Raw genomic sequence first — 263,772 nt, 5'->3', positions numbered from 1 at the left:
TCCCTTGAGCTTTGAAAAAAAATCCAGGAATTTTCAACACAACTTTGAGCACAATTAGCTTGCTAGGTTGTCAATCCTTTCAAGGTAAAGAAAATTTATTAACTTTGAAAACTAACTTTCAAAAACATTTTTTTTAAATCACCATGGGTAACAAATTAAGAGACGCAAGTTAGTTACTAATATTCCCAGACACACACAAAAAACCTCATACATCACTGTTTAAAATCCAAACTCAAAAGTCTAGGCTAGTATGCAATGTAGTATTAAGGGGCTTCTGCACTGTTGAAGGTGCTGTCTTTTAGGTGAGATGATAAAAACCGATGTTTCATTTGTTTGCGAAAGATCTGGTTGCACAGATTCCATGGCAGCATTTTGAAGAAGTCTCCTGATCAATATTTATCCCTCAAACTACTTCACAAAAAACAGTTTTGGTCATCATCACATTGCTGATTGCAGGGGTTTGCTGAGCACAATTTGGCTGTCATCTTTCCAATATTAAACAAATAATTACACATCAAAAGTACTTAATTGACTGAAAAGTACTTTGTTACAACTGATGGTTGTGAAAAGTGCAATTTTATTTGCGATCTCTGATTTCTTTTTCCACTTAAGATAAAACTCTTATATTATGGACTTGTCTTCACAGCAGAGGTCTGTGATACAGAAGGTATTTTAATTTCTCTTTACAATCCTTAATACATTTTGTCAGCTTTATGAATAATTTTGAAACAACACTACATATTAAAGTTTGGCAGACTTTCAACTTTTTACAGAATTACCATGTTATGCCAGCCATAATATTGTCTACTAATGAACTTCCATGTGATAAACTTACCAATGCTGTTTGTAACAGTCATAAATCATTCAGTGTGAACACTGGCAGGCAACTGCAACATAGGCACCACTGCGTTTCATAAGAAAAATCATTGTTAGTAGTTCCCTCAATTATCCTAACGATACTAAATCTATCCCAGAAACTTAAATTTTAGATAGATGCAAAAGCTGTTATGTGGTGGTTAGTTAAGCGCATGCAGTTACTTGCATTTCCTTTGTAACACATTTCTCAATACAAGTTTAGACACACCTTCGACTAAATGGTTACAATTTCATGTTTATATGCAGCAACACTGCACATTAACCATGAAGGTAGTATGAGAACAAGAAGTAAAGAAATGATAATCTTGAGCTTCATAATCTCTGAACTGAAAAAAGGTGCAATTGAAGCTGAACGAAACATACTGTTACAACTTGTTTGGGTATGTGTGTGTGCAACATGCATGCTTACTATATTTCATAAGCCAGAGGGTAAACAGTAAAGAAGCCTTTAGGTACAGTGTGTAGTATTGCTGGATGTGAGCTAGAAGTGAAAGATTCAAGAACTACTCAAGGATTTCCTGACCTCGGAAGGCACAGTCATAACGTGGCCGAATACTTTGAGTCTCAAGTTTTAATTCTTTCCAGCAATGCCAAGTAGTAAAAGTAAGAGATCCCTGGTCAACCATGTGATGGAAAGAAATCTACCATCATGACTCATATCTTCAAGCAACAACACAGAAACCATAAGCCCATAGGATTGAGTAGCATAAGTAGCCCATTCAGCTGATCAAGTCTGCTCCACCATTCATTGATGTCATGGCTGATCTAATAATCATCACTCTACGTTTCTACATATCTCCATAAACGTTTGTGATTTCTTAAAAGATTTAAAGGTTGTCGATCTCAGCTTTGAATATACTTAACAACAAACCTCGATAACCATCTGTGGCAAAGAATGCCAATATTTGCTATTTTGGAGAAAAAAAAATTCTTCCTAATTTCTCCTTTAAATGGGTGACCTCTTATTCTAAGATTATGCCCTCTGGTTCTAGACTCTCCCACAAGAGGAAAAAAAACTCTTTGCGTTTACCCTGTCAAGCCCTATCGTAATCTTAAATGTTTCAATGAGATCTCCTCTCATTCTTCTATATTCCAATGAGTACAAACTTCCTACCTGGTATCAGGTTTTTTTCCTTAGATCAGGAGATCAAAACTGTTAGCTGCATTACCGTATAGTCTGACAACTTCCAATTATTACCCTATTCTCACCTCACCCGGCCCATTCCCTTCTTTGACATGTCTTTTTTTTATTTCTGGGCATATACTGGCCACTGATATTCATTACAAACCCATCAACTCCCACTCAACATTGGGGAGACAATGCCAGCTCGTGGAGTGGTTCATGGAGCATGTCTGGTCCGCACACACCAAACAACCTACCACCTTGTGGCCAACCAATCAAATCCCCCTCACATTCCCCAAAGGATATGCAAATCCTGGACCTCCTCCACTATCAAATCAAAGCCACCTACCAACTGGAGGAAGAATGCTTCATCTTCCACCTCAGGACCCTACAATCACACAGCATCAACATTGACTCCACCAGTTTCCAATCTCCCCTCCCCCACCTCATCCCAGAACCAACCCTCCAACTTGACACCAGCCTCTTGACCTGTCCTATCTGTTCATCTTCCTTCCCACCTAACTAATCCACCCTCCCCACTGACCTATCACAATCACCCCCAACCTGCATCCACCTATAGCCTTCCCAGCTATCATCCCTCCAGCCCCACCCTCATCCCCCATTTATCTCTCAGACGCTTTCCCCCATCACATTCCTCATGAAGGGCTTATGCCCAAAACATTGACTCTCCTGATGCTGCCTGACCAGCTGTGCTTTTCCAGCACCATACTTTTTGTCCACATTTTTCCTTAAATGAAGATTCGCTGCCATTCTGATTGACAGGGCCCTCAGTTGTGTCTGACATATTTCCTGTAGTTCTGCCCTCACCCTTTCTCTCCTCTCCCACAACTAGGATAGGTTCTCCATGGCCCTCACTTTCCACTCCACTAGCCTCCATATTCATAGAGTCATAACCCTTTCAGTCCAACTCATCCACACTGATCAGATGTCTTAAATTAATCAAGTTTCATTTTCCAGCATTTGGCCAATATCCAACTAAACCCTTCCCATTCATATACCCATCCAGATGTCTTTTCAATGTTGTAATTGTACCAGCCTCCACCACTTCCTCTGGCAGCTAATTCCGTGCATGCACCTCTCTCTGTATGGAAAAGCTGCACCTTAAGTCCCTTTTAAATATTTCTCCTCTCACCTTGAACTTATGCTGTCTAGTTTTAGACTCCCCTCCCTCAAACCCTCCAACCCTGGCAACATCCTTGTAAATATTTTCTGAACTCTGTCAAGTTTCACAACATCCTATAGCCCAAAGGGCCATAAGTGGCATTTCCAACCCCTCCAGTGGGATGCCACTACCAGATGTACTTCCCCCCCCCCCCAAACTCCCTTGTAAGGATTCGGCAGAGACTGCTCCACGCCTCCTCCACTCCCAACACCAACCCACACCATCAGAATACCTTCCCATGTAATTGCAGAATATGCAACACTTACCGGTTTATCTTCTCATTTCTCACTATCCAAAGCCTCAGACATATTTTCAAGGTGAGCAACAACTTAGTTGCACTTTATGCAATCTAGTCTATTGTATTCAGCGCAGACTGAGTGACCACATTGCCAACACCTATGCTCAGTCCATAAAAATAGCTGTAAGTTCCCTGTTACCTGCCACTGCAACACATCACCATGTTCCCATCCCAACTTTCCTGACTCAGACGAGGCTCAACATCACATTTTACACTGAGGTACCTTACAACCTTCAGGATTCAACACTGAGTTTAACAATGACAGTGGTAGAGCACAAACCTAGGTGGGAATTGGAAAGAATAGCAAAGAAAGAGTAAGTGTGAAGTACAGGTTGTTGTTCTGCTATAACACGTGTTCTGTTAACACAAATTTGCTATCACATGATTTATAAATTAGGGACACTGTTTCTAAAACACAAAGTTAAAAATGTCTGTTGGATATAACATGATTCCAGCCCAATTTGTTTAAATGATGCTGCTATTAGACAATTTTTTTCTAACATGGGATTGCATGAGAACTGAACTACTGCACTGTAGCAGAACCTACTGTATTGGAAAGACGATGGTGGCACGTACACTATCTTCTTCCTATATTGCTGTGCATACATTCAGATGTGTGATGCTGCACAGAACCTAGTAGCAAACTCAGCCCAGGCTGGCATGAGCTGTTGTTGTGGCCACACCTGTTGTCCCTGGAGGAAGATGTCCCACCTATGTCAAGTTTACTGCCTTAAAATTGAACTTAATAAATGCCTGGAAAAACAGCTTATGTGCTTGAAATCCATGCACGTAGCTACAGATTAACAACTGAGGCAGGTAAATTGGGCCAAGCACTAAATTATGGATAATAAAAGAGTTAGTTTACACATTTAATTGCTGGCATCCTGGTTCAGTTGTAATTCACAAGCTTTAGATTCTTCACTGAGATGAAGCTTCAAAATGTACATGAAATATCCCTTTGAATTCTGGAGAAATTCAGAAGCTTTTCCTCCAAATTTTCTGCCAGTTGCAAGAGTTTAAATGTGAATTAAGACTCAGCATACTGAAGATAAAGGAGCGAGAAAAGAAAGAAAGAGAGAATGAGTGTTTTTTCTCTCTCCTGCCAAGACTTTCTGTTGAGAGCTTGCCCTGCCTTTTCTATATTTGACAGGAGTAATGGCTACTTTCAGACGGCTTGCTTTCAAATTGCAAAACCATAGCTTCAAGTAGGATATCACAATAACTGGGTTCTCTGCCCACCTGTGGTTGCCCAGAATGCTGGTAGTTAAAACCCCCCCCCCCCCCCCCCACCCCCATCAACATTCAGGAGCTTACCATTGATCAGAAACTAAACTGGAACAGCCATATAAATATTGAGATCAAAAGAAGGTGAGAGGCAAGGAAATTCCCTTCCTATCAAAACTGTGAACTGTAGCAGTTGAAGGCAGCTTATCACCACGTTCTTCACGTCAATTAGGGTATTAAATCCCGGCCTAGCTAGCAACACCTATATCCCATGAACAAATAAATAAAATGCTGACATTAAAACAGAAAATGCTGGAAACTCTTGGCAGACCTAGCAGCCTGGAGGGAGAAACAGAGTCAGTTTCAGATCTGTGACCTAATCACTGATGCCCTCACTTATTTTTATAGCCAAAATTAATCCACCTCGACAACAGTTTCCATTTGTTCTCCATACAATTAACTAGAAGAAAGCATGTTTTAGGGAAGAATTGAAAATTTTACATCACATTTACTATAATGGCATTAAGCTTGCTGATGCAAATAGTTCAATTGTACACTCAGCATAAACAACCCACCATGAGAATAGAATTTATGCATCCTTTGGAAGTCTAACCACTGCTATAAGATAAATTGCCTACTCTCTGGGCTACCAGCATACTGCACCAGTCCATGGTACTATCATTCCTGTATTGTGACCCAAAGTATCTAATTTACTTATTTATTCCCATGCACTGAACCTACTCCAATTTCCAGCCTGCTTGCTTCTATTTTCCGACATTTTTAACATAGTTCATGTTAAGTGTTCTCTGATGCAAGCTGACATTCACGTAGAGCTGATAATTTTAATTATTTTAAAAGACAATTTGGTTATTCTTTGAATAAAAATGCGATAAGAGAATACGGGAAGGAAGAGTAGAATTAGAAAAAAATAAGGACCAACGACTGCTGGAAATTGTCAGCAGCTAAATCAGGCGGCACCTGTGAAGAGAAAGAGTTAATGTTTCAGGTCAAGATGACCTTTCATCGGAACAGCGATTTTATCTCAGCATGAAACATTAACTGCTTCTCTGTATAGATGCCACCTGACCCACTAAGTATTTACAGCTTTGTCTTTCCATTTATTTCAGATTTCCAGCATCTACCATATTTTGGTTTTGTATTAGGTTTAGATTCACAGGTTAGAAGGTTGGGGGAAGTGTAATACATTGTTATTTTGACTTTTCAATTGTACCACGATCAGGATTCACTTCTGAGGTTATATGTCAATAGGAAACCTTCTTGCAAATGTCAAAAGTTTCCTGATTGTATGGTGACTGATACTTTTAGCACAATGAATGTCCTTAAACAACATTAATTAGATACTTTAATCACTTGGCTCCAAGGTTTACTTGAATAGCATAGTTTCCAGGCTCTCAAGAAACCAAACAAGGAAACTGAAGTGAATTTGAGCAGCAGTTCAGGTTTTATATTTGTCATTGTCTCATTAGAATTAACCTTACATTGCAGTAGTTGACTCTGATTCCTCTGCCAGAGAGTATTTGGGTGGACACAGTTATTTTCAACCTTTTAGGATTAAGGGAGGTGCTGTGAATGGATTTGACAGCGCATCAGAGGAGGAAGACCGTTAACATTCACGAGTGAGCCATGCTGCAGTGGCATCACTTTGTGTACAGGAGAGAAGTTTGCAGTGGGAGGTGAATGAAGGGGCTTATCACTCATCTTTGGATGAGGAAAACATAAAGGATGAAGAGACCAGACTCCCAAACCAATTACTATGTTGCTGCCCGAAAAGGCCTAATATCAACATTTGGAGTGAAACAGAACAAATGAAATCCCAAGGTAGAATTCTATCACCAACAATGAATCTATCCATTGCCATTTGCCCCATACATCCCCCAAAACCATAGAAATGATACAGCACAGGGGGGGACCAATTGTCCCATCTTGTCCATGTTGTTTCTGCACATGGCTCATAGCACTGTAGCTTAGAGCTTCTCGGATGCTGCCTAACCAGCTATTGTTTTCCAGCTCTACACTTTTTGACTTTGATTTTGAACTCCCTGCCAAGAGAAACAGTTTCCACTTGCCTAATCTATCTCAATCCCTTGCAATGTTGTATATCTCAATTATGTCACCCCTCAGCCTTCTTTATTCCAAGGAAAACTACCCCACCTTTCATCGTAGCTACAATTTTCTAGCCCTGCCAACATTCTAGTAAATCTTCTCAGCACTCTCTCTAGAGCAATTACATCTTTCCTGTGTCGTGGTGACCAGAACTGCAGGCAATATTCCAATTGTGGCCTCACAAGTATCTTATATAATTTGATCATTATATCCCTACTTTTGTATTCTATACCCCTGCTAATGAAGGAGAGCATTCCATATGCCTTCTTTACAACCTTATCTACCTGTACTGCTACTTTAGGAACATGTGGACTTGGATGCTCAGATCTCTCACTTCATCTATCCCTCTCAGTATATTCCATTTATTGTGTATTCCTTTTTACTGTTTGACCTACCCAAATGCAATATTTCACAGTTATAAGAGTTGAACCAAATCTGCCACTTTCCTGTCCACTTCACCAACCCATTTATCATAATTTTGGTGCTGTCAGCTATCCCCTACACTCTCCACTAGTGGCCAATTTTGCGAAGTTCCGTATTGAGCCCCCATGTCCAAATCATTAACATAAAAAACATAACAGCACACAAACCAACTGCCACTCTCAGACAACAACACACCAGAACAAAGGACCCGATATCCAGCCTGAGCAAAACCAATGTAGTGTACAAAATCCCATGCAAGGACTGCACAAAACACTACATCGGACAAACAGGAAGACAGCTAACAATCCACATCCATGAACACCAACTAGCCACGAAATGACACGACCAGCTATCCTTAGTAGCCACACACGCAGATGACAAGCAACATGAATTCGACTGGGACAACACTACTATTATAGGCCAAGCCAAACAGAGAACAGCCAGGGAATTCCTAGAGGCATGGAACTCATCCACAGATTCAATCAATAAGCACATCGACCTCTGCAAGGGACAGCTGGAACTGACAACCGGAAGTGGCAGAGACAAACCACTATAAATGCCGGAGGAAACATCACAGAAGCGCTTCACAGGAGGCTCCCAAATACTGAGGATGTCACCTAGACAGGGGACAAAACATCTGCAACACAAATTCCCAACTCAGCGAACAGAACCACAACAATGAGCACCCGAGTTATAAATCTTCTCACAAACTTTGATTAACGTATAAAACAAGCAGATGGCGTCCCAACACTGAGCCCTGCAGAACACCACTTGAAACAGTTTTCCATTTGCAAGGGCAGCCATTGACTATTACCCTTTGTTTCCTGTTACTGACCCAACTTTGGATACAAATCCTGTGCAGTAAATAAACATTCATCCACTCATTATCCAAACACACCATAAGTCCCATCATATATTGACATTCATCAGGAACCAAGTACATATTTTCCCTTGGGTTACAATAAGTGTGAAGATATGCAATTAATGCTTAATAATTATGCTCAATGATTTATAAATTTCATGTGGCATTATAAAACAAAATAAGTTACCATATCATTTTGTCAAACACATATATAGACATTTAATTAATTAGTTTCTTCAATTTACCATTCTAAGACTAAATCATGGATAGTAGAAATCTCGTCATGGAATGGACATTGTGTGACACTTTTGCTGAATTAAAACTGTTCAAAGAACATATTCAGTTCTATTTAAAAAATCAATGAACAAATGAGCCCTAGAAAAGATCTCTTTAAACTTCACTTGTGATTTGTGAAGAGGTGCTTTGTATGATTGATAGATTAGTTTTTACAGAGACATTCAGAAAAAAAAAATTCCAGTTAACCATTTTTTGAGAAAATTCAGCCCCTGTTTATATGAAAGGCTTTATGTAAATACAATTTCTTTCTTTCTACGTATTTCATCTGAAAATGTGATTTATTATGACTGAGCAGAACAAAGATCAGGAAAAGACTATCTCAACAGAGTTTTTTTTGTATCATTAACATGCTCTGAAGTTACTCATGTACCTGCAAGAATCAAAATATATAGAATTGCTGAGGCAAATTTTGAAAACAAATCTGTTTGTCTCCTATTCTCTTTCAATCTCCTTTGACATTTTGTATCCTGCTTTTTATATCTCTCCTCTTTTTTGTGTAGTTAACAGATATTTTCCCTCTTCTTCTCTCCCCCTTTTTTCTATAACTTCTCCATTTTCATATATAGTCTTCCTGCAGATGCTATTCCCACAGTTTCTCCATTTGTATGTCACCTATACAGTTTCTCTCCCTCTATTTCTCCGCACTCTTTTGTGCTGGTCTCATTTAGTTTGTGCAATAAGACTCTACAAAAACCTAACAAATAATGTTTTTCCATATTTTCAATTCATAATTTACTTCCTTTGTTTTGAAATATCCTCTCTTCTCAGAATTACATTGAACTGTCTTCTCGAAATGCTAAAGAATTAATTTACCCCTTCACATTGCACAGCAGCTTATTAGGAGCTATTTTGTTACTATGTTTTGAGCTCCCAGCCAAATTTGCCTATTGACCAAACACTTCAATCAACCTTTCACTCATCTGCTGTCTGTTCAAAATGTGGAATTCAATTTGCAAAATCTGGTGTGCTTTATTATTGTATGACAGATACACATGTGTCTGCAAAACTGGTATGCAGAGATTCAAAACTGTCAATATCAGAAAACTGGACTTAGTCATGTAGCTGCAACATGAATTTTTCTGCAAAGTAATGCCAAGTGTTTGCAGAAATTCCACTAGCAATGCAGAAATAAGAAGGCAATATCTGTTTGTCTCCTATTCTCTTTCAATCTCCTTTGACATTTTGTTTCCTGCTTTCTATATCTCTCCTCTTTTTTGTGTAGTTAGCAGATATTTTCCCTCTTCTTCTCTTCCCTTTTTTCTATAACTTCTCCATTTTTATATATGGTCTCTTCCTGCAGATGCTATTCCCACTGGTTCTCTATTTGTATGTCACCTATACAGTTACTCTCCCTCTATTTCTCCGCACTGTTTTGTGCTGGTCTCATTTACTTTGTGCCTTTTAAAACCACTGAGGTTATCCTAAAATCTTATTTTCAAAAATAACTACATACATTCATTTCCAAATTGAGGATCTAGATGCAGCTCTGGTCATTTGAAGTCAAACAATTTCACCATTGATTAAATAAAATTAGGAGAGGCTAAGACTAAATCAAAGCCTTTTTAAAAATGTATTCGTTTAACGAACATTACTTTTGTCATTTCTATTTCAGTTTCTCTTTCTGGTTGGCTTTAAACATCGAATTTTCTCTGTTTGTCTCTTTCAGTGTGCAAAATGCTCAAGAGACATTTGTTTCAGTAGCAGTAAGGGAATTCTTTGTCTCTTCCTTAGTCGGTACCAATGTAAAGCTGAGATCCTTCTTGTTTTCAGCCGTATGGGCCACAAAATAACAACCTTTTTCTCTCTCTTTGTCTGAGTCACAGAGAGGAGTCATCTTTGTCTTGACATGTTAACTCTGTTTCCCTTTCCACAATTGCCGTCAGACTTGCTGAGTTTCTTTAACATTCTCTGTGTTGGTTTCAGATTTCCAGCACCAGCTCTATTTTACTTTTACTAAAGTATGTTAGAAGTACAGTCTTTGTTGTGATAACTATAGCAGTCATTGGGAAACTCCCATGAGCAACGTTGTCATTAGAAGTAGGTATAATCAGACTTTTGTGATTTTGAGCAAGATATCATTACTGGCCAGCATATAGGAGACATTTCCACTGATTTTCTACAAAATAGTGTTTTGAACCTTTAACATCCAACTGAGAGAGCAGAAGGGGCACCAGTTTAATGTCTCATTGGAAACACTCCCTCACTTCTGAACTAGACTGCTAGCTTCCTATTGATTGTAAAGTTCAATATTTAAGAGGGGAATCTGAACCCAAAACTGATGCAAAAACCAGATGCCCAGTTGAAGTCATAGACCAACAAGCATTCTGATTTTAAGACCTAATTTAAGGAAAACAAAATGGAAAATAGGTAACAGTAGAAGTGGGGAAATGGAGTGGAGGTCTGATTGGTGGCGTGGAATTTCCCACAAGCTGCTATACTTATCACAACAAAGACTGAACTTCTAAAATACTTAAATGTAAGTAAAATACAGCTGATGCTGGACATCTGAAACAAACACAAAGAACATTAAAGAAACGGAATGGAGGTCAAGGACAGAACACCCCTGGTCTTCACCTTCCATTCCACCAACCTCCACATACATCACATCATCCTCCGCCACTTCTGCCACCTACAAATGGACCCCACTACCAGAGATATATTTCCCTCCTGACCCCTATCAGTGTTCTGGAGAGACCATTCCCTCCGCAACTCACTCATCAGGTCCACGTCCCCACCAGCCCACACCCCACTCCTGGCACCTTCCCCTGCCACTGCAAGAAGTGCAAAAACTGCACCCACACCACTCCCCTCCGTCCAAGGCCCTAAGGATCCTTCTACATCTGACAGAAATTTACCTGTACCTCCATTAATGTCATCTACAGTATCTGTTGCACCTGATGTGGTCTCCTCTACTTCAGGGAGACAGAACGCCCTCCTTGCGGATCGTTTCAGAGAACATCTCTGGGAAAGCCGTCCTGTGGCTGAACACTTCAACTCCATCTTCCACTCCATTAAGGACATGCAGGTCCTGGGCCTCTTCCATCATCAAACCCTCATATTCCGCCTTGAGATCCTGGAACCATACGGGAGCAATATGAATTTCAATAGTTTCCCTATTTCCCCTCCCCCCACATTATCCCAGTCCCCAGCCTCCAACTCGGCACCGCCCTGTTGACCTGTCCATCACCTTTCACATCTATCTGCTCCATCCTCCTCTGCAACCCATCACCTTCTCCCTCACCCTCATCAACTTATTGCATTCTCAGACCCACCTCCCTCTAGCCCCACCCCCCTTCCATTTATCCCTCAGCCTCTCCCCCCCCCCCCCCCCCCCACAGCCTACAAGCCTCATTCGTGATGATGGGCTTATGTCCGAAACATTGATTCTCCTGCTCCTCCAATGCTGCCTGACCTGCTGTGCTTTCCCAGCACCACACTCTCGAGTCTGATTGGTGTGTGCCCATTTTGGATGAGCAAGCAGCATCATATATTTTCAGGAATATTAATGGAATTTTGAGAAATAATGTTACAGAAGAGAGATAACTAATTTGATATAAATTAGTTTTAAATCTATTGATTTGGTATGAAAGAAAAGGTGCTCAAAAATATTGAGAAAATAATCAAGGACCTTGGACTGGATTTTGTGATTTAGTGGATGGAAAATGATGAGCAAATATCTGTGGTTTCTAAAAGTTAAGGCAGTAGGTGAATTTTTCTGGTGCTAGCATGCATTAGTGAGAAACCTTTTATAAAATGGTAGTGTTCAATAATAAGCCAGCAATTGCTGGAAAGCTAATGGCTAATTCACAGTGGAAAATAAATCTTGCAGCTTGTGGCAAAGAGGAAATGTGTCATGAGTACTGATTTTTCACAAAATTACTTGACAATTTGTGCAGTTCCATGGTTAGTCTTGTAAAATCTATAATAATTGCTGGATTTACTCAGTTAATATGAATTAATCTTGCTGTAGTAATTTACATCTGCTACTTCATACTGTAAGGACCCTGTTAATGGTATTATTAAAAGTTTGACGTGACATTTTAGAGACCCAAAAAGAAACCAGAATGCTGTGTGAACAACGGAGAGCTCAGCGTTATTTTTCTTTATGTGAAAATCAGGATTGTAATTACTGAATAATTGCAAACATTAGGAGAAAATACAACCCCTGACTGGAATTTTTACTTTGCAGGACAGATGACAATGGAGAGCAGAAGGGTCATTAAAATGAAGGTGATGATGTCTGTCAGACCCTTTATGTCATGAGTTTGGAAAATGATTTCACTAGGGACAGACAGAGGATTTAGTGAGGATCTAACTTGTAATCTTTAAAAGAGTAATCTGAATCCAATTGAAGAGGTATTCAATGGTAATTTTATGAGCCCTTCAGACTTTTGCCAGTAGTTCACAGGCATCTTGGCAGCTTTTAAAATGTGACAGCTATTGTTGTTTCTGAACTAAAGTGGCATTCAATGAGGACCTTCTCATTTTACTGAGAAGAGTAAGAGAGGAAACTTGAATACCCCTTGGCAGTTTGTCCTCTCAGCAGGAGACTCAATGAAGAGAGGCCCAAGAGAAATGTTGAATTGAGTAGCATTTCAGTAACTACAGGAACGGTGACCCCATTAAAGCAATATTTCACCAGGTTGGAGAGTGAGCGACCTGCAGGAAATTCTTCCAGCAAGGAGGTTAACCTGAGAGAATGGGAGAAACAAGCAAAAGGAAATAGATATGAGCTACCTTCTGGCCAGCTGCAGAGCAGCTTCATAATGGGGAAGTGGCAAAGGTCCACAGAAGGGTCTAGACACAGAGACTGTGCAGAAATGAGGGTTGCAGTGGGCAGGTTTTACAGACGACACATGAGCTACCTTCTCATCAGAATAGCATTGGGTTAAAACCTGACCTGAGAGGTCACGGCCAATCCATGCCCCACAGTCACAGAGAATATGAAATCTAATCACATCATTGGGTATTCAAAGCTGGTGACTCTTCAAGTCACTATGACACAGAAATTCTTCACGCTCATTCCAAACCACCCTGAGACAACAGGAAGGGATTTTGTTATTGAATGAGTACTTGTCTGTGACCATTGCTGATGAATCCTCCAGTAACTATCAAGGGAGAACCATGTTGCTTAAATTCTCTGGCAAGCCTAGGAGCCACAGTCTCTAACCTTTTCAATCTGCATTTGTAAGGATGGATGCTGGTGTGCAAGGATTACCCAGTGAAATTATGACTGTGAACACTGGTAAGGAACACCAGGAATGAAGCAGAGGAATGCTATAGACCTAGCCCCACTGCCCCATAGAAAATATTGGAATGTAATGTGGGAGACATTTAAGGCAGAAGTGAGGAGATTGTTTTCCCCCATGGAACCATGTGTCTCTGAACCTCTTGCCCAAGAAATTGGTGGAAGTAGAATCGTTGAATCTTTTTAAGGTCGCAGTAGGGAGAAGCAAAAAGGTGAAAGGTTATCAGGGGCTTGCATGAATGTGAAGCAATCAGATCAGTCATCATCTTATTGAATAGTGTAGTAAGCTTGAGGGGTCAAATGGCATAATCCTGTTCTGAATTTGTGTTAGAGACAAAAAAACTGCAGATGCTGGAATCCAAATTCGTCAAGCAGACTGCTGGAAGAACACAGCAAACCAGGCTGCATCAGGAGGTGGAGAAGTCAATGTTTTGGTGTAATCCTTCATCAGGACTAGGGGTGGATGTAAGGGGAGCTGTAGATAAAATGGGTGGGGAGGGCAGCATGGTGAGGTTGGGAGAAGAGAACACAGGTAGAGGGTGCAACCTGCTTGGTCGTTGGGAGGAATGAATCTGGTTGGTGGCTGGGAGGAAAGGTCAAAGAGAGGAATGGAAGTGGGGGAGGGGCTCAGAAGGGAGTGAGGTGATGCGAAAGGTTATTTGAAATTGGAAAACTCAATGTTGAGTCCTCCTGGCTGTAGGCTGTCCAGGTGGAAGATGAGATGTTGTTTTTCTTTTAACTCCTCCCATTTCCTCCATATCCAATGGGTGGCCATGGGCACTTCGATGGCCCTCAGCTATGCCTGCCTCTTTGCCGGCTACATCAAACAGTCCCTTTTCAGTACCTGCACAGGCACTGTGCCCCAACTCTTCCGCTGTTACATCAATGACTGCATTGGTGCAGCATCCTGCACCTAGGCTAAACTGGAGCAGTTCATCGACTTCACCAACAACATCCACCCTGCCCTCAAATTCACTTGGTCATTTCGGACTCATCCCTTCCCTTCCTTAACCTCTCCATTTCTATCTCCGGCAACAGTCTCCAGATGGACATTTACTATAAACCCACAGACTCTTACAACTAACTGGACAACACCTCCCCCCACCCAGTATCCCATTCTCCCAATTCCTCCGTCTCCGTCGCATCTGCTCAGACGATGACATATTCATTCCCAAGCATCCCAGAACTCCACTTATTTTGAACAGCATGCTTTTCCTCCCTCTTTCATCCTGACAGACCTCCACCACACTGCCTCCCTTTCCCTTTCCCACTCCACTGCTCTAAACTGCCTCTCCCCTCCCCTTCCCCACCAAACGTAATAAAGGCAGGGTTCCCCTTGTCCTCACCTACCAGATCACCAGTTTCAGCATCCAACTTATCATCCTCAACCATTTCTGCCAACTCCAATTAGACCCCACCACCAAGAACATCTTCCCCTCCCACCCCTCTATGCTTTCCGCAAGGACCATTCCCTTTGCCAATCATAGAATCATGGAATCAAAGAATCCCTACAGTGTGGAAGCAGGCCATTTAGCCCAACAAGTTCACATCAATCCTCCAAATAGTAACCTACACAGACCCATTCCCCTACATTTACTCCTGTCTAATGCACCTAATCTACACATCCCTGAATACTACAGGCAATTTAGCACGGCCAATTCACCTAACCTGCACATCTTTGAACTGTGAGATGAAACTGGAGCACCATAGAAAACTCACACAGGCATGGGGAGAATGTGCAAACACCACACAATCAGTTGCCCAAGGCTGGAATCGAATCCAGGTTCCTGGTGCTATGAGGCATCAGTGCTAACCACTAATTCATGCCACTCTCCCTATCAACCCCTCTGAACCCCCAGGTATTTTCACCTGCAACCATAAAAGACCTCTCTCACCTCCATCCAGGCCCCCAAACAGTCCTTCCAGGTGAGACAGAGGTTCACTTGCCTCTCCTCCTTCCTGATGAAGGGCTCTGGCCCGAAACGTCGAATTTTCTGTTCCTTGGATGCTGCCTGACCTGTTGTGCTTTAACCAGCAACACATTTTCAGCTCTCCTCCAACCTAGTTTACTGTACCTGGTGTTCCCGATGTGGTCTTCTCTACAATGGGGAGACCAAACGTAAACTAAGGGAACATTTTGCTGAGCAACTCATTCAGTCCCACAGGGGCCGACCTGACTTTCCAGTCATCACCCATGTTAATTGCCTATCCCAATCCCTTTCCGACATGGCCATCCTTGGCCTCCTTCATTGCCACAAGTAATCAGACCGCAAATTGGAAGAAAAACACCTTATCTTCCGGCTGGAGATCCTGGACGACTCAGCATTGAGTTGTCTAATTTCAAACAACCTCCCTTCCCATTATCTGACTCCCTTCCCAGCCCCTCCCCCTCCCTTCCATTCCTCTCATTGACCCTTCCTTCTAGCCACCAACCAGATTCATTTCTCCTATCGACCATTCAGGTCACACTGTCTACCTGTGTTCACCTCTCCACACCTCACCATCCTGCTTCCCTATTCCCTTTATCTCCAGCTCCCCTTACACCTACCCCCAGTCCTAAAGAATGGTTACATCTGAAACGTTGAATTCTCCACCTCCTGATGCTGCCTGCCTTGCTGTTTTCTTCCAGCCTCCTGCTTGTCCACCTAATTTGTGTTTTGGCAGCTAATGAACATCTTCAAAATGAGATTCAGATGTTTGGTTTGATCAAAGGTTTCCTAGTTTGCTGTGCTTGACATAGCTTGGAATTATAGAGGTGCTGAAGAAATATATATAAATATATATATAGTTTTTTTTTCATAATTCTGTCATTGGCTACAAGTTTCATTGGTTGGGCTAGCATTTATTGCCCATCCCTAGTTCCTCTTGAGAAAGTGGTGGTGGTCTGCCTTCTTGAACCACTGCAATCCCTTTGGTGTAGGTACATGCACAATGCTATTAGAGACGGAGTTCCAGGATCTTGACCCAGCATCAGTGAAGGAACAGTGATATATTTCCAAATCAGGATGATGAGTAGTTTGGAGGGGAACTTGCAGGTGATGGAGTTCCCATGCAATTGCTGCCTTTGTATTTGTAGATGGTAGTGGTCACAACTTGGATTGTGCTGGTAAAGATCCTTGGTGAATTTGTACAGTGCATTTGGTACAAGGTACATACTGCTGCTTCTGTGCATTGATGGTGGAGGGAATAATTATCCGTGAGTGTTGTGCCAATCAAAGGGATTGTTTTGTCCTGAATGGTGTCAAGCTTCCTTAGTGTTGATATATGGTTGGAGTGTGATGAATCCTTAGCCATGGAGAAGGATGAGAAAGCTAAAGCGTATTCATAGTATCCTGACAACTCCAAAGGAACTGTTTAAGTGGAGCCAGGACTTGGCACAAGGAAAACCCTAGAGGCATTTAAACCTATACAAGCCCATTATAACTTCAGTCACTCAGACAAACAATGTTCCACTCACATCTATTTAAACCTAGATCCCTTTGTATGTTAGTAATTGGTGCTTCTATAATGGAGTAAGGTTAGAAGAGATGCCATGGTCAACCCAAACCTGACATTAGGTCAACATATTTCATTAATAAGGATGGCCATCAACACTACACTGAGATGTTAATGATCCATTACAATAATAGCCAAACATTGATTTAGATTCATCACTGATGAAGCCCATGTGCATCTAGGCAACTCTGAAAATTTATCCGAGTGCCTTCACTGCCAGCTGCAATGTAGGCAGGTTGCTGACCTTTGTACAGTTTTGAGATTACAATTTGTATGTATTATTTTTTGTCGCTACCTTCCAGAACAACATCCTGTATATAGAGGTGTAAGTAGAAGCTGTAGATAAGGTGGAACAACCCTACATTCATTAATTCAGCCATTGTTATATACTGGCTTGTTTTTAGTTAATTCTAAGTCTGAAGAACCTCACCCACAGCCAAGAAACTCACATTGATGATTACAGAATAAGAAGGTGTGAATCTTTGTGAAGGGCTTTTGCTTGCATTTTTCAACAAAACAAATGTTGCCAATAGTACTTTAACTTTCTAGCTGCAGATAGGAACAGCCTGGCAATGTTCAAAGGCATACAATCTGCTCAGACTTACCAAGTGGGTCAACTTTTCAAAGAGGTTATATCACTGTTGCCAATGACAATGTCACCATGTGTACCCAACGACAACCTTTCGAGGTACATCTAGTGCCATCCTTTGGATTCCCAACCTGAAAAAAAATGGTTGTAATGGAAGGAGTTATGGAAGGTTTTGCCATCACACAGGAGAAACATAATAAGATATAACTTGACCACAACACTGGAAAAGGATTAGAAAACAGTTTCAACATTTATATATCCAAATAGATGGTTATGAGCTGAATCTCCCTGTTTTTTTCGCCACGTATGACGTTTTCTTTGGATAGTTTTTTGACACAGGTCCTGGCTAATTTTCTCACTGTGTCATACCATTTTCATCTCATTAATTATCCACCTCATCCCTTTCCATCCAATTCTAGCCCCATCTTACTACAGATTGCCCCAGGAATAATTTGCTACTGTACGAATATTGTGAAATCGAAAGGCATCCCTGATAGATTCCATCTTTAAAAGGTCATTGTGTACTGCCTTTCCAAAGTGGCCCTGTATGATTTGGGGTGTCTTGATAACAGTTATCCTTTCTTTTAGTCAATATTGTCACCAGGATTTTATTTCCTTTGTGGGAAACTAAGTGTTTTCCTTAATTTCATCTCTTCTTGTGAAGAAGCTCCTTAAAATGCCAACTTGTTAGTGTATTCTTTGTCTGCAGTTGATGAGGTTCCATTTCCAACATGTGGCCATTCTCATCAAGGTTTTACTCAAAACATAGAAGTATAGAAATATAGAAAAATAGGGGATGACAGTCTTTTCTGGTCTCACCAAGGGGGAATTTGCTGGCTGGTTTCATTGTCTTTGTAGAATTTCAGTTTTTCTGTCTCATCCATGCTGCTTTCCTGAAACTATGAGGTCAAGCTTTGTCTGTGGTCATTCTAAATCAATATTTTTGGTTCTATTTAAAATTATTTTAAATTGGATGCTGGAAGTAAAAATAAATCCATACTTCGAACTATCGTGACATAAACATTGAATTCAACTCTGACATTAACTTTCCACATGTAGAACTTGGGTCAAATGAGATCATGCCTGATGCAAAATGATGTCCTAATCATGAGAGAAGATTTACTTCAGTGAATAATCACTTGATCATTGCCCTCTGCCTGTTTTTATTCACTATGCTGATTGAACTTAGGCTGCACCATCTATAATGGAACAGTTGCCTTGGATTACTGCTAACTCCAACATGTCCAACTCCAGGACTGTGATGAGTGAAACAGAATTACCCAATTGGTCAGCTGCCTTGAGATTGCTTCATGGAAAGAAATCAAAGCAGGAGTGTTATCACCATTCACTTCTAAGTTCATTTCCACATTATTCGAAGATAATTGAACAGAAGATTGTGTCACATATTACATCACTTGTAGCTCATGAAGAAAAGCTGTCTTTCCAATCAAGATCTCTGCAACATTGATAGGCTCTACAGTAATCCCTTAATCTTAGACCCGGTGTTTTAAGTGCCTCTTTAAAAATCATTACTTAATTATAATTTGCTGTGATTTTGGTATTGAATATGAGTGTTGCATGGCAACTATGTATCAAGAGCAGATGCTGATAGGATGGCATAACACCAGGATTAAAGAAATTAAAATCCATCTATTGTCAGTATAGTTTATATCCTACAAGTACAAAATCAAAAGACTGTGGCTTTTAAAACACTGAAATTAAAACAGAAGATGGTGGAAATACTCAGCAGGTCAGGCAGCTTCTGTGAAGAGAGGAACAGAGTTTCAATTTGCAGTCTGTGATCTGGGTTCTGCTGATAGGAGACGGACATAACATGGTTCTCTCTTTGCAGATGCTGATGGACCTACGAAATATTGACAACATTTTTTTGCTTCCGTATTGTGGTCTTATATGTGCAGCTCACTCAAATCTATCCAGCTTCATTCAATATCATTTATGAATTTATTAAAATCAACTGATTTTTCTGCCAATTCCCCTTCAAGTTGTGCAGATTTATCTTTTTAATCCACACTCAAATTTGCATCATTAGATCATATGCATACCCATGCTGCTTCTCACATGTTTGCATTCAGCGTTTCTCAATATTTTTCTTTACTAGAGAGCTGCCTCCATTTTCATATTACTATTAATATTTTAAAGCTGATTTCAGTGTATTTATAGTGTTCACTTTATTCCTGTGTCTATTTGTACTTGACACTTTGCTCCGCTGGATATGCCCTTTTCCTTCCTTGAAAAAATGTAAGCATTTGTAATGAGGCAAATCAGTTTTCTAAATGTAACATTTCTTTGTTCCTTACTTGAAAGAGCATCAATCAGAATTTATAAACATTGTATCATTAACATTCTATTTTGTTGTGTACATTATGATTTATTATTGCAATAATGCATTGAAAGATGTACAATAAATTTGTTATTGGAATTCCCTCCCTCGCAGCATTGTAGGTCTACCTACAGCACATGGACCGCAGTGCTTCAAGCAGGCAGCTCCTCACTGGCATGACAGGTAAACAGGGACAAGAAATAAATGCTGTAGTGTTAACAGATGGAATCTTTTTACTGCACAGTTACAGCAAACTGGAAGCCATAGGTTTTTGCGTCTGAGTTCAGTTCAGAGAATCAGGACTTCAGTTCAGATGGCGAACAGATTGAGTAGAAGAATCCAACTTCTAGTCCAGAGGAACCAGTCACTCCAGCTGAATTGTTTTAGTTTGTGGAGCTTTGAAATCAGGAGAGTCTGGACAGAAATATTCAAGTTGTTAGAACTGGAAAAGTTTTGGCCATCAGAATTGACAAAGGTTCATCCAAATAATTTGGAAAGGAATCATAAAACTGTACCTTCAGTCAAGGAATACAAGCTGTGAGAAGCTGATAACTTAAAAACTTTGAGTTGAGATTGGAATTAATTATTTTCTGGAATCGTTTATCTGTAAAAGAATGGTGTTGAGAAACAAAATAAAGTTATGTTTGACTGTTTATGATGCAGTATTTCTGTCTAATCTAGTTTGACATTTTTTTCTTTTGTTAAACAAATGTAATTTCTGTTATTAAAGAACATATACATCCTGGATGGTGTCCAATGGATAGTTCACATTGCACTCTCCCTTAATAATTCCTGATGAAGGGCTCCAGCTCGAAACGTCAATTTTCCTGCTCCTCGGATGCTGCCTGACCTGCTGTGCTTTTCCAGTAACACACTCCCAACTCATAATGCCATGATCTGCTGAATAGCTACACAAGGAGTAACCTTTCACAGGTTCTTTGCTGACTTAGAGGATGCTGAAACATTTCAAGACAACTTAACAGTCTAAGTGCACTTTGAAAACTGAAGGACTACTTACAATCGGAAGGTCCAATGAAGATTGCTCTAGATCCATGTTATCCTGGTGGCTATCATGAGGAGCTTCACTACACAACACTTGGATTTTGTATTCTAATGGATGACATAAAAGCTATCTAACTTTAATGTCATGGGATATTATTATATTGTCTTACTGAGTGCTTCTATTGTGCACCCCATGAAGAAATGTTCTGGTTTGATTTTCACTCATTGCCATTTGCTTGAAACCGATGCAGCAATTTTGCTATATAAACTGTTGGCACTTCTAACAGGTCTGACATTGAGATAACATGATGTCATGCAATGTCATGTGCACCCCGTCTGACTGGTACATTGACTGTTCAGTGAGACCCTCACCATCACAAGCTGCTTGCCTCTCCTACTGTGCTAAAAAGGCAATACAAGGCACAAAGACTGACGGCCTCTAACCGGGTATGAAAGACCTTGTGTGCTCAGAAAGCAATGCAAGACACAGAGTCTGGCAGCCTGTCAGTCAGTACTACAGTCAGTGAGTATGCACAAAGAAAGCAATGTGAATAAACAAGCTGGTAAGGTGGGTGGTAAAGTGGAGGATTGTTAAAAAAATCAAGCTCATAGCCAAGAATTGCATGCATTTGCTCAAAAGCATTCTGTGCAGATGCATGTTTGACCTGACAGAAATATACACCTGAGCACCAAATTAGAAGACCTGAAGTGGTGTCTCAGTTGGTCCAAAAGCAAACAAGCTGATGTGGTGAGGCTAGCGTCGCTGATTTGTGAGAGTGAAAGATTGAGAAGAATAGTGGCAATGGAGCAAGCAGAGATGTCTAAAAAAGCAGTTTCACAGTGGCTTGGACAAGAAGTTGTGAGCTGGAGCTGACAGGTACCTCCTCTGTTTTAGGTGGGTGAGTTGGGGTTTTAGTGAAATGCAAATAAATGAAATAAGATATTCACTGCTCAAGGTTAAAGTTTTATTCACACCTTAAAGAGAATAGCATGAAATTTATTCACAATGGTGAGAACATGTTTTTCACATTGTCACCATATTCTGTACCTTTCTCGTCATTACTATCACCACACCATGATGGGGTCAACTCCACCCATTGTATCTCACCTAAGGAGCAAGATGGATTCCAACTGAATAGATAAAACATAGCGAATACACATTTACATTTTTAATAAATTTTCATCTATTCACAGTGAAGTCATTACTATTAATGACACAGACCAAGAAATCATTTCAAGGAATGATTGCATATGAATACTTAATGCATTAACTAAAATTATTCTGTCTGCTATTATCATGGAAATGTTAACCTATGCAGTGTCTCCACAAAAATAGTACAAATTGGAATTATAGACTTTAATATCAGAACTGATAACATAGGAACAGAAGCAAGTTTTCAAGTCTCTCGAGCCTGGTTCACTTTCTTGAGATCATGGTTGCTTTGCATCCTAGAACTTCATATAGTTGACTTTACTCCATAACCTTTAATATTTTGACTAATTGGTTCCTAACATCACTTCAAATGCATAAAGGTTTGAAATGTAAGTCATCAGTGATGTAATTTCAAGGCCATGGTTGATTAACAATCAGTAAGTTGCAATCAAGAAATAATGATAATTGTAATAACAATACCAATTGATGTGTCAACCAGTTGAGAGGATAGCACAGTAGTGAGATTGAGAAAGTTGATCTAAGTTGGAACAGGAAGATCTTCAACACAAAAAGAGTACTTGTTGAATAGAAGTCCAGCCTATTGTAAAAGCTGTATGAAGGTAACAAATATTCAAAAAAGGAAAGATAATTCTCTGAAACATTTGCTTATAATAACAAGAATTAGAGCCAATTAACATTTGTAATAAAGAGCATAGAGGAAGGATATTATTTTGATAAATCTAGTAAAGAGGACTGATTTTCCTTTACATAAGGCTGAATTTTATGAGATGCTGTGTTCTTCATATTTTTCTGCTCCCCCACCCCCGTGAAAACCTCAGGGGAATGCTTGCCAGAGTCTCAACAGCTGCCCTACATCAATTTAGCATTAGTTAAATGTTAAAGTGAAATTTCTGCTCCTATCTTGGAAAGAAGTTCTGCCTTAGGCAGCTGCCAACGGATGAGATAGCCAGCAACACTGTAGAGCTGGCAATGCCATCTGGGATGGTAGCCACTATTGATACTGCAAGCAGTCTTCCCACGTTTAAGAGCCCAATCAGGGATCTAAGTCAAACAAAGCATAAACCTGGCACAACTAAGTTTTATCTGAAATTCCAGATGTTGGGAACAATCATTGGGCTTTTGTATTTGTTATTAAGATGTGGGGATCACTGTCTAGGCCAGCATTTATTGTCCATCCTTAATTACCCTTGAGAAAATGTTGCAATGCTGTATACCTGAAACAATACGGTCCTTGCAGTGTAGGCACATTACAATCCTGTTAAGAAGCAAATCTAAGAATTTAACCCAACAACACTGAAGGGCAGCAATATTCAGTGGTTCCAAATGGGATGTCTGATTGGTGCAGAAGAGTTGGACCAAAAGGTCTGTATGACTCAATGTCTCTATAAGGATAAGGTTTAACTTAGCGGAGAATTTGCAAATCATCATCCATCTGCTACTTTTGTCATACTAATAGTAAAGATTGTGGGTTTGGAAGTCATTTGGAACCATCTCTGATTTTTAATTAATTTTATTGCATTTTTGTATCATTTTTGATTTGGAGCTGTGAACTGTGAACTTTGAACTGAACTGAGGATGACTTTTGACTGTGTGTAACAGCTTGTGTTAAAAGGAAAACAGACCAAACAAGCTTTTATTCATGAGGAGGAGGTGCTGGTGATAGACTGCGGTGGACAAAGCTAAAAATCACACAACACCAGATTATAGTCCAACAGGTTTATTTGAAGGTTCCAGCTTTCAGAGAGCTGCTCTTTCAGTATGTAATTGATGATGGATCAGCTCTCTGAAAGCTAGTACTTCCAAATAACCTGTTGGATTATAACCTGGTGTTGTGCGACTTTTAACTTTATTCATGAGGCAAACCCTGGAAGTTAATTTCAGGTTGGTTCCTGGTCAAAAGGTTCTGCAAATGCTTTGCTACCAGGGAAGAGCATTTAAGCAGAGAGCAGCCATTGGCCATTAATGAGGTCAGTACTTGGGAATTGGTGATATCATGTCTGGAAACAACTGTATCCTCAAGCACAAACAAGGAAGAGTCACCAGACCTGAGGCCTTGACTTTGGTTTTTCTTCACGGATTCTGTCAAACCTGCTGAACTTTTCCAGCAACCTCTGCTTTCTGCTTGCGTTTCTGATTTACAGCATCTGCAGTTTTTTCGGTTTTTATTTTGCTCAAGCAGTTGGCTGATGTTGAATGGTAACTTTGACATCATGAAGGAGACAGTCTGTCAGGGAGGCGCTAAAGTTGAACTGGGATTTGGACTGTGTTTTCTGAAAAAGGAATCTGGCTATTGATGCTACAGCATGAAGGTTTGTAAGCTCCCTCCCTAACGTCCCATGAACAGTTCTTGGAAACTCAGAGAATGGAAAGCTAAGTTACAAGGATTATGACAGAGTGAATAGTAAAGGTGATTAATATCCTCAGTGAATCAACCATGAAACCATCAGCTATGCCTGTGGAACAATACATCATGAAAATTACTTAAGTAAATCTGGCCAGTTATGTCTTTTTCATTTATTTATATCCTAACTTTGTTTGTTTTTCTATCTATCTTTTACTTGAATGGGGCTGAAAGCAAAGATTTTTGGGTTAAAGCATGGATTAATTCAATTACTCTGTTGTTTAACTTTGTTCCATTAAAGTTACTAAACTGCTAAGTCTTTTGTTTATGATATCAACCAATTTCTAGAATTGATTATTCCAGAGTCTCAGATTGTTATTCAAAAAGTCTGGTTCAGAGTTTATGAAGTCAATTTTGAGGGTCATTGAAGATTTTGATTTTACTCTGGTGTAAATAATGAGGTAGAGATTTGCTTTGGCTATCTATCTCTGTGCTGTAACAAATGTACTGTCTAAAGAGCATGTGTTAATTACTGTCGGTCATCTTATAGTTGGTAAACACTGCTGCTGGACTGCATCGGTGATGAGGCGGAGGCGGAGCTGCAGATTAGAGTCAAGATTAGAGTGGTGCTGGAAAAGCATAACAGGTCAGGCAGCATCCGAGGAGCAGGAAAATTGATGTTTAGGGCAAAAGCCCTTCATCAGGAATGAATCAACTTCATCAGTGATGAATAAAGTGAATGTTGAAAGTTGTAAAATGGTCATCAATCAAGTGGATTGCTTTACTCTGGATGATGTCAAGTTTTTTTGAGTGTTGTTGAAGTTGCACCCATCCAGCCAATTGGATAGTATTCCATTAGACTCTTGACAGTTTCAGTTCAGTTTCAGGTCAACGGCAAACCCAATGATTTGGGTAGTGGGGATTTCAGAGATGGTAATACTATTGAACATCAGGAGGATGTAGACATATTCTACTTTGTTGGACATGGTCATTGCCTGGCACTTACATGGCACAATTATTAGGAATTTGAATCATTGGATTATATTCACACATACAACCTGAGCAACATTGCATCTTACAATCTTTATCAGTTTCTCATTTAATACATGGCTCTTTAGTATCCTCTGTTATCTGAACTTCATCTTACTGTACATCTCATTCCATTTTCACTATTATAATTGTTAGTTTGTTTATATAATGCTCTCTTCACTCTATTTGTACATGATTCATTGTTCTACGTGATATGACCTCATACATCCCAAAACCCTTTTTCAACCAAGGCAAGCAGTCTTCTAACTTTACTTGCCCTTTATTCCTTATATGAAAGAACATCAATCACATATAACAAACTTTAATTTGTTAACAACACAATTTTTGCACATGTTTAGATTGATTATTATAATATTTACAAAGTCTATTCATATATATAGGCATCAAAAAGAGTCATAGACAAGATACTTGTTTCAGAGGCCAGTAGCCGATGATTTAAAGTCTCATGCTACTGGACAATGAAATGCACCAGTTATACTAATAATTGGTTTTGTCAATTTGCCAGAACATGGAAACCGAACATCTTGTAGTAACAATGTGTCTTACCTCAGGGCATTCTTTGATTCCAGTGGAAGGATGGAAAAAGATTGGTACCACAGACTATCTTTACATAGTGGAAGCACATTTATACTTTTTATGAATTTGCAGCTATTCTGGTGAAGTCATTATTATTATGACATAGGCCAGAAATCTTGCCAAGAAATAATCACATATGAATATTTAACACATTCATCCAAAATTATTCTGCCTGCTATTTTTGTGGAGATTTTAACCTATTTATTTTAAATTGATTAATGCTTCCATGGAAATAGCGCAAAGCGGGATTTTGCTATCAAAATTGCTAAGAACAAAAAAACAGGAGTGAGTCATTTAGCCCAGCAAGTCTTTTTCAATATTCAATGAGATTATGGCTGACCAGAGAGATAGCTCCATATACCTGACTTTTCCCATATTCCTCTTGACTTACAATATTTATCAATTTCTAATTTATTCATTGGAGTTTAGAAAATTATACCATATTTTGTAGCACACTTAAGATCTTGAGGGGGAGTCTTAAAATGTAATGAAATGATATTTACCTTTGTAAATGAATGTAGGACCAGGATTCTAGTTCTAGAAAATTTTGGCAATCTTTAATCCCAATAATTTTCCCTGTTCTTTTCCTCTAGTAATATTGTTTGTTTAAGTTCCACCATCCCTTTTGCCAGTTGATTGTGCACTGCTCTTTAAGATTGCTTTAGTGATGTCTGTAATAAAGACAAATACAAATACTTGTTGACAGTACTTACTAGTTTCTTGTTCCACATTAATTCCCTTTTCTCATCTTCTAAGGTGTTGCTGCTTGCTTCTTTTTTTACATACATTTCCAACTCTAACTGTCTGCGTTTATATTACATACTAGTTTATTCTCATATTGTAATTTCTCCTTTATCATCATTTGTCACTTTCCAAAATTTTCATAACCTTCAGGACTATCACAAATGTTCACAGTATTGTCTAATTTTTTTCAAACTCAATACAATGCTTTACATTCTTAGTTGTACATTGATGTTTCACCGTCCTCACAGAGTCTTTTTTTCAGAAATATCATTGTTGAGTGTTATGAAATAAATCATTAAATGTCTGTGCTGATACTGTTGACCCTTTGAATGTAATTTCCCATCTACTTTAATTAACTCTGTCTTCTTACGTTTGTAATTACCTTTACTTAAATTTAAGTAATTCACTTCAAACTCAGAAGTTTAGGGGTGAACAATCTATCATGTTATGATCACTCCTTCCACATTTCTTAGGTTAGCTCAGTTGGCTGGGTGAATGGTTTGTGATGCTAACAGCATGGTGTCAATTCCTACATGAGCTGAGATTATCATGAGTGACTCTTCTCCACAATCTTTCCCCTTATGTGAGGTATAGTGACCCTCAGGTTAAACTGCTATCTGTCATATCTCGCTAATGAGAGACCAGCAATGGTCTGGCCATTAGGCAAATTTATCTTTACCTATTAACTGCCTCAGTATGCTGCAATATTGCTTTGCTTTTTTTCTCTATAAATTTCTACATTTTCCCTCAACTGCACCCTTCACTCCACCACTATTTTTTGTTTAAAGCCCTGTCCATATTCCTAGTCTTTTGACTCTCCAAGGAACAGTTCCTGGCATTGTTCAAGTGAGGCCTGCCCCTCTGGAACATAAAACATAGAACAATACAGCACAGAACAGATCCTTCAGCCTTCAATGTTGCGCCGACCTGTGAACTATTCTCAGCTCATTTCCCTACGCTATCCCAAAATGACCCATGTGCTTATCTAAGGATTGTTTAAATCTCCCTAATGTGACTCAGTTGACTACACTAGCAGGTAGGGCATTCCACGCCCTTACCACTCTCTGCGTAAAGAACCTGCCTCTGACATCTGTCTTAAATCTATCACCCCTCAATTTGTTGTTATGCCCCTTCGTACACGCTGACATCATCATCCTAGGAAAAAGACTTTCACTGTCTACCCTATCTAATCCTCTGATCATGCTGTATGTCTCTGTTAAATCCCCTCTTAGTCTTCTTCTTGCCAATGAGAATAGGTTCACGTCTCTCAGCCTTTCCTCATAAGACCTTCCCTCCAGACCAGGCAACATCTTGGTAAATCTCCTCTGCACCTTTTCCAATGCTTCCACATCCTTCCCAAAATATGGGGACCAGAACTGTACACAATATTCCAAGTGTGGCCACACCAGCATTTTGTATAGTTGCAGCATGATATTGCGGCTCTGGAACTCAATCCCTTTATGAATGAAACCTAACACACTATATGCCTTCTTAACAGCACTATCCACCTGGGTGGCAACTTTCAGGGATCTATGTACATGGACTCCAATATCCCTCTGCACATCCACACTACTAAGAATCTTTCCATTGACCCAGTACTCTGCCTTCCTGTTATTCTTCCCAAAGTGAATCACCTCACATTTAGTTGCATTGAACTCCATTTGCTACCTCTCAGGCCAATTCTGTAGTTTATCCAAGTCCCCCTGTAACCTGTAACATTCTTCCACATTGTCCACTATTCCAACCACTTTAGTGTCATCTGCAAACTTACTAATCCATCCACCTATGTCTGCTTCTAAGTCATTTATAAAAATGACAAACAGCAGTGGTCACAAAACAGATCCTTGTGGCACACCACTAGTAACCGGATTCCAGGCTGAATATTTTCCATTAACCACCACTCACTGCCTTCTTTCAGAAAGCCAGTTTCTAGTCCAAACTGCTAAATCACCCTCAATTTCATGCCTCTGCATTTTCTCCAACAGCCTACCATGTGGAATCTTATCAAAGGCTTTACTGAAGTCCATGTATACCATGTCAACTGCCCTACCCTCATATACATGCTTGGTCACCTTCTCAAAAAACTCAATGAAGTTTGTGAGACACGACCTGCCCTTGACGAAACCATGTTGACTATCAGAAATCAAATTGTTGCTTGCTAGATGATTATGAATCTTATCTCTTATAATCCTTTCCAAAACCTTTCCTACAACAGAAGTAAAGCTCACTAATCTATAAATAGTTGGAACATCTCTACTGCCCTTCTTGAACAAGGGCACAACATTTGCAATCCTCCAGTCTGGTACCAAACCTGTAAACAGTGATGACTCAAATATCAAAGCTAAAGGCTCTGCTATCTCCTCCCTAGCTTCCCAGAGAATCCTTGGATAAATCCCATCTGGCTGGGGGGACTTGTCTACTTTCAGTCCTTCTAGAATTGATAACACCTGTGCGTAACTAATCTTGATCCTTTATAGTCTAATATCTCATACCTCATTCTTCTCCTCTACAATACTCTCCTTTTCCTGAGTAAAAACCAATGAGAAATGTTTATTTAGCACCTCTCCGATCTCCACAGGGTCCACACTCAACTTGCCACTTCTGTCTTTGATTGGCCCTATTCCCACCTAATCATCCTTTTATTTCTCACCTCCCTATAGAAAGCTTTAGGGTTTTCCTTTATTCTATTTGCTAAAGACTGCTCGTGTCCTCTCTTTGCTCTTCTTAACTCTCTCTTTAAATCCTTCCTAGCTGATCTGTAACTCTCCATCGCCTCATCTGAACCATCTTGCTTCATCAACGCATAAGCCTCCTTCTTCTTCGTAACAAGAGATGTAGTTTCTGTAGTAAACCACGGTTCCCCTACCTTATCACTTCCTCCCTGCCTGACAGGGACATAACCATCAAGGACACGCAATATCTGTTCCTTCAACCAGCTCCACATTTCCATTGTCTGCATCCCCTGCATTTTGCTACCCCATTCTATGCATCCTAATTCTTGCCTAATTGCATTATAGTTGCCCTTGCCCCATCGATAACTCTTGACCTGTGGCATGTATCTATCCCTTTCCATCGCTAAACTAAACCTAACTTAATTATGGTCACTCTCTCCAAAGTGCTCACCTATAACTATATCAAACACCTGGCCTGATTCATTACCAAGCACCATATCCAGTGTGGCCTCCCCCCTTGGCAGCCCTTCGAGATATTGTGTCAGGAAACCCTCCTGTGCACATTGGACAAAAACTGATCCATCTGATGTACTAGAGTTATAGCATTTCCAGTCAATGTTGGGGAAGTTAAAGTCCCCCCTAATGACCACCCTGTTCCTTTCACTCCTACCCAGAACAATTTTGCTAATCCTCTCTTCCACCTCCCTGGAACTCTGTGGAAGCCAATAAAAAAACTCCTAGCAGTGTGACCTTTTCTCTCCTGTTTCTAACCTCAGCCCACACTACCTCAGTAGACGAGTCCTCATTAAAAGTTCTCTCAGCCAGCGTTATACAATCCTTGACTAACAAGGCCACGCCTCCCCCTCTTTTACTGCCTTGCCTGTTCTTAATGAAAGATCTAAACCCTGGAACCATTCCTCACCCTGCTCTATCCATGTCTCCGAAGTGGTCACAACATCGAAGTCCCAGATTCTGGATTAGTGGTGCTGGAAGAGCACAGCAGTTCAGGCAGCATCTGAGGAGCAGTAAAATCGACGTTTCGGGCAAAAGCCCCATTGAAGTCCCAGATACCTATCCATGCTGCAAGCTCACCTACCTTATTTCAGATACTTCTGGCGTTGAAGTAGACACACTTCAAACCACTTCGCTGTCTGGCAGCACATTCCTGTGACCCTGAAATCCTGTCCCTGTCCTCCCTACTTTTATCCTCCCGTGCACTGCAATTACACCTCCAGTTCCCATCCCCCTGCTGAGCTAGTTAAAACCTACCCGATTAGCACCAGCAAATTTTCCACCCAGGATATTAGTACCCCTCTGGTTCAAATGAAGCCCGTCCTGTTTGTACAAGTCCCACCTTCCCCAGAATGAGCTCCAATTATCCAAGAACCTGAAACCCTCCCTCCTGCACCATCCTTGCAGCCACGTGTTCAGCTGATATCTCTCCCTATTCCTTACCTCACTATTACGTGGCACGGGTAACAAACCAGAGATAATAACTCTGTTTGCTCTAGCTCTCAGCTTCCACCCGAGCTCCCTGAAATCCTGCCTTACATCCCTATCCCTCTTTCTACCTATGTCATTGGTACCTACATGGACAACGACTTGAGGCTGGTCACCCTCTCCCTTCAGGACCCCAACGATACAACCCGAGATATCACGGACCCTGGCACCTGGAAGGCAACACACCAATTGCGACTCTCATTCATTCCCAACAAACCTTCTATCTGAGCCTCTAACTATCGAGTCCCCAATGACTAACACTCTCCACCTTTCCCTCTTTCCCTTCAGTTCAACAGGGACAGGCTCTGAGCCAGAGATCTGTGCCCCACTGCATCCCCTGGTAAGTCGTCCCCCTCAACAGTTTCCAAAATGGTATGCATGTTTTTCAGGGGAATGGCCACAGGGGACCCCTCCACTGATTGTTTTTTTCCCCCTTCGAACAGTCATCCAGCTTTCTTCGTGCCTAGGAGTGACTACTATCCTATAACTCTTATCTATCTCAGCCTCTGCCTCCCGAATGATCCAAAGTTCATCCATCTCCCGCTCCAGTTCCCTAACACGGTCTTGGTGGAGCGAGAGTTGGGTGCACTTCCTGCAGATGTACTTGGATGGGACACTAATGGCATCTCTCACCTCAATCGCCATGCAGGAAGAACATTGCTCTCCCTGCACTGCCATCCCTGCTAGTCCCCTTACCACAAAGTAAAAAAGAAGAAACGCTGACTTATATAGCTGGACAGAAATAAAAATAAGAAGTCCCTCCTTTCCCAGAAACCTTTGATCTCTGAGTTCAATGTTAAAATCTCAAATCAGTGACTCACCGCTCCCAGTGGGCCCCTGCTGCAAGCTCCTGCCCTTTGAGTTGCTGCTGCCACTGAAAAACAGCTCCCTCTTTCCCTAGTACTCATGCCAGTGACCCATGACCTATTTTTCCTATACTTTGATCCTAATTACTTTATTCCATTTGGCTCCTGGTCCAGGTAGTCATCCAAAGATTAAAATCCATTTTCTTTATTTTTAAAATAAATGCAAGGTTTTGCATTTTGGTAAGGCAAATCAGGGCAAGGCTTATACATATAATGGTAGGATCCAGGGGAGTGTTGCTGAATAAAGATAACTTAGGATGCAGGTTCATAGTTCCTTGAAGGTGAGTTGCAGGTAGAAAGGTAGTGAAGAAGTCATTTAGTATGCTTGCCTTTATTGGTCAGTGCATTGAGTATAGGAATCGGGATGTCATGATGTGGCTGCACAGGACATTTGTGAGGTCACTTTTGGAATATTACATTCAGTTCTGGTCTCTCTGCTGTAGGAAAGACGTTGTTAAACTTAAAAAGTATTCAGAAAAGATTTACAAGAACGTTGCCAGGGTTGGAGGGTTTGAGCTATAGGGAGCGATTGAATAGGCTGGAGCTATTTACCCTGGAGCGTCAGAGGTTGAGGACATATATAAAATTATGAAGGGCATAGATAACGTGAATAGTCAAGGACTGTCTTTTTCCTAGGATAGGGGAGTCCCTAACTAGAGGACATAGGCTTAAAGTGAATGGGGAAAGATTTAAAACGGACCTAACCAGCAACGTTTTCATGCATAAGGTGGTGCGTGTATGGAATGAGCTGCCAGAGGAAGTGGTGGAAGCTGGTACAAATTTGACATTTAAAAGCCATCTGGATGGGTATTTAAATAGGAAGGGTTCAGAGGGAAATGGGCTAATTGCTGGCAAATGGGACAAGATTAATTTCGGATGTCTGGTTGGTGTGGATGAGCTGGACCAAAAGGTCTCTTTCCATTCTATACATCTTCATGACTTTATGACTTGAAATTTAACCTCCCGCTGCTCATACTCCTTAAACTTTCTTAGTCATACCAATGTTGTTGATTCTCTGTTAGGCCACAACAACTGGGTTCTTTCCCCAGCCATTCAAATTCCTCTTCAACCCTGAGATATCCTTACACCTGCCAGTGGCAGACAACACAACCTTAGTATTCATGCTCTTGGCTTCAGAGAAGAATATTTATCCCCCTAACTTTCTGTACCCGATAGGGTACAAGGCATTTATTCACCCACTCTACATCTACCATTGTTGTCCACATAAGCTGCAAGAGAATAAAATATTTTGGACAAGCACATGACCTGAAGCTCCTCCAATGCTACCATCTTGATTGATATGTCTGTCTTAGTCGTGGTCACCCTTCTGCCATTGATCCTGAGCCAAATCTGAAGTATTTAACCTATGGGCTGTGACAGACTGGTGGAACAAAACATCCGCGTAATTTTCTTCCTCCCTGATGTATTGCAGTGCTAACTCTCAGAGTTCAGCTGAACAACTCTCAGAAAGGATTCCACAAGCTGCAGGCACTCACTGCAGACATGACAACTGCAAAACATCACCTGCTGTACCATTTCTTTGGCACTTTACTCAGAAAATTAGAATGTCACATTTTGAAAAATTGTTCAAAGATCATTATGTTAAGTAGTTTAGCTAGTTAATCTGCAAATTGAACACAGTACTTATATCACCCCAGTTCTAGTTTAAATTCCTGCCAATGTTTAAAGAAAAAAAACACATAAAACTCACCAATGAATGATTTCTCTTCTCACCTAACTAATGCCTCTAGATTTTAGCTGTCAGATCCTGCTGTGCGCTGCTCATTTCCTCAGATTGCTCCTTGTCTTTTTACAATTTCATCAATCACTAATCTGTCACATTAAGTACTCTGTCGATACTGCACTCCTTCAAGCTGCCCTCTGTCCTATTCACTTCATGCATTAGCAAGACATCCTGTTCTTATACGAGCAGGTCAGCCACTGTTGACTGAGTAACCAGCAATAACTAGTCACTGTGCAGCTGTCACTAACAGGCAGTTTATTTACCATTAACTGTATGACAGAAATTTGGGGCAGAGGCTGTTAAGACATGAAAGGTCTTGATGGCTAGTGAACCTGTGAAACACCATGTGTTGCCTCATTTTAAACCATAATTCAATCAGGCAGTGATGAGGCCAGTGATGAGCTATTCACCAGATTCAGGATCCTAAGGGCAAAGGTCTATCTTTCAAGAGTTGTCAGCCAAACCTCTTTTGCTCAGTCGTGCCATCAGGGATCTCATGATCGCTGATGGACTGGCACACAAGAGCATGGACATAGCTTTTACAGGGTGGGGATTGCTAAGTGAGGGGTGTAGGCAGGTGGCAAATGTAGGGAAGTGCTTCTTAGTGGATACCCACATCTGATGTTGGATGACAAGCTGACCACAAAGTTTTGTGAGGACTGAGTCGCCGCTTGATGCACCATAACAATGCTTTGATTCTATGATTTATCTGTTGCACACACTGCATGCCAATGTGCCACTTGTCATTGGATTAATAACAGTTACAGCAGGATGAGGCCCTTCTGTGTTCATTAATTGGACATTTAATGCCCTCAAGTAGCATAGGTGGGGGGAGCGCAGGAAGTCCAACCATCGGCTTTACTGCTCTTACCTTATTCTTGTGGAAACAAGATGGTGGTGGGCTTCAGGTACACCATCTTCCCACTTAATTAAACACCCTTCATACTACCAAGAATGCCATGAGAGGGGACAATATTCCATCCACAAATTTATGGTTGAAATTACCATTAAATGTGGAACCTAATTAATATTAGAAAGGGATCAAACCCTAAAATACTTAAGTTCTTTCACTCACCAAATTCCACAGTTAAGTACTCTGCCAAAGCTGTACATCTTCTACTGGTCTTCTTACAGACTCAGAAAGTCAGAGATGTACAGCACAGAAACAAACCCTTCTATCTAACTTGTCCATGCTGACTAGATATCCTAATCTCATCTAGTCCCATTTGCCAGCAATTGGCCCATATCTCTCCGTGCGGGCGGCACGGTGGCACGGTGGTTAGCACTGCTGCCTCACAGCGCCAGGGACCTGGGTTCGATTCCCGCCTCAGGCGACTGACTGTGTGGAGTTTGCACGTTCTCCCCGTGTCTGCGTGGGTTTCCTCCGGGTGCCCCGGTTTCCTCCCACAGTCCAAAGATGTGCGAGTCAGGTGAATTGGCCATGCTAAATTGCCCGTAGTGTTAGGTAAGGGGTATATGTAGGGGTATGGGTGGGTTGCGCTTCGGCGGGTCGGTGTGGGCTTGTTGGGCCGAAGGGCCTGTTTCCACACTGTAAGTAATCTAATCTAATCTCCAAGCTCTTCCTATTTATGTATCATCCAGATGCCTTTTTAAATGTTGTAATTGTACCAGCCTCCACTACTTCCTCTAGCAGCTCATTCCATACATGCACAACCCTATGCATGAATAAGTTCCCCTTAGGTCTTTCCCCCCTCTCCTTAACCCTATGCCCTCTAGTCCTTTACTTCCACACGCCAGGAAAAAGACCTTTTTACTTACCCTATCCATGCTCCTCATGATTTCATAACTCTCTATAAGGTCACCCCTCAGCCTCCAGTGCCCCAGGGAAAACAGCCCCAACCTATTCAGCCTCTCCCCATAGCTCAAACCTTCTACCTTGGCAACATCCTTGTAAATCTTTTTTGAACCCTTACAAATTTCACAACATCCTTCCTATAGGTTTACTACTCTCAATAGTTTAGTAGTGCTTTGTGAAATACTGGCATGCTTTTTCCATGTTCATGGTATTATACATGTTTATCATTGTTGGTGTTTTGTTCTTGACTTTGGAAGCACTCACTGATCTGTAGCTTCACCTTCAGCTTTGAGACTGTTCCCATTTAACAGGTTACAGACAACTAACATTTTTTCTTAACTCATGGATCATCTGAACAATGCACCACAGAGTTGATTTAACTGCGAAGTAAAAAGCGAATGAATGATAAATTAAGTTACAAAAGTAGTGCATGTATAACAATAAAATTAGAAGCTCTATTTGCTGTTGTATCATGGCATAGATTCCAGACTCAGGCGACTGACTGTGTGGAGTTTGCACATTCTCCCCGTGTCTGCGTGGGTTTCCTCCGGGTGCTCCGGTTTCCTCCCACAGTCCAAAGATGTGCAGGTCAGGTGAATTGACCATGCTAAATTGCCCGTAGTGTTAGGTAAAGGGGTAAATGTAGGGGTATGGGTGGGTTGCGCTTCGGCAGGTCGGTGTGGACTTGTTGGGCCGAAGGGCCTGTTTCCACACTGTAAGGAATCTAATCTAAATTTAACTATCAGATAGTTACATGACATTGTGACATGTAATTCCCAATATAAAAGTGACCATCTCAGCTTTTGTCACTCTCTCTAGTAATGGAGTTAATATAGTGTGTTCATTCACACAAAGCTACACATAATGTTGCTGTGTGTGGAATGTATAGTAATATCGGTAACCACAGAACACAGACTATGTAAATGTGATATTATAGCTGTGTAAGAAGTGTTGTTAATAAACTTTAAGATATCTGTCCTGTCAAGAATCTAGCTTTAATACTGTTACATGTCCTAGCATTTAAAAACCACAAAGTATATAATTTAAATCAACCAGCTTTAATAAATTATTATAGATATCTACAGCAGACAAAATTATTTAAATGTGATGCATCTCTTTAATTTGAATTTATTCAGTTACAGCTTTCAAAGCAATGTGAACTTTGCAGAAGAACTATATGGTAAAATGTTGTTACTGTAAACATTAGAACAAAATCTGATGAAATAAAAAACAACTGTGTAAATGATGCATTTGTATCATGATACAAGGCAAATATGTGACATCATGAATATCAACATATACTTTTTCATGACCATCGTAATCTGCAGAATTCTAGAGAGCAATTATGAAAAAAAAGTACACGGTATAAACCCCATTCAACACACACAGCTTTTTAGAACTGTCATATTTTCCTTATATACGCCTAAAAATGATAGTTTGACATCAACCTATGTCTCATCAAAGATGGTAGTACCAAAAGAAAAAGTTGTTACTGTTGACAGCACTTTTGGCATTACTTTAAATAAACTTTCCTTACATCCCCAATTAATGATAAAATATAGCACTGTTATTAAGCAGCAGTCTCAAAAGGAGTAAAATTTGCCTTGTACCTCATGAATAAAAAACAAAAGAGAGTTGGTATCAATGTTTTAAAGTAAGTCTGGGAGATTTAATGCATCTATAAATGGTATAATAAAACACAATATATTTTCCAAATGTTACATTGATATTAAAGCGTAAATTTTACAAATCAAAAGTCTTGACACAAAGCATTCCAGAATAAGACTGTATATCTGCAAACTACAAAACCCTGCTGACTTCCCCTTCATTAACTTTACACCCACTATTCAAATTCTTGATACATGCTTCCATTGCACAAAGCACTAACTCACAATCACCACCTTGATATTGGTACAATATTTCTCTAATGGTACCATATATACAAGACAGTTTAGTTTAAAAGTAAAACAGAAAAAAAAATCATTTAAAAAGCATTTTACAATCCTACATTTTTACAAGAATGATTTTGTAATTAAATTGCCATGGGCTCCAGTTAGCCAAGAGGCAGGTCATCATCACTTCCTCAAAAGCAATTAATGATGGACAATAAATACTGGCTCAGCCAGCAAATGGTAATACCCCATAAACAACTGCATTAATGAACTCTCTGCTGTAGTTTGCTTTGGTAAATGTAAGAGAAAACAGCTTCGTGTTTTCTTCCTCTCCTGAAATCATCCCTATGGTTTTGAAATGTGCACTTTCATTGGATATTGGAGGACAGAAAAACCAATTTAAATGCAGCCATATTAGTGAACATTCAACTATGTCTCAGTTAATTTAACTAGTACAAGGTGGCACGGTGGCTTAGTGGTTAGCACTGCTGCCTCACAGCACCAGGGTCCCAAGTTCAATTCCAGCCTTGGGTGACTGTGTAGAGTTTGCACATTCTCCCTGCATCTGCCTGGATTTCCTCTGGGTGCTCTGGTTTCCTCCCACAGTCCAAAGATGCACAGATTAGGTGAACTGGGCATGTTAAATTGCCCATAGTGTTAGGTGTATTACTCAGAGGTAAATGGGTCTAGGTGGGTTACTCTTCAGAAGGTCGGTGTGGACTTGTTGGGCAGAAAGACCTGTTTCCACACTGTAGGGAATATAATCTAAATATCAGTGAAATAGCTCCACAGCGGCTAGGATCCCATCACCAAGTCACCCGTTATTTAAACGTGGAGAGCCCTTGACACTGACAAGCTCCCTCAGCGCAGCTCTCAAAGTGAACATGCCTGACACTCTTGTTTTTTTTATCTTACTCACCCATTTTTCTAATCAACCTATGTATTGAAGTTATTACACACATCTGGAGTAGGTAGGACTTGAATACAGGCTTTTTAGATTAGATTAGATTAGACTTACAGTGTGGAAACAGGCCCTTCGGCCCAACAAGTCCACACCGACCCGCCGAAGCGCAACCCACCCATACCCCTACATTTACCCCTTACCTAACACTACGGGCAATTTTAGCTTGGCCAATTCACCTGACCCGCACATCTTTGGACTGTGGGAGGAAACCGGAGCACCCGGAGGAAACCCACGCAGACACGGGGAGAACGTGCAAACTCCACACAGTCAGTCTCCTGAGTCGGGAATTGAACCCGGGTCTACAGGCGCTGTGAGGCAGCAGTGCTAACCACTGTGCCACCGTGCCGCAGTGGCAGGGACACCATCATTGCACTGCAGCGAGGGCTCTCAGATTGGACCAGGTTAACAGCCCCACTCTGGGAACTCATATTCTATGAGTTCCACCTGGCTGACCTTGTTACAATCACTACAGTTAGCACGTTCTTTAATTAAATTGTAAAGTGTACCCTGCTGAGATAAATGACTCAAAATGTTACAGCAATTTGCATTTAGCTGTGAAATGTTGCATTTCCAGATACACATTTATTGTTTTGTAAAAAGTCAAATTCAACCAAATTTGATCACTCGCCAAATATGATAAAGTATTCCTTTGTCTGACAGTGATTTTGACAAAGGAAAAAGGCTCATCTTTAAATGACAGTGTGGATTTCCAAATCCCAGGAGAAATTTTTTGATTCTGTGCTTTTAAAAGGTATTCTGACTCTAGTTGTTTCATTATCTCCTAATAAATGTATGTTTTGTGCACATAATTTCATAATGATGTTCCGTTGTTTGTATATGTTAATAAGCCTTTATGAAATTGTAAACTAATTTCTGATTTTTCTACAAATAATGCATCAAAGATATTTTCCCCACATCTTTTCCTAAAGTAATAAGATTTATTTCTTCCATTAACTACCAATATGTAATTTAATAGCCAATATTACCTACTGTGAATACATTCTGTAATGTGATTTTGAATAGTGCCAATGAGCTATATTGATTGCCCTGAGAATTCTAAGGAAATATAATATTCATCACAAAGTCCAACTTCATATCAAATCAATGCTAATTCCATTTTGTCGATAATATGAGAATCCTTACAAGTCACAGGAAGACTACAGAAATAATTATCAGAACTTTCTGGCTGTACTGGAGGGATGAGAAGTGGCAAGCGGGCTGCATTTTGAAAATGATCCTTTGGGTTAGCCAACCAGTGCATTACCATCTCCTAAGAATGTAGCTACAGGCAGGTGAGGAATAGAAGCCTGCAACAATGGTAGTTAATTTGTGCCTATTACTGGCAAGGTTAGGGTCATTACTGGCATTTTGCTGGTGGCACGTGGGCTCCAAATTGTGGGTGAAAACAGGCAGCGCCTTGAATATGGCTTCCAAGTTGCAGGCTGGGAATGGCCTGCATAGTCTACTTATGTCCTAATTTTTTCCACATCACTTTGAACCATGTCTGCCACAGGTCCACAACTGCCGAGAACAGGAAATTCGACGTTTCGGGCCAGAGCCCTTCATCCTGATGAAGGGCTCTGGCCCGAAGCGTCGAATTTCCTGTTCCTTGGATGCTGCCTGACCTGCTGTACTTTAACCAGCAACACATTTTCAGCTCTGATCTCCAGCATCTGCAGACCTCACTTTTTACACAACTGCAGAGAATCCTGTATATAGGTAGAAACATCTGCATGAAGCGTTGGTGTCACAGTGGTGAACTGATTCCTGATTTACACTCTCCGTTCAATTTTTGGGCATGTCATGTTAGTTCTGTGGCTAGGCAGTCGGTTTGCAATGCAGAATAACACCAATAGTATGGATTCAGATCCTGCAGCAGTGAAGTTTATTATTACCATAAAGTTCCTGCCTTCACAACATTGCATGAGGTATAATGACCCTCAGGATAAACCATCAGCACTCGTCTCTCTGTAAAGAGATAATAGGACTATGGTTACCCCTCTGCAGTGTTAGCCAGGGAGCTGTGGCCACAAATAATGTATCTGCCTCTTCAGAGGGCACCTTCACCTTGAGCTATTTTCACATTCTCCTACTTGCTGTAGCGACACCCAGCTCTCCAGATGGGTCTGCTAACAGGGTAAAACAACAAATTCTCCCATTGATCTGGCAGGGTGTGTCTCTCATCCACTGTATTTAATTGGCAGTATTCCCAGAATTAGATGATTAATTGACCATCTCCAGTGAAGTGGTACACGTGGTGGTTGGGCATCTCCAGCAGTGTCAATCATGCTTTTTCTCCCAACCTTTGAAAGTCTACAAATATGGTAAAACTCTCAAACTCTTTAATAATGCATCAGCTACTGGTTCAAGCTGAAAGAGATTGTGTCCTTAGACCATTTTTTCCTCCTTTATTTAAAAATGTTTTCATCCAGTGTCACTTCTATTTCTTATGTCTATCTTAAATTCTCTATGATATTTGCTTTCTGCCTTGTTGTATTTTCTTTCTTTATTGGGAAAGTTTAACTCTGAGTTTATTTCCTTACTTTATCTTTGCTTCATTTTTGTTGATTCTGCATAAGAATGAATAATTTCAACAATTTGAAAGGTTTCCTGCATTCAGTGCTCCCACAAGGAGAAGATGCCATGCTACACTGGGTGTTGGGAAATGCGTAGTACTCATTTAGACAGGGTATTAGGAGGGGATTATGACAAGACCATGTAGCCTGTGTAGCTAGGTTCTTGTAGCTGCAGTTACAGTGACTGTTGATGACACATGATGATGTAAAGTAGCAATACATTTATGAATGTGAACTTGTACTTGCAATGAAGTATTACCGGAACCTGCTGTATGCCGTCAGAAGTGTTTCAAAGGGGAGCTCCTGGCTGGCAGTATTTGACCTGGTGCAGGATTGTGTTATAAAATTGGTACCAGTGCCAGGGATCCTTGGAGATCACAGCAGTGTTGAGCAAACAACAGTGAAGGCAGGGCACCACAAAGACATGGTTGACAGGTAATGAGGTGAGCTGCTAAGACTAGCATGAGAAAACATGCTAGGGCTCACAGAGAGAAACTTTCCATGAAATTGACACTGAGCTGATTTCTGGTCAATTTCAGCCCACAGCATCAGTTAATGAAGCACTTCTCACTGATCTTTTTGTCATCCACTTGCTGTTCAAAAACTATAAACCATACAATATCTGTGAAATAAAGACTAGATTTACAGTGTTTAGCCTAAATTTGGGGTTGTAGTCAACCAGATGGAAGCGGAATAAGGGCAGAGGATGGTGCCAACTTCTGCATCTGCCAAACTTCCATTTACAGTTGAAGCATTAGGTTCAGCCATGGAAATGTAAAGAAGGTTATAATGACATGGTTTCATTAAACAGATAATTTTCTGCAATGGCAGCCTCATTTACGTGTGTTTTGATCATGGCAAGCGTTGCTGTGCACCTATGGTCAAGTATAAAACTGATGTTCAGAATTCTTTGGCAACATCTCACGGTATGCTCAAAGAAATAATTCTTTTTAATCACTGCTATTCAAATCTTTTCTTTTTTTCTGTTTCTATCTATTCTATTAACTGCCTTTGTGGCAGTTAATATCAAGCAAGATTTTCTACAGTTCAAAGTAACTAGAATGGGTCGAATGTTATAGTGGAGAGTGTGTTGCTGGAAAAGCACAGCAGGTCAGGCAGCATCTGAGGAGCAGGAGAATCGACATTTGGGTGCCAGAGCCCTTTATCAGGAATAAGGCTGGGAGCTTTGGGATGGAGAGATAAATATTCCTTCCATCAATAGCTACATTTAAATGAGAAAAGGAAATACGATTTTGCTATTTTGCAAGCAGCAGCTTATCAGAAATTAAACTCATGCTGGTTTCCCTGGTAGTTGTCTTTATTTTAAGAAATTCATTTGGGGAAGGCTTTGATGATATCTTGATGATCACAGTTATCCCTTACAGTCTTAACTGATGGCATATATGTACTTTCCTTAGTTCTTAAGTGAGCAGCATTATTATGGGATCCTTTTATCCACCAGTCAACTTCATTACAGAAATAATATATTGTAGAATGTACACAGATCTCTCTCGGATATTCTTACGGTATACTCTTCTGAGGATCCCAGGATTTGGTGTGCAAAATGCTTTGCCTCAGAGGGTGAAGATCCTTTCAGGAACAATTTAATTATTCCAAGAGGAGTAGCAGTTTGAAGCGCATAAGGACAACATATTCCTTGCTGCAAGAGGGATTGTACAATCTGATATCGGAGACCAATTCTCTGCCAGATTTGGCCACTACGGGAAGACTTCAATTATATTTTTATCTTTCCCATCACAATTATGCCATGATATAAAGACATTTGTCCTTGCCCGTAATTAACATGGCCTCCATCATGTTAGCTCACCAGATTTCAAATTTAGCCAAGAAAGTAACTTCTACTTGTAAATTTGGATTGCTGCTTTAATTTTACCCATTTTTAAAATTTTGGAATGATGACAGTGCCTGTCTAATTAATTTTAGAATTTATTTTCCACTGATGTAATTGTATACTGTTTAAGATTATACACAATCTATTGTTACTCCTAAGGGTTATGTGACTTGCAGTGGAAGCATTTTGTTTTTTGATTGATCAAAAATATCTGAATACCTTAATAGGTAGAGCAAAGTAACCCTTTAATCAGGGTATCCAAATGAAGCTCATTATGTTTAGCCCTTGAAATTCAGATTTACAAATATTTATTTATTCACTAGTTTATCCTGTTTAAATTTTCCAGAACTGGGACAAAAAAAAATTTTAATTTTTGCAGTGAATCCTCTATTGGATTTGTTTTTTGTGGATACAGTTGACGCAAGGGTAATACTTTCTATGCCAAGTTGTAGAAATATATCCAAAAAGGCTGATATGCACAGCTCAGAGTAAGGCAAAGTTATGATAGGAAGGCATTGATATATATGGATTGATTGCTGCCATCATGTTTGAACAGTGACCAAGCCTTTGTTTTAGTTTGTTTTAATTAAATAAATGGCTTCAAATTCAAACACGATCATTTTGTGGGAATACTGAAAACAATTTTTGGTAACTCCATTTGTGTAAGTAAAGATTTCTAAATTCTGTAACTACCAACTCCAGTTATAAGTGGTATATTTTTAATGACATCTCTTCTATATTTTGGAATTTTGATGATAAATTATAAAGGCAGTAGTCGGTTGGGAGCTATCAAGATTATGAGTGTAGATTCAGGAACTCATTGAGAAAGGAGCTGCACATGAAATAAGCAATTGCATTTCAAGGTCATTTTCAAGTTGATCCTTATCTCAGGAAGGGCATTTTTTGGTTAAGACGGTTCAAAATGCCTAGAAAACCTTGTAATTACTATATTTACATTGTTTTCTCTGTGTACTGTTCAAGTTAAGTGCATTTATCATGTGCTTTACAGTCTGAGCTATAGTCTCATATCATTTTTTTATTGCACGTGTGATACAAAATGGACAATATCAGATTGGCTGCTTCTGTAAGGAGTACCTGATGCTTAATTCCATTGTAGTCAATGGAAAACGTGTTATCACAGAATCACAGAAGTTGGATGATGCAGAAGGAAGCCACTCAGTCCATCATCCCTATAATGGCTTTTCAAATGAACATCATTACCTCGTGAAATCTCCTCCAATTTCCCAAAATCCTTGCACATTGCTTTAATGCAGATAATCATCCAATATTCTCTTGAATGCCTCAATTGAACCTGCTTCAACAACACTTCCAAGCAGCACAGTTCATAGCCTAGCTACTCACTGAATGGATTTTTTCTCGATCTCATATCACCCTTGCTTCTTTTGCAAATGATTTTAAATATATGATATCTCATTCTTCCTCTTTACAAGCATGAACAGTATTCTCTCTGTGTACTCTATACAGCCACTTTGAAAACCTCAACATATCTCCTCCTAGCCTTCATCTTTCCAAGAAGCACAGTCACAACTTCTTCATTCTGTACTCATTAATGAAGATTTTCATCCCTGTAACCATTGTGTAAAAGCTTCTGCATTCTCTCTGACATCTTTCCTATAAGTAGCACCCAGAACTTTACAGTACTCTAAATGAGGTCTAACAAGTATCATTTATAAGTTCAAAATCACTCCCTTGTTCTTGTAATCCATGCCCCTATTAATACAGCCAAGGTTACTGCATAGTTTGCTTTGTGCTCTTTCTAACCACTCTGCCATCTTCAATGATCTGAATACATAATTATCCAGGTCCCTCTGCTTCAGCATCCCCTTGAGAATTGTATCTTCTATTTATGTTAATTTTCAATGTTCCTCTTACCAAAATTCATCACCTCATGCTTCTATGTCGGCAACTAATCCAATACCACCCATTGTAAGTCACTGGCTGAGATACATTTTGACAGCAGATTCTTTTGCCTACTGATGATATGGAGATGATTTGTATTGCATATCTACACTTAATAAAATGCAAATTCAGTAAGGCTGTCATCAGAAAAGGCAGGAGCATGTTTCATAGCTCCAACTTGCATTCTACTCTAGCAAAGCTGTGTTTTGACAGCTCAGCCTCTCATCCTGAAGAACTAAACCATGAGCAATTTTGTGCTGTGTACTCAGAGGCATGGTGAAATTGGGTTAGATTCCCAAATTAATTTGAAAAATAGTTCTTAACAGAGAGAGAAGGTTTTTGTCTTGTCACAAAAGGTGGGACTTGAAGCTGCTCCGACGAGTATAAGCAAGTACACTGAATTGGCTACCATTCATGTTAATTATAAGATAAGGACGCTGTCCTCAAGGGTTTCTTCTTTATTAATCTTAAACTGTTATAATTATTATCTTTAATGCTTTTAAAATTTGAAGCTGGGCAAAAGGCAACAGCTAACCCTTATGATGTTACTCAATCTCTTGAAAATGTTAGTTTTCTGAGTTTTAAAAATTTATTCCACTTCAATTTGTATGAATTCCAGTGCAGGATACCGCAGCAGGGTTAGCAGGAAGAGAATGATGTATAGTGAGCTATACTTATAGAAAATAGTATGTAAAGTTTAACACAAAAAATGCATATTAACCAACACTTAAACAAGTTAGATGGGATGCTGTTGCCGACGGGAGCATACTACTTGAACTCTGTTTAAAGAACAGCAGAAAATCACGAGAATTCTATGAAAGTCCTAAAAGGTTATATAGCGTGATCAGATAAAGGTTGGTTCTTTGATCTCAACAAGGAGTCATGTTTGCAGGGCGTGATGTGGGAGTCCCAACTCCAACCAGCACTCTCTTTAAATGTGACTGTGCTTCTGAGTGTGTTCATGGATTTACCACTAAATACATTTAAAATCAATTGTTTCGATGGACCTTGTCCATTTCAAGCAATGCTATTGTCTATAGTACACAGTGAATGGTATTTGTTTTAATAGCGTTCATTGATTATTATGGTGCATAATAATTTTCAAGAGTTACCCTTCTAAGCAGCACAAGGTATACTACAGGTTTAGCTACTATTTAAGTCTTTTTTTACAAATAACTTGCAGTAATGAGTAAAATATAAGAGTTACAAATCTATACCGGCAGCATCTCAGTCACAAGTGCATGCCTACAGTACAACTTTCCAAAGCTACTTTTGGATTTTTTTTCTTTTGTATAATGAATAGCAAGCATAATATACAGCCAGAGACAACTGTAAAAAATATCAGACATTTCACAAAATGAGTCTCTATTGAATTGATTTCTTAAAAGTGCTCAAATTGGGCTGGAAACTGAAACAGGGAATTCCTTTTATTTTGCTAAAGTTTCTCAATGCACAACCTGTTCTGAAAATATTTGCATTGCCACACCAGTGACTTGAATAAAAATGTTCACACATAAAGATCGCTCTTCATCTGTATTCACATACTATGCTAATGTGTCAATAGAACATCTATTTCAAATAAATTACTATTTGTTTGTGAAGAAAGTCTTACCCAATCAATGAAAACAGTTTATTCAGTTATAAAATTCTTACTTTTCTTTAAATATTTTAATCTTTGATTTCTATTAAGACATATAATCATGTTGCCGCTGGATTGATACTTCATTTCATACATCCACATGGGCTAAATAGCCTATTCCTGTTCCATTAGAGGAATAATTGTACTTCAGTTAACCATAATATTATAGTTCAACCTAAACTACTGTAATTTTATTTGGATTCAAATGAAAGAGCCAATTAGGTAAATGCTGCTGCAAATAAATTCTTATTTTAATTTAGTATTAAGTGTGAGATTTTTCATTTCAGAAATTCATTTCACTAGTCAGTGTTTTATATTTATCAACAGATAAAGATGCAGGGGTAACATTGAAATCACTTGCTTAACATTGTTAATTAAGGTAAGCTTGGAGCAGCCCGAAAGGGTCTAACCCAATAATATGTATGAAATTAATGACAAGTTCCCTGCTATTTTCTAGTGTTACAACAAATTAATAAAATCAATAGATGTAGAATGAAGTAGCAATATAGTAAATTGTAGCACCATTCAATCACTGTTGTCACTTGACTTAATTTTTTACTTGATTTACAAAATTATAAAAGAAAGATTTTAGTGTTTTTTTTAGCCTGAAAGCTGATTAAGTAGATTACCACGAAGCTTAGAATTTCAGCTTAGACTGAGTTCCTCTGCTGCAGAATGACTACATTAATTCACTGCAGGATTCGTGTCATATCTACATTCCATGGATTCATCCCAGTGGTATAGGAGGTCCACTCTGTCACAGCAAACTGCCAAAGGAGATGTCAGCTAGGAGCCATTATCAAATGAAGCTGAAAAGAAAGAAACAGAGAATGAATGAATCTGACAGCAATAAAGTGTATATTTCTACTTACTCCTTGTATTTGTTCAGTAAGTGTGTAATTTGCTGAACAGAAAATCACTTGCATGTTGTGATATGTCTACTGAGGCACATAATTGGCCACGTTTCAACACCTATCTCACTTTCCTTCCATTCATCTCCTGTTTCTTTCTCAAAGATTTCTGTTGAAGTATGGTTTTAAAAATATTTGGAGCTCTCCCAATGACTTTCGCTCAAGGTGCAAACCTGGATCAATTATTTGCAGGCCATCTGATCTTGGGAGTGCACCATGACAAGACTAATCCTTTTCTCACTGATAGCAATCAAAGGTGGAAATCTTAGTGGGCCCTGATGTAGCATTATTTTACCAGCTCTGGTGCGATCACTTTAATTCTGCAGATTGGGAATCAAACCACATCTGGCAAAGCAATTATTTACTTGGTTATCAAACAAGGAGTTTATGGATCCCAACGTCTTTGAGATTACTTGGCCTCAGATCTGGTTATGGAATTAGCAAGATTATGTGGTCATATAGGAAAGGAAATTTTGCTTTTCATTCATTAAAACTTGCAGAAGACAGGAAATAAATAACATGAACTGAACTTTTAAAAATATTAATATTCAATATCACAATTTCTCTCTGGTCAGCTGCACAGAGTTTACTGACAGCTTCAGTGCTTTCATTTGTATTCAGCTTATTCTGAAATGACTAATCTCAGACTAACACAGTCACACATCCACTTTCACAACTCACAATAGCAAGTCATCATTAGCATTCTTAATATACAGTCACTAACTTGCCACAAAGCACTTCCTTCCCCTTCCATTTTAATACTTAACTTTAAAATCTGTGAAAGAATCAAGAAGAAGTAACCATTAATAAAAGGCGAATGTGGGGAAATTGAATTACAGCTGTACATTTTACAACTATCGACTGAATCTTCTGTTCATTTGGCTAGGTCTAAGTTGCACCAAGTGCTTTGGATGGCTTCTTGCCTCAATAATTTGGATACAGAACTGGCTTGAAAGTAGAAGACAGTGGGTGGTGGTGGATCGTTGCTTTTCAGATTGGAGGCCTGTGACCATTGGTGTGCCACAAGGATCATTGCTGGATCCACTGCTTTTTGTCATTTATATAAATAACTTGGATGTGAATATAGGAGGTATAGTTAGTAAGTTTGCAGATGACACCAAAATTGAAGGTATATTGGACAGCAAAGAAGGATATCTCAGAGTACAATGGGATCTTGACCAGATGGGCCAATGGGCTGAGGGGTGGCGGATGGAGTTTAATTTAGATAAATGCAAGATGCTGCATTTTGGAAAGGGAAATCAGAGCAGGACTTATACACTTAAGGGTAAGGTCCTGGGGAGTGTTGCTGGACAATGATTTTGGAGTGCAGGTTCATAGTTCCTTGAAAGTGGAGTGGCAGGTAGATAGGATAGTGAAGGAGGCGTTTAGTATGCTTTCCTTTTTTGGACAGAGCATTGAGTATATGAGTTAGGAAACCATGTTGTGGTTATACAGGACATCGGTTAGGCTACTGTTGGAATATTACTTGCAATTTTGGTCTCCTTCCTATCAGAAAGATGTTGTGAAACTTGAAAGTGTTCAGAAAAGACTTACAAGGATGTTGCCAGAGTTGGAGGATTTGAGCTATAGGGAGAGGCTGAATAGGCTTGGGCTGTTTTCCCGGGAGCATTGGAGGCTGATGCGAGACCATACAGAGGTTTATAAAATCATGAGGGGCATGGATAGGGCAAATAGACAAGGTTTTTTTTCCCTGGGATGGGTGAGTGCAGAGCTAGAAGTCATAGGTTTAGGGTGGGAGCGGAGAAATTTAAAAGGAACCCAAGGGGCAACTTTTTCATGCAGAGGTTGGTGCATGTATGGAATGAGCTGGCAGAGGAAGTGGTGGAGGCTGATAAAATTACAATATTTGAAAAGCACATGGATGGGTATATAAATAGGAAGGGTTTAGAGGGATATGAGCCAAGTGCTGGCAAATGGGACTAAATTATTTCAGGATATCTGGTCAGCATGTTTGAGTTGGACCAAAAAGGACCAGGACTTGAGAGGTTAACTCAGATTTCTCTTCACAGATGCTGCCAGACCTGCTGAGCTTTTCCAGCAATTTCTGTTTTTGTTTCTGATTTACAGCATCCACAGTTCTTTCGGTTTCTCTGTTATCTCTGGCCGAGGAGAAAAACCCAAAAAGAGAAAGCATAGCAATGCAAACCAAGGATGCTATAAGAATCCAGGTAGGTTCAGAGTGAGAAAATGCCGTGAGAGCAAGCATAGAGTTCAGAGAAGCAGCCTGGTCCAGTCCATGAGCTGGTTGCATGTCACGAGCATACAATGTCCTTGTTGCTTCATTACAATGATAGTTGCTGGGCAGCTCAAGGTATCGCATTAAAGTGCTGAAGCATCCTGTAAGTAGATCAGAGATGTGCCATAAGGTGTCCTCGAGCCTGGCACATGGTAGATGAAATGTCCACAGATTGGGGTGTGTGAGGCCCATTTGATGAGATGATAAGATGGGGGGCTGAATATTAATGAGGTGAGTGGTGCTTTTAACAAGACATTGAGCAAGCATTAATCCAAATAAATTGGCATCTTACTGCTGCCTAGAGAGAATCTTAACATACTGCTTGTGAAAAGCATAAAAAAGAGGAATGAGATAATCTGGATGTCAAGATGGGCCTTGCCAGATGTGTCATTGGGTTCTGCCTCACATCTTGCCATATCCCACATTGCTCAAACCCCTATCAGATTCTACATTTTGTGTGACAGGTCCTCTGAAAGCAGTGAATATCTGGGATATCATTATCAGGATTACACAAGAGTTTGAAAGAACTATTCCAGTTCTAAAATGCACATGCAACCTCCAAAGAAGCCAGAAAATAATTACATTGAACTCTTGGCACACAACAGGACTAGGTCAGTTGGTAGGATACTTTGCAAAGAATAGTTGAAAGGATATCAGACCTGCCATGCAACCCAACTGTCCACCGACCTTTTAACATGCACACCTTCTAATGTGCTACTTTGCAATAACAGTGTTAATGTGAAAAATTGCCCTCTAGTCTATCATGTATCTAACCACTGCCTCAGGACCGTTGGTAGGAAATATTGTGAATCAGATGTCAAATTTCTCTGTGCTTTCTGCTACTTCACTGCCCCATTATTCAGCATTGGTAGTGCCATAGTTGCAATAGCAGCAAGTGTTTTTGATGTTGTTCTAGATTCAGGCACGCAGACAGTTTTTTCATCTATCATTCCAACAATGAAATAAACAAGTTTTCTATGACTGCAGCGTAATGATTAAGGGGGAAAAAAAATCTAGGTTCTGCAGCAGTCACTTAAATTCTTCCATTCCTGTTCGTGACCTCGCATAAATGTTGCCAGTAAACATTTTCAGATTATTCACTGGTTCACCATAAACCAAGCTGCAGCATCACTGACAAGAAAATTAGCATCTCCATGGAATAAAGACTATGGTTAACTTAATTATTAAAATCACAACTATTTCTGCTGTCCAATTAAACTCTCCAGAATTAAAGAACATAAAAGACTTAGTCCATTGCTATCTATTATATTCATACATCTGACTGATTTATGCAAGCTACATAATTCTAATGAATTTCACTTGTCTGATATACCAGCAGCCAATCATTATGTCTTTAGCCTTCTGCAATAAGATTGCTTTTGCACTTAGACAGAGAGGGAGTCATATAGAGTGTGTGAATGAACAAGGGACAGAGACAAACAAGTGGGAGTGACGAAGTGAAAGAAAGTGACAAGACAGAAGAAGATAAACACAAGCATGAGAGAGAGAGAGACCCGCAGTACAAGAACAAGAGACAGAGTGGTACAGAAAGAGGGAGAAAAACAGAGAGATAAGATTTAGACACAGTATGGTAGAAGACAAGTGAGTGTGATGAATAATTAGGTTTGCGTTAATTTTACAAGAGTTCAGTCGAAGGCAGTCTCGATCAGGGAATCATGTGTTGAGGCCAGAATTCGCTATTTATGCTTTTTTTTTCATTTATTGATTTTTATATTGTCTCACGATATCTTGTTTTCTTATGCTCAAATTGTTTGAAAGACTGGTTTTAAAAGTTCACACTATCATGCATATTGGCAACACAGGCATGAAAACCCAAAAGCAGAATAATGGAAGTAATATTATCAGCTGTGAAGCCACCAGATTGACACAAAGTCCAATATAATTTGTGCTACAGTCCAAAATACCCTGCAGAAATCCCCAGCCTGAATCTTGCAATAAGTGACAAAGCAATAACACTCACCACTAACCCTGAAGGAAAAGCATACAAAGATCAAACAATCTTTACGGTATGGATTTCTTTTTTCCCAAAATCAATTTGAATTTGCTGCCATATTTATGATTTGGAGATGCTCGTGTTGGACTGAGGTGTACAAAGTTAAAACTCATACAATACCAGGTTATAGTCCAACAGGTTTATTTGGAAGCACTAGCTTGGCGTTGTGTGATTTTGAACTCTGCCATGTTTTGGAATCTTCAGACACCCAGCAACAGTAGTGTCATCAAGTATTATTAGCAACCAATCAAATTGAAGTATTCTGATTGACAGCAAAGCAGGAGCATATTAAGAGTGGTAAATCTGGCCAGATTCTTGGCCACTTGCTTCAGATATAAAATATTTTGAAAAAGAAATACAGATTCTGGAAATCAGAAACAGAAACAGAAATTATTGGAAAAACTTAGAAGGTATGGCAGCATCTGCAGAAAAGAAAGTAGAGGTGTCACTGGACCTGAAATGTTAACTCTGCTTTCTCTTCTTAGAGGCTGCCAGGCCTGCTGAGTTTCTCCAGCAATTGCCATCATTGTTTATAAAATATTTTGTGTCATATTTAAATAAACAACTCATTTGCATTAAAAGTTTCAAACAAATGGAAAAATAGTTTTATACATAATGACAGCATTGCAAATAATCTTAATATTAAATTTGAGCTTAAAATGAAGTTAAAGCACAAAATGGGCACAGACACTCTTGAACCTAATATGTCATGTGATGTTATTCTTCCAAAGTATCAGAATTGTCGCTAGTAGGCAACAGACACAATGCCTACTCTACCACCTGGAGCATTCACATGTTGGAGATACTGCTCAGTGAAAGTACATTCAGATCCTGGAAAATGTAAACTTATAGCGTCTTACTGTCTTGCTATTGTTACAACACAGTTCCGGTTGGAATGCCATGCCTCTAGGAATTCTCATGCATGTCTCTGTTTGGCTTGTCCTAGGATGGATGTATTGTCCCAGTTGAAGTTGTCCTTCCTTATATGTATGTAAGAATACTAGTGAGAGAGTATCTATCAACAAACACATTGACTTGGACCCAATTTACCACTCTCTGAGAAAAAGGAACAGTAAATTACATCACTATAGAAAATGACATCACCATAGGACATAACATCACCAACCCAAGGAAACTCAAACATAAATACAAAGCAGGAAACAACAGTAGTGCTTTTACAGAGGCTCACTGAAGATGTTACCTAGCATGGTGACGAAACATCTGAAAATGGACCTTGCAGTTCAGCGAGCAAACCTACATCCAGTTCTTTGCCTCTCACCTTTTAACAGATTACAGTGTGGGGGGAATCTTTTCTGTGTTGCTGATTTAAATTAGCAGAGGGGTTTATCCAGTGTTGTAACAATAGCAATACAGTAAGATGCTATAAGTTTACATTTTTCCAGTATCTGAATGTATTTTCACTGAGTAGTATCTCCAATATGTGGATACTCCAGGTGTCATGAAAGGAAATCTGCCATGGACAGAATAACATCACATGACATATTAGGTTCCAGAGTGTCTGTGCCCATTTTGGGCTTTAATTTCATTTTAAGCTCAAATTTAATGTTAAGATTATTTGCAATACTATCATTATTTATAAAACTATTTTTCCATTTGTTTGAAACTTTTAATGCAAACGAGTTGTTTGTTTTAGATACGGCGCAAAATATTTTATAAACAATTATGGTAATTGCTGCAGACACTCAGCAGGTCTGGCAGCCTCTATAAAGAGAAAGCATAGGAAACCCAAACATATAAATAGATAGAAGGAAACACCAGCAGTGCTTTGTCCAGAGGCTCACCGAAAATGTTACCTAGCATGGTGACGAAATATCTGAAAATGAACCTTGCAGCTCAGCGAGCAAACATACATCCAGAACCTCAACCTGAGCTACAAATATTCTCAAAACTTGATGGGAAAAGAACTATCCCAGAGGTCACTATTTAAAGTAAAAATTAACAACTTTATTCTTTAAGTCCAACAGAGAATATTGAAACCAACAACTATTTACAGCTCCTTTCTCTTAAACCTATATTTAACCTCCTACTCTACAACACTGGTCTGATAAAAAGTTCCAATTAAAATTTATAAAAAAGCATCACGTTTCAAAACCAGCTTTGCCGATTGTTCTTTATAGATTCTCTCCAGGTCAGCCTTGATGTTCTGATGTGCACTCCCCACAAGCAGGTACCTTTCAGAGAGCTCTTCAGCTAGCAATCTACATTTGCTGGTCCATGGCAGTTCTCTCCCTAAGTGTTCAAAATGTCTGGTTTTATACCCCAAAACATCGGGTCATTTCATTGGTTATATTATTATCACAATACTAAATTCAAATTTGATTGGATTTTGGTATCTAGGGGCATAATCTATACTGATTGGCTGAATTTGAATTTGTTTTTGTTTCATTGCAACCCAGCTGCTGCTATTTGTTTCAACCACATGTTACATTGTTACCTTGTTCGGGACCTTGTTTGTGCTTTGTTAGTCCTTGCTAGCTTTCCAACTCTCTTAAAGTTACAATACACCTAAACACCTTCATAACACCTCCCCCCTTAAGAAAGAAATGAGCCATCATAATGAAAAGATGGCTTCTTTTAATCTAATTCATATTAACTTGTTCCCACATACATATAACATTGAACAGATACCAATCTTATCTATACTTTATCAGTTAAATCCTAGATAACACATCTGTTATTACATTCTTATGACCAACAACATGTACGATACGTAAATTAAAAGTCTAATGTAAGACTGCAATGAAATAGTCTCATATTCTTGTCTTTAAAGCATTCCAAGAATGTTAAGAAGATCGTGATCCGTGTACACAACCATCTCCAACACATTGTTCGTGACATACACATTAAATAGTTGTCAGGCCAGTACCAAACTCACAATGTCACTAACATTGATGGCAATTTAAAAAGGTTTTGCAACGTTTGGTGTACTTAAAACTGGTGCTGTGTTTAGTATTGCTTTCAAATGGTTGAATGCGTCCAGGCATCGTTCTGTCCACTGTAACTTTGTGTTCTTCTTCAGCAAATCAATTAACGGTGCTACTACACTGCCATAGTTTGGAACAAACTTTTGATACAATCCGCTTAGTCCCAGGAATTGAAGCATCTCTTTCTTTGAGGTTGGCTGTGGAAATTCCTCGATGGCCTTCATCTTTGGGTTCTAAGGGAGTCAACCTTCCATGACCGATTTTATGTCCAAAGAACATTACGTCTGCTTTCGCAAATATAGTTTTGTTAATTACCGGTTTTGTTTCTCGAATCATTCAAAGAGCTCTGCCAAGTGTACCATGTTATCTTTCCAGGACTTACTAAAGATCACTACATCATTCAAATAGACTGCACAGTTTGTTAATCCAGCTACAACTCTGTTTATCCGTCTTTGGAACATTTTGGTTGCATTCTTCATTCCAAAGGGCATCACTTTAAATTGATATAGCCCATTTGGGGTTACAAATGCAGAATTTCTGTGATAAAGGTACCTGGCAGTAAACACGCAGTAAGTCCAACTTGGTGATGTAATTGGCTTGTCCAACTTTCTTAATACAGTTTTCCAGTCGCAGAATTGGATGCGTTGAATTTTGTAACGGTGTTGACCTTCCAATAATGCATGCAAAATCATTGAGTCCATCCGATTTGGGAACTAAGATAATAGGCAAACTCCACTTGCTCTGGCTCGGTTCGATGATGCCCTCATTGAGTATGGCCTCCACCTCCTTCTGGACCTTTCTGGTTTTGAAAGGATTAAGCCAATAGGTGAAAATGTGTTGTTGGAAAAGCGCAGCAGGTCAGGCAGCATCCAAGGAGCAGGAGAATCGACGTTTCGGGCATGAGCCCTTCATGCCTAAAATGTCAATTCTCCTGCTCCTTGGATGCTGCCTGACCTGCTGCACTTTTCCAGCAACACATTTTCAGCTCTGATCTACAGCACCTGCAGTCCTCACTTTCTCCTCGAAGATTTAAGCTAATAGATGCATTGTTTAATCAGAGCAGTATCCCCTACATTTACTTCATGTACAATAGCATAAGTCCTCCCCATCTCATTCTTACATATGTCCTTATCCTGCAGTAACAAACTTTTCAACCACGTTCTATGCTCCTGACACAGATAGCTTACTAACCTATCCCACTCTGCAAGGACTTCTTCATTTTTTAACATATTTTGAGGCATCTCAAAGTCCACATCATCTGGATTTGATTACTCACTCTGTGGGGCAGTAACTAACACCTGCTTCTCCAGTTCTTTCTCTCTAGTATAATACAGTTTCAACATGTTCACATGACATACCCGAGACTGTTTTTTCCTATCTGGCATTTTTACTGAATAATACACCTGACTCAGCTTTTTCTTAATTTTTTTAGAGAGCAATAAACCTGGCTTTGAAGGGATCTCCTATCACTGATAACAGTACTAACACATCATCCCCTTGGGAAAACATCTGAGTCTCAGAACTTTTATCCACCACCTGTTTCATTCTACACTGTGCCCTCTTTACGTGCTATTTAGCTAACTCGCCTACTCGATTTAGTGTCTTCCTCACCTATGATACAAAATCTAAGTGTGAGATCTCTGACTTTGGTCCTGTCAATCTTTCTTTAATCAATTTCAAAGGGCCTCTCACTTCATGCCTGAATATTAACTTGAAGGTAGTGAACGGAGTAGGTTCATTTGGGGTATCTCTAATGGCAAACAATACGAATGGTATACCTTTATTCCAATCATTCGGGTAAACCTAACAGTATGCTCTCAACATGGTTTTCAAGCTCTGATGCTACATTTCTAAAGTTCCCTGGGATTCAGGATGATACACATTGGATTTAAAGTGCTATATACCTAAGCTATCCATAACCTCCTTCAACAGCTGAGCAGTAAAATTTGACCCTTAGCCCGACTGATTCTCTATAGGTAGCCCATATGTGTGAAGAAAGCTACTAACTCCTCTACTATCCTTTTTGCCTTGATACTCTGTAATGGAATTTCCTCCAGAACTCTGGTAGACACATCAATTATCGTTAACAAGTACTGGTTCCCACTTTTAGTTCTTGGGAGGGGACCTAGACAATCAATTATAATCCGCATGAAAGGTTCTTCAAATGTGTGAATTGGCAACAAAGGTGTTGGTTTTATTACCGCCTGTGGCTTACCAACCATCTGGCATGTATGACACTTATGGCCAAAGTTAACCACATCCTTGTGCATTCCAGGCAAATAAAAATGTTTTTGTTCCTTAGCCTGAGTCTTTTGTACCCCTATGTGACCTCCTACAGGTAGTTCATGTGCTACCCATAACACTTCCTGTCTGTATGCTGCCAGCAACACAATCTGGTGCACTTCGGCCCATTTCTCCTCTACACTAACCTGCTGTGGTCTCCATTTCTGTCTTAGGATTCTATCTTTCAGATAATAACCATCCGGAATATTCTCTGCCTCCTTTTTTGGAGTACACATCCACATATATATCTTTTATCATCTTGCCTTGCTGTTGCAAGTCCCTTAGCCTTTCAGGGCTAAACACTTCTGTCTGATCCTCTGCCTGTTCAGGTTTTTCCTGCACCATTAGTCAAACAGGGTGTCCGCTAAGTGAACCTCAACTCCTTCATCTTTGTCGTTAGTTTGTGCTTCATGCTGTGACTTATGATAGTGGGATCTGGTTACCACACAGTCTAGGTAAATATCAGCATATTTCTGTCAGTCTCTTCAGTTTCTTGGTTTTCCTTAGGCTTCTCCACAACAAGGAGTGTCACTCCCACATTGGACCCTGCCAAACCATTCCCAAGAACAAACTGGATTCCTGGAACTGACACTCCAACTGTTACTTCCCCAGTCTTGAGTTAGCACTCCAACCTGATCTTACATAGCAGAATGCCAAATTTCTGTTCATCTATCCCACAAATTACCACACTCTCTGGTAACAGACCAGAAACAGTGCATATTCGCTCATCCCTAACTATCAGCGACTGGTTAGATCCTGTATCTCTCAAAATGCTAACTTCTTGTCCTTCTCCCCCTTTTCTTTCTGAATAAACTTTACGCACAGACGCAAATTCTTTATAGAGATCAGGTACTAACTCCATATCTAGCCCCTGCCTAGGCTGTACACTCTCCTGCAGCTCCTTTACTCTTCTTGGGGTTTCCTCTACAACCTTCAGTAACGCCACTGGCTTAACTTCTTTTCCCACACCTTTTCCCACAGCACCTTTCTTTAATGACCAGCACTATGACTTACGTGTCCCACTTTACCACAGTGGAAACACCTGAGGCCTTTCACCTCCTTTCCATCCACTTGGGCTTCTTTTTTAACCTGTGGTAAACTCTTATCGGTGTTCTCTACTCTTTCTTTCATTGTGTAGGATCTCCCCTTCTCCCAATTTCTATCCCTCACAGGATGAAATTTTGGACAGAAGCTTGTTTTATGCACCAGCATGTATTCATCTGCTAATTCTGCAGCCCTTCTCACTTCCTGAACTTTCTCTTCCTCCATGTGAATTTTTATCATCTCCTCCAGCAGAATAATCTCGCTTAGAGCCTCGTGGGTCCTATCTATCTTTAAAGCACGCACCCATCTATCAAAATGACTATGGTTTAATTCTTTTGAACTCAACAAAAGTCTGACCTGGTTCCTTCTTTATGTTTCTGATACCAATTCATAAGCAGTTAAAATAGCCTGTTTAATGTCTTCATAATCTCTTGATCCCTCATCTGACAGCACGGCAATTGCCTCACTAGCTCTGCCTAATAGTTTAGTCTAAACTAGCATTACCCATAAATCCTCGGACTATTCCATCTGCCTAGTCATTTTTTCTAATGAAATAAAGAAGGCTTCAACATCTTTCTCATCAAAATCTGGCAGAGTTTTGACATATTTGTATACATACCTTATGTTTTAATCTCTTTCCTGTAGACTTGATTTTGCTGACAAATTTGCAACTTCTCAAGTTCAAATTCTCTCTCTTTTTATCTCTCCCTTTCTTCTCTCTCTTTCTCTCTCCCTTTCTTCTCTCTCTCTTTGCTCAGCTAAAAACATTCTCTCTCACACACACACACAACCTTTCTCTTTCCACTCTCTCTTTGTTTATCATCTAACTCCATTCTCCTCAATTGTATTTAAGTTTTCCTAGCTCTACTACACTTGTCTATTTCTCTGACATACCGAAGTGTTCGAGTAACTCCCTTATAATTTCAGCTTTACTATTGTCTTTGGTTAAACCCAATCTAGCTTGTTTGCTAATTCTAAAAGTATGGCCTTTTTATTTCTTCTCAACTTCCTGAGCAGATTTGGGAATTATCTTCAAATCCCAGAACCTCTTCAGCAATTTTAAGAGCTATTTCTCTCACTTCTAATGTAATCAATCGCAAGTCACTGAAATTAAACAAATTGTTTCACAAACATTTTATTTAAAGATGTAGGACACTAACCTGCAAGCTTTTAAATCTACTGGACTTTTTCATACTCCAAATCTATTCAAGTCTGTCCAAATCTCAGAATGGATCTCTAAACCTGTTCAAATCATGGACAAAAGCCCCCAAACTATTACGACACAGAGTAAACCCCTCTGCTAAACCACTCAGGCGGCATGCTGGCTTAGTGGTTAGCACTGCTGCCTCACAGCGTCAGAGACCCGGGGTTGATTTCAGCCTTGGGTGACTGACTGTGGAGTTTCCACATTCCCTCTGTGTCTGTATGGGTTTCCTCTGGGTGCTCTGGTTTCCTCCCACAATCCAAAGATCTGCAGGTTAGGTGAGTTGGCCATGCTAAATTGCCCATAGTGTTCAGAATTGTGTAGCTTAAGAACATTAGTCATGGGGAAATGTAGAGTACTGGTGTAGCAGAATGGGTCTGGATGGGCTACTCTTCTGAGGTTCGGTGTGGACTTGATGGGTTGAAGGGCCTGTTTCCACACTGTCGGGATTCTAATTCTAATTTAAACCAGCCATACAAAAAAGAGTCATGCCGTGCTATAATCTGTTAAAATTCGAGAGGCAAAGAACTACTCTAATGGTCACTATTTAAAGTAAACTAAGGTTAACAACTTTATTCTTTAAGTCCAACAGAGAATATTAAAACCAACAACTATTTACAACTCCTTTCCCTGAAACTTATTTTTTTACCTCTCACTCCACAATATAGGTCCAAAAGAAAATCCCAATTAAGATTTACAAACAAAAGAATCACATTTGAAAACCAGCTTTACCAATTCTTCTTTGTAAATTCTCTCCAGGTTGGCCTCGATATTCTGATGTGCACTCCCCACAGATAGGTACCTTTCAGAGAGCTCTTCAGCTAGCAGTCCACATTTGCTAGTCCCTGGCAATTCTCTCCAATTGTTCAAAATGTCTGGTTTTATAACCCAAAACATTGGATCATTTCTTTGGTTTAACATTATTAATTGGATTTTGGTATTTTGGGGCATAATTTAAACTGATTTGCTGAATGTGAATTTGGGGCAACCCAGCTGCTGGTATTTGTTACGACCAAGTGTTACATTGTTATCTTGTTCAGAACTCTCTGTGCTTTGTCAGTCCTTGCAAGCTTTTTAAATCTCTTAAAGGTATAGTACACCTCCACACATTCATAACACTGTAACTAATGTGAACTGTGAGGACCACAGCCATATAATTAGGACATTTTCATGTTCAGCCCCTCATATAATGAGTTAATTGAACTCAGTGTAGTGCTTGGGTATGACAAGGAGTTTTAATACCTCAAGCTAAATTGTGTCCTGATCACCACTTATTGATTTCCATTTCTGTCGATATTACATAAGGGAGGGATAATGCTCAAATGTAGATTTTGATGTATCCTTTATACTTTTAACATAGAAAAGCCTTCATCTGTTGGCAGTGAAATCATGAAGAACTTTATTCATATTAGTAATGGACGAAAACTCTTTCCCAAAAGGACATGAGTCAATTTAAATTTTCAAGACTCACCTTAGTAGTGCTTGTTTTACTCAAGAGTGTCAAGAGATATTGTGCAAATGTTCACAAATAGAATTGAGTTACAAATCAGCCATGAATGGCTGTGCAAAAGGAACAGAATAACTTATTCCTCCTTCAACATGTTGATACAATAATGATGCAGAGGTGCTGGTGTTGGACCAGGGTAGACCAAGTTAAAAATCAGACAACACCAGATTATAGTCCAACAAGTTTATTTGGAAGTACTAACTTTTGGAGCACTGCTCCCTGGTCAGGTAGCTAGAGGGGCAGGATCATAAGACAGAATAGATAGCACAAGATCGTTGTGTCATGCAACTGATACAATATATTGAACAAAACTAGATTGCTGTTAAGTTTAGAATGGGTTACAGGTTTTGATTCATTAATATGTAAATCCCAGAACTTCTTTCAAGTTACATTCTTGAGATATGGTTTTATGAAAAAAGGTGACATTTGATGAGTTTTTTCAAGAAGAAACAAACAGGATTGATGAGGGCAGAGCGGCAGACGTGATCGATATGGACTTCAGTAGGATGTTTGACGAGGTTCCTCATGGGAGACTTCTTGGCAAGGTTAGATCTCATGGAGTACAGGGGGAACTAGCCATTTGGATACAGAACTGGCTTGAAGACAGAAGACAGAGGGTGGTGGTAGAGGGTTGCTTTTCAGACCGGAGGCCTGTGACCAGTGGAGTGCCAAAAAGATTGGTGCTGGGTTCACTGCTTTTCATTATTTATATTAATGATTTGGATGTGAACATAGGAGGTATAGTTAGTAAGTTTGGTATGCTTTCCTTTATTGGTCAGAGCATTGAGTATAAAAGTTGTGAGATCATGTTTCGTCTGTACAGGACATTGGTTAGGACACTTTTGGAATATTGTGTGCAATTCTGGTCTCCTTCCTATCAGAAGGATGTTGTGAAACATGAAAGGGTTCAGAAAAAATTTACAAGGATGTTGCCAGGATTGGAGGATGTGAGCTGTACGGAGAGGCTGAATAGACTGGGGCTGTTTTCCTGGATCATCGGAGGCTGAGGATGATCTTATAGAAGTTTATAAAATCATGAGGGGCATGGATAGGGTAAATAGACAAGGTCTTTTCCCTGGGATGGAGGAGTCCAGAACTAGAGGGCATATGTTTAGGGTGAGAGGGGAAAGATATAAAAAGGACCTAAGGGATAACTTTTTCACACAGAGGGTGGTGCGTGTGTGGAATGAGCTGCCGGAGGAAGTGGTAGTGGCTGGTATAATTACAGCATTTAAAAGGCATCTGGATGGGTATATGAATAAGAAAGCTTTAGAGGGATATGGGCGAAGATCTGGGAAATGGGACTAGATAAGGTTAGCATATCTGGTCGGGATGGACGAGTTGAACCAAAGGGTCTGTTTCCATGCTGTACGTTTCTCTGACTCTACAACTCTACCTCAGATCAGACAATGCATTAAGGGTGTGAGGTTGGAGTCTGTCTGTATTCCAATCTTGAGTCAGACCGGTTCTCTTTCCTACAAAGTAGGAATTTTTAAAATGCTTCATGGATTGACTGCCTGCAATGACTGCCTGCAGGTTGTGTGCTTTTTTTTAAGATTACTTACAGTGTGGAAACAGGCCCTTCGGCCCAACAAATCCACTCCGACCCGCCAAAGTGTAACCCACCCATACCCCTACATTTACCCCTTCACCTAACACTACGGGCAATTTAGCATGGCCAATTCAACTGACCCGCACATCTTTGTGACTGTGGGAGGAAACCGGAGCACCCGGAGGAAACCCACGCAGACACTTCTGTATCCCGAAGTCCACCTTGGAGGATGGTCACCCGAAGATCCGAAGTCAAATTTCCCTGACAGCTGAAGTGTCAGGGATACATGGCCTTGGATTTTTGGGTGACTGTCCACCAAGATAGACTTCAGGATATGCAGCAATGCAGAATGGCCGAGCTGCGGCTGATAGCCATGTACCCATGAGAATGGCCTCACCTGGGACCTGGGATTCAGGTCACACTACAGGTGACCCTACTACACTATACATTCTCACAGACACACTCACACACAAGCACACATACACACACCCTTACATACTCACACTGACCCTCTCTCCTACACATGTTCTCTCTCAGACGCACACACATACACCCCCCACACTCACACCCACATGCCAAGAACACACACACACACACTCTCTCTCTCCCCCTCCCTCCCTCACATGCATGCACACACATATTTAAATCTATGTGATGAATTTGCAATTGCAGAATTGTATTTGCAGATACATTCTATTTTGCTCAAAGAGCACAGAATCTGCAGGCAGTCATTGTCAGCAGTCAATCAGTGTAACATTTTATAAATTCCTACTTTGGAAATAGAACCAGTCTGACTCAAGATTGGAATACAAACAAACTCTAGCCTCACACTTTTAGTGCATTGTCTGAGCTGAGATATCATCTATTTAAAAAAAAAACTTAAGTTATCTCGGGAATGTGGCTTGAAAAAGGTTCTGGGATTTACATATTAATGAATCAAAACATGCAACCCATTCCAAAAATGAAAGACTTAACAGCAATCTAAGTTTGTTCAATATAGCGTATCAGTTGCATGATACTGTGACGTTGTGCTACAAATTCTGTGTCTTATGATCCTGCCCCACTAGCTATTTGATGAAGGACAACACTCTAGCTATGGTCCAACACTGTTGGACTATAACTTGGAGTTGTCTGATATTTAAGTTGATACAGTAAGTTCAGTTTTTCTGACCTGGAGATCTGCAAGCAGCTGATGGTCCACAAACCTTCTTCAGCATCAGTAGTTATTCTTCATTTCACTTCAGGGTGAGTTTAAGTTAGAACAATTAGACCTTGTGCCCTGAATGGGACATTAACTTTAAGCAGAATTTAGAGTGGAATGTGCATTATATGCTGCATAGTACTGTCATTATGAAAAAAGCAATTCTTCAAAGATTCCCTGAAGAATGCCTTAGAGGATCCTTTTCTCAGTTTAAAATTCTGCAATAATGTTATCAACAACTCCAAATAAAAAATCAGAGAGGATGGCATTTATTTCAAACTAACTTATCACATGGTGCTATTAAGTTTTAAATCTGAGGGATATTATTGTAAACTATGTTACATTAGCATCAGCGAGCTTTCAAATCAGCTTTCCACTGAAGTTTAGAAGAGGGTGGTGTTATCTCATTGAACTATCTAAGATTCTGAATGGTCTTGACAAGGTGGATGTGGGAAGAATATTTCCTCTTGGATCAGTTCAAAATTAGGAACCACTGTTTTCATTTAGGGATCACCCTTTTAGGATAGAGATGATTTTTTTCTCTCAGATGATTGTGGTGTGACTCTGGAACTCTCACTTTAGAAGGTCGGGAAAGTGGGGGCATTACATATTTTAAAGGAAGAGTTAGATAAACCTTTGTTCAGCAAAAGATTCAAAGGATGTCAAGGGCAAATGTGTATGTGGAATTTGAAAGACAAACAGATCAGCCATGACTTTATTAAATGGCTGGACAGACTCGAGGTGCTTAATGGCTTGCTTCTGCCTTTATTTCATATTGATTATATAATCCTTTTGAAGCGAGCAAAACGTCATCAAACTCGGATTTAAAGTTACTAATTGAGCGAGTATTCAATCCTTTCAATGGGACAAGTTTCCAAATGCCTACAATTATTTGCATGGAGTAGTCTTTCCTATTAGCTCTTCTGGATGGTTTGCTGCTGATTATCAGTTTATAAGACCTTGGGCAGAATCTTCCTGTCCCAAAAGGAATCAGGGAAGATGATGGGAGAAGATTACTGGGCTGGTTCACATAAGAGAGATCCCTAGACTAGCCATTATTGGATAAAGGGGTCCAAATATTTTTCCACAAATATAATTTTGTATTTAATTAGGGTCTACAGTTTAAATTGTAAAGTTTCCAGCTATAAGCAAGGTCTTAACAGGGACTATGTTAATAGAATTATAGTTGAGATGAGTTAAGTAAAAAAACAACTGAAATTGTTTTTTTCAGTAATTGGGTTAGATAGGGCTTTTGAGTTAATTACAATACATTAAGGATGACAGGATAGCTAACATGTTACAGCACATGAAAGCTCCTGGATGCAATTGTGATCCAGGGCAAATATATCCAAAGACTATGTTTGAGGCTTGAATAGCATTGATCAGAGTTTATGAACTAGCGGATGAATTACAAATACTGTAATATCACTGGGGGACAAGGTTTGCCCGATTCTTGGTTATCAGAATGCAGTTACTCCTGTTGGCTGGTGATTTCCGATTTGGTCAGTGTTCAGGGATAGGAGAGTGTCACTGAGAGTGAGGCAGATAGAGGGCTCTTATCTGAGGACAGGAGCCAGTCTTTGCAATTGTCCCACAGGTTTGAGATTGTCACAACTTGTCTGAATGTGGGTGGAGGCTGCAGTGTGGATGAACCAATTGACAATGGCTTTGTGGTACAGAATTCAAGTTGGGGAACAAAAAGGAATGCAGTGGAGTATGGTTAAAGGGATTCAATCTGTTTTATGCAGTGAAATCTTCAGTCAAGATAGCTGTGTTATTTGTTTGATGTCAGCATTAGAGATACTTGCTCAGGGTGGAAGAGGAATGCATTCTAGCCGGGGGGGGGGGGGAAGGTTCTAGTCATTATGATCCATGTAAGTTGCAGTGACATAGGCAGGACTCTAAAATGTGTGAAATTTCACATTAAAAAAAAACAAATTAGAGAGATGAAGGCATGGCTCAGAGACTAGTGTGAGAGAATTGGCTTCCAGTTCATGAGACACTGGCACCAGCTGGATAGAAAATTGGATCTGTAACCTTGGGATGCTCTTCATCTGAACCATGCTGTGGTTGGTATTCTTGCAAATTAAATAGTGAGGGCAAGGGATCAATTAAATTAAAAAATACAGGTAAGGCAAACAGGAAAGGTATTAATAATAAATGATAAATAGGCCATGACAGGAGCAAGTCAGTATCAATTAAAGAGTAAAGCACCAGAGAAGACTCTGTCTGGACTTAAGCTCTTTGCTGCATAAAATGGTGTACAAAAGGAGAAATATAACTTAGAGAAATTAGGACGGATATGCTATTGATAATGTTAAGAAGATAGAGAAGGATTTTCAACAAAAGAATAACCCTCAGAACTGCTCAGGATTTAGTCAGTTGATGTTTCATTTGAAATTCAAAATGCCATTACACCATGAACTGTCCAATGGGTATAATGGAGTATTTGAGACTAAATATGAAATGGAAAATTTGGGGGAAAATGTGGAGATATGCATCAAAGAGAGGGTGTTGCATTGGTCACAAACTTTCAGCCCAGTGATAAATGTTTTTTTCTCAATTGTACAGTATTAGGCAGTGAGTGCCTGTCCACAATGTGTGGAAAGCTTTGGTTAAAATGTTGCTTAGACCCTCCAAATAACGAAAGTCAGGACAAAATTAAGAAATTTAAGAGTCCTACCAGTGTTAGATTTGGGACTGATAACACAATAAAAAACTTTAAAAGGAATAGTTTTTGTGAAATAGCCAGAATCAATCAATTAAGTAGGACACTGATGAAGAAAGCACAAATTAAATTGGATATAAAAAACAATCAAGTTACTGTTTTTGGAAAATTTGTGAAATTGCAATTTACACAATCAGGACACTATTGCATTCTTTTAATGGAACATAATCTCTCCACTAAAGAAATTAAAACAGTGTTATTGACATCAAGGGATAGAGGTCTAGCAGATAAAAAGTCAATTGTGTAAAACTACTTAGGCAATTTGCTCATCCGTCTCGTAAAAGAATAAAACCTTTTATAAAGTATGCAGGAAAAAGGTATGGGAGTATCACAAATTCATAGAAGATATATGGTAGGTATGAAATTTGTCAGAAACACCACAGGACATCACCATTGCCTACAGAAAGTCTGCCCATAGTGAGAGATTTCAACAAGATAATGAGTTTTGTTTTTAAGGCATGAGATCAAGAAAAAAAACAAGTTTTTTAGAATCACTTTGTGAATCACCAATAATACATGATAAAGATAAGAAAACAGTTATGGATAAAGTAATAGAAAAGCAGGTAGAATCAAACTTGCATCACCAACAAAATTTCTCACTGAAAATGGCATAGATTTTACATAATGTATTTAGAGATGTTGGTATGAACAAAATAGTTATGAATATGGCAATGAAACCTTCCAATAATGTACAAAATGGTTCAGGCAATTTTGACAGATTAGCCAAAATGTAAATATTATCTGCTCTAGTATGGGCTGTACATGCTAAGAAGTCAGTGCAGATGGTTAAAAGATATAGTCAGTATCAGTTAGTTTTTGCTAAAATTTCATCAGTAATGAGTGAGTAGCCCCCACTTTGGGAAGGACCATCAAATAGATTTGCATTTTTGGAGAATTTGATTGTACTGCATGCAGGCAGAGAGGCTTTTGTTAAAGCTAACATCTTGGAAAGAATTCAGCGAGGCTAAAGTTTAATACCAGGCTCGAGAGAGAGAGAGAGAGACAGTGAAGATAATTGGTAAAGATGGAAAAATAACAATTGCACAGCATGAGAACCAAACCGTTCAGGCAAATGTTTAGATGCTAAAGACATTATGGCAAATAATGAGAAAGTGGTTAGCTTTCGTACTCAAATGTTACACAGTTAGGGCTGCATGGTGGCTCGGTGGCTCAGTGGTTAGCACTGCTGCCTCACAGCATCAGGCTCCCAGGTTCGATTCCAGCCTTGGGCAACTGTCTGTGTGGAGTTTGCACATTCTCCCTGTATGCGTGGGTTTGCTCAGGTGCTCCGGTTTCCTCCCACAGTCCAAAGATGTGCAGGTCAAGTGAATTGACCATGCTATATTGCCCACAGTGTTAGGTACATTAGTCATAGGGAAATGGCTCTGGGTGGGTTACTCTTCAGAGGGTCGGTGTGGACTAGTTGGGCTGAAGGGCTTGTTTCCACATTGTAGGGAATCTACTTTAATCTATAGCTATGAAGCTCAAACTTCCACAATTGACAACTTGTCTGATGATGGACAGATAAGTTCTGGTGACCAATGTGAGGCCATTGTTCCCAAAAGTGGAGTTTAAAATCTAATATTTATCAGATGGGGCTAGTCACTGGAGAACTGCAACTATTGTCAGTAGAGCAAAGAAAGCCACAAAATATATAAGCTGGTTGAATGCTGTATGCATCGACCCATGAATTATGAACATGAAGTACAAAGCTGGAAGGCAGGAAAGTGCAGTGTAAGCTCAAATAGTGAGTTGGGGAGTGAAAATATCTGGAGAGACATCACAAATCATTGAAAGGTCAGATGGTGGCATTGCAGAAAGAAAGAAATAGCAAGACTGAACGTGTATTTTAGTAAGGCCAAGAAATATAACACAAACCAAGAGCAGGAGCCCATGGTATTATGATCCTTAGTGAACATGAGCAAACTGGAAGACAAGCTGGAAAACATAACTATTAAACCAGTGAGAACTCAGGGTGCAGACGAAGGTGCCAGATGGAAAATAACCAGACCTATAATATGGATGGACATTACACATTATTCAATAGCTAGATACAATACAGTGCATGATGTCTTCCTGTGAGACGGTAGGTTCAACTTCAGAATAAGTATGCATTTCTGTTTTAGTTAAATATTACTAAAGCTAAAAATAATCAACGAAACATTGGTCAGCTCCTCTCAGGAATCCTGAGCTTCCCTTTTGATGTCAGTTAATCCTGTCTCCATTCAGTAAGACAATGGTTGATCTGCTTTTAAGACTAACTATCTTACATAACAGTGTGAATGCGTAACATGCAAACATATGCAAAGGGAATCCCAACACTTACCATGCGAAGTTAGACTTGGATTTCAAACCTAGAGAATTTAACTGAACATTTCTATCCAGTTATTGGGAATATGACTTTTGGCTTCATGCAGTTGTGTTCCCTTACCTGTCTTGTCTCCCTCTCTTAGGAGTGGCACAAGATTCCATCCATTGGGAGAGATTGTTGTCTCTTGTTGGCTCCATGTTATCTGAAGTCAACATTGTGTGTCTTTTAATTCACTGTAGCGTAATGTTAATGTGTGTGGAATATAGAGATTAAAGGTAGAATCGGTATTGTATCTGGCCAAACAATTGATTATGGTAAACAAACTGAAATGATGTTGATTGCCACTTGGTTATGCCTACTCTGACTGAAAATGGGAATATTGTGAACTAGAAGTAGAAGTGAAGACTCCTCAAGAAGCATGTCTTTTTAATGTGGGAGGAACAATCACTATGATTCCTTAAGTGGAGCCTCATAAGTCACATATAAACAGTTAAAATGCAAGACATCCACTTCTCTAATGCAGTGTTAACATACAATTATTAGAAGACTGATTTGAAAATCCATGGAAAAGATTTTTATATTTAATACATTTTAAGGTTGATGAATGATATCTATAAATGTCATGAATTTTCTCTATCTCATTTTAGCAAAGACAAACAGGAGGAAAATTGTGCAAATGCATTAATCACTAATGTCAGATCAAAATTCCAATTGATCTTTTCACATTATCTTATTCAATATATTTCAAAATACTTTGCAGCATTTATTTTGCATGTTGAATATATGCATCAAATGAATTGTGTCAATCCTTTCTAAATTTATTGATCCCCACATCTCATATCAATATAGATTTTTCGAACTTATTCCTGAGAATGATTTTGTCCTGCTAACAACTGCATTATTTTCAACGTAACTGGAAACACTATGTAAATCAAACCTGATCAATTACCTGACCCACTGTCAGAGTGCTCACAACAATGCTCCACAAATGAAGGTTTCAATTAATCTTATTGAAACTTCAACAAACATCATATGAACAACATACAAACAAGGAACAAGAGTAAGACACTTGGTCCTTCTAACCTGCTTCTCCATTCAGTACGATCATGGCTGATCTGATTGTAACCTCAGCTCTACAATGTTGCATATCCCCGATAATCTTTCATTCCTTCGTAATCAAGAATGCATCTAATTCTACCATTAAAAGTATTTAAATTTTGCATCCACAGCCTGTTGACAAAGAGAAATCCAAAGACTCAGAACCCTCTGAGAGAAAAAAATAGTTCCTCATCTCAGTCTCAAATAAGCACCTCCTTATTTTAAAATGATGATCCAGAGTTTAAAATGATGGTTGTTTCATTAATCATTCTTTAAAGTTTCACAATATCACCACAGATTCACCGTACGTTATAAATGAGCCTATAATAATTTTTGGTATAATCTGAATAAACCTCCACAGTCGTTATTATGCCTCTCAGTTAAAACAATTTGGGTCATAATGGTGTCAGGCTCACAACTACTTTGGCATAGATTTATATAACAGAGAAGAGGCTACTCAGTCTATTGAGTCTGCACCAACCTATCTATACGAATCCCACTTACCAGCATTTTGCTCAGAGACTTGAATATTATGACAAAATTTTAAGTGCTTATCCATGTACCTTTTAAAGGTTGTGAAACTGCCTTCCCCTCCTAAGTTCCTTGGCAGTGCATTCAAGATTCCAACATCCTCTGGGTGAAACTATTTTTCCTCAAATGCCTTCTAAACTTCCTAATTTCAAGCTTCTTGTGTCACTTATGTTGAAATTAATGTATGTTTAAAGTTCTATGCACAGGCAATCAACAATCATTTTATATAACTGAAGCATTGACTCTCAAATCTGCTAAATTCAATGCAGAAATAAATTGTAAAAATGGAGACGTGATCATCTTTGCACCACTGAACCAGCTTTACCTTGTTTAAGTAGTTGTAGGTTTCGCACTTCCTCGCGTACCTGCAGCTGAAGTACCTGCTGAAGTACCTCTTGTCTTTGCCCCTCTTGAACTATTCCCATTCGTTCCAGCTTTTCACCATTTAGCCTGAGTAATGCCCGACCTGAGAAGAGGACACATTTCTAAACATTTGGCATTTGCAGCTTGCATATAAGATTTTCTCTTTATCTTTACATCCAGAATTTATTGTCTGCAGGAAATAAAGAAAATGAAATATATAAGCTAGGAATTGTTATGACTTTTATTTGTTCAATATTGACAATCAATTAAGCACAGAAGACTCATGGGAATTCTGCAAAAAGCGATAACTGATCAGTGCAAAACTGCCCAAAAAGAAAATATTATTTTGGCAAATATATATAAAGTAATTATTCAATAAGCGGATAAAATCATCAAGATGGCATAAGTAATAGCCCTGGCATGAGCAAGTGATCTGTTGTATTCCATTAGCTACTTGTTCACTCAGACATACTGTCCTTGCCTTACAGCATTTTAATCTAGTCACGAAGACAGGAATCAATTCAATTCAATTTCCTTCAGAATGACAGAACATGTCCTTGCAGTGACTTACACCAACATTTACCCACTCCTGTCAATGCAAACCTGCCATTAATGAGCATGAACAGAAAAATGAAACCATTTCAGATTACAAAGCTGTTCACAGATTTGTTTTGTTGCTGAATGTTTCATTACTTCATGCCGCAAGAGACCTAACTCTGTTTCAACAGACATTTCAATTTCTTTTTAAATATCCTAAACTGCACATGAAATTAAATGAAATATTAGTATCTGTTAAAATGCCAGAACTACTCAGTACACATGAAACTATCTGTGAATAGAGAAACACAGTTAACCTTTCAAGTCAACACCTTTTCATCAACATATCTGTTCTTATTTCAGATTTTCTGCCTCCACAGTATTTCACATCTGGATTCTGTGAAGCTGAACTTCACCGACTTTAATTCCAACATTTTGTGAACAATTACTTAGAGTGTCACATTTTGGAAAGTAGTGAAAGCAAAGTGAAACAGTAATTCCAGGCTAGTTGTGGTTAAAAATAATCAGGGTAAAGGGGGACCAAAAATCAACTCCCTTGTCTGAGCTTGACAAGAAATTCCTATCAGTTCAGCGGTGGCCAACAAGAGGAATCATCCCTGAGTAGAGGCCGGCAGAGTGAAGCAGCCCCAGAGCGGAGGCTGGTGCAGGGAATCAAATCCCAGACCAGCGGGCAGCACAGGGAATCGAGACCTGGAGCAGAGGCTGTCACAGGGAAATGAGTCCCGGAGCAAAGGCTGGCACAGAAAAGCAAGTCCTGGAGTGTGGAATCGAGTCCAGGAGAGGATGCAGGCACAGGGAATCAAATTCTTGAGCGGAGGCCAGCACTGGGAATCGAGTTCTGGAGCAGAAGCCAGCACAGGGAATCAAATCCTGGAGTAGAGGCCAGCACAGGGTAGCAAATCCTGGAGTAGAGGAAAATCGTCTCAGAGTGGAAGCTGGCATAGAAAATCAAGTTCTGAACAGAGGCTGGCACAGGGAATCGTGTCCATGAGTAGAGGCTGGTAGAGTGAAGCAGTCCCAGAGCGGTGGTTGGTGTGGGAAATCAAATCCCAAGCAGTGGCCAGCACAGGGAATCGAGTCCTGGAGCAGAGGCCAGCACAGGGAATCGAGTTCTGGAGCAGAGGCTGGCACAGGGAATCAAGTCCTGGAGTGGAGCATGGGGAATTGAGTCCTGGAGCAGAGGCTGGCATGGGGAATTGAGAACTGGAGCAGAGGCCTGCACAGGGAATCGAGTCTAGGAGCGGAGGCCGACATAGGGAATCAAGGCTCAGAGCAAAGGCTGGCACAGAAAAGCGAGTGCCCAAATGGGGAATCAAGTCCTGGAGCGAAGGCTGGCAGAGTGAAGGAGCCCTGGAGCAGAGGCTTGTGCAGGGAATCAAATACCAGAGCGGTGGCCAGCACAGGGAATCAAGTCCTGGAGCGGAGGCATGGGGAATTGAGTCCTGGAGCAGAGGCTGGCATGGGGAATCGAGACCTGGAGTGGAGGCCGGCACAGGGAAGCGAGTCCCGGAGCAGAAGCCAGAATGGGGAATTGAGACCTGAAGCAGAGGCCAGCACAGGGCATTGAGTCCTGGAGCGGTGACTGACATGGGGAATTGAGTCCTGGAGCAGAGGCTACCACAGGGGTGCAGACGCGGAGCAGAGGTCAGCGCGGGGAAGTGAGTCCCGGAGAAAACCTACCTTGGAGCAGCTGAGATCCGGTGAGATACAGAGCAGAGTGAAGGATTGCTGCATGGGGTGTTGGAGGGGGGGGGGCAGTTGTTGGACTGGGTTCTGGCGCATGCGGTTAGACAACATGTGGAAGCCCCTGCACTGAGCTACTGCAAAGTAATGTTTATTTGTAATTTGTTTACCTGACTGTAATGTTTAGCCTTTTAACTGTGTTATATTTCCAACTTATACTATGAATCACTGTAAAGTATTGCAACTACAGAGGAACCTCAATTATCTGAAGGACGCAGATGGGCAGTATTTTGTTCAGTTAATTGCATTCCAGATAATCAAATGCAGGATAACATTGTTTAGGTGAGCATCAGGACCTTGTGATGTTGTCCAATAATCCAATATTTGGATAATCAAATGCCAGATACTCGAGGTTCTTCTGTACTTTTCTTTTTGTATCTAAGATTTGTACCTAGGTAGTTCGTCCTAAAATGGTTCCATAAGAGGCAACATTGTAAAGTTTCTCACTGTGCTCCTATACTTCTGTTCTTGAGTACATGTGACAATAAAAGTTTTTCTAACTCTAATTTTGCAAAAAGGCAACAAAAACAAATTCAATTGCATTAAACTTGTCCAATATTGGGCAAGGTATAAGAAGTTTTATGCATATTATCATGAGAAATTCTCTGTTACAATTTGAGTCTGCCAGTTTCAGTGGTATTATTTCTTCTTTAATGTATTCTGATTGTAGTATTTTTGTATTTTTGATCATATGATAATATAACTGTGCTATGCAATATAACTATGACAGTAGTACCTGCATTGTCACCTGAATGAGTTATCTGTATATCTTGTATGCATGCTTCTTCAGTTAGTCTGAAGGCCAGTGAACCATCAATTGGTGAGACCTGGGTATGACTGCAGCCTTATTTCACAGTAAAATAAGCATACAGAATAGCAATAATCATCATATTTGCTTAATCCAGTCAGTGCAATTTATCTTCAGAAAAACAAACACACAATACTTTCTCAGATCAATGGGTCTTCCTATTCGTCTTAAACAGGTAACAATGAAAAGAAAGTTCCAGAACATCCAACTGCTTATTAAATTCCTAATCCCCACCTTGTTGCTAGGGAGGAAGTGGCACTCTAAGACAGTAACAAACACAAAGAAAACAAAGATTCTCATTCATACTGGACCTTTAACAGCCTCAGGTGAACCCAAAACACTTTATTGTCGATATTGGAAACGCAGTCGCCGGTGTGGGAAATAAAAATATCCAATTTATCTGCAATTAACTCCACAAAGAGGAACGTGATAATGAAGAGATAATTTGTTTGTAGTGATGTTAATTGAGGGATAAATATTGGTCAGGGCTCCAGGAATAACTAAAGTACAGAGGAATCTTGATTATCTGAATGTCACGGGCAGGGAGTATTTTGTTCGGATAATCAAATTTTCAGGTAATCAAATGTTGGATAATCTTGTGGTATTGCGATCTTGGTCCGGATAATTCGAAATTCGGATAATCGAACACCAAATAATTGAGGTTCCTCTGTATAAGCAAGTACGGTGGATGCTGTAAATCTGGAACAAAAAGAGAAAATGCTGGAGAAACTCAACAGGTCTGGCAGCGTCAACTGAAAGAGAAATAGAGTAAATGGGTGGAATTGCCTGCTCGCTTCAGCAGTATAGGCTATGGTGACAAACTTGGGAAAAAGTGCCAATAATGTAAAAGTCAGATTCTCAACATTGAGAATTTTTCCAAATTTTTTGGTTTAAACAGGGAGTTCAAAATCTCACGAATAATCAACATCGGCCTCACTGGTATGCTTTTGCATCTCATTATTAGCTATAGCGCTCTCAATTCTCCTCTCCTTCTCCAAGAATCTAATTGGGTGCCAACTCATAACATGAAGTTCAGAGTGGTTAACTGCCAGCAACAACTTGTTGCTTGCTTCTCCAGGCCGTCAGATTGCTTGACTTTCATCACAACATGCCTACATGCAATATGAACATTGACTTCTAACCACCCTTCATCCATGCAAGAGGTCACTGCTCTTGCACAGCCTCACCACATCATCAATGCTGCTTTCGGACCAATTCACCCATCTTTACAGTCATTCTCGGCTTCACCTTGGAGCTTTGGCACACTTACAAGTGGCATATTTCTGCCAGGTTACTTTGCACACGAGACCACATATGTTTCATGCAACTACAAAGGGTGCATTTTATAGATCTTAGCTTCCTTTCTCAGTGCTCAGTCATGTTATGCTTATTTGGAAGCTGCCAGCCTCTGTGCCTTACATTGTTTTTATAGTGCAGAAGGAGAGGGAGGAGTTCTGCCATGTATCAAAGCTCTGAACAGTCAAATGGGTGGACAGGGTGCTAGATAGCATCATGTTATGTCAGTACAACATCTACAGCTTGAGTCAGCAGATTATAAAGCAAACATTTTGCATGTGGTTCAGGAAAATGACCAAATCTAAAAGCCAAAAGGGATTAATTGTTAGTGGTGTCAAGGTAGACGACAGTCAGTTAAGGGGTGCTACTACAGTCAGCTATGGGGCTGGTCTGGTTCCAGTACAGAGATTGGTCCAAAGTCAGTGCTGCAGGTAAAGTGCAACGAGTTTGAGGTAAGCAGCACACAGTCAGGAAGGAAAAATCACAGCACATGAGACATAGCCCAAGTGAAAATTTTGCTTGGGAATTTGGAGGGAGCATGGGAATTCTGTGTGGAGAGGAAGATGTGTTTTTTTTTGCTTGCTTTTTTGGTTCATAGGTTGTAAAAAAATTTTTAACAGGATAAACTGAAGACCAGAATCGGGGCCCAGCACAAAATAGTGTCATCACAAGTGAACTGTAAGTTCATTGGTTGGTAATAGCTACCAATTTGACTGTCTATTTGAGATTACTTTCAGATTTAAGGTAAATAGGGGAAATATTTACAGGTTACAAACTACAAGACCAGGAGGATTATTTTAAAAATCAAAGTAAGAACTAAATAATTAAAATAGAGATGCCTGGCCAGGTGATGTGTTGTATCTGTATGATGTGGGAGCTGGGGGATCGCACTGCTGTTCATAGTGACCACATCTGTAACAAGTGTTGGTTGCTTGAGGAACTCAGGCTTAGAGATGCTGGAGTCTGAGCTTCAAACATTGTGACACATCAGGGATGGGGAGAGATACTGGATGATGTGTTTCAGGAGGCAGTCACATCCCTTATTGACTAGCTGAAATTCGGTCAGTCGTCAGGGACAGAACAGTGTGAATTAGAGCAAGGCCAGTGGAGGGATACAGGAGGTCGTGCTAAAGGAGTCTCAGGTCTTGAGCTTGTCTAATAGGTTTGAGATTCTTTCTCCCTGTGTGGATCAGAATGGGGGCTGTAGGGAGGATACACAGCATCATGGTACAGGGAGCCATTCAAAAGGGGAAAGTAAAGAGAAACGTAGTTCTAATCAGGGATGGTATACTCAGGGAATAGACATTGTTCTCTGTGGCCAGGATCAAGAGTTCCAAAGGCTGTGTTACCCGCCTGGTGCCTGGGTTCAAGACATCTCATCTGGACTGCAGAGGAACTTGGAGTGGGAGGGTAAAGATCCAATTGTTATGGTCCACGTAAGTACCAATGATATAGGTAGAAAGACAAAAGAGGTTCTGCTGAAGGAATTTGAGCAGCGAGGTGCAAAATTAAAATGCAGAACTAAAAAAGTAATAGTCTTTGGATTACTACCTGAGTCATGAACAAGGTCAACAAGATTAAAGAGGTAAATGCATGGCTCAAAGATTGGTGTTGGAGCAATTGGCTCAAATTCATGGTCACTGGCACCAGCACTGTGGAAGGAGGGAGCTGTTCCAATGAAATGGGCTCCACCTGCATCATGCTGGGGCCAGAGTCCTGGCAAATTGGAAACTAGGGCAGTGGGTAGGGCTTTAAATGAAATAATGGTGGGTGGGTTCAGTTGCATGCAGAATTATGGAAAAAGTTAAAGTGGGGTGAGGGTTCAGCAAAAGTTACTAAAGTTTCCAAAGCAGGTAATAGGGCAGAGAGTACAGAAAGGCTCAGGAATCTAACTTCAGGCACAGTAGACAAGGGCAAACTATGAGAATGGGACAATCAATGTAGGACTGGGGATGTTGTACTTTAAGTGCATACGAAACAAGGTAAATGAGATTGAAATTAATGGATGCAACATTGATGGTAGAACAGAGATATGCCTGCAAGGGATTCAGGACTGGGAACTAAATATGGAGAAAGTGAGGACTGCAGATGCTGGAGATCAGAGTCGAGAGTGCAGTGCTGGAAAAGCACAGCAGGTCATGAAGCATCCGAGGAGCAGGGGAATTGATGTTTTGGGCATCAGCATTCCTGATGAAGGGCTGATGCCCGAAATTTCAATTCCCCTGCTCCTCAGATGCTGCCTGACCTGCTGAGCTTTTCCAGCACCACACTCTGCGAACTAAATATCCAAGGAGTTCTTTGAAGGATGTGCTGTGAATAAAGGGGAACCTGTAGGTATATAATATTTGGATTTTAGAAGGCATTTGAAATGGTGCCTTATAAAAGGTTATTGTGGAAAATAAAAGCTCATTGTATGTGAAGTAACATATTTGCATAGATAGAAGATACTCTAGCTTGCATTAAACAGGGAATACATATAAATGAGTGTCTCCCTGATTGGCAGGTGTCATGAATGGAATCTATTGTAGTTTGTGCTAGTTCCTCAGCTTTTCATAATTTGCATTAATAACTTAGATTTGGGGAATGAAGTTATGGTAGATAAATTCATAGATGCCAAGACTGGTAAGAAAATATGTTGTGAAGTTGCAGTCAGAACGGGTAATCCAAGATGGAGGACAGGAAAAAGTTGTGGCGATAAGAGCTGCTCTTTTTTGAAGTATTTTAGGTGTTGAAGGTGATTTCCTCGAATTCAAGGAGCAGCAATTACTGCTTTATAAGCTGATGTATTGTTTTGGAACGCTGGAGCAAAAAGATCAAAACAATGGCACTTTTAGAAGGAGGAAGACAGACAAAAGGTAGCAACCACATGGTCAGTGAGGAAGAGAGAGAAAGAAACCTACAGTGCTAACTGACACAGCAGTGAATCTATACAGTTACTGTCTTTACTGTTTGAGTTCATGTATCTCTGGATATTGGAGTGCGTCTAGGAAAGATTAACAAACACTAACATTCACAGCTGACCTTGGAGGAACCTGTGTAGGACAGCCCACAGCACAGGAACAGGTAAGTATATGCATTTTTTAAAAATATATTTTTATTGAAAAACAGATTTCTTTCATATTACAACAAATGCAAAACAATACAAAGAAAGAACACCAAAAAAAATGTTAAAAATCCAAATTGCCCTCATGTACAAATGTATAAGTATGTATATATATTAAAAAAAACCCAACTACTTAACTAAATAAATAATAACTAACAACAAACTAATAAATAATAATGCATCTTAGCCAAACAAATCATTAACTCTCAAATATCGAGAGCATTAACATTCACCTCTTCATACCTTCGCAGTTTCTTCTCTCTGGATATTGGACTCGTAAAGCACAATCGTTACGACTGTATAAAAACCCTTATTAGTGTGGCAGACAAATCTGTGTCCAGATATTCCAAAAAGGGCCACCATGTCTTATAGAAATTTTCAGTTTTGTGATGTACCACACTTGTAATAAAATCCAATTGGATATGCTCCATACCAATCTTCCACCAGCCTGACAGGCCCTGTGGATTTTCGGATACCTAACCTAACAAAACATTCTTTCTTGCACAGAAAGTGAGGATGCTGTAAAAGTTTTTCCCATGTGCATCTACAGGGAACACACTGGACAGGCCAAGAAGAAGAGAGATCAGGTCCTTCTCCACCTTTACACCCAAAATCCCCTCCATTGCACCTGCCACAGCGCTCCGGTATGTTTGAAGCCTACCACAGGACAAGAGACAATAGGTAAGAGTGCCAGTTCTAACTTTACACTTGGGATATGTTGAAGATACTCCTGGTTTAAATTTTGACAAATGATCCAGAGCCATGTGGACCCTGTGGAGAATCTTCAACTGTAAAGCGTGGGGCCTCTTGCAAATTGATATCTTTCTTGCATTTTCCCAAATATATTCCCATGCCTCTGAAGAGACCTCAATGCCTAGCTCTCTCTCCTACTCCCTGCAAAATCGATTGAACTCATCTGAGGGGTTGTCCCCCCAATTGATGATATAAAGTGCTGACAGAAAGTACTCTTAGCACTGAGCACCCTCCTCTCTATGTCAGATTTGCAGGGATCAGTCAAAAGTATAGACTTTTTGAATAAAATCCCTAACTTGAAAGAAACGAAAGAGGTCCCTGTTAGATAGCTTGTATTTGCATGCTAAATGATCAAAAGACACAATTGTGTCTCCCTCAAATATATCGTCCATGCAAGACACACCCCTAGCTGCCTAATGTTTGGATCCTGAATCCATCATCCCTGGTTGTAAATCCGGCATTACCACTATAGGTGTAAAACAAAATGTTTTGCCAATATTGCCTTCCCTCTGCCCAATTGCTCTCCATGCTTTAACAATATTGATAACTATTGGACTTTTGGCGATATTCCTTAACTGTCCTCATTTTGTCCAAAGAAGATAACAGCAAGCTAGTAAGGGGGCACCATGTCTGAGAGGTTTCGATATCTAACTATATTGAAAGAGGGTCCCCACAAGCCTAATCACTCATGTAAGATAAAAGTGAGCTTAGTTGATAGTTTTTAATGTCTGGGAGATCCATTCCCTCCAGCCTGTGAGGCAACTGCAGTTTAGCTAATTAAATAAGGGCCACTTGCATTGCCATATAAAAGAGATGAACCAGCTGTTCAGTCTCCTGATGGTTTGCTTATTGAAAATCAGGGGGACCATCTGTATTGGGTACGACAATCAGGGGAGAATATTCACCTTCATAAGAGCTATCTGACCAAACCATAAGACCGGAAGTGTCTCCCAACTTTGAAGGTCTTGTTTGAGTTTGTCAAATAATTGAACAAAGTTAGTTTAAACAACTGATCAAGAATCGGAGTGATGAATCTGCCCAAATACATAAAACTCTCCGTGACCACTTAAATGGGAATCAAAATTTGCCCACAAGACCTAGCACCTTTGTAAGACCACCCATAAGATAGCCTCTGATTTTGCAAAATTAATCTTGTACCCTGAAAAGTTGCCAAACAAGCTGAGGCATTTTATCAGGCAAGGCACCAAAACTACTGGATTTGACAAAAAAAATGAGAACATCATCCGTGTACAACAAAATCTTATGTAATTTTGATCCAACTTCTGCAGCCAACATGTTAGGATCCCTATGAATGGCCTCTGCCAATGGGTCAATCACCAATGTAAAAAGCAACAGTGAAAGGGGACAGCCCTGTCGGCTGCCTCTAAAAATGTTAAAATTGCTTGATTGTACTCCAATGTGAATGACTGCAGTGAGAGGGTGACCGTAGAGAACCTTTACCTATCTTATAAAGGCTTCGCCCAAGCCAAACCGTTCCAGAGTATAAATACAATATGGCCACTCAACTCGGTCAAATGCCTTCTCTGTATCCAGAGAAATCACCACTCCCTGTATTGACTGTTGTTGACACACTTGGATTATATTAAGCAGCCTCCTGACATTTTTGGAGGATCTGCAGCCCATTAAGAAGCCCGTCTGGTCCTCTTTAACAATAGAAGGTAACACAGTCTCCAGCCTTAACTCAAGAATCTTGGAGAGATTTCAAAGTCAATATTTAAGAGTGAAATGGGCCTGTAGGAAGCACAGTCCTCTGGGACCTTCCCTTTTTTAAGAATAAGCGAAATATTGGCTTCTCTTAGAGATGGTGGGAGATGATCATGACTGTACGAGTCATTGAACATGTTGAGCATCGGGCCTGACAATACATTTATAAATTCCAAATAAAATTCGCTGGGAAGTCCATCAGGACCAGGTGCCTTTCCACTCTGAAGCTGCTTCATAGCCTCCTGCACCTCTTACTCTGGTTAGGGGGCACTGAGAAAAGACTGCTGTTCGGGGGTCACACCCGGGAGCTCCAGATCCTTGGCCCACCTCAACTCACAACCCTCAAATTGGTATAATTCAGAGTACAATCTCTGGAATGCCACATTAATCTTTTTGGAATCACATATTAGGTTCCCAGATTGATGTAATGGTTTGAGGAGCATTCCTTTTCCTGGTGAGATATGCTAGATACTTGCTTGGCTTGTCACCATGCTCATATAAACTTTGTTTTGTGAAAGTGAGCTCCTTCTTTGCTGTCTGCGTGAGCACGGAATTCAATGCAGACCACAGCGCTATAATCCTCTGTAGCTTGAGCAATGAGGGCCTGTCAAAATAAGCCTTCTTGGCTACCTTCAACCGTGCTTTGAGGAGACGTTACTGCTCACCCTTCTGCTGTTTCCTACTGGCAGTGCAGGAAATAACTAACCCCCTGGCATAGGCTTTGGCAGTTTCCCAAAGGATGGATGAGCTACTAACCAAGCCTGAATTAATATCTAGGAATGCCCTAAATTCCTTAGAAAAGTACTCCACAAATTTATTATCCTTAAGGATAAAGGGATCCATTTGCCAGTGCCTCAGGCCCACTATAGCGTCCTTAATCTTAACCAACAGGCACACTGCAGAGTGACTGGTAATATAACCAATTATAAAAGATGCCACTAAGTCCAGGGTTGCCATGAGGTTCAGGAAAAAAATCAATCCTGGTGTGACATCTGTGTGGATTGATAAAAAATGTAAAATCCCTGTCTGTAGGGTGGAGATAGCCCCAGACATCCAGTAACCCTAACTCCAAACACAGACCCACTAATTATTTAGTTTGTACAGAGGGCATGGGGGGGGGTGGAATAGTTGGGGGACACCTTTGGACAACCTGTCTACAATGGAATCCATAAGACAATTAAAATCTCCCCTATAATGGTATGCCGTGACTCGACACTGATCAATTTAGAGAACGAATCTACCAGAAATTTGAGGGGATGGGCCAGAGGACAGTAAACATTTAAAACACCATATTCTTCCCCGTTTATCAGGGCTTTGAGGATTACAAATCTCCGTGTGTCTTTAACACACTCTAGTAACTAAATGTGAGATTCCTCCTTACCAATATAGCCACTCCTCTACTTCTGGTATTAAAAGATGAAAAGTAAACCTGATCAAAGCCATTCTGCTATAGGTTTAAATGCTCCCTATCATCTTGGTGTCTCTCCTGTAATAAAACAATACCCATCTTTTCTCTTGTAAGACTCAAAAGTACATTTTTCCTCTTAATTGGTGAGTGACTCCCATTAATGTTCCAGGTACACCATTTAATCAGGTCACTCGCCATAACCTTCTGCAGTAACATTTAGATTCCAGAGAGCAGAAATCGAATTACAAATCGCTGAGCCTTGGTGTCACAAGATCCTTTGAACTTAAAAGCTACATAAACTAAACCCGCTACAGTTAATAAACTTACAAAGCTATCAAAGATAATGCACAACAAAAACCAAAAAAACAAATCAACATGTAAAGTGCCAGTGGTGCTGAACAGGGGAACTCACCCCCCTCTGCCCAAAATGGGGGCATCTACACATCCCAGAACCCAACTTTCCATCCTGCTGCCAATACACTAGCCCAGGCATTTAAATACCTGAACAAGGCATAAACTGCCCATAAGTAGATATTTAGCCATCCCAACCATTTTCCCTCCTCCCAGCTAGAGCCGCACCACAAACCCAAGCAGAAAAGAAACAGAAAGTACACCATAAAGTAACAATGTGAACAAAGAAATTTTGAAATAACAAGGCTAAGTACCCCAGCCATCCTTTGGTATAATTTAACTTAGAAATTGAAAGTACACATCCCAACCAATCTCAAACATTATTTAGAACAGATTATTACCAATAAAAAAAAAGGAAAACAAAGTCCTGACCAGACTTGCTCTTCTTGTAAAAGAGAAGCTGAGACATACCCAAACAGCACTGCTATTTGGACATACTAAATTGTTCAGATTAAGTTAATTTGTCCACAAAGTCTCTTGCCTTCTCTGACGTGTCAAAGAGATGTACAGATCCATCTAAGGTGATCTGAAGCACCGCCAGATACCTCAGAGAATACTGGATCCTGAGTTGACTCACTCTCTTCTTGACAACATCAGAGGATTGTCTTTTCCAGATCACCGCCGCCGAGAACTTCAGGAAGAACATGATCTTAGAGCCCAAGTAAACTAGGGTTTTCAGATCCTACCCCTGGATTCTGGAAGCTTCCATGATTCTCTACTTATCCTTATTGTGTTAAAACCACACCAACAGAAGATGAGGACGTTGGTCCAGACCTGACCTCCGCACTGTGACCCGGTGAGGTCTCTCAACCTTCAATCCTCTCATTCCAGCCTCCAAGTTCAGGAATTTTGGCTACCAGTCCTCAATAAATTCCACCGGTCGCTCACCTCCCTTACCCTCCCGCAGAGCGATGATCCGAATACTTTTTCTCCTGCCCCTGTTCTCTAGGTCGTCAACATGGCACGCAAATTATGGACCTACATCTCCGGGACCTGGATCCTATCCTTGGAGGAACTGGTATCAGCTTCCACCACTGTGACTTTATGTTCTATCTCATCCCTCCTTTTCTCCTGGTCTCCCAGCTGCTGTTCATGCTTCTGCAGCATGATGGAGATCAGGGCCAGCTTCTCCTCTATCTGCATGCCCAACATCTTGTGAGATTCTACAAGCTCCTTCAACAAGACCTGGTAAGAAATCGAGTCCAAGTTTACTGCAGTCTGGGCCACAGGCCCAGCCTCGAACGTACCTCCTCCACTTTTCAGTGTCCCTGGATGGTGAAAACTGGAGTAAGTTGCTTTCTGACTGTTTCCTGGGATTCCACAATCTTGCCAGAGTGGCAGGATATCGCGATGGTCCAGGTAGGGTGGGCTAGGACTTTTTCCCGCTTGCGATGCGGTGTGGAGCTCTGCAATGTGATCTTCCTAGATAGCCATGATCTTGGATCCATCCTGCATACTTTTTAACTTGTAACCTTGCTGTAAGTCTACAGTAGTGAGTAGGGTGGGTTCTTTCTTGATCTACAGACATAATCATCAGTAACATTGAAGGTCTCCCTAAACTCCCACATCCAACACGAACAACATATCACTTTACTAAAGGCCATCTTGGCTACTTCACCATCTACATTCATACAAAATATCACCATCTTATTGCTCTGAAGAAACAATGCTCCAGGATAACTTAGTACTTATGATTTATATTTTTAAAAAAAAATTAATCAAGAGACAGATCTCAATAAAACATATAATCAAGAAAGAACCCACCCTACTCACTACTGTAGACTTACAGCAAGGTTACAAGTTAAAAAGTATACAGGATGGATCCAAGATCATGGCTATCTAGGAAGATCACATTGCAGAGCTCCACACTGCATCGCAAGAGGGAAAAAGTCCTAGCCCACCCTACCTGGACCATCGCGATATCCTGGCACTCTGGAAAGATTGTGGCAGTTAGAGGTAGTGAGAAACTTACAAGTTCTAACGGATGTGATGGATAACAGTTATAGGAAGGAAGAAAAGCCGCAGATACATCAAGTAGATGGGTTAACTCCAGGAAAGGTAGGAGAGGGAGGCAGGTCGTGCAGGGGTCTTCTGTGGCTATCCCCATTTTAAACAATTATGTTGTTTTGGAAAATCTAGGGGGTGATGGACTCTCAGGGGAATGTCACATGAACAGCCAAGCTTCTGATATCAAGACTGGCTCTGTAATGAGGGGTATATCAGGTTCCAAGCGATCGATTGTGATAGAGGGCTCTCTCGTCAGAGGCACAGATAAACATTTCTGTAGTCAACAGCGAAAAATCAGAATGGTGTGTTGCCTCCCTGGTGTCAGGATCAAGGATATCTCAGAGAGGGTGCAGAGTGTTCTCAAAGGGGAGAGGGACCATCAGGAGGTCATTTTACACTTTGGAACCAATGATCTGTGATGGAAAAGGATGAGACTCTGAAGAGAGAATATAGAAAGTTAGGCAGCAATTTAAAATGGAGGTTCTTGAGGGTAGTAATGTCTGGATTACTCCTGGTGATACAAGCTAGTGAGGGTAGGACGAGGAGGACAGATGAATGTTTGGTTGAGGAGCTGTTGAAGGGGAGAAGGGTTCACATTTTTGAATCTTTCTAATCTCTTTTGGGGTAAGAGTGACCTGTACAAGAAGGACCGAATGCACCTGAATTGGAAGAGGACAGAGATACTAGCAGGAAGATTTGCTAGAGCTGCTCAGGAGGATTTAAACTAGTAAGGTTGGGGGGGTTGGGATTGAAGGAAATGAGGAAAGAGGTCAATCTGTGTATACTGGGGAAAAGGAGTGGGTCAAACAATCTAGGCAGGCAGGAATGAGGCAGCAGAAAACAAGGTTGGACTGACAAATTAAACTGCCCTGACTGAGGGCGAACAGGGAAGACAGATGGACTCAGGACATGGTTAGGAACATGGAACTAGGATATCATAGCAATTACATGGCTCAGGGATGGACAGGACTAGAGCTTAATGTTCCAGGAAACAAATGCTACAGAGATGATAGAATGGGGGGGCAAGACAGGAGGGGGAGTGGTATTTTTGATTCGGTGTAGCATTACTGTTGTACTTAGGGATGCTATTCCTGAGAATATATCCAGGAAAGTTATTTGGATGGAAATGAGAAATAAGATGGGGATGGTCACCTAATTGGGATTGTAACAGTCAGCTAGAAATTGAGGAACAAATTTGTAAGGAGATTTCAGTTACCTGTAAGAATAATAAGGTAGTTATGGTAGGGGATTTTAACTTTCCAAACATAGACTGGGACTGCCATAATGTTAAGGATTTAGATGGAAAGGAGTTTGTTAAGTATGTACAAGGAAATTTTCAGATTCAATATGTGGATGTACCTAAGAGAGAAGGTGCAAAACTTGACCTACTCTTGGGAAATAAGGCAGGGCAAGTGACTGAGGTGTCAGTGGGGGAGCACTTTGAGGCCAGCGACTATAATTCTATTAGGTTTAAAATAGTGATGGAAAAGGATAGACCAGATCTAAAAGTTGAGGTTCTAAATTGGAGGAAGGCTCATTTTGACAGTATTAGGCAAGCACTTTCAAAAGCTGATTGGGGGCAGATGTTTGTAGGTAAAGGGGCGGCTGGAATATTGGAAGTCTTCAGAATTAAGATAATGAGAGTCCAGAGACAGTATATTCCTGATAGAGTGAAAGGACAGGCAGTTAGGTATAGGGAATGCTGGATGACTGGAGAAATCGAGGCTTTGGTTAAGAAAAAGAAGGAAGCATATGTCAGGTATAGACAGGAGAGATCAAGTGAATCCTTAGAAGAGTATAAAGGCAGTAGGAATATACTTGAGAAGGAAATTAGGAGGGCAAAAAGGGGACATGAGATAGCTTTGGCAAGTACAGTTAAGGAGAATCCAAAGGGATTTTACAAATACATTAAGGATTAACCACGGATAGAATAGGACCCCTCAAAGAATGGCAAAGCAGCCTATGTGTGGAGTCGCTGGAGGTGGGGAAGATACAAAACAAGTATTTTGCCTCACTGTTTACTGTGGAGGAAGACTTGGAAGATATAGAATGTGGGGAAATTCATAGTAACATCTTGACAAATGTCAATATTACAGATGAGGAAGTGCTGGATATGTTGAAATGCGTAAAAGTGGATAAATCCCCAGGACCTGATCGGGTGCACCCTAGACATTTGTGGGAGGCTAGGGAAGTGATTGCAGGGCCCCTCACAGGTGAGATGCTAGAAGGCTGGAGATTGGTGAATGTGGTGCCACTGTTTAATAACAGTGGTAAGGAAAGGCCAGGGAGCTATGGACTGGTGAACCTGGCATTGGTGATGGGCAAGATTAGATTAGATTACTTACAGTGTGGAAACAGGCCCTTCGGCCCAACAAGTCCACACTGACCCGCCGAAGCGCAACCCACCCATACCCCTACATTTACCTCTTGCCTAACACTATGGGCAATTTAGCCTGGCCAATTCACCTGACCCGCACATCTTTGGACTGTGAGAGGAAACCGGAGCACCCGGAGGAAACCCACGCAGACATGGGGAGAACGTTCAAACTCCACACAGTCAGTCGCCTGAGTCGGGAAGTTGTTGGAAGGAATCCCGAGGAACAAGATTTACATGTATTTGGAATGGCAAGGACTGATTAGGGATAGTCAGCATGGCTTTGTGCATATAAGATCATGTCTCACGAAATTGTTTGAGTTTTTGAAGAAGTAACAAAGAGGATTGATGGGGGAAGAGCAGTAGACATGATCTATATGGACTTCAGTAAGATATTCAATAAGGTTCCTCATGGAAGATTGGCTAGCAAGGTTAGATCTCATGGAATACAGGGAGAACTAGCCATTTGGATACAGAACTGGCTCAAAGGCAGAAGACAGAGAGTGGGTGGTGGAGGGTTGTTTTTCAACTGGAGGTCTTGACCAGTGGAATGCCACAAGGATCATTGCTGGGTCCACTGCTTTTTGTCATCTATATAAATGATTTGGATGTGAACATAGGAGGTATAGTTAGTAAGTTTGCAGATGACACCAAAATTGGAGATGTAATAGACAGCGAAGAAGTTTACCTCAGAGTACAACAGGATCTTGATCAGATGAGCCAATGGGCTGAGGAGTGGTGGATGGAGTTTAATTTAGATAAATGCAAAGTGCTGCATTTTGGAAAAGCAAATCACAGCAGGACTTAGATACTTAATGTGGGGTGTGTTGCTGAACAAAGAGTCCTTGGAGTGCAGGTTCATTGTTCCTTGAAAGTAGCAGGTAGATCAGCTAGTGAAGAAGGCATTTGATATGCTTTCCTTTATTGGTCAGAGCTGGTCAAAGTTGAGATGTCATGTTTCAGCTATACAGGACATTAGTTAGGCCACTTTTGGAATAATATGTGGAATTCTATTCTCCTTCCTATCGGAAGGATGTTGTGAAACTTGAAAAGGTTCAGAAAACATTACAAGGATGTTGCTAGGCTTGGAGGATTTGATCTATAGGGACAGGCTGTTTTCACTGGAACATTGGAGGCTGAGGATTGATCTTATGGAGGTTTATAAAATCATAAGGGGCATGAATAAGTTAAATAGACAAGGGCTTTTCCCTGGGGTAGGTGAGTCCAGAACTAGAGGGCTAGGTTTAGGGTGAGAAGGGAAAGATATATAAGGGATTAAGGGGCAACTTTTTCACACAGAAGGTGGTGTGTGTATGGAATGAGCTGCCAGAGGAAGTGGTGGAGGCTGGTACAATTACAACATTTAAAAGGCATTTGGATAGGTATATGAATAGGAAGGGTTTAGAGGAAAATCAACCAAGTGCTGGAAAGTGGGACTAGATTAGGTTAGGATATCTGGTTGGCATGAACAAGTTGGATCGAAGGCTCTGTTTCTGTGCAATACATCTCTAGGATTCTATGTAGATAAGTTGAGTGAGTAGGAAAATAACTTTACAGATAGAGTACAATATATAGAAAATGTGAAATTGATCATTTTGGCAGGAAAAACGGAGAAGGACGGCAGAGTAGGTGAAGATGGATTCTGGATTATGAGGCGAGTTGTGGGCCGTAGTTATCAGGAAAGGTTGAACAAGATGGGCTTCTTTCCACTGGAGTTGAGAAGAGTGAGGGGTGATTTGATATAAGTGGATAAGATCCTGAATTATTGTGATAACGTGGACACGGAATGGATACTTCCTCTTGTGGCTCGGCCAGTACAGGGCCATGGTTTAAAGTTAGGGGTCATCCTTTCAGGACAGAGGAGAGGAGAATCGTTTTCTCACCGACGGTTGTCTATTTTGGAACTCTCTGCCTCAGGTACTGGTGGAAGGGCCATTGAATATCTTTAATGCAGAGACCGATAGATGCTTGTTAGGCAAGGGGATTAAAGGTTCTCCAAATGGGAATGTGAAATTCAAAACACAAACACATCTGTCATGATCTTATTGAATGGTGCAGCAAGCTTGAGAGGCCAAAAGGCCTGTTTTTGCTCTTATTTTGTGTGTCCATATGTAAAAGAAACCTGAAATTATGATGTCACAGCTCCAATTAGATAATATACCATTAGAAATAAAAGAACTTGACTTCGGGAGAAGAATTTTTTTTATCATTCATTCACAAGATATGGGCATCACTGGCTAGGCCAACATTTATTGCCCATCCCTAATTATCCAAAAGGCAGCTCGGAGTCAACCGCATTGCTGTGGATAGAGAGTCAGTCAACCCTCAGCCTCCAATGTTCCAGCGAAAACAGCCCCAGCCTGTTCAGCCTGTCCCTATAGCTCAAATCCTCCAAGCCTAACAACATTCTTGTAAATGTTTTCTGAACCTTTTCAAGTTTCACCACATCCTTCCGATAGGAAGGAGAATAGAATTCCACATATTATTCAAAAAGTGACCTAACCAATGTCCTGTACAGCTGAAACATAACATCTATCCACACCAGCTAAGGACAACAATTTTCTTCCTTAAAGGACATTAGTTACTTAGATGGGTTTTTCTGACAATCAACAATGGTTTCACAATCATCATTAGATGAATGAAAAGACTTGACTTCGACAGTGAAAGAGAAACGAAAATACTTAAAATTGAAGAAAAAGTGAAGAGAAATGGAAAAGAATGGGAAGTGAAAAAGAAAGTGGGTGAAAAACAAAGGAAATGGGAGAATAACAGGAAAAGACATGGGAATAAGAAAGTTTGAAATGTAAAGGGAGATAGAATAATAAAAACTTGAACTCAAACGAGTTAAGGAAATTAAGGAATTGGCCAGGGAAAAGCTTAGAGTAAAGAAAGAAGATCTTGTAGTTTGCAGGATGATTCTGATTTCAATAAGGATTTAAGTTAACTAGAAATCTAAATTTGTTGAAATTGTGTAAGATATCCACCCTAATTTGAAAAGACAGCTGGACAGATGAATTAGCCAAAAGATGCTTGGATCTTGATGTTGCATAATGTTTCAACAAGTATTTAAAGAAAATAGATAAAGGTAACAGAATGATGCTGACATTTACAGTTTGTGTTTAGGGACAAGACTGAGAAGAATAGATTAAAAATGATGTGCAAAAGAGGCAAGGGCGATATGAGAAAAAACTTGTTCACGAGAAAAAACTTGTTCACATAGCAAATAGTTAGGGTATGGAATGTACTATCTGGAAACTGTGATGTTCAAGAGGGCATAGGGAGATTATTTGGATCGAATAATGTGCAAGTTTACACGGTAAAAGTTGGAGATTGGCACTTGATAATGATGTTCATTTAAGAGCCAGTGCAGATACAATGGGCCAAATGGCCTCATTCTGGGTTGTAGTGATTCCATGAAGAGCCAATTGTATTGAGCCCACCGACTAAATGCAAACTTATGTCCAAATAGTTTCACTCCTGATGTTAGCCCATAAACCATCTCAAGATAAAAGACAGAAAGAAGGCATGTTGAATACTACATTCTTGGAGTGCTTCACTGATGGAAAAATGAATGCAGAGTGTAAATATAAACTTAGCAGCAGGAGGTTTACAGTCAAATGTTCGTAATGTTGTAAGGTGTGTTTTTCTGTTTTGCAGTTCAAATATAATTATGGAATCAGGGTGTTATCTAACTGTGTGACAGAATGTAGTACACAAAACTCCAGTGTGGCTTTGTACCTGGTCTAAAAAGTGCCCAGGAAGAAAGAGGTCTATTAGCACTCCATGGAAGTATTGTATAACAACCCAGACAATATTTTAATATGGAACACTTAAAGTATTTAAACTTTATTGGAGGAGAATTCTGTTGTGCATTTCATTCACTCATGCACAAGAATTCTCCTGAGCCCCAGAACTGTAGCTGAAGCCAATCAAGAGCTGACCTGCAATATAAACGTATTCTTAGAGTTATATACTAACACTGTATTTATGTTGCTGTGCAGCTGATTTCACATGTAAAGGACCAGTTATACTCAAAAAGATAATGATCAGCTATCAGATGATGATATAATGGAATGACTGAGGATTTCCTGAGTGCAATGTCATCTCTAATGACGTATTCTGTATAATTAGAACTCAATAAACTGTAACAGGTTTCGCATAACTTTTATCAAAAAGATTCATGTAGCAACTATTTTATAATTCATGAATATCACATAAGCCATATAGCCAGCAGTATTACGAATCCCAGAACGATGTTTATTTTAACCAAAATACAAATAGAAAGTGTTTTGTTATATGTAAATAACTTTTGTTAACATCTAATACGAGGTCAGTAAGCACTGGAACTTGTGGATGTAATGAGGTGGTCAAAATACAAACAAAAATTTTATATATATATATATATATAATATATATCCATGCTATTTCAAACTAATACCGATATAAAAGATCATGTTAATTTAAATGTGAAATAGCAGGAGATTCGGGGCTATGCAAGATGAAAGAAAAACCTCTCAAACTGAAGACAGACAGTCAAGAATAATGGGCTGCTTACAAGTTGGAAAGATGTCACTCGTGGAGTGCCACAATCCTAGGCCCTCAATACTTTACTGTCTATATTAATGACTTGGAGATGAGGTAGAGTGTAATGTATCTGAGTTTGCTAATGATACAAAAATTAACAGAGGAATGTAGATATGTTGAGTGACTGAGCAAATATTTGACAGATGGAGTTTAATCTAGAAAAATGTGAGGTCATTCATTTTGATAGAAAGAATCTAAAGGTAGTTGATTAGTTAAAGGGAGACTGACTCCAAAAAAGTATAGCACATACTTTGAAATATCAGGGAGTTGGCATTGATGCTGTTCTAGCATGACAAAGGAGTTGAGACCTTAGGAAGATCAGCCATGATCTTACTGAATGCCTGGGTTGGCTTGAATGGCCAACTCCTGCTTATATTCAAACTTCCTAGGTGCTATTCAGCTAATGTGTCTTGTAAGTCTTACTGAACTTTATTTATCAGGAAAATGTTAGACTTGTCTGCAGTTCATGCTGAAAAAGCTGAACCACTGTTAAATACTATAGTTTATTTAACAGTTATAAACTAATGAGAAGAAATTCTTAATGACAGTACAGTCTCATTAATAGCATAGTGATCAAAGACTAGGGGGATAATTGAGCTGCATTCTAATTAGAGAGAGCCAACTGATGGAGAATTTAACCTGAGAGTTAACATAATTCAGGCGAGGTCAAGAACCTATGTTTTGGCAACACTTTGTATTGCAAAACAACTGTTCAGCCAAATAAGTTATCTAACTCCCTCTAACAATGATAATAGAACTGAAAAACTATGTGTCATGTAACTAATCAATATTGCTTGGACAAATCAATCCAATCCACTGTGGAACTTACTAATCAATGTTCTTGATGCATGTGCTAGGCTGCATATGGAAAACTTAAGCATCATTCAACTTAAATTCATAATATCCACTTCCGGATTTCACAACTAGTCAGTTCTGAATTAGAAGAATTAATTTGCAAACTCTATCCTGAATATCACGTTACACACAGAGTCCCTCTGAGGAGAGGTTTGGATATAGAATGATCTCTAATGCACATGTTTGTAATTCTATGTTTGAATAGATTACAGTTTTCAGATGTGTGTAATATGGTGTAGGTCAATGACAAACCAACAGGAAATTTAAACCTTCTCAGATTAAGAAAAAGCTTTATGTTTCTTACCAATGTTAGTTTCAAAATGCATTTACAACAGTGCTTTCCAACTGCTTCTGCACATGTGATCTCCTCAATATATTTGCACAGTGTCAGGGTGCTCTGAAAACATTGACATATTTCCAGCTTCTTCTCTATCAACAAAGGAATGCATCAGCTATCCAAATAAATAAAAGCACAATGATTGTGGAACTTTTATCACAAAGGTTAGCAAAGAGATTTGAAAGATCACAAACATGCATTTGATGGCGTATGACCATTCTGCCCATTCAGTTCAGTCCTCAGGAAAGTTAACAGCCCTTTAGGTAACAGCAAAACTTGCATAATACTATTGAGTTTTAGGAATTATTGACTGCATTGATCAGATTTGGAGGTGGGGTATGTTTTAAACTAAAATGGGCTCACATGGGTAGAACATTCTCTTTTGCACTCTATGCAGTAACTTCTGAGCCAAAGAAACACTTCATTCAGAAATCAGAAATTGGAGGTGTATAGTAAAATTAAGAGAAATATCTTATGGAAATGTTGATTGTTAGAATGATTCTTTTCATCTAAGGAATAATAGAAACTGATTCCTTGTCACTTCTAAGAGGAAGAGGGAAATTAAAGAAAGTCCATGTTATTGATCCATTTCTGGAAGCAAACAGGGCTGGGATCAGCTCTTACATTTCCTATGAGCATTGTGAGAAAAAGGACAAAAAAAAAACAATTAAAGGTTAATCAATCAAGTTAGGTTTGGAGATGGAGACGAGCTGCCAAGTGAAACCTCACTCATAGAATCATTGAGTCTTAGAGATGTACAGCACAGGAACAGACCCTTCGGTCCAATTCGACTGTGCCAACCAGATATCCTACTCTAATCTAGACCCATTTGCAGCACTTGGCCAATAGCTCTCTAAACCTTTTCTATTCATTTATCCATCCAGATGCCTTTTAAATGCTGGATTTGTACCAGCCTCCACCATTTCCTTTGGCAGCTTATTCCATACATGCACAACTCTCTGAGTGAAAACGTTGCCTCTTAGGTCCCTTTTAAATTTTTCCCCTCCCATCCCAATCCTACATCCTCTAGTTCTAGACTCCCCCACCCCAGGGAAAAGACCTTGTCTACTTATCCTATCCATGCCCCTCACGATTTCATAAACCTCTATAAGGTCACCCTCAGCCTCTAATGATCCTGGGAAAAAGGTCCAGTCTGTTCAGCCTCTTTCTCTAGCTCAAATCCTCCAATCCTCGCAACATCCTTGTAAATCTTTTCTGAACCCTTTCAAGTTTCACAACATCCTTCCGATTGGAAGAAGACGAAAATTGCATGCAGTATTCCAAAAGTGGCCTAACCAATGTCCTATACAGCTGAAACATGTCCTTCCAACTCCTATACTGAATGCTCTGACCAGCTCTGACCAATAAAGGAAAGCATACCAAATTCCTTCTTCACTATCCGATCTACCTGCTACTTTCAACGAGCTATGAACCTGCACTCCAAGGTCTCTTTGTTCAGCAATACTCCCCTGGAACTTACCATTAAGTGTATACGTCCTGCTGTGATTTTCTTTTCCAAAATGCAGCTAAATTAAACTCCATCTGCCACGCTTCAGCCCATTAGCCCATTTGATCAAGATCCCATTTTACTCTGAGATAACCTTCTTCTCTGTCCACTACACCTCCAATTTTGGTGTAATCTGCAAACCTACTAGCTGTGTTCACATCCAAATCATTTACATAAATTGCAAAACTGTTTTCAGTCAGAACCAAAATCTGACCAGGAAAGAATAAGTCTGGCTATTATCAGGGAGCAACGTGGTATGGTTTATTATATTTCTTTGTTATTCAGTGTAAAGGGTCTGGCAGGGATTCCTGCAGTCTAACAGAAACAGGATGGGTTAATTGGATGAAAAGAGTAAATAAACATAGGGACTACATAGAATTCCAGATATATTGGAGATTTTGCTTACTTCGATAAGCATTTAACTTCTATGGCAGAGCTTCATTTCCAATGCACTGCCCCAATGAGGCATTACAGTTTCATCAAAAAGCCTACTTGTTGACTGTTCGTGAAGCATGGTCAACTTTGATAAAATCAGAGTGAAGATAGTTTCATAAATAAATAGATTATGAAATTCAGTTGAGCTTATAGAAGATAGGAGAAATTACTGCTGGAAATTCCTCAATTTGTGTTGGAATTCAAGTTATTAGACTATGCAAAAATCTTGAGTACAGACATATTTCCAGGTTAGATAGGAGTTCATTTTGCAGAAAGCCACAAGCTGCTTGAAGAAAAGTCAAAAACAGCAAAAACAAAATCTGTGGCAAGTATTCATTTCCAACAGCAATCATGACACAAATGATAGTCAGCTTTTTTCAAAATCACTCGTGAATGTGGCCATCGCTGGCTGGACAACATTTATTGCCCATCCATATTTACTCTTGAGAGGATAGTAGTGAGCTGCCTTCTTGAACCACTGCATTCCACATGCTGTAGACATACCCCCAGTGTCCTTAGGGAGAGAATTCCAGGATTTTGACCCAGCAACTGTGAAGGAACAGCAATATATTTCCAAGTCAGGATGGTGAGGGGCTTGGAGAGGAACTTGCAGGCCAGGGTATTCCCAAATATCTGCTGCCCTTGTCCTGCTAAATGGAAGTCATTGTGGGTTTAGAAGGTGCTATCTGAGGATGTTTGGCGAATTTCTGCAGCACAGCTTATAGATAGTACACACTGCTAATGCTGAATGTCAATGGTGGAGGGAGTGAATGTTTGTGGATTTGGTGCCAATCAAGCAGGCTGTTTTCCCTGGATACTGTCAAGTTTCTTGATTGTTGTTGAAACTTCACCTCAGTGGGGACTGATCAATCACACTCCCGACTTGTGATTTGTAGATGGTGGACAGGTTTTCAGGAGTCAGGAGGTGACTTACTTGCTGCAGTATTCTGAATCTCTGACCTGCTCTTGTTGCTACTTATTGGCGAGCCCAATTGAATTTCTAATCATGATGTTGATAGTGCGGGACTCAGTGATGTAACACCATTTAATGTGAAGGGGCGATGATTATATTGTCTCTTACTGGAGATGGTCATTGTCTGGCATTTGTGTGGCGTGAATGTTACTTGCCACTTGTCAGCCCAAGCCTGGATATTGTTTAGATCTTGTTGCATTTGAACATGGACAGCTTCAGTATCTGAGGAGTTGTATATGATGCTGATCATTGTGTAATAATCAAAGAACATTCTCACTTATGATTTTATGATGGATGGAAGGTCATTGATGAAGCAGTTGAAGACGATTGGATACAGGACACTGCCCTAAGGAAATCCTGTAGGTATGTCCTGGATCTGAGATGAATGACCTTCAACTACACACAACTAACTTCCTATTTGTCAAGTACGACTCCATCTAGTGGACAGCTTTCCCCTGATTCCTATTAGGGTTAGCCAAAGCTCCTTGATGCCACACCCGGTCGAATGTGGCCTTGATGTTAAGGGCTGTGACTCTTATCTTACCTCTGGGATTAGCTCTTTTGTCCACATTTGAACCAAGGCTGTAAAGAGGTCAAGAGTTGAGTGTCCCTGGTGGAACCCAAACTGGGCATCACTGAGCAGGTTATTGCTGAGCCAGTGCTGCTTGAAAGCACTGTTGTTGACACCTTCCATCACTGTACTGATGATTGAGAGTGGGCAGTAATAGGCAGGTTGAATTTGTCCTGTTCTTTGTGTACAGGACATATCTGGGCAATTTTCCACATTGTTAGGTAGATGTCAGTGTTGTAACTGTTGTGGAGCAGCTTAGCTAGGAGAATGGCAAATTCTGCGCTATCATTCTTCAGAATTGCTGCTGGAATCTTAACAGGGCCTATAGCCTTTGCAGTATCTAGTCCCTCCAACCATTTCTTGATATCGCATGAAGTGAGTTGAATTGCCTGAAGATAGGCATCCGCGAAGTTGGGGACCACTGGAGGAGGCCAAAAATGACTATTACTGGAGAACACAGTTGAGCAAGACTATCTAGATAAGTGATCACAGTGGACAGCATGAAGAAAGAACTCCAACTAAATTAAATGAAGACATAAATGAATTTGAAACATTTGGGAAGTAAGGAAACTTTTGAGCTTACATTTAAAGCCTGGACCTCAAAAACACCCAAGGGTGGTTACTGATGTTTTAGTATGGTTCAAAATATCATTATGCTATGAACTGTTCTGAAGAGTATAATAATTTAAACTAAACATGAAATGGAAGAAGATGGAGATATGGATCAAAAAGAGGTCAATGTATTATCATAAAAACTCTAAGATCAGTGATGAATGTGGAACATCTGTGAAATTGCTATATAAACAATGGGAATACTATTCTGTTCTGTTAATAGAGCATAACCTCGCCACCACAGAAATGAAAAAAGTCTTACTGATATCAGGGGACAAAGATTTAAGTAACAATTGCATTAAAATGACTTGCCAATTGACAATTTGCCCATCCACCCTCCAAAAAGTTTAAAATTTAATGCAGGAATAAGTATGAACAATACAATAAGCATATGTAAGTGATAAGTAAGAGCAATGAGATTTACAAGAAATAGTGAAGGACACTGTTACAGCCGACTATAAGTCTGCCCTTAGCCACTACTTCAGCAAAATCCCTTGTTATGGATTTAAAGATATGGGAAAAAGAAGACCAGAACATTCTTATTTTAGGTTTGTAAATTTGGTAAACACATTTAGTCAGTCAACAATCATGCAAAGTAAAGATAAAAAATTAATTATGGATGTGATAGTAGAAAAGTGGAAAGCTGGACTTGGTCCTCTGTAAAAATTCTGCACTTATAATAGGGAGAATTTGCTAATAATTCATTTAGATATATGCGTGCAAGCATGATCATAATAGTCATCAGATTATATTAGCTTAATTACAGTGTGGAAACCGTCCTTCGGCCCAAAAAGTCCACACCGACCCTTCGAAAAGCAACCCACCCAGACCCATTCCCTTACATTTACCCCTTCATCTAACACTATGGGCAATTTAGCATGGCCAATTCACCTAACCTGCACATTTTTGGACTGCGGGAGGAAACCGGAGCACCCAGAGGAAACCCATGCAGACATGGGGAGAATGTGCAAACTCCACACGGACAGTTGTTTGAGGCGGAGAATTGAATCCGGGTCTCTGGCGCTGTGAGGCAGCAGTGCTAACCACCGTGCCACCGTGTTGCCCAAAATTAGAGCCCATTGCCATGCCATTGCTTTTCCGCAAAGCCATGACTCAGACTTAGTAAGGCAGCTGAAAGCCCTTTTAGCAACAGGGTATATGATAGGTACCACACAATAATAGAAAAGCATGCTTTAAAAACATGGCGATCAACCAAACTGTAAATGATCATCTGGACCAGCAAGAGTTGTCATACCATGAATTGACTGCACATAGTAAGAGGATATAATCCACATGAGTTTGCAATAGAAATCCTGAAGTTCCACCAGTAAAAAATGTTTGAGAAGAGACAGGCCCACAATACATTTGTATTGTTTGAAACATTTAAATGGACTGAATGCAGACAGAATGCCTTTCAGTAAAATCAAAGTCTTGAAAGAATTTGGCAAGTCTTATGGCATATTGCAAGGCTTTTGGAAGCAAGTTTCAATCAAGGAAACATTGTTTATTACAAAAGAGTAGTAAAGATGGAAAAATAATTATTGCATAGCACAGGAATCAGACGGTTCAGTAATGCCCTTCAGAATTGTTGGGTATTGCTTATAGTCCCACAACCCCGCACCGCCCGTTTCTACCTCCTGCCCAAAATCCACAAACCTGCCTGCCCCGGCCGACCCATTGTCTCAGCCTGCTCCTGCCCCACCGAACTCATCTCCCAATACCTCGACACGGTCCTGTCCCCTTTAGTCCAAGAACTCCCCACCTACGTTCGGGACACCACCCACGCCCTCCACCTCCTCCAGGATTTTCGCTTCCCCGGTCCCCAACGCCTTATTTTCACTAGGGACATCCAGTCCCTGTACACCTCCATCCTCCATCACGAAGGACTCAAAGCTTCTTCCTTTCCCGCCGCACCAACCAGTACCCTTCCACTGACACCCTCCTTCGACTGACTGAACTGGTCCTCACCCTGAATAACTTCTCTTTTCAATCCTCCCACTTCCTCCAAACTAAAGGAGTTGCCATGGGCACCCGCATGGGCCCCAGCTATGCCTGCCTCTTCGTAGGATATGTGGAACAGTCCATCTTCCGCAACTACACTGGCACCAACCCCCACCTTTTCCCCCGCTACATCGATGACTGTATCGGCGCTGCCTCGTGCTCCCACGAGGAGGTTGAACAGTTCACCAACTTTACTAACACCTTCCATCCCGACCTGAAATTCACCTGGACTGTCTCAGACTCCTCCCTCCCCTTCCTCGACCTTTCCATCTCTATCTCGGGCGACCGACTCAACACAGACATCTATTATAAACCGACTGACTCCCACAGCTACCTGGACTACACCTCCTCCCACCCTGCCCCCTGCAAAAACTCCATCCCATATTCCCAATTCCTTCGTCTCCGCCGCATCTGCTCCCAGGAGGACCAGTTCCAACACCGCACAGCCCAGATGGCCTCCTTCTTCAAGGACCGCAGATTCCCCCCTGACGTGATCGATGATGCCCTCCACCGCATCTCCTCCACTTCCCGCTCCTCCGCCCTTGAGCCCCACTCCTCCAACCGCCACCAAGACAGAACCCCACTGGTTCTCACCTACCACCCCACCAACCTCCGCATACAACGTATCATCCGCCGTCATTTCCGCCACCTCCAAACGGACCCCACCACCAGGGATATATTTCCCTCCCCTCCCCTATCAGCGTTCCGCAAGGACCACTCCCTTCGTGACTCCCTCGTCAGATCCACACCCCCCACCAACCCAACCTCCACCCCCGGCACCTTCCCCTGCAACCGCAGGAAATGTAAAACTTGCGCCCACACCTCCACACTCACTTCCCTCCAAGGCCCCAAGGGATCCTTCCATATCCGCCACAAGTTCACCTGTACCTCCACACACATCATCTATTGCATCCGCTGCACCCGATGTGGCCTCCTCTATATTGGGGAGACAGGCCGCTTACTAGCGGAACGCTTCAGAGAACACCTCTGGGCCGCCCGGACCAACCAACCCAACCACCCCGTGGCTCAACACTTTAACTCTCCCTCCCACTCCACCGAGGACAGGCAGGTCCTTGGACTCCTCCACCGGCAGAACATAACAACACGACGGCTGGAGGAGGAGCACCTCATCTTCTGCCTGGGAACCCTCCAACCACAAGGTATGAATTCAGATTTCTCCAGTTTCCTCATTTCCCCTCCCCCCCACCTTGTCTCAGTCGGTTCCCTCAACTCAGCACCGCCCTCCTAACCTGCAATCTCCTTCCTGACCTCTCCGCCCCCACCCCACTCCGGCCTATCACCCTCACCTTGACCTCCTTCCACCTATCCCACCTCCATCGCCCCTCCTCCAAGTCCCTCCTCCCTACCTTTTATCTTAGCCTGCTTGGCTACTCTCTCTCATTCCTGATGAAGGGCTTATGCTCGAAACGTCGAATTCCCTATTCCTGAGATGCTGCCTAAGCTGCTGTGCTTTAACCAGCAACACATTTTCAGGGGTATTGCTTATAATCTTGCAGATTCTAAAATTCTACAGAAAATAACAAGGAACCAGGAATCTCTCATGAGAGGAAAGCAAAATTAATGAAGAAAGTGAAATTTAATTACAAATATTAATGTGTACTTCCACATGCCTTATATAAAATTAAGCAACTTAATAATTCGCATCTGGCCTAATTTTGCTAAAGTGTTTTCAGTCTGTCTATTGAAAAATTTCAACTTCAATGAAAATCAAATTTTGGAGAAGTATTGAAAGGGTGACTGATCTAATTCTTTATACTATTGTCAAATTATCCCTCCCTCCAATGGTGGGAATATCATTAAGGGTTACTGTTTTTGTGCCACAGGTTATAACATAATATGATTAAACATTAGGTTTTGGGGCACATTCCTGGTCAGCAGATGCTTGAACCATTTACTGGTGTGACCTAAAGTAATATTTAGGGAGAGCCAAATTTGTAGCAACTACGCTTTTAGTTTTGAATCCTGACATTATATTTGCTTTTGTCATCTATTAATCACATCCCCATGTTGACACTTGATCTCATCTCATGATCAGAAACTAGTGAATCTGTCAAGTGTACAGAAAACTTCAACCTTCATTTTTCTTGCCTGGAGTTTTGGAGGCTGAGGGGTGACCTGATAGAGGTTTATCAAATTATGAGGGGCATGGATAGGGTGAATAGCCAAGGCCTTTTCCCCAGGGTAAGTGAGTCCAAAACTTGATGGCATAAGTTAAAGGTGAAAAGGGAAGAAATAAAAAGGACCTGAGGGATAACCTTTTCACGCAGAGGGTAGTGCATATATGGAACGAGTTGCCAGAAGAATATTTAAAAGGCATTTGGATGGGTATATGAATAGGAAGGGTTTAGAGGGATTTGGGCCAAACTATGGCAAATGGGCCGAGGTCAGATTGGGATGTCTGGCTAGTGCGGACGAGATGGACTGAAAGGTATGTTTCCATGCTATATAACTCTATGACTTTATATCTTTAAACATAAAGATATAACAAAAATAAAAAAAATGCTAACAATGCAATCATGCAGAGGTAAAATATTTGATTTGATGTATTACAGTTGTTTTGGAATTAATAAGCTGAATGGATAAATGAGAAACTTAGATATGGTACACTTGGATTTTCATAAGACATTTAATATGGTGTTGCACCAAAGATTACCACATAAGAGTTCTTGAGTAGGGAGTAATCCACTACCATGGCTAGAGGACTGTCGGGCAAATAGAAAGCAGTAGGGAAAAATGGGAAATTTTCTGGTTTGTAAATTGTAACTAGTGGGATCAGTGCTTGTAATTAGTAACTACAAGGATCTGTGCTGGGGTGTCAACTATTTACAACCAATATTGAAAATCTGGATGATGGGATGGAATATATATGGTTACTAATTTATGGCACAAATATAGATGGGAAAGTAAGTGTAAAGAGGACATAAGGAGTTTGCAAAGGGATATGGACAATATAATGGATGAGCAAAAAAAAAGATGCAGTATAATATGGGACAACGTAAACTTGCGTCCTTTGGCTGGAAGAATACAAAAGTGTATTATTTAAAAATGCAGGTACAGTAATTGAGTGAGAAATCAAATTAAATGTTGACATTTATTGCAAGGGAAATCGAGTTAAAAATTTAGTGAACTTTTGTTGTTATGCAAGAATGAAGAACATTTCACACCTCAACCATGTAAATGTGTGGATCCCTTAACTTTAATTAGAAAACTTGATATTTAAAACCTAATCCTCGAGCTTATTTACTGTTCTCTTGGATGATATATAAAGGTGCTTAGCCTCATGGATTGGGAAAGATGATTGGAATTTAGAAAGATCATGAATAAAAAGTGGAAAAATTAAACCTTTATGAATTTAACAGTGAATTAAAATAACTGATTTGCCAAAAACAAATACCTTTTATAGAATGGAAATTGAGAACTATTCCGTGAACATCACAGCAATGGTGATTACAGTAATAAATATTTCATGGCACTAATCAGCTTTGAAAAAAAATTGCATGGTTAGTAATATTTGCTGCTTCATTTAATTTCAGAATAGAACTTCATCAAAATTAATACAATGTAGTGTTACTTTTTAATGGAAGATATCATTTAACAATGGGGTTGGGAGCACAGAAACAGGACATTTCCAGGCTCTGCAAACCTTATCAAGAAAAAGTCATCCAGCAGGTCAGATCTTATTTCAGGGTGCTGGGGTTCCTTGGATGCTGGCTGGATACCCCAGAATGAGTGAAGGTTGCTGGCAACAGAAATGGACCTGTCTCTCTGAACCACCTCAATAAAATAATGAAAGCGAGAATTATTTTGGCCCTCATCTTTTACTCTTCTTCCAGCCACTCACGTGCTTTCATTCCCCATTCATGCTAACAGCATCCTCCTTTACTAATGTTATGGCACTTCATACTTATGACCCCCCAAACAACAAACCTTCCAAGGCCATCTATCTCTCCTATACTGCCTGTGCCTATATAGCCACCCCATGGCCTCCTACCTTCTTCACCCTCCAATGCCTGACTAGCCACCCCAGTACCCTTTGTAGTCCTTATACTAACCTACAGTCGAATACTCACCAACTTGGTTCTTTATAGCCCCTATGATAACCTCTATGACCTCTATGCAAACTTAGTGTCAACACATGTCCCCACCTATCACCCTTTGCCTTTCCACTCAAAATGCACAAACCTTAGAAGCCAAGCTGGCATAAAATAAAGTTATGTATCAATTGATGACTTTACTATGTGAAATAATTACACAGAGGCTGGTATCCCATCACCAAGTCACCCTTTATTTACGTGTGCACAGTAGATGGGCTCTGACCAGCTAGCTCTGAGACAGTCCCAAAAATAAGGAGACTCTCTGAATCTCCTATTTATATCTGTCAGCCAGGACTCCCTGATTGGCCCGGGTTGACAACTCAATCAAGGACATCATAATCAATGAGATCCATCTGGCCCTCATTCTGATTATTACACTGTGTAAATGGGAAAAAAAATTAATTGTTAAAAAAACTCTATACTTTGAAATCCCTTAAAACAAGAAGGAGGCCATCTGGTGTGTTCTGTGGTGGAACTGGTCCTCCTGGGAGTAGAGTAAAGAGTGAGGTCTGCAGATGCTGGAGATCAGAGCTGAAAATGTGTTGCTGGTTAAAGCACAACAGGTCAGGCAGCATCCAAGGAACAGGAAATTCGACGTTTCGGGCCAGAGCCCTTCATCAGGATTCCTGATGAAGGGCTCTGGCCCGAAACGTCGAATTTCCTGTTCTTTAGATGCTGCCTGACCTGCTGTGCTTTAACCAGCAACACATTTTCAGCTCCTGGGAGTAGATACAGTGAGGGCTGATAAATTGGGAATACAGGATAACATTTTTGTAGGAGATAGGGTGGGAGAAGATGTAATCCAGGTAGCTGTGGGAGTCGATGAGTTTGTAAAAAAATGTTGGTGTTGAGTCAGTCATCTTTGATGGAGATGGAGAGGTCTAGGAAGGGGAGGGAGGTGTCAGAAATGGTCCATGTGAATTTAAGGTCGGGTTGGAATGTGTTGGTGATATTGATGAACTGCTCAACCTCTTCATAGGAGCACGAGGTGGTGCCGATGCAGTCATCAATGTAGCAAAGGAAAAGGTGGAGCGTGATGCCAGTGTAACTACATAACCTCCATCCCCTTCCTAGACCTCTCCATTTCCATCAATGATGACTGACTCACACCAACATTTTTTACAAACCCACTGACTCCCACAGCTAACTGGATTACACCTCCTCCCACCTTACCTCCTGCAAAAATGCTATCCTGTATTCCTAATTCCTCCTCCTCCACTGTATCTGCTCCCAGGAGGACCAGTTCTACCACAGAACACATCAGATGGCCTCCTTCTTTAAAGACTGTAATATCCCCTCCCATGTGGTTGAAGATGCCCTCCAACGCATCTCATCCACGTCTCACAACTCTGCTCTCAAACCCCACCCCTCCAACCGCAACAAGGACAGAAACCCGCCTGTCCTCACCTTCCACCTCACCATCCTCTGCATAATCCACTTCATCCACCAACATTTCCTCCACATACAAATGGATCCCACCACCAGAGATATATTTCCCTCCCCAACCCTGTCCATTCCACTTTCCGCAAAGACCATTCCCTCCGTGACTACCTGGTCAGGTCTACATCCCCAACTACCCACCCTCCCATCCTGGCACCTTCCCCTGCCACCGCAGGAATTGCAAAACCTGCGGCCACACCACCCCTCACAGTGGCACAGTAGCTCAGTGGTTAGTATTGCTGCCTCGCAGCACCAGGGTCCCAGGTTTGATTCCAGCCTCGAGTGATTGTCTGTGTGGAGTTTGCACATTCTCCCTGTGTCTGCATGGATTTTCTCCGGGTGCTCAGGTTTCCTCCCACAGTCCAAAGATGTGCAGGTCAAGTGAATTGGCCATGCTAAATTGCCCCATAGTATTAGGTCAGTTAGTCAGAAGGAAATGGGTTTAGGTGGGTTACTCTTCAGAGGGTCAGTGTGGACTGGTTGGGCCAAAGGACCTGTTTCCACACTGTAGGGAATCCAATCTAATCTCTCAGAAGGCCCCAAAGGAGCCTTCCACATTCATCAAAGTTTACCTGCACTTACACAAATGTCATTTATTGCATCCGTTGCTCCCAATGTGGTCTCCTTTGCATTGGGGAGACTGGCACCTCCTCGCAGAGCGCTTCAGGGAATATCTCCGTGACACCGCACCAATCAACCCCATCGCACCATGGCCAAGCATTTCAACTCCCCCTCCCACTCTGCCGAGGACATGCAGGTCCTGGGCCTCCTCCACCGCCAGTCCCTCACCAACCGATGCCTGGAGGAAGAACGCCTCATCTTCTGCCTCGGAGCACTTCAACCCCAGGGCATCAATGTAGACTTCACCAGTTTCCTCGTTTCCCCTCCCCCTACCTTACTCCAGTTCCAAACTTCCAGTTCAGCACCATCCTCATGAGCTGTCCCACCTATCAATCTTCCTTCTCACCTATCCACTCTACCCTCCTCTCCGACCTATCACCTTTACCCCTTCCTCCATACACCTATTGCACTCCCAGCTACCTTCTCCCCAGCCCTACCCCCTCCCACCCATCTCTCCACCCTTGAGGCTTCCAACCTCATTCCTGATGAAGGGCTCCTGCCCGAAATGGCGATTTCCCTGCTCCTCGGGTGCTGCCTGACCTGCTGTGCATTTCCAGCACCACTCTAATCTTGACTCTAATCTCCAACATCTGTAGTCTTCACTTTTGCTTGGAAAAAAGTGTTGACTATTTCTTCAAAAAGAGACTCAGTGTGCTCCTGAAAGAACCAAGCTGAGGTAGGTGGTGATTTTGGGAAACCAACTCACTGTATAGCAAGTATAGCTGGAGATTACCACTTAATTAAAAGTAATCTTCCATATTTATAGCTCATATCAGCAAACACAAAGAAAATTATTCTCTGGAATGAGAACAGTGCAAAGGGAGATTTAGCTAAAGTGGGCCCATTAAAAAGGAATTCTTGCACTACATGTGAACCAAGGACTGAATCCTCCACATTTATGCTATATCTGCAATGTAGCCTGGCAGTAATGTGAAAGAATGTTATACTCAGTTACTCTCTTTATACAACTTCTTTTCTGAACTCTAACCTTTGTGGAAATTTTCTGAGTTTTCAATTTTGTTAGTGATTGTTCAATTAGTAAATTGCTTACCACATGACAAAAGGCAATAAAGGCAACCTTCAGGCTGTACTGTGATGCATTTCTATAGCATGTTGACCGAGCAACAAATATAATAGCATTTTATTTCGGGTTCAGTTCCTTCCAGACGTATCAAATGGTAATGAATACCTGATGTGATGTCTTTGAAAATATGGTCATCCATATAACTATTTGCATAATCTAGAAGATATAGCTTGAATTTTTACCTCACTCATCAAGAATTGGGATCTTCAGAAAAGTGTGAGTACAAAGATTTTTCCCACACGCTGTTTTACCTCACTTCATATGTTGGATATCTGATTGAAGACTTCACTGCCAGTAATGGGGGAGTTAATTGATGAAGGCTGAAGGAGAAGACAGATACACATTGGGAGATAAGGCGTGGAAATTCTAGGAGGTTTGGTGTGAGGCACTGATTTGGCATTGGGTATGGTTTGGGAAGAGGGCACAACTGTATCTACCTGAGAAAGTGGAAATAAATGGGCAAAGGGAAAATGGGGTCAATTGGAGAAACCTGAGCTTGCTTTCTGTGTAGAGAAGTGGAGTTCAATCCTGGTGAATGTACTAGATTTGGAAAGTCAATCCAAGATGGGAAAGTAGGTTCAATGGAATGATGTGCTGATTGGGAGCATCAAAAGCTTAAATGGCTGAGGATAGGAGAGAAGGATCAGAGGACTTGGGAGTGATTGAAGGTGGTGTTGGAAGTCCTGGGTTGATACAGTGTGGGAGTTCCATGGAGATGGAGGTCTTGCAGTAATAGTAGAGGCTTTGTGGGAGCAGGAAGTAGGGGTTGGATGAGAGTCCTCATTGGGAAGAGTGGGCTCCAAACCCAAAGTTGGGGTGGAGGAGAGGATGGTAGCATATCTAATCATGGAGGCACACTTGACCTAGAAGATACATAAAAATGCAATTCTCTCTTTGATCCTAAGCCATTGTCTGGATTTCAAGATCTTGATAAAATTGGAAAGTTAAAAAATAACAAGGCTCATAGCCTCATTACAGTTTTTAAAGCATCAGCATGTAGGCACAGGGAGGAACATGCAGCAGTGCAGGAAAAAGATTAATGACCTTCTACACCCCACAAGTGTAAGCGCCACCATCTTTTCTCTGCTACCTCATACGCACTCTAATTCTGCTGCTGCAATCACCTTCCATCAAGGTTAATGATCTACCACTCTGATTGTTTCAGCAACATCTTCCATGAATGATCCTCACCCATCTATTCCCACAAAGGGCCATTCTCAAGGACAGCTATGGATGGGAAATAAATGCTGGCCAGCCAGCGATGCCCCCATCCCATGAGTGAATAAACAAAACAATACCCACCTCCTTGGAACAGTCATTCACTCATCCACCTCTCCCCTCAGTTAAAATAGAAATGGATGATTTAGAGTTAGCAAGGTCAGATTTTTGTTTGATTTTTCAAGATTTTGCACGCAATGTTAACCACTGGATCCAAACCTACGGTGTATCTTCTAAAAAAAACCTTCAGTTTCAGAAAATATACTAATGATAAACCTGAATCAAAATCAGTCTCTTATTATGATCAGATCCTAGGTTGTACCTGTTATAGCATGGTGTGAGAATGCCTCCACATAGGTAAGATAATTATGCGGACAGTGTTTCTTTAACCATTTACAAACATCTTGCTGGGTCCACAGTACCACAGGTTTAGTGTGTCTTGTAAACGTAGGACTTGTGTGAAAACTACAGTATCCATCATTGGTTCCGATCTGTAAAATAAAACAAAATGCACTAAATTATTCCAGATAAATTATCCTACTGCTTAAAGTATCCTACATAAATGAAGTAAATATTCTATGATCTCACTCAAAGCAGAGCCTTGCTTGGCAGATTTATGGGGGTGTACTGAGATTAAAGGTCTGCACTTAGAGTGAATACAATCTTAGAGTGAATACAATCAGGGACATCAAAAATCATGCAGAGTTGGTTTGCTCCCTATGCCTCACGTTTCCACTCACTACCATCCTGTTGGTGATAATGCTGAGTCAATTCCTGCCCTTTTGCTATATGGCAGGGAAAATGTAAAAACATAGGAGAAAATCACATTCAATATTAAAATACTGCAGCAGACTAATGGAGTTAGATTGCATGTTGATTACACCCATCATTTATACATGAGTTTTTTGACCTTCAGAGATTAAAATAAAAGCTTTGGTTAATAATTTTTCTTTAGCAATATCCATTTTAATATACATTATCCTGTTAATGAAAATTGAAACATTAAATCAAACTTCATATTTTCAACACCCATCTTCATATTATGGTGATACAACCCTTTTGATAATTCAAACCACTTGGTGCTCCAAGCTGTTACAGAAACTCACCCAATAATCTTCCTCCACATTTTCTTAGTACAATGTAAATAAGTCCCTTGTTCTATTATATTTCCTTACTAAGTGCATTAGTTATGCTGTAAAGCAATGCTAGGGGCAACCTTTGTGACAGGTAAAACACACACATTATACATGGACTTATCAAGTAATTTGCCAAAATTGAATGGAAAAGTCTCCACTGTCACAGGTTTAGTTTGAAAGAACATAGTAATCTATTTTTATTTTAATATTTTAACAAAGTATAGTACTCACAAACGCTTGTCTGTGTAAAGACCATTGCACATTTTTTAGGCAAATTATCAGTGAAGATAGCCAAGCTATCTTGTTATAAGCCAGGAAGTGCTGGAGAAACTCGACAGGTGTGGCAGCATTGGTAGAGAGAGAGAGAGAGAGAGAAACAGAGCATTAAATTTGGTTGAGTGTCAATTTTGAGTAGTTTCATGGAAAGTTTTTCCCTGCGTGCTCTAGTGAATTTTTTTACACAATTTTACAGTGCTCAACTCATTAGTATGCACCATACCTCCACAGAGCTGCATGTGTTATCATTTAGTCACCAGCGGCAACAGTGTTCTCCTCTGCTGAGACCTTCTGTGTTTTCTGTCATTGGTAGCATATCTAATTCTCATATGTGCACCAGCTCAAATGCTACAAGACAGGAATTGGGCTTCATAGTTCCTGAGTGTGAAGACCTAGACAGGAGATGGCCAGCTGAGGAAAACTGGCACATCAGTTTACCAACAAGGATTTGGAGGTACTGGTGAACAGGGGAGCTGTCCACTTTCCTCAGCACGGTTAGAGAAGATCACAGCAACAGGTCATGTCAGCCTGGTCCTAAGTTGCCACCTGGGTCACTGTGGTATCCATGATCTGGAGGAATACAGTACGTAGCAGTGCAGGGAAAAGGTTAATGCCCTTCTGCACTCCTCAAGGGTTCATGCCACCATCTCCTCTCTGCTACCACACACTCTAATTCTGCCACTGCCACTACCTCATACCAAGGCTTATGATCTATCACTCCTAGTGTTGCGTGCAAAACATCTTTCTTTCATGGTTCTCATCTATCTATTCCCTGAAACTATTAGCCTTCCTGCCCTCTACATTTCCTAATCACTCACTCAGGCCACTACAGCAGCATTCCCTCTAATTTTCTTTCCAGCTGCAAGGGCCTCTGAGGTTTGTGCTCAGCATCAGTATCTGGAACCAGAAGTCAATGCCATGATCAGTATATCAACACCAATCTGCCCTGCATCTGCACCAATACCAACAGCAATGTCAGTCACTCGCACCTCACTTGATTCTGTCCATGTCTCATTCCAAATGAGAACAATACACAATAGGGCAGAGAGGACAAAAATGGGTTTTGTGGAGCCTGACATTCATCTGCTCACTCTCCAGAAGGGTCAGAATCCTTGCCTTATGGGGAGAAGACATTGAGCATTCATGTGGTGATGCTAAGACCACCGTATCTCAGCAAGCAAGTAAGATTCATTGCTAAGTGCTGTGATTCTCGCTCATTACCACTCCTGTGAACATGCCCAAGCTTCTACCCCTATTTTGTGATTCATTCTCTCTTTGTTTCCTACAGGCACAACTGATATCCACACAAGGCTTCTTCCTTTGTTAAAATGCACAAACTGATACGGGAACAGCAAACAGATTTGTGAGACATGCGGTAAACTGGACCAAAGATGGGAGGAATCCACCAATGCGACTTCTATATATTAGTTCCTGTGTATCTGTGTCTGGCTTTTTCCATGGACAGGCTGGAGCTACCAAGAGAGCCTGGGCCTGTAGAACACATAGCAGACAACACGTAGTCTGTCAATGATGTACGCAGACCTGCCTTCCATTACTTTAGCCAGTTAATAGAGGGGTGCAAAAGCTTGATCTCACTCTAGATGCCCCTTCCTCACAAAGAGACAGGGTAGTACCAGTAAGTGCCCCACCAAAGGAGAGACCACATACAGGCCCTCCACAAATCTCTCAGATGTTCCAGAGGTGCCCAGATCCTCAACCTTCACCTTGACTATAACCTTCAACACATTGGGAGTTTAAGCCAAAGAGGGTGAGCTGCAGTTGGGCAGGTAACACTAGGGCAAGTTGTCTCCATTTTAGCACTGGAGCTTGGGGCTACACTTAGACATAATGGAAGGAAAAAGAAAAAGAAAGCCTTATAAGGGCCCATTGGGGTGACAATTATTTTACGCTTGCCCATGACATACAACTGGGAAAGTTCTACCTAGAGATTCTGTTTCGAGTTGAGTATGAGTTATTTAGAACTCCAAGTTATCTTGTACAATGGCATATACTAATAACTTGAGATGTTTATATCAAAAAACTAATATCCCTTACACTTACAGTATAGTAGTAATAAAATAATGATAAAAAGCACTAGATTAGCTCAGGGAATCCTATGGCAATTTTGAAGAGTACTCCCTTGTTTATCTCAGCTGTTGGGTTGTCACAATTATAAAATCAGGTCTGTAATGAAATTCCCAGAGGTAGCAGCTTGTATTTTGTTAAACCATCTTTGTTCCTTAGGGTGCATGTTTTCTTCCAACATCAAACTTGCGTTAATTTTCCTGTCAATTTTACTTAATTTGTTCCTTTAATTTCTCATTTGGTTTCCCTCTGGTTTTATGGTGGCTTTGTCTTTGTCTTTATGAAAGGGATACTCTCACCATGGTGATTACAGGATGTTATTTGAAGTGTTAATGCATTTCTGAAAACTAGCTAATTCCAAAAAACCACATACTAATCCAGAATGAAAACAGAAAAGCCGCAGTAATTCATAGAAAGAACAAATTTGCATTCATATAGCACTGTGCTCCACATAAACATCTGAAAGCACTATAATGAAAAAGTAATATTTCCATATGGATAAACTCTGTAGGTATTTTGGACTCAGCAAGATTGCAAAACAACAAGATGAATGTGTAGCAACATCAGGTGACTGGAGGTTAATTGAGAATCACTGGCCAGGATTTAAAGAATTAACTTGAGGAAGTTTCAATACAGCTGAGCCATCTTTAACCACTATCTGAAGAAGCAATAGTGCTTCAATATAACCTGGTTTAAAAGATAGTATCTCCGGTCAAGCAGTTCCACCTCAACACTGCAATTGAATATCAACTTAGATTACGTTCACTTGGACTGAGAAAAGCTCAGGCAACACTTTGTGAGTAGCTACAATATATATTTGTAGGCAGATTATACTGAATTAGTTTCAAACTCAGGTGAGCAAGGTAATACAGAAATGTGAAACGTACAGGGTGCAGTGTGGCTGTCAACAGGATCTTGTGGGAACAGCAGAGGGAATATCTTGCAAGGAATAATATTTATCTGGAGACTTCTTATTTCATTCTACCACCAGCTACCAAGCTGTTGGCCCACTTGTGATCTAGTTAAAATATCTTTGACACAAACAACAAATGGAAATTCCTGGAGAAACTCAGCAAATAGGGCAGCATCTGTGTAGAGAAAACATGTGAGTTAATGTTTTGAGTTCAGTAACTCTTCTTCAGAACTGATAGTAGCTAAGAACAGGTGGTATTTATGCTGATGATGGAGGAGGGGGAGAAAGGATTGAGAGGGGACCCAGAGAGAGAAAGAAAAAGGTAACCAGACAAAAGGATTGCTGATAGTAGGCCAGGAGAGAAGAGACACTAGGTAGGTATAATGAGTGCCATTAGTAGTTGTAAATGGGTTGACTGTACTGAAAGAAATCCACTACATGATACAAAATGGAAGGAGGTGGTCATACTCTACAACTGTTATGTCCTGAAGGCTGTAAGATCTCCAAGCAGAAGACGAAGTGTTGTTTGTCCAGATTGTGTTGAGTCTCACTAGAGCACTGCAGCAGGCCTAGAATGAACATACGGGTATGGGAAGTGCAGCTGCTTCACCTGGAAGGTGTGACTGGGACTTTGGATTGTGAAGAGGAAGGAGATAAATGGGCAAGTGTTACACCTGTGATTGCATGGGCAAGTGTGGTGGGGTCTTTGAGGTCACGTTGACATCACAGAACTCACATAGCAGGAGGTGCTTGCATGGATAAATGTACACAACATCTGCCACCAAAGCCAATGAGGCCAAGTTAAAAAAAAGACAGAAGCTAAGCAGAAACAGATACATTAAATTTTAACTGTTCATTCTTTCCATTCCCACTAAAAAAACAGTTAAAGTTCCTTACGGATTCATGACCCAATATGAACAGGTCTCTGGACTTTAGTGATGATATTTATTTTACTCTAGTCGACACAGGTGATCATTGCTCTGTATTTGTCAAATTGCCTGCAGGATAAACTGGATAAATTCCTTTGATTCTGGGCTTCAATTTTCATCGGCTTTCACAGGATTAACAACCTGACAGTTTGTTTCATGTCCTGCAACTTTGAATGCATTAATCAGTTGCCAAAGGATAATATCTTCCCTGGATGGGGTTTATTAGTATGCATTTCCAACTTCAGGAGCTCAGACATTGGGGAATTCAGTTTAAAAATCCTTTTTCCTTTAAATTCTTATTGAGAAATGTTCTTTACCCTCTTAATATAATGAAACGAAGACAACTGAAATTCTGAGAATAGAAACAATCTCAGTGCTCACAAAGAAAAGATGGATGCTCTTTATACAAAACAGCTAATGCAGAAAATCACAATATAAAACATCAATGTAATGTTTTGAATCGTATAATTTCAGGGCATTTATTTTGTGATGTCAGTTGAATTATTAGAAGATACAGAACATAATGAGCTGGAGAACTTTACAACAATCAAAATAACTTCAAAATAGTTGAGCAATTCAGTGCATTTTGTAAACGGTGTAGTCATTTTTCTCACTTCTGATTGTGATTGAATCAGAAGTATAATTCAGCTGTTTTTCAATTGGATTGATTTATCTACAACATGCTGTATGTCAAGGTATCTAACAGAGCCTGCATGTATAACATTTGGCACATTGAATATGTTCTCAGTAGAGAGGGAGGCAAAGGAGAACATTTTTATTAATGCAATTCAATTCCCAGGTTTCTGATGTTTTCTCCATTACATTGTTTAATCTGTCTGTTGTCAGAAACCACATTGCACCACAATAAAATGCATTCTAAAAACACTGGGAAACTGATAAGATAAGATGAGCTTCATTCAAAATGTATTGGAATAATGCCAAATGGTCGATTCCTGCTCCAAATTCCTTTGTGTCTATTTTCCAATGCCCATGTGAAGAGGATGCAGAGTAAAGTTGAGAAAGAATTTAAAATAATAGGGAAAGTTCAAAAGTTATGTCAGCAATATAATATGGATGCATTATAAATGTCAACTGATTTAGTTACATTTTGACATTTTCCAGTAGAAACCATGGCTGAAACAGAATTCGTGATTCTTTTAAGTAGTGTTTAAACAGTTGTGTTAATAAAAGGAATAATAGAGTATGGGTAGCAATCAAGAGATTTTGTTTTTCTTCATTCATTCACGGGATGAGGGCATCACTGATTAGGCCAACATTTATTGCCCATTCCTAATTACTCGGAGGGCAGTTAAGAGTCAACCACATTGCTGCAGGTCTGAGATTGGAATAGATGGTTCCTATCTTTAAAAGACATATGGGAATGTAATTGATAGTTCAAATGTTGTATTTATGCGTAACAATGTTCCTAAGTTTGGTCTTCTTTAAATCATGCCAATTATATTGCAGATTTTTCAATAAGGATGATACTACACCTCAAATGTTACCTTCCTCGGGAAATGCCTTACATATTGATTGGCAACAGGAAGAATGGTAGATTTTATTCCTTTTAAACTGGGTCTTCCCGACTGCTACTAAGCTTTCTGGAGTCAAGGAAAATAGCAATCTCGCAATAGTAGTTTGATAGTAGTTATGATATGCTGACAAAAATGTTACAGCCATTCTGCATGTACTCAGAATAGTGAGAACCTTTGTGAACCTGATTTAGAAGAAAACTCTCCTTATCTGGAGTACAAAAACAGTTTAAAAAGTAAAGAAAGCACTTGTAAATATTGTATCTCCAACCTCAGAACATATCAAAACACATGACAGATATTTTGTTAAAAACATAGGCATTGGTATAATTCAAGAAAACACAGCAGTGAATTGCACACAGCCAGATCTAATAAATAACAATGGTAAGCTGTTTTCTTTTCAATGATGACAATTGAGAGATTGGTCAGGACATTTGTCTATTTATATATTTTCTCTTTATTTTCAGAATTGGTGGGTGGAATTTAATGCTACCAGTGTGGGGGAAAGTGAGGACCGCAGAGCACATTCCTGATGAAGGGCTTATGCCTGAAACTTCAACCCTCCTGCTTCTCAGATGCTGCCTGACCTGCTGTGCTTTTCCAGCACCACAATTTTCGCTACCAGTGTGGGTTCTGACAATGGATCCAGAAGTGGGTGGCATTGTCATTAGCAGTGAGAAAATCTGGTCAAACACAATTACACAGAGGCCAGCTCATTCATGCAGCAGAGGTGCACAAGCTAACCAATTCTGCAATGGAAAAGGGCAGGAAGATGGCAAACTCAGCATCAGTTATGGAGTCAGGGTCAGTGTGTCATAATTAACTGCCTGCAGTGTTTACATACTAATAGCATTGTTAACACAGGTGCACCTATGAATCACCACCCTGATCAGATTTCCAGCCTCATCCTTCAGATCTCTAGTCTCATCCATGTTTGTTGTTATCAAATGCATAGGGCAGAGTCTGCAAACAAGCAAATATCTCTGAGAGAATAAAGGATAACCTCATGGTCTAGTGATGCCTTCAGGCTGTCCAGGAACAGTCAGTAAAAGAAAACTATTAGGAAGAATTCCCATATCACCCATCTGACCATCAATTGTTAAGAAGTAGGAGCTGGAGTAGGCCACTCAATGCATTAAGCCTATTCAATACAATCTAATTCTGGCCTTAATTCTACTGCCTGGCTCCACCAAATAGCTGACTGTTTATTAATCGAAAATCTATTTAGCTCATATCTGAATGTACTCAACAACAAAGCTTTCACACCTCTGTGGAACAGAATTGAAAAGGCTAAATATGCTCATGAGAGAAGAGATTCTTCCGCATTGCTCTGTTGATTCGGGAGGCCCTTTATTTTTATAATGTGCCCTCAAGTTCTAGAATCCACCAAAAAGATAAAATTCTCTCTGCATCCATACTGTCAATTTCCTGAAGGAATTTAATGTTTCATTGAGAAAATCTCTCATTCTTTTGAACTCCAGTGAGTGTACATCCAACCTGGACAATCATTCCTCAAAAAAAACTTCATGCCAGGAAATAGCATAATGAACCTTCCAATGTAAATATATCCCTCCTTAAGTAAGGAAAGCATAACTGCACACACTACTCCAGGTGTGATCTCGCTAATGTACTGAACATTGTAGTAAGACTTCCCTACATTTATACACCAAATGCCTTTTCTGAATCTGTACTATTTTTTTAACTTAGCAACACACACATCTTGTATGCCCAAATTGGACTTGATGGCCAAGGATGGTCCATTTGTAACATGACTACACAGATTGATTATGAACTGTAAATCCCTCCAATATGACTATGGCAGATGATAAGAGCCGAAGAGTCTCCTAGTTAGCCAGGGGCCTGTACCCCTCAATCCATAGCTTCTGGCAAAATCTAACTATGGAAATGGGCAAAAACATATAATTTGTCTGCCTCATGTGCAACTAGATGTGAGAAGAGAAGATGCTGCCATGGGATCCTCTCTAGACCTAGCTCTTATTAATGTTTTTTATCTATTTTTAATGAAAGATAGCGCATGTCCTGCCCCTTGCATGTTACAGAGAAGAAACATTTACTATATTTGAATTTGTAGCTACAAACAGGAATTTATCTGATATACCTAAATGAGCTCCATCCCACACTCAAAATCACTTTTGAAATGGAGCAGCCTACCCACTCTCTTTCCTCAATGTTTTAGTTGAAAAATCTGCTTATGAGTTCTTACTGCAAACCAATCATCGATGCCAATATACCGGCAAGAATTCCTCCAGCTCCACACAGTAGAAGATTGACTGTATCAGCAACCTTGTAAATCATCCCAAGCTGTTTGCTCATCATGGAAGCTTTATCATTATATAAGATACATCAAAACTACATTAAGTGTCAATGGCTACCCTGATCAAATCATCAATATATTGGTATCATTGACATATCATTGGCATATTGTATAAGCTCAGGAACAGGTCTAAGACTGCCATGTTTGGTCCTGAAAAATGCCCAGTCCATGTCAAAGAACCCTGGAAAAGTGTCTCAAATACTTGAGTAAATGGATGACCCTTTTCGCACTGTGATTATGCAGCTAACTAACTGAAGTAGTTACAGGATGCTGCCATCAAGCCAAAATGACATTTTGTCGACCATACAAATGAACAATATCGGACGTGAAATACAACATCGGTGTGATGTGAGCTATATAGGTCATACATCACAATGATTGGTAGATTGTGTCAAGCAGCACATTCTCTTTCACAATCTGCAACAGACAGAGAACCAACCATATTCAACAACTCTATGCTTAAAAATGTCAGAAAACAGTGTCCTACATTTGATATGTCTACGATTGGCAGCACCTACTGAGCAATTCCAAGTGTGCCAAAAATAACACCAAGAATTAATTTAAAATTATCACTAGGGCTTGTGATAAGTTATATATATATATATATATATATATATATATACATATATATATTCATATGTAGGGCCCAGACTGTTGCAGGAAAAAGAAATTTGACCAGGAATTGTGCCTTTTCAATTAAATTAAATCCTGGTAAATACTTCATGGCAATGCCCTAACCAAACAGAGTCCAATTGCTAACCAATCAGCACTCTCTTAATTACACAGTTTCAATTGTTCTTCACTCTGAAATAGATATTCTTACATCTGCCTGCTGACTACAAGACAAAAAATTTCACAAGCATGCCTATTCTTTCAGAATGCTCAAACTTTGTAAAATTATTGTCTTTTGATTGCAAAAACCCACATTTAAATGCATGACGAAGATCTGCCAGGTAAGTTAAGTTACTTATTTTCATGCGGCATTTCAATCTTTGGTTAATTTAGGCCATTGATCTTGAAGTTGGCAATCAGAGAAGGGCAGGGTGGCTTGCTACTGGAAGTTTACTCAGTCTCTGCTGGTGGGCCCTTCAGTGGGTTCAGGAACCCAGATGACTGCCCCATGAATGAGCTACAGGCCTACCTACCTGCATCTACCTGGAGGGTTGCTCACATGGAGTGGTCCCCCTCTGCTGCTTGAAAACTACCAGAGGTAGCTGAGATCCTTTTGCAGCATTTAAGGTCTACAATTTTCCTCTGGATAGGAAAGCTATACTTGACCCAGCCAATCCCAAATTTAACTGGGGATTGTTGGGAAGGCAGCAGGATTTCCACCATACACCTTTGTGCCCAATTACACAGAAACATATGGATATATTTAAACGTATGAATACCAAAAGAAACAGTGCCCTGATCCTATCCTATCCTGCGATAAAGTGTCTACGCTACATCAATACTTGCCCCATACACCAGCCTCACAATCGCAAAACAAAGTTCTCAAAAGATTCCTGCAATGCCAAACAGATTTGCAGAACCCTCAAACTCTGCTGCTTGCTATCTGTTGGGGAATATAATGAAATTACTTGATCTGGTAAAACCTGTCTGTGAACTGCTGATTGATATTTGTGTTGTCCTCTGTGGTGATAACCAGAACATTTGTGATGTTTTCAAGTAACTTCTATTTTTTGGTTTGTTGATATCTTTGAATGTATTAGATACATACTAAAAAGATTGAAGGTCATCAAAATCAAATGTGAAAAATTAAAAATATTCATGTCAAATATTTTCAACCATCCTTTCTTTTACAGAAGGATTTACTATTCACAGAAAGCACGGAAAATATATGCTCATCACCAATTAAGAGCATATTACTGAGGCTAGGTCACACATCCATCTCAGAATATGGTAATTTTACTTCTGGGACTGAGAATAGAACTCAGATAAATTTGATAGAGAAATATCTCTGATAATTTGAGAAGATTTTAATGACATTGGTCTATGTGGGTGGAACAGTGGTCAGCATTGCAAGGGACCTGGGTTCAATTCCAGTCTTCGGGGACTGTGTGGTGTTGATTCATTCTCCCTGAGTCTACATGGCTTTTGATTGAGTGCTCCAGTTTCCTCCTACAGTCCAAAGACGTTTGGATTAGCCATGCTTTTTCTTTAAAAAATCCTGTAATGTGCAGATTAGTCTTGGTAAAAACCCCAAGAAATGTTACTTGGCTGGGGTCATCTTTGGAGGATCAGTGCAAACTCAATGGGCCAAATAGCCTCCTTCTGTATAGGGATTCTATAATTTCAATACAGGCAAGGCTTGATATAGCATTTTGTAACCTTTTGCTAAGTTTACATCAACGAAGCATTGAGTTTTTGATAGTGGTTCTCGGGTTCCTCACCAAAATAGCTGTTATTAACAGGTAAGGATATATAATACTGTATCATTCTACTGACAAATGACGCACAGCATATAAAAATACATGTGAAACTAATTGCTTAGTAGTACAGAACTTAGATATTACTAATAAGGGACACAAAATCAAAGATTTTCTCTTACACTTGTCAGGACAGATATGTAAGAAACTTGGGAAAGGCGACAACATATATTGTATGAGAAAAGGGAGCTAACTGGTTGTCACTGAGATGCAGAAGGAACTGTCAACTGTCAACTTTAGAAGATCTGGTGGTAAGGCATGTGCCTTCAGGGAAGTGAAGCTGTGGAAGATGCTGCAGACCACTACAAACTAAGAGACACCTTTCAGCTTTACAACCACAGAACACTTATCATTTCCTTCAAGATGTTACAGGAAACAACAGTGCTCTCATTGTAGACAGCTATCCACATAACAGAAGGGAGACATAGGCCTCTTCTAGATTAGGCAGCCTTGCCACCAAGTAGCTAGCCTTTGGATCAGCAGGTGACTCAAATATGGCTGACTGGTGGAGGAACAATGTATCATAGCTGCTATACCAGGATAACAAACATTCACTGACTCACTACTCTGTGTGAGATCGCATACAAAGGACATGTTAAGGAACCAGTAGCCCTTTCATTTGAGGTATATGATGCTGTTCATATCATGACCACAATTACATGTGTGCCGCCAATATTTTCTTGTACCAATAAGCATCCCTCTAGCTTGGCAAAGCCATGTACGTGCTCTTCCTACTGCTCTCTGGTTAGAAAAATGACTATGAATTCCCCTATCCTGGCATACAGGACCTTGAGTAGCTTCCTGATGCAGCAATGCACAACAAACAATGAGATGATGGCAATGTTAGCTGTTCCCAACAAGAAGGATCACAGGATTACTGAAAGCATCAATCTTAGTCTGTTCTTTAGATGCACGTTCAGTTATTGAAGTTGGCACAATTCTGTAACAATCTCTTTGATGAAACATAGCCATCACCGCCAATTCCCTGACTCAGTAAGAGAAGTGCCCTCTGACAACACTTGGTACAGCCTGTCATTTATGGTCTTTCTTATTCTCCTCCTCTATACCTCTTCAGCTGTGAATAATAAACTGATCCTTGCCACCTATGATCCATGTTCCTGTGGTGTTGCGATCCAAGGGGGATTGCAACCAAAGCCTCTATAGTGAGAGCAGGCTTTCTGCTATCAGACTTCCACAGTCCTCTGGCCTCCTTACTAAAGTTTAGCCCACTTCTTTTTTGTATCTAAAAACATTTCCCAACTCCTCCAATAACGATGTGCTTCCACGCACACTGCAGCAGCAAAAGAAAGTCAAAAGCACATCGCGAGGAAACCTCATTTCAATCATTTTAATAGGGCTGATGATGGGATGGATCCCTTGTGCTGTTGAACATGTTTAAGAGTGGAGTGTTTCAGGCAGAGTATTAAAAGGACCTGAGAAGTCCAAAATAGCAGCAAGCACATCATCTAATACCACAATCCACCTCCCCTGCACGGTTGTAACACAAATTACCCATTATAACATCCTTCCATATAGTAGTCAGATGAGGTGTGGTTTCCATTTTATGAGTCAGGTTTTGCTGCCTTGTAGTTTAAATATAATGTGAATAGTTTAATTGGACAGAAAATGTAGTGTACAAAACAATAAATAATAGAAATATGAAATTCAGATATTTACTGCAGTTGCATAATAGGCAGAGGTTAGGAATATTTAATATTATTCCATCATGATAATCTGATGAATGAGGATCAGTCATAAACAACGAAAATAATCTATTTCAGGGTACGTTAATACATGAATATGCGAAACCATTGAAAGTTTCAGAAATCAATTTCATGTCCAAAATACATCTTTGCGGTGTAAATTAATTTTATCTTCTTCTGCAGTGTGCTAGAAGATGGAATGCATCACCCCTGCCTCTAGTTTAATCTGAGTCAAGAACTAAAACGTACAGTCAATTTACATCAAATAAGACAACGAGGGGATTTGTAGAAAATAGAGTATCGAAAAATAAAATAAACTTGCAGCAATGCTTTCAACAGTCAATCATTTCCATTATACTGTCTCTGACAGCCATGTGAGAAGCAGATTAGCGTGAAGGGTATGCCAAAGTGCTGCTTTGTATAGATTTTTTGTTTGTACATTACAACAGAGTCAGTTGCAGAGACAATCTCACACTGAGCAGTTACAGCACATTTTTTCTCTGCAAGTGATAACAGAGCCTAATGTTCTACACATTCTAGATGTGAATGAGCTGAAATGAGGTATTGGATTAGTCAGAAACCATGCCGGGCTTTCTATTCATGTCCTTGCCCATGTAGTTTCAATCTTGAAGCTTGCTGCAGCTAAATTGCCAATTAGAAGTTATAGTCAAAATGATTCTGTTCAGCACCATTTAGTTGACTTGGATTAAAATTCAATCTATTGGTGACCTGTAATATTACATTAACAAAACTTGACATGCTTTTGTGTGCTGTATTCTCTGGTTATATGAGTTAGGCCATGTAGAAGAAGGACAGCAAGCAAGGATCTTTGACCAATAACCTTTACAGTATCGCAAGCATCATGTGAACATATGTATAACACCTCAAAAATTCGACATGCTTATATTTCAAAAAGCAGACCAATTGCTGGTGCCACTCTATATACATCAGTTCACAGATGAAACAGACATGACATGGGTGAGAGTGACAGATAACTGGGTAAACAATGCAGTGAGTAACATGAATCAGAGAAATAGGCCTTTTTATCCTTACTTGCTGCTTTTGATCTGTCTCCATTGCATAAATACAGCAGTGTTCATTTGCAAACTAGAAATTTATTTGGGTATTATCCATGTCCTTAAGGAAAGTTATACTGTGGAATAAATGAAAACATTTCTAACCACATAAAATATTAATGGTCATTTGGTGGAGGCCTGTATAAACAATCTACAGTGATGAATAGGCAAACTTAATGTCCCATCCATGTAGCCACACCATTGCTTTTATTAAATTACATTATGTACTTATTTGCAGCAGAATTAACTTTTTCAGAACAATTCAGTTCACAAGTAGCTAATCATTTTATCTCAGAATGATACAGGCAGAAGTTCAGGAATTCACTTTTTAAAAAAAGCCTCCATAAACACAATGGCCTAGATAGTACTGCCCCAGAAGCAGGGAACATTGAGATGTATGTCTCTAGTTAGAGCCAGAATGGCAACACAGATTCCAAGGAAACCCACAACCTGCAGTTCACCAGAATCGCTGGGTTGGGAGTCCACCCTGATCGTCCTGTTGGGACCTGCCAATACACAAATTGACCTACTTAATCAGTCATGTAAACTGATTTATTTAGGGGTGCTTGCAATAAGATTTGGATGGAAAAAGGTAAAAGATAAGAAGATTCAACAATAAATATGACTTCCCCAAATTATTTTAAGCCTTTTTAAGCTATTTCAATGTTTGATGAAATTGCCTTGACAGTATTTCATGAAATAGGATTTTACTTTGCCTTCTATAATGACCTTTACAGTTCAGACTCTTTGTAAAAATATTTGTCTTCCTACTGGGAAACCACAAAGTCATCAGAATCTGTTTTTAAAACAGATCATGCATATATTTGTATTTGATGAGACAGTTGAGGGGGGCGAGTTATTAAATGGTTACTTTCTCTTCTGGACAGCACAAATCCAAGGAATTTTCAAGTGCAGGTAAATTTGGTAACCAATCTGTACACAAAGTCTTGAAATGGGAAATGAGACAATCAGCCAGTTGGTTTGCTTCTGGTGGAAATGGATGGGGTCGGATCATTGGTCAAAATGCTGGTTGAGCTCCCGGCCCGGGAACACAGTGGTGAGTTGAAGAGGCAGGCTATTGGTAGCTCGTGGTCATTTTTACCATCAGAGCTCAAATGGTCACTGAGCCCATGTTTTGACTCCTTACCGTACAGGAGACCACATGGTAAGAATTAATTTAGATTGAATTAAGTGCAGGTAAATCGCTGTTTCACCTGGAAGGTGTGCCTGGGGCCCTGGATAGTGAGGAGTGAAGAGGTAAACATGCAAGTGTTGCACCATCTGTGATTGCATGGAAGATACAGTATGATTGTGGGGACACATTGAGAATGGAGGAGGAGAGGACAAGGGTGTCCCAGATGGAGTGGTCTCTACAGAACGCTGACAGGGGACAGGAGGAGAGGGGAAATGTGGGTCTGGGCATAGCAACTTGCAGGAAGTGGCAGAAATGGCAGCTTACTATCTTTTATGATACAGAGGCTGCTTGGGTGGAAAGTGACAGCCCTGGTCAGCCATGTGGCAGGGTGGTCAGTTGAGGAAAAGGTGGGCGATTTCTAAGGCCTTCCCCCTATGGATGGTGTCATCATCACAACAGGTGTGATGAAGTCAGAGGAACTAGGAGAATGGCAATGGAATCCAAATGGTATATCCAAGGTAACTGTGGAAATCGGTGGGTTTGTAATGGATATAATAGATAGAGGGCGGTACGGTGACTCAGTGATTAGCACTGTTGCCTCACTGCGCCAGGGACCGCCTCGGGTGACTGTCCGTGTGGCATTTGCACATTCTCCCCGTGTCTACGTGGGTTTCCTCTGGGTGCTCTGGTTTCCTCCCACAATCCAAAGATATGCAGGTTAGGTGAATTGGTCATGTTAAATTCCACATAGCATGCAGGGATGTGTAGGTGAGGTGCATTAGTCTGGGGTAAATGTAGAGTAGTAGGGTAGGGGAATGGGTCTGGGTGAGTCACTGTTTGGAACGTCAGTGTGGACTGTTAAGCTGAAGAGCCTGTTTCCACATTGTAGGAATTCTATGATCAGTGGCCAGCCTACTCCAATAAATGGAAATAGAGATGTCAAGGAAAGGAAGGGTGGAGTCAGAGATGGATAAGGTAAAGGTTTAATGATTCATTTCTGAGCTGACATGCCTGACGCTGCAACACTCCTTCAATTCTGCAGTGTTAGTTTAATTTACCCACACATTCATGACTCCAGAGGCAATTTGACTGAATTGTTGAGTATCAAGGGGATCAAGGGTTATGGGGAGAAAGCAGGAAAATGGGTTTGAGAAAATTTATCAGAAAATTTGGCGGAGCAGACTCAATGGACTGAATGGCTTAATTTCTGCTCCTATGGTCTTATGGTCTTGTGGATTTTTACACCAATTCACCAACAGGTTGCAGGAGGGTATCAAAGCCAGTGATACCCACCACAATTTTGACATTAGTGCACCCTCCCCCTCCCCCCCACTGGTAGTTTAATTGAGGCCCTTACATGGTTACATGCCTTATCCTGCCACCAACCGGAAACCATCAAATCACCAGTTCTGGATATTCAATAAAATTCCAATTGCTAAAACTCTTATCATCAACATCATGGAGTTACCATTCACCAAAAACTAAACTGGACCAGCCATACGAATACTGTAGCTACAAGAACACATCAGAGGCTAGAAATTCTGCGGCAAGAAACTCACCTCTTTGTTCCTTAAACCCATTCACCATTAGTAAAGCACAAATCAGGAGAATGGAATACTTTGCACTTGCCTGGATGAGTTCAGCTTTAGCAGCATGCAAGAATGTCAAAGCAGGAGCAAGTTACTGCAAATGCTGCAATCTGTACTGTAAACAACAAATGCTAGAGATCACAGCGGGCCAGACAGCATCCATGGAGAGACAGCAAGCTAACATTTTGAGTCTAGATGACTCTTCATCAGAGCTGCTCTTCATCAAAACGTTAGCTTGCTCTCTCTCCATGGACGCTGTCTGACGTACTACGATTTCCAGCATTTATCACTTAAGAATTTCAGCACTATCCAGGACAAAGCAGACTGACTGAACAGTATCCCATTCATCACTTTATGCATTTACTTCCTCCAACATCAATACATTGTAGCAACAGTCTGTATCATCTACAAGGTACACTTAAACATCTCACTAAGTTTCTTTTGACAATAAATTTGAAACCTATAGCCTCTACCATCTAAGACAGCAAAGGTAACAGAGACATAGTAACATCACTTCCTGCAAGATCCTCTCCAAGGAACATACCATCCTAACTTGGAATCGCATTGCCATTTCTTCAGTGTAACTGAGTCAATGTCCTAAGTAATAGCTTTGTGGGTGCACTTACATCAAAGAGATAAATATGCTTTAAGAAGTCACCTCATTACCATCTTCCCAAGGGTCATTAGGGATGGTCAATAAACACTAGACTTGCCAGTGATGCTCAAATCCCAAGAAAAATGTTCTCTCAGATATGTTATGACCCATTCACTTAGATTGATAAGTCTTTGTTAGGCTTGGGGATTAAGCGATGCATAACAAAGACAAGCAGATTACTTTAAGGTCCAGATCAGCCATGAGTTATTTCAATGTTGGAACAGACTGAAGCGACCAAATGGCCTACATCTGTAAAGAAAAATAGTACTGAAACATCAACCAGGACTCACCAAAATTAATGTAGATTAATAATGATGTAGAATATAATGGTACTAAAGGGTAATGCATCCCTTGCAAATTTTCAGTTGATCAGAAATAACCAGCAAGAATTCATGAAGTTATTTCATTCTTGACAAAGCTGATGGATTTTTTTGAAAAGTGTCTCAAGTTGTGGACTGGTCATTCACTTCATTTGAATTATTAGGTTAGTACAAGTGACGATGTGAGGATTGCTTCCTTGCTGATTGTGGGGAAAAAGGTTGGGGTGGCTAGGGTGGCTTTATGCAGTTTGCAATTCTTCAAATCTTTAACTTCCGAGAGATAGGTGTAGCTTCTACATTCTGAGAAATGCTCTAGAGCAGGCCTAGGATATACATTCAATCCCTGAACTCCAGTGGATTCTGTGGGGTATGGGTGATATGTAAGTTAGGGATTCTGCTGGTGAAGGAGCTTGAGAGGTTGGTGGAGATACTCCTGCTTCTGTTGGTTCACAATGTGTGCTAGTCTGTACTCATCTCCCTGTAGATTCTCCAGATTCTCCACCCCTCAAAAACCCAGCTAGCCAAAGTTAATCCTTCAGAGCAGTTTAAATCTGAAGCTTATAGCCTCATTAATATGTTAAATATGCTAAGACATAGTGAGAGTGTATTGACTGCTGTCCACTCCTCATCCTACCTCAGTATTTCCATATTACTGGTTTCCCAATCATTCAAACATTTTGCACATATCAACATCTCAATCACTTACAGTTCTGTAGTTAGGTTTGTTGGATCTTGAAAGTTTCTATTTGAACATCTCCTGAAACAATAAACCGAAAGGTCTTCTATTCTGAAGAAGGTTCACCGCACCTGAAATGTTAATTCGAATTTCTCTCCACGGATGTTGCTAAACTTGCTGAGTTTTTTCCCAGCAATTTTTGATTTTGCTTTTGTTCCTGAAACAGCATTGTGTTTATGAACTATGAGTGAATGTGGGAAGAACGTGAGTGTGGGAAATGAACCCCTTTTACATGTGGAAGCATGAATTGACTGAATTACAAAGAAGGTGACCAAAAAAAGCCAATCATTTGACTTATGAGTTACATAAGGAAAAAAATTGTCAAAATGGGCCACAGTATGATCATGCTGCTGTGGCAGCAACACAAGGGCATCATCACAGAATTTGGACAGACCAGGAATTGAGATAAGATGATTCAATCAGATCACAGCAGGAGTGATGATTGTGAAGCTTAGTGATGATGGAATGTTTGTGGACTTACGGAATAAAGAAGTTTGAACATTAGTTGGAGTAAGGGCTTTTACAAAAAAAGGAGCTGTAGACAGCATTGACGGAGACATGAAAATCATTGTGATAGCTGAACAAAGTATAGATGACAGAGTAAGGAGCAATGTAAATAACAAAAAAGGATACATAAAATGAATAAGAACACAAGGACAAGAAATGTCCACATAACTCATGGATGAAAGTATCAATGCCTCTCTTAAATAAAATCTTATATCAGAAAATGCAACATGCAATGACAAGAATTGATGTCTGCGTTCACAGAAAATGTTCTCAGTCTGACTCATCTGTCTGTGAAAGTGATCAGTAAGAGAAAGGAAGTAAAAAGATGCCAAGCGAATCAATAGAACATCTCCAGTGTGAAAATACATAAGACCTGTCAAAATCTAATAACAATGACCTAAACGTAACTACAGAAAATTGCAATAATTGTATCTAAGAGGCTTTCTCATAATTCATTTCCCACTGAAGATATTTTCCCAGGATAGCTCTAGGTTTGAATTTGTTATTCAAATGACAAGTAGAACAATAAAAACAACAGCAAAATATATCCTGCCCCAATACACCAATAATCTTGCATTCTTTCAACTGAGGCTGGAGTTGGAGGTTATTTTTTAGGTCTCCAATAGTGCTGAATCAGCTCCAGGTTTCACTTAATAATGGTACCATGAATCTACAACAAACATTATAAAACAAAAAACATCTGTGCTCAAAATCAATGGGCGCACAAGTAACAAGGTTATATTTCCAGAAATAACCCATCGTAAAAATCAAAATAGGAAGAAGATTGTTGATCTATTGTAAAACTGGTGGTAAATCTCAGATATTCTCTCTGGTTACTTTACTATTTTTAGCTAGTTTTGAACAATACAATCTAGCATATTCTAAGAAATATCCTTTTGAATGTGAAATTCAACTTAAAATGCTGCAGTAAAACAAATTATACAAATTCATAAACAATGGGTCTGCAGTTATATATTTATCTTATATTTTATAATGCCACTTGATTTTCTACATAACAGGATAAAGACGACAAAATCTAAAGTTGCTGTTTTTGATTGTTTTTGAAAAAGACTTTAAATGAGATATAATACTTGTGGTATCTTCATTCTTGAGCCCATTACTTGGCTCTGGGTCATAGTGACAGGAGGGACTCTGACTTTTCCTATCGACAATTGTGGAGAAATCTTTAAACTTCCATTGTTGTGCATGTGGGTTTTGTCCTTTTCAAAATGGCTCCAGTCCATTAGAGTGCAAGTGGCATATGATGAACAAAATGGCTCTTCTTAAAATTCATTCACAGGATGTGAACTTCACTTGTTTATTACCCATTTATTATCTATCTCTAATTGCTCTTGAGAGGATGATGATGGGCTGCTTTTTTGAACCATTGCAGTCCATTGGGTGTAGATGCACAACAGTGCTATTAGGGAGGTAGTTTCAGGATTTTGACAAAGAGTGTTAGTGAAGGAAAGCAAATCAAGATGGTGAGAGGCTTGGAGAGAAATTTGCAGTGGTGATGTTCCCATGTATCTACTGCCCTTGTCCTTCTAGATAGTAGTGGTTATGTGTTTGAAAGGTACTGTCTAAGAAGTCTTGGTGATTTTCTGCAGAGTGAACTTTAGGTATTACACACTGCTGCTAACTGTACATCAGAGTCAATGAAGTGAAGGTTTGTGGATAAGGTGTTAGTCAAATAGGTTGCTTTGTCCTGGATGATGTTAAATTTCTTGACTGTTAGCTAGTCAGAATCTTTTTCTCAGAGTAAAAATGTCATTTACTAGGGGCATAGGTTTAAGCTAAAAGGAGAGGAAAGTTTTTTACATGGAGTGGGTAAAGGCCTGGAATTCTCGAGCAGAGGAGCTGGTGGAGATGGATACAATAGCAACATCTAAGCGCCATCTTGCCAGAAACATGAATAGGCAGGGAATAGAGGGATGCAGACCATATTGAGGCAAATGTTTTTAGATTTGAAAGGCATCATGTGTTGGTGCAGTCCTGATGAGCTGAAGGCCCTGTTCTGTGTTGTACTATTCTTGTTCTTTGCTGTTGCAGTTGTATTTATCCAGACAAGTGGAAACTTGGCCAAACACTCCTGACCTCTGCCTTGTAGGTAGTCAACAAGCTTTAGGGAATTGCTTACTGAAAGGTTCCTAGTCTCTGATCTGCTGTTGCAGCCATTGCACTTATATGGCTAGTCCAGTTCAGCTTCTGATCAATGGTATCTCCAAGGACGTTGATAATAGCGAATTCAGCAATAATAATTACAAGGGTGGCATGGTGGCTCAGTGGTTAGCACTACAGCCTCACAGTGCCAGGGACCTGGGTTCAATTCCCACCTCAGGTGACTGTCTCTGTGGAGCTTGCACATTCCCTCTGTAACTGTGTGGGATTCCTCTGGGTGCTCTAGTTTCCTCCCACAATCCAAAAATGTGCAGGTTAGGTGAATTGGCCATGCTTAATTGCCCATGGTGTTAGGTGCATTAGTCAGGGGTAAATGTAGGGTAGGGGAATGGGTCTGGGTGGGTTAGTCTCCGGAAGGTTGGTGTGGTCTTGTTTGGCCAAAGGGCCTGTTTCCACACTGTAGGGAATCTAACCTAATGCTACAGAACGTCAAATGGTGATAATCACACTCTCTTTTGTTGGTAATCATTGCCTTACACTGGATGGTGCGAATGTTAATTGCCACTGTCAGCTCAAGCCTGAATGTTTTTCAGATATTGCTGCATTTAAAAATAGACTGCTTACTATCCGAGGAGCAATGAATGACACAGAATGTTTTTCAATCAATCATCAGTGAACAACCCCACTTCTGACCTTATGACAGAAAGAAGGTAATTGATGAAGTAGCTGAAGATAGTTGCACTGGGGAATAAACAGGTCCTTTTCAGAGTGGCAAGCAGTGACGAGTTGGGTATCAAAAGGTTCAGTGCTGGAACCCCAGCTGATCACAATATACGTTAGTGATTCGGATAAAGGAATTGAATGCAATATCTTCAAATTTGCAGGTGACACTAAGTTGGGTGGCAGTGTGTGTTGTGAGGAGGATGTTAAGAGGCTGCAGGATGACTTTGACAGACTGGCTGTGTGGGCAAATAGTTGGCCAATGCAATATAATGTGAACAAATGTGAGGTCATTCACTTTGGTTGCAAAAACAGGAAGGCAGATTATTATCTGAATGGTGGCAATTTAGGAAGAACTGAGGTGCAACAAGACCTGGGTATCATGTTGGACCAATTGATGAAGGTTGCCATGCAAGTGCAGCAGGCGATGAGGAAAGCTAATGGCATGCTGTCCTTCATAGCAAAAGAACTTGATTATTAGAGTGAGGAAGTCTTGCTACAGTAATTAAGGACCACACCTTGAGTACTGTGTACAATTTTGGTCTCCTACTTGGAGGAAAGACATTCCTGCTATTGAGGGAACCTAGCAAAGGTTCACCAGACTGATTCCCAGGGTGGCAAAACTGACTTATGAGGAAAGATTGGATAGACTAGACTTGTACTCGATGGAATTTAGAAAAATGAGGTGGATTTCATGGAAACATATAAAATCTTGATGGAGTGGAAGTCCAAAACTAGGGATCATATCCAAGAATAAGGGGTGAGCATTCAGGACTGAGATAAGGGAAACTTTCTTCACTCAAAAAGTTGTGAACCAGTGGAATTCTCTCCCACAGAACACTGTTGGACCAGTTCATTAGATATATTCAAGAAGAAGCTAGTCATGGCCCTTGTGGAGCATGGAGAGAAAGCAGAAATGGGACACTGAAATTGCACGATCGCCATGATCATACTGACTGGTGGCGGAGGCTCAAAGGGCTGAATGGCCTACTTCTGCACCTGTTTTTTATGTTTCCATGTTGCTATTACCTTGAGGAACTCCTGTGGTGATTGCTGGAGGTTAGTCATTTCAACTCCAGGAAATCACCACAGGAGTTCCTCAAGGTAATAGCAATATGGAAACATAAAAAATAGGTGCAGAAGTAGGCCGTTCAGCCCTTTATGGAGCCTCACCGTATCAGGTGAGGCTCCAACCAGGGGAGAGGTTTTCCTCAATTCCCATTGACTCCAGTTTTGTTTGTTTACCTTGATGCTACACTCAGACAAACAGTGACTTGATGTCAAAAGCAGTCATTTTCATTTCACTTCTAGAGTTCAGCTCTTTTGTCCATGGTTGGATCAAGGCAGTAATGAGATCAGGAGCTGAGTGGGTCTTACTGAACCCAAACTGCGTGTCAATGAGCAGGTTATTGCTGAGTAAATGCCATTTGTTACACACAATGTACCTTTAACAAATCTGCAATGACTTTCTCTAATGGGTCCATATTTGTCCAAGCTCTATTAATTTTGTTCTAACTTGTTGTTTCTAAAAGCTTTCCCAATGTTGAACTGACTGGTCTCTAGTAGACCTGAAGAAGGGCTCATGCCCGAAATGGCGACTCTCCTGCTCCTTGGATGCTGCCTGACCTGCTGCGCTTTTCCAGCAACACATTTTCAGCCCTGGTCTCTAGTAGACAACAATATAACATGAAAACTAAATTATTTGGTTTTATATTTAAAAACATTTGCTGGAAATAATAATTACTTTCTTAAAGATCTTAATTAGATCCATTATTGTTTTTGTCATCCATTCTATCAGCTCATTAAAGCAATGGAAAAGGTGAAGGTTTGATTCCTTATGATATTCCTAAATTAGAGTTTATGTATACAAAACGTAATTGGAAACATAAGGTTTTTTCACTATAGCTGAAATATTAGAGGAAATTTGAAAGAGATCTTCATGATTATCAAGAATTCCAATAACACATACTTTAACAAACTGTTTCCATTGATTGACCATATGGTAATGAATTGGTGAAAATTTAATATAAAAAATGCTAATGGAGACTGTAGAAAATGCATTTATGGAGAGGGAGGTTAGAGTGTAGAATTTTCTTGCAAAGAAGTATTGAAGCAGGATCCATAAATTATTTGAAAGGGAAATTTGATAGCTGATTAAAAAATAGAAATATGAAAGAGTATGCGCAGCAATCAGTAGTGTGGGATTAAACTGAATGGCTCATGTGGAGAAAAATATTGGAACAGAATTAATGGGCTAAGCTCCAGTGCTGTACATTGTATGGTTCTATGAATGTGCTCTCATTCTAACTGAAAAGAAGAAAGGATTCAATGTAGGATAGCAAAACAATTTTTGTGTAAAATATTGTATTTTATCAAGTAAGTGACAGCAGATCAACGTAACTGGATTTTAAGTTGCAATTCTGAATCAAAATCAAAAGCTTTTTAATGCAAGAGTTTTAAGTATAGATTCTGTGTATATTCCACAACATTCAAGATAAAACACATTATTCATTAGATTGGTTCCTGATGAAGCAAAACATAAATATTTTGGAAATTGAAGTTTGAGTCTAGTGGTTGGATTTTTGCCAGAAAGAAGAGAAATAGGCATCTGGTCTTCTTTTTGTCAGAAACCTACCTCTTCTGGGAGTCGAACCGTATTTTGTATTACCAGGATGCCTGGATTAAAAGTTCAGTGATGTTACTAGGCCATTGCCTCCCCATATAGTGCTCAGTGTCTTCCTGAAAGAATTTGCAATAATCATTTTTCAATCCAATGCAGGTTTTTAAAAAATAATTAGAAGAGTAGTTTTCGAGTTGACAGTGAAAGCTTAGCATAGTCTTCGCAAATGTATTACTTCTAGATCTCATATAAATGCTGAGAAATCTTACTAAGTATCAAATTAGCATGTTAAAGCTCTGTCTAAATTAGTAAATTGATCTGTTTGCCTTGGCTCTGTCTTAATACTGTTGCCTTTCAGTCAGGTGATCGTGCATTTAAGATTCCCTCTAGACATTTGAAAATATAATCTAGATTGGTCTTTGGTGCAATACATCTTTTGGATGAGACTTAATATTGAACTGCCATTTGTCTTCTCTGGTGGATGTAAAACATGCCATTGCACTACACAAAAATAAACAGGCAGATTCTCCCAGTGTGCTAGTTAATATTTAGCCCTCAATCAATATCTGGAGGAGATAAATTTGGCCATTATGTCATTGCTATTTGTTAGACCCAGGTATGAACTAATTAGCTGCAGTGCTACCCATATCAGAACAATGACAATGTTTCAAAGCATTTAGTTGGTTATAAAAAAGATAGTAAGATGGTGAAAGACTCTATACAAATGTAAATTCTTTAAAATAACCAAGTGAATTAATGGAAGCAGTATGCTTAAATTGTCAGTGATTAATCTGTAATTTGTTTTAATTGCTTTGCAACATAGCAATGAAAAACTCCATTAATCTCTACCTTATTAGTTCTCTGCTTGTCAAAATCATATTTTATAATAATCTATTTCTGGTGCACTGTAATGTAATAGTCTCCAGTGGTAATTATAATATTTTAAGATTCCATTATGTTTAAGTAATTTGGCTCAATTTAACATGCCCTACCTCAACGTTCTGCTAATCACAGTGACACTGTTCCATCACTTGTGCTGCACAGAGTAGTGGAATTCATAATGCAGTGATCAGGATTTAGCCTATCATCATTTTAGCCACATATTCTCCGTCTGGGGTTTATGTGTTGTTAGTAAGTATAAGATCAGAATGTTTATAATCAGAGACAAGTTGGTCACCGAGGAGGTTGGTGGCAAACTTCACAGCTGACCTCCTCTTATTGTCAACCTTTCAAGAAATGCTCAATCAGCAGTCAATGTTATCAGACGTGGAAGTTAGTAACCATTCTGGAGAAATAATTCATCATGAAAGACTTCAGTATTTACAAAGACTTCCTACAATACATAGGAAACATGTAACATGTTCTACTGCAGAAAGCCTCTGGCAGTTCATTTCATATATGTACCACCATTTGTCTGAAAATGTTGCCCCTCAGCTTCCTTTTAAGTCTTGCCTCCTATTCCATTCTGGCCCTTCTTTTTCTTACAAAAGAAGGGAGCTTAGTAATTTTTAGAGGGAGATTCTGCTTAGAAATGCAAGGCTATACTTCCATTCTGATTGTTTTTTTTTCATAGTACAGGTCAGTGGAAGACAACGCATACCCCCCCACTTTTGACAGCAGTCACCTGACGTACTCTGACATTTGAAAATCCTGATAGCCACACTGACAGCTGCTGTCAAATTGTAAGTACGTAAGGGAAGTGTGATGTTAGGGTACCTAGAGAATAACATGCCAGATTGGTTGGAGCATGGATGCCATGTACATAGAGAGCCAGGGAAGGAGAATGCCAGCTGGGACCAGTCCTATATGGGAAGGGCATAGGTGCCAGGTGGGATAGTAGATGGGTAGGTACAAGGGTGCCAAATCGGTAGAGTTACAAATGATACAACATGCTGGTGATTTTTTTTATTAAATATAACACCTGCATAGTAATTCATTGTCGAAGTTGCCAACAACCAACATATGAACTTCCCTCAATATTAGGGTGCCATCATTCTATTAACTGATCTCTGGGATTCCTTGAAACTGCTTCTATTCATTTGTTATTCTCAATTTAAAAATAACATTTTCAAGACAAAATTAGAATCGAGCTAGCATAAGCAACAATGTTACAGGGATATAAATCAAAATTTGTTCTTTGGATAGGGATAAACACCAACATAATAAACATTGATGTGATGCAATCTGCAATATATGAAAACAGACAAAATACTATAAATAATCAGACCTCAATGATAAGAAAATTGGTTAAGACAAAAAGACAACCTAAGTCACTTTTTTGGCAGCAGTTTATGTTGAAATTGCCATCACAGTATTGCAATAAAGTGAATTGTTTAAGAATAAATAGGAATTTAGAATTAAATTGCATATCATCAATTATATTACTCACAAGATTATTCAATCATTTTACTTACAAGATTAAGTGCATAATTACAAGTTATTGAACATATGTTCCCAATCTTTTATGCATCTCATTACATTATGTGAAAGTTTTATAAGTTTAGCAGAGAAGATAATAATTCCTTTCCCAGAACATGATAGGTTTCATTGCTTTATTACTCTCTGCATGAGACTTTTGTCTCAAAGTGAAAAAAAACTTGCCTCAATTTTGTGACATCACTAATCACTTGCCACAGTTGGTTGATGATGGAGGAAGTAAACTGGGATTAAGGAAACTACATATAAGTATATCCTTATCAAATGCTTTGCTTATCCTAGACAGTCATGTAAACTAAAAATGGCAATAGGATTAGAATGTGAAGCTTTTATGTGATCCATAAATTTATTTTGCTTTGTGTTTGCATGGTAAATCTTAACTCAAGGGCAAGTTATTGCATGAGCAAACATTTAGAGTGATATCATGTCAAATGGTAGCATCTTTACTTTTAATTGCTCCTGAATGTCAGGAGTGCTGACAAAGCTATATGTTTATTGCTGTTTCTATTTGGCCTCAAACTAATAAGGCTGTTCCTTTTACTTGAGGGGGTGCAGTCTTTGAGAGCCGGATGTTGCTGAGCAGTTTAAATCATATAGAGAAAAGGAAATCATGTCTCCATTAAACTTTAATACTATTTTATTGTGATGTTTCATCTGTCACTGTAAATAAGCACATACATTTGGCTCACTGTCGTATTGAAGGAATGCTACATTATTGGAGGCGTGGTCTGTTTCATATAATATTAAACCAAGGGCATGACTTAGTCTACCTGTTAGGTGGTGTAACAAATCTCACAACACTATTTGGACAAGTTTAGGAAATTCTCCTGGTAGAGTACACGGGCAAACTTTATGACTTTATGCAGACAATGACCGTGATTTTGCTAGTGGGATGTCAGGGATGAGGAAATTGACAAAACACTATTTAAAAGCATTTTATTACCTTTCTTTATATTAGTTTCGTCTTTAATACATATATTGGAGACTATGTTAAAAGCCAGAAAAGTTAACAGTTGTGGTTTATACTCAGATGTTTGTTGAAATCATCAGTTGGAATGAATTAATACATCATGTGCTCCCATCTAAAATTACTTCATTCAAGCTACTGTTGAGAATAAAAGATCATTGTATTTTTCACAGAGCATAAGGCATTGGCCTTTGCATCACAGTAACAACATGAATATTGTGGTTTATGATGGAAGGATGAATACAGTCTTTTCATGTAAAGTTTAAGAAGTTTAGCATTTTGAAGAAATCCTGCAATTATGCAAATTTGTTATATTCTAGCTTGACATATCTGGCATGCAGTAAAGAGCCAAAAGATATAGAGGTACAACTTAATAGATTTTATTTTGTCGGTCAAAAGCCCATGTGTTTCCTGTTGAGGAAAACAAGTCAGCTGAGAAAAACAGGTTTGACATGAGCAATCAAGAATCCAGAGAAAGTGTGTCCCTGTTAGGATGAAGGGCAAGGCTGTTAGATGTAGGCAATACTGGATGACCAAGGAAATTGAGGTGTTGGTCAAAAAAAAAGAAAGAAGCATGTGTCAGGTATGGACAGCAGAGATTGAATGAATCCCTAGAAAAGAATAAGAGCAGTAGAAGTATACTGATGATTGAAATCAGGAGGGCAAAAAGAGGACATGAGATAGCTTTGGCAAATAAGGTTAAGAAGAATCCAAAGGGATTCTACAAATACATTAAGGACAAAAGAATAATTAGGGAAAGTATAGGGCTGCTTAAAGATCAGCAAGGCCTGGCTATGAGTATTTTGCATCAATGTTTACTGTGAATATGTTTACTGCTAGAGAACATGGGGAAATAAATAGTGACATCTTGAAAAATGTCCATCGTACAGAGGAGAAGGTGCTGGACATCTTAAAATGCATAAAGGTGGATAAATCCCAGGTCTTGATCAGGTGTACCCTGGAAGTTTGGGAAAGCTTGGGAAGTGTTTGCTAGGCCCCTTGCAGAGATATTTATATCATCCAAAGCCAAAGGTGAGGTGCCAGAATGAAGGTTGGCTAACTTGGTGCCACTATCTAAAAAAGGCAGTAAGGAAAAGCCAAGGAGCAATAGACCGGTGAATCTGACATCAATGGTGGGCAAGTTGTAGGAGGGAATTCTGAGAAACAGGACTTATAAGTACTTGAAAAGGCAAGGACTGGTTGTGGATTTCAATATGGCTTTGTGCGTGGGAATTTATGTCTCACTAACTTGATTTTTTTGAAGAAGTAATGAAGAAGAGTGGTAAGGTAGAGCGGGTGGACATATCTATTGGAACTTCAGTAAGGGGTTTGACAAGGTTCCTTGTGGTAGACCACTTAGCAAGGTTAGATCACATGGAATACAAGGAGAACTGGCCATCTGCATACCGAACTAGCTCGAAGGTAGGAGACAGGGAATGGCGGTGGAGAATTGCTTTTCAGACTGTGACCACCAGTGTTCTGCTGGTCTACTGTTTTTTGGCATTTATATAAATGTTTTGGATGTGAACATAGGAGATATGGTTAGTAAGTTTGCAGATGACACCAAAATTGGTCATGTAGTGAACAGTGAAGAAGGCTACCTTACAGTGCAACGGGACCTTGATCAGATGGGCCAATGGGCTGAGGAGTGGCAGATGGAGTTTAATTTAGATAAATATGAGGTGTTGCATTTTGGAAAGGCTAATTAGGACAGGACTTATACTCTTAATGGTAAAGTCTTGCAGAATGTTGCCCAACAAAGAGACTTTGGAGTGCAGGTTCGTAGTTCCTTGGAAGTGGAGTCACAGGTTGAAGAAGGCATTTGGTCTGTTTGCATTTATTGGGCAGTGCACTGAGTATAACAGTTGGTTGTCATGTTGCAGCTGGAGAGGACATTGGTTAGGCCATTTTTGGAATACTGCATTCAATTCTCTTCTTCCTGCTATGGGAAGGATGTTGTGAAACATGAAAGGGTTCAGAAAGATTTTCAAGCATGTCATCAGGATTGGAGGTTTTGAGCAATAGAGTGAGGCTGAATAGGCTGAGGCTATTTTGCTTGGAGCATTGGAGGCTGAGTGCTAACCTTATAGAAATTTATAGAATCGTAAGGGGCATGTATAGGGTGAATAGTTAAGGTACTTTCCCCAGGGAAGGGAATTTCAAAACTAGAGGACATAGATTTAGGGTGAGAGGGGAAAGACTTAAAAGGGACCTAAGGGGCAACTTTTTTACGCAGAGGGAATGTATGGAATGAACTGCCAGAAGACATGGTAAAGACTGGAACAATTACAACATTTAAAGGCATCTGAATAGGTATATGAAATGTTTAGAGGGTTATGGGCCAAGTAGTGGCAAATGGGACTAGATTAGTTTAGGATATCTGATTGGTATGGATGACTTGGACCGAATGGTCTGTTTCCATGGTGTACATTTCTATAACGCTTTGACTCTAAGTGAGTGACTTATTGGTGACATATTTAAGAAATAAGGAGAATTAGCTTAATCAATCTTCATCTGCCTTTGGGAGATTAACTAGTGGAATGTCAGGGTCCAACAATAAGTTATACAGGTCGGAAACTCACAGTTTCAATCTAACTGTTTTAATCAACTGTTATGGACCAGGCCAGACCCCCTCAAAACATTTCAAGATTGTAGACCAGACCCTAACTTTGATAGTTGTTTTAAGCAGGTGTGAAGTGGATATTCCAGGAAAGATACAGCTGGTCAAACCACTTAGTTTTAAACAAAATAGAATTTATTTATAAGATTACTGAATGAAACACAAACAAAAGAGACCAGAATACTGAATAACGTAACCTATCCGAAAACCCAAAACATTATCCAAATTTAATGACACTGTTCCAACTTCCCACAACAATCCCCATAAACACCATTGGCAAAAAAGGAAAAATCAAACACAGTGTCCTACAGGAGACAGAGAGGTGGCAGCATGGAGCACTCTCTTCCATGTAGCTGTTTCTTGGATCAACAGCCTCAAACTGACCTGACTGCTTTCGGTGAACAGCCAGGCTGTTAATAAAAAACAAATCAAACCAAACCAAAGCAAAGCTGAGCTGGGAGAACTGGCCACTGCCCTTTCATTGTACAATTGTTTCTTTTCTAAAAACTTGAATGCATTCTCAAGTAGATCAACCCTAGCCATTTCAGAGTCTGTATCTTTACAACCTCCTGAAAAAAACAAGGACAAACTAACCTTGTTAAAGGAGCAGTATCATCACACAACCTACTCAGAAAAGTTTTTACACACTTGAACCCAGATCTACTAACTCAGAGATAGAGACACTGCCACTGCACGCAATGAATCTGCAATCTATGCTGAATTAATTAATTGTGAACATGAAACAGATCTTAGTATGTGAAGATAGGGAAGGAAAATATGGTATATTTCCCTATTTTAATTACTATGTATTAGTGCTTAAAGTACATCCCCGTGGTCTCCATTCAGTAACCCATAATGGCAACTCCTAATGTACCTTGTGGACTGGGCTATTTGCTAACTATGTTCAGCCACGAGGAATGAAAAGGTATTCCAAGATCAGGGATTTTTTTTTCTCTGTCTATAATCCGGGTAATGTTTAGCCAGGCTTAGTACAATTTAAATATTTTCACATTTCCAAATGTAAAATGCTTGAAGTACAGGTTCACAATCCTTTATCCGACATGCTCGAGACCAGCTGGTTTTCGGAATTCAGAATCGTTTGAATTTCAGAATAAGTAACAGTTTGATGGTGAACTTTTAAAAAGTCTTACCAGAGGAGCAGACTCACTGAGTAAAACACGGCTTGGGACAGAATTGAGGCCTGCCAGCGCCAAGCCACGCCCATCCACATCACATCTGAGTGACATACATCGAATGGGTGTCGACTTGGGTTAACTGCTTGCACGCCAAACAACCTTGTTAATGAAAAAACTTCACAAAAAAACCTTAGGACTTTAGAACTTTTCGGATTTCCGGATTTTGGATAAAGGGTTGTCTACCTGTATTTGCAGTTAATGTTAAATCTCAGTAACTAACTTAATAATAAAGCCAATCACTGGTCACACCTAAACATTGCTGGGCCCAAAATCAATGTAGAATTTCATCAGAAATAGGGTTAGAGGTTGAAAGAAAATGCATGATTATTGAATTGCAATATTTGGTTCAAGATTGCCATGTTTTAAAATTATTACAGCTGCAGGAATAAAAAGAGAGACAGTAAACAGAAATGTGGAGCAAAAAAGAAATGAACAAAAAGAGACAAGTAAGGAAGTAAAGACAAAGCCAATATAGATCAAGATTATGAGGAAGGATAGTGACAGAGAAAAAAAATACAGTGAAAAAGAATTGGAAGAAAAGAGGTCCAAAGGATGAAATAAATAATTAGATATAGAAATAGGGATTAATATCTGAGTAATGTGAAATATGAAATAGAAAGAAATGGGAAATAAATTGGTGTCAAAAGTGTTAATTTGTCATAGAATCATAAAATCATTGAATTCCTACAGTGCAGAAAGAGTCCATTTGGCCTATATGGTCTGCAATGATCCTTCAAAGAGTATTCCACCAGACCAGAGACCCTTCCACCCTATCCCCATTATGTCACATGTCCCATGACTAATCTATCTATCCTGCACATCCTTGGACACTATAGAGCAATTTAGCATTGTCAATCCATCAAAACTGCACATCTTTAGTCATTATAACCTTGGAATGCCCTACATGTTATTTCAGATCTACAGTGTGGTGGATGACTCTTAACTGTACCTGAAGTGCCTAGCAAGACTTACAGTTATATCATATCATTGATGCTGCCTAACCTGCTGTGCTTTGACCAGCAACACATTTGCAGCTGTGATCTCCAGCATCTGCAGACCTCATTTTTTACTCTATATCATATCATTCAAAAGGTTAGTAAGTATACAATTAGGCAGACCACCTGGCATCAACCTAGGAAATAGAAACAACAAAGGCACACACGGCCCAGGCCCATTCAACATAACAAAATCTGCCTCATGAGCATTTTCGGATTTGTGCCAAAATTGGAAAAACTGTCCTTTGAGCAAGTTAAGTAACAAATTTACAATGTCATACTCACCAAATTGTACTTTCCTGCAAATGTCCCAGGTACCTCCATAAGCAACCCTGGATACATTCTGTCCCACATTTACTATTGTACAACATCACACTCAAGAGAGAGAGAGGCCCCAAGAGTTCGCAAAGTCTCATGGCATCAGGTGGAATATGACCAAGGAAACCTCATGTAGAGCATCATTAAACACCCTCCATCAGACAATATTGAATACCACTTGAAAGGAGCAGTAGGTATCAAGTGCACAGAATTGACATGACTAAGTGTGACTTGGTCACACCAAACTGGCTGGGTCTGGAGGGACATAGCTACCAGACTGGGCATGTGTCAGGTGCTGAGAGAACCAACAATGGTAACTAAACCTCTTCATCACCCATCTAACTGTCACAGATGTATCAGTTACAAGTGACCACCACATAGATCTTGTCGCAATGGAGCCCTATCAAATTGAAAGCACAAGGCACTTTCCATTATGCGGTGTAGAAATACCATCACGCTAATTGGAATAAACTCAGAAAAGGATTCAGCTGAAAACTAGATATTTATAAGATCAATAGGCCACCAACAGGAATGGAATTATATTTAGCCACAATCAGCTATCTGTTAGACCTGCTATTCCTCATTTCTTGGCCATCAAACCAGGAGACCAACCCGGGTCAAAGAAAAGAATATGAAATGAGTTGCTGTCTCAAAATTAAAAATGAGCTGTCCATCTGGTGAAGCTGCAACACTAGACTCCACACATGCTTAACAGCAGAAGCAGCACGATAGACAAAGGTAAGCAAACCCACAAGCAATGGATTGTTACAAACCTCTGCAGTTCAGCCATAATGATTGTGAATGATGGTGGATAATTTAATAACTAACTAGAGGAGGAGGCTTCTAATGTCTTCTCATCAGCAACATGGGGAAGCTCAGAAAGTGAATGCAAAGTATAATGGTGAAGATTTTGCAACCAGCTTCAGGCAGACTTGCTGATTAGATAATCCATTTCAGCCTCCTCATAAGATCCGCAACCATAAAAAAAAGCCAGTCTTCAGAAAATTTGATGCATTTCACATGAAATCAGCAAAAGTTCAAGCCACTTGAATACAGTAAAACTTTGAATACTGCCAGCATCCCAGGACTTAACTCCAAAATTGTTCATGACTTTGTCAAGCTATTCCAGGAAAGCTACAACACTAACATCTTTCTGACAAGGTAAAAAAAATTGCTGAGGATGATATTTAGCCTTGTACTGTAAGTGACAAGTAACAGTCATGCTACATAAATGCTGATCAATGAACATCTCCAGCAACATATCAGCATTGACCAGAAACTAAATTAGATCATCTACATAAAGAATGTGACTTGAAAAATAGGCCAAAGGTTAGGAATTCATCAGCAAATAACTTTATACCTGCATGTCTAATGCCTGTCAATCATCTATAAGGTATGAGTCAACACTATAATCTGATACTCCTGAATTGCTTGGATGATTGGAGCTCCAATACATTTGAGAAGTTCAACACCACCTAAGACAAAGCAGTTGTTTAATCAACATCCCACTCACTATCTTAAGATCATTCCTTTCACTACTGATGTAAAAAGTAATATCATAATAGTCCTATTTTCTTATTAAAAGCAGGTAACTGGCACCTCAGGCAACAGGAGAGGTTGAGAAGGACAGTCCTTCACGCTAACCTCAGCTGGTACTAGAATTGAGTTCATACTGTTAGAGTTATTCTGCATCACAAACCAGCCATTCAGCTGACTGAGCTAACCAGGTAGCTTGCAGCTATTTTGTTGGAGACAATAGCAAATAAACAATAAATGCTGGCCTTTCTAATGACATTCATATCCCACAAGCTAATTTATAAAAAAGAAGGCTTAAATGACAGTAAAAAATTACAGAACTTTCTTTGAGCAACCTCAGTGATTTTCCATTTGTTAAGTCACTTACTGTCTCACATAAATGGGTAGAATAAACATGATAAACATGCCACTCATTTCTAACTTAATATTGAAATTGGAGTTCTATTTATGCAATTATATATTCATTTGCACACTGAAGATAGCCTCAAATTAACACAGGAATCATCAGCGGAACCTACCCAAAGCTATAATGCTCAGAGCACCATGGTAAATGATCTATAAATGATCTGAACACCATTTCTATGTCACTACAGCCCTGCGTATAACAGATGAAGAGAGTTAACATCTCTTCTTATATTTCCTTCAATCCTGCTTAGCAATAACATTAACAGATCAGACAAGATCTTCCAATGTTATCAAATGATAGGTCCTTCCGCTTACAAGATAAAATTATGCAGTGTTTTGCTAAACTTCTTTGTTACCTTGTATACCAAACATAAGTAAACAAATCCATGATGTATCTCTGTAGACTGCAGAGTATCAGTCTGCAAATTAAGTATAGTACTAGACAACATGGTTGACAAAAATGAAACAATAAGAACATGCAAATCCTTCCAGCTACCTGAATATTTTCTGTTCCTGGCTGCTGTAACAGTTTTATGTTCCTGCCTCCAGCTGTCCGTTGCCCTCTCCCTTCATTCCAAGGAAGATTCTCGGCATCATCTTGCAGCCTGTAGTTTAGATCATCTGTTGACTGACTTTGTTCCAGAGCATTTCGGCAAAAGCTGAAATGAGAAGCCGCTGAAAATTGGGGAAAAAGTGAAATGCATGAAATAACGAGGAGATGCTTTGTCACTTTTTTTGCATTCACTTACACAGAAAGATTAACTGTATGGCAATCATCAACTAAATAATAAAGCATTTCAAACTCAACCACTGAAATGAAACCACAACACTATCTAATATAGCTTTCAGCCATTTAACCATTCCAGTTATCCTCAGTGTTCAAGGCTAGAAAATGAGAAATCATTCCCAGGCACTCCTGCAAAGAATTTGTGTCAACATTCAGTGAAATCAAGATCAAGCACAGCTACAATATGTTGCATGGTCAAATAACTGATCAACACTCATTATTAATGAAAATGCATGAGAAGTACTGGAGGATTGACAGAATCCAAGCAACTCCTGGCCCTTCAGGAGAGAGAAGAAAATTGCAGATGAAGAAAAACATGTGTGTGCAAAATACTAAATTACTCAAAATACTAAATTACTCAATTCATTAGCACAAAATTGATGACCTCAAGGAAAACCATTCATTGTTGAAATCATAAGTGAAATTTATACATTGCTATGACTTTTTTCTAAATGTTTCCAGAAGAAACAATACTGACACTTCAGATTAGCTTGCCCACATTGCTCAATATAAGAGGAAGTTGTATTGAATATAAACAGTAAATGATGGATCAAGCTATTAGTGATCGAGGTTCGTTACACGTAAAGAAAAAATGCGTAAAATATCAATTGCAAGAATAGTTCTTACTCTACTGACTCATAAGTATAATTGATATTTGACAACATGCAACGTAGCATCAGAGTGAAGCATAAAATTCCATATGTCCTATCATCTGACATTGTTTACCATTAGTTTTATCATTAAATAGCTAAAAGGTTGTGCACCCAAAAGCACATTCAATATTAAATTAGAGAAAAGTATTAAACTTGAGAAGGCTGGGATTTCCAAATATGATTAAATGTATTTCTGAAAGTTTCATCACAGGGCTTGACTCCATTCATCTGGCCATTAGTCTATCCTTGTGACACACTACCTTCCTATGCCAATCAAAAAAAAGACTCATTCACCAATTGGATGATGTTTGCCTGCCTGCCCATTTTCAATATTGATATGTCTGGTCAAGGGAAATATTGAAGGAAATGATGAAAAAGCCATTTTTTAAAATGTCCCTGTAAGTTTTCTCCAAGGTTACATACAGTAGTGTCTTGGAGGTTGATCTTCAATTCCTAGACACACCATGAAATCATGGAGACTTGGCAACTCCAGTGGTCTGGCTAATGTTTTGGAACTGTACAATTACTAATTCATAATAATGCAAAACTACAAGTTGCAGTGCACTCATTTGCTGATGCCAAGAGAATTCTGAAGAGAATTATCAAATCAATAAATCTCTACTATAGTCTGCCAGAAGTGTAAGAGTATCAAGAAGACAAAATACCAAAGAGTCAACTGCAAGATTTTGGCATTATTTCAAAAATAACATTTTAAATCTCGAGCAGAAACTACTTTTTGGAAATGATGTAAAACACCAAAGTATTCATTTTATGAATAGCAATCCATAATTATTTTCATAAACAAAGCAGTGTTAATATTGCCACTAGGATCCTATTCAGTGCACAAAAACAGAAATTGCTGTAGAAACTCAGCAGGTCTGGCAGCAGCTATGAAGAGAAAACAGAGTTAACATGTCCAATGAAGTGACCCTTCTCAAACAATCCTGGTAACATCCTTACAGATGATACAAAGATAGGTAGAGGGACAGGTAGTATTGAGGAGGTGGGAAGGCTGAAGAAGAATTTGGACAGGTTAGGAGTGTGGGCTAAGAAGTGGCAGATAGAATACAGCCTGGGAAAGTGTGAGGCCATGCACTTTGATGGGAATAACAAAAACATGGACTATTTTCTAAATAGGGAGAAAATGCAAAAGTCTGAAGTGCAAAAAGACTTGGGAGTTCTAGTCCAGGATTCTCTCAAGGTAAACCTGTGGGTTGAGTTAGTAGTTAGGAAGTCAGATCAATGTTGGCATCTATTTTGAGACACTTGAATATAAAAACATGAATGTATTTCTGTGACTCTGTAAGGGTCTGGGCAGGCCATACTTGGAGTATTGTGCACAGTTATATGTCCCATATCTCAGGAAGGATGTGTGTTCAGAGGAGGTTCATTAGAATGGTCACAGGGATGAAAAGCTTAACATATGTGGAATGTTTGAGGACTCTGGATCTATACTCGATGGAGTTTAGAAGGATGAGGGGGGAATCTAATTGAAACTTGCAGAATACTGAATGGCCTGGGTATTGGGAAGGTGTTTCCATTGGAAGGAGAGATTAGGACCCGAGGGCACAGCCTTAGAGTAAAGGGAGGACCATATAGAATGGAGATAGGGAGAATTGTCTTCAGCCAGAGAGTGACAAATCTATGGAATTTACTGCCACAGAAGCCAATTCATTGAGTATATTAAGATGGAGATTGGTAAGCTCTTGAATGTTAAGGGGATCAAGGGTTATGGGGAGAAAGCAGGAGAATGGGGTTGAGAAAATTATCAGCCATGATTGAATGGTGGAACAGACTCGATGGACTGAATGGCCTAATTTCTGCTCCTATGTCTTAAGGTCTAAATCTTTTCTGCACCCATCTCCAGTTTAATAACATCCATCCAACAGCACGGCGACCAGAATTGTGTGCAGTATTCTAAAAATGACCTCACCAATGTCGTGTGCAACCGCAACATGCATCCCAACTCCTATACTCAATGCTCTGACCAATGAAAACAAGTTTACCAAATGTCTTCTTCACCACCCTGTCTACTTGTGATGCCGGTTTTAAGCAACAGTGTACATGCACCCCATGTCTCTATTCAACAACACTCCCAGGACGCTACCATTTACTGTGTAAGTCCTGCCCTGGTTTGTATTACCAAAATACTTTTCACACTTATCTAAATTAAACTCCATCTGCTACTCCTCAGCCCATTGGCCCAGCGGATCAGGATTTCATTGTACTCTTAGATAATCTTCTTCACTGTCCACTATACCACCAATTTGGTTGTCATCCAATAACTTACTAACCATGTATCCTATATTCCCATCCAAATCAAGCAAAAAGAGAACTTTAGAGTTTGAGCAACTTCACCCATGTCCTTACCCCAACCCCTACACAGCAGACCTTGTCGTTGCATGGGCTATTACTACACACCACCCATTGTCTGTTACTAATAGACCTTATTAGCAGATATTCATTCTACCAGCCTTTGTCTTCCACTAACCATTTACTCCTCTCTCTCACTCCCACCTATCCCCTACCCCACCCCACCTCCTGCATAAATACCGACCTTTTCCAAGCTGCTATCAGTTTTGAAGAAGGGTCACTGGAGCAGAAATGTTAAGTCTGCTTTCTATACACAGATGTGCCAGATATGATGGCAAATGGGACTAGCTTTATTTAGGATATCTGGTTGGCTTCGACAAGTTGGACTGAAAGGTCTGTTTCCATGCTGTACAACACTATGACGCTTCGACACTACCTGATAGCTACCTTAAACAAAGGTTGCTACAGGAACCTAATACTTGTAATTGTAATTGATAGTACTGTAGCAATTGTTAAAAAATGGTAGCACATTACTTTCACAATCTTGTAATAGGTGACAAGCATTACTATGTGAAGCTGTCAAATGTTCACAGAGGTAAATAATTGTCCACCTTCAAAAATATTCATAAAGAGGCACAGGCTGAGGAAATTATCATTACACCTGAATGGAAAGACAAGATGCACATAATATCAAGTTTTATGCTTCATTTTTATTAATTGAAAAATTACCAACTTTGAAATGGTATCTCATGTATAGCACCAAAGATGTAGCTTTAGAGATTGAGCATTGTGTTATCTGAAGAGGTTCTCAGATAATTCCTGAAAATATGAGAAGATTAAATGAGATAGGGGTGATCAGGAAATGTAGAAGGGAGAAAAGTGAGTATAAAAGAAAGATAAATGCTGGCAATCAGGAGATTGGTGTTCAGGGATTAATCAAGCAGTGACCAGGATTGTAAGAGGGTAGGAGCACCAATTAAGAAGTAATTCCAGTTCATGAGAACATTGCTGATTAGCCAGTGCTTCCAAAATACAGGACATTACATCTAATGTTAGGTACTTTGCTGTGATGAGACAGAATTCGTTGAACAATCCTGAGTATGTCAAGGATAATGACCAATGTCCCTTTTGTGGACTGGTGGTGCCACCTGCTCCAATGGTATGTGATGACATCTTCAAACAGGTCGATAACAAGCCGAGGCCAATTAGAACAAATAAATTACAGCTGATTTAAAATTTATCAGGAGTTTACGATATGGCTTACACTATTCATATTTGCTAGAAGCTACATATATTCATAAGCAGGGATTTCTCCTCTGTGAGCAGGATGAATGTGTTCAGGCTTTGTTTGATATGAATAAAACAAAAGCATGGACGAACAGGGTTGAAAACAAGGATGTTAAGCTTAAATAAGGGTAATCCCAAAGAAATGAGGACAGGACTGGGTGGGATAGACTGGGAAAGGAGTTTAACATTAAATACTATTGAAAAACAATCACAAACATTTAAGAAAATAGTTCATGGCTCACAGCAAAGACATGTTCCAGTGAGGAAGAAGGATTCTAGAAAGTGGGTAAGCCAATTATGGTTATCAAGTAAGTTAAGGATTAAGGATCAAATTGAAGTAAGATAATTATAATGTGGCAAAGATTAGTTGTAAGACAGAGGATTGGGAAAGTTTTAAAAACCAATAAAAGATGACAAAAAAGGGAGAGAATAAACTTTAATGGTAAACTTGCATTTAGAGACAGGATTCTCTAAATGCATAAAGACAGAAGCTAGATTGAATATAGGCTGCTGGGAGAATAAGACTAGGGCAATAATAATGTGGAGTCAGGAAATAGCAGATGAATTGCATTAATAATCTGCATAGTTCTTCAGGGCTTTTGCCCGAAACGTCGATTCTTCTGCTGTGCTTTTCCAGCATCACACTCTCGACTCTGATCTCCAGCATCTGCAGTCCTCACTTTCTCATAAGTCTTCACAAGGCATTCCAAATTATGAAGTATTCAAGGGGAAAAATGAGGAGAGGAAATAAAACAATAACTAACATTCAAGAAAGTGTTAGTGAAATTAATGGGGCTAACGTTTGATAAACGTCTTGGAGCTAATGCATAAGTTCCTTGGAAGCACCCCAGAATATTAAACGAAGTAGCTACAAAGATAATGGATGCTCTTATAATAAACTTGCAGGAATCTCCAGATTCTGGAAAACTCTCACATGATTTGAAAACTGCAAATGCAATTAAAATGTATTTTTGGGAGGTTGCTGCAGCAGTGAAGGCCATGTAGTCCATTCCTCATGGCCATTGCAAATCCTTGAGCTGGTTTCTGTGGTACCTTCTAGCGCAGGATTCTAACAGCCCGAGCTGGCTTTGGTGTCGGCTTTCTGCACCAATAGAGAATGTGATTTCTGTCTTTACTTGATCTTGGGAACCCATGAGCCATTAATTGAACAAAGATGGATTACATTTTAATTATTTTCATGAATGATTTCTGTTATGATTTTAGATTCAGGAATATGGTGACTTAAACACTTTTCAGTATCTTTTTGTAAAAGTACAAGTGACAATAAATTACTATTCTGCGATTGAATTCCAAAGAGTTAAGCAGGTAGAAAAAAATACAAGCAACACTGGGCAGTTAGCTCAACATCTGTTATTCAGAAAATGTAATTTAAATGCAATAGTAGAGCATTTAGAAATACATAACATGGTTAAGTAAAGTCAGCATGGCTTCATCAACTGGAAATCATGCCTACGCAAACTTCTTTGAGTAAGTAAAAAGCAGGATAGATAAAGGAAAAGCAGTGTATGTAATACAATTGAATTTTCACAAGGTGTTTGATAAGGTATAACACATTAGGCTATCGAGTAAGGAGAGGGACCATGGTGCTGCAATTAGTCTATTAAAATGGATAGAGGAATTGCTAATGAATAGAACATGGAAATTTGGGATAAGGGGAGCATTGGTGGCCCACAATTATTTACAATATATATTACCAACTTGGATAAAGAATGTGAATGTACTATAGCCAAATTTGCAGATGACACAAAAATTGGTGGGAAGGCAAATGGTGACACAAAGAGTCTGCTGACAGGTATAGACAGGTTAACTGTATGGGCAAAAACTTGGCACTTGGGAGGAAGAATGGAGGTGCTGAATAATGTTTGAATGGAGAAAGTCTGCAGAAAGCTTCATTACAGAAAAATTTATGAGACCTTTTTCATGAATCATAACAAGCTAGCATGCAAGTTCAGTGGGTAATAGGGTAATCAAATAGAATACTAGCTTTTATTTGAAAGAAAATGGAATATAAAACTTATGGAGATTTTGCTAATACTATGCAAGGCACTAATTAGATCACAGCTGGAATAATGTAAACAGCTTTGGGCCATTTATCTAAGGAAAGATGTACTGGTATGGGAAACTATCCAGAAAAGCCTCACTAGGCTGATAACATGTATGGAGGGACTATCTTATGGGAAGAGGCTGAGTGAATTGAGTCTGCACTCATTGGAATTTAGAAGAATGAGAAGCAATATTGTTGAAACATACAAGATTCTTAATAGGGTAGGTACTGAAAGGTTGTTTTTCCTTTGATGGAGAGTCTGGAATCGGAGGGAATAATATCATATTAAGACAGAGATGAAGACAAATTTCTTCTGTCAGAAGGGAGTGGATTTGTGAAGTTCTTTATGGTGGATGGCTGTCGCAGCTGAGTCATTAAATAGATTCAAGACTGGATCGGACAGATTTTTAATCAGTTAGGGAACAAAGGGTTATGGAGAAAAATGAGGAAAGTGGAGTTGAGCCATGATCTCTGTGAATGGCAGAGCAGACTCAATGGGCTGGATGGTCTACTTCAGCTGCTACATCAATAGTTTGCTTGTCATTTGCCAATGGCAACACTGTGACCAATCAGCATCTATTTGCCAGTCAATCAACACTCTTTCTCATGTGCACTGTTGATGGCCTTTACTACTCAGTTCATAATGCAAGTTGTTGACACCTCCTGACTGTGCTGAAGGCATGACTCCCAGGGGATACCTGGCAGCTTACTACACAGCATAACCCTTTTCATCATTCCACCACTTGTTGAATACCTGCTGTAATTGAGGCTCATCAGGGGAACACTAAAGGTCTCAGGAAACCTCCAGGCAGGAGGTCATTCTTGGCCCTTCCCATCCCTGGTCTCATTAGGGAGAGAAGAGAAAGCAACTGGCTCCATACCCTATTATATGGTCCCTCAACAATTCTTAGTCTGCTCTGGGAGATGGTATTAAATTGAACCTCATTGACACCTGGAAAAGTTAACTTCATTAACAGCTTAAGGACCAAATTAAAGTGGTAATATGGCATATGTATTTAACAGTAAAAATGTAAGTCATTAAACTTTGCCATTAGCATTTTTTTCACATTTGGGGCAATTACTTATGAACATCTTGTTCCTTATTATTATTACTGATTTTTCATTACTTTCATTTTGTAATGTCTTTTAAAGTACATTGCTACCATGGAAACCACATTCCTGTGTGTACAGACATATAATGATGCAACCCCATTGTTATACCAATCTTTTTGAGAGATATTACATATTTTTGTTGTACAGCACTTGACTAAATTGAAACTAAGCAAGCAATCCAAAATCTGCAATTAAGGTAATTTTTCAATATACAAGTCTTTACATTTACTGAAGGGCAACTAGTACGACTGTATTTAAGGTATTGTTAAAACTGATGGCTTTAACATAGCAAAAAAAAAGTGTCTTCTTCACACAGAAATTGAACTTGTAACATTAATCTAAAGTCAAGATCTATCCTGATTATAAGGAGAAATAGCGTGAGAATTGCTGGGGAAAGTGGGAAATAGGAAAATAAAAGTTCACAGGATTGAACTGGACACTGCATAGAATGTAACTCCAGAGCAATGTTAAAGTTGACTTGCAATTGACTTGGAGGAACTGTTGGACCGCTGTTGATGTTAAAAAGAAAGTCTGGCTTATTTGTATTATTTCATCATTAATACTTAGTTGCTAGAAGAAGACCTGTTGCATACTGCCAGACAAGACAATTGGACAAACAGTTCAACAGTATAAATAGCATACGGCCGGATTGTGAGACCAGTAACTGCAGTTTAAATGACATTGTGAGTGAAACTCAGTTCATACTCTCCCTGGAATTTAGCATGTATGAAAATACTTTTCAGAGATTTTTTTTAAACAATTTATGAGCGGCAACACAGAGAATGGTCAGCACATGGAATGAACTGCCAGAGGAAGTGGTGCATACAGGTAGAGTTACAATGTTTAAAAGATATTTGGATAAGTACAGGAATAGGAAAGATTTGGAGGGATATGGTCCAAACACAGGCAGGTGCGACTAGTTTAGTTTAGAAACATGATTGACATGGACTACTTGGACCAAAAAGTCTGTTTCTTTGCTGTTTGATTCTATGACTCTTTAACTTCACTTAATGAGAAGGCTATCAGGAGGCAAATTTAAAAGACTAGCCAGTTCACATTCTCAAACATACTAAGTGTATTTTCAGTTTATGGTGATTATGTTCAATCAAGCTCAGAAAATTTATCTATCTTCTCCAATTCCATTTCTTTCAGTCACTTTACAGATTAAGTTTTTTTTGAAATTACCATATTGTTTAATTTTCTTTTACCTGGGCAAAGTTTTGTTGGTCACTGGCACTGGATTATATCTCTGATTCCTGAGGAATGTATGCAGTTTAGTTTGCGGATGAATATATATTTCTGATCTATGAATATGACACTGAGTTCTTGTACTCAAATATTAGAACTGCGGTATTAAGTCAAACATTGATATTCATATCACATTTTAATAGAAACGATAGGAAGATTTCTTCTCCTGTTCTACAATTTTTTTAATAGCTTTCAGGATATAGATCAACTATTTGTCCACTAACAGCACATATGTGCTATTTATTTAAGAAATTTAAGGAAATTAAGTTTACAAAGCAACAAATAGTTTGTTGGCACCATTTAGTTTAGACTTTCTCTGAAGGAATAACAACTGAAGTACTAACTTTTTGTTAATCTTTCAACGTACTGAAATGGCAACAGAAATGAAGGCTTTAAGAATGTCATGAACATCCTCTTTTATTAAAATATGTGTCAACACCTTTTCAGATTTTGGATTTACCTGTATCTTGAAAAACTGACAAATTTACCATCATTCTTCCTTTTTTTTTATTTATCTTTTAACATAATGCAAACAAATATCTCATGACTTTTTAGTATGACTTAAATCAAAATTGTAGTTTCATTTTTCAAAATGTTTTACTTCACATGCACTGCTGAATGACACCTGTCATATTATCACCCATAGCTACCCATCACTAGAATTTAGGGTAAGGACAACCAAGCAACTGGATTGGACCACCATGCACATCTTTTAGTCTTCATTGGTTACATTTACATTTTGTTGTGTATCAGTATTTGCAGTGCTGAATAAAATTCACTACATTGACATTTGTTCCAGCTTTGCAACCAATCTGTACTCAGCAACTAACAATGAGAATTAGTAGGTGGCATGGTGGCACAGTGGCACAGGGACTAGCACTGCTGCCTCACAGTGCCAGAGACCCAGGTTCAATTCCCGCCTCAGGAGACTGACTCTGTGGAGTTTGCATGCTCTCCCTGTGTCTGCGTGGGTTTTCTCCAGGTAATCCAATTTCCTCGCACAGTCCAAAGATGTGCAGGTCAGGTGAATTGGCCATACTAAATTGTCTGTAGTGTTAGGTTAGGGGTATGGGTGGGTTGCGCTTTTGGCGGGTAGGTGTACAGTAGTTTCACACTGTAGGTAATCTAATCTAAAAAAAAGTAATCTAATCTAAAGAATCCATCCTGCACTTTTAGGGTCAAATCACTACTTTTATTTCAGGAAATCCATGCAGCAAGAGTTCACATTTCTTTTGCAATTCCTGTCTTTTACTTCAGTCTAATTTACAGCCTTTGTTCATGAATACTGATGACAAATGACTTTGTTAGATGTTACAACATGGCAATTTACTCAGATTGTGAAGGATTTTACTTCAAATCTAACAATACACTGTATGCAAACATTATTTTCTTAAAATTTAAAGTGCAAACATTTTCAATGGTACAATTTAGAAAGTTAAGTTTAATGACTACTGTATGTTTTCAACTGACAGGGAGCATCTATTCATCAATAACATTGACAGATTATAGAACGTATAGTCCTGGGATTGATTTCAATTCTACTTCACTCTTTCATTTTCTTTAAACATAATAACTTTAAAAATTGAATTTTTTTGAATAGCATATCAATATTATGATTAATAACGTAGCCTGGGTACCTCATTAACTATTATCTATCCTTCATGTGGAATTCATTATTGATCCACTCACTCATCCGAATATTACAAAGTCACCATTGACGTCTTGGGATAGATTGAAATGATAAATGAGCTGATACATTGTAGACTAGTTATCCCTCTGGAATAATCAGTTTATTTGTTGGGAGATGTAACAAGGATCATGTCAGTGAACCAGGTATTCTCTCCATTATTATAAAATAAGCTTACAAGCATGAACAGTAACCCATGAAGAAGTAATAACAGAACCTTTTCATTTGGCCTGTATTGTTATGTACAACAGTTAGAGTGCTAGCTTTACATAAAAGTTATCAGAAACATAATCTGAAGAAAATGGTGCAATATAAGGGAAAATTGGTCATTGTAAATAAATGTTTGCAAAGTGGATTACATTCATATTTGTAAATTTTAGATCACTCAGTGTGATGAATAATGAAAATGATTTAACTAAACATCATTTAAGGCGTTGAATACATTCAAAGCTCTAAATTTAAGGGCCACTAAAATAATTGATTTGTTGATTCTTAATACTGAGCAGCAAAGATTAATGGACATCAATGCAATTTTTAAAAAAATTATAGCCATTTTACACAGCAATATTCAGGCTTGCAAGCTCCCAATAATTCGAAAGCCGACAAGTTCGGCTAGAAATATGTACAACTTCAATATTGCAATTATTTCAGCTCCCTGAAGCATTTGAATAGACCAGCCAAGGGTCTGGCTATCGCACATCATTTTTCATTCTGGAAATGGATTGTGTGAAACCAGGTGCCAAACAAATACATTTCCTTAGATTCACAATTAGTTTGAAATCTTGTTGGTTTCACATTCTCCTTAGATTTCTCTCTTTTTGATCGCGGAAAAGGGAGGCACCGCGAGTTTTTTTTTGGGGGGGGGACAAACGGTTGTAATAATAGCAATCGGAGTTTTTCCGGTGAGCTGTTGCTACATGCAGTCGCGACTCAGTCAAGATTAAACATTACAAGTCATAAACAAATTAACGAATGGAACTATGCTAAATAAATTAACAAATGTGACAGATCGTACTGACTGAACAAGACAACGTCGGTCCTTAAATAGGGGCAATTCAAACTACAATTAACCACCTTCTGATGTTAACCACTGTATTTATGTATATGTGTTCCAGTAAATCACAACAGTCTCACTATCCACAGATAAACGTGATTAAAAAAAATTAAGGCACCCAGGATAAAAAGATTTACAGGTCCGGAAAACAATAAAATACATGAGCAGAGTACAAGAATATTTATGGCACCCTGTCCGGACAATCACTTATTATTACAGGATTTATCCACAGAATTTACTGACATTAAAACTAATGGGGGAAACCTGATGAATCAAGTCCGGCAAGAGCTGGAAACAGCAGTACACTTTAGTCTCCAAATAATGCGAGTATACAAATCGTGCACCAACAAAAATAAGATCAACATCCAACCTGCAGAACAATGAGACGATAAGGATTGAGATGCATTGTATCTGTGAGATGACAGCGATTATCATCCTCACACAGTTGCTACGATTTCTTTGGCAAAGGAAAATACAAACTGCATTATTCCTTGAAAGAGCCCTGCGTCCTTTCTTTGTGCCTGACTTACCGTCCACAGCCATTGCGCTGAGAGCTGGCAGTCTATAACATTACCATCCCGTTCGAGCGCTCGGTGCACTGGCTGCAGGATCAGTGGATGCGACTGGACAGTAACAGGATGTTTCAGCTCATCTACTCTCTCCCATTGCCTCCAGGCCACCGGAAATACGCCCGGAGCCTCCTTTCAAAGACCTGAATTTGGGGCAATCCACCAAAAGCAACACACCAATACCCCAACGTCACGTAGACTTCGGTGGAAAAGCCTTCTTTTGTTAGACAGAATCTTCTCAAGAAACAGTAAATTAACGTCATGCAATAGGAGACCGCTATCCTTACAGCCCAGGTCACAACCTGTATCCCTGGAAGAATGGGTTCTGGTATATTGCCCTCCCCTATCTCGCAGCACCCGGAGGAGGGCGGCGCAGAACAAAGGGATAGTCTGTCAGCAAAATTATTGATTGTACAGTAGGAATTGTACAAACTCTCAGAGCACCAACGGGAATGCTGAAAGTTTTTTTTAAAACATACTCACTTGAAATAGTAGATAACTCCAACACTGAGAATAACAAGGGAAAAAAAATCTGATTTTACTTAGTTAGGTTCTCGAGAATTGGAATTAAAGAGGTATCCAGTCAACCCAACAGCGAAAATACCATCGGAAACATACAGAATAAAACTGCTTGTTGGGAGGAAGGGTCACTGGACCCGAAACGTTAACTCTGATTTCTTTCTACAGATGCTGAAAACCAGTGGAGTTTTTTCAGCAATTTCTGTTTTCATTTTTGATAAAACCACCCCTTGATATTCCGACATTTATAGTTGCATATTATTTTAATCAATCCACGTTCCCTTTTGAAATCAACGTTTACATGTTCCTTGCTGAAATAAACGTGTGTATAAATAACAATTAACATGAAGGAAAGGTCAACACAAATCATAAGGTGACATACACAATGTACAGCCTAACATTTGTTTTGAAAATGTGCCCGTCCAGCTGAACAAAGTTGAAAAGGTATCAAAATGACCGTCATGGACTTGAAAACTCTTGCAGTTTCGCCAGCTTATTCAAGATGATATTTTGCTATCTTCAATTCTGATATCATTATAACCATTCTCTTTTGTTACTGCTTAAGAACATATTCCATCTAACTCATGCCCTTTTACATTTAAAACTACCATTTTCTTCCTCCTAGACCTCATGCTTACAAACAATATACCGTGGCTCCCCTTTAATCTGCTGCCACCTTTTTGTTTACAAAATCATGATCATCATTTTTCCTCTCATAAAGTCAAATATTAACCCCTATTTTCTCTAACAATTATATCATCTTTAATGTCATTTCTGACTCTAAAGTTCTCCAATATATTGCCACATCTAACTTCATTCACATAGACCTTTAACTCCTTCTTCTAACTCTTCAATCTGACTTTCATTCTGCGTAGCTTCCTAGGGTTAGATTCTTATTGCCTCCCCCACCACTTCAGAATATCATTCACTACCCTGTTCTACATTAACAGAATGTTTCTTCCCGTTTGTCTATCACCCCATTCTCATTATCCACATGCTGAATATTTCCTTTAAAATCTTCCTCCTTGTCTGCAAGTCTATCCTTGACTTCATCCCATTTTAATTTATTACTGTACTTCCTTCATTATCATTTGATTATCTCAACTTTGGCTTGTGAAAACCTTCTATCGCTTATAAATTTCAACGTTCTCAACTCCAATTTGTGGGAATCCTTCCCTTTTGGCTGTTCTTTGTCTCTCAACTTGAGAAACCTTTACAAATTTATCTTTTGAATCAACGTTTCAATTTGGTTCAGCTTTTACTACCATATTTCATTTACTTTATTTATTTGTGGCATCTTATGTGATTGCAAACATTTTCTCTTCATTCCTCTTAACGTGTCTGTAGCTTCTAATACAATTGACTATACCATCCTTCACCAAGCGCTTCCACTGACATCTAGTTAATTCAAACAGTTCCCACTTGGTTCCATTCTTATCTATTTAGTCATGGTCAGAGTGCAACTTACAATTGCTTTACTTTTTTACTTTTTGCTGTACACCATTGCTTTGTGTTTACAAAAGATCTATCCTGGTCTTCCTTCTATGCCTCATGTACTTATTGCCACTCAATGACACCATCTGAAACAGCAACATTGGTTTTCACTCATGTACTGGTGACACACACTTTTACATCACCACTACCACCCTTGCCTTTGCTACTGCTGCTACACCAACAGACAGTTTATCTGACATCCAGTACCGAATGAACAAAAACTTCCTCAAACAAAATATTATGAAGACTGAAGTGATTATTTTGGTCTCCACTCTAAATTCTGTTCCCTACCTACTGAGTCTATCCCTTTCCTTAGTCTAAGACTAAATTAGTCTGTTCACATCTTGACCCCAAGATGAGCTTCCAAATATATGTTTGTGCCATAATTAAAACTGCCTCTTCCCACCTCTTTATTATTGCTCAACCTCACCCCTAACTCAGCTCATCTTCAGCTGAAACCCAAATTCATCCTTAGTTATCTCCGGATTTAAATATTCAAATGCAATCCAAATTGATCTCCCACAATCTGCCTTCTGTAAGCCTGAAATCGTATGTTGTCTGTGTCTTGACCCACATCAAATTGGCTTTACTTATCATTCCGTATATGCTGAGCAACATCAGCTGTCAGTCTATTAATGTTTGGTTAATCAGAATGCTGAGATGGTTAATGTCTTTATTTAAGATGAAGAAGAAACACATGGTAGCTATTAATTGGCCATATATATATATATATATACACACAGATATCACCTGTAACATGGGATCTGGAATGAGAAGTGTATAACTGAGGATGTCAAGGAACATTATCCACAAAATAAAAAAAATTCTTTCCAACTGGCTCAAAACGTACTAGTAGTGGTAAATAGTGGAGGTTGGGTGATGAAAAGCAAAGATTGGAAACTTAGTTCTTTTTCAGGTAGAAGATTGAAATTGGAGTTATTTTGGAGAAAAATAGTTGAAAGCAATTGCAAAGTTGAGATATGACTTCTAACCAATGTTTTGTAAAGTTGAACCTTATAATCAATGGAAAAATGAAGTGGATATATGGACACATGTTATACCTTTACCAGGAAAAGAAAGGTTTGGACTGGGCACAGACACTTTCTTCTAGAAACAAGACCAGGTGTAAAGTACTCTCAGAGCTAAAAGTTCAGTAATTGGAAAATTTGGAAATTCTACAAAAAAGTTAAGGACAACATTTGTAAGAAAGACAACCTCTTAAATCCATGTGAGGCATGGTTAGACTTTAATCAATTTCAAAAATAGCATGAATATTCTAATAAAGAGTGTGTAATAGAATTTAACAGGCCATACACAAAATTTCAAAAAATCCATCCGAGATTCTTTACTTGGTGCTTGCCTTTAAAAAGCAAAGTTGTGATTAGTCCTCAAATATGGATACGTTCCTAATATTAACCGGAGTGACATTTTCAGAAAGAAATATAATTTTTGATCAAATGCTGATATCCTCACAAACAATTCTGGAAAGACGTTCATGTCTAAAATTTTATAGACAAATGGGACCTTCAGAAGTACTACAAGAAATGAAGGATTAACTAGGAAAAAATGAGGACTGCAGATGCTGGAGATCATAGTCGAAAAGTCCCAACGGCTTATGCTTGAAACATTGATTCTCCTGCTCCTTGGATGCTGCCTGACTAGCTGTGCTTTTCCAGCACCACACTCTTCGAAAATAGAAGGTGAGTTTTTATAAACAATGCCATACTAAAATAGCCAGAAAGCTGGAAAGAATTTGGTGTTCACACTGAGGTGCTCGAAAGAGGAAAGCCAGCTTTATCACACAGGTGGATATGCACAGAAAACGTGTGTCCCAATGGTACTTATAAGACAAAAGTCAGTCAAATAATTTGAAAGAGAGACTTGCTGGCAAGTGTTGGAGTTGATTCTTTTACATAAGGAAAGGTAAGCCTGAACATTTCCTTAGCTCTTTTATAATATACTTTTGGGAAGTAAATCAATTGACATAAAAACTGCATTTTTGCAAGAGAAAATGAATCTAATTAAGGGTTTTAGAAGCCATCTACAAAAACTGACGATGTAACAGGGAAAGTATGGAAGTTTAATGATTGTTTATGGGTTGACTGATGCATCAAGAGTTTGATCATTCTGTTTAGGATGTTGCTTATTTGAAATAAAATGAGTTGACACAATTCATCAACTGTCAGTTAGCTTTACAAAGAGAAGACTTACCTTAAGATATTACTAGATGTCTTTGAAGAGAGATGTGTTGTGCTATGATCAGAACATGAAATATCGAGATAGGAATCTTGGAATATGATGTTAAGAATATGGATATTTTCTTTAATTTATCTAATTTAATTTCTAAAATTATTTGAGAAATACAGGATCTGTTAACAGTTGTTTGTATGATATTGTGAAAACTACTTTTTATTTCTTTAGTTACCTTTGGAAAGATTGTTCTCAAACATTTATATTCATAAGAATGAGGAGATTATGCTAATGTATGGTGAATCACATTATAAAGTTTGTTAATGTCTTATTGAAGGTTAAGAAGTAACAGTTGGTGACTATTAATAGTCTAAGCACATATCAGGAACATCTGTAACAGCAAGTACGGAACGAGAACAAGAAAACTGAAATAGTCAAACTGTCTCCACACAAAAAAAGTGTCTAAATTTTAATCTCTCCAATTGGCTTTGAATCAATTAACACAGTCAGGCAAAGTCTCATTTTTAATTTTCATCCTTATTTTCAAATCCCTGCATTTTCTTATTCCTCCATATATCTCCATAATCTTCACCACCCCACAATCCTTAAAGATGTCTGCACATATCTAATTCTGACTACTTGCCCATTCACATTTTTAATTGCTCCTCATCAGTGGCTGTACCTTTAGCTGTCTAGACCCCATGCTCCCTGGAATATCTCCCAATCCCTCTCCCCCAAACTTCTTTGCCTCTTTGCTTTCATTTTTTCAAGACACACTTTAAGTCACATTTTAAAAGCAAATTTTTTTTCAATTGCAAATAATACTCAGTTGATTAAAGAACACTGATCTTCTAAAGATGAGTTGTGCATTTAAATAGCAGCTTATCACATCCTAAGGATGCAGTATCTGAAAAGTGCTTTTCAACAAAAAACTATTTTGAACATGAAGTAATTGTGGTTGTAGGCTTTAAAAGGACAAGGAGAGATGACTTCAAAGGTGAAGGGCATGGGCAACATGAAGTTAAAACCAATTTGCAGTTCAGCTTTTTTTAAAGTATTATCAAATTACCATAACTCCATGATCATTGTGATGGATTTCATTTCACTACCTAGAGGTATTTCTTGTTTTGCAATATGTTGCTACAGGTAAATAGTAAAACATTAAGTATGATTAATGTTGATTCTTCAAAATTCATTTGTTAGCTGAATTATTTATGTACAATATGTACTATTATTTTCTAACATGCATACATAAACTAAAGAATTTCAAGTTCTCTACTGGTTTCTTTGCACTAAACAAAATCTTTACTGTGACAACCTTTTTCAAATTACAGGAAACGTGATAGTAATTTTCAATAAAACAACAATTTGTGGCAGGTGCACCCTTTGAATTCCAAAATGAATAGGAGTAAAAAGAGAGAAGAACGGAACTCCAGCTGATCAAAGAGGCTTGCTGGGAAGTTAATTACTATTGCCTTTTCCTGTATGTCTGGCCCTTTCCACTCAAAACTGCATTTACACCCTCTCTTTCATTATGTTAGTATTTTATCAAAAAACTGGCATGTTAAAACATTGTTGGTATGTTTAAATTAGTAAAGATTACACCGCTGATGGCATTTTTCTCTCAGGTTTAGTTCTACCTCTGTTCAGTATGTATTTAGCTGGCAAAATTTGATGTTAAAAAAGGTATATCACTTTGTGGTAATAGCAGAGAAGAATGGAGCTCTGACTGATCAAAGAAGCTTGCTGGAAAGTCAATCACCACTCAAAGGTTGAGATTAAAACAACTGTCCAAAAAACAGATTTTATAAATAAAAAGGCATCTCCTCCTCTAGTGTATCATAACATATTGGATATTCCCAATTATACTCTGGTTAGCAATGGAGATATTTTTTATGATATAGTATTCAAGTAAATTTTATATGTTTTTAAATATCATTTTATATTGCTGTAATGATGAATTCACACAGGCACACTACCTAACATTGTGACAGTTAGCATGCATGCATCCATGGATTTAAATTCAGTTTATAAATTGCTTTTTTGGTGTCCCTACTAAGCATAGACTATTTAAGTAAAATCTTAAAGCATGTAATAGTAGTCAATACATATTAGATTATTTGTTGTGAGCCATATAAATATATTGTTCATGAAATACTGTGGAGTGGTGAAATTTAACATAGTATCTTTGCTGTAGTTTAGAAATTGCTCAAACAGCATATTCATATCATTTTTATGATAGATCTTTGAAACTGCTATAAGAACTTATTTTCAAAAATTAAGTCCATGCTTTATGATATGAATTTAAAATATTAGCACCTGAAATTAAAAGTTTAAGCTAGGGGCTTAATACTATTATGCAACTTTAAGTTTAGTCATACAAATGTGGGGTTACAGGGATAGAGCAGGGTGGACATCAGGGTGGGATGCTCTTCGGAGAGTGGTGTTAACTCAACAGGCCGAATGGCAGCTTTCTGCACTGTAGGGATTCCATGATTCAATGTGGCAAAATCATTGCTATGCTGTGACAAAATACAATCATGGTGGCTCAATGGTTAGTACTGCTGCCTCACAGTACCAGGGACCTAAGTTCAAATCAAGCCTCAGGTGACTGTCTGCATGGAGTTTGCACATTCTCCCTGTGTCTGTGTGGGTCCCTTCTGGGTGCTCTGGTTTCCTTCCACAATCCAAGGATGTACAGGTTAGGTGAATTGTCTATGCTAAGTTGCCCATAGTGTTCAGGGATGTGTAAGTTAGGTGCATTAGTCAGGAGTAAATGTAGGGGGGTGAGTTACTAATCAGAGAGTTGATGTAGACTTGTTGAGCCAAATGGCCTGTTTCGATACTGTAGGGGTTCTATGATGTAAATATATATGTGAAAAGTAATTAACTAGTACCAAGTATCTATGGTTTGTGAATGTATTTATGTAATGTTTCTGGAATTTTTTTTTCTTCCTTCTGCAGAGTTTTTTTTAAAAAATGCTTTAAGTTGAAATTCGGTTTTAATGGGGTTACATTTATGGGACAAATGTGTGAGATTCTAAGTGAGGCACCTAAATCTAACAACCTGAAGTGAATGAAAGGTAATTTGATATTGGAGCAATTGTTTACAGCCTTGTTCCTGTTGCAACAACCCTCTTCAAATGAATAGCAGGAGTCCTAGCCACATGACGATGATGGAGTCTACCAGCGGGTATTGGGAGAATGGGAAAGATAGTCACAGAATTTGGACTTCTTCTTAAAAAGCAAAGTCATAGATGAAGGAGTCAGTCAGACAGTGAAATGCTATGTAATACGTTGAAAAACAGTAGATAGTGGGGATAGTGGTTCTACCTGGGTATGTATAATGAAAAACAGGATGCAGAGAGATTTTTTAATTTTAGTTCAGCTTGGCAATTTTGACAAGTGATTGTTCAGTACATTTTTTAATAAAGCAGCTTATTTTTGTCACATCAACTGATATAAGGCAAAATGTAAAATACTTGGATCAACGGTGAGAGCAAGCGATACCACTGAACCTGCAAAATAATCATGACTTTGAATCAGTTTCTTAACAAATTAGTTTATAAATTATTGTTGTCAATATTAGTAGACCATTACTTAACATATTAACATGTGATTTCATGGTCTGCTGTTTTACTTGCTTATTTTAAGATTTCTATTAAAATATCATAGGAGGAAAGTTAAATGGGTGATTTAAATAATTTGATCCAGTAAAATCCTTACTTGTTTAATATAAAATGTTGGTTAGATTAGATCATTGCTGTTAACTATCAGTAAGTCTTTATCACAAGCTATATTTGTGCACCAATGCTTTCAAAATCTTATATTTTGCATTAGCGTTGTCTCAATGTATTGTAATTATAAACCTATTCTTTCACCATACTGTGCAATAGCAATAAAATATTAACAGACCTTGCTGGAGCTGGATTGTGATTTGCATCTTGTGAAATTTAACTATCAAAAATAAGTGTGAGGATTGTGACTATCCTCAGTCTGGGGGTCCCATCACACCTTCATATTGTTGAGCCTGGAGGCAGGTACCAGATCACAGCTTCTGACAACCACTGAAGAAGTGCTGTTGGCATGCAAAGCACACAGTGATCTGTAAGTGCATGTCTTAAGACCAACCATCCACAGCTTATTTTTTCTTTACTAATCTTGCCTAATACTTAGCTGTAAAAGGATAAAAGACTCATAGCTGTTGCTAGGATAATTGGTACACATGCAAACTTGAGTGTGGATGCAATGATGGTCAGTAGAATCAAAGGTATTGACAACCCACTAACGGCAACACTTTGGTTCTCTGGTAAAAGCTATTGTCACAGTCTGTTGTCTGGAGCAAAGCAGTAATAATTTGAAAACTACTTTGACTCACTGAAAACCATAGTTCTAATTTAGAGTTTGAAAGGTGGCAATCACCTGTATTGTAAAAATATATGTTTACACATTCACCTTCAGCAACAGGACATGTGTAATAAAAAAAGTAACTTCAAATCATACATTTGCTTTAAATTTAAAATATTTATGTATGGCAGATTAATTTGACATTTGTAAAAATTGAAGGATATTGTTCTTCTTCCAAAATAATATAGCAATTACACTGATAACTTACCACCAAAGATTTGACTAAACTGATTGCTATGCCAGCCATTATTATTTTACATCAGTTACACCATTTCAAAATGGTGCAAAATTATTATTTTCCTGAATTAAAGTGGGATTGCATCAAAATAACCAATTTAAGTTTTTTTTACAGTTTGGTTGAGGATTTCACAAAAAATACAGCTCCATCAACTGTTCGCTTGCCTTTTTAGCTGCAATACATTGCAATGGCCCCCCTCAGAGTTCTGTCTTGCTTTCACCTAATCGTTCTTTATCTGATGATACTCCTCTTGTGGCTGCACCTTCTCAGGCCCATTTTCCACTGGTAGGTGGTGTAGAATGCGGCAAACTGCAACAACACAACCAACTTTGGCTAAGTCATATTATATGGAACTCTCAAACCAATCTGTGTACTTCAAACTTCATTTTTAAATTACTGGTTTATACCTTTATAATATATTTGATGATTCCATGGCTGTGAGTTTACTTTTGTTTGTTGTACATTGTTAGATTGTTATGAAAGGTCATCAGCCACGTATGTGGAGGTTATTTCTTTTTCACCAGCAGCAATCCTTTGACTTTGCTGGATAAAGAATTTAAAACAGTAGTTGGAGGATATCTGGTGTTACAAAATATTAGACACTCCACCCAACTTTGGCAGCTGGATAAAGACTTGTAGGTGCCACTTCAGATGAAATACAAGTGTCAGGAAGTGACTGAGTTCACTAGTATGTGATATACAGCAAGAAAGCAGCATAAAACTTGAAGCTCAACCACTTTACAAGGTCTGAAACAAAACCAAAAATACTTGAGAAACTCAGTAGGTCTGGCTGCATCTGTGGAGAGAAAACAGAGTTAATGTTTTGAGTCTAATGACCCTGCTTTAGAACTTTTCAAGGACTCAGCAATCAAATCCTTTTTGAGTTCATCTTGAACAACCAGAGAAATTCAACATATCATCCGAACAAGAAAAGTTCAGCACACCCACAGCTGATTCTAATTTTACAAAATCCTTTATCATGTGACAACTGTTACTTTGTATCAAAGATTTTTTTTTAAAAAACAGCTACGTGCAATGATGTTTTATATGAATAAATCAAGCACTTTGAAGCTTTGCATGTATTAAGGCTTGTTTAACCAACATTGCTTAGTAACCAACAGGTTTCCTAAGCTGTAGAGATGAGCAGAAGTAATGACAAAACTGGAACCATCCATTGACCCAGCTGGCCAAAGAGCTCCAGGCCAATGTCCACACATGCAACAGCTACAAACTGTGCAAGACAGACATGCCTCTCATAAACTGCTGCGCAGGAAATCCTGCACAAGCAAACTTGTAAATCTCACCCAATTCTTTGAGAATAGCCATGAGGCAGGACAAATAACAGGCACTGTCATTCTTGATTTATGTTGCACATGACATTGGATCCTGGCACAAAGGCTAGTCAATATAATTTTAAAATTCTGATCAAGTGAAATTGCTTACCTCAATGTAACCTCATTTCCTTGCTGTTCAATATTTATACCAACAACTGTCGTACATGTGTCTGAGAGTATCTGAAAGGGTTAATATTTAATTGAATGATTTAGCACCATCTATTGTGATGATGCCATGAGGACTTCGAGAGGCAGTAAAGTAGGAGCTCATACACAACAGGCCTAAGGCTGCATCCTCCTAATATGTTGTGCAGTAAGATAGAGCCTGTTCTGACAATCTGTATGTTATATTGAGATTCAATACATCATATCTTGCTTACAAGAATCTCCTTTGTTAGATCATAATGTGGGCATCCTTGCAATCTAGACCCTGTAAGTGCTGAATGAATCCACACAATTAAAAGATATAGAGAGCAGCGCACACAACAACCAATCCATTCATCCACCTACTGGATGTTTTTTTCCATGCTGATTTGTACATAGAACATCAGGACCAACAATACGATATAATAGAGAAGTCCCTTGGCAGTACATTAGCTGAGCTAAGCAACAATATGCAATTGATCATCTGTGGTTAACACAAAAATGACAAAAATCTTTTTTTCCAATTTTCAGAAGTTATTTTTAGCATTTTTAAAGTTCAGTTCAAGGTGTCCTCCTTAAGCCTGTGATGCTAGCCATGTCCCTGCTTTCACCCTGTTGTTTCTTCTGCTCCCCATGCCAAACCATGGTGCTTCATTCACCCCCATGACCACACATGCCCCTTGACACAGATTATGCTCTATCAGCGATTTATGGCTCTCATGACCTTCCCCATGCCAAGCTATGGCCTTTCAACCAACCCACATATCCCTCCTATCTCACATGTTAGTCTATGCGGCATAATGAGCTTTTTGTTTAAACACACCTTGTTGTCACTATAGTGTTCATAAGTTCAATAATGGGCACTCACATGATGTGGGGTCATGAGGGTCCATAGATGTGGCAGTGTATAGCCTGGCAAAAGAACATTATAGGCTATGGGTGTGGCATAACTTGGCATTGGCAACATAAGATGGCATGTATGGAGCATGAGGGGGGATGATTAAGAAAGGTGGGACGATCTGCAGTAGGAGCATAAATTTTGTCATGAACTTGTCAATTCTGTGAATAGTTTGTAATCTGTATGTAATTATTCTCCACATTTTCCCAAAGAAGTCATCTGCTTTTTCAGGAGATATTGATGCTATTTCAGTCTTGAGTTCTATTTGTTGTAGTTTGTATAAATATTTTAAAATAGATTCTGTAGACTGTTTGCTGTAAGGTGCAATTTAAATTAGTCTGTTTGCTGAGTAAATGAAACTTATTTGCTGAAATGTTGACTGGGTCCTGCTGTACGCTTATCCCCACATCCAGTTCACTAGTTGACTTGTCAATAGAAAATCTACACAAATAAATCATCAACTCAATAGAAACAATGGAGAACCTTCTGGTCAAACTTCATCAGAAGCTAAGATGTGAGGATGCAAGCTTATTTCAATTCCTCCAAACACTGAAAAGAATAATTGAAGAAGTACAAATGCCTGTGCCTGTAAACAAAGATAATTAACATTTTTAGTTCAATACTTGCCTATTGGCTTGGTGTAAATTCTATGAAATTCCATTTCTATGAAATTCAAAGTAAAGCACTTTAACTTTGTACACCCCAGTCCAACACCGGCATCTCCAAATCATAAACTACTTATGCTGTTGCTGAATCTTATTACACTGCAACCCAGCTTATATAATCCAGTTGTATGCTTTGCTGTAAAAGTGAAATAAACCATTTCATTTTCTTCATTGGTAATGCTGTGAGTTTTCACTACAAAATACAAATTGCATTTTTTTGTTTGTAACATAAATGCAAACATTTGCAAATAAGGTTGGCACTCAGCATTAATACTTCATAATTCAGATACATTTACATTTCTTGACCTATTAAAAATGTCATCTATCAATGTTTTAATATTTCAGAAACTCAATATTTTCATTTTCAGCTTCACTTTTAGCTTCACTATATCAAGACTCCACAGCATTATAATCCATACTTGGCATCTTGTCAAGCATCTAACTGGCTCTGCCTTGAGCATCTTTTTGACATTTTGTTTTATCTCCTCAGGAATCTTCCCTCCCAAACTAAATGTCACTTTCAACAGGTTCCTACATTTAGCCTTATGTATTAATTACCAAAACATGTTGCTTTAGTGAAGATTTTTGAAATTTCTTGACATCGTACGTCCATGATAGATCAAATATCTTAATTCCTAGTCAGAAATAGGAGTGGAGACCATATTTCTGTCTGAATTTGAATAATCATCCCACATTCATGCAATACTTATGTTGATTACCTGCATTAGAGGCAAATTAAAGCTTGAGAATATATGGTTTAAAACTGCATTCATGGGATGTGGTCATCATTGGATAGGCCAGCATTTATTGCCTGTTCCTAGTTGCTCTGAAGAACGTAGTGGTGCACTGTCTTCTTAAACAGCAGTCTTTAGGGGGTAAGCACACCCACGGAACTATTAGGAAGGGAGCTTCACGATTTGACTAAGTAACAGTGAAGGAATGATGATAGACAAATGGAAAGTCTTTTTGTTTTTGTTTCAGATTTTCATCATCTTCAGTTCTTTATTTTAGTTTAGTATTTCATCATTCTTTGATTTGTGCTTTGTGGATAGTGAACAGACATCAGGAAATACAAGATGAATTACTCGCCATAGAGTTCCTAATCTCTGATCTTATCTTGGCCAGTGTTTTTTATGCCTGGTCAAATTCAGTTACTTGTCAATCCCTCCAATATGTTAATTGTGGAGGACGCAGTGATGGTGATGCCATTGAATGTCAAGGGATGATCAATAGGTGCTCTTGAGTTCTGGATGGCCAATGCCTGGCATTTGTGTGCCGTGAATGTTACTTACTGTTTATCAATCTTAGCTTGAATGTTATCCAGGTCTCTTTTTTAAGTCTTCACATTGGGGGGTCATTGGTGTCACTGGCTGACCAGCATTTATTGCCCATCCCTAGTTGCCCTTGAGAAGATGGTGATGAGCTGCCTTCTTGAGCTGCTGCAGTCCATGTGCTAAAGGTTGACCCACAATGTGCTCCATCACATTCTTGACTTGTGCCTTGTAGATGGTGGACAGACTTTGGTGAGTCAGGAGGTAACTTACTCACCACAGCATTCCTAACCTCTGACCTGCTCTTGTAGCCATTGTGTTAATGAGGGCCAGTCCAGCTGAGTTTCTGGGCAAAACTGAGGACTGCAGATGCTTGAAATCAGAGTATAGGTGAGTTTCTGGTCAATGGTAATCTCCAGGTAATGGTAATCTCAGCTGAGTTTCTGGTCAATAGTAATCTCCAGGATGTTGATAATAGGGGAGTCAGTGATGGTAATACCATTAAATGTCATGGAACAGTGTTAGAATATCTCCTTTTGGAGATGGTCATTGTCTGGCATTTATGTGGTCAACTGTTATTTGCTACTGTTAGTCGAAGCCTGGATGTTGTCCAGATCTTGTTGGAGTTGTTTCAGTGTCTGAGGACTCATGAATGGTGCCAAACATTGTGCAATCATTGGTAAACATCCCCACCTCTGATATTCTGATGGAGGAATAGTTGTTGAGGAAGCAGCTGAAGATGTTTGAGTCTAGGACACTACCCTGAGGAAATCCTGCAAAGATGTCCTCAAGCTGAAATGACTGACCTCCAATAACCAGAAACAGGGCTCATTGGCACGATGGCTCAGTGGTTAGTACTGTTGCCTCACAGGGTTCAATTCCCGGCTCAGGCAACTGTCTGTGTGGAGTTTGTACATTGTCTACGTGGGTTTCCTCCGGGTGCTCCGATTTCCTCCCACAGTCCAAAGATGTGCAGGTCAGGTGAATTGGCCATGCTAAATTGTCCATAGTGTGAGGTGGATTAGTCATGGGTAAATGTAAGGGAATGGGTGGGTTGCTCTTCGGAAGGTCAGTGTGGACTTGTTGGGCCGAAGAGCCTGTTTCCACACTGTAAAGGAATCTAATCAGAATCTAATCTTCCTTTGTGGCAGGTAGGACTGCAACCAGCAGATAGTTTGACCCTTGATACCCATTGACTCCAGTTTTGCGAGGGCTCCTTGATGCCACACTCCATCAAATGCAGACTTACTGACAAGGGCTGTTACTCTCGCCTCTCCTCCAGAATTTAGCTCTTATGTCCATACTTGAACAGAGGCTGTAATGAGGTCAGGAGCTTACGTGGTCCTAGCGGAGCTCAAGCTGGGTGTCACTCAGCAGGTTATTACTAAGCAGATGCTGCTTGCTGGCATTGTATATGACAACTTTCCTCACTTTACTGATATTTAAGAGAAGTCTGATTGGGGTGGTAATTAGCCAGTTGGATATGTCCTGTTTTTGTCTACAGAAACACATTGATGGGTAGATGCCAATCTTGCTGTGTTTGGACATAGGCTGCTCAATACCTAGGAGTCACAAACGCTGCTGAATATTCTGCAATCTTCACAAACATCACTTTAGACCTTACTGCAGAAGCAAAGAAGTACAGAATTATTTTACTGCACTGTCCAAAGAAACATCTTGCATACTACCACATACGACCACATCTGGCATAAGAAAGTTTCTCTCTTATAGCATTTTTGCTTCTTTGACTATTTAACTTAAATCTGTGCCCTCTTGCTCAAGATCATTCATAAGAGGGAATTTTTGCTCTCTATTCTTTCCAGACCTCTCATGATTTTGAGACCTCCATCAGATTTCCACTCTCTTTTCTCCCTTCCTGAAAAGATAATGCAAGGAGAGATTTTGAATACATTTAAGGCAGAGGCAGATGAACTCTAGTTAAACAAGGCGTGAAGGTTGTCAGGTATGGGCAGGAATGCAGATTTAAGGTTACAAACTGATCATCCATGATTTTATTAAATGGTGGAGCAGATTCATGACTCCAAATGGTTTCCTTCTGTTCTTTGTTCACGTACTCAAGTGTCTTATTGCCACAGTTTGGCTGGGAAGGCCCATACTGGCCTTTCTGCCTTTTCACCACTGGAACCTTTAAGTGGTCCATTAATGACTACTTAAGGACCTATTAATGCCATTGCAATGATTCACACTATTCCTGACGAGCAAGAACACATTGGCAGCCTTCCAGAGCTGTATCATGGGGCAGCCAGCCTGATATTTTCTTTGGGGAGAGAGACTTGAGTTGCCCTGTCAGAATTTAAAAATTTACTCTGTACCACTAGATCTAAAATATTAATATATGTCAGGAAATGTAGGGATCCCAATACTAACTCCTGGAAAATTCCACCACAAACATTATTCCAACCCCAAAAAAAATCCATTGATTATTTTCATTGTCTGTTTCCTATCACTTAGCCAATGTGAACCGAAATTGCTACTGTTGCTTTTATTTGATGAGCTTTTATTATAATGCAAAGGACCTCAAAAGGAGATTGAGATGGATTAGTCACTTGTCATTTCTGACTGAAGCTTAATGTAAATGTCTCGGTCTTGTCTGTAGTGCAGATATGTATGTTGAGCTCCCAATTATTGAGGGTGGGAATACCTTGGAATGACCATGCATCAAGTGGGAATACAAGAATGTAGAGCATGTGGGTTTGAGGAGAGATCATGGTTAGGAACAAAGACTAGATTTCAGAAGACATGATTGGTCAAAGGGAAATCATGGATCTGGGAGAGCATGGAGTTAAGAAGAGCTTGGGGGTTGAGTGTGGTTGATTGAATTGTGGGTAGTACAGAGGTTGTTTAGTGAAAACATACTCAAGAGAACGAGGGTTGAGAGCTCTTGTTCATCCCAATGCTGTAAAGTTTGCTGATCTGCTGAATTTGGCCTTTGTCTTACCTTCCTTCAGCTATCGGTTTCTCGCCCCTGCAAGACCCAACCCATAGATAGCTGCCTATCGCTTAAGAGTAAACCGGTTGTTTGCAGCCCAATTTACATTTGTTCAAATTGGAAACTGGTTGGAGTAAATTTCCTTGTTTTTCAAATCATGCATATTTGAACAGGTGAATGACGGAAAATGGGGACTGAAAAATTAAGGTAAAGTGATGTTCAAACATTTGGGACACCTAGTCACAGCTGCAAAAGGGACTGAATACATTAATGTAGCTGGGAATATAGTGTATTCGAAGGAACTTCAGATTGCTAGAACTTCAGGGAAGTTCTTTAGCAGGGGAATGCTAATCAGATCAGCTTATCTTTGTAGGATAGTCCCTGATCTCAGCTCCAGCTTTGACTATCAGTTCTCAGTTGTGCTTCTAAGATGGTAAGATGGTAAAACTATAAATAGTACATCTAGCTTCTAATACTTCTAACGTCAAGATTTTGTTTCTGTTACTTCTTGTGATTGCATAATAAGCTTCAGCTATTCCTTCTAAATATTCATTTTTGCATTGATCTTTCCTTGGTGATTGTCATGGCATTTTCCTTTTAATTTGTTTTGTTAAGCTTTCAACTCTTTCTCTGACACACACACACACACACACACACACACACACACACACACACACACACACACACACACACTCTCTCTCTCTCTCTCTCTCTCTCTCTCTCTCACACACACACACACACTTTACAATTTTAAATTCATCCCAGAGCATTACTGCTACAATAATATCAATACCAGTTTGATTAAATGGCGCCTGTCTTATCTGAATAGATCTTATCATCCTGCTGAAGAACTTGTTCAAATTACCTTGAAATCTAAAAGTTTCCATTAATCAAAAAATCTGAAATCTACTTCATCTCTTTTAACAATATGTTTATATTTCCATCTATTATCAACTGACATACCAGCAAGAATACTTTGAAATTACAGTTCAATCTCAAAATAAACATTTAAGCACGACCAAATCTATATTCTATTTCTTATTTATGAAGTATTCAACAACTAAAATTCACCTGAATGTACGAATAATGCAACTTTTATTCCATGGACAGTATCTTAGTTTATGGTATATCATGTTCCTTTTGACCGCTGATCCTTGCACTCCTCTTATTGCAAAATGGGAAGCTGATTTGTTGTTGCATGATTTCCACCAAGCTATAATTTCCTTGTCTTCCAGGAACATGAATTCTCTTCTCTTTATATTTCCAACTAATTTCACCTGAAACTTTCCAATAGCCTACCTGGTCTTCGTTTAAAAGAACCTCTGATTCAAACTAAACTGTATTTCGGAAGGGTCTTAGTTGAAAACAAAAGTCCCTGGAGATCACAATGGGTCAGACAAAATCCATGTAGAGAGAGCAAGCTAGTGTTTTGAGTCGAGATGACTTTTCATCAGAGCTGATATAAATTGTGGACAAGGCAGCATTCTGGGTAGCGGGGAGTGCCTGGTGAGTAAAGCTGCTGATTGTGTAGATAGAGGGATTGGAATGTGAGAATGGCAGATCAAGGATGTGTTTAACTACCAAACTGGAAAAAATCAGATAGTCCCACGGGAACGAGGGGAGGAGAGAGAGGACATGATGACAGTGAATGCAACAAGTTAGGCTTAATGAAAGGGAAGGAATAGCAATGGCTTCACAATCTGGAGGTATTGAACACGGTATTGTGTCCAAAAGGTTGTAAAGTATCTAGTCCAAAGATGAGATGTTGTTTTTCCATTTTGCACTGTGATTCACTGGAGTATTATAGCATGCCAAGGACAGACAAGTGGGCATGCGAGCAGGATGTTGTGTTAAAATGTTTGGCTGTGAGAAAGTTGGGGTCATGCTTCCGCATGAACTGGAGGTGTTCTGCAAAACGGTCACCCAGTCTACACTTGGTTTCTCCAATACCTTCCTACTTTACCAAACGCGCCAAACAAATTAGACATTGAGAATTCTTGACATGGAAATAAGAGTGGATCCCTGTTCATCTTGTTGCCGGCTGTGAGGAGCCTGCATGTAGCTTATCACCAGACAGCATCTTACAGCATGATCCACAGGCACCAACGTCATTCACCTGTTGGCTTATTGGTACCACTCAGAGCCACAGGTTCTCAGTATTGCCATTTTGGGGTACTTTTTTGGCAGCCACACAGACAGGCTGTTTGTCAGCCTTGACTTTAGTAATCTTCCCACTGACAGAAGGGGAGGGCAGGGCATCTTACTGTAAGAAACATCAAGACATCAATTTAATAGTACAGCATTTACCACCAACCTTGCAACCAAAACAGAGCATGTCTATTCAACTAAATGGCCATGACAGAAACTGGGTGCAGTTGGACATGGATGGGGACAGCTATCTGTCAGGGGATCCTGGTAGGGTCAGTCAGGGACACAGTCTGCATGTAGTCATGTACCTCAGTTAGTCATCAGCTTGGGACACAGTCTGGAGAGTGGCATCCTTTTATCCTATAGGATTAGTCACTCCAGTGAGGAGAATTATTTATTGTCAATCAGGAATATGCAAAGCAGATTATGTCCAAGAGCTTTCGTCAAAGTCAGTTCAGGTCTGGGGCAAATACCATCTTATGTGTCAATCCATCGAATGTTCAGATGATTGTAAAAGGGTGTCTCTCAGGACTGCAGGGAGATAACTGCCAAAAGAGGTCAAAAAGTCAAGGCCAGAGTGGTGGAGTAAAGCAGAGATAGGGAGAAGGAAGGAATAAGGGCAGTGTCAGGGAAAAACTCAAGGTGTATGCAGGAAAGTATCAGCAACATGGATAGGCTCCAAGACAAGGCTTATTGGCAGTGTCAATTACCAAGGTCTCCACAGGAGGCTCACAGAGGAGCAGGGTGGGCATCATAAATGTATAATGCTGGGATTCACCAGGTAGGGAGGACAGTTGGATGTGAAATTTGATATGATGGATCTCCACAAGGAGGGATGGTTAGAAATCAGCTGTCAACTTAAATTGAGATAAAAGCAGGTATGGAACACCTTGGTGATAGTGATGGCAGCAACTGGGTTGGGGAAAGAGACATGATGTCATGGAGGTGAGATCAGTGTGACTTTGCTGGATGAAATTGCAGGATATATGTCTGCTGGATATTAGGACATTGAAGGGACAAATACATAAAACATCCATTTGCAAACTCCAGCAGTGACATGATTGAATATCACATTAAATTTGAGGGGAAAGAAGACTGAATCTATAATAGACTTTCAAATTAAATAATGGGTATTATGGTGACAAGAAGACAGAGCTGGTTAAAGTGAACTGGAAATTTAGGTTGTGGGACAAATCAATAGAGATGCAATGACAAACATTCAAGGAGATATGTCAGAGTACTCAGAAGGACTAAATTGTAATAAGAAAGGATGACTCCAAGTGTACCACTTGTAATGAGCTATTAAAAAAATCAAATTGAAAAAAATGCATATAAATCTGCAAAGATGAGTAGCAAATCAGAGGATTGGATGAAATATAAAGAATAATGGAATGACTAATAAAGGGAGAAAAACTAAAATGTGGGACAAAGCTAAATAATAATATAAAAACTGATAGTTAAAGTTTCTACAAGCATTAAAAATGATATAAAAAAGTAATTAAGGTGAACATTGATCCCTCGTAAGTAAGTCTGGGAAATTAAAAATGAAAAATTCAGTCCAACTCCTTAGAGCATTCCACCAAAAATTGGCCAGACCTATCCATTGGAACACCAAGGACATATAGAACACTTGTAAATAATAACTTTTAGTGTTTGTGAACTGAGTATTAAAGCATAGCTTGATGCAGCTGCACGCAAAAGTGACCATAAGGATGAATGCAATGTTAAGAATGCTTTTTACCCTTTATTTCAAGGTTAATACATTGTGTTCCTGGAAGTCCTCCATTTTGACCTCCAGATACAGCAGAAAACAGTTTGGATTTCACTATGTTACAGGAGTGAGGAATCGTTCAGATCTGTGTCAAATGCAACAATACGGAGAGCACCTTGCACTTGATGACAAAAGTTTGAACCAAAATGGAGAGGGGGCATTATCCCTACATACCAGTTGTTGTTCTACCATTGCTAATTTATCCTTCCAGGGTTTGGCACATGCCCCTATCCCTCCAAACTATATCCCCAGTGTCTTTGAGTAATCTGACCTGACAGTAAAGAGGACAAAGAATTGGTTGGTTTACTTCCTGAGGAATAAGGTCTCCTTCTTGCCTTGGTTTTTCTTGGTTGCTGAGGCCAGTTTGAACTGGTCACAAATACTCATCAGTCTATATACCGACAGCATATCTGAGCAGAAGACATTGATGTTGTCCATATACATGGAGATTATGACTCCATACACCTTCACTACCTGTGATAATCATCCCTCTTACAGCCAATTCCTTCTTGATGGAACACAACAGATTTGCAAAACACAGGGATGAGGACAGGCTTGCCTGACTCCAGATTTGATCAGAAAGCTGTTTGATTTCCACATATTGATTAAAACTGCATTTTTTATGTTTGTGTAGAACTGTTGGATCCAATAGTAGATTCCATCTCCAAATACTATTTTGAATAGGACCTCCATCATATCACAGATTATTATGTCAATGGTCTACTTCTTATCCTGGCTGTTGAAGCAGATGTCCACTTCGCCTGCCCTGCACAAGAGCAATTGCATCCCTGAGCAGCGCAAGGGTCTCAGAAATCTTCCTACTATGTACTATTATGTCTGTTTGGGCTGAATCACTTGCACAGCAGCTGACTTGACCCAATTAGCAATGAGCTTCGATAGACATAGAGCTGTAAAAATGAAACAGCACAGAAGGGGGCCATTTAAGTGAGTTGAGCTGCCAATTTCATATTTCCTCTCTTCGCCCCTTTCACTTGTACGTACCTTTCATTGTAGAATCAAATGTGTTGTTGACCAGAAGAATATTCTTGTACGCTGAAGTGTATTGTCTCACAGTCAGTATGCTAATACACTTTTAACAGACACAATGATGATATCATCACTGTAGCATAGCATGTCACCTGAATATTTATGTATAAATATATACAATAAATGTGTCATTTACCATCCTACTTGAGATCACTTGAAGAATGATGCACGAATAAAAGCATGGAAATCTGTTTGCCTCGCTATAGAAAGAAGCTTTGAAGAGCGTGCAAAAGAGGTTTATCAAGATGTTGCCTGGATTAGTGTATTAGCTTAGATTGTTTTTGTTTGAGCGTCAGAGGCTGAGGGTAACTTGATTGAGGTACGTAAAATTCTGAGAGGCGTAGATAGGGTGGATAGTCAGAATCTTTTTCCCAGGTATAAATGTTAAATACTAGGGGCATAGATTTAAGTTTAGAGAAGGAAGGTTTAAAGGAGATGTGCGAAGAATGTTTTTTACAGAGCGAGTGGTAAGTGTCTGGAATGTGTGGCCGGGGAAGTGGTACAAGTAGATACAAAAGCAAAGGTTAAAAGGCATTTAGACAGACACACGGACAGACAGGGAACAGACAGATACAGACTACATGCAGGCAGGTGGGATTAGTTTAGAACACTTCACAGTCAGCACAGCCCTAGTGGGCTTGCTCCTATGCTGTACTGCTCTATGTTCTTTCAAACAAAGAACTATGGATGCTGAAGATCTGAAACAAAACAGAAATTGCTGATGAAACCCATCAAGTTTGGCAGCATCTATGGAGACCTTCTGAGGAAAAGATTGAGGCTTGCTAACTTTTTACATATCGAAGCACCCCATTGACATTGCCCTCCATTGAATGGAGCAAGAGCAGATTCTGCACATTTTCTAGAGATTGACACATTTTCCTCTATTCTAAGGCATTGCATATATTTTTGACAGAGATAAGTAGATTATTGATTAGTAAGGAGACCAAAGATTATGTGGAGAAGGCAGGAGAATAGGGTTAAGAAACATATCAGCCAAGATCAAATGGTAGAGAAATTCAATGAGCTGAATCATTCAATTCTGCTCCTTTTTTTTTGTGGATTTACAATCAGTAGAAAACCTTTGAAGATGAAAAAGCTCTTGAAATCACTTTGATTGATTCCCACTAAAGTTCCAGCAATTCTAACAGATACTTCATTCTTCTTCAACCATTGAAACCTATTTTGAATTCCTCAACAGTTTCTGAAGCCAGAAAACTCATTTTCATCTTCCACATTCCCCTGCCACCCTGTTGGTCTTCTGGTAGTCAACAGTCAGTCAGTTGGAAACAGTGGTCAGAGAAGGGCAGTGGCTTGATGTTGATGGATCTTACCATGAATGCACAGGACACAAAAAGAAAATTTATCTTGAACTGGACAAATCTCTTGGCCTCAACTGGGCATATCTAGGTGGTACTCTAGCTGCAGATTTTCTGAAGTCATTACACAGCTCAGGATTTTTTATAACTTCCATCAGGGTTCGACATGTGATTTCCAGTCTACAGTCAGCCCAGCCAGATGGTCCAGCTGGATCACTGATGTAACTGAAACCTCTGTCCACTATGACAAGTCTAGATATTGCCATTACAGTGGGTGCTGTTAAAGGAGGAGACAATGCTGTTAGATATTGTGTTATGAGATATTGTGTTACGAGATATTGTTACATCTTTATTAACTCTCTCACCACTTCACTATATTCATTAATACCGTATTCCCGTTCATTCATTCATAACCCTTTACTAACCCATTATTTACTATAGCTGAAAATGTGTTGCTGGTTAAAGCGCAGCAGGTCAGGCAGCATCCAAGGAACAGGAAATTCGACATTTCGGGCATAAACCCTTCATCAGGAATGATTCCTGATGAAGGGTTTATGCCCGAAATGTCAAATTTCCTGTTCCTTGGATGCTGCCTGACCTGCTGCGCTTTAACCAGTAACACATTTTCAGCCCTGATCTCCAGCATCTGCAGACCTCACTTTCTCCTCCATTATTTACTATAACACAGCTTCCTTCATTCATTCATAAAACCATGGTTCTGTAGCATCCAAATTTAAAAACAACCCTTTCAAACCCATTACTGCATTTCCACACCTTATCAGTACTTCAAAATAAGTGCAGCATACAGAACAATACCATCCCCATCAAGTGAGTACCTGTCAAATACCTTTTAATTGGGCCATTATCCCTTTAAGTGTTTCCATGAAATTGCATGAATGAATGAAACTCATACCAGCAAATTATAAATAAATCTCACAACCCAGCTGCAGTAATACCCTTTATTCTTTTGTTAAGTGTAGGTGGCTTAGTGCTGAAAATGTGCATCTGCAGTTCTCACTTTCTCCTACTAGGTGGCTTAGTGGTTAGCACTGCTGCCTTACAGCACCAGGGACCCAGGTTCAATTCCAGTCTCAGGCAACTGTCTACATGGAGTTTTGCATATTCTCCCTGTGTCTGTGCAGGTTTCCTTTGGGTGCTCTGGTTTCCTCCCACAGTTCAAAGATGTGCAAGATAGGTGAACAGGCCATACTAAATTGCTCATAGTGTTCAGGGATATGGAGGCTAGGTGCATTAGTCAGGAGTAAATATGGGGTAGGGGAATGGGTCTGGGTGAGTTACTCTTTAGTGTGGACTTGTTGGGCTGACGGGCCTGTTTCAAAATAAAAGTACAATTTTTAACTTATTTAGGGCATATCGGCCTCGCGTTTTTACTAATATTTACTAACTTAAGAGACAAAAGGACTAATACCTCCTAATTATGCAAGCAGACTGGACAGATGTCTCATCAGAAGTAGCAGCCAGCACTTAGCACATTCTTTAAACCATCTCCTGTCGCCCAGGACAGAAGCCCATCAAACTTTTGTATACTAGAGATAAAAAAAAACTCATGATGAAGGGCTTATGCCTGAAACATTGATTCTCCTGCTCCTCAGATGCTGCCTGACCTGCTGTGCTTTTCCAGCACACACTCTCGACTCTGATCTCTAGCATCTGCAGGCTTCACTTTCTCATTCATAAAAAAAAATGCCATTGTAATGGAATTTTAATATATGTAAGAACTGTGATTAAAGGGGCGCTTCTTAGAACTGTATTTTGGGATTCTATTGCAGCCTCGAACCTATGCTCTGATTGCTGAATCAAAGAGGCTATTTTCACACTCACTGATTCTGGTCATTATTTGAACACGATCCCACAACAGCGTAGTGTTAATGTCATTGGACCAGTAATTTGCAACCCCAGGCTAATTACCGTATACATAGGTTCACCATGACAGATGGTGAAATTTGAATTCAATAAAATCTTGAATAGAAAGTTAGCCTAATGGTGGCCTAGTGTCAATTTTCAGGAAAACTCATCTGGTTATCTTATGCCTTTAGGGAAGAAAATCTGCTCTCTCTGTCTGCCCAACATGTAACTCTTAACTGCCCTCTGGGCATTTAGAATTGGCAGTAAATGGTCTAGCTAGTGATACCCACATCCTATGAATAAATTTTTTAAAAACTGCTCACTGTTTTAACAGAGTTAACATTTCAAGTCCAATATGACTTTTTCCAGAACTTAGGAGTGGGTAATTGAGATAGGTTTTATGCAGTGTAAAAGGAGCTGTGGATAGGGTGGGTGAGACTAAATGACAGAGATGTACTGGAACAAAAGACAAAGGGTTATTAGCACAGCAAAGAAATGGAGCATTCTTCAGAGTATGAAGAGCTGAATAACAGAAAGAACTATCCAAAGAAAAAATGCTGAAAAATAAGATTCAGACCAGTTCAATCTAGGAATTTATGTTGTATGTGTAGATAAAACAAATTAATATTGTGTGGAGTCGAGGGTTTTCTTGGACTTTTTTTAAAAAAGTACTCTTTATAAGTTATCTATAAATACAGTATAAAACAGCTCAAGTCAGCCAGCACAGAAAATAAAATTAATTTGAGTATTTTACTCTTAAGGGCCTCCATCCAATTGAAACATTTATCAAATATAATCAGGAACCATTTATATCCAATAACTCAACTCCCGCATTGCAGTACAGCAGAAGATCTTAAACGGTGGCATTTTTCCACTGAGTCTTGACAGGAGATCTCCCGAGCCTTAGTGCTTCCCTTAGCACATAGTCCTAGACCTTGGAATATGCCAGTTTGTAATAGTCATCGAGGTCAGTTCTTTGCACTAGAAGATCAACATGTTTCAAGTAGACCAAACAGTGTCCTTCAGTGACTTATGGTCTTCCAATTGCAGCCGAAGATGGTCTCGGTGTGAGTCCTGGTAACAGTCCATAGAGCACAGAGTCACATATCATGGAGCAGCTCAGGATGATACTCGACAAAAACCACAATTTCTCTCTCCAGACCTCCTTTGCAAAGGCACATTCCACAAGGAGCTGTTTGACAGTCTATTCCTCTCATCAGGATCTGGGTGGCATTTCATATGTTCATCCACTCCTTATTCAGAGCTTTTGCATTGTTCTGCTGCAGAAACAGTCCACCTTAGATCTCCATTGAAGTGGAAGATGGCTAGGGTAACTGCAGTGGCACAGGCTCAGGGAATAGGCCAGAACTTCGCCACATGCTGCAAAATCACGAGTACTTCACACCCAGTGACCAAGCTTTTACCCACACTGGAGAGAGAACACTACCTATGTGCCTGGTTTCTACCTTACCTTGGCAATGTACTCCTTCCAGATTTTGGTGCATGCATTGGACCCTCCAAACCATATACCTAGCAACTTCAGATGAACTGACCCAACAGTGAAAGGGATAAGGAATCGGTTGGCCTAGAACTTAAAGAACATGGTTTCACTCTTACCTCAATTTACCTTGGCTCCCATGGCCAGTTTGAACTGGTTGCCGATGCTCTTGAGTCTGCGACTGACAATGGATCTGAGCAGAAAACAGTGATGTCATCCATGTACAGGGAGATTTTGACGTGCGGTCCTCTGCTGCCTGGAGTATTCACCCCTCTCAGACTCACATCCTTCCTGATGCACTCACCAAAAGACTCTATACAACATACAAACAAGGCAGGAGAGAGTGGGCAGCCCTGCCAGACTCCAGATCTGATTGGGAAACTTTCTGACTCCCACCCATTGACTGAGGCTGCACCATTGTTGTTAGTGTAGAGCAGTCAGAACCAATTGTGGATCTTCTTTTGCTGATCTTCTTCTTTATTGCAAAAATATACTTTATTCCCAAAAAAAACTTTATGTGCATACAAAGATACTAAAGTACGGTCTTTGCATATAAAGAAAACCAAATATTGAAATTTGACACATAAACTGAAATTGCTGGAAATACTCAGCAGGTCTGGCAGCATCTGTGATGAGAAATCAGAGTTAATGTTTCAGATCCAGTGACCCGTCATCAGAATACTGGACCTGAAATGTTAATTTTTATTTTTCTCCATAGCTGCCGCCAGACCTGCTGGGTTTTTCCAGCAATTTCTGTCCTGATTCTGATTTCCAGCATCTGCTGGTCTTTCGGCTTTTGGTTGGAATTTGACATTCCTTGTAGTTGCAAAACCAAAGGTGTCACCTATTCATGCAGGATACTACTTATATACATTTTGACACAAAGAGAGGATCTGATAATTGAATGGACCATCATTGCTCTTTGGCAGAAATACACTGAGCCTTGGTCCAGCTGTCCCCCGCTTTATGCATAAAAAAATCTTTACCTATAGTGGTTCTGTACAGTCTTACATTCTTCCTTTTCCTTTAAAAAAATGTACTTTATTCATAAAATTCCTTATGTACATATGTAGTCTCTGGAACACTTCAATTCTGTACGGCCTCATGATACTGTCCTGAAAGTTCCAAAAAGTCCAAAGGCATTTCTTACTTATGCAAAATACTATTTACATATACTTGAGGCACCAGGATGATCCCATAACTGAAGGGACCCCCATTTTACTTTACATATCTTCACTTTATTTCAAATTTATACTTTATTCATAAAATATCTTAACATACATTTATAATCACTGAAGCATTTTGGTTCTGTCCAGTAGCACGTGAAGAAACAAATAAACATCAGGGTCTTACTCTATGTAACAAACAACCCAAAGCATTTCTTATTAGTACAAGATTATATTTACATGTATTTGAGGTACATCCAACTCATCCATGCTAACCAGATATCCTAAATGAATCTAGTCCTTTTTGCCAGAATTTGCCCCATACCTCTCTAAATCCTTCCTATTCATATACCCATCCAAATGCCTTTTAAATGTTATAATCATACTAGACTCCACCACTTCCTCTGGCAGCTCATTCCACACACATACCACCCTCTGCGTGAAAAAGTTGCCCCTTAGGTCTCTTTTATATCTTTCCCCTCTCACCCTAAACCTTTGCCCTCTAGTTCTGGATTCCTCCACACCAGGGAAAATACTAAACAGATGATATGGAATGTAACCAACTACTTGGAGCATGACACAGCAAGAAGCCAGAACCATCCTTTTCAACACTGGGGATAGGTGGAACTCAAGTAATTCATGACACTTGGTGTTTGAGTACTGGATAAGGGTGCTGGTGGGTACATTCATCCCTCCCTTTATCCAGAACTTTGTACTTGGAGTCCCTGTGGATGTGATCCATCTCAGACCTCCAGATGAAGGGGAAGATTGCTTGGCAGACTGCAATAGCACAGGTTTGGGGAATGGGCCAGACCTGCACCACATACAACAACAGACAGAGTGCCTCACACCTGATGACCAGGTTTTACCCGCAATGGAGAGGGAGTGGTGCTCTCAAAAGTCCAGTAGGAAAGTCCTGGTGAGGAGGCATTCTGCCAAGTGACTTTGATAGTCTGCTTAGGGAACAACCCAGCAGGATCCACCCTCTCCTTTTCCAAAGGGTCTCAAAGACACTACATGCTGATCACTTAGTGGTCAAAGATATTTTGCTTTTTATAATTTTTTGTACAAGACACAGGTGATACATAACAATCCAACTACTTGGAGCATTTCATGACAACAAAGCTAGTCCCATCCTTTGCAACGCCAGGGACTGGTTGAACCTGAATATGTACTGACACTTCTGTTTGTGTACCGGAGGATCTACGTACAGCTAGATGCAGTCACACACAAAGGTGGCCATCAGGAGGAGGGTGGCACCTCTACTCCCCCTCCCCCCAACTCAAACTCCCGATTATCCAGCGTTTTGTACATTGTTTCCCTGTGGACATGGTCTGTCTTAGACCTCCAGCTGAAGTGGAAGGCGATTTGGGTAACTGCAGTGGTGCATGCTCAGAGAATAGGTCAGACCTATGCCATGTGCAGCGACACAGAGAGTACTTTACACCTGATGACCTGCTTTAAATTCGGACTGGAAGGCGAACAGTGAACCCATCTGCCTTGTCTCTGCTGCATCTTGGCAAAATGCTCCTCCCAAATATATGGTACATGTCTTGTCCCTTCCAAATCATTTACCCAGTACCTTAAAATAATCAGACCAAATGGTGAAGGGGATGAAGGATCAGTCAGCCCAGTTCCTAAAGAGCATGGCCGCACTCTACTCTTATCCTGATGGCCACCTTTGTGTCGGCTGCATCAAGCTGTGAATCATAGAATCTCTTCAGTGTGGAAGCAGACCATTCAGTCCATCAAGTCCACGCTGACCCTCTGAAGAGAACCCCACCCAGACCACAAATTCTACAAATACATTATGGATAAAAGAGCAAACAGGGAGAGAATAGGGACCCTTAAAGATCAGCAAGGAAGCCTATCTGTGGAATAGCAAGAGATGACGGAGATACTAAATGAGTATTTTGCATTAGTGTTTACTGTGAAGAAAGATATGGAAGATAGTGAACTTGGGGAAATAAATCGTGACATTTTGAAAAATGTTCACATTACAGAGGAGGAGGTGCTCCACGCCATAAAACGCATAAAGATGGATCATCTCTGGGACCTGATGAGGTGTATCCAAGAAATCTGTGGGAAGCTAGGGAAGCCACTTGCTGAGATATTTGTATCATTGAGAGCCACAGGGGAGGTGCCAGAAAACTGGAGGTTGGCTAACGTGGTGCCACTATTTAAGAAGGGTAGTAAGGACAAGCCAGGGAACTATATGACATCAAGTAGTGGGCAAGTTGTTGGAGGGGATTATGAGAGAAAGGATTTACATGTATTTGGAAAGGCAAAGACTGATGAAGGATAGTCAGTATGGTTTTGTGCATGAAAAAACATGTCTCACTAATTTGATTGAGATTTTGGAAGTAGTAATGAACAGGAATGATGCAGGCAGAGCGGTAGACATGATTTATGTGGACTTCAGTAAGGTGTTTGACAAAGTAGACTAGTTAGCAAGGTTAGATCACATAGAATATAGGGAGAACAATCCAGTTGGATGCAGAACTGGCTCAAAGGTAGGGGACAGAGGGTGGTGGTGGAGGATTGCTTTTCAGACTGGAGGTCTGTGACCAGTGGAGTGCCAAAAGGATCGGTGCTGGTCCACTGCGTTTTGTCATTTATATAAGTGATTTGGATGTGAACATAAGAGGTACGGTTAGTAAGTTTGTATATGACAACAAAATTGGAGGTAAAATGGATAGCAAAGAAGGTTACCTCAGAGTATAACTGGATCTTGATCAGATGCATTTTGGAAAGGCAAGTCAGGGCAGGACGTTTTGGTAAAGTCCTTGGGAGTGTTACTAAACAAAGAGACCTTGGAGTGCAGGCTCATTGTTCCTTGAATGTTGAGTCACAGGTAGACAGGATAATCAAGAAGGTGTTTGATATGCTTGCCTTCATTGGTCAGTGCATTGAATACAGGAGTTGGGTGGTCATGTTATGGCTGTAAGAACATTGGTTAGGCCACTTTTGGAATATTGCATGCATTTCTGGTGTGCTTGCTATAGGAAAGATGTTATGAAACTTAAAAACATTTTTAAAAAATTTAAAAGGATGTTGCCAGGGTTGGAGGGATTGAGTTACAGCGAGAGGCTGAATAGACCCGGGCCATTTTTCCTGGAACAGTGGATACTGAGGGTGACCTTATAAAATCATGAGGGGCATGAACAGAGTGAATAGCCAAGGTCTATTCCCCGGGGTGGGGGAATCAAAACTAGACAGCATAGATTTAAGGTGAGAGGGGAAAGATTTAAAAGGGACAATAAGGGGCAACTTTTCACAGAGAGGATGGTATGTGTATGGAATGAGCTTCAGAGAAGTGGTGGAGGGCTGATAAAATTATAACACTTAAAGGGCATTTGGATGGGCATACCAATAGGAAGTGTTTAGATGGGAATGGGGCAAATGCTGGCAAACAGGACTAGATTTATTTAGGATATCTGGTTGGCATGGATGAGTTGGATGGAAGGATCTGTTTCCATGTTGATAAAGCGCTCTGGCTCTATGACCTATGCTACTCTATCCCTGTAACCATTCATTTCCCATGGCCAATCTACTTAGACACTTTGGACAATTCAGCATGGCCAATCCACCTAACTTGCACATTGTTGGACTATGGGTGGAAACCAAAGCACCTGGAGGAAACCCATGCAAACATGGGAAAAATATACAAAGTCCACACAGACAGTCACCCAATGCTGGAATTGAGCCCGGGTCCCTGACAGAGCCACCATGCCACCCAATCTTCTCCTGGTGCAGGTTGATGACGCAGGCGCCCTATCTTGCACGCAATCAATCGTGTCTCTGAAGAGCATGCGCCTGTCAGAGATCATCCTGCCCAGTACAGCATGGATTTGGTCTGGGTGAATCACTGATCCGAGAGCAGAAGGTGTGATTTTGATGTGATTTTGTAAACTTGATTCAACAGTACAATGTGTCATCAATTTCTAATTTCCTCCCTCTCATCCTTCCACTAAGAAGAGGATGATGACACCTTTCCTCATGGATCCTCACATGTTGCGTGACAGAAACACACTGTTGTACACTGTCTTTATTTTATTTCAAAAAGATATTTTGTTCATTAAAAATAAATCTCCTTGTATATACACATTGACATGAAAGCAGTTCAGTTTTGCATAGTTGCATATCAAGTAAACATGCAAAACGTTGTAGTTTGACTACATACAAAACCAAAGACCTCTCCTACACATATAATAATTACATAGATCTGACACACTAGGATGGTCTGATAACTAAACAGACTCCAATTTACCTTCAGTAGGAAGACTTCAGACAGTGGCTTTTCCCCATTGCAGATTGGCGGCAGCTGCCTTAAGCTTTGGAGTATCTCTTAGCATGTCGTCCTGGATATTGTAATGTGCCAGTCTGCGACACTCAGTTGGGGTCATCTCCTTGTCCTGGAAGACTGGCAAGGTTTGGGCAGACCAAAGAGTGTCTTTCACTGAGCTGATGGCCCTCCAGGTGCAGTTGATGTCTGTCTCAGTTTACATCTGTGGACAGGACCGCAGAGCACAGAGTCCCACTTCATGGAGCTGCTGGGCATGCATTTCAAAACAAGCCAATACATTTTCCTCCAGACTTCCTTTGCAAAAGCACATTCCAGAAGGATATGTATGATAAACTCAACCCCCCCAATAGCCGCTTGGAGGACAGCGTGTGGTGGCTTTGACAGATCTGCTCAGGCAGTTTCTCTGCAAAGGACAGGTGATACGGATTGGTTCACCTATTTGGAGTGTTCCGTGGTGGCGAGGCCAGTTCCATTCTTCGCAATACCAGTGATAGGTAGAACCTCAGTATGTAGTGACACTTGGTGTTTGTGTGTCGATGGTCTACGCACAACTAGATGCAGCCACATTCAAAAGCCACATTGGCCATCACGATGAGGGCAACTTTGGATGGGATGGGGGGAAATCATACCCAAAGTTTTGTACATGGAGTCCCAGCTGACCCTGTCTATCTTAGGCTTTCAGATGAAATGGAAGATGGATCGGGTGACTGCCCCAAGCTTCAGCGCGTCCCTCAACATGTAATGTCTTGGTGCTGAACAGATTTTTAAAATTTTTTTTATTTCAAAATATATTTTATTCATAGAAATAAATTTTTGGTACCTGTACAATTTGTCATGTCGTTCATAGATATATACATTGCATGTCTTAACATTACAAAGAACAGATTGAATGAATCAAATTTACAGTTTTCCTCTTTACAATTCCCTTTATTAACCATCCAGTCTCTTATTATTCAGCAGAACCCACCTAGTGAGTGGGTGCCCTGTTATACAATAGCAAAGGAACCTTCTTTAACTCCCAGTTTATGGGGCTACCATTGTCCATTTGACTGTCTTGTCTCTGGGGTAGCTATCTGCATCCCCATGGTGAGCTCAAACTGCTGGACCTTCGTTGGGCTGAGGTAGCTATCCAGCTCCTCACTGGGATCATTTACCCGCTCTGGTGTCATTGAGCCAAGGCAAGGGTCCGCACCGTCCAGTTCTGTGTCTGACAATGGGACTGTCGGAGGACCACAGCTTTCAGTTACCTGTAGTTTTGGGGCAGTGGGTACCTCCTGGTTCTCACTGGGTGGTGGGTCTAAACTTGCTTTGGCTTTGATGATCATTTTGTAAAACGATTGTTTTTCCTTTGGAGACAATCTATCCCAGTTACATCATGGTTATTGGTTTCGGCTGAAAAAAACTCAGATTAGAGACAAGAATTCCCTGTCAATATTTCAGGGAGTGGGTCATTGCAATCACCTGGCAGCTGTACCTGCTGTTCTGTTTCATATCCAATATCATAGAGCAGCTCAGATATGTCAATAAGATGTAAACGAGGAGCTCTGATATGTTAATGAGATAATCACGTGTCTCTGGCCGTCGCCTGCCGAAAAGGCTGCTGGGACAAACTCTCGGTTGCAAGATGGCGGCGGCAGCGGTGACTGCAGGGTCCGTGGCGGCATCTGGTGCTGGTGCAGCTGCTGCACCAAGTGGGGTGGGTTCGGGGGGCCCAACTCTCACCGGGACCCTCAACAAGAAGAAGAAGCCGTTCCTGGGCATGCCAGCGCCGCTCGGTTACGTGCCGGGTTTGGGTAGAGGGTGAGTTTAATTCCCGTGTTTCCCTCCCTTCAAGGCGCTTTCTGTAAGTAAACAGACCAATGCAATTCACCAAAGTGCATGATGTAAAAGGAGGGGTTGAGACTGATGAACTGGTCGCCTGAACTGTTCAGATAGGCCCTGAAAGATTACTTTAGAGTCGAGGAGACAATGAACTGTATTGTTTCTTATAAATGCGAGCCTAATACTGCTGTCGTTTTTATTTTATTAAAAAAATTGACACATGCGATTGACACATGCCATTGCATACCTGGGCAAGTAGTCTTCTTAAGAACATAACACGGTAATCAAACATAACTTAGTCGTATCCTTTTTTTCCTTGTACTCGCAATTTGCAATAAGGAGCTGCAAGCATGTAGACACCAAGCAGCTAGAAAGTGAACATATTGCATCTGTAATGAGGATCTGTTTCAGGTAACAAAGTCCTGATTCCCCCAATAATGCCTGAAAGATGTTGGGTGAATTTGTTTCAATATATTTTTCAAAATGTCCTCAGGCCATGCACAAATGCAAATGAATTTATCAAAAATATACAAGATAATCACGGTGGCACAGTGGTTAGCACTGCTGCCTCACAGCGCCTGTAGACCCGGGTTCAATTCCCGACTCAGGCGACTGACTGTGTGGAGTTTGCACGTTCTCCCCGTGTCTGCGTGGGTTTCCTCCGGGTGCTCCGGTTTCCTCCCACAGTCACAAAGATGTGCGGGTCAGGTGAATTGGCCATGCTAAATTGCCCATAGTGTTAGGTAAGGGGTAAATGTATGGGTATGGGTGGGTTGCGCTTCGGCGGGTCGGTGTGGACTTGTTGGGCCGAAGGGCCTGTTTCCACACTGTAAGTCTAATCTAATCTAAATAATGTTGACTAATTTGTCTAGTCAGTGCCCTAAGTGCGTATTTAACATGGTAATCCAGGAATGCTGAATGTGTCCTATCCAATTGTTTCCTAACCTGAGATCAGTCAACATGAATCCGGCAGAGGTGAGGAAGGAGGAGTAGGCCATTCAACTCCTTAAACTTGCATTGACATTTGAAAAGAAAATGGCTATTTTGATTGTTTCATTTCTTCTCTGTTGTTTGCCATATAACTATTGATTCCTTTGTTAATCGAATTGTATTTATCTCAGTTTTGAAAGTTGTCAGTGATCCAAATCCCACTTCTCTCTGGGGAAGATAATTCAACAGAATAATAGCTATCTGAGAGAAATGAAAGTTCTCCATCTTAAATGGGCGACATCATATTTTAAACTGTGTCCCCTAGTTTTCATCTTTACAACAAGAGCAGCCATCCTCTCAGCATCCATCCTGACAATCCCCTCAGGAGTTTTTGTTTCATAGGATATAGATATACACCTGTGAATTAGGAACAGGGTTGTGCCTTTTAACCCCTATAGCTTGCTTTGTCATAACAAAATAATGGTTGATTTGATTATGAGCTCAACTCCATGTTCTCATTTGTCGTAATAACCACAGACAGATTCTCACTCAAAAAGGAATCAATCTCTGCCTTAAAAGTGGTCAATAATCCTGCCTCCATTGTTCTCAGAAAGAGTTCCAAAGGCTGTCAACCTGCTAAGAACATGATCTCCTAATCTCCACTGTAAATGAGACCCTTTAGGTTTAAACTGTCCCAAGTTCTAGTTTCTCCTAAAAGGGTGGATGCTGAAAGGATGTTTAACTTATCAGGTCCCCTCAGGATCTTGTATGTTAAAATAAGATCACCTCATTCTTCTAGAGTCCAATGGGTATAGTCTCAATCTGTTCAACCTTTTCAATTAAGAATAAATACTTCATCCCCCATTCGCACCCAAGTATCAGCTAAATAAGCTTTCTCTGAAGACATGTATGTCCTTTCTTAAATTAGAACTGTGTACAGTACTTCAAATGTTGCCTCGTGAATACTTTGCAACTGCAACAAAATATTCTTTCTTACTTTTTTGGATAAGATCAGTTCTAATTCTTCATAAGCCTCAATGTGTACTTGCCCAGTCTTTCCTCATAACATTGTCCCTTTATCCCAGAATCAACTAATTGGACTTTTTCTACGGTGCTATTAATGCAAGTGTATTGTTTCTTAAATAAGAAGGCTGAAACTGTATGCAATACTCTAAATGTAGCCTCATCAATTCTTGTATAACATTCACAACCCCCCCCCCTTTTTAATAATTCATGTCTTTACAATAAACAAAACCATTTCATTTGCCTGACTAATCTTTTGATTTACCTCAATTTTAACCTTTTGTAATTCATGTACTGAGGTACTAAGACTCAGACTCTTCTGTACTGCAGGGTTCTGTATATATCTCCTTCATTTATATAATATGCTGCTTTTCCATTCTTCTTTCCAGGTAGACAAGTTCATATTTTTTCATCTTATACTGTATCTGCCAAATCGATGCCTACTCATTTAACCTATCTATATGTCCCTTTTCAGACTTCTTAGGTCCTTTTCATAACTTACTGTACTCCCTATTTTGTGTGATTTTAATAATTTTTAATAAACATGCATTGGTCTCTCCATCTAAGTCATCAATGTAATTGTAATTAGCTGTGACCCAGAACTGATCGCTGTTGCGCTAAAAATGATCCATTTATGTTTAGTGTCATTCTTGTTCAGTAACCAATCCTATATCTATGCTTGAAGTTACCATCTGCACTATTAGTTCTTCTTTTGTGAAGTAACTATTGACATGATACTGTTGTCCACAGTGAATATAATATTTGTTCAAAATAATTTGAACAAAATATTTGTTCAGTGCAACCATTATTTCTTTATTTTCCATTATTAATTTTTCCAGACTCTCAAATACTTGTAGAAAGTCAAACCATTTTTTAAAATATTTCTAGCTGGCTTTTTTCTTATTCTCTAGGTTACCTAAGCCTTAATCTTTTTGTCATTTTCTGCTAATCTTCATAATCTGAACAATCTTAAGATTATGGCTCATATTAATTTATTTTCCTTCTGTTTGACACCATCTTCTCATGAATCCAACAATATGGAAACAGGCCATTTGGCCTATTGAGTCCACAGTGTCCCTCCAAAGTGCATCCCACCCAGACCCATCTCTCAACCCTTAACTCCGCATTTCCCATGGCTGCTCCATCCAGCCTGCATATCCCTAGATACAATGGGCAATTTAGCATGTCCAAAATACCTGACCTGCACATCTGTGGACTGTGGGAGGAAACCAGAGAAAACATACACAAAGACGGAGAATGTGTAAACTCCACACAGACAATCACCTGAGGCTGGCATCAAACCCGGGTCCTTGATTTAAGGCAGCAGTGTTAACCACTGAGCCACCATGCTGCCCTGTTGGCCACAAATATGTTCTTTTTTTAAGAGTCTTTTTTATGAATATATCTTTACTGAGTGTTATGAGTAGTATTTAAATATCTTCCATGCATCTGTAATGAGTTCCCTCTTAACTTGATTCTCCAAATGGCTTTAGCATGCTCCATCTTCATTCTCTCAGTTGTCTTTATTTAAGTTTATAGTAGTAGACTTGGACACAGTCTCTCTTCCTCCAACTGAATATGGCATTCTGTAATGCTATGATCACACTACTTGGATGCTTCTTTGCTGAAAGGTCATTAATTAATCCTTCCTTATTACATACTGAGATCCAGAATAGTCTGCTGTCTGGCTGGCTTTAGAATGTGCTACTCTAAGCAACTCCAATAGCACACTGTGAACTCATCTTCCAATCTACTTTTAATCTAGTTAGCCAGATTTGTTAAACTATTTAGTTTAAAACCCTCTAAACTGACCTACTATATAAGTTGCCAGAGTACTAGACCCAAATCAACTCAAGTGAAGGCATCTCCAATTTTTGTACCCAAATATCTGAAACTTATTTCTCTGTGGGCGGCACGGTGGCACAGTGGTTAGCACTGCTGCCTCACAGCGCCTGAGACCCGGGTTCAATTCCCGACTCAGGCGACTGACTGTGTGGAGTTTGCACGTTCTCCCCGTGTCTGCGTGGGTTTCCTCCGGGTGCTCCGGTTTCCTCCCACACTCCAAAAATGTGCGGGTCAGGTGAATTGGCCATGCTAAATTGCCCGTAGTGGTAGGTAAGGGGTAAATGTAGGGGTATGGGTGGGTTTCGCTTCGGCGGGTCGGTGTGGACTTGTTGGGCCGAAGGGCCTGTTTCCACACTGTAAGTCTAATCTAAGTCTAATCTAATCTAATCTTTGAGCCACATATTCAACTCCCTAATTTGACTTCCCTACACCAATTTGCTTCTGTTCTTTTGTTATTCTGGTTTTTAAATTTAGCCTCTAGCTGCTCATACTCCCTGTGCAGAACCACTTTGTCCTTGTACCTATGTGGACCATATCAATTGTTTTTTGCCTGTCCCATGATAGGTTACCTTCCACTGGGGCAGATGTCCCAAACCCTGGCACCGGACAGGTATTACAGTCTTTTGGATTCTCATTCCCGGTTACGGGGAACTATGTCGGCCTCCCTGTCTGTGCTGTCCCATACTACCACGACATTTATACTTTATCTCGTCATTTGAATGGCTGCCATACATCATGATGCCATCACCAGTTTGTTATGCCTTCAAACAAAATGCAAGAACCTTGAGCCTGTTGAAGAATTGCAACAGCTGACATTTCAACACTTCTGCCTTCTCAATTGGCATACCTCCCTCATGTACTTGTACCCTTCTTTTTTGTACTATGGATCAACGTGGAACTCCAAGGTCTGAATACTTCCTGAAATAAAATGTCTAAGTGATGTTACTTCTCCCTGAGGCATGATAGTATCTGAAGCTCAGACTTTGCCAAAGTTTCTTGACTACAGATGTTTTTGATCACATTGGTGTCCACAAGCTTCCACATTGTGCAGCTGCAGTACATCACAGGCCTTGCCACCTTTATAACATTTTGATTGTACCAAATATGTTTTAATGTCTCTGATCTTGCCTATGCTAAAGCTGTGCTTTCATCTGGCTTAGCTCTATCTGAAGTTTAGCTGTCTTTAGAACGCAAAGTTCCAAAGTGTATCGTCTGACCACATGTCACTTGGAGTTTTATTGCAGCAACACTGTTGGAAGATACTTGTTCCATAACTCTCCAGCAATCTCAATATGCCAGATCGTATAGAAAAAGCAAAATTGAATTAAAACAGTTTTGTGACCAAAGTTTTTGACAGTGGCACGTTAAAAGAAGAGTGCATCTCATGCAAAGATTTTTAATAGCCTGGAAGTAAATATGACCCTAAATAGCATTGAGTTGTGTGGATTTCATGAGTTTGATAACCAGTTTTGTTCGAACATATGTGCATTAAGTGACTTCTCAAGATTGTAGTCTGGGAGGGTATACTAGCAAAGGATCAATTAAAAACGTGCAGTATTTAATAATGAAAATACAGATAATTGATTTTTTAAAATATATTGTACAGAAAATATGCCAAGTTGAAATAAAATTACAAGTAAAGCACCTCTCCTAACAGATAAAGCATTACTTTTGTTACAAAAGAAGAAACTTGCATGATTTAAGAACAGAGTCCATGTTGACCACTCAAGACAAAGTCATTGATGAACTGTCTGTTTGTTTGTGACCTACTTGTTCATTGAAATCTTGTCCTTGTTCAGTGCCACTGGTTTCACAACGCGTTCTGATATTGGTCCTGCTCGCGATGCCAACGACCCAGTTGATGACCGCCATGCTCCCCCAGGAAAAAGGACTGTTGGTGATCAAATGAAAAAAAATCAGGCAGATGATGATGACGAAGATTTGAATGACACTAACTATGATGAGGTAATAAACAGTGTATTTGTAATAAGGAATATTAAGATGAAATTAAAAATATCATGTTTGCTTCAGAAGATGCAGGAAAATTAGAAGTTACAAAAATAACATATTTTTGATGTGGTAAGCCAATTGCAAGTGTTTATTTTTGTTTCATTCCGTAGTGTGCTTTCCTTTACTTTGCTACCATTTGTGTAGGATGACTTCTAAAGTTTTGACTTTATATGCTTTAAAGTCTTTCAAATATTATTGTCACCTGAACTCAGTATTCAAACATACTCAATGTTCCAGAAAATAGATGAAAAGGAGTTGGGCTAGTATTTCTAAAATATTAGTGAAGTGGTGAGTTGTGATATAGGTCCAGTAGCTCATGATGTGAAATCAGATTGTTATCCCTATTTCCACCCAATGGAAAGAAGTTGCACTATCCAAAGGCCCCTGAAGAATTGCCTCGCTGGAGAGTCAAATATAAATGAAGAAATAATGGGTGTGTAAGAAGGACATGACAGTTGTTCTGGTTAATTTTAATCTGGATATGGACAGGACAAATCAAATGAGCAAGGCAAACATGAAAGACAAATTTGTACAGTGCATCAGGGATTGTTTCTTAGAGTAATACATTGCAGAGCCTATGTGGGAACTGGCTATATGAGCTCTAGTAACGTTAAATGAAGTAGAAGTAATAAAACAAAATCTTGGTTGGGGTGGTGAGCGGGTAGCAATCGCAATATGGTAGAAGTTTCAAGCCAGTTTGAAGGCAAGTAACTAGTGTTCTCAAATTAAGTAAGGACAGTTAGAGACATATGAAAAAATATTTATCTGAAATGGGCAGGAAAATAGATTATGGGGAAGGTCGGTGGTCAAGCTGTGGTATACTTTTCATTACAATCAGGAAAAATTCATCCTTGTCCGAGAAAAGAACTCTGACAATCAATTACTTGTGGTTAACAAAGGTATTAAGGAATATATCAGTGGGATCGATTGCAGGAAATCAAAACTGGTATTTTCAGAGTCATCACAAAAGTTAAAGATTTTGAACAGTATGCAGAATACCCCAATTTCAGATCCAAGTTGACAGAAAGCACTGGAACAGGTTTCTATACGTAATAAGAATGGCTATTTGTTACAAATAAACATATTCTAGCTATAGATAAACAATTCTAAACCATTGGTATGCAACTCTTCCTAGTGAAAATTCAAGACCCTTTATAAACTCCCCGTACACACACATCAGGACAGGCATACAAGTCAGTGTGTGCTATGGGTGGTGAGGAAAACTTCAAAGGCATTCCACCAGTGCCACTCTTCCTGGATAACTAAAAAATCCTCTTACTGATCAGATTGCTGCTTCACAATCTCATTTTCCAGATACTTTTGCTTGTTTGCAAGAAGCACCGGCAAACTGGTTCACGTTTATAAAGATCTTTGACTTATGGATTAAAAGTCACAGTTTACAGCAACGAGAAAGGAGAAATCAACGTGCTACCCTCAGGCTTGAAATGTTTACTTTAACTGCAAAACAAAAACAGCTCCTCTGCTAGAGGTCCAGTGGTTTCTACTAAAACATTGACAATCCCAAGATGTTCAGCTACCGGGAGTCAATCACAAAATTGGTGGCAGCCAAAAAGCCTTTATCATTGCTAGCTACTCACTGTCCTGCAGACCAATTAGCTACTTGTTTCCAGTTAAAGAACCATTCGAATGCACTCTTTAGTCTGAACCTGTCTGTTGGACTTGCCTTACGCTACTGTTTGAGCAAGCAGCCATGTAAACAGTATTTACAATCCAAGGATGTGCAGGCCAGGTGAATTGGCCATGCTAAATTGTCCATAGTGTTAGATTCATTAGTCAGGGGTAAATATAGGGTCGGGGAATGGGTCAGGGTGGGTTACTCTTCAGAGGGTTGGTATAAACAAAATGAGCCAAATGGCCTATTTCCATACTGTAGAGAATCTAATCTACAATTGTTGTCAGGTTATTTGCTTTTGAAAAGTGCAGTAATCGTTTGACAACCTGTGGTTTTTAAAAGTTATTTTCCTATTTTAGTCCATATTTAAAGCTACATAAATATAAGACCGTTGATGCACCGATCCAAAACTGAGGAATTGAAAGAATTGGGATTTTGTTTATAAACCAGCAGAAAAGGAATTCCTTCTCCCACAGGGTAGTGAATTTTTGGAATTCTCTGTCCTCCACAACACTCTGGGCTAGATCACTGACCGTGCTTAAAATGGATGTAGGTAGGTTTCTGTAATATCAAGGAGTTGAGGTTGATGAGGAAGTGGTACGAAAGAGAAGTTGAGGTCTAGGGTAGATTAACAATCATCTTAAAGAATGGTGGGCAGGCTTGCGGGGCTGAATGGCCTATTCCTACTTCTATTTATAATGTTTTTCTGTTCCAAATTCCATAATATTTTATCTTCATTCTACATCTGAAGCATTACCCTTATCTAAAATTATTTTCAAAGTATTCAGTAAGATTGTTCAAACACAACTTCCTTTTTTTTGGAATCCGTAATGATATTTTAATGTTTTCTCAATAGTTTTCAGTTACATATTTGAGTGAAAATTCAGTTCCGTTTGCCATCAAGATTGATATACTTAGGTGGAAGCATTGTACATTCAGCATTCTTCCTTACCAACACAATAAATCACAAATCTGTAAATCTTATCTCATTGTCTGATGGTTTTCACTTGATATATTGGAGATATTAAAGAAATTATTTTCTTTTTAAGTTTAATGGATATGCTGGAAGTTTGTTCTCAAGTGGCCCATATGAAAAGGATGATGAAGAAGCTGATGCAATCTATGCTGCATTGGACAAGCGAATGGATGAAAGAAGGAAAGACAGAAGGTATGAAAATTTTATATAATTTACAGCAGCAACAGGCAATTTGACCCAACTAGTCCAAACTGTACTTGGACCCTCTTCCCTTTTTTCTCTCTAGTAGATCTGCATACCCCTCTAAATCTGTCATTCTTACACAAATTCCTCTTAAGTATGTCTATACTATGCACTCACTGTGGGGAATGAGTTCTGCAATCTTACCTCTCTGGATAAAGAAATTTATTTGGAATTTCCTATTTGCATTTTTGGTGACTTCCAATATTTATAATTGCTAGTTTTACAACTCCCACAAGTAGAAACACTTTTGTGACTGATTTATCAAAGCTGTTTCAAATTTTAAAGGTCTTTAGTAGGTCACCCGTTGTTTTCCCTTTTTTTAGTGAAGAAATCCAGCCTGTTCATTATCTCCAATACGTATAACCTTGCAGTTCTGATTTCATCCTTTTAGATCGTTTGCACCTTCTGAAATGTCTATGCATCCTAGCAACTAGATCTGAAAATGGTATTTTGATTCAAATTTTTAGCCCGACTTATTGATTTTTCTGTTTGACATCTTTAGCAATAAGCTCTCCACGTAGGTTGCCTTCATTATTATCTAATTAGCCACCCTTACTATTTTTTAGCGATTGTATATGTGCTCCTCCAAATTACTTTGCTCCCATGCCTCATTTAGATTCTAATTTTCCAAATAATGTGATCTTGTCTTTCTTGGCAAAATGTAATACTTCATGTTTTTGAAATTAATGTGTCCATTCTGTAATTTTAGTAATGTGTTCATTAACATTGTTGAAGCTTCCCTAGTTATTGACTTTACCTCCTCCCTGATTCATCATGACACTAAACACGGGAGACACAGATAATTATTAATCCAAATCCATAATGAATGGATAATTTAATGAATTATTTTATTCTTAAATGCAGAAATTTGATACATTGAAACTCATGAGGATACTGGAGCTGAAATGTGAACAACATTTCAAGGCATTGTCAAATATTTACCACTGAATTGTAAAAGATAAAATTTTGTGTACAGTGCAAAGCAAATTTTGCTTTGTGCTAAATATTGGATCAATATTACCTGCAGCTTTTTAATTGCATTTCCTTCCAACAATCAAAGATCTTGTGCTGCGCATTTAAATACAAGGTATAACACTCTTCATTTAAGCATACAAAGCAATTGTATCCACAAGATGGGATGACACAGTGGCTCAGTGGTTAGCACTTCTGCCTGACAGCGCCAGGGACTCAGGTTTGATTCCAGCCTTAGGCGACTGTGCAAACTCCACACAGACATTCTCCCAGTGTCTGCCTGGGTTTACTCCGGGTGCTCCAGTTTCCTCCCACAATCCAAAGATGTGCAGGTCAGGTGAATTTGCCATTCGAAATTGCCCATAGTGTCAGGTGCATTAGTCAGAGGGAAATGGGTCTGGGTGGGTTACTGTTTGGATGGTTGTGTGGACTTGTTGGGACGAAGAGCCTGTTTCCACACCGTAGGGAATCTAATCTAATCAAGATACTGGACTATAGTTTGCTGCAGTGCTTGCATATCTGTTGCTTAGATTTGTTTCTGTACCACACAGCTCAAAATTAGTTTTTTCACTCTGAATGTTGTTGGAAGTGTGAACTAATAATGTCTGGGGAACATCAATAGAAGCCATAGTGAACATCAGATCCAATAATGTTACCTCTTAACCAGTGAGAATTAAATATTGAGAAATATGCAGTGGAGGAATTAAGAATAAACTAGAGTGGATAACTTACATGTCACCTTGGGTATTGAAAGATAAATTGGATAGTAAGATTGGATTGATGGAGAGAGGAAGAGATTTTAAAAAGGCAAGGTTTCTCAAAAAAGATTTCTCCGAAGATTTTGGTGCATGTAAGAATGAGAATCTATATTTTTTGGTATTCAGGACCAGAGTTTGATTGTTGCTCACTAATAGCTGTCATGCCACTAAAATGCATTAATGCTACCAGTAATTAAGCTTTCTGTGCTGATCTTAAGGGTCAATTAATGTGCACAGTGGTAGTGACCTACCTTTGGCCCATAATGTTGTCTATCCCCACAAAAGGTGACAGTTATAGAAAAAGTTACACAGAAGTAGTAATGAGCCTGGAATTGATTGTTAATTCAATTAATGCACTTGATATAATTTCCTCAAGGGGAGATGTCTGAATGTTGGTACCAATGGAATAGGTACCAAATTAGTAGCTAAAGATCAGTACTATATACCAGCGTACTTGAGCATTGTCACATATTAGTTAATGTAAATATCCTTATTCTTGTGTTTATTAGCAAATGTTGCTAAGTAAATAACTAGTTGAAAGAATTTATTAAAATGTTGGTTCCTGTAGAATTGCCCCTCGACATATGTCCTTTCAGTGGAAGCTGTATGGTAATTTGAGAAGTGTTTAGACCATTTAATTGCAGCAACTTCTTGTCCACATTAGTTAAATGCATGAATTTTTCAAATTAGGTTTGATTTAAAAGGTTAGGTTTTGAATTATTTTCTTTCTACTATATTTCTTGTAGTTAATGGAAATTTGTTCAAGAAGGTAAGTATTTTGTATGGAGTATGTTCATTTTGAATTTACAATCATCTCCTCACTGAACAGGGAACAGCGGGAAAAAGAAGAAATTGAAAAGTACCGTATGGAACGTCCAAAAATCCAGCAACAGTTTTCCGATCTGAAGGTAATTCTTCTTGTCTTTCAGCAGAAAACTAAGGCTTTTCTTTTCCCCTTTTACCCAGTTTATCGACTCCTCTGTGCAATGCAACATTCCAGTTAAGAGATTGAGTTTGACTGCAAGAGAGTGGTCCCTTATTTTTGTGGACAAGATAGTTTGCCTCAAGTTGAGGAGACCGCTAAAACTGGGTGTCCAGGTGAGCTAGGGCATCCATAGGTGTTCTCTCTGGTGTGAACGTGTTAGGGGTCTAATGCACTTCTTATGGATTGATTAATTTGTAAGTAAATTATGTTGCAATTTTAGGAATATTTTAAAGTTTATGTAACACATTTTTTAAAAAATTCTCTTCAGAGAAAACTTTCAGAAGTTACAGAAGAAGAATGGTTAAGTATCCCTGAAGTTGGAGATGCTCGTAACAAACGTCAACGAAATCCTCGCTATGAGAAACTGACACCTGTACCAGATAGTTTCTTTGCCAAACATTTACAAACTGGAGAACAACACACATCTGTAGATCCCAGACAGACGGTCAGTATACCTGTGTATGTAACTGTAATATAATGTGTGTGATTTATATATACTCTGTTATTTAGTTTGTGTTTGGATTTTCCTTAGTGGTTTGTGGGTTTTGGACTCTGTGTGAAGGAGTGTATTAATGAATAACTTGCAAGTGTTTCTATAGCCACAGTGATATCTTAAAAACATTATGAGACAGAGTTCCTAGTATACAATGCAGTTTGTTTTTATTGAAGAGTTTTTATGGCAAGCAAAGTCAATAGTTGTACAATAGACTTCAACTTTAGAAGATCAGAGATTCTGTTTTGATTAGGGAAATACACAAAGCTTGGAATAAAGCTTTTGGATTTTAGTTTGGTGGGTTTTGCAGAAATCCAGGCTGTTGCTGGATGTTGGAAATAATTGCTCCTGCGAAAGGAGATGGTTTGCAACAGTTTTAAAAAGCAGATTAACTTGGTGTAAGCAGTTTCATTTTGAAGTTCCAGCCCAGAAATGTTTGGTTAAAATTCTCAAGGAGTTATTTGAAGCTGAAAAAGTCTCGGGTTCAGTTGTATCAAAGCTCCACAAAGATGCTATCAGATTTTCAAGGCTAGGAATTGAAGCCCTATTTAAGAATTTAAGCTCTATAGATGTGAAAGAGAAGAAATTCTGAGAGTATTGTAAAATAATGATTTTGAGAGTAATGGCATTTCACCTCATTAAAGCCAAAATAGAAAAAAACTGATCTATTGAGTGAGATTTTAGTTGGGGAACTGATTTGGCCAGTTGAGATCAGAACAGCATCACAATGTAAAATGTAGGTACATGTGACTACAATAAATCAAATCAAGGCAAATTAGGATATTCAGAGCTCAATGGTCTTAAGAAAATAACTAAATTTATTAGTTAATATTGTGACAGCAATACTGATTTTGTGTATCTTGTTCTGAAAAATCTAATCACAGAGAAGTGGAGATGACTCATGCTGTTCTACAGATGTTAGTTCAAATATGCATCACATAAAAGTACTGAATATATTGGAAACATTTTTAATGTGTCTCACTTGTACATTGTTGGGAAACTGACTAGCAAAAAAATATGTATTTAGCATGAAAAATGTTGTTGGTTATTTCCTTGTATTTTCATTTATGGGGTGTAGGAGGTGGTGGCTGGACTAGCATTTATTGCCTATTCTTAATTGCCCTGGAGAAGGTGGTGGTGAGCTGCCACCTTAAACTGTTAAAGTCTGTGGCCTTTAAGGGCACAACAATGATGGTAAGGAGGGATTTCCAAGACTTTGTCTAGTGACTGTGTATGGTGACATAGCTCCAAGTCAGAATGATATGTGACTTGGAGAATTTGCATTTGTAAGCATTCCTGTTGCATCTCCTGTCTTTGTCCTTCTAGATAGTAGAGATTGCAGATTTGGAAGGTGCTCTCAATGGAAACTTGGTAAGTTTCCACAGTGCATGTTGTGGATGGTTCGTCACTAATGCTGCATATGTGGTGAAGGGAGTGAATGTTGAAGGTGATGCCAGAGGAGTTAGCCAAGCAGACAGGTTATCCTAGATTGTGGCAAGTTTCATGTGGTATTGGAGCTGTACTTATCCTGGCAAGTGGAGGACATTCCATCGCACTCTTGATGTCTACCTTGTAGATTGTTGATGGCATTGAGAAGATCGTAAATGAGTTACTCGTTGCAGAATTCTTGGCCTCAGGCCAACTCTTATGGGCACAGTTTTTAATTTCTGGTCCATTTTAGTTTCTAAATAATGGTAATCTCAGAATTTTCACAGTTGGGGATTCAATGCTAGTAATACCATTAAAACTCCAAAGGGCTATGGTTAGATTCCCATTGTTGGAAATGGTCAACTCCTAGCATTTGAACGTGAGGAGTTACATAAAGTTCCAAGCATTATGCAGTCATCAAATGACATTGTTAGATCTTATCATATGATGGAGAAAAGTCATTGAAGTCACTGAAGATTGTTGGGATCAGGATACCATCCTGAGGATATGAAACCCTTGGACTGAAATGATGACCCTTCAACAGCCACAGCCATTCGCCTTTTTGTTATGCATGATACTAGCCAGCATATAGGGTGTTCCCTATGATTCCCATTGACTCTAGTTTTGCTCCTACTTGTTGATGCCGTACTTGGTCAAATGCTGCCTTGGTGCAAGAGGCAGTGACTTTCTTCCGACCTCTGGATTTCAGCTCTTATGAGGAGGCCAATGGCACTGACGGAACCCAAATTGAGCATCACTGAGCAGGCTGTTGATAACAGTCCAAAAATCTAATATGTTATAACTAGTAGCTTGTTTGAGTAATGTTGTCATATACAGTAGTTATTCCGATGAAGAGTAGACCAATGTAGCAGCATTTGACTAGATTGAATTTGTTCTGTTTTTTTTGTGCACGTTTTATTCTTGGGCAATTTTTATATTGTCAAGTAGATGCCCATTGACTGGAACAGCTTGTCTTGGGACGCAGCTGGATCTGAAGTACGAGACTTTGGGATTATTGCTGAGATGTTGACAGGGCCCATTGTCTTTGTAGTATCCAGTCGTTCAAATGCTTTATAAATGATTTAGATGAGAATATAGAAGGCATTGTTAGTAAGTTGGCGGATGACACCAAAATTAGTGGTTTAGTGGACAGTGCAGAAGGTTATTTAAGAATACAAAGAAATTTTGATCGATTGGGTGAATGGACTGAGGAGTGGCAGATGGAGTTTAATTTGGATAAAAGCAAGGTATTGCGTTTTGGTAAAACAAACCAGGGCAGGACTTGGGCAAGAGGTTGAGGGATGAACCTTATGGAGGTTTTTAAAATCATGAGGGGTATAGATAAGGTGGATAGTAAGTATCTTTTCTCTATTGTGGGAATTTCAAAATTAGGGGTATATTTTTAAGGTGAGAAGAAAGATTTGAAAAGGACATGAGGGACAACTTTTTTACACAGACTGGTTTGCTGAGGAATGAACTTCCAAAGGAAATGGTGGATACAGGTACAGTTACACTGTTTAAAAGACATAAATAAGAAAGGTTTGGCAGGATGTGGGCCAAGTGCAGGCAAGTGGGCCTAGTGTAATTTGTGATTGTGGTCGGAATGGACTGGTTGAACCAAAGGATCTATTTCTGTGATGTGTAACTCTATCAAAACTGTGAGGGGGGGAAAATGTTGTATTAAATGTAAAAATATATTTCAGCCTAATGGATTTTGTGAATTTGCATCTTAATACACCAGTTTGCCAGTGATTTTCTTTCTCTAATTTTGTTTTAACCACCAGGTGGCAGTGGAGGTTTTAGCAGTTTTGACATTTGGCGATTAGTTCTTTGTGTTACATGTAATTATCAAAGGAACTTCAGCACATAGTACCTTTCAGAGCACTTCTTTTTTCAACCTTGGAAACTCAGAAATAAACCTGCAGATACCTTCAAAAAATCTAATATGTTATAACTAGTGGCTTGTTAGAGTAATGTTGTCATATGTAGTAGTTATTCTGATTAACCCTGATAATCTTTCAAGGTAACAAATGCAAATGGAAGTAGTAATTTGTAAACTTTGAGTGTAATACTTGAGATATTTGGATATCTATCAGTTCAATTCAACAGGCAGTAGACAGCCCTCAGTTCAAGATCAAGCAAGGCTTAAACACTTGCAAATGTGTGGAGTTTGATTTACACTAAAGGAGTGCTGCAATTTCTTTCAAAAATGCAGTGCTTTGTGTGACATGTTAAACCAAGATCCTGTTAATCTGTTCTGGTTGATGCAATTGTCCAGTACATTGAGGTTCTTGAAACTTGTGTGGCTGAGAGCAAGGACTGCAGGAGGGATGTGCAAACCGACCAAAGCACCCCTGTGCAGGGAGCCATAAAGGTGGGTAACATGAAAGAATGCAGTTGTAGCAGGGAACAATATAGTTATTGGGTAGATATGATTTTCTGACCCTAGGTCTTGAAATCTCAGTGCCAACTTCTGCGCTGGAGAGAAATATGGGGTGGAAGGATGAAAATCAGGTGGTTGTGTGGATTGGTATCAATGACATACTGACAGACGTTTGGCTAAGGGAGTCTCAACAGCTCGAGGCTAAATTGAAAAGCAGAATCGCAAGATGATGATCTCTGAATTATGACCTGAGTCTCAACCGATTTGGCTTGAGATAAATAAAATGAGAGTTAAATACATATCTCCCACAACATTCACTGAGCTAAATACATTTCATAATGTGACACTGGTACCTGTACTGAGCAAAGAGGAAGCTGTACCCTTTGGATGGTCATTACCTGAACCATGCTGGGATCAGTATTATGGTGAGTCACATAATTAGGTCCATACAGAAGACTTCAAATTAACTAGTTTGAAGAAGGGTTCACAGTAAGGCAAACCAGAGCAGGACTTATACAGTTGATGATAGGGCCCTTGTGAGTGTTGCTAAACAAAGACACCTTGGGTTGCAGGTGCATATTTCCTTGAAAGTGGAGTCACAAGTAAACAGGATGGTGTAGAAGGCATTTGGCATTCTTGCCATTCATTGGTCAGAACACTGACCATAGGAGTTGGGATGTGATGTGGTGGCTGTACAGGACGTTGGTGAAGTTGTTCTAGGTTACTGTATAATTCTGATCTCCCTTCTATAGGAAAGATATTAAACTTGAAAGGGTGCAGAAAAGATTTACAAAAATTATTGCCAGGGCTGGAGGGTTTGAGCTGTAGGAAGAGGATGAATAGACCGGGTCTGCTTTCCCTCGAGCGTTGGAGTCTGAGAGGTGACCTTAGAGATTTATAAAATCATGAGGGATATGGATAGGTTGAATAGCCAAGGTCTTTTTCCTAGGGTGCGGGACTCCATAACTGGGGGACATAGTTTTAAGGTGAGAGGGGAAAAATTTAAAAAGACTTGAGAGGTAACTCTTTCATGCAGAAGTTGGTGAGTGTATGAAACAAACTGCCCGAGGAAGAGATGGAGATGGGTACATTTACAACTTTTAAAAGACATCTGGGTGGTACACGAATAGAAAGGGTTTAAAAGAATGTGGGCCAAACGCTGGCATATGGGACAAAGTCACATTGTAGTGTCTGGTCAGTGCGGACGAGTTGGTCTGAAGGATCTGTTTCTATGCTGTATGACTCTGACTACGGAGATTTCAAAAGTTAAAAAAGGGTAAAGTGGTAGTGCAAGGTAACAATGCAAATGCTGGTAACCAGTGTGTGACAAGAAGGGGCAAAGCATACAAACAAAAATTTTAAAGCCACTTACTTAGGTATGTGGGCAGACCAAGAAATATTTTGAAATGTTTGAAAAAAATTCTATTCAAATAAAACTGATTGGTAAATCACAGTTGGATCTATCAAAGACATTAACTGTGTAATGTTAAAAGATTAAATTGGAATATCTCTCTGGACAATAATATAATATTAAAGGGTTAAACTACACTGACTGAATATTCTGGAAGTGGGTGGGGATGACATTCATGCAGGAATGCGGACAACTGTCACCCCATGTAGACAGTCATTTGCTACTACTCCCTTACTATTATCAAATGAAACTATCATTCAATTTCTTCCATTCGGAAATGCTTTCATAGCCATCCCCTGAAACCAGGTATGTCGCACCTGCATTGTCTTGGGGAATCTGAGTCAGGAAATTATTTGCATAACAATTCCCCAGGATTGGGGCATTTTAATTTGCACTATCTCTGAGGATGACCTCATGCAACCATTGTACCTGTGGTAACATGTGATTTGAGGCAGTGACTGGGGGCTGTCTTGAGTGGCATGTGACTAAGGGAGTGGCCAAAGTATCTGTGAGCATTACAAATTGACTTGTATAAAGGGAATGTGTTTTCTTTGTTCAGGGCCTCACTTTGACCCGATTTCGCATGTCTGTGAAGAGGGTCGAAGGGGTCACCTAGTTGGTACAAGCATTAATAAACCTTAACTGTTTACATATGTTGGTATGTGCGAATTGCATATCATGTGAAACCTCGGGAAAAGAACCTAACAACTGTATTATTACATTGAGAAGGGTTATAACGTTGCAAATAATAGAAATATGCTTGATAATTGGAATGATTTGGAAACTAACGAAGAGTCAACAAAAAGTTTAGTTAAAAACATGAAAAACCAGGAAATGAAGGTAATCTAGCAAGGAGTACAGAAATAGATTGCAAGAGATTTATAATTATGTTAAAATTAAGACAGTAGTTAGAGTAAACATTGCCCCCATACAAGCAAAAACTAGGAGAAATTATCATGCTGGATAAGAAAGTGGCAATGATATTGAAAACAGGTGAGATATTTCTTCATGGTAGAACACACTATTTGCATACCAAAAATAGATAAGCTAGGGTCTAATTAGAATGAGGAAATTAAGGTGACTAATGGCAGCAAAGTAGGAGTAATGGAGAAACTCCAAGGAATAAAATTTGACAGATCCAGGTTCTCATGGCATTCTTCCTTGGATTCTAAGGGATGTCTGAAGATTTAGTGGTTGTGCTGGCTACGATTTTCCAAAATTCCTGGAGTTTGGAGCAGTTCTAGCAAATTGAAAGTGAGGAAATGTGACAATGCTATTCAGTAATTGAGGATACGAGAAGACTGGGAAAAATACTGTCATGAGCCATTGGGAGCAAGCTAGAATTGATTATTAACAAGGTCTTCTGGCAGTGCATTTGGAAATGCGTAATGTGATTAGAGTGAGGCAGCATGGGTTTAGAAAATAAAGATATTGTTTGACAAATTTTAGTTCTTTTGAGGTTATGACTAGTTGGTTGGATAAAGGAAACAGATGTAGTTTACTTGAATTTGTAAAATGATTTTGGCAAGGTGTCATACCAACAACTCAGTGTGGCAATAAATTAGCACGGGTAGATTGATCAATGGACATGAAACAGAGGAAGGAAAAGTTACAGCTTTTCAAGTTTACACACTATGACTAGTGGCATATTGTAGAAATTTGCCCTGGAGGCTGAGCAGTTTACAATTTCTATTAAAGACAGACTGAGATATCTAAGTTTGGTGACGACACAAAACTAGGTTGGAATGCAATCATGAAGATTATTATGGACCCCCTCAAAACAGTTCAAGAAAATAGCCCAGACCCTAACTTTGCTAGTTGTTTTAAGCAGGTATAAAGTGGATAGTCCGAAAGTGATGCTATTGGCCAACCATTTAGGTTTAAACAAAACAGAATTTATTTGCAAGATCACTGAATGAAACGCAAACAAAAGAACAGAAATGAATAACATAACTATTTAAAATCCCAATCGACTCTATTGCAGTGTAATGATGCTGTTCCAAATTCCTGCAATAATCCACATAGACTCATAGAGATGTACAGCATGGAAACAGACCTTTCGGTCCAACCTGTCCATGCCGACCAGATATCCCAATCCAATCTAGTCCCATTCGCCAGTGCCCAGCCCATATCCCTCCAAACCCTTCCTATTCATATACCCATCCAAATGCCTCTTAAATGTTGCAATTGTACCAGCTTCCACCACATCCTCTGGCAGCTCATTCGATACACGTACCACCCTCTGCGTGAAAATGTTGCCCCTTGGGTCTCTTTTATATCTTTCCCCTCTCACCCTAAACCTATACCCTCTAGTTCTGGACTCCCTGACCCCAACGAAAAGACTTTGCCTATTTATCCTATCCATAGCCCTCTTAATTTTGTAAACCTCTATAAGGTCGCCCCAGCCTCTGACGCTCCAGGGAAAACAGCCCCAGCCTGTTCAGCGTCTCCATGCAGCTCAGATCCTCCAACTCTGGCAACATACTTGTAAATCTTTTCTGAATCCTTTCAAGTTTCACAACATCCTTCCGATAGGAAGGAGACCAGAATTACTCGCAGTATTCCAACAGTGGCCTAACCAATGTCCTGTACAGCCACAACTTGACCTCCCAGCTCCTGTACTCAATACTCTGACCAACAAAGGAAAGCATACCAAACACCGCCTTCACTATCCTATCTGCCTGCGATTCCACTTTCAAGGAGCTGTGAACCTGCACTCCAAGGTCTGTTTGTTCAGCAACACTCCCTAGAACCTTACCATTAAGTGTATAAATCCTGCTAAGATTTGCTTTCCCAAAATGCAGCACCTTGCACTTATCTGAATTAAACTCCATCTGCCACTTCTCAGCCCATTGGCCCATCTGGTCCAGATCCTGTTGTACTCTGAGCTGTCCACTACACCTCCAATTTTGGTATCATCTGCAAACTTACTAACTGTGTCTCTTATGCTCGCATCCAAATCATTTATATAAATGACAAAAAATAGAGGACCCAACACCGATCCCTGTATCACTCTACTAGTCACAGGCCTCCAGTCTGAAAAACAACCCTCCACCACCACCCTCTGTCTTCTACCTTTTGAGCCACATGAACCCCCTTTGGCAAAAAAGGGTAAGTGAAAGATCACAAGATTAAGCTCTGGGATGAAATAATTGCTCAGTGATGAGAGGCTGTGTAAATTGGGCCAATATTTTCTAAAGCATGGAAGAATGACCAGCAATCTCATTGAAATCTTCAAGATTCAGAAAAAAAACTTGATGTAGTAGATGAGACATTATTTCTGTTGGCTGGGAAATCCACAACAAGGGTGCACAAGTCTCTGATAACAGCAGGATCATTTAGGGTTTTGAAAAAATTTCTCCTTATCTGAGGATTTTAAAGTTTTTGAATATATTACCCCAACGGTATTGTGAATGCGCCATCATTGAATGAATTTAAGGTTAAGATAAACATATTTTGGCTGTCTTGGGAATTAAAAATCTGGGGAGCAGAATTTGAATTTGAATATAAGATCATTTCGAATGGTGGAACTGGTTCAACGTAATCTTATTTTGAAATTCTATGTTCTCATCTCTTACAATTATATGGATAAACAGAACGAATCCTGATTGAGTAAAGCAAAATATATATCTCAGATTGTTCTTTAATTGAGTGAACAGGATGTGCCATGTTAGAAGAAAAAAAATGAAAATAAGTTATCATGTACCTAACATTACTTTGTTTCCATTGATAGTTTTGTCAATGAGTTGCTTAAGTTTGAAGAGTTTTTAATAACTTACAGTTGGATATTTTTAATTTTCAAAATAAGTTTACTTCAAATTGAATCTGATCTGAAATAAGACGAACCTAATTTTAGTTTTTAATTGATTTAGTAGATAAAGTAATTTTGGTGTAATTTGTAAAGAAAGTATTGGATTTCTTACTACAGTTACATATTGTTTGATATTTCAATGCAGAGTTTGATATGTGATGTTTTAATTGTAGCAATTTTCTGGTTTGACATCACCTTATCCTGGTGGCTTGAATACACCATACCCAGGTGGAATGACACCCGGCCTTATGACACCAGGATCAGGAGAACTGGACATGAGAAAGATTGGTCAAGCCCGAAACACCTTGATGGATATGAGGCTGAGCCAAGTAGGTGAATTACAGTCTGGATAATGTACCAGACTAAAAGTGACTAATTGTATGCAGTAAAACACAAGATGCTTTGTTTCCAATATTATTAAGAACTTAACTAGATTATTGAATAGAACTATAGAACCTAAAAAATACACTTTTTAAAAACAAAAGTCCTGGATAAAATTAAGTGTAATTCTTTTCTTTATTTGAGGTGTCCGATTCTGTCAGTGGACAGACTGTTGTTGACCCTAAAGGCTATCTCACCGACTTGAACTCGATGATTCCAACCCACGGTGGAGATATTAAGTAAGTGGATATGAATCTAAATTCAAACAACTTTGAGTCAAAAGATCACATTTGTATCTGATTGCATATGTTATACACAGTAGTTCAGATAATTAATCTAAATTATTCTACTTCTAAACTCACTGGCAGTGTTTTCTGTTTACCACTTGTGTACACACAGTAACCAACCATTACAATAACAAAAATCATATTTTACCTATTTTAATTTTCTACATTTGTGGAAGAAGAAAATCTCCAGTTCAGAAGGTAAACCTAAAATCACAGTAGCAAAGTTTTAAACTTTTTTTGTATTCACATGCTGTTGAACATACAGCAGAAACATTGTAAATTATTTAATAGGATCTTTGACCTGGAAATGTTGAGACATTTACCATTGTGTTCTTGGGGACCTGGGGAAAGCACTGAGTCATGCACAAGTGGTTCTTGACCAGGAAGTTTCAGCTTGATTCCCTGAGCCTCGCCAGAAATTTACCCAAGCTTCCTCTGCTATTAACTATTGGATTAGGACCCGGCTTGATGCTGATTAACTGCTGTAGCTTCATGGAAAGGCCTAAAAATTTATTTAAAACTAAATCTGAATGATTCACGGTCTTATCTTATCCACCTTTGTCCACCATGAGAAATTCAATTGTGCAATCTTTTGTGATGTGAGACCTGTTTTGATTTTGTTTACTCGTTCTGTTCCTTCCTACTGTTAAGCAAGCGCAGCGAAGTCTTATCTTGTTCTTGACAGTTGCTAGTGTTATTCTTTTTCTATTCTGTCCATTTGCATGTAAATAATATGTACAAGCTTAAGTCAAAATTAAATACAAACAAGACTTAAGATATTTCTGTTAAAACTTTGTGGAAAGAAATTAGTAATATTAGCAGCAGTGGTAATATCTCTCAAATATATCTCAGCTATATTTGCAGGTAAAGAATTTTAATAGTAAGAACCGCAATAACAATTAGCATCATTATACTGTGAAGAGGTTAGGTAGGAAATTTGTGTCTGAATGAATGGAGCAGGTTTGACAAACTGACTTGCTTCGTCAAAATTAATCATGACTTTGATATTCTTGATTTGTTTTATTGCTACATTTTCTTTTACAAACGAGTGACTACTACTAAAATACACCAACCAGAAGTGCAAGTGTTTTCATGATTCCATTTTAAATGTGCTACTTCAAAAGTAATGTTTAAGAGTTTGGAAAAAAGAAAAATGTTAAGATGTATATTCTTGTAACAGTGATATTAAAAAAGCCAGATTGCTGCTTAAGTCGGTACGTGAGACCAATCCTCATCACCCTCCAGCATGGATTGCATCTGCAAGACTTGAGGAAGTAACCGGAAAACTGCAGGTGGCAAGGAACCTAATTATGAAAGGAACAGAGATGTGCCCAAAGGTATTCAGTATTTTCAGGTGGCTTGACATTATCCCTTGAATGTGCTTTTCACTTTGGGATTTCATTTGACGAAGACTTGATTTGATTTCTTTATTAGAATATATTTCAGGATATGGTAATACTTATTTCATTTTATAATATTTAATAAGTGTCATGTATATATTTATTATTAGCTTTGTATTAGTTGCATTAAGAAGCTGCAGTATATTCCAGTAATTTCTATATATATATCCATAACTTTTTATTTCTTGTAAATAATTGCTCAGCAGCAGAAACTCAGCGGAAAATTCTGGTTCTGACTGTGTTTTCTGAGTAATTGATGTTGTGACATCAATTTGTTACAGTGACCTCCATGGAAAAGATTAGTTGGTAGTTGCTAGCTATATCATTAACTAGGTCTGCATTAGCAACTGTCATAGATCCCCAGGTACTCAAGAATAGTTAGCATGAACAAATAGCTAATGGATATACAAATTATTTAGTTACAAGGTTGGGGTGGCTTTTCAATAGAGGGCTGTGTTATAAAATGGAAAGAATTGTTTTTAACCAGTAAACTGTAGGAACCTGAAACAATATTTTTTACTAATCAGAAAATTTAAGAAGTATTTAATAATATAAGTAGCATGAAGGCGAATTGTCTTTTAACTCACTTTGAATAAGCATTATGAATTTATTTTATGATTACCATTCCATGAAATATTTGGCAACTCTTTCTGTGTTAAAGGTGTTTTATATATATGTCAATGTTATAAGGGTGTACAGATACTTTAATGCAACATTATGGTTGGTTGGGAATTACGAAGACCACTGCTTGTGTGATGATTTAAATTTAAAAGTAAACAAAATTGATTTTATTTCTGGTAAATTGTGTTGTATGTTTCTAGAGTGAAGATGTTTGGTTGGAAGCAGCCCGATTGCAGCCTGGTGACACAGCTAAAGCAGTAGTAGCAAATGCAGTCCGACACCTGCCACAGTCTGTGCGTATATACATACGAGCAGCAGAATTGGAAACTGACATTAGAGCCAAGAAACGGGTTTTGAGAAAAGGTGAGTACCAGGTTTGCATTTAAACTATTTGTCTTATATATCTGAATTTATCAAATTCAACCTACTGAGTAGGTAGTACATTATTCACCTTTGTATTACGTAACCAAATCTCAGGTAGAAAGTGTCTTCTTTCTTAGCAGTAAGGGTCTTGTGTAAAATAATCATCCAATTTCAATCGAGTTATTATGGGTGCTGTTCCCCAGCTAAATTATCAATTAATAGGCACTAAATTTCCAATGTCAGTCATAGATCAAACTGATATCTGTTAAGAATTGAAAACAATTGCATTACTGCAGGAACTAATGGAAAGTAAAATCAGCAGAGTATAGAATGGGTAACCAATAGATGATTGAAGCCTACTTTGCATCCCCTCCCAAAGTGAATCTGTACCAATGACTCCCAACCATGGCGAGTAATGCTACTGAGCCAGTAAACGAAAGGCTCGAATGCTGCAGAGATATAAGCTCGATTCCCTCCAAGATGGGATTTAAATTCAATTAATTAATAAATTATGATGAAAATTAAGCTAGCTTCAGTCGCTGTGACCATCAAGATAGGTTTTCCTTTTTCTCATTTTTCCACTCCTCATGCCCCCATACATACTCTGCTCCCTAATCAGATCTGGTAGAAAGCGAGGACTTCAGATGCTGATGAAGGGCTTATGCCCGAAACATTGATTCTCCTGCTCCTGTGATGTTGCCTGACCTGCTGTGCTTTTCCAGCACCACACTCTCGTTCCTAATCAAATCCGTCTCATATATACATCACCAATTCCAAAATTCCCTGTTTCTTAATGAGCTCTATCACAAACTGCTCTGAAAACGCCATCTCGTTGATATTCCATGGATTCCTTTTCATGAGGTCCCCTACCAATCTGATTTTCCCATCCACCTGCATATTGAAGTCCACTATGATTAATGTAGTAGTGCCTTTTTTACATTCTTTTCTCTCTCTCATGACATATTTTCTTCCCCAGAACATGATTAGTACTAAGAGGCCTCCATATAACACTCAGTCTTTTTTTTTCCTTTGTGGTTCCTCAACTCTCTCCACACAGATTCCACAGCTTCCAAATCTATATCTTTTCTTGCCATCGATTTAACTTCATTTCTTAATAACAAGGCAATGCCACCCCCTCTGTCCATCTGCCTGTGCTTTTGCTAGGACTCCTATCCATGGATATTTAGTTCCCAATCCTGATACCCTTGCAGACATGTCTTTGATACCTACAACATTGTACTTGACAATTTCAATCTGTGCTACAAGCCCATTTACATTTTTCCATGTACTGCATGCCTTTAAGTACAATACCCTCAGTCCCCTTCTCATTGGTTTCCCCTACTAAGAGGGCAATTGTCACTGACTGGGTGATTGTATTTGCTCTACAAGGCATTGAGACTAAAGCATGTACTTCCGCTACTCGTTATTTCAACTCTCTACCTCCTTCCGTGCTGATCTATCTTATTCCCTGCAATGACCCCTCCTGCCCCTTCTGTGCCAACCCTCTTCCTACTCTTCCCCCGCTGAGTGCAATCATGCATGCACTCACTCACTTTCACAGCCACACCTCTTTTACAGACTTGAATTTGATTAAATATGCATGTAAAAGTTTAAGGAGGTACATAGCACATGTGCTGGTGTCAGCAAGTGCAGCCAAAGTGATCATGCTATCTCCTTCATTAATGCTGTTTGATGTAATGAATTCTTACATTTTTCTTATTTCAGACATCCACTGTCCACAATATTTTATTTTGCTTTTGACCATCAAGCTATTGTTATAAAAAAAATCATTTAATTCACTGTTATCCTTTTAGGAATTTAAAACTACAATCTTTACCTGATCTTCTGTCCATGTTATTCCAGAGCAAAAACAATGTGATTAATTCTTAACTGTCCTTTTAAATTGGTGTTGCAAGCATTGGTCACTTGCATTCCATTAGTGAATAAACAATGTCTAATTCTAATAGCATTTTACTTGTTCTCCTTCTGTCATCCATTTCATGTTACAAAACAGATCTGAAGGACAGGTAGTTAAGTACTTTACTGAGAAAGCCCAAGAAAGCATTTTAGTTTAGCATGAAGAAACGAAAAATAAACAATCAACTGACTTGGCTTTTCTTTTTTGACCCTCCCTGAAATCTGTCAGTTTCTGGCACCATATCCTTCTTCACTGTCAGGCATTTAGCAGCGGTGTGTTCGCTGAGCTGATTTGGACAAACATGTTTAGATAAAGTTCAGAAGAAATCTTGTAATGTTGGGAAGAATTGATTATTTATCATGTAGTTAAGAGCGTGGTGGATAACACGCATGCTGTATTTTGGAGGCATCCATTTGTTAGTTTTTACGTGAGGTCTTCCAATGTTTTGATTATTTCTTTGAGTTCAATTACTTCCATTGTCTCAAATTGAGGATGGTTGTTATTTCACTTGCCAATTACAATGGTGCATGATTTGTAACTTTATGGAGTGGATTTATGTGAAAGAAACTGAAGAACATTTAGGATCTTCATCAATTCCAAGAAGTGCAACCACACGTTTTTATATAGAAAATCTTTTGTTAATCATGACTCTTTTGCAGTGAAAATTTTCACAGTACATTCAGGTTTTGAAATAAATGTAACATGCATAATGTATAAGTAGAAGCATGATTAAAAGTGAAACTAGTGAAAATCAATCTCATGAGTTTTGTTTGTTTTATAAACTTAAATTATGCAATGATTGGTGATTCCTACTTCTGATGTATCTTTATTAAAATTGATCATGAGAAGTCAACTTACACTCTAGTAGTTCTGATAGTATTTAATAGCTGTATGCTATCCAGCATCAAAGATGCATTTAAAAATGTTTTAAAGACTTGAAGAAACATAAAAGAACAGTTTCAAAATTACTTTGTTTAATTTGGCTTTAACACGGACACATGAAGCATTGCTTTTGACCTGTTGAAGTGCAATTATGACCTGTTGAAGCCTGAAACCTGGTTTAAATTTGTTTAACTGGTTTATATATTTTTCTGATTGTTTTCACATAGAATCAATAGTTGGTTATACAATAGAACTAAACTCTACATGAAAAATGATTTAACTGTAAATGTTTTTTAAGCTATACAATAGTTTATTTGGTAACTTAACTTTTAAGCTCTGTTAATTCTGTGCAACTTGCAATCACTGTTACTCGGTTGGGTTATGATGGTGAAACAAACAATAAATTTTTAAAATCCATTCTGATTTCAGGTTTCTAGATTATATTGCAAATGGTCCAGTATGACTTTGAATTTCTTAATCAGCCAATGTAGGAAATTTGCAATCTGAGTTCATATCAAAAACCTGATGTTTATTTCTGTTAAAATCATTTTGTACTGCCAGATCCCCAGAACACTATGAAATTTGAAGTAATCTACAAAATATATGTTACTTTGTTCTTGTGCGGTTTTTTTTGTGTGGGAGCTTGTGGTATGCATTGAGCCGATATTATTCAAATCCACATGTAGTAAATGTTCTAATTTTTGTTCTAAATTTTAAACTTGCAGTTTGCTAAGTGATCTGTACATTTACAACACCGCTTTTTATCAGAACTATTTAATGTGCATGTATCATGTTGTTCAATAAAATGAAATGGTTTGTTTTCAGCCCTGGAGCATGTGCCCAATTCAGTGCGTTTATGGAAAGCCGCAGTTGAACTTGAAGAACCTGAAGATGCACGTATTATGCTCAGTAGAGCTGTTGAGTGCTGCCCAACAAGTGTTGAAGTATGTATGAAGGAGTAAAAAAATCCTATTTTCTGAAAACTCATAATAACAATTCTTTATATTTCATTTAGTGAGTCCTCAAACTAAAGAGGTAGTCTTTTCAAACGGATGTTTCAGAGTTGTGAACCTTAAATTTAAATTATTTTTCTGTTGTAGCTTTGGCTTGCTTTAGCAAGATTGGAGACCTATGAGAATGCACGAAAAGTGCTCAACAAAGCAAGAGAAAACATCCCAACAGATAGGCACATTTGGATTACTGCAGCAAAGCTAGAAGAAGCTAATGGGAATACCCAGATGGTTGAAAAAATTATTGACAGAGCTATTACTTCACTAAGAGCTAATGGAGTGGAAATTAACAGAGAACAATGGATTCAGGTAATTGAATGTTGGTGTGAGCATCAGTCAGAGCTTTTCAATTGAGTTGAGTCACATGTTGAATTAAGTTAATTGAATCTGATATACTTGCAGTGTAATACTCCTAAAGTAAAAGTTCATGACCTCCTACCATTATATATTTCTCAGCATAATCTGCTTAAAGCAAGTTGTGATCATAACATTTCAGGTTTTAGTAAGCAGAAAGTGTGATTTTGGCAATAGCACTTGACCACCTTAAATTCTATTAGCTTTGAAAATTGAATTAGTTCTCTCTCATACCTCAGTGTGAAGGTAACTTGAATAACTGCAAAACCTTTTCTCAAAAAGGGAAGCACAGTGCATCAGCAGATTTCATGTTTTTTTTTAAATATTTGAGATCTTTCCTATTTAGTTTCTTTCAAAGACTAGTGTATATTGAAACTCCCAGAATCTGATTGCTTGCATTACATTAGTTTTTACAATACCCATGAAAATATTCAGTTTTGGGTTCGAAGAAAGAATCATAACAATTCTCCCTTTATTCTTACAAATTACAAATACTTGGTTATTATAACTCAAGGAACACCATCCCTTTGCACGGCACACCATAAACTGCAACTGAGTTGGTGATCTTGACTTTCCAAAACACTGGAAAATCCCCCAAACCCACCTCAATGTAAATGTATTTTTCTAAGCGTAACTTTGCTCTCCTTATTGACTGGAGGCTTGAATATATATTCTATACATAAAGTGATAAATATATGTTTTAACTTTACCTCTGAAATCTTTCAGTCGCTATACCCTTACTACCTTGGTTTAAGTTTTAATTTTTTTGGAAGCTTCTAGCTGACAGAAATGCTTTATGTTTGCAATAGGATTGGGCAGATGTTGTGGAGAATATGCGATTAAAAGTATTTGTTTTGTTATAAACAAATTCTTCAAAGAAAGGAAGTAAAAAATTGTATTAGTACCTTGTATCCTCCAAAATGTTTGCTAGTAGACCAATATAGTAACCAAATTACACTCAATCGTTTTAGTTAGCTATTTAGAACTACATGATCTAAACAGAGTGCAATCAGTAGTGGGTGGAGGGTGGCAGTTTAGCAAATGTGGGAGTTGGATGGAGTTGGGTTGGAGGTCTTTTTTGTTTTTTTTGTTGTCTTGATTTCTTAAATACTTTCACTGATCAGTGTTGAAAGGAGCATACAAAGGCCCCAGAGCTGGGATATTATTGTTAGATTAAAAGAGAAGCACCAGGGATAAGCAAAAGGGAACAAATAAGAAGATCAAAGTTGAGTAAAAGGGAGTATCTTTAAGTAATTTGAAAAGTTAGCGGTTAAGTTTGTTTGTCATTTCAGGTAAGGTCAGCCAGGGGGAATGTGTGACCTGTCACATAGGGGGAAGTAATAGATCTTACCAGTCTCCTAGATGACCTTTGTGAAGTGCTCCCAACTTCAAAAGCTTGAGCTTTGTGTTTTGGAGATGGAGTAGTGGTTGAAAATATTGTGGCACATCTACAACCCTGAAAGTTACGTGGATCACATGTTTAAGAGGGGTGGTCACATCGCAGTTCAAGATACAGGAGGAAAGAGAGGAATGGGTGAAAGCCAGGCAGTTAAGAGAATCAGGCAGGTAATCTTGGGTCTGGGTCACAAATTGGTTTTCCATTTTTGGAAGCTGATGAGGACTGCAGAAAGAGGCAGGCTCTGGCACCACAAGTAGCCTGATGAGACAGGAGAGGAGGAAGAAAGCAGGAGCAATACTGAGAGGGGATACATTGGTTAGAGGAGCAGGCAGACATTTCTATGGCACAGCCATGATTACAGGATGGTGTGTTGCCTCCCTGGTGCCAAGATACATTGTTACCAACGATATCAGTAGAATGAGGCATCAAGAATTTAGGGACTGCAGGACTAAAGAGCAGGATTTTAAACCTTATAAACTCCGGATTATCCCTCTTGCCATGTTCTTGCGAGTTTAAAAAAAAGGCAGATGAATGCATGGCTCAAGAATTGACGCAGGAAGGGAGGGTTTTAGATTTCTGAAATCTGCCCTCATGGGTGAATTTACTTGTGCTGTTGGGAGGAATTTTAACCAGCTAGTTGGGAGGGTGGTTGAGACTGGAACCCTCATAACCTTTACAAATTATGTGGATGTGCACTTGAAATGTAGACCAAAGTGCTGGAAAGTGGGACTAGTGCAGATTTTTTATAGCTTTTTTTGTCAGCGCAAAGTTAATTAACTGAAGGGTATCGTTACTGTGTGATTCTAAAAGCGGAAATGTGCCATTTTAATGAGAAGCACAAAGATGACTAATTTCTCTTGCCTGCTGAGGCATTTGTTTTTAGCTTGTATGTTAGAAACTGTCCCATGCTGTACTTTTGAGTGTCATCTAACATCGTGTCTACCTAAAAATTTGTTTGATTTATAGATCTAAGCAGATTGGACCTATATTGTAATTGAGGCTAGTGAGAATTTTTTTAAATGCTTATTAATAAAGCAATGTAAAACTTGTTGCTCGCTGGCAATTGCGTGCAGGATTAATTGTCATACTTTTAGATTTGGCTCACTGCTTCAGTTAATCAAAGGCACATTTCATGGTAAAATGTTTGCTTAGTGTCTGACTCACCAGTGAACTTCCTCCAGATGTTCTGACGGTCTTTGCATGTTTTGAGAATCTTTTTTTCATAACATGTCATTGGTTTATTTTCTGTATTCATTGGGTTTTTTTAATTATATGTTTAGATGTGTTGTGACCATGCAATTGTTTTATAAATTTTATGATTTTATATTGACAAAGGCAAACAAATTTGTTACCAAACTTAGAATTGACAGCAAGTCAGTTATTATGAAATAATTTATACCATCCAAATTTGTAAATAATCTGGCACAATTGTTTTGTAATATGTGCACTATTGTTGTGGTTTTTTGTACAAGCTTTGGTCGAAATATGTGTAAATTAGTAACTGAGAAATTGCTGTAACTGATAATAGCAGAGTTCGTGTGAGAGTTATCTATTGATTGTTTTAACAGAACCATTAATCTGTTTGTAAGGAATGTGTTATTTTCCTCAGTTGCATATAGTGCTGCAATTGTTGCCTTGCCAGTACCTTATACAGCTTCATCATTAGATGTCTGCTTTTGTACTCTGTACCTCTGCCAATGAAGGAAACTATATGTTTTCTTTACAACATTATCTACCTGTACTAGACCTTCAGGGAACTCTGCATGCCAAGGTCTTTCACTTCATCTATCTGCCTTCGTATATTCTTGTTTATTATATATTCCCCTTTTACTGTTTGACCTCCCTAAATGCATTACCTCATACTTATCAGAGTTGAACTCCATTTGTCACTTACTTGCCCATTTCACATCACTTTGGAGCTTACAGTTATCCGTTACACTATCTACTATACGGCCAATTTTTCTGTCATCTGTGGGTTTCCCAAATGTGCAAAATGTTCAAGTCCAAATTGTTCACTTAGAAAAACAAATAGCAGGGATCCCAACACCAATCGCTATGGAACACCACTTGAAACAGCTTTCCATTTTCAAGGTAGCCATTGACAATTACCCTTGGGAACATGGGTTTTTACTTATTGACTAGTCTGCCATGTGGGACTTTGTCAAATGCCTTACTGAAGTCCATATAGACAACATAATCTGCACTTGTAAATCATTACCTTCCTTTAACAAAGCCATGCTGACTATCCCTGACTAGTTCTGTCCCCCTTAGTCCAAGTACCTCGACACGGTTCTGTCCCCCTTAGTCCAAGAACTCCACACCTATGTTCGGGACACCACCCACGCCCTCCACCTCCTCCATGATTTTCGCTTCCCCGGTCCCCAACGCCTTATCTTCACGATGGACATCCAGTCCCTGTACACCTCCATCCCCCATCACGAAGGACTCAAAGCCCTCCGCTTCTTCCTTTGCCGTCGTACCAACCGACACCCTCCTTCGACTGACTGAACTGGTCCTCACCCTGAACAACTTCTCTTTCCAATCCTCCCACTACCTCCAAACTAAAGAAGTTGCCATGGGCACCCGCATGGGCCCCAGCTATGCCTGCCTCTTCATAGGATATGTGGAACAGTCCATCTTCCGCAACTACACTGGCACCAACCCCCACCTTTTTCTCCGCTACATCGGTGACTGTATCGGCGCTGCCTCGTGCTCCCACGAGGAGGTTGAACAGTTCATCAACTTTACCAACACCTTCCACCCCGACCTCAAATTCACCTGGACTGTCTCAGACTCCTCCCTCCCCTCCCTAGACCTTTCCATTTCTATCTCGGGCGACCGAATCAACACAGACATCTGCTATGAACCGAATGACTCCCACAGCTACCTAGACTACACCTCCTCCCACCCTGCCCCCTGTATAAATGCCATCCCATATTCCTAATTCCTTCGTCTCCGCCGCATCTGCTCCCAGGAGGACCAGTTCCAATACCGTACAGCCCAGATGGCCTCCTTCTTCAAAGACCGCAGATCCCCCCCAGACGTGATCGACGATGCCCTCCACCGTATCTCCTCCACTTCCCGCTCCTCTGCCCTTGAGTCCCGCCCCTCCAACCGCCACCAGGACAGAACCCCACTGGTTCTCACCTACCACCCCACCAATCTCCGTATACAGCGTATCATCCGCCGTCATTTCTGCCACCTCCAAATGGACGCCGCCACCAGGGATAATTTCCCTCCCCTCCCCTATCAGCGTTCTGAAAAGACCACTCCCTCCGTGACTCCCTCGTCAGGTCCATACCCCCCACCAACCCAACCTCCACTCCCGGCACCTTCCCCTGCAACCGCAGGAAATGCAAAACTTGCGCCCACACCTCCTCCCTTACCTCTCTCCAAGGCCCCAAGGGATCCTTCCATATCCGCCATAAATTCACCTGCACCTCCACACACATCATCTATTGCATCCGCTGCACCCAATGTGGCCTCCTCTATAGAACATAGAACATAGAAAAATACAGCGCAGTACAGGCCCTTCGGCCCTCGATGTTGCGCCGACCAAAGTCTACCTAACCTACACTAGCCCAATAACCTCCATATGCTTATCCAATGTCCGCTTAAATGACCATAAAGAGGGAGAGTTCACCACTGCTACTGGCAGGGCATTCCATGAACTCACAACCCGCTGAGTAAAGAATCTACCCCTAACATCTGTCCTATACCTACCACCCCTTAATTTAAAGCTGTGTCCCCTAGTAACAGCTGACTCCATTAACAGAAAAATGTTCTCAGTGTCTACCCTATCTAAACTCCTAATCATCTTGTACACCTCTATCAAATCTCCCCTCAACCTTCTTTTCTCCAATGAGAACAGCCCCAAGTGCCTCAGCCTTTCCTCATATGATCTTCCTACCATGCCAGGCAACATCCTGGTAAACCTCCTCTGCACTCGTTCCAATGCCTCCACATCCTTCCTATAGTATGGCGACCAAAACTGCACACAATACTGCAGTTGAGGCCGCACCAGAGTCTTATACGACTGCAACATGACCTCGGGACTCTGGAACTCAGTTCCTCTACCAATAAAGCCCAGTACACCATATGCCTTCTTCACAGCACTATTTACCTGGGTGGCAACTTTCAGAGATCTGTGTACATGGACACCAAGATTCCTCTGCTCATCCACACTACCAAGTAGCCTACCATTAGCCCAGTAATCCATCTTCTTGTTACTCCTACCAAAGTGAATGACTTCACACTTAGCTACATTGAACTCCATTTGCCACCTTTCTGCCCAGCTCTGCAACTTATCTATATCCCGCTGTAACCTGCCACATCCTTCTTCGCTGTCCACAACTCCACCGACTTTCGTGTCATCCGCAAACTTGCTCACCCAGCTTTCAAGCCCCTCCTCTAGATCATTTATAAAGATGACAAACAGCAATGGTCCCAAAACAGATCCTTGTGGAACACCGCTAGTAACTGCACTCCAAGATGAACCTATTCCATCAACTACTACCCTCTGTCTCCTTCCAGCCAGCCAATTCCTAATCCAAACCTCTAATGCACCCTCAATGCCATACCTCCGTAGTTTTTGCATTAGCCTACCATGGGGTACCTTATCGAACGCCTTGCTAAAATCCATATACACCACATCTACTGCTTTACCCTCGTCCACCTCCTTAGTCGCCTTCTCAAAGAACTCAATAAGGTTTGTGAGGCACGACCTGCCCTTCACAAAACCATGCTGACTATCCTTGATCACATTATTCCTATCCAGATGTTCATAAATCCTATCCCTTACAATTCTCTCTAAGACTTTGCCCACAACAGAAGTGAGACTCACCGGTCTATAGTTTCTCGGGCTATCCCTACTCCCCTTCTTGAACAAGGGGACCACATTCGCTATCCTCCAGTCTTCTGGCACTATTCCCGTAGACAATGACGACTTAAAAATCAAGGCCAATGGCTCTGCTATCTCCTCCCTAGCTTCCCAGAGGATCCTAGGATAAATGCCATCAGGCCCAGGGGAATTATCTATTTTCATCCTTTCCAGTATTCCCCAGACCTCTTCCCTACATACCTCAAAGCCATCCATTCTAATCACTTGTGACTCAATATTCACATCAGCAATAGTGTCCTGAGTGAATACTGACGAAAAGTATTGATTTAGTGTCTCTCCAATTTCCTCCGCCTCCACGCACAACTTCCCACTACTATCCTTGACTGGACCGATATGTACCCTAGTCATCCTTTTATTCCTGACATACCTATAGAAAGCCTTTGGGTTTTCCCTAATCCTACCAACTAAGGACTTTTCATGTCCCCTTCTCGCTGCTCTTAGCTCTCTCTTTAGATCCTTCCTGGCTACCTTATAACTCTCAATCGCCCCAACTGAACCTTCACGCCTCATCTTTACATAGGCCGCCCTCTTCCCTTTCACAAGGGATTCCAATTCCTTATTAAACCACGGCTCCCTCACAAGACCTTTTATTCCCTGCCTGACTGGTACATACTTATCAAGGACACCCAATAGCTGTTCCTTGAACAATCTCCACATATCATTTGTGTTCTTCCCTTGAAGCCTATTTTTCCAATCCACGCATCCTAAGTCATGCCTCACCGCATCATAATTTCCCTGCCCCCAGCTATAACTCTTGCCCTGCAGTGCACACTTATCCCTCTCCATCACTAAAGTAAAAGTCACCGAGTTGTGGTCACTGTCCCCGAAGTGCTCACCTACATCCAAGTCTAACACCTGGCCTGGTTCATTACCTAGAACCAAATCCAGTATAGCCTCACCTCTTGTTGACCTGTCTATATATTGTGTCAGGAAACCCTCCTGCACACATTGGACAAACACCAACCCATCTAACGAACTCGAGCTATAGCTTTCCCAGTCAATATCTGGGAAGTTAAAGTCCCCCATAACAACCACCCTGCTACTTTCACTCTTCTCCTGAATCATCCTCGCAATACTTTCCTCTACTTCTCTTGGACTATTGGGAGGCCTGTAGAAAACTCCTAACAGGGTGACCTCACCTTTCCTATTTCTAACCTCAGCCCAAACTACCTCACATGGCAAGTCTTCCTCCATCGTCCTTTCCACCGCTGTAATACTATCCTTGACAAGCAATGCCACACCACCCCCTCTTTTACCCCCATCTCTGACCCTGCTAAAACATTTAAACCCTGGAACCTGCAACAGCCATTCCTGCCCCTGTTCAACCCACGTCTCTGTAATGGCCACAACATCGAAGTCCCAGGTACCAACCCACGCTGCAAGTTCACCTACCTTATTTCTTATACTTCTGGCATTGAAGTATACACACTTCAAGCCACCTTTCTGTTTACAGGCACCCTCCTTCGAGATCGATGCCTTGGTCCTAACCTCCCTACACTCAAGGTCCTGTACCATAAAGCTACAGTCCAGGTTCCCATGCCCCTGCAGAGTTAGTTTAAACCCTCCCAAAGAGCACTAGCAAACCTCCCCCCAAGGATACTGGTGCCCCTCAGGTTCAGGTGTAGAAACCGGAAACCAGTTGTCCAGAAACCGGAAACCCTCCCTCCTGTACCATCCCTGTAGCCACGCATTTAACTGTTCTCTCTCCCTATTCCTCGACTCTCTATCACGTGGCACGGGTAACAAACCAGAGACAACAACTCTGTTCGTTCTAGCTCTGAGCTTCCAACCTAGCTCCCTGAAAGCCTGCCTGACATCTTCACCCCTCTTCCTACCTATGTCGTTGGTGCCAACGTGGACCACGATCTGGGGCTGCTCCCCCTCCCCCTTAAGGACCCGGAAAACACGATCAGAGACATCACGTACCCTTGCACCTGGGAGGCAACATACCAATCGTGAGTCTCTGTCGCCCCCACAAAACCGCCTATCTGTGCCCCTCACTATTGAGTCCCCAAGAACTATCGCTCTACCTTTCTCCACCCTTCCCTTCTGAGCAACGGGGCCAGGCTCCATGCCAGAGGCCTGAACCTCGTTGCTTACCCCTGTTAAGTCATCCCCCCCCCCCCCCACAAGTATCCAAAACGGTATACTTGTTCTTGAGGGGAATGACCGCAGGGGGTCCCTGCACTGGCTGCTTCCTCCCACTCCCCCTCACTGTCACCCATCTCTCTATAATTTTCGGAGTAACTACTTCCCTAAAGCTCTGATCTATGACCACCTCTGTCTCCCGAATGATCCGGAGTTCATCCAACTCCAGCTGCAGTTCCCTAACACGGTCTAGGAGGAGCTGGAGATGGGTGCACTTCTTGCAAGTGTAATCAGCAGGGACGCTAATGGCTTCCCTCACCTCATACATGTTGGGGAGACGGGCCGCCTACTTGCGGAACGTTTCAGGGAGCACCTCTGGGACGCCCGGACCAACCAACCCAACCGCCCCGTGGTTCAACACTTTAACTCCCCCTCCCACTCCACCAAGGACATGCAGGTCCTTGGACTCTTCCATCGCAAGAACATAACAACACGACGGTTGGAGGAAGAGCGCCTCATCTTCCGCCTGGGAACCCTCCAACCACAAGGGATGAACTCAGATTTCTCCAGTTTCCTCATTTCCCCCCCCCCCCCCCCCCCCCCCCCCCCCCCCCCCCCCCCCCCCCCCCCACCTTGTCTCAGTCGATTCCCTCGAACTCAGCATCGCCCTCCTAACCTGCAATCTTCTTCCTGACCTCTCTGCCCCCACCCCACTCCGGCCTATCACCCTCACCTTGACCTCCTTCCACCTATCACATCTCCATCGCCCCTCCCCCCAAGTCCCTCCTCCCTACCTTTTATCTTAGCCTGCTGGACACACTTTCCTCATTCCTGATGAAGGGCTTATGCCCGAAACGTCGAATCTCCTGTTCCTTGGATGCTGCTTGACCTGCTGCATTTTAACCAGCAACACATTTTCAGCGCTTATCCCTGACTAGTCTGTGCCTTTAAGTGACAATGTATCTGATTTCTCTCAATTGATTCTAACAATGTGCCCACCACTGAAATAAGACTAAACTGGCTTATAATTCTTTGGCATTTCCTCTTAAACTATGGTACAGTCACTTACACAACAATGGAATTGAAATTCATGCTACAGAGAATGTTGGGTGTCTCAAAAAGGCTTCATTTGAGGTATTGGGAGGACCCTTGCTTCATTGCGTATTGCAGGATCCAGACCAATATCTGTTTGTTGTATGTTCTGCGGTACCTTGTACAGAAGTCCTGGTTGTAAATGATAAAATGATAACACGGCAATTTGAAAAGCTAGAAATGCATAACACAGATTTGCAATAATTCCTTTGTTTACTTCCTTTACCTGAGTTCTTGATCAGAGTTTGTAGCTCCTGTTTTCCTCAATTGATTACTGATCATTTCTAGAAGGGTTTGCTAAGTGGTCAATGAACAATTACAACAAAACTTTAACGTAACCATTCGTGATTGTTTATAGAGGAACAATTCTGATTTGAAATATCCTACTTTTGGACATTATTCATTTTAGAGTCATTACAATTATTAAAGCATTTTCATCAGTATATTGGAATCCGATGAGTTTCCATTACATAGCATCAGCATGTATTTGTTCATATTTTAATCTGTGCTCTCTTCTATATAGCACAAGGTTGCAGCAAGAAGGTACTCTGGAAATTTCCACAGAATTAAAATGAATAAACAATTTCTGATGCAGTGTATACTTTGGACAAATCACGCTGTAATACTTGGGTTTTATTTTAAATCTGTCTTGGAAATCTTGGTGACTATGGGTGAATGTGAACTGCGACTTAAACTGAGGATCTTGATGCGTAAATAATATTCTAAGTAATGATACAAATAAATTTCTGTATTGTTTGTTTGAAATTCTGTTTAATTACTTGAGTAAAAGTTAACAACTGAAAGTTTTAATTTAAAGTTTGTTCATTCTACATAACTGGTTTGGTTTATCTGTAATATAAATCTTGCTTTTATTCTTTAATGTGGCTCACATAGTTTTGCTGCCTTTGCAGGATGCAGAAGAGTGTGATAGAGCAGGAAGTGTTGCCACCTGTCAGGCTATTATTCGTGCAGTTATTGGAATCGGTGTTGAAGAAGAAGATCGAAAGCATGCATGGATGGAGGATGCAGAAAGTGTAAGTGTGGAGAATGTTTTATTAAAAACCATACTCTAATTTTAACAAGTTCGAGTATCTCCACTTGATATTAAGGCTGCATTTAACTAAGTATGGTATCAGAGGCCTTAGCAAACGTCAGTGGAAATCACAAAAAAGCTCTCCAAAGAGTGGAGTCATACCTTTCACAAATGTTGTTGTCCGTCTCAGCCGATAACATCCCTTTAGGAATTCTTCAGGATAGAATCCTAGGCCAAGCCATCTACAACTGCTTCATCAATGACTTTCCCTCCAATCTATGAAGTGGGTATATTCATTGTGAAGTGTTAAATACTATTCCTGATAATTAAGCAGCTTGTTAAAAGCAGTCAGACCTGGAAAGTACTTAACCTTGAGCTAATAAATGATAAGTCACTTGGCTGATGCTTCAGCACAATGCTGAGAGAGTGCTGCAGTGTCGATTTTTGCATGCAATGTTAAACTAAGGCCATAGGCTTTCTAAGGTTGGCTTTGAGATCCAAGATCATTATCTGATTGCTGTTTCTGGGAATTTGTTTCATGTCAATTTTGTTTATTACTATAGCAATGACCGCATTTCAAAAAAACACTTCACAGGGTGTAGCTGTTAGGAACTTGTTGAAATTTTGCAAGCTACTCTCTGAATGGCAGACATCTTTAAAATTCCATTGGAACATATGAAATAAACTCAGTAGCAAACATGCTGTCATTTATAATTTACCTTTTGACAAAATTACTCCTGTACAAAAATGATTGGAGCTGAGCAATTGTATGTTTGTTCAGTTTAGTAAGTTTGGATCCAAAACATTTGTAAATTTGTTCAGTGCTTATTTATTGCTTTTTATAATTTGTAAGATCATTTTAATTTTTTCATGTTTGTTTCTGTCTTATTATTTAGTGTATTTCCCATGGAGCACTTGAATGTTCAAGAGCAATTTATGCACATGCCCTCCAGGTTTTCCCAAGCAAAAAAAGTGTGTGGTTGAGAGCTGCGTACTTTGAAAAAAATTATGGCACCAGGTACTATTACAATATTTCTATTTCACTAGCGTAACTGTGCTTGGCAGAGGTGATTGAAAATAATTGTCTTGTGTTCATCTGAGAACCTCTTTCTGTTTGGCTAACTTCTATTATGCGTAGTCTAGATCTGATAACTAGTCATATAAAAACAAGTTGCTATCACATTTAAATCATGATCATAGTCTGTATTTAAAAACCATCAAATTCGACAATACCTTACAATTACCCTGGTCAGAGACATTATGGCACACCTCTAAATTGGGAGAGACTTGAACGTAATTGCCCCAGTTTGGAGGTTTGTATGCTACTACTACAAGGTCCTTCCCTTAAGTTAGAATCTTAAGGTTTTTTTTCACATGCATTTAAATGTTAAAGATCTCATGATAACGTGAGGTGATTGTGTAATTTCATGCCTGAGATTTTGGAGAAGATTTTAGCTCAGGTTGTAAGTTTGCTTGCTGAGCTGGTGGCTTTGTTCTCCGATGTTACCCAGCATGCTGAAACATCATCAGTGAGCCTCTGGTGAAGCATTGGTGTTTTGTCCCGCTTGTTATTTATGTGTCTTGGTCTGTTGTGGTTGGTGATATCATTTCCGATCTGTTTCTGAGAGATGGGTAAATGGGGTCCACATCTATATGTTAATGGAATTCCAGTTTGAATGCCAGGCCTCCAGGAATTCCCGTGCATGTCTTTGGTTTGGCCTGACCCAGGGTGGATGTATTATCCCAGTCAAACTGATGTTGCTGTTAGTCTGTGTGTATGGATACTAGTGATAGTTGGTCATGTCTTTCGGTGGCTAGATTCCTGCCCACCTGTCTAATGTAATGTTTGTTGCAGTCCTTGCAGGCTATTTTGTATATGACACTCATTCTTCTGGCTGTGGATACGGGGCTCTTTAGATTCATCAGGAGCTGTTTCAGTGTGGTGATAGGTTTGCACCACCATGATGTCTAAGAGCCAAAGTAGTTTGGTCATCATCTCTGAAATGTCTTTGTATATAACGTGGCTAAAGTCTCAGGGCATGGTGTGTCTTATGTTTAGGTCTGTTGTGCAGGAATTGGCGGACTGTGCTTATCGGGTCACCATTGTTCTTGAACACATTGTATAGGTGTTTTTCCTCAGCTTGTCATAGTTCCTGGAAACTGCAATGTTTTGTGGCCCACTTAAATGATGTCCTGATGCAGCTCCGTTTGTGGTTTGGATAGTTGCTTCTATAGTTGAGCATCTGGTCTGAGAGAAAGTGAGGTGCTGGAGATCAGAGTTGAAAAGTGTGGAGCTGGAAAAACGGCTGGTCGAGCAGGAGACTAAGCCCTTCATCTGATCAGTGTGTGTGGCGTTCCTGTAAATGCTAGCCTGCAGCTCTCCATTGGCATTTCATTCTCCTGTGATGTCTCTGAAGGGGAGTTGTTATTGTTCTCTTCCTCTTTGGTGAATTTTATAGCAGTAAGGATATTGTTTATGTGCTTGTGGTTTCTTTTAGTTTGTTGTGTTTCGTGATGACAAAGGTGTTATGCACATAGCAGACCCAAAGCTTGGGCTGGATTGTGGGAAGGGCTGTTTGTTCTAACCTCTGGTTCTGCTAGAAGTCCTAGTATTGGTGATCCCATAGGTATCCCATTGATTTGTTTGTAGATCTTGTCATTGAAGGTGAAGTGGGTTGCGAGGCACAGGTCTAGTAGTTTGAGGATGCTTAAATAATTTTATGCCATTTTTACAATTTCTGGTAAGCCTCATTACATGTGAACCTGTAATGAATGACTGACCATAATTAATTATATTTATATCTAGTTTAAAAATGAATGATTTTCCCGGATTAACCATGAAAATAATGTCTAATCGTACTTAAATGAAGTGATCCTATCTTATTTCAGAGAATCTTTGGAAGCCCTTTTGCAAAGAGCTGTGGCTCACTGCCCAAAAGCGGAAGTTCTTTGGCTAATGGGAGCTAAGTCTAAATGGTTAGCTGGAGATGTGCCTGCAGCTAGAAGTATTCTTGCACTTGCGTTTCAGGTCTGTATGAACAACATTATCCTGTTTGATAAAAGTTTTAGAAAGTGCTTTGAATTGCCTCTTGATATATTGTTTTCACAATGATAATCAAAAAAAGTAAAATGCTATGGAGCCTATAAAACTTGTAGTTTTGATGCAAGTCCTGGGAACTGCAACAGTTGAGACAGCATCTTGAGAGCCAAACAGCTGCTTTTCATATTGACAACTTTGCATCAAAGGTTGATTTGGTAATAATAACCTTTTAAAACTGTGTTATACTTTCCTCCCTATTTTCTCCCTTTCACTTCCCTCCACTACTCTGTCATAACTTTTAGTTTGAAGATAAAGATAAGATAGACCAGAAGTCCCTGACTGCTACCAGGGTGAGAATTAGATCTATTTTTTCTTATCGTAGACATCCCTTGAGAACATATTAGAAATCGTGTAAATTCATAAAAAACAAGTTCTACTTTCAAAAATGTATTTTGATTCAGATTAGGACTCCCTTTGAATAAAAGATTAGTTTTAAAACACAAAATTATTAATTGCCTAATTCAGTATATATTTTAAATTCAGTAGAATAACAATAAAAGTAGTGGTATGCCAGGTTGGATCACTTAACAACACTTCTCTCAGAGTAAAACTAAACAGGAACAAGCTGCATTTCAGGCAGGTGCACATATTTTTGTTGTCATACCAGTGCATTGTCTGAGATATTATCTTCCAGCTTAGATATTAAAACTGAGGCTCCATCTGTCCGTCCTTGTGATTCAGCAGGATATAAAACATTCAAAAAGTGACGGTGCGTTCAGGTGCTCTGGCCAAAATCTCTCCCCCTGTTTTCTTGTGATCGGCAATCGCTCGCTAATGACTGCCTTTACGACCCCAACAGCTCAGATCTAAACTTGCTGTCCTGCCCCATTGAGTTGTGAATAGTAGTGTACAATGAAACAAATAGGAGTTGGGGCTTAAGCAAATACTCCTACCATCAATGGTAGGAGAACCTGGCACATGAGCATTTTCAACCATCTTTAAACGAATGACTGATCCATTTTGGCCCCCTTTGGTGATCCCCAGCATCACAGATTCAGTATTGGATCAATTCACTTCACTCCAGTGATATCATAAAGTAGCTGAAGACCTGAATATTGCAGAGGTGATAGACCCTGACAATATTCTGTTACAAGTACTGAAGACTGGTGCTACAGATCTAGCTGTGTTCTGAGCCAACCTGTTCCAGCACAGTTACAACACTGGCATCTACCCAATAATGTGGAAAACTGCTCATGTTTCAACCTCTGCATTAAAAAATAGGGCAGATCCAGTCCATTCAATTACTGCCCTATTCAGTTACTCTTAATGGATTACCATTACCATAAATTGATCTGGATCTGGACTAGTGTATATCTGTGGCCAAAAGAGCAAGTCAAAGGCTAGAAATTCTGCACTAAGTAAATTGCAGATTATCTCACCAGTGCCTCCTAAACACTTGGAAGGTGATGTGTTAGAAGTGTAATGGAATACTCTACACTTGTCAGTATGCAGCTGTAAAAATACTGGGACTCAACTCTATCCAATATAAAGCAGTTTGTTTGAATTGCGGACTATTCACCACCTTCAACATTCAATCCATACACCAGCGACAGAGGTAGCAAAGTCTACCATCTACAAGATGCACCAAGCATCTGTGAACCCTATAATGTAGAAGGAAGTAGACATAAGGTGCATGGGAGCACCACCACCTGCCAGTTCCCCTCCAAGTCACGTACTGTCCTAACTTGAAACTGTGTCACAATTCCTTCACTGACATTGGATCAAAGTTCTGGAACTCCCTTTGTAACAGCGTTGTGAATGTTCTTCCACTGCAAGGACTGCAGTGGTTCAAGAAGGCAGCTCATCACTTTTCTCAGGACACACAAGGATCGGCAATAATGGCTGATGTAGCCAGCGAAACCACATCGCTTGATGTGAAATATTGATGATATAGTTCTTTAATTTCAATAAATATATTTTTATTTGTAACAGGCTAACCCAAACAGTGAAGAAATTTGGTTGGCTGCAGTTAAGCTGGAGTCTGAGAACAATGAATATGAAAGAGCACGAAGACTGCTAGCTAAAGCTAGAAGCAGTGCTCCCACTGCAAGAGTAAGTAAATATAGAGCATTTTATATTTAAACTTAAAATAATCAGTACTCCTTTGGTTGGATGTATCAGTAATAATCGCACAACCTACCGAGTTTTGAGAAGATTTGTAGCACAGGTTGAGGTTCTGGATGTAGGTTTGCTCGCTGAAAATGAACCTTCCAGCTCAGCGAGTAAACCTACGTCCTTTGCACAACCTACTTTGTTGCCTTAAAGGAATATGTTGTGCTGTATATTTTAAATAATATTATGTGACTAACATATATTTTTCCAAGCTATGGATGAATTGAAAATATTTCTTGTCTCTACATTACCAATAGTTAGGATAATAATAAATTTAATCCCCCACTATCAACATCCTTGGGATTACAATTGACCAGAAACTCAGCTGGATTTGCCACATAAAGACAGGTCAGAAGCAAGGAATACTGTGGCGAGTAATTCACTTCCTGACTCCCCAAAGCCTGTCAACCATCTGCAAGGTACAAATCAAGAGTGTGATGGATTACTGTCCACTTGTCTGGATGTATGCAGCTCCAATAACACCCAAGAAGCTTGGCACTATACAGGACAAAGCAGCCGCTTGATTGGCACCACATCGACAAGCATCCAATCTCTCCAACAATGACCGTATTACATACCGCTGCTACTACCTACAGGATGCACTACAGAAATTTACCAAAGTTCCTTAGACTGCACCTTCCAAATCCGCAACCAGTTTGATCTAGAAGGACAAATGCAGCAGATACATGAGAATGCTGTCACTGTCAGTCCTGACTTAGTAGTATATCTGTTACTTCACTGTCGCTGGGTCAAAATCCTGGAATTCCTTCCCTGATAGTATTGTATTAAAAAGCAAACAAAACCTGGTTATAGTCCAAAAGGTTTATTTGGAAGTACTAGCTTTTGAAGCGCTGCTCCTTCATCGGGTAGCTGTGGAGCAGAATTATATTTGTTTTTGCTGATTACACACACACTCACCCACGCATACACATGCTGTCTCGTGTACATGCACACACACACCCCCAACGCCCTCACCAACACAGAGTCACACTCATGCACATACTGTACCAAGCACGCACACATATACACACAGGTCTATGGGGTGAATTTGTATTTGCAGATCCATTCTATTTTGCTCAAAAAGCACACAATCTGCAGGTAGTCGATCCATATAACATTTTATAAATTCCTACTTTAAAAATAGAACCAGTCTGACTCAAGATTGGGAGACAGACTGATTCTAACTTCACACCTTTAATGTATAGTCCAAGCAAAGATGTCACCTTTTTAATAAAACCTTAAGTTATCTCAAGAATGTGACTTAAAAGAAGTTCTGGGATTTACATATTAATGAACCAAAATCTCCAATCCATTGTGAAAGGTGAAAGACTTAACAATAAACTAAGTTCGTTTAATATATCGTTTCAGTTGCATGACACTATAATCTTTTGCTATAAATTCTGTGTCATATGATCCTGCTCCACAGCTACCTGATGAAGGAGCAGCACTTCGAAAGCAAGTGCTTCCAAATAAATCTGTTGGACTATAACCTGGTGTTGTGTGACATTTAACTCTGTCCACCTGAGTCCAATCCAGCACCTCCAAGTCAAAAATAATGAAGATAAATCCTATGAGTAAGACATTGTGTCTTTGCTTCCACAGGATACGCCTGAGAATAAATAGCTCTCGTTTTAGATTAACAAACTTACTGCTCAGTTATTAACATTTTCCGAATTTACTTGAACTGTAAGAAAACATTAAAATTCTCATTCCAGTATATTGCATTGTGAGAAAGTAAAAAATGACACTGAAAAATTGGAAATCTGCATTTTATATTTCAGATATTTAATTTTCTTTCCTGTCCCACTCCAGACAAAGTAATGGTTATTGATCTTCCTCTGCTTTTTGTAGGTATTCATGAAATCTGTGAAATTGGAATGGGTGTTGGGAGACATTCCTCGAGCTCGAGAGTTGTGTGATGAAGCATTAAAACATTATGAAGACTTCCCAAAACTGTGGATGATGAAGGGTCAGATTGAAGACCAAGTCGAAAATACAGAGAAAGCCCGTGAATCTTACAATCAGGGGGTGTGTAAGTTTGGTAACCATTAAATGAACAATGACTTAATAAATTGAGCATTTAAAGAAAATTTACCTGCATAAAAAGATACAATTTACCTTTTTTTGTTTAAAATTCTGAAATGATGCATAAATCATCTCTCCTTTAATTAGAAATTATTTTAATAACTACTGTTTGAATGTGATGCTGCTGTTATATACTTTTATTAAATTTTTTTTGTATTGTATATTTTTTCTGAACAGTTAAAGAAATGTCCACATTCCAGTCCACTGTGGTTGCTTCTATCCAGACTTGAAGAGAAAGCTGGTAATCTTACAAGGGCAAGGGCTATCTTAGAAAAGGCAAGGCTGAAAAATCCACAAAATCCGGAATTATGGTAGGAAGTAAAGCAGTACAAGGCTTTAATTAGCAACATACAGCTCTATAATTAACAAGTGCTCGTGCAATATGTAACCTTTTTGTAAAATTAAAATGATGCCCCAAGTCTATAGCAGTTGCTCACTTTTTGAAATTCTAGTTGAGAGCTAGGAAAATATTTCCATGGCCATCAACTGTATTTTGCTCCATTAGTTTCATTTACTTAAGAGTAGTTTTGGAATTTTTGATATTTAGCACACTAAGTAACTTGCTTCTGGAAAAATATTTCTGTTGTTTCTCAGGTTGGAATCTGTAAGATTAGAGTACAGGGCTGGTTTGAAAAATATTTCAAATACTTTAATGGCAAAGGCGCTACAAGAATGCTCCAATTCTGGTAAGTTCATTTCACGTACTTCGGAAGGAAAGTAAACAACATGCCTGGTGCTTCTGTTTACTAACTGCAGCCTTCATTCAAACTGGTTATCTTTTTGATGTTTGAGTATGTTTTCTTTTTTGAAGCACTTAATGCATTCATTTATAAACATTAGGGACAAATACTTGATACCAGTTTGCTACTCAAATTATTGGTATTGCTGTTGAAATCAGAAGAAAATTATTGCATAGTTCCAAGAAAGGATACACTGATCACAATGCATTCAGTTCAGTGTAATACAGGTAACATGTCAACTTTGTGCTGGTGTTCATTTCCACAGTTGCTTCATGTAGTCATTGCTCAGTTCAGTTTTGGTTGGCTGTGTTCATCACCTGTGGGAGGGAGATCGAAAACTGTAACTTCCCAGCACTGCTTAAAAGTAATATATAGATTTTAAAATGAGGTGCACTTTGGTGGCCTGATCCTAGCCATTATAGGGCAAGTGACAACTTGGGAGAGAGTGGATGCCAGAGTTTTCAGATAGTGCAATGGAGGCCTAGGTGGAGGAAGCAGAAAGGAGGATAGATGTCCTGAATCCACAAGAGGCAGTCCAGATTTGTGGAGAAAACAGAGCTACCAAATAACTGGTAATCAATGGCAAGAGTTCTGCCCAGAAGAACTGAATACAGTGCTGCAAGTACTGCAGTGATTTCATGTGAGTGGTGAACATCAATAGATGCATCTTTAAATGCCATATTCTGTTGACTGCACCACTAGCCTCTGATATTGTCCAAGTGACCACAATCGCATTACTTGTCTATCAAGCATCTCAATTGTAGCTCACAGTGAACATTCATTTTACTCCACCTTGCCTTATGTACTCAACACTCCTGCAAGCCTTTCCATATCTCAAACCTTGCATGCACTGCCAACTAATCAGCCATGACTGGTATGCTTTCATTGAATAGAGCACCTCTGTCACCTTTATGCGCAACAATCAATGGCAAGTTGCAAGGCAGTTCCAATCTAGAAGGAGTCAAACGCAAAGCAAATCAGCAACAGTTCACATTTCACATCAGAATATTCTATATTCTGTCAAATAGCATTGTTTAAGTAAAGACATGTTTATTTATAATGTTAGCAGTATGAAGGTTCATGTTTTTAAGCAGAATAATTAAACTCTTTTTTAAAAAGTATTCTTCGTGAAATAAATTCAGTTTATAATTCAGCCTGTTGTTTGTGTGATAGTGCTGGCTTCCCTGTCTGGTAATTTTGTCCGCTTTGCTTGTCATTAAATAGTATGGCTGGTTACACCTAGGTGCATTTTAGAATGGTTTTCTTTCTTCTCCTCTGAGAAATTGGTTTACTTTTGCTGCGTGTAATTGAATACTAGTGAAGCAACATATTAATGGTAATCAATCAAGATCCCTGTCACAATCAAAACATCCTATAGTTAACAACCCATTTGGAGTTTCTGAGGTGTCAGCCAATTCTCATTTAACTTGATGCTCAGGAAGCTTCAGAGAACCTGTCAATAAATGATTATTTAATTTTTTTAAGTTGTTGCCTTACATTTCTCAGACTTAAAACTAATTTGACAGTAAGTTGTAATTTCAATGAATGTTTTAGTGTAATGATGAATTAATTTTCAGCATCAATTTATCAATGTTGGACCTGGGTTCAAATCCTGCCAATAATATGCATTCAACTTGTCTTTTAATTAATTTTCAGCTGCAGTACTGATAAATTCACTTACGTTCTTTCAGATATCAGTTGTTAATTGTCCTTCAAAGGTTTGAGATGAAGTTTTGAAAATAAGGAGGTAGAGCAAGTACAGCAAAAACATTGGGTATTCCTGTCAAATTTGCCCATTTAAAACAAACTGTTTTACTTTATTTATGACAATAATTTGTGCCTTGTGTTAGCAACATGTAGTTTGTGCCTTTTGAGTTGCCTGAAGTAAATTCACAGTGGAACTGTATTTTGGATAATAATTAAAAAGATAAACATCTGAACAAGAAATTAAAAGGCAAGGGAAAGATCAAGAATGAGCTTGATAGGGTGGCTGTACCAAGAAGCGAATAGAGGTATGAAGGGCCAAACAGCTTTCAGTGCTGTATCATGCTTTAATTCCGATTGGATGCATAATAGAAAAGGTGATTTGCTCTTTAACAATATCTCGTACAACATAACAGCAATGATGTCATAATGATTCAGCATTTAAACTTTGCACTCAGCAATACTTTAACATTGCAGATCTAGCACTCAAGCTTACCAATAGACCCTTGTGGAATTATTTTGTTGAAATTTGCTCTAACATGGAGCTAAAGTGTAGTAGTGCCCTCCTCAGGAAATATGGGATCTATGTGAACACAAGAAGTAACAGCAGCAGGAGGCTGTTTAGCCCTTCAAACTTGATCTACTTAACAAAATCATGGCTGATCCATCATTTTATTGCTATGTGCTTTCATTCTCTCAATTTCTAAATGTGTCAGTCTATGCCTTGAACTTGTTCAACAACTGGTCAAGGAACTGTCTGTCACTTTAAATTAAAGAATTATTATAGAGTCAAGGAAACAGACCCTTCGGTCCAACTTGTCCATGCCGACCAAATCTCCCAACGCAATCTAGTCCCACCTACCAGCACCTGGCCCATATCCCTCCAAACCCTTCCTGTTCATCTACCCATCCAGATGCCTATTAAACGTTGCAATTGTACTAGCTTCTACTACTTCCTCAGGCTGCTCATTCCATAACGTATCACTCTCTGTATGAAAAAGTTGCCCCTTAGGTCTTTTCTTTATCTTTCTCCTCTCACCCTAAACCTATGCCCTCCAGTTCTGGACTACTCCCAGTCCAGGGAAAAGACTTTATCTGTCTATTTATTCTATCCATGCCCCTCATAATTTTGTAAACCTCCATAAGGTCACCCCATAGCCTCCGATGCTGCAGGGAAAACAGCCTCAACCTGTTCAGCTTCTCATTCTGTAGCTCAAATCCTCCAATCCTGGCAATATCCTTGTAAATCTTTTCTGAACCCTTTCAAGTTTCACAACATCTTTCTGATATTTATTGATCAATCCAGAATTCGAAATTGGAATTGTCAGATCGCCCACACGTTAAACAACCCACTCTTTTTTTTTGCAATGGAAATAAAGATAAAAGTTCTGCCCAGTATTTGAGCATCAACATGGTTTAAAATAAGTATTAAATGATTTATTGCGTTAGTAAGATTGCTGTTTTGAAGTAATGGCTGAATCAATCATATTTAGACGGTGTTGAGAAGATCAAGGACATCCTAAATCACATTCCAAGTGCTTGAATACTAGTGAATAATACAACAGGAGATGGACCTATGATGTCACATAACTGTTACATCACAGAAGGTGGCCATTCAACTCATGTCAGCATAGGTTCTATTACCTAATGCCAAATTCCTGACTTTTTTCCTTTTATCCCTTCACACCATTTCTATCCAAGCAATTGTAAAATACCCTGTTGAATGCTTCAATTGAACCTGCCAATTCCACATTTCCAGGCAGTACATTCCATACCCTAACCAATTGCTATGTGAAAACATTTTTTTTCTCTCTCATTACTCTTGCTACTTTTACACATCACTAAATTAACCTTTTTTCTATGAGTTGGAATAGGTTCTTCTTATCTGTTCTGTCCAGCCTGCTCATGATTTAAAAAACCCCTACTGAATCTCCTTGCAACCTCTCCTGTCGTTGGAGAACAAGCGCAACTTTTTCAAGTCTGTCTTAATAACTGAAGTTTCTCATTCCTGAAACCATTTTTGTAAATCGTTTCTGTACTTTCTCCGATGTATTCATGTCTTTCCTATAATGTGCCCACAATTGTACAAATTTTTTAAATAAGGCCTAGTGAGTGTAGTCTACACAAAGAATGAATACATTTTCTTTGTATTCATTATAAAAGATTTGCATTATTCCAGTGAATGTTTTGGAAATGTTTTATTTATAGGTATTCTTTGGGCTGAAGCTGTTTTCCTGGAAGCAAGACCACAAAGAAAGACCAAAAGTGTAGATGCTCTGAAGAAATGTGAGCATGATCCTCATGTCCTCCTTGCAGTTGCAAAGTAAGTTGCTACATCCAGTCTTTTGCTTAAATGTAGTAATGATATGCAGAAACATTGTGTTGTCATAATATTGCAGCAAAGCAAACTAATTCACTTCAATACCGCTTCATGTATAGACAGCCTAATTCTAAAGCAGTACTGGAATTGCGCATGGTTTCTGGAGCAGGAACATTAAGTCCATTTCACTGTGGAATCAAATAGGCTCGGGCTGTTTTCCTTAGACCCTCAGAGTCTGAGAGGTAACCTCATAGAGGTTTACAAAATCATGAGGTGTATGGATAGGGTAAATAAACAAAGTCTTTTTCCTGGGGTGGGGGAGTCCAGAATGAGAGGGCATAGGTTTAGGGTGAGAGCGGAAAAATTTAGAAGTGACCTGAGGGGCACCTTTTGTCACGCAAATAGTGTGTGTATGGAATGAGCTGTCAGGGAAAGTGATGGAGGCTCTTACAATTATGGATTTAAAAGGCATCTGGATGGGAACACAAATAGGAAGAGTTTAGAGGGATATGGGCCAAGTACTGGCAAATGGGACTAGATTAATTTAGGATATCTGTTTGCCATGGAAGAGTTGGATTGAAAGATCTGTTTCTGTCCCATACATCTGTATGACTGTCTGTAATTCTGCATTTAGACCAGCATTCCCTCTAATTTGTGAAGTCACTGAGCATGCAAGCCTACATTCTCTCGTTTTTCATTTCTTTAGTGCAGGCCTCCACAGTCTGTGCATCAGCAACTTGCAAAACTGGAAATCAATATATCAGGAAGGGTTGGCATGCCAATAAGTCTGGCGTGAACCCTCTGAGCAACTGCATGGCCGCACATTTCAGTTATAGTGTTGGTGCTGATGTATTGAGATCCAGTTCCAGCTGCTGCATGTCGAACGTGGAGGTCTGTACAGTGAAAAGCAAAGGAGGGTCCGAAATTTTCACACTAAAATTTGTACAGTCTCCAAATGTGCAGTTCGAATCTACCCAGGATTAGTAGGGTGTAAAGAGCAAAATTAGTTCAACATTTAATGCATTTAACAATATATTTCCTGTTTAAAACACGTCAGTTCTAGTGTGAATGCGAACTACTAAAGAGAAAGATTGAAATAGTTTAATGATAAATTTATGCTGCTATTTAAGTGAATTATGTTTAGATTGTCTTTTATAGTTACCTTATAATTTTGGTATAATTCTTTAGTTAAGAAAAATAACATTTTAATAATTAAAGAGGAATAAGAACAAAGAGTCATAGAGATGTACAGAATGGAAATAGACCCTTTGGTCCAACTCGTCCATGCTGACCAGATATCACAAACTAATCCAGTCCCATTTGCCAGTACTTGGCCCATATCCCTCTTAAATCCTTCCTATTCATGTACCCATCTGGATGCCTTTTAAATATTGTAATTGAACCAGTCTCTTCCAAATCCTCTGGCAGCTCATTCCATATATGCACCACCTTTTGCATGAAAAAGTTGCCCCTTAGGTCCCTTTTAAATCTTTCTCCGCCCAGTCTATACTTATGCCAAGTTTAGTCTAGTTCTGGACTCCCTCCAACCCGGTGAAAAATCCTTGTCTATTTACCTTATCCAAGCCCTTCATGATTTTATAAACCTTTAAGGTCATCCCTCAGTCTCCAAAGCTACAGAGAAAACAGCCCCAGCCTATTCAGCTTCCCTATAGCTTGAACCCTCAAACCTTGGCAATATCCTTAAAAATCTTTTCTGAATCCTTTTAAGTTCCAAATGTAGTGTCAAAAATATTAATTCTCAGATCATTTGATTCTATTAAATTGCATTAATCCCTGTGTTGGAGTATTTTCAAAATGAATAGCAGTGTTCCTTGATGTTTGTAATTTGTTTTGTTCTTCTAAGTCAGGTTAACTGTTTCCAGTTTATAGCTACAAAATGTTACCCTATTGCATGTATGCATTCAATAAAAAGTTATTAATTTCCTGCCTGTTGTTGGAAAATAGGATAACTAGAAATGCCAAGTCATTTCTTTATAGCAACAGTACTTTGTTTTTCAAATTGCATTTCTTTTGTATTTCAGACTGTTCTGGAGTGAACGTAAAATAACCAAGGCTAGAGAGTGGTTCCACAGAACTGTCAAAATTGATCCTGATCTTGGAGATGCTTGGGCTCTGTTCTACAAATTTGAGCTACAGCATGGCACTGAGGTAACCAGATGATCTCTAAATAAAGACCTAGGTTTATATTTCAGTGTCATTTTTGGGAGCCTTGTTTTGGTTCTTATTTGTGATTTTATTCCCAATTTGGAGCTGCCAAATGTCAGGATATATTGCTGTATGCCAGATGAAAATGTAACTCCATCTGCAGGAATTAATTACTTCCAGCATTTTAGTCTGAAGCATAGGCTATTGCATGAATGGTGGAAGTAAATTAATGGGAGATGAGAATATTGCTAAGTTGGTTCGTTGTTCATTCTCAAGCTTTTGGCTCCACATTACCATAGAAAAGAGATTTATCATCCATATGAAATATGGTGAACCTGCATTCATACAAATCTATGGCTTACCCAAATTAAAATAGTTTATTGAATATAAACTATTCAACATGCCCATGTGCAGCACTTGGGCATGTTGGTAAGTGGTTGATGTTATCATTGATGGGGTATATATAGTGCATATTGGGTAGGTTTGTGAGAAGATTTGCAGCTCGGGCGCTCGTTGTTGTGGTTCTGTTCGCCGAGCTGGGAATTTGTGTTGCAGACGTTTCGTCCCCTGTCTAGGTGACATCCTCAGTGCTTGGGAGCCTCCTGTGAAGCGCTTCTGTGATCTTTCCTCCGGCATTTGTAGTGGTTTGAATCTGCCCCTTCCGGTTGTCAGTTCCAGCTGTCCGTTGCAGTGGCCGGTATATTGGGTCCAGGTCGATGTGCTTATTGATTGTATCTGTGGATGAGTGCCATGCATGTGGGAATTCCCTGGCTGTTCTCTGTTTGGCTTGTCCTATAATAGTAGTGTTGTCCCAGTCGAATTCATGTTGCTTGTCATCTGCATGTGTGGCTACTAAGGATAGCTGTTCGTGTCGTTTCTGGCTAGTTGGTGTCTAGGGAATTCCTAGAGGCATGACACTCATCCACAGATTCAGTCAATAAGTACGTCGACCTGGACCCAATATACCGGCCACTGCAACAGACAGCCTGAAACTGACGACCAGAAGCGGCAGATTCAAACCACTATAAATGCCGGAGGAAAGATCACAGAAGCGCTTCACAGGAGGCTCCCAAGCACTGAGGATGTCACCTAGACAGGGGATGAAACGTCTGCAACACAAATTCCCAGCTCAGCGAACAGAACCACAGCACATTGGGTAGGATAACTAGAAAAGTGTATAACCAGATAAATGCTCCGATAGCCCATTACCTAGCCAGAATGGTTTTGAAACTTCTACCCTTAAGTACAGGTTGTAAAAAGAGCGCGGGTTAATCTGATTAATAGAAAAATGAATGATCCTCAGGTGCTGAAAAGGTGCAGTTTAATTTTGTATTGCAGATGAATAAGAGTGCTGATAATTCAAGGAATGGATTACCAAAATTAAAAAGCTAGTGTAAGATATCCAATGAGTTATTAGTATTCATGAACCACATAAATGATCAATAATGAATAAACAAATAAGCGTGAGCTAAAAATCTTCAAACTTAAGAGGAGGTTTTACAATACCTCTGGTTGTTTGCATCAATATTTTGTTAATTTTATTTAACAATAATATAATTTTGGACCAAGTATGGTTTTTCTAGATTTACTATTTAGAATAAACTGTAGTTTTAAAGCAACTTTATTACACTGTAAGCTAAACATTTACTTTTAAACATAACAGTAAAACAAATGGATGTTATTTTTACCAATCTGTAATTTTAAATATATACTCTATCCTGATTCTGTACAAAAAAGTATTAAAGTTGCCAAAACACATTTTTGAATTATAAGATGAAGGTGCTCAATCTGCTAGTAAATCTCTGTTAAATATAGGATAGCTAGGTCAGAACTGTTCAATAATTCAGAAATGGACTGAACAATTTACAATTTCTGCATATGGCTTTACTTGAATCTTCACAGTGAACAGCATTGAATATTATGTTTACATAGATTTTTTAAAAATTAATCAAAGCTTCAAATTCATTTTAGTTTATCCTCCCTTATAGGAACAGCATGAGGATGTGAAAAGGCGTTGTGAAAATGCAGAGCCAAGACATGGAGAATTATGGTGTGAAGTGTCAAAAGACATTAAGAACTGGCAAAGAAAAATTGGAGAGATTCTTATGCTTGTAGCTGCTCAAATAAGAAATACGTTTTGAAATTTTGTTTGAAGATATTGTATCTAAAGATTTGCTTTTTTTTATTAGAATAGCTTAATCTTTCATTGCAGAAATCTGTTATCTCCTCTGTCTTCCTTTCCCCATGTAATTTTGTTACATGTAATTTATGCAACTTCTAAAATTTTCTGCTGGGAAACTATTTGTTATTGTGTACAATACTATTTTAAAATAAATAGTGTCTTCATAGTTTTAAGCAGTGGATAATATATTTTTAAAAACTGAAGATGTTGGATGTAGTATAGTAACTGTTAACTGCTGGAGGGTGGAAAAATTAAATAAATAGATTCTGTGGGTACAGGAAACTTGCATAAATGGCTGGAGAAAAATTGCATGTGAAATACGATTTTGTTGTTCAAGTAAGTTGTTTTAGTTACCATGTTAAATCTACAAGAACTATTAAGTCTGTTCAGTCTGAATACTTTTTAATACAGTTCAAATTCAAAATAGTGTTCTGAGTTATGGGCTTTGTCTCAATTATGCTATCCTGAATGAGTAAAATTGTTTTGAATTTAAGGATAGCATTGTATGTTCCTGTTATAATTTCCATATGCAATTACGTTCCTAAAATCATACAGTAGATAGTTTTGTCAGTGTGTGGTTGTAGAACCATCTGGAATGAAGACTGAATCAAATGGCCCACTTGCAATACTGAATGCTATTTCCATACGTAGGCACTGCACGCACATTTGCTCTAAAATTAGCAAATTGGAGTAATAATTTGAAAGTTACGCAACAATGCCATTTGTTTGCTATGAAAACCGCTATGTGTAGGACTGGCAGAAATTTTAAAAAGCCAGCTTTAGAATGAGTTGCTTCTTTTGCTCAAATGAAGGCTTAACAGTCTCCGGTTCCTCCCGCAGTCCAAAGATGTGCAATATGTTCTACGTTAGGTGGATTGGCCATATAAAATTACCCCATGGTGTCCAAGGATGTGTAGGCTAGGCAGATTAGCCAGGGTTAATGCAGGGATGGAGTAGGGAACTGGGTCTGAATGGACTCTGGGCCTGCTTTCTGCACTGTAGGGATTCCATGATTCTATAATGGAAGTGAAGGAAACAACAGTTTAACGGTAGGCAAGGCACACCAATCTAAAAAGTATTTGGGCTAAACAATTAAATCCATTATTTCCTTCAAAGATCAATCACCAGGGGGAAAGAAAAATGTCAAACCTGAAGTATGAAGTTAAAAATCACACAACACCAGGTTATAGTCCAACAGGTTTAACTGGAAGCACACTAGTTTTCGGAACATCGCTCCTTCATCAGGTGGTAGTGGAGGGCTCAATCCTATCACAGAATTTATAGTAAAAATTTACAGTGTGATGTAACTGAAATTATACATTGAAAAATTGATAAGTCTTCAATCTGTTTGAATACCATGATAGTTTCACTTCTTTCATGTGTAAATCACAAAACCTTTTATAAAAGTTGCATTCTCAGGTTAGCTGTTAACAATGGGTGATAGCTAGACAATATGTTGAAGGTGTTAGCCCCCTGTGTTCTCGGTCTATGCCATGATGTTTAGATTGATTCTATTCTAAAAAGTGAGATATCAGAGTTTTACATGAATGCATGCAGTTTTTAAGCAAAGTAAATGTAACCCTGAAAGTACAAATTCACCCACAAAATGTGTGCGCATGTGGGTCTTTGTCTGTCAGGGTACGATGCCTAACTCATCGACCTCCAGTTCCGACGTGCCACAGCAAGGAACCGTAATGACCTCCTCAGGAGGCAGGTATGAGCTGCAACTGACGGTACCAACACCGGCATCTCCAAATACTGAAGGATGAAAGTCACGTGTGTACGTTTTGTTACCACTTTCTGTAAATATATTAAATTGTGCTAGATTGAGGCATCATGTTGTGTTTACCTGTTTTTTTCCTGCATACTTGTATATGAGGATAATTTGCTGGGAATTTGGATGAGGACAGAAGAGGCTCACGGTTTACTTCCTTAATGAGAATTGAGAACGAAATGGTGAAGCTGAATAAATTAGTCAAATGAGCTCCAAAAAGTGAATGATTGGATTTTGATAACGGAAAAGCAAAAGGGAGGGGTAATCATTTTTATTTTAAAAATTGCTAATAATGCTTTACTACTCCTAAGAATACAATGCAGTAATTCAAAGTATCTTTTGGGCAGCACCATTTCGGGAACAAATCTTGCTTCTATTACTGGGCAATTTACATGGGGATGTCATTAAAATTTGTCAGTTTAGCAGCATCTGGGGTATAGTTGCAAATGTTTCAATATTTGGGCAATTTCTTTAGCCCTAGAGACACTTATTGTTGAACATGATCTGCAATAGAACTATCATTCCAACAATCTTAAGTATGGGGAAATTGTAGGAACGCTGCAGCAATCATTGCTTATTGTAATTGCCTGAAACATTCAGGAGCAATGAAGTAATGACAAGCAACAAACCCTTGAGAAATAAAAGCAGTGCTAAGTCAAGCAGCGCTTGGAAAGAAACAGTAGACATTTGAGCTTTTAATTACAACTAGAAGAAAGAAAAATGACAAGTGCAGAGACAGGAAAAGGGGCAAGGAGAAAGGAACAAAAGGGAAACTGATGGACAGGGACAATTCAGTAACAATATCCTATGGTAATTGGACAAGATGCAAAAGATGAGTGTAGAAATATAAATGAAACAGTCTTATCCTTCAGAAAGCTCAGGAGCATTCTCTTCTAGGTGTAGTGTGAATTGGTACGAACAAAGGTCATTGTTAATAAATTGCATCGCAGTGTTCTCCCCTATGTATGTCAGTATTTAAATCAGCCAGCATTTTTGTACTTAAAGCATAACAAGCCTGTGGCTCTTCTCTCCACACCCCCCTCTCTTTCTCTCCCCACCCACAGACACCCTGGAGCAATTAACTACTCATGTCTTCCTTTGAGTTGTCCAGCTATAGTAAAGTCCTATCTATACTTGATTGGTGATTGATGCACATATTGTAACCTTGAGTCAGAAACTTGGATATAATTGATGTTTCTGAGTTGAAGAATAAGGCTGTAGTGATGATTTGCAACTTAAAGGGAATATGTCCTGAAGCAAGCCATAGCCATGATTACAGTTGTGAAATGTAGACTTAGAACAGTATTCTAATGAAGTTGCCTTAATTAGATAAGCTTAGTGTGAGTGACTTTTTGTCAGTTATATGGTTGCTATGTTGGTTACAGGGATTGTAGACTAGAAATAATTGTTAATATTAACTTTCTATTTCATATGCCATCGTTTAGGATAGTGCATGGGCTAAGGTATGAAATTAATAATAAAGTATTTGAGAGTTCAAGGTGACAGTGGCAGTTGTGTAATACTTCTGAGGTAGTACCCCAAAAAACCCTATGAAAGCTATTACTTATCGCATTAAAAATTCTTAATTAATTTACTATGGTTGAGGAAAGTCAACCTGCCACCTTGTCATGACTACTCTGTATGTGCTAAATTCTGCAATATATGGTGGGCTCAAATCAAAAACAGAATCATATAAGACACAAAGTTCCAAAACAGCTGGCTGGAACTGCATTGTCTGGCATACTGTGTAAGAGTGGAGAGGAAGCATCTTTTATCCGTGCCTGCAACAGGGGATAGATGCATTGCACATGCATATTAAAAAGTTTAACACCTGCTTGAGGCTGCTGATGGCTGCTTTGAGACAAATTATTGCCTCATGGGCTGCATTTGGAAACAAAGAAAATATGTAACTTCCCTAAGTAAAAGGTACCCACATGCATAGTTCCAGTTGCTGCCATATCCACCTAGCAAATCTGATCCATCCCAGACATTGCGTCTCTCTGGCTCCATATTACTCCAGGCACCCAGCCCTCCATTTTTCTCTGGGAATTGCTCCACAGAGCTAAGGATCTAATGGCTCCCAAGAGCCCTTGCTGGCCCTGACTCTTTTGCATTGATGATCTAGGCCCAGTGTGCTTTAACAGTGATATCATATGGATTCTTCACTATTGGTTTCAAACACTGAATTTCTATTGACCCACTAACAACTTCAGAGTTCTCTTAAAACAAAAGATTGTGGATACAAAAACAGAGATTGCAAGAGAAACTCAGCAAGTCTGGAAGCATCTGTGAAAAGAAAGTGGAGTTATCTTCAAAAACTGAACATCAGTCACAAAAGATGTGTTTAGATAACTATGATGTTCATTAGGATTGCTAGAGGCTGAACATGACGAAAGTATCAAAAGATGATTAAATCTGAATAAATCCAATATACAAGGGGTGATAGCTAACTCTGATATCAGATCATTTGGAAATCACCCTGCTGTAACTGTGATGTAGAATGTAATTCATATATATTTTAGACCTTTCCTAGTGGTCTAGTGGTTCTGATTTGGCGCTGTCACTGCCACGGCCTGGGTTAGTTTCCCAGCTAGGGAATCTGAGTTAGGGCAGCATGGTGGCTCAGTGGTTAGTACTGCTGCCTCACAGTGCCATGGACCAGGTTTGATTCCATCCTCAGGTGATTGTGTGGAGTGTGCATATTCTCCCTCTGCATGGGTTTCCTCTGGGTGCTCCGGTTTCCTTCCACAGTCAAAAGATATGCAGATTAGATAAATTGGCCGTGCTAAATCCAAGAATGTACAGGGTAGATGGGTTAGCAGGGTTACAGGTATAGGGTAGGGAGTTGGGTCTGGGAGAGACGCATGAGAGTCAAAGTAGACCTGATTGGCTGAACGGTCTGCTTATCCACTTCAGGGATTCTAAGAAAATATTGTATAATAACGTTTTTAAGTTTGAATGTTTGAATTAATGACATGGATTTTTCTGTATCTGTAGAATTTGATTATTACCTAGTAAATATTTCCATAGCCATGGTGATTTGTTTTTAAACAACTTGATAGGGAGGTAACTTTCAGAACAAATTGCTTTTTTGTGTACATTAGGAGAGTTTCCAACTAAGCAAGGTAAATATGCGTGCGTTGGGGATTATGCTGGAAAGTTCTAGACTTTTTTTAAGCTCATGAAAATAGCCAGAGCCTGAAATAAAGGATTTTTATTTAGTTTCAGTTTGGGGTAGTTCTGCATAAATCCTTGGATGTAGACATAAAAGCAAATTCCCAGGAAAGGGAAAAGACAATAAAGATAGGTGACCTTAAAGTAAGAGGTTTTGTATTAGTTCCAGACTAAAAGTGTTTGAAAAAGACCCTGGCGAGATTATTTGAGGCTGAGAACATTTGAATTCAGGTGTATAAAAGATACTAGAAAAAAAACTATCAAATTTCCCAGACTGAGAATTGAAGTTACACAGTTAAATCCATTGAAATGTTAATGGATACAATTTTTTCTCTGGTGTCAGTTTTGGACAAGGATATTTTTGGGATCTGTAAAGAAGTGCTTTGAGAATTAATGGAATTCTGTTTTACTTTGTCTTTCAAAATGTTTAAATGTGTAAATAGTTTGGGTTTATTCAATTCTATTTTTGTTTCCTGTGTGAAATAACAGCTACTTTACTGTTAAAACCAAGCTGGCAACATCTCAGGAAGAGAACACCTAGTTAGAAACAAAACAAAACTATGATCTCTCAAGCCAGATTTCAGATTGCACTCTGACTTGTCCAGGAAGTATATCAGATAGGATCAGAATATAACTCTTAAACCACAATATTGAAAAGATGCTGCAGTAAAACATGACTATTTGCATTATGGCTCCTGGACAAATCATTACTTTTTCATAGCCCTTAAAAATTAACTTACCTATGCAGCCTACGTGTGTAGAATACTGTTAGTAGTTGATATGAATAGTGCTGGAATATGGATATTGTTATACTGCAGAAAACATTTCCAATGTGTTCTCAGTCTACCATTAGTTTGTACAATCACCAGCAGTGACTCCACAGCTTGGGACTGAGATTGGAATATTATTGCCATGGGGGAAGACAGCTGGTGTCAACAAATGATTTCAGAAACCTTGTGTAGAATCAGTATTCCGTATCACTGTGTAAGTGAACCAGGCTCCTTTGTGGCATTAAAACACTTGCATTAAGTGATGTTCCACCTGAACTCATGATATACATTAGAGAGCAAGTCACTACAGGAGTATCATGGCTATGATAAGCAAATAGGAATTGTGTTTCATTATTGTCTGTTAGATTGTGAAATAACAGCACTTGTAAAATCCAGCATCCCCCACCCCCGCCCCACAGCTCTTTGGTCTGGGAATTGAATGATAGCTTTTTGTGAGCAAGTCTGCAGTTCTTTTAAAGTCAAGTAAGCTAATTCTTCATTGGTTCTTTGAAGTACACTTCCAACACCTCACATTTTTACCATGTATAATTATGTAAGATTGGCAATGTAACGTAAAACAATTGTGAAAATGTGTATGGAGCTCATGTGTTTGTAATTGAATCAAAGCAATAGCTCCACACAAGATTACAGCTGTGTATTCATTCTGAAATTTGCCATCCAGTCTGAGTGAGATTCTCATCCTATTCAGCACTATTATTTGCATAACTTGCTCCAATTGATTTGTGCTACAGGTGACAAACCTTTGTCATATTTTCATGCCAAACAATATATTGCTATGCCATTGCTTTTCCACTACTGGTGCAAACATACAGCTTGAGCATATTCCAAATGCATGACAACTGACATTTAGAAGGATTAGAGCAGCTCACATATGAGAGTATCACTGCCCTCAAATTGTCCACTATGCAATTCATCATCCCGACTTGGAAATGCATTACTTTTCTTTCAGAATCAACTGCAAGGTCAAAATCCTGGAATTCCCTCATGAACAGCATTGTGATGTACTGGTGACTAATGGACAACAACGTTTCATGAAGTCAGCTCATCACCACCACCTTCTCAATTCGGACTGGGCAATAAATGCTGGAACAGCCAGCATGCCCATATGCCATGAATCAATAAATACATCAATTGGACAGCAAATTTGCAATATCTGCCCTTTAATTGTTCCACATTCTTGTTTTTACCATCAATTTAAGAGGAGTTTGACAGTATAAAAGCAGTTAAACTTGGAAGATTTGGCTTTTGTTAATTCCGCTTTGATCATTTTGAATGGCAAGAATATTTTTTCCAAAGTTGCATAGTAGCAGTATCTTTTCGGAAAACATAGAACATTATAGTATGGATAGAATGTTGGCTTGGAGTTATCCAAATATATCACTCCACTGTTCCATTTCTAAAGTTCTATTTGCAAAGTCTCAAGGATTTTGTTATCCAATTCCCTTTTGAGATTTAGTATTGAGTCTGCTTCCCCTCCCTCTCAGGCAGTGCATTTTTCATCACAACCTGCCACGTGAGAACAGGCATCCTCTAGTTCTTTTAGAAATCACACAACAGCAATGTTCCCTGGTTATGGACTCTTGTGCTACTAGAAACAGTTTCTCCCTTTCTATTCTTTTTTTAAAAAAGGTTCATGATCATGAATAACTCGATAAATTATCTGTTAAGCCTTCTCTGATCCAAGGTGGTCAATCACCCCAGTTCAAGATTTTCTGTGTAGCTGTAGTTTCTGACCCCTGGTACAATACTGGTCAATCTATTCTGCACCTATCATTCTTGATGCACCCCAAATTTAGCCAATCAAATTTTGTAATATTTATAATTTTATCTTTCCCAGTCCTCTCTGCACCTAGTTTCACATTTTCATTACACATGTTGATGCCCAACTCTCTGCCAGATTAGTTTAACCTCTCCACTATAACAGTTATTGATCTGCCTGTGAGGTTATAAATCTCCAATCTGTTTAACTAACCCATCCATCTATCTATGACAGAGCTGGTCCCAAAGTCCCAGGAATCTGAAGCATTCTCTCCTGCATCTTATTGCTACCCATAGCCTAAAACTATCTTGTTCTAGTTCTTTTCACATATAGCACTGAGACTGATTAAAAGATACCTTTCTTTTCAAGGTTCTACTTTTTAAATTAAATGGGATTAAGGAACAAATTATTGTCCCTGAATTCCAATCAAATAGTTTTTTTCCTTGATCACTCGATTATATCATCTCGCTCCTGTGGTAAAATAGTTTTTGATCAATACTGCCAATCTATCACTTCAATTTACACATGTGGGTGGCACAGTGGCACAGTGGTTAGCACTGCTGCCTCACAGCACCAGAGACCCGGGTTCATTTCCCGCCTCAGGCGACTGACTGTGTGGCGTTTGCACATTCTCCCCGTGTCTGCTTGGGTTTCCTTCGGGTGCCCTGGTTTCCTCCCACAGTCCAAAAATGTGCAGGTTAGGTGAATTGGCCATGCTAAATTGCCTGTAGTGTTAGGTGAAGGGATAAATGAAGGGGAATGGGTCTGGGTGGGTTGCGCTTCAGCGGGTCCGTGTGGATTTGTTGGGCAGAAGAGCCTGTTTCCACACTGTAAGTAATCTAATCCCCTACTTTTGCTGAATAACAAGTTGCCGGTAATATGAAGTTTCCAATTTTTACCTTTTCTGAGTCCAAGTCTCTGTTATTACCAGTACAGCTATAATAAAAAATGAGCTTTAAATAGTAGGCTTTGTCTTTGTGTGCAGGTATTCCAAGTGTCACAATCCCACACAGTAGTATCAGGTTTTCAGGTGGCTTCAACTTAATATCAAAACCAATGAAACTGGTTCAAATTGGCCATCTGAGCCATAAGTGGTTTGCACACATTACTTGTAAAACCTGTGATCCTTGCCATACTCATGTTCATTTTAGATATTCATTGTATAAATTGCTCCTTAGGTTTTAATAATTTTATAAAAGAATTCAAATATAATTTATTGTTAGATACAACTTTTCTCAAACATCATTGTAAAAGATGCAGAGCATCTTCATTTGGATGCTTAACTGTCATTTTTGCAAGTTTGATCTAACCTTGTTATTTTCAGTTCTTAGAATTTTTAAAACCATGGAGTTTGTGTTGCTTAGTTAATGGACAAAATATCAAGCCTATTAGCACACGCAGTGTTTAATATACCAGCGACTGAAAGTTTTGTAGTGCAGATAAACTATTCCAAATGCTTGCCAAGGAATTGTTGAAGAATCTGATACCAAGTTTTTTTTTGTTTGACGAAAGTGAAAGTCTGGCAACTGGTCACGGAAGTTTGTTGAAGTTAATTAAGCTTGAGCTGAATGAAATCGAGGGTAAGCAGAGAATTCTCTCTCTCTGGTCATGGCATTTAATACGTAACAGCGATCAAGGCTGGTTCAACATGAAGTTAACTAAAGAGGATTAATCACTGTATAAATGATCTGCACAATTGCATGCTTGTTTGGGGGAAAAAGGGACATGGAGGTGTGGAAGTGAAACTTCTGTATCAGAGAAGCTTGACAATGATCAGTAATTACTTCTTGACCATCGATTTACAGTATTGTGGATTATTCAGTATACCATGCTAAATGGTAAGCAAAGAAAGTTGACTTTCTGCCTAATTTTACTTTTAGAAGTTGAGTTCCTGCTTTGGAAAGATGTAATTCGCTTGTATATGTATTCTTGATTGATCATTGGATCTGTGAGCTACTGTATGTCTCAACCAATGCATTACAATTTTAGGTTTGCATTTGCACTAGAATTCATGTAAATCACATTAGTTTTGGGAAAGAAAGAGCGATCTTTCCAGTTAAAAAGCTGAACTAAGAAGGCGCGCTGCCAACAACTACTAGCACAGCAACATAAAATTAAAGGCAGATGATATTGACTTCTGATTGTGAGCCTCAACCTTCATTTATTCAAGATTTTGTTTATCTGATCTCTAAAGCTGCCTTCAAAGAACATTGGTAGAAATCTCCCTTTCAAAAAGGAGTAATTCCATCCTGACATCTCTAAAGATACAGTTGCATTTTGGGGTCCAGACATTCTGCTAATTTTGTACTGCTGCAAATCAGCATTTAAAATTTAGTGGTGTACACATAACGGTTACGAATTAATTTTTCCTTAAGTGCACATGTGCATTACTTTTTCCTGGCAGTCAGAATTTGATTCCGAACCAGACAATAAAATAAAAGGTGTTGAAATATATTTATTTCGACAATCTTAGAACAGTTGCTGAACAAATTCAGTTCCAACCAGGGATTCCAACAATGCATATGTATGCATACAGTCAGACTGCAACATGCATGTAAAAGTGCATATTGCCACCGCAACTTGGACTCCCTGAATGAGCTGCAACACACCACAACACATGCACATCTGCAACTGCAGTGCTGTATTCCCTTTCTAGCATATCAACCTCACTATAAAGCATGTTGCTCGTCACTGTTTTCCAAATATAACTTGAAAATGTTAACTTGGTGTACAATACTAATATTATTTACCAGAATACAACTATATGGAAAGCTTCTGTAATAATTTCAGCAAAGTGTTAGAGCTTTTGTGATGACACCTCATAGGTTTAATTAATATTGAGTTCTTAATTTTGAGGGCATATTGCAAACTAAGTTATGTGATTAACTACTGCCTCAAGTTTTATAATTAAGAATTGGAGATCATTCCAGTCATCTGAATATAATATCTAACAGAATTTTTTGAACTAACATTTATTTCTTCTTTCTGGCCATAAATTGAAAAATTGGCCATCATCTTACCAAATAAATACTTGAGAAAGTTACAGAAAAAAAAAGTATGTCCAAGAAGAAATTACTTTGTGATGCGAATCATAGAAACATCCAGTCCAAATGAAGCCTGTTGGCCCATTCAGAGCTTAAAAATGTGTTGCTGGAAAAGCGCAGCAGGTCAGGCAGCAAAGGAACAGGAGAATCAACGTTTCGGGCATAAGCCCTTCTTCAGGTCTATGCCTGAAACGTTGATTCTCCTGCTCCTTTGATGCTGCCTGACCTGCTGCGCTTTTCCAGCAACACATTTTTAAGCTCTGATCTCCAGCATCTGCAGTCCTCACTTTCTCCCTTTGGCCCATTAAGTCTATACCACCAAAACTATGCTAAAAAAAAACACTTGTGCCACTTTCCCATTTAAGCCAGTGCCTCAAATGTACGCATACAAGTACTTTTTTTGAAAGGGTCGAAGTTACCAGTCTCAATTAAATTCCAGGTAATGCATTCCAGGCTCTCACCACCCTCCGGGTGGAAAAAACCTTTCCTCAAATTTCATCTCAACCTCCTGCCTTCTAGCTTAAAAGTGTGCACCCCTGTTACTAATCCTTCAACTAAGGGGAACAGCTGCTTTTCATCCATCCTATCAAATGTCCCTGATATTCTCATACACCATTATCAGTTCCTCACTTGACCTTCTCTGTTCCAAAGGAAACTACCTGAGCTTGTCAATTCTGCCTTCATAGCTAAAGCACTCCATGCCAGACATTGTGAATTTCCTCTGCACTCCCTCTAGCATAATCCCATCCTTTGTATATAGTAACCAGAACTGCACTCAATCCTTCAACTCTGGCCTAACCAAAAATTCAGTACAGCTCCAATATAACCTCCCTGCTCTTATAATCTGTGCCTCAATTGATAAAGACAAGTGTTCCATATGTCTTTTTAACTACCCTATTAACCTGTTCTGCCTCTGTCAGTGATATGTGGACAAGCACCCCACAGTCCATCTGTTTTTCTGAGCTTTCTGGTGTCTTACCATTCATTGAGTACCCTCTTGCCTTGTTACTTCTTCCAAAGTGCATCATCTCACTCTGATCAGTTTCATCTGCCACTAAACCGCCCATCTGACCAATCCATCTATACAGCACCCTCCTGTAACGTAAGGTCTTCTTCCTCACTATCAATCATCTGGTCAATCCTTGTGTCAGAATTAAGAGTTAATTAAAACACATGAGAACCTGCTTGGGATATGGGAGATAGACAGTCAGGTGCAGAGAATGGACTCAGATTGGTCTATTAACTGTACTGCAGTCTCAGCTTTTCAATATATGTTACTATTTCACCAAGTCAGTAATGCTGCATAAAGTTTATGACATAATTTAAGTTGGGAAGCCCAGTACACTGTATAGATGAGAGCAGCAAGTTATAAAGAGGCATAGACAGAAAAAGTATGCAGGGTAAGTTAAGTTTGCAGAGGCCATTCAATTTATGCCCAAGGGTGACTATTCAAACAGTTTCCTAACCATGAGAGAATAGGAGCTGTGCAGAAGCAAAGGGATCTGGGTACCCACATATAAAGATAAATTGTAAAATGCCCAGGTACAAAGACAAATCAAAAAAATGTGGAGTGATGGCCTTTATCTCAAAGAGGATGAAACACAAAGTGGGGAACAGGAAGCTTTGACTGGGTGTCAATGGAATACTGTATTTAGTTTTGGACATATCAGCTTCAGGGAGTATAGATTCACCAGAATTGTACCAGGGCTCATCAAGTTAAATTATGAGGATGCATAAATTTGACTTGTACTTCTTTTTTGAATCTGGAATGCTGATTTAATGCAAGTGTTTAAAATGATAAAATGGGTTAAAAGGTAAATGAGAGTAAATCATTTCCATTGTTGAGAACATCTGGATCAAGGGGAGCATACTTTTAAATTAGAACCCTTTTTCTGCAGAAAGGGTAGCAAAAATCTGGAACACTCTGTCCCAAAAGACTTTCAAAGTCGGGTTAAGTAAGATTTCAAGACTGACATTTAAAGATATTTGTTAGGTAAGTGTATCAAAGGATATGTATCGTTGGTGAGTAAACAGAGTTGAGGGATAAAACAGCCATGAGCAGATGAATGGCCGAACAGGCTTAAAAAGGATTGTCTATTATCCTATGTACTAAATCAAATATGTTATTTTATGGAAATATTTTCCAGTACTCAAAACCACCCTTTAACACATGGGATTTGGTGCATTAATTGTTTCGTGCCATGCCCTTTTGAGTTGTTTGTATTTATATTGTACCCTGAATGCTGTTTAACAATGTGTACTGCATGAGACAAAAAAATGCAACTTGTTTTGATTTTTTTAAAAATTTGGCAGCTATATAAACATAATCCAAGTTGTTTTTGTAAATACTGTCCAATAACGCAGTCTTATACAGGGAAATTGGGTTTATCCAAATAACTTTTTTCTTTATCTAGACACAGAGAAACCACTAAATTAGAGCAACAAAACAATTCAACAAAATAGTTAACAGGAACAGTTAGCATGGTTATGAAATGATAAATAGCCTTGATCCAAATATAGTCTGTTGGAATAAGTTCAAAGCAAATACAATCCACTGCGCAGATGTCTTTCACTCTGCACAATTAGCAAGAGGTGCAGCTGTCAACAAATACATTTACGGGAACTTAGATAAATTACTTAATTTCACAAAGCTTTGGATAATACAGTTTATTAAAGACTAGTCAAGCATGATTAGCATTGTTCAATTATTTGTTATTAGTATGAACAAAAATGAAATATTACAACTCATTTCGTGAGAGTATTAATTTCTATTACTGCCTAATACGGGCCTTACTTTGGCACTTGCATGCATTTGCAGTATTTGCATTAAATACTTCCTGATTGTTCTGAGGCTTTAGAAACTAGTTTTACATGTTTCTATCTTTAGAAAATCTCACCAGCATCATGGCTGAGCCTGTACCCAAGCAGCTTAATTTTAATCTTGATCGGTGACAACATAACATGGCAGTGAGCTCCTTACATCTGGCTTCTCCAGGAAAAGTGCTGACCTATAACAGATATGATGGCCAGAATATTGATATACTTGGATTCATTGTCCTGAGGTTAACTCTTCAGATGATGAACCCCTTAAAATTCTATGGTCAATCTGTTCAATGACAATGGAAAAGATTTATTTTTCATTTTTTAGATCCATGTCTGTCTAACAGAATATGGCACTGTCTGCTTTATGAATCCATTTCATCAAAAGCACTTAAGTATGAACCTGAATCATTTGATAATTGTTTCAATTTTACACATTCATGTTGATGCAAAATTCCTAGCAAGTATTCCATTATATTCCAATATTTCATGAAATGGAAGCAGTGTGACATTTAATCTTTTTTGTCTTTTAAACTTCTGGAATAAGAGCATTACACAGACATAAATCCCCTTTAAGTCTATGGTTACTATAAAACTTGATAGGAGACTACACATTCTTTGAACCCACTCCAGCTCCCTGAATTTGTGACTACATGCTTGTACTTTATCTTGCATGTGAAGACTGGACTGTTTGATATGCATCATGAAATTGTCAACAAATGTGATGTATCAATTGCTCCTAGCTCAGGAAGCAAGGATAATAGTCTCCTGCTCAGATCACAGGTCTGTGAGATTTTTGCCAAGTTTTTTTTTTAATTTGTTCATGGGACATGGACATAATTGGCTAAGCCAGCATTTCTGGCCCATTCACAATGTCCTGGGAGATGGTGATTGTAAACTGCCTTTTTGAACAGCTTCAGTCCATGTGGTGCTATGCTGTTAGTAAAGGTGTTCCACAATTTTGACTTAATTATATTGAAGGCAAGTGATATTGAGTCACAATTAATTAGAATGGATGGCTTTGAGGTATGTAGGGAAGAGGTGTTGGAAATTCTGGAAAGGGTGAAAATAGATAAGTCCCCTGGGCCTGATGGCATTTATCCTAGGATTCTTTGGGAAGCAAGGGAGAAATTGCAGAGCCATTGGCCTTGATTTTTATGTCCTCATTGTCTACAAGAATAGTGCCAGAAGACTGGAGGATAGCAAATGTGGTTCCCTTGTTCAAGAAGGGGAGTAGGGATAACCCTAGTAACTATAGGCCGGTGAGTCTCACTTCTGTTGTGGGCAAAGTCTTAGAGAGAATTGTAAGGAATAGGATTTATGAACATCTGGATAGGAATAATGTGATCAAGGATAGTCAGCATGGTTTTGTGAAGGGCAGGTCGTGCCTCACAAACCTTATTGAGTTCTTTGAGAAGGTGACTAAGGAGGTGGACGAGGGTAAAGCGATAGATGTGGTGTATATGGATTTTAGTAAGGCGTTTGATAAGGTTTCTCATGGTAGGCTACTGCAAAAAATACGGAGGTATGGCATTGAGGGTGAGTTGGAGGTTTGGATTAGGAATTGGCTGGCTGCAAGAAGACAGAGGGTAGTAGTTGATGGTAAAGGTTCATCTTGGAGTGCAGTTACTAGCGGTGTTCCGCAAGGATCTGTTTTGGGACCATTGCTGTTTGTCATTTTTATAAATGACCTGGAGGAGGGGCTAGAAGGTTGGGTGAGCAAGTTTGTGGATGATACGAAAGTCGGTGGAGTTGTTGACAGTGAGGAAGGGTGTGGCAGGTTACAGCGGGATATAGATAAGCTGTAGAGCTGGGCAGAAAGGTGGCAAATGAAGTTCAATGTAGGTAAGTGTGAAGTGATTCACTTTGGTAAGAGTAACAAGAAGATGGGGTACTGGGCTAATGGTCGGATACTTGGTAGTGTGGATGAGCAGAGGGATCTTGGTGTCCATGTACACAGATCTCTGAAAGTTGCCACCCAGGTAAATAGTGCTGTGAAAAAGGCATATGGCGTACTGGCTTTTATTGGTAGAGGAATTGAGTTCCGGAGCCCTGAGATCATGTTGCAGTTGTATAAGACTCTGGTGCGGCTGCATCTGGAGTATTGTGTGCAGTTTTGGTCGCCATACTATAGGAAGGATGTGGAGGCACTGGAACGGGTGCAAAGGAGATTTACCAGGATGTTGCCTGGTATGGTAGGAAGATCGTATGAGGAAAGGCTGAGGCACTTGGGGCTGTTTTCATTGGAGAAAAGGAGGTTTAGGGGTGACTTGATAGAGGTGTACAAGATGATTAGGGGTTTAGATAGAGTTGACCATGAGAACCTTTTTCCACGTATGGAGTCAGCTATTACGAGGGGGCATAGCTTTAAATTAAGGGGTGGTAGGTATAGGAGATGTTAGGGGTAGATTCTTTACTCAGCGAGTCGTGAGTTCATGGAATGCCCTGCCAGTAGCAGTGGTGGACTCTCCCTCTTTACTGGCATTTAAACGGGCATTGCATAGACATATGGAGGATAGTGGGCTGGTGTAAGTTAGGTGGGCTTGGATCAGTGCAACATCGAAGGCCAAAGGGCCTATACTGTGCTGTATTTTTCTATGTTCTATCTATGTTCTATGATGTACAGCGGAACTTACAGGTCGTGGAATTTCATGCACCCCTGCCCTTGTTCTTTTAAGTGACACAAATCAAAGGTTTGGAAGCTGTTGTCTCAGGACTGTTGGTAGGTTGCCTCAGTCCATTTTATAAATGATGCACACTGCTATTATTATTATGTATCAGTGTTGAATGAAAGTGAATGAAGAAAGTCATGAATGGAGGACAATCAAGTAGCTTGTTTTGTTCTGGATGATAGAACTATTTGAACATTGTTGGAACTGCATTCATTAGACAAGTGGAAGGTATTCCATTGTACCCTTGACCTATGCCTTGTAGATGATGGATGGACTTTGGGGATTGAGAAAGTGAGTTGTTCACTGATTAGATTACTTACAGTGTGGAAACAGGCCCTCCGGCCCAACAAGTCCACACCGACCCATTCCCCTACATTTACCCCTGACTAATGCACCTAACACTATGGGCAATTTAGCATGGCCAATTCACCTAACCTGCTCATCTTTGGACTGTGGGAGGAAACCGGAGCAAACTCACGCAGACATGGGAAGAATGTGCAAACTCACACAGACAGTTGCCCGAGGTGGGAATTGAACCCGGGTCCCTGGTGCTGTGAGGCAGTAGTGCTAACCACTGAGCCACTGTGCCGTCCCAGGCACACTTTAACAGAAAATCAGATTTCAAATGCCAAACCAGGCCCTAGATATGACTGACGTACCCACAAAATGCTTCAACACCACAATTCTGGCAGTCTGAAAGTCATCCAAATGTATACATGCCTATCAAAGAAGTGAACAATCAAAAACTGAAATGCAACCTTTAGAAGATGATCAAGCCTTGCAGATTGCCAACCACACTCACTATATCAACAGTACAAACCACAGAAGTTTTTATAACCATCAAAATCATTAGTCCACACCCAGCAGGTCGATGTACCATGAAAATCAAAACTAATACAGACGCTACTGACAACATATTGCTGTTGCGCATCCTAAAAGACATGTACTCCAACGAATCCATGGGACAATCTACAAAAGACTACCTCACTGTGTACAACAAATCATCAATTCTGAGCAGAGTTACAATCACACTAAGTGCTGGTATGTAAATAAATATAAATGATACACACTGCTATTATTGTGTATCAGTGCTGAATGGCAGTGAATGAAGGTAGTGGTGAATGGAATGGCAATCAAGCAGCAAGTTTTGTTCTAGATGTTATCAAGCTATTTGAGTGTTGTTGGAGCTGCATACATTTGATAAATGAATTGGAGAATATTCCATTGTACTTTTGACCTGTGCCTTGTAGATGGTGAACTGACTCTGTGGACTCAGGAATTGAGTTACTCACTGCACAATACCAAACTTGCCGCATGCACTTGTACCCACAGTATTAATATGGCTGATCTAGTTCAATATCTAGTCAACAATAATCCCAGAATTGTGGAGAAAACAGCTAGAGCAATGCCTTTGAATGCAAAGAGGAAATAGTTTATTTATCTCTCGTTAGATTTGATCATTGCCGGGTAATTGTAAGGCTCACTGAAAGATGTATTGAAGTCTTGAAATCTTCTACCTGGTAGATACCAATGGCTGAACAGTATCAGGACTACGGGTATGTACAGATCTCACACTGTAACCTTTCAATAGATCCAGACCACGTTCACTGTGGTGAGAATGAAAGTGCTACATGACTTCCCTCTTCAAAGTAGATCAAAATGAAACAGGTACACCACCAGTGAGCAAATAGAGAACCATCACAACTGTGTATGGGAAATAGAACACTTGTGCATGGGAAATAGAGCACAAATCAGAATTCTTGTCACCAATACCTGGATACCCACAATGGTTTCTAAGATATGCAGTCAGTCAAATTGTATTAATTTGTACTGACCATGGTATTGTATTGCAAAGGAACAGATACCAACTCAGACCTATGTATGACACAGCAATCATGCATACATAATATAAGGAAGAAAACTGTAACAACAATGATTCTACAATGATGCTGAGTGACATCAGCCAGTGGCAAGATAACAAAGCTGCCAACTAAGAGCAACTGAGAATAACATGTACATGGGTATACAATTACAAGGTCAGGATGAGTTGCCATGCTTCCAAACATTAAATAAAAGTTTGAATTATGAATCTTGTTAACTCCAAACTGTGCGACCTTTGAACAGTCTGCACACACAGAGGCAAGTTTTCAGCTGTAGGTATTAAATACATCCAACACATGCCAACACTGTTCCCAGCATTGATCTTGGGTTTTGGTGGTCACTGTTGTGCACAGGCCTTGGAGGTCTGCACAGAAGAAAAAAGTTAGAGGGAATGAAAGTGGGTGGCACGGTGGCACAGTGGTTAGCACTGCTGCCTCACAGCGCCTGAGACCCGGGTTCAATTCCCGACTCAGGCGACTGACTGTGTGGAGTTTGCACGTTCTCCCCGTGTCTGCGTGGGTTTCCTCTGGGTGCTCCGGTTTCCTCTCACAGTCCAAAGATGTGCGGGTCAGGTGAATTGGCCATGCTAAATTGCCCGTAGTGTTAGGTAAGGGGTAAATGTAGCGGTAGGGGTATGGGTGGGTTGCGCTTCGGCGGGTCGGTGTGGACTTGTTGGGCCGAAGGGCCTGTTTCCACACTGTAAGTAATCTAATCTAATCTAATCTAAAATTATCATGGAAGATCATCAACATATCTCTCCGTGAGAGTCATTGATAAAGTAACTGGTGATGCTTGATCCTAAGACACTATCCGGAACACTCCAACACTAATATCCTGAGACTGAAATGATTGACCTCCAACATCTACAATCATTTTTCTCTGTGGTAGGTATTTCAAAATAGTGCATCATTCCAGCTCCAACAAATAAACTTTGGAAAGCTGAGCTGAGGTGACTGAGTAGGACTAAATGTGCTCAGCTGTTTAGATGCCATTAAAAGGAATCTTGGCACACAAATATCCAAGCAATGATTCAGTAATTGCCAGTCAAATACACCCTATTGTACTAACATTAAGTGGGTTGAAAACCAATCCAAGCAGTCAAAAGTTATTTGAATAATTTAACATATCCAGTAATCCCTCGAGGGTAACCATTTATAGGAAATACATTGCTGCTCATCAAGTCCTACTGCTTTCATGTAACCACCAGCAGAATAGGAAAATTGGCTTTATAGAAATGAGTGTTTAACTGGAAATAAGGTCAATTTCTTATGTTTTCTTCCTTTTGTCTTCTTCCTTAACTAAATTGCACTGTGAGAAAGCTAAGTACATATGGGTTGTGCTAAATAAATTACAAATAGTTTGCTGAACTTTCAGGATACCATAACTTTCCAACTTCTTCAGGTTTTTAAGCACCACTTTTTCAACATAACTGCATTTTTAAAAAACACAATGTTTGCTAAACTGTGTGAGAATTTGTTATTTATTGTGTTACTGGACAAATGCTTTAAACATACATGCAACATTCCCCTGTCTGTTATTCAGTAGAGCCATTAGATTAGTGGTCTTTGGCAAAATAATGGAGAATGAAATTTCTTTTGAGTCTTTTAATCTGAATAATATCACTGGCATTTATTTTTACTTTGATGCAGTTTTCTTTCTATGGGAACAGGTATCTTGACCTTTTAACATATGAACAAAATAAGGCTCTGCAATCTAATTCAAATTAAGGGTAGGAGGCCTTGACCAAGAAATGAGGCAGATACCTGAAGTAAATAGACTTCAGTTCTTTGAGAGTATTTTAGAGAAGACTCATGAGGCTGATCCCTGGAACTACCTTATGAGCAGGTTGGGCCTATACCCATTGAAGTTCAGAAGAATGAATATGAAATACATAAGGTTCTGAGGGGCCTGAAAAGGTGTTTGTTCAGATGATGTCTTCGATGAGTCTCCCATTAAAGATAGAGATGAGGAGGAATTTCTCCTCTCAGAGGATGGTAAATGTTTGGAATTCTCTTCTTCAGGCAGCAATGGAGATGGATCATTGACTATACTCAAAGTGACAGTGGACATGCTTTTCATTCCTGGGAATCAAGGGTTTTCGGGGCAGTACAGGGAGGGTGTGGAGAGATGAGGCGTGGGGATTGGCTCATTGGATAGCAAAGTGAACCAGTGTCTATAATCAGACAAGGTTGGATCTTGTCAAATGATGGAGCAGGCTCAAGGGACTGATTGGCTTCCTGCTGCTCCTATTTCTTATGATTAGTATACCAAGAAGTTGCTTTGAAAAGGTAAATTACTTAACTTGTTTACTCCTTTCAGCTCTCATCTTACTCATTGCAAAGATAATATTCAAAGTTGAAATTTATGGTGGTTAATCTACTTTAATTTGCATTATTCAGTCTCCATATTTGCAACAAAGTAAAACAAAACAAGCACAACTTCTCCAAGAGCATGTAAGCTTTTGCCAGATTGGAATTAGATAAATATTTGATAAAGAAGAATGTAAAGGTTTACTGGAAAACAGCAGGGACACAGAAGTGGAATAAATAACTCCAGTTGAAAAGTTAGTACATTACAGGTTTCACATGCTAAACGGTACGCTCCTGCACTGCCATGTATATATGTGCATTCTTAATAATAATGTGCTGTCTTGAAATAGCATTAACTGGTGCAAGAATGACAATTTCTTGTTGTGTTACTTTTCTCTAGTTTGTCCCAGGCTTGTGACCAGTGTTTTCCTGCTGCTGACGCTGATGTCTTCAGTCACATGCAAGTGCAAAGGGAAGAAGTGCAAGATTGGTGTCA

The 263,772-nt window shown here is 39.5% G+C and overlaps 2 protein-coding genes across 2 annotated transcripts; one reads left to right on the top strand and one right to left on the bottom strand.

Moving 5' to 3' along the window:
* Positions 1-47,158: 47,158 nt before the first annotated feature.
* On the bottom strand, positions 47,159-154,939 carry LOC132822663 (sterile alpha motif domain-containing protein 10-like). The gene is made up of 5 exons (XM_060835912.1): positions 154,927-154,939; positions 142,686-142,864; positions 107,222-107,390; positions 70,323-70,463; positions 47,159-47,220 (listed from the first exon to the last, which is right to left on the bottom strand). The coding sequence occupies exons 1-5, from the start codon at positions 154,937-154,939 to the stop codon at positions 47,198-47,200; spliced, it is 525 nt and encodes a 174-aa protein (XP_060691895.1). The 3' UTR covers positions 47,159-47,197.
* A 32,878-nt stretch (positions 154,940-187,817) lies between these two features.
* On the top strand, positions 187,818-244,879 carry prpf6 (PRP6 pre-mRNA processing factor 6 homolog (S. cerevisiae)). Its single transcript, XM_060836370.1, has 21 exons — positions 187,818-187,993; positions 193,612-193,777; positions 196,505-196,623; positions 199,234-199,312; positions 199,658-199,834; positions 209,089-209,244; positions 209,441-209,535; positions 210,764-210,920; positions 211,805-211,967; positions 215,593-215,711; positions 215,868-216,086; positions 226,522-226,644; positions 227,540-227,661; positions 229,533-229,671; positions 231,676-231,795; positions 233,707-233,883; positions 234,118-234,251; positions 234,535-234,626; positions 238,593-238,707; positions 240,747-240,873; positions 242,859-244,879. Exons 1-21 carry the CDS (start codon positions 187,818-187,820, stop codon positions 243,009-243,011), a joined length of 2,928 nt encoding a protein of 975 aa, XP_060692353.1. The 3' UTR covers positions 243,012-244,879.
* The last annotated feature ends 18,893 nt before the right edge of the window (positions 244,880-263,772 follow it).

Source organism: Hemiscyllium ocellatum, chromosome 15, assembly GCF_020745735.1.
Source record: "Hemiscyllium ocellatum isolate sHemOce1 chromosome 15, sHemOce1.pat.X.cur, whole genome shotgun sequence".
NCBI lineage: Eukaryota > Metazoa > Chordata > Chondrichthyes > Orectolobiformes > Hemiscylliidae > Hemiscyllium > Hemiscyllium ocellatum.
The sequence above is the reverse complement of the archived record's forward strand: the minus strand, read 5'-3'. Positions and strand labels throughout refer to the sequence as shown.

Bases quoted from the DNA above. Each gene is read 5' to 3' on its own strand.
- LOC132822663 (XM_060835912.1), bottom strand. The intron at 107,391-142,685 runs GTAGCTGGAAGG...TTTATTTTACAG, and splicing joins CAGGAACAGAAAATATTCAG to ATCGGAACCAATGATGGATA. The intron at 47,221-70,322 runs GTAAAGCTGGTT...CTTTCTTTTCAG, and splicing joins CCTACAACTACTTAAACAAG to CTTCATTTGATAATGGCTCC.
- prpf6 (XM_060836370.1), top strand. From the start codon at position 187,818: ATGGCGGCGGCAGCGGTGACTGCAGGGTCCGTGGCGGCATCTGGTGCT. The intron at 196,624-199,233 runs GTATGAAAATTT...CTCACTGAACAG, and splicing joins GAAAGAAGGAAAGACAGAAG to GGAACAGCGGGAAAAAGAAG. The intron at 231,796-233,706 runs GTAAGTAAATAT...TGCTTTTTGTAG, and splicing joins GCAGTGCTCCCACTGCAAGA to GTATTCATGAAATCTGTGAA.